The 288,358-nt window shown below is 46.7% G+C and overlaps 1 protein-coding gene and 1 non-coding gene across 2 annotated transcripts; both read left to right on the forward strand.

Annotated features, from left to right (window-relative positions):
* Positions 1–49,236: 49,236 nt before the first annotated feature.
* LOC112547853 (U2 spliceosomal RNA) lies at positions 49,237–49,422 on the forward strand. The gene has a single exon (XR_003091650.2). It is a non-coding gene; the product is annotated as a U2 spliceosomal RNA (small nuclear RNA).
* A 48,573-nt stretch (positions 49,423–97,995) lies between these two features.
* On the forward strand, positions 97,996–232,066 carry EFNB1 (ephrin B1). Its single transcript, XM_014579826.3, has 5 exons — positions 97,996–98,542; positions 183,033–183,310; positions 215,817–215,909; positions 223,628–223,756; positions 225,376–232,066. The coding sequence occupies exons 1-5, from the start codon at positions 98,415–98,417 to the stop codon at positions 225,762–225,764; spliced, it is 1,017 nt and encodes a 338-aa protein (XP_014435312.1). The 5' UTR covers positions 97,996–98,414; the 3' UTR covers positions 225,765–232,066.
* Positions 232,067–288,358: the final 56,292 nt, after the last annotated feature.

Raw genomic sequence — 288,358 nt, forward strand, 5'->3', positions numbered from 1 at the left:
CTGTGTTTTCTCTCTCTCCTTTCCCCCACTCCTTCTTTGGAAGTTAAGATAAGGGAAAGATTTATACTGGCAAGAAAGGGGGTGGCAAGCAGGGGGTTAAGAGGGAGCCATTTTGGGGGTTCTTTGAAGATAAATTTAACTTCTTCTTATCTATGTTCTGTGCACTCAGAAAAATGTTAACACTGGGGGATGGTAGGAGTAGGGCCTGGCGGAGTAAGGTGGGGTCTGTTTTTAATCTTCACCCTGTTCCATTTTGGGTTCATTACGGAAACATGTATCAGGCTTGATAAATGATGGTCAGGTAAATAACTTTTGGCTTTGCTATTGTCTCAGTTCCTTAGGGCTCCCAGCTCATCAGCTTGAGCATTCAAAGCCTGTTGGCAGATAAAAGTGGGCCAGCCCCACTGGGCGATTGCCCAAGACAGCTAATGGGGTGGTATCGGAGAAGCTATAAGCATTTGCAGGATGCTCTTTTATTTCACATCTCATCCATTAGAGGGAGGCAGGCATGGAGCTGTGGGGTGAGAGATGTGTATATGGCTCTCCAAGGCTTTGTGGGGCACTAATCTAACACACATACCCATATGCGCTGACAGGCCTGGAGTGAGATCACTGCTCTCCTAGCCCTGCCACAGGACCAAAGCTTATTAATTACCCCCAGGCTCACAATAGAGGACAACAAAGCTAACCAGAGCTTGGCGCCAGGGCTGTTAAAGGGCTTGGATGCTGGGTGAAGGGAGATGTTGAGAGATTCTACCAGTGAGAAGGGAATTTTAAAAGCTGGTTTGTCAAAGTTCCCATGTTTACCTTTCCATAGAAAATGTTTGCATGTGTTTGATCCACATGGATGAGCCACATAGTCCTGGCAACAGATTCCCTCTGCTCCCAGCAGACACCTGTGTGGAAGTGCTGCAGTGCCCGCCCAATACAGCATGGACGCTGTATAGAAGAACCAAGGTAACTTACACTTGTTTGGCACTAAAGTGTTCTGCTTCCCTTTGAACTGGAAAGCATGGGAGGAAACAAACTCTGTGGCTATGTCTACACTGTCCCCTCTTGCTCAAAAAATGCAAATGAGGGGAAGTGTGGAATATCGTTGCACCTCATTTGCATCATTAATTAGGCTCCATTTTTGCGCAAGAGGCTTTTGCATAAAAAGGAGCCGTCTATATGGCTCCTTTTTGTGCAAAACCCCCTCTTGCACAAGAGTCGTTCTTCCTGAAAAAAGAGGAAGAACGGCTCTTGCGCAAAAGCCTCTTGTGCAAAAATGGAGCCTCATTAATTATGCAAATGAGATGCCTCGCTATTCCACAATTCGCCTCATTTGCATATTTTTTGCACAAGAGGGGGCAGTGTAGACATAGCCTATAAGTTCTTTTGATTAACAGCCCATCCTGGGAACTTTAACTCTGAGCTCATCAGCAGCAGGATTAGACATTGGTCAGTTTCCTGGTCAGCAGGCTAAGCCAGGGACACTGGGCTTCTCTGCAACTATTAGGATCCTTTTTACAGCAAGATACTAGCAAGAAGTGCTCAAATAACAAATTCAGTGACATGCTTATTGTGTTTACACTCAGGCTATTTCTATACTGTGGGGGTTTTCCGGGATACCTCTGGTATCCCAGAAAAACTCCTCCGCATCCAGGGAATGCATCTGCTCTTCTGCTTTTTTTGCAGAAGAGCAGATGCTCTCTTTCGGAAGCGCTGACTTCCTCCTCCCAAGAGGAAGAAGGGCTCTTCCAAAAGAGGAGGCTTTTCCAAAATTTGGCCAGTGTAGATAGGGTTGCCAGGTGTCTGGTATTCATGTGGACAGTCTGGTATTTTCACCTCCTGTCTGGTAAAAAAATTCAGAGAATACTGGACACCTAAAATGTCCAGTATTTTCTGATTTTTTTCCCCAGCCCGGAGGCAAAAATGCTGGGCACCTGGCAACCCTACAAACACTCAGAGCCTGGCCTCCCCTACCCAACCCCCCCCCCCAGATCACAACACCCTCAACCCCCCGACCTCAGCCCCCATGCCTACCTGGTTCCGCAAAGCTGCCGGCACAAAATGGCTACTGACCAAGGCTTCCACTGGATCTTAGTGCTCAACCATCCCCTGTTCCTATCCCTGCACTCACTCTTAAAAGGGACATGCTGTTTTAATGCTGTTTTATTTTAATTTTTTTTTGTTCAACAACTTTGGTCTCCCCCCCTTTTTTTTCCTTCAACAGAATTTTTTCCATTTTTTTGGGGAGGGGAGGAGGGGGGTGTTCGGTATTTTTGTTTCAACCATCTGGCAACCCTAAGTGTAGACGGGCCAAATTTTGGAAAAACCTCTTCCAAAAAAATTATCGGAAAAAGGTACGCACATTGCGGAGCACAGTTTGCATACCTTTTTCCGATAGATCATTGTGGTGTAGACATAGCCTCAGTGGGAAGAGTTCTTCCTTACCCTGTGAACTTTCTAGACAAAAATCTACAGCTTTCTTCAACATGGGGGAAGCAGTTTGGCATATAGTACAGATTGAACCCCCCAAATCCAGGACTTTCTGATCCGTGGCTGGCAGGGCCACAGACATTTCTGGAACAAAGAGCCCTGGAGGCCAGGAGCAGGAGCCAGCCAGGTGAACGCAGGACTGGGGAGCCCTGACTGGGTCAGCAGCAGCTGAGCCAGGCAGTGGCTGGGAAGCCCTGGTCCCGGTGTCAGTGGGGTCAGATGGCAAATGGGGTACCCCTGGCATTAGCTGGGCCATCTGCAGAGCCTGGGGCCAAGGAACCCTGGGCAACCCCCAGCAGGAGCAGGACTGGCCCCAGCACTGGGGCCGGTGGCAGCTAGGCAGCCCTGGCCAGGGAACCCAAGGAAATGTGGCAACAGGCTGGGGTGGCTGGGCTCTCTGACCGGGGAATCCTCTGTCACACTTCAGTGGAGCCCCAGGGAACCAGCGGCATCCTCGCAGGGCTAGTGGCAGCTGGGCGGCCTGGCAGAGGAACTCTGGGGAACTCAGGCAGCAGCGAACGGGGTCTCAAGGTGGGAGTCCCCAGAGAGGAGTGAGGGAGTGAGGCAGCCATCAGGGGAGCATTGACCTCCACTGGTCTGGCAAGCTCCCTGGTTCTGGACCATGCAAGTCCTGAGGGTGCTGGACCAGGGAGGTCCCGCCTGTACAGGAGAATTCGAGTGCAGTGTAGGGAATACTGAGAGAGAGATGCCCCTTGCCTCATCTTCGCCAGGTCACTGGAAGCTGTGAGACATATTTATTTATTTCAACATGTCAAATGCCCCCATCAGCCAGTTCCTGGCAGCATGAACAGTATAAACAATGCATCAGATAGGAGCAATATCTGAGGTCTGTTTTCCCTGGGATGCTCAGCAAAGGTCAGACGTTCAAAACCCACTGACTCCTGGACTCTGCTAACAGAATGGCCTCCACAGCAGCATGGCTATTAGGGCTGGGGGGTGGGGGTTGCAATTCCAAAGCAGTTCTTTGCAATTCAGGGATGCTCTGACCAGGGTTGGGGGAGAGGATCCCGGGTGAAGGGTGGCAGTGAATGCAGATTCCCAGTGAATAGCTTATTGCACCCTCCTGCCTGAAAGGTTCAGTGGGATCCTCTACACCCACCTTGCATCCCCCTCAGGAGACCTTTATGGAAAGGGTTTTACAACAGTAATTAATTTAGGGGATAGGATCCACTACATACATGTGGCAATGGCCTCCCCATCACCCTTCCTTGGCTGGTTATGCCCTTGTGGCTCTCTCCACCCTGCCTGTCCTATATGACCATGAATCAAACTCTGAGCTGTCAGATGGCAGCCCAAAGACATACAGCACGTTCTCAGCCAACTGAAGCTTTGATGGGGGAACTGGCCACCGAGACCTCCTCAGGCTTTGTGCATTCGGGCTTTTCTCTTGGGGTCAGTAAAAATTAGAAGCTATTTGTCATGGTGTCTGAGCCTTTAAGCCCCAAGAATCTTAAATCCAACAGTTTAGACCAAGGCAGAGGGTTCCCCGTATTTCAGTTGCAATGACTGTTTGCCCACACCATACCAACATCACTTGATTTGGCATATGTGATACAGAGCACTGCAATTTGGGATTGAGGTTTATCCCCAGAACAGGGCTGGGGTTGGACAGGCAGGACTGAAATAGCAAAGAGAGCTGTGGGTCAAAGATGAGATGGATTGAACAGAGCTAAGGCTGGGGAGGGAATAGCAGGCCATACTGCAAATAATAAACAGCACTTGGCTTTTATCTACCATAGCTACATTGGGATAGAGAAGCCTGTACAATGTCTAGCCCTGGCTACTACAACCAGCCTCTCACTCTTATGTGTACTTAGTTGATCCCAAACTTGAAAGGAAAGACCCTTCTCATCTCTCCTCCCCGATACCTCAGGAATGGCTGGTATTTGCAGACCTGATTTTTGCTTGGAGAGGAGGCTGGCAGTCTCATGGCATCACTGTAGGTTGAGTTCTTTGCTACCAGCCCTTCCCCTTGTACTCCATTCATAAAGAGATGATGAAGCATCCCCACCATACTTTAATCCCAAAGGAACTGAGCTGGTACTAGCATTAGCTCCACCCGTCACTCATGGAGATGGGAATGCTGCTCAGCTCACCCTGGGTGGCACAAATCCGGGGTGCTGCTTGAAACTTCTCAGGAGTGAAATCCCAGTGGCCTAGCTGTGAGGCAGAAGGCTTGCTGTGAGTGTGGATATCTGGGTGCAGAAGGCTGTAGTGGGGCAGTGGGCCAGGATAGGGCAGTCATAGCAAAGCTGCAGTGGGGTTGGTGGTTGCAGTGGGCAATACTCAGTAGCTAAGCAGAAGCAATTCTGTGCGTCTTCATACAGATGCCTCATCCGTTCCCATGAGAGCTCTTTTTGAAATAGGACTTGACTAATGACACCATCAAAAAGACTTTCCTGCACAGGGGAAGGCATGGTTGTTTGCACTTTGTGCTGGGATCCCCAGCCCATGAGGAATCCATACTGGGGTGTGAGTGTCAATCCCAGCATGAAAATGGATTCCGCACCGAGAGTACCAGCCCCACCCATGGGATGAAAGAGAAACAGCCCCAATATCTTGTGCCCTTAACAGTCAGAACTTCTTCATTCTGGCTAGGAATGCCTCAAAGACTGTTCGGAGTTGAGGGCTGTGGCATGGGTCATTGGAAAGGTCATTTCCCCTAGGTTGGCAAGAAGGCCTCTAAGCTGATCTGTGACCTCCATGTCAGCAGGTATTAACGATCTCCTTATGCCCAACAGGCAAACATACTGTATGCAGAGGAATTTGGTTACTTGACTGAATTTCATCTCTTTAAAGCTTTTTTTAAAACTGTAGCCTATTTAAATAAGCCCCATTGCTTAGGTGGGCAGCACCCTGTGTGAATGTATATATATGTGTGCGCACATTACTTCATTTTTAAATATGCTAGATTAGACACTGCCTCTTTGCTGTGTGTGTTGTGTGTGCTGTTGTCTGATATAGTATTTCTTCGACTGCCAAGTGGTCTGATGGACTTTGATCCTCACAGCCAGCCCAGCAAGGTCAGACCTGGGGGCTTCAATACACCCCTCTCCTGTGGAGGTGGGAGGGAACAGAAGGAAAGAGTGGCAGAAGAAAGGAGTAAAAAGGAAAGGGAAACAGACTGGCTCTTAGCATAAAGGCATAGAGGCATCTCCATATATCCACGAAGCATTCTCCGGGCATGTCGACATTATGAGAGACTTTAGCATCAGGCTGCTGTATTATAGACATGTTCTATTTAAATGGAAGATTTGTTTCCTATTGATATAAGTAATCCACCTCCCTGAATGATGGAAGAATTATTCTGTCAGCCTCACTATGTCTACACTACAGCACTCAGGGGTGTGAATTTTTCATACCACTGATTGATATATCTAGGTCAATCTAAGGGTATGTCTAGACTACATGGCTCCATCGATGGAGCCATGTAGATTAGGTTTCTAGACATAGGAAAATGAAGCGGCGATTTAAATAATCACCTCTTCATTTACATCAAAATGGCTGCCGCGCTGTGCCGATCAGCTGTTTGGCGGCACAGCGCGGTAATCTGGACGCACTGCGGTTGACAGGGGAAGCCCTTGTCGACCGCGGAGCATCCAAACTACCGTGCTGTGCTGCCAAACAGCTGATCGGCACAGCGCGGCAGCCATTTTTATGTAAATGAAGCGGCGATTATTTAAATCGCCGCTTCATTTTCCTATGTCTAGTAAACTAGTCTACATGGCTCCATTGTCTACATGGCTGCAATGTAGTCTAGACATACCCTAAGTGTTAAGTGTGGACCAGGATTTAATCCTGCTCCAAACTCCACTCTGCTTGAGTTGCTGGACTGCAGGGATAGCACATATCTAAAATCTGAATAATTAATTTCCATGCCGAGTCTTCACTTGCTAGGGTTGCATTAATTTACTAGAGGACAAGAGGGCAGGGCTCTTCAGTCTGGCCATATATCTGCCAGGGGTTATCTAGGAATTTCAGTCCAGCTATCTCACTTATCTCAGTGATATAAAGCCCCTCTCCCCCCTCCCCAGGGGCTGCTTGTGCCCTTTCTTAAGTCAGGTTCCTTGCTATCAATGGGATGAAATCCAGCCCCTTCCCCCCTCACCTTTGTCAGGTCAATATGTCCTAGCTTGGTGCAAGGGTGTGGGGCACCTTTTACAAGGAGGGAGTGTGTGTGTCAGCATCAGATGCCACAGGAGGAAAAGGGCAGTGTCACAGTGAGGGCTGGAGGAGTATGGAGTGGGTTGGGAATACCAGATTTAACCAGATGTGATATGGTTTTAACTCCCTCCCAACTATATTCTACTATAGTTTCTCTGCTGTCTTCCTGGCAACTGATTTCCCACTGAAATCCATAGAGGGTATAATCCTTATCCTCTCTTGCTCCTTCCTCACTCATGTGTATTGTCCCTTCTCCCTCATTTAGACTGTGTACACCTTGGTGTGGTGACTTGTCATTTTATTTGCTTGTAAAGCACTGAGTATGCCTCTCATACTGCACACAGACTAATGACTCCTTGGGACCAGCCCAGGATGTTAGGCAGTAGGAGTGGAGCTCAGCACTGATGTGTTACACATTAGCCAGATATACCCGGAAGATTTCATACACATAGGTCAAACTTAGCAGGTTAATTATTCTATTGTGCAAATACTGTGTGCTGTGAATTCATCTCTCCTACCCCTAAGACTTTGCAGACACTGTATCTAGTTACATCATTTTGCAAGGTGATTCAGGCGGTGTTATTTCCTGTTTACGAAGGGTGTCTCTACACAGCACTGTAACTAGAAATACAATACACAATTTGAGCTACACAAATTGCGTATCTTATTTCAATGTTATTTCAAAATAGCTTATTTTGTCATTTGGCGCTGTCTACAGAGTGCCAATTTTTGAAATAAAGGGCAATTCCAAAATGTCCCTTACTCCACGTAGAATGAGGTTTACAGGGACATCGGAATAGCGAGCCCAAAATAACGGGCTTGCTGTGAAGACACAGGATAGCTATTTCGGGACACTCTGGTATCCTGAAATAGCATTGCAGTACAAATGTACCCAAAATGACATGGTGGCCAGTGCTTTCCAGGTGTTTTGCAGACAGGTATTCAGAGGATTCCTATAGGAACTATAAGCCAGGGTAGAGGAAAGAATCAGCGGAGCTATAGTGTGGGCAGAGCAATGTTGTTGTAATGCATATCTTCTTCCCTCTAGATTTGGTCCTGCTATTACTCTGGTTCATCCCATCAGTCCAAACACCCCTTGTTAGAGGTGACAAGGTGGGTGAGGTAATATCTTTTATTGGACCAACTTCTGTTCCTGAGAGAGACAAGCTTTTGAGCTTACACAAAGCTCTTCTTCAGGACTGTAAAATCAAAAGCTTCTCTCTCACCAACAAATTAGTTCAATAGACGATATTACCTCACCCACCTTGTCTCTCTGATATTCTCGGACCAACACACTTACAACAACATTGCATACAACTCCTGTTTTGGTTTAGCTTAAACATATGGGCTGCATCTAGACTGGCAAGTTTTTCCACAAAAGCAATTGCTTTTGCGGAAAAACTTGCCAGCTGTCTACACTGACTGCTTTGAATTTGCGCAAGAACACTGACGATCTAATGTAAGATCGTCAGTGTTCTTCCGCAGATACAATGACTCTGCCGTTCAGGAAAAAGCCCTCTTGCGCAAATGCCAGACAGTGGCAGACAGCTGAGAACCATTTTGCGCAAAAAAGCCCCGATGGCGAAAATGGCGATCGGGGCTTTCTTGCGCAAAACCGCGTCTAGATTGGCACGGACGCTTTTCTTCAAAAAGTGCTTTTGCACAAAAGCTTCCGTCCGATCTAGATGCTCTTTTCCACAAATGCTTTTAACTGAAAAACTTTTCCGTTAAAAGCTTTTGTGGAAAATCATGCCAGTCTAGATGTAGCCATGGGGTATGTCCTGTATTTTCTGTTTTTCCAGCTGGGCGCTGGACATAAGCCTGGTGGGAGCAGAGGGAGTGGCTGGGACTCCCGACCACTCCCCTGGCCCGGCTTCTGCACGCAACCAGAGGCTCCCAGTGCTGGTTGCAGCCCCGCCTCCCAGCTGGGAGCTTGTGGTTGCGTGCAGAAACCGGGCGGGGGGAGTGACTGGGAGTCCCAGCCACTCCCCCTGCCCCCGCCAGGCTTCTGCACACAACTAGAGGGAGTCCCAGGCTGGGAGGCGGGACCGCGATTAGCACTGGGAGCCTCTGGTTGCGTGCAGAAGCTGGGCAGGGGGAGTGGCTGGGAGGCGGGGCACAATTGGCGCTGGGAGCCCTCAGCTGATTGTGTCTGAGGAGGAGTGATGCCGTGGAGAGGAGGAGAAGCCCTGTCCCTGCTCCTAAGCGCTGTTCAAGCACGTTGTGGTGCCGTAGTCCAGGAGAGAAGCCTGCAGGTGCTTTGTAGTTGCATTTAGGCGCCTCACAGGCTCTCAGCCAAAACTGACTGGGGTGGAATTTCTGCTTCTTCCCACTGAGACACCCAAAGACCTTCCTACCCCTGCCCTGCTATTGTGTTGCAGGGTTGTCCCCTGCCCTGCTATTGTGTTGCCCTGGGGTCTGCCTCTCTCTGCTTTAGGTAGCAGGCAGCTGCTTTGGTAGTAGCCATACAGGATGTGTGTTTAGTGTGAGTGGTTTTTTTTTTTTTTTTTGCTTGATGAATTTTTGGCCCGTGTGTTCGGTAGTCTTTGGGAGACCATCTGGCAACCCTAGTTGCAACTCTCCTCTATTCTAGGCCATTATCCACCACATACCCTTTGTCATTCCTAGCTGTGCTAAGTCTAGCTTAAGGCCAGTGTCTGGATGCTGAGTACCTTCTACTCCCATTAAAGGCATGAAGAGATTCCCATTGAAGAGGTTTAGCACGTTTGGCCCTAAGACTGTAAACTACTTGGGCCAGAGTCCTGTTCTTTTACAGTGTCTTTAAAAGGACAGAATGTTCAATGGGAAACACTAGGCTATTTTTAACTAATTTGAATAATCTGAGTATTTTAAAAAGACCAAACAGGACCATGCTACTGCAAAGAAGATATAAACCACATAGGAGATGGATTCTTTAGATTGAATACCAATAACCACCCTATTACCCTGGCCTATCATACATTATGAAGCTCTGAGAAGTACTTCAGACACCACCTGTGAAACAGATCTGTGACATCCTGTTCACTGACAGCCAACAACAGCCACTGTACCCACTGCTAACAGGAAAGATCAATGTCTCTTTTGGAGAGATAATCTTCCTAAACTCACTCCATTCCTGGTTTTGCTTACCATTAGAAAAGGGGCTGAGAGAAGGTAAGGATTCTTAAAACAATGAGGAATCTAGTCAAAAGATCTGAATGTGAAAAGTGAGTGTGAGGGAACAAATCCATAGCCCCAACATGGAAACTACTTATGCTATCATAATAGAATTGCAGAAGGCATAAAGATCCCTAAATGAAAAAAGAAATAGGCAAATGAAAACAACTTTCTAGTTAAATAGCAGGGGACAAGGAGTATTTGAGCTAATGAGGTATCCTTTGGAAAATGGAAATGCAGCTCAACTGATGACAGCAGAAAGGATCATAACCTATGGTAAGTTGAATATGTTGCTTAGGTGGGATAACGGAATTTTTAGAAAAAATAGCTATGGATAGGAAAACAAAGAAGCATGTAGAAGGAAAGACTGTTAATGAATAGGTGCATTCATTAGCTACTTCCCACCCCTGTACCCTCCTGACAGTAAAGGGAGCAATTAAGGAGAATGAGTACATTGCAGAGAAGCTAAAGGATTTCTCCGCATCAGCCCCCTTCACAGCAAATGGAGAGGTGATACTTAGTCAAGACCTAATGTTTTGAGGTAATGGAGATGAACAATGTCAGGGACTGAGGGGTCAGCTGCATGCTAAATAGAGCCAGCTGGAATTTTTTTGTTGGAAAATGCCAGTTTGACAAAATGAAAACTTTTCATAGGAAACAATTGGTTCTGAGGAATTTTTAAACTAAAATAAAAAAAATATTTAAATTGTCAAATTGTTTCCTTTCTACATTTTAACTGTAAAATTCCAGCTTTCTTTCTTGCAAGCAACTTTTTGCTTCAAATTTAAGGCAACCATAGTAAAAAAAAATTTTTAAGCCCAAATACTTCAAGAATATCAAAACCAAATATTTCAATTAACCCAAATTAATTATTAATTATATTCAGATAACACACATTTTTAATATTTCTACTTTTTGGCCTATTTTGGGATAGAATTTTTTTTCTTGTATCTTGAAAATTTTGGGAGTGCGGGGGGGCTGGGAAAAACATTTGCTATCCCACTCTAATACCAAATCACTAGAGGACAGCATATATACTTATCTTTATAAGAGGTTAAACAAATCCTTTAGTTGTCTCTCTTCAAAATCATTGGTCATTGTTGTCATGTTAGAAGAGAGTCGGCTATGTTGGAAGGGCTGTATGGAAAAACAAATTATCTCAGGTCAGCCCCAAAATTCTCACACTGACTCTGCCAGTTAATATTGTCAGCCAATTCTCAGATGCTTTCCAAGGCCTAGGATGTCTGGGAGATAAAGAAATCATAACTCTAGGGAGGAAAAAATGAACTTGATAATGACATGGAAAAATATGGGCATTAATGAAAAAAACAAGCTGCCTACAGACAGGACTAATTCAGTGAATGCAGTTGAGAAGGCCCCAACCAAGAACAGATACAAATTCTTCCTCATGACTTAAATAAAGCCATAAAATGTAAACAATATCCTATGAAAACTGGAAGCCAAGGTAGTAAAGCTCTTGGAAGCAAAAGTATTTTTAAAATTAAATGCAGGAAATGCACTTTGGCAAATAAAGTCAGATGAATCAAATTATAATAAGATGAGTTTTAATTCACCTCTTGAACATTTCAAATGTAAGCAAATGCCATTTGGCATTAATTCTTCTCTCACACCTTTTCAGAGAGCAATTCAAAGGTCTTGAAGTATGATGAGACATTACAGTTATAAAGATATTTTAATTTGGCTTAATGTCTTTAAGCAACTCAATGGAAGATGTGGGACAGTTTTACAGAAAATGAAAGACACATTCACCTGCATACACTGAATCTATGAAAAGTCAGTGATTGGTTTAACAGAAATTATCTCTATATGATATAAATTGAACAAAGACAGCTCAAAGATTGCTTGGGTCCTTCAAGGGTTCTGGGCTGTGATATGCTATGGCAATTGGAGGTTTGGTGCAACTGACAGCCTGTCCAACAGGTGGAATGGCTAGAACAACGTGAATAATCAGCAGCTATTCTGTGAGGGCCGATGGACCAATCAATCAAGGTAATAATGAGGAATTTGCTTTAGAACTGCTTTTACAAAAACCAGAATTTCAGACTGAAACACTGTGAGATCTAGTTTAATTGACATGAACAGCTTTATAGGGTTAGTCTAAAGAAAAAGCACTTAGATCCCAAACTGGAACCATAGTGGACAATTACTAAAGAAATAAGTGGAAAGGACAATGTTTTGCTGATTGATTGTCCTAGCAGCTCTGAGAAAAGAGGCAGCCACAAAAATACATAACAGTGATCCAGTTATTGAAAAATGTGAGCAAAGAACTAGGTACATTTTGTTCTGATCCGGCCTGAATACCCAGGTAACAGAAACAGGACCTTGTTGTGATATAACCGCTTCACAAAAAGAGCCAACACAGTGTCATAAGCTCTGAGGGTACGTCTAGACTGGCGCATTTTTCCAGGAAGGTATCCTGGAAAAACTCTGCCACCACGTCCAGGGCATGCATTTGCTCTTCCGCTTTTTTTGTGGAAGAGCAAACATGCTCTTTTGGGGAGTCCTGTATATCTCATTGCGACAGGGCCAAATGGTAGAAAAGCCTCTTCTGGAAAAGCAATTGGAAAAAGCTATGCAAATTGTGGAGCACAATTTGCATAGCTTTTTCTGATAAAGTGTAGTCTAGATCTAGCCAGAGAGATACCATGGCAAAGGTTTGAGTTAGACAAAGAGACCATTATAGTGACTGGATTAATACCATGAATTCAGGAATATTTTAACACTAACAAACACACCTGGTGGTTGCCCCCTGTCAAATCACAGTACAGGCAGTCCTCGAGTTATGCGGATCCGACTTATGTCGGATCCGCAGTTACGAACGGGGTTTGCTCCGCGTCTCCCTGGTCTGCTGGAGACCAGCAGACCAGGGAGACGGGGAGCAAAGCCTCTGAGGATGCCGGCAGCGGGACAGCCACGGCGCGTCTGGGCTGTCCCGCTGCCCACGTACTCCGCGGCTTTGCTCCCCATCTCCCTGGTCTGCTGGTCTCCAGCAGACCAGGGAGACGCGGAGCAAAGCTGTGGAGGACCCGGGCAGTCGGTGCGTCTCGGTCCGCCGCCCGTGTCTCCCTGGTCTGCTGGTGGGGGGAGGAGCAGCTAGTGCGTCCCCTCCCCCCCCAGCAGACCAGGCTTTTCTCCGGACGCCTGTGGTAGAGCAGCTGGGGCGCTGCCGGTTAGTCCCGTAGCGCCGCTCTGGGCGCTACTGGACCAACCCGGCAGCACCCCAGCTGCTCTGCCCCAGGCGTCCTGATTCAGCCACTGCTGGTCAGTTTCAGCAGCGGCTGAATCAGGACGCCTGGGGCAGAGCAGCTGGGGTGCTGCTGGGTTGGTCCAGTAGCACCGAGGAGCGGCGCTACTGGAGCAACCCAGCAGCACACCAGCTGCTCTACCCCAGGCGTCCCCAAGTCAGCCGCTGCTGAAACTGACCAGCACTGACTACAGGAAGCCCGAGGCAGAGTTGCTCTGCCCCGGGCTTCCTGGAATCAGCCGCTTATCAGTTTCAGCAGCAGCTGACTTGGGGACGCCTGGGGTTCTTAAGTTGAATCTGTATGTAAGTCAGAACTGGCGTCCAGATTCAACCTGTTGAAACTGATCAGCGGCTGATTCCAGGAAGCCTGGGGCAGAGCAACTCTGCCTCGGGCTTCCTGTAGTCAGCCACTGGTCAGTTTCAGCAGCGGCTGAATCTGGACACCAGTTCCAACTTACATACAGATTCAACTTAAGAACAAACCTACAGTCCCTATCTTGTACGTAACCCGGGGACTGCCTGTACACAAGGCAGGAATGCCAGAGGTTCGGGAACTGCCAATGGAACCTTTTTCTCATTTGCTGAATTTCAAGAATTCACTAAGATTCACTGTTTAGCCACATCACCCACTCGTCAGGATACTCCAGAGAATGGGATGGAGTTCTTCAGACAGTGATAAAGCTCTCAAGGAAAGGTAACAATGGGAATAAATAATTCTGCATTTAGTCCTGCTGTATTTTAGAAATGAAGGCACAAATGGGCAAAGGAAAAAAGACTTTTTTTCTCATAAGCCCTCAGTTACTCCATATTACAGAAATGTCTCACTTGAAATACAGCTGGAAGAAAGGTAGAAAAACAAAAATATTACTATGAAAGATGCACAAACTGCATCCCAAGCTAACAATCAGTACACCTGCGCCCCTGAGCTGATAACAGCTGTTCCCACCACAGAGTCACAGTCAGAGGTTATGGAAACAGATGGTTATAAGTACCAGAGAAATCACTGAGATTTACTTTGAAATGCTTGAGGCATCCCTCAGAATAAGGTGAACCCTTGATTCCTCAAGGTGTCTGTTTCAGGGCCTGCAGAATCATACCTGAGACCAGTGTTCCCAAATGTTGGGTCATTACAGGCAGTAGCTTTGTCCAGGCTGTCAACCCAAATAACACCTGGCTAATGCCATGGCATAATCAGCCTGATGGGAGAAATGCTAGCAGCTGTGTTTTGAGAAACCAGCCAGATACACACAGGGCTGAAATAAAGTATAAATAAGTGAAGAACTTTGAAAAGTATTTCAGCGCCTTTCTAAGGGTACATCTAGACGACAGGCTTTTGTCGACAGGCTTTGTTGACACATACTGTGGACAAAGCTTCTGTTGACAAAGAACGTCTAGACTACATCCAGTTCTGTCGACAAAGCAAGCCACTTTGTCGACATGAGAGTGTACATGCAAAGGACAGTGTAGATGCAATAACGCCTTCTGTCAACAGAACTCTGATGACAAAAGGCGTTATTCCTCGTAGAATGAGGTTTACTGCCGTCAACAAAACTGCCAAGTTCTGTCGACGTTATGTCGACAGAAGTCGGCGGTAGTGTAAACACAGGTATAGTTTTGTTAACAAAAGTCCACTTTTGTCGACAAAACCCTGTAATCTAGACACACCCTAACAGTTATATGGTGTTATGATGTCAGTGTTAATGTTATCAATGTAGAGGAGTTAAGTGGCTTAAAAGGTGGAAGGTTCAAAGAACAGGTTTCAATTTACGAGCATGGGAGTGACAATTCCCATGAAATGATGTGATGCTTAGGCTGATGCCTGTTTTAACTAGGGATGTAATAGTGTAGTCAATTAACTGATTAACTGATAAGCAAAAGCTTATAGGTTAATGCTATAGACCGCACACATTTCCCTTCCTCCCTTGCCAGTAAATATTTTAGCAGGCTGGCCAGCAGCCCAGCTCAGTCCTGGATTGCACCAGGTCTGGGACCTACCTCTGTTGTAGTTCTGCATTTAAACTGTATTAGAAGCTGGGTGAGCAGGCAGCCCGGTTCAGTTACGGCTTGTACCAGGTCCAGGAGCTCTGACCTGCCCTAGACAGTGGCTGCTGCCACCTTGCACTGCTGCCTCTTTATTAGAGGCAGCAGCACAGGGCGGCAGGTAGCTGGTTTGCATGGGAAGCTGGTTTTTAAACTGGTTCCTCTTGCAGACCTGCTCCCACCTGGCATCCCATGCTGCTGCCTCTGTATCAGAAGCAGAAATGTGGCATGGCAGGTGGGCTCCTCGGGAGTGAGGCCAGAGTGCACTGGCTGCCAGCCCTGCTTCCCAGGGACTATAGAATAGTTGACTAACCGATAAGAATTCATGAGGTTACTCAACTATTCAGTTAACCAATATTTAACATCCCTAGTTTTAATCTCTGAGCGTACTGTAGGGGGAGCCTGTACTACCCTGCTTTGGCAATAAATAGTGATGTCTGCCTTTAACACAGCGCGGATCCCTAAAAAGCAAAACCCAGGCCTGTCTCAAGTCTGGTGCACATAGGCCTGAAGGCATGGTTTGGGAGAGAGAATCTGTGAGAGGAAGGAATGTTTTGAATAACAATGCAGATTAAGCATGGGACGTGAGACCACATCAAGGACATGGGACAAGCAAATTGGTATGGGTAGTTCTGTTTCTGATAATCAAAAATTACAGATGCAACCATACAACTGTCAGCTATGCACATAGCAGCAACATCCTGAGTGACAGGATGTACTCCAAATAGGGCACTGGGCATTTTATGTATCCTACACAATACATAATCAATTGGTAAATATTATTAGAATGGCCAAGTCTCTCTCTGCTATAAAATGGGCTTAGTAAGAACAATTGATGGGAGGGAATGGGCAGAATTGACCCACAGGTCCTGCTCAATGTAACTAGAAGTAAACAGGCCCTTCATACCAGCAGCCCAGTGCGTGGCATTCCATTGCATGGGAAGAAAAGGAACCACGACCTCCTGCCTGGTACTGTAGGTAGCATACAGGTAAAGTGTAAGGGTGTGTCTAGACTACATGCCTCCTTCGACGGAGGCATGTAGATTAGCCAGATTGGAAGAGGGAAATGAAGCCGCGATTAAAATAATCGCGGCTTCATTTAAATTTAAATGGCTGCCCCGATCTGCCGATCAGCTGTTTGTCGGCAGATCGGGGCAGTCTGGACGCGATGCGCCGACAAAGAAGCCTTTCTTCATCGGCACAGGTAAGCCTCGTGAAACCAGGTTTACCTGTGCCGATGAAGAAAGGCTTCTTTGTCGGCGCATCGTGTCCAGACTGCCCCGATCTGCCGACAAACAGCTGATCGGCAGATCGGGGCAGCCATTTAAATTTAAATGAAGCCGCGATTATTTTAATCGCGGCTTCATTTCCCTCTTCCGATCTGGCTAATCTACATGCCTCCGTCGAAGGAGGCATGTAGTCTAGACACACCCCATGTGATTTATGCTTTATTATTATATTATAGTAGAACATCTATTAATTGCTTTTGCATTGCTTTGCATTGTATTGATTGCTTTAGAATTTATAGTATTTAAGGTTTAAATTGTATAGTAATTGTTTTTAAGGCTTGTAAAACTTAAACAACTGTAGTAACTGCTTAAGCTTGCAATAAATAAGAGTGGTTAAATATCCCTGGAGTGTCCTGGTTTCCCTTGGCTCTAAAATACATTTAACCATGTGGCAGCATAGCAGGGAGAAGGAGATGTTGTTTCCAGAAGCATGAGTGGCTTCAGCCTGAGCTGCGTACTTGTGCAGTTAGCAGAAGGGCTGGGCTTTCTCTTTCCTGCCAAAGCTGCCTCACACATCACTCAGTAGCACACACTTTTGCATTGTGATAAACCTGAAAGCCCAATGGAAGTTTAAAATTGGTCTGAGAGTGATAACTTGGGAAAGGCCTGGCCACTGTAAAGGGAGTGCTGTGATGTTGCTGAATAGGTGGAGGGTTGTGGTTGTCTAATTACTTATTTAGATTTTTATATTGTGCCAGTCTAAATGCTAAGTGAACGCACATTAAGCAAAATTAAAATATTGCAAACATAGTAGAGTAATAGGAAAACAGTTCTGTGCCCTCCAATCAAACTGTCCCCGTTGAGATGGTCATACCCAAATGCAATACCCAGTCAGTTTCAGTAGGCTGGTATTGGCTTTGGTTGTGTGCATAGGCTGGAGAGATCTGGAAGGATGAATAGGCCCCCTTCATACTCCGTTGCTCTGAAATCCCCTTGCCTGCATAGTAGAAAGTGAGGGCAAGTTTCAGCAAGCACCCTTGTCTGTTAATATGGCAATGTGCCATGCTTGCACACTTTGCTGCTAGACACAACACTGACTCTTTTCCATAATAATGAGGTGTGGGATGCCACTTGTTGGGGGGAAGGGAAGGGAATTAAAATGGAAAAGAGGAGCAGCAGGAAAAGAGGAAAGCAAGAAACTGCATGAAAACTAGAAAAGCTTCTTAACAGAGAGGTTAGGAATGGAGTGCCAGCTGTGTCCTCCATGTGCGTACAGACCAGGATAACCTGTCGACCTGCAAAGTGCTGGTCATATGGTGTGGCTCAAAGGGCCTTTTTCTGGATTCCTATTTCTGGTTTTAGAACCTGTATTCTCCCTTCCTTCCCCTTTAGAATCTTAAAGTTCAGACTTTCTGCTTCTGATGCCTGTTTGAGGTCAGGACTTGCAGCTGATAACAGAGACTCCCAGTAAACTCTGAGAGCAGTTCTAAGAGTGGCCAGAGTGCACACCTGGAGCAGCACAGCGGGTCAAAGCCAAACAACTGAGCAACATTATTGATGCAACATACACTGTGCTGAACCATGACATCTGCTTTCTCCAGAAAGAGTCAGACAACAGCTGCACTGGGCGGGGGGGAGCAGATAATTTGGGATTTCCCTCATCTTTGCCAGTCATGGTCACAATGAAAGTGGAAAAATTTTCTCTACCCTCTCTGTACCTCCTCCCTGTTTTGGTAATTTCTGTTAGCATCTCATCATTTATGAGTCTATGGAGAGCAGCACTTCCTTTTCTGTGGAACTCTGAGGCAAGTCAACCAGAAACAAATCTCACTTTCTCATGAATTTTTCCAGTGGTAGTGGGAATTTTTTCACACTGCTATAGCAATAATGTTAATAGATACAGGCCTACCCACCCAATCCTTGGCAGGTTCTCGCTGGAAGTGGGGGAAAAAGGTGGCGCTGCAGCTTGACCAGAAGCTCCCTCTTGGTTCCCAACACCATAGATCTTCCCTTAGAAGCCAGTTTATTACTCACTAAGATGTGTTAGTGTTTGCATAGGAACTGTCACCAGATCCTCTAGGCTAAGGATGGCAGATGTACATCAGGGAGTCAGACCTGATGAAAAGCAGCAGCCTTGGTGTATAACAAATGCCCTGAGAATAGTGAGAAGGGTTCGTCTTTGCTAGGGGCTTGTTGTTTTAGACACTAATTGCTCTGAAGTGCTAACCTGACACCAGCACCATGTGTGGAAAGAAGCAGAAACAGGACAAGGGTCACATCTTTGCAGCTCTATCAGCGGGGGATTGGAGAAGATCTTGGGATCTCTGAACGATGTCTGGAACCGTTTATAATGCCTCAGCTGGGCATGGGCAGATGGGAGGTTGGAGGGAAATGAGGTGATGAGATGAGCAGCATGTGTGCAGGGAACGCACAATTTAACTGGAGTCATTCTTCCTGCTATGCTGCTGAGAGGCCTAGCATGGCCTGCTGTACACCAGTGACCTGTAATGGAAATACCCATGGCAGAGAGAAAGGCCTTCACAAAGATTCATGGGACTGCAGCTAAAGTTAAACACTGAGGAGCAGATGTGTGTGTAGGTGCATGTTGAACTTACAGGCACGGAGTACGTTCTTCCTCTCCCTTATCACCTTTAAGCCCCACCCCCACCTCTGCTGTGCCTATGCGCCCTCCCCCAACCATTGAGTCGGGATGCCCTACTGCCTCCCCGCTCCTCAGTGATGCCGCGGCTCAGCTGGGCCGTGGCGTGAGAACAAGCGGTGCAGGCGGAGGGCTGTGCGCCAGGCTCCCTGTATAACACAGGGATCGGAGCAGCCTGAAAGCGGGGCGAGCTCGCACTGTCAGATCGGGGTGTAGCCGGCCCGTCACACCAGGTATGACTGGCTTCATTTCAGAGCAGAAATGCAGACACTTGCACAGGCTGGCATTACACTTGATCTTTGACTCCATGTTGCAAAGAGATATAATTTCCATATGTACCATAGGCACCTATTTGTCAACATGGCCTCTCAAATCTTTGCATTCTGATTGCTTCTTGAAAAATACCCATTTTGCACTAACCTAATTTCAGTTACTTCAGATGCCGCTGATTCATTTGCTGCCAAAGAGCCTGAAATTCTGAGTGTGAAGTCAGTAGCTGTCTCCTCCAGGGCAATTGATAAGCTTTGCAAGTTTATACTTGCCTGACATTAAACTGATAAGATTCCCTCCTGCTCTGCGGACTACAAAATGCAGCAGTAACAGAGAGCCACGTTACAATGCAATAGACTGAGAGGAGGCCAGCACCCCACAATTGTTCTTTAAATGGAGTATACCTTGCAAAATCCACACTGCAAGCATCTGGCAGAAAGGCAGTTATTTCCTATTTACTCTTGGCTCCAACAGAGGTTATTTTTTCCTTATTAAATATCTGTGTTGGAAACAAGCTTGTTTCAGGGTGCTAATCTGTACAGTCAAGCACTCAGGGTATGTCTACACACCAATTAAACACCTACGTGGGGTCCTCAAGCCCAGCCCAAACTCAAACATCTACACAGTAATTATAAAGCCCCCAGCCCGAGGTCCCTTGAGTCGGGAAGAATGACTCTCGCCTGAGTTGAGTCGAGAATTGCCTCAGGGAATGCTGTTCTTTGCTCGGGTGGCAATATGGACTTCTCCACATTTAGGAGAAGGTCCAGTAACTGGAACATGTCCAGAGACAATTGAATGTGGGCCTGTACTTGCTCCTTGGAGAGGTCCTTCAGCAGCCAATCATCCAGGTATGGACTCTTCTCTTGTGCAGGAAGGCTGCTCCAACTGCCAGACATTTGATGAACATGTGTGGGGCCATCAACAATCTCAAAGGGAAACCTGTAAATGGATAATGGTTGTGGCTCACTATGAACCTGATACGTTGTCTTGTCTGAGTGCTGGGAGGATTGTGATATGAAAGTATGTGTCTTTCATGTCAAGGGTGGCGTACCAGTCACCCGGTTCCAAGGAGGGAATGATGGTGGCTAGGGATACCATGTGGAATTTCAGCCTCCTCCTGTATTGACTGAGGCCCCTTAAGTCCAATATGGGCCACAGACCGCCCTTAGCCATGGGGTTCAGAAAATCTCAGGTATAGAATCCCTTCTCTTGAATTCTGAGGGACCTCCTGCAATTAGCCCTAAAGTGAAGAGCAACTGCAGCTCCTGTACGAGGAGTTGCTCATGAGAGGGATCCTTGAATGAGGATGGGACTTGCGAGGGTGGGGAGAAGGAGAACGTAAGGGAATGTCCCACTCTGACCATACGCAGGACACATTGGTCCGATGTAATATGGGACCATGCAAGGTAGAAGTAGAAAAATCAATTCAGAAAACATGGGTGTAGTTCCTGGGCTAGGTCTGGTATGCCATCCTTGACCACATCTTCAAAGCTCCTGTTTGGAGCCCACAGCAGATGTGGAGAAGCTGTGGCCTTGCCTTGCAGGTTGATTGGAGGGCCTACACTTGTTGTTTCTACTGCAGCAGTGGAACTATTCTTGTCTGGGCCTTGCAGTATATTGTCTGTGCTACAGTGGCTGGGGCTTAAATGGCTTTCTTTGGTGAGTGCAGCACACCAATGTCTACACAGCAGACTTATTTTTTGCTGAGGGCTTTGGCACCCCTGTGATTCTCTGTTTGTTTGTCTCCTGCTACAGGTGGTGAGGGACATCAACATCATCCTGCTGCGCAGGGTCATCCACCTCAGCAATGTGTACCCCGTCATCGCTGTCTTTGCCACCACGGGCTTCTCCGACTGTGGGAGGAGGGGCTATTGACAGCACCCACATCCCAATCTGGGCCTCTGACTCCTGAGAGTCTGTGTGTGGCCATGTCCCCAGCCTCCTTCTAGTGGTGGCTTGTGGTGGGGGGAGTGTCCCACCCGGGTGTCAGAAGTGTGGCCAGCCTCCCTGAGCCCTGTGAGCAAGAGCCCAGGGGTGCTCTGGTGCTGCCTCCTAGGGCTGTGTGGCACAGACTGGCGCTGCACATGTATCCACGTGCATAGACTACAGCGCAATCCCCAGGCTGAACAGGCTGAGCGAGGAGCACGCACCATTCCTCCGTGTCGGTGTCAGATAACTAGGTCACTCATCTGATGTTCCTTCCCCAGCCTTAGAGGATGCTGGCCGCATCAGGGTCCTCCTCCTCCTCTTCGTCCTCACGATGGCTCTGCCCCCCCAGGAGGGTGATGATGGGCATCTCTGTGCCTGAGTTGACCCCCAGGGATGGGGAAGGGACTGCACTGTCCCCTAGAATGCGGTGGCAGGTCCTGATAATAGGGGCAGGAGTGGGTTCTGCCCTCCAGTGGGAGCTGCACTCTCTCGCCCTGCCATACATCTGGCGGAGCTCCTTAACTTTCATCCAGACTTGTTTCTGAGTTCAGATGTGGCCCTTATTCCTCATACAATGAGGTTTACCAGTTATTTCGAGAGACAGGATTTCTTTCGAAATAACCGCGTCTTAACAGCATCTGTTATTTCAAAATAGCGCCATAACATGAATATGCAAATGAAGCATGGGATATTTAAATCCCAGCTTCATTTGCAATTTCAAATGTCTTCATTTGCATCCCTCTCTCGAAAGAGGGTACAAGTGTAGACATACCCTTAGTGACCTGTTTGAGATGTTATTTGTCCAATGTGGTCTGCAATCCTTCCCTGCCGAATTTTCCCTGTGCTTGGGATGCAGGCTTCAGATAGTTTCTGTAACTTCAACTTAAAATAATTCCAAGCCTCCTCCACATTCAGACCCTGGAGTGCTTTTGTTCAGTGCACTTCCCTAACTACCCTCCTCCCTCTTTTTTGCTTTTTTGAAACCAAGGATCCTACTTGCAGACCTATTTGTTTATCCTTCTATTTAGTTTTAAATGAATTAACTTATGAGCTCTCATATCATGATTGTCTTCTACAACCTGTTCATCCATGAGGTCCTCATTACTTACCACAACTAAGTAAAAAATGGCATCACCTCTTGTTGGTTTGGTCACTATTTGGTGAAGTAATCTGCCAGCTGTCATATCCAGGCATATCTGAGTACTAGTTTTATTAATAGCACTTGTCCTCCAGTCTTTATCTTGGAAAGTCTTCCATAATCACACTATTTGCAGCAGTCTTTATTTCATTTAAATATGAAAGAGGTTCTTATCCATATCCAGATCAGATCCAGGGGTGTCTATAGTGGACCCTAGAACAATTCCAGAGGTGCCTCTGTTATCTTTCTTCCCTAAAGTGAATTTTACCCAGACAGATTGCTTTATGCATTCCAACACTTGTAATTTCTTTAAACAATGGTGAGGAAGCTATGGCTGCAGGCCAGATCTGGCCCCCCCAGATTCCCATGATCTGGCTCATGGAATGACTTGCGGTTTCCCTTGCCTTCCGTAATGGGGTGAGTTAATGCTAGCTCTCTAGCATTGCTGCTAGTCTCCCTGCCTTGGCGCCCCCCCCCCACACACACTTGTGGAATGGGAGCACTAGCACTGGCTTGCCCCTCTGTGGCTATGTCTAGAGTACAATGATCTATCAGCAAAAAGGCACGCAAATTGTGCTCCTCTTTTTCAGAAGAGGCTTTTCTGAAATTTCGCCTGTCTACACAAGGCCAAATTTTGGAAAATCCTCCTCTTTTGGAAGAGTCCTTCTTCCTCATGGGAGGAGGAAGACAGGGCTTCCGAAAGAGCACATCTGCTCTTCCTCAAAAAAAAGCAGAAGAGCAGACAAGTTCCCTGGACATAGCGGATTTTTTCCGGGATACCTCTGGGGTATCCCAGAAAAACTCCATAGTCTAGACATAACCAATGGGAGGAAGGGAAGCCATGCCATGGACCAGAGCACGAGGGAGCCCTAGCACCCACCCTGTTCCTGTGTGACTTTCTTTTGTTTGTTTCTCAGGGCCCAGGTCAGTGAGGTTTGTTTTGTTTTAATTTTTAAAATGTTGTTTGTTTGTTTGTTTCTTGTGGCCAGGCCAGTGAGGGGTTTTTGTCTATCTGTTTGTTTCTCAGGGACCAGGCTAGTGAGATTTTTCTTTTCTCACTGGTGTGTGACCCTCAAATGATTTTTCTTTGGCTCAGTGGCCCCCAACCAAAGAAAGGTTCCCCATGCCTGCTTTAAAGCCTGCTCGTCATTGGTATAAAATGCTACTCTGCCCCTTCCTTCCTTCCTTCCCCCCCCCCCCCACATATTCTTCAATACCTGTATTCCAGGTATAATTATTATTTCTATATGTTTCCATTATCTCTTTATCTGGTTTCATTTCCTGTACCAGTAACTCTAGGACCTCTATTTTGTTATCCAGCCTCCTTTCATTGGTGTACAAATATCATAGTTGTTTCTGCTTCGCTTCACCCAAATTCCTCTCCCTCTCTGCTGTCAGTATTACCTACCTGACTTACTGTCATTGTTGTTCACACTTTTTCATATCCTCTGTTGTTCCTTTCTCTATTGTTGTGTCCTCAACCTCATTTTCAAGTTCTAAATTTTTGCGTCGTGGGATTAACAGCATCAGGCCCATTCGCAGGCGTTTCTGTGGGGGGATAAGCTGTGGGAGGGGCTGATGGTTCCCCCCAAAGTTCAACTCCACCCCCTGTGGCTCAGCCCCAAGCCCAGCCTCACTTCTGGGTGAGGAAGTGGGGAATCAGCCCCAGTCTTCCATGGCTGGCAGGAGCACTGATGAGGAAGGCTGGGGCGGTGCACCTCTCTGCACACCTCCCTGCTTTCCCCTGGCCAGCCAGAACACGGGGGAGGTAGGGTTGCCAGGTGTCTGGTATTGAACCGGACAGTCCAGTATTTGGACTTTGTGTCCGGTAAAGAATTGAGAAAATACCGGACATACGTTTTTCTGTAAGTTTCATGTAGTTTTTTTCTTGGCCTGGATTGGTGCCCGATAGAAGCCTGCTCAGGACACATGATAATTAAAGGGGCTGTGACCACATTTCGGCCCAACCTCCCAAATCCCCACCCATATGCAAGCAAACCATCATGCTCAGGCCCTCCCCACCAGGTCTCCCTGGTTACTCCGTTTTTTTCTTTTTTTGTTTGTTTGACAAATTTTTTCCGGTGGGTTTTTTTTTTTTGGTCTGGTATTTTTTTTGAAACCATCTAGCAACCCTAGGGGGAAGGAGGGAGGCTGGGGCAACGTGCTGCCCCTACCTTCCCTAGATCAGCCAGAATTGGCCCCATGTATAGCTATGGTGACCATTTTTCTGAACCAAAATTAGGGACACATTAGTCGTGTCCCCTGACCTCCCATTAGCCACACCTCCTGACCTCCATTAGCCATGCCCCCTGCCACAAGAAGTCCCACCCCTGGAGGTAGTACTCCCGGTGTCAAGAAGGACACATAATCAGAAGTAAAGGGTGTTGTGTGACCCTTCTAAGAACTCCTCCCACTGTCCTCCTCCCAATAGGGATGAGTTTGGCTCCCACAGGACCTCTCCATGCAACAAGCCTGCAATTGCATTAACTCAATTTGCATTGCATTAATTTGGTGGGGGGGGGGGGGGGGGGGGAGATGCTGGGGGAAGTGTTCCCGCAAGTTTTCCTCCCATGAGCAGAGTGAATTTTGACTTGTGCACCAGTATTGAGGTCATGGGCACTAGTTCGGATATATGCCACTGTGGCACCCAAGTTATTAATAAATATCATATAAACCTCTGCCTTTTCCCTCTGCTGCCATGTCTCCTACCCTCCCCTTACCCTATCTGCTCCCCTTGTGCCTGATGCCCCCCACCCTCACCCTCTGCTGTCCTGACTCCTGCTCTTCTCACTCCCCTCAGCCCTCCTGGGACCTGTCCCTCTGCACCAGCCCTTCTCTTGCCCCTGTGCCCACAACTCCTCTGGCCCCACTCTGATCATCTGTAGCTACCCCTGCCCCCCCCTCTCCTAACGCCTCCCTCTACCCACCTGCCCCGCTTCTCTCTTCTCTCCTCTGGTGCCCAGTCCTCCCCTCCAATGTCTGCCCTTCTGCTTCACCCTCAGAATCCCCTGGCACATGCACCTTCCTGGTACCTCCCCCTTCCCTGACTGTCCCTGCACTTCTTGCCCTCTTTCTCCCTGGTGCCCACCCCCTCACCACCCTCTGCCCCAGTTCTCCTCATGCCCCTCTGTGCCCTCCCACATGACTTACTCCATCCCCTGCTCTCCTCATGCCCACCTCTCCTTTCAACTCCTCTTCTCCTGGCACCAACTCCTCCCCTCTCCTCTTCCTCCCTCTTTCCCTCCCCTCTCCCAGCATCATCCCGTCCCCTCCTTTCTTCCACCCCCACTGACACCTTCCCTCCCCTCCCCTTTCCCCTCCAGCCCTTTTCCACATTGTCTCCTCTTGGCCCCCTGGCATTTGTCTCTTCTCAACCCTGCCCCTTGATGCCTGCCCCTTTCTTCTCCTGCCCTGTCCCCCACCCAGCACAAGCCCCTCCCTTTAATTCTCCCCCTGCCCCTTTCTTCACCTTCTGCCTTCCAGTTTACAAGACTGGACCCTGTGGTTCGGCCCCAGAAGTCTCTGCAGGTCTGGCCCCAGCTGCTTCCAGGGCAGGAACGCTTGCTGGAACTGGAGCTGAGGCTACCCACGGTGCTATTTTTAGTGCCACAGACCAGTCCCTGTGGCTGGCACTGGCTCCAGCTGGAGTCAAGTGGCAGCTGCACAAAGTGCATTCCAGCCAGGGCAGCATCACTGGGATGCACCTCACGTGGCTGGCACTTGACTCCAGCTGGAACTGGGCTGCCTGTGGGGATCTGGACTGGCACTAAAAATAGCTCCACATGTGGCCCCCGCTCCTGTCTTAGCACCTGCCAAGTTGAGTGTGCCTCGCCCCACAGCATCCCAGCTGGGCTCTGCGTAGCTTCTGCCGAGCTCAAAGGTGGCCTGCAGAAGAAGGAGGTTGGGTTGCTGGATCAGGACCCTGCGCAGCAGAGCCGGTCCCGTGGGGGGAGGGAGGAGAGGAAGAAAGGAAGGGACCACGTGCTGGCCCAGCTGCCCTACGCACCCTGCTGGGGGTAAGGGAGAGGAGGCTGCTGCACTGTGCTGGTGTCCCATCATGTAGTGAAATGTCCAGCAGTGCTTTCCAGGACATTTCACTACTTGATGGGGCACTGGGACAGAGCATTTAAATTCACGACAGTCTCAGAAAACATGGGACATATGGTCAGCATACGTATAGGCCATCATGTAGATGTTAAGGTGTCTTTCTGCCTGTTTTGTGCAGCCGGAGGGAGCAGCACATAGGAAACAGTCCTGGGGCCCAGAATAACTAAAAGTTAGCCACATGCTAGGAGAGGAGCTGGTTGGTCCTTCCCTGACAAAATCTTCATCCACAGCCCAAGGTCCTTTGTTCACATAAGCAATTAATTAGTACCAGGGGTCACATTTCTGTTTATACCCATGTTGAGTAACCCCAGAGCCATCAGTAGGGTTACTACGGATTTTACTGATGCCAGTGAGAGAGAATTTGTTCCATCATCTTTAACGAGGTGCCTGAAAACTAAAATGCAACATTTTTGTCTCATTGAATAAGAAAGGGAGCAAATGAGATTTTTATACAAGCCATATAACAGCTAAGATGGAGGGGAAACACCTTCTTTTGGAAGCTCCTAGGAAAGTGGCTAATGGATTGATTATTTAGAGAGGGAAGAACAAGCAAGTCTCAGCTCTGTTACAATTTATCTGGATTCGGGCAGTGCTCACAATATATAAAGCACTGTCCACACACACACAGAAAGATACAGTTACTGCCCCCCCAAACTAAAAAGACAAACAACCGAAGAATGATAAAGGAGGACTAAATGTTGGCTATGACAAAGATGTGTTATTTTCACCTCTCTTCTTAAACAATATCAGTTGGTTAATTTCTTGCAGGTAGGAGGGGGTCTTGAGAAGGAGAGATCAGACCATGGAAGATGCCCCAGGTGTAAGAAAAAGCACAGAAGTGGTCATGTGAGAAATGGACAAATGAAACTAGTGATGCTGATAATACAGAAGGGATGGGAACTGAGTGGGAAGTAAGATTCAGTGTCTGAATTAATTTAGTGGGGAAATAGGTTTATGTTCAATAACAGAGTTGTTTGATTGTTCTCTGCTTTTTCCTTTGCATTTTAAACAGGGTAAGATTCTAAAGTCCTTTCTCAACAAAGCTGATGAAAAGAAAAATGCAATTAAAATAGGCATTTATTAAATTAAAATCTTAATGGAAATTTGTTTCTTTCTGTATTTCATTTTTGAAAACTGAACCTTTTTCTTAATCAAAACTTCTCCAACTGTACCTTGAATTTTTTTGAAAAAAATGTTTCTCTAATTTTTCCATGGAAGATATTTCACATTTTCCAGTCGGGGCTATATTATCCCTCTTTTTCCAGGTCACTTTCAGAAGGACTCATTACCAGTTTTGCCCAGTTCACTGAGGCTATGTCTAGACTTCAGGCTTCTTGCGCAAGAAGCTTTTATCAGAAGAGATCTTCCTCAAAAACTTCTTGCGCAAGAGTGTGTCCACACTGCAAAAGCGCATCAAAAAAGCGATGCCCTTTCGTGAAGGAGAGCATCCAGACTGCATGGATGCTCTCTCAAAAGTTTTTTCCTCTTTCCTCTTTTTGTGCAAAATAGCTCTCTTCCTCGTTCAAAAACACCTTTTTGCAAAAGAGCTCTTTCGCAAAAAGTCATTCTTCCTCGTAGAATGAGGAATACCTACGCCAGAAAAAGCCCCTCTGTTCTTTCCATTTTTTTATGCAAAAATGCTTTTGAAGTGTGGATGCTCCATGAGTTTTTTCAGAAAAACACCATTTTCCGAAAAAAAACCTCTGTAGTGTAGACATAGCTTGGGAGATCTGACCAAAAACTGAGGAAGGAGCTCAGGATTAGGCTCCCTGTAGAGACAAATGCTGTAAAGTAAACTAGGAAGGTGTGAGAATACTTTGGAATGGTGAGGCGTTCATTAGGGTTTACTCAGAGAAGTGGTATGTATTAAGAAAGATCAGCCACCCTGCTGCAGTACAAAGTCAGCGATGTATTCCTACACCATCCCTACTTTTATATAAGGTATGTACCAATATGTACATATGACTTATTAGAGACCTTGGATAAAGATCATCACCCTCCTTCCTGGAGCTATAATAAAACTTGCTCTGTCTCACTTTGTGCAGACGATGCAGCTTCTAGAGTTCAAATACCAGTAGGCTTTCACAGACAATTAGACATCTGGCCTCTCTATGATAGGGCTGATTTCAGAATAAACACCAGTAAAACTAAAATGACGGTGTTTAGTGGATAGAAAACAAAATGGGACGTGCAGGCTGAAGGGACCAGGGATTCAATGGGTTGCCCTGCTCTGTTATCTCGGGACTCTGTTTACTCCAAGATTGAACTGGGATCTGCAAGTTCTGAACAGCTGGGAAAGGAGCAGGCATGGCTAGCAGCTCCTCTGCAGCTTTGGGGGGGTGATGCAATTCAGGAGGCTTGTGCATGTTAATGATTATTAATGCCATTGGGTTTGGGATGTGGGGTTTATCAAGGAATTGTATGTATTCCTAAAAGGACTGCATGAGATAGGTTTGGCTGCCCCAGGAGCATTGTTCAGGACCTGAGCTGGTGTTTAAAGTCTGATCAGATTGCTGTGCTTGATTTATGATTCATTATATCTTGCAGTTAATGAGCAACGAGAGGTCAGCTAGGCTATGGTGGGGTGAGATCACTGCCAGGATGACTCCAGAGAGGTCAGATTGAGGTGTGTGTGCAGACTAAAACTCTACACACTGAGCAGGGTTCTCTCCTATGCGAATGAATTCTGTGTTTCTGTATCTTCAAGAGCTGAAGGGTTTCTTAAACAGAGAACGGGAAGTACTTGGCTCTCATTTGGACAAAAACATTTTACGTAGGTCACAGTGCACCCCATCATGCCGTAGAAAGAACTCCAGAATGTAATCAGACTGAACATTCTTAGGCTGTTGGAAGCATGTACAAAAACAAGTGTAACCCACACATCTAAGCTATGTCTGCAATACTGAGTTTTTGTGGAAAAATGGCTGTTTTTCCGCAAAAAACTTGCAGAGCGTCCACACCTCAAGCGCGTTCTTGCGCAAGAGAATCAAAAGAACAGAGGGGCTTTTCTACAATTGGTATTCCTCTTTCTACGAGGAATAATGCCTTTTTGCAAAAGAGTACTTTCGCAAAAAGGTGTGCGTGGACTGGGAAGAGGGGTTTTTTTACGCAAAAAGAGGAAAAAGCACAGGTGCCTTGGTGGCCATTGTGTCCATAGCAATCAGAGCTTACTTTCGAGAGAGCGTCCATGCAGTCTGGATGTTCTCTTTCACAAAAGTGCATCGCTTTTTTAATGCACTTTTGCAATGTGGACGCACTCTTGCGCAAGAAGTTTTTGTGGAAGACCTCTTCTGATAAAAACTTCTTGCACAAAAAGCCTGCAGTCTAGACGTAGCCCAAGTGTAGTTCACTGTCCCATGCAGTGGCAGTAAGACCACAGCAACAAATAAAAACAAGAGACCTCTATAGCATGAACTGAAAAGCAGTTGGCTTTTAGCTCAAAGGATAGAGGTTCCTAAACTAAGATTCAGAGGTCCCAGGTTCAAATCCACCTGGTGATGGTTACACAAGCATTATACGTATTTATAGACGGGGAAACTGAGGCACAGAGCAGGACTATTGCTTAATTAAGCTCACAGCTAGTCTGTACCAGAGCCAAGGACAGATCTCCTGAGACTATTCCTTATCTTGACTACAATGCTGTCCTTTCTTCTGGTCACATGGACTGTAGGCACCCCACAGAACTATAAAATGTGGGATGAGGGTTGTGCAGGGAATGAAATCCATTACTGCTGCCCCAGGAGGGGATGAACATCTGTTTTTGGGTGACTAGCAGATTCCTGATACTATTAATTCAAAAAAGTCCTCAATCTCTGAGTGGAGGCAATGCGAGGGAACACTAAAGGGAATTTTAATAATAATAATGATGGAGGTGTAAATCAACTTAGATTTATTAACTCTCCTGGACTATGGTCATTAGCACCCACTAAGAATTTAACCCAGTGTGTCCAAATACTGGGGCTATCCACTACCGGGTACCCTAAGGGGAATTGTACAGAGCAAAAGTAAGAAATTGCAGTTTCTAACAGAGAACAGTAGAGGGAGCTGGAGGACAGCATCAAGGATGGACAGACAAGCTGTTTCAGGCCTGAAACAAATGGGAATTTGCTCAAGTAAAGAATGCAGTTTAATCCTAGTGGCTGCTCACTCACACCCTGCCCTGCCTTTGCACAAGCTCAACCATAATAGTAGAGGCTGCACAGGCAGGAGCTCAACTTGCCTACCTTGTGACATTTGAAAATGTACTGTTGTTTCATTTTCCTTTGGAATAAAAAGTAAACTTTTCAGAATTTTCCCAGAAAAGTAAATCTGCTTCCTGGCACATTCCTTCCCACCTCCTCCCCCCCAAGTTGTGGATCCTGATTCCTGAGCATTCTGGGATCCCCAACTCAGAGGCTGTTCACGTTCAGAGGCTGTGGAACCAGGCAGGCAAATTGGCAGGCTATTTGCTTGATTCAAAACTGGCCTGGCACATAGGGATCCGGCTGAACTCTGTCTGGGGTTTGTCTGAATTTTGTTGAAATCAAACCATCTACACAAAAAGGTTCAATTTTCATCGGCTGACAAAAAGATGTTTTGGCAGAAGTTTTCTAACAAACTCGGAGTGCAAATGCCTCCTGTGAAGCGATACACTTCATACCACAAAAGCTAAAGCAAGAATTACATTTCCCTGCCTGCAGAAGGAGAGAGGGAAGAGAGAGAACGCTAGTGATCAGGCCATTGGGAGGTGGTGAGAGGAAGGGAAGGATGGATTAGTGACTAGGGAGAGAAAGCTCAATAGGAAGTACAGGGCAGGGGAGAAGTAGTGACCCTTTTGCGGACACACTGCACAGGGAGGGATAGCCTGGTTTTGATTTCAGTGACCCTTGTGGCCTTTGTAGCCCAGGGCCCTGTGATAGATATTTAACAGGCTGTCTGGCTTAGGGATCCCTTTTGTGCAATGGCTCATGTCAGTCCAGAGAATACAGTCACTGCAGGAGGAGAGTGACTGCACCTCACAGGGTGAGGAAGGCCTGGATGACTCTGAGTGGCTCTGGTACAGGGAGGTGGGTTCTGAGTGTGGGGTGGCTCATCCAGAAATGTGCCTTCATCCAGCACTGGGTGGGCAGGCACAACATGTCTAGAACTCTACTGTGAGGATCGTGGTGGACAGCTCTGTGCTCCTAGCAGAATGGACCACCAGGCCAAGCTTATCAGTGCAGGAAACAGAGTTTTCTCAGGGGCTGGATTGAGATTAAGGACCATCCCAAACCTCACCCTCTTCCATTCCAAATGCTGGGCACATTTCTTCAATCTGCCTTCTGCAACATAAGAATAGGTGGTGTGTACGTTTACAAAAATCCTGCATCACAAACCATTCTGCTGCACACACAATTTTTCATCTGGGGAGAGGTTGCAAAAGAGAATGAATCTTATGTGACAGATGTTAATCTCATTGCTTAATGCATTTCTGGAAAATGTTAAGACACAGTGGTGGGGAGGGCAGAATCAGAGTCTGTATAGAATAGAATATTCAGGAGGTAGCCTTGTTAGTCTGTACAGGATAAACTCAAAAAACTACAAATGGTCTGGTAGCACTTTATAAACTAACAAAACATATAGATGGTGTCATGAGCTTTTGTGGGCACAGCCCACTTATTCAGAAACTCCGGTCATCTGAAGAAGTGGGCTGTGCCCATGAAAGCTCATGATAGCATCTACATGTTTTGTTAGTCTATAAAGTGCTACCAGACCATTCGTTGTTTTTTAAGTTTAGAATAGAATAGATGCTGGAACAGCCTCTTCAATACAGCTGCTGTCCAAAGTGTCCCAACTACCTGTCACAGAAATGTGGGCTCATCCTGACATCATGCTCTTGTGCCCTGTGGGCTGGCAATAGGCAGTCACTGCTGAAAGAAGTTACCACAAGCCACACTAAATACACATGCATATGCACATAGGCTCCCAACTCAGCTGTGGGTAACGGGTCTGTCTCCTGGCCCCTTCTCCAATTAAGAAGGACTGATTGTAACAACTGCACCCCTTGGGATGAGTTCATATCCCTCTGCCGAGGGCAGCTATTAATGTTGCTTGGTTAGAGGGAGGGCCATGCATGTGTTTGGGTGGGGGGAAAGGACTAAGGTAAGTTCTCTACATGCAATAAATCTCTGCTGTTATGTCTCATTTCATGCGTCTGCCAGTGGCAAAGGCACGGGCACATCTACCCTTCTTTCCAAGCCTGGTCTGCATCAAGAGCTGTGGAGGAGGCTGAGCCTTTTAAGGGTCTTGCCATAGCTTGAACTCACCTCCAGTCCCTCTGAGTTACTCTGTGTGGGTGAGCAAGCTGCACCCTGCTTAGGCTGATAGCACTGTTGGGGGTAGAGATGTAAAATCCCAGTTAAAAAGTTAACCAGTTAAACAGAATATTAAACATGTTTAACTGGCATCCCGTGGGCAGGGGCCTGTGGCATGGCATGGTGGGCCAGGCTGAGCTGCTGGTTAACCGGTTACTCATGAGCATCACCCAGTAAGGCGGTTATGACTGAGGAACCAGTTAACCAGTTATCTGTTAACATACCTAGTTGAGGGAAGAGCACAGGACTCATGTTTCTGCCTTTAGGCTTTCTAAAGGATACTAACATGATCACAGTGACATGCTGCTCTAGCCACCCTTGCTCCTTCTCCAGGGCTGTGTCTGGAGGGCCCATCAACTTTGATTTGTGCCTTCCAGTTTATATTACAGCAACCCCTGACCCTTGGCCCTGACCCAGCAAGGCGGTGAGGTAGGACTGGCATCCCTTGGCTGGGGAACAGATGCTCACTGCATGCTTTGGACAGAGATGGTCATGAATCATTGCCCCAGAAGGAAACTGCAGGCCTGAGCCATGTGAGGACATGCAGTGGCCTTACTTGCCTTGGCCTCAGAGAGACAGTGCTTGGAGGTCCCTCGCCATGGGAAAGGGGCACTGCCTTTCTGTTTGCATTAGAAAGCATCTTTAGAATAACTCCTGTTGAGTTATCAGATGATGCTGGAACTCCTTGTGTGCTGGGTTCCACCACAAGCAGTGCCACTCACTTCCACTCTGCAGGCTGGAAGAATATGTCTGCAGCTAAGATGCTGAGACCTCCTATTTTAGTCCGATAGCTACACAGTGAATCACACAGTGCATTTGCCTCCTCAAACTGGTGCTTTCTTTCACAGCAAAAGACGTTTTAACCTCAGACTGTGATTTAGCCAGCTCTCCCAAACTAAGCAGCATTCAGGCAATCCAACACTTGGATGGGAAATCTCCAAGGAAAGCACAAGTATTGCTGCAAGTGGTGTTTGTAGGTACTCTTCCCTCTCTGTTGCGCCTAACCCCCAGCCAATGTTCCCTGTCATTTTTTCCATTCATGTGCAGAATATGCTGATGTGCACCACCAATAAAAACACATTGTGCCAGCTGTGGGAGGCTGTGGGCACTCTGCTAATCAGCTGGGCGGCATTTGAATCTCTCCTGGGTGACTGACCAAGGCTGTGTCTAGACTACATGCCTCTGTCGGCAGAGGCATGTAGATTAGACAGATCAGCAAAGGCAAATGAAGCCGCGATTTAAATGATCGCGGCTACATTTACATTTACATGGCTGCTGCGCTGAGCCGACAAACAGCTGATCAGCTGTTTGTCGGCTCGCCGCTAGTCTGGACGTTCCCCCTGTCGACATCAAAGCCCTTTGTTGGCAGCCCCGTTATTCCTCGTGGAATGAGGTTTACCAGGGCTGCCGACAAAGGGCTTTGATGTCGGCAGGGGAGTGTCCAGACTAGCGGCGAGCCGACAAACAGCTGATCAGCTGTTTGTCGGCTCAGCGCGGCAGCCATGTAAATGTAAATGAAGCCGCGATCATTTAAATCGCGGCTTTATTTACCTTTGCTGAACAAACAAATCTACATGCCTCTGCCGACAGAGGCATGTAGTGTAGACGTACCCCAAGTGTCAGCTTACAGGGAACACTGCCCCTAATGCTCCAGCAAAGTGCTGCAGCGATACCATCTTTAATGTGCAAAGACAACCAGGGTCCTATTCATGAAGGATTTTATGGCACTTACAAAAATCAGGGTGAGTTCAGCATTATGGCCAGTTGTTATTTATACTGTGGGGTGTTCCCATTGCAGTAGGCACTGTACAATCATAATAGAAGGGACACACCCAGCCCTGCAGGATATACAATCTAATAAAACTCTAATTGCATAATTACATTCCTTGGTGCATGTGTCACAAGGAGGGGGCAAGAGGGTTTTCAGAGCAATTTTGTCTTCAGAATGAAAAGAAGGCATCAAGTATTTTGTTGGCTTTACAAATGTCACAATCCAGCCTGGTAGGTGAAGAGGGAGCTTGTTAGAAATCACTGTCGAATTGCCTGTGGGTGGGAAGGTGTAGCTCTGCTCCTACACACAGCTTCATGTCTGGCAGGAGCAAAGTGTGAGTGTGGGGGATGCCTCCAGAGAGAGGCCCCTTCTGTGCCAGCACAGGCATTCTCTCCTGGAAGCAAGCCTGTGCCCGAAGGGCCTCACTTTGTGAATCATAGCTTCAGCCTCTCCCCCTGTCTGTGCAAACACTGTCAACCCCACCATGTAGTACCAACAAAATGCTGCGTGTGATTGTGTCCATAGACCAGTGGGTGGCTCTGGTTTGGCCTGATGCCAGGGTGCTGATGATCACATGAGCATTTTCACGCTAACAAAGTGTATAGTAAATAGCAGCCTCCACTTGGACATGATGTTTGAATTAAATTATTGTTTTATTCTCCATATAAACTGAAGCTTGTTAACATTTGCCTATGGACTGTTTTCATTAGTGAAGTTCTCTAGAATAAGCCATCGTGATGTTGGAAAACAATTATAGAGACCATGTTTGCAAGTCAGACAAGCAAAGAAGATGGTAGGATGGAAAGTAGTTGCTACAATAATACAACAGCTTTGATTTTCTGATATCGTGCCTCTTGTACCTAGGGTCACTCAAAGCACTTGGGCTATGCAAAGATCAACTAAAGGGGAGGCTTAAAGCTAATGAGGGGGTAGAAGGGATGGGGCAAGAGAGCTTTCAGAGCAATGGGGCAGCATGAAAAGGGAAGGCCTGTCCTGTAGCTGCAAAGAGTGTCTGGGAGGGAGGAATACATACAGGAGGCTCAGCCTGGAGACATGCAGGGCCCACCTAGATAGCTGTCAGAAAGGAAGAGTGGCACAAGTCCACTACTGGTTCAATACCCAAAAGGGTGATTAGATCGTACAGCTTGAACTTCCCTGGACCAGCACCTTTGGGACTGGAGTGGTCCTGAATTAGGGAATTTGTCAGACATGGGGAGGTCAGACATCCGGGCTCTCCCGGGGCTCCCTTTCTGGCTGCTGCCCCGTGAGAATCTGGAGGCCTGACCTCCAGCCCACCTGCCTGGCTCTGCTGCCTCCAGCCCACTGGTGGGGCTCTGCTCCCTGCCCCCAGCCCTGCGTGGGGTGACAGCTGCTCCCAGGGTTGCCCAGCCCCGGCCCCGTGTGCAGTGGCAGCAGCAGCATCTGCTCCTGGAGTTCCCCAGCTCTGGCCCCAGCCTCGCGTGGGGCGAGGGGACCCCATGAGCAGTTGGGTGGCAGTTGCTCCCCGGGCTCTTTACTCTCAGGCATTGTCCCTGCAGGCGCCTGCTGACCAGACCAGCTCTGCTCCCAGCTGCTCTCAACCTCTGCGGCTGGGGCTTTATGGTCTAGCACAGACCACAGATGTTACCAGACTAGGAAGTCTCAGATGAGAGAGGTGCAACCTATAGTTGGTTTGAATTCTATTTCAGTTTAGTTTCAGTTTATCTTCTGGGAAATCCTGAGCAGCTTCTGACCTTTCACTGGATGATGTCAATGCTGCACATGACACTGACACTGCACTTAAATGTCAGTTATGATGGTCTCCTAAAAGGAACAATATTCCAGGGTACTGTAAATGCAACATCCGTCTTCTTTTTTTCCCTCCTTTCACCATCCCACCTAATATTCTCTGGAATGGACTATCCATACATGGCAGGTGCAGAAGCTCTGCTGTGAGGCAGATCTGGGAGAATAATGTAGCTTATCCAAGCTATTGATAAGGGCTGCTTCAGCCTCAGTTTTCTACCTATGTGTACTGTGAGCCCAGAATATGGAATCAGGCTTCTTTCTGAGCAGTGATCCACTTCCAAATGCTTCTTTCCTCGGAAAAAACATAATTCACTAACTAGCTGGAATCTTTTGTATAAGTGTCTGAAGCCAAAGCAATACCCAAAGCAGTGACTGTTGGACAGAGAAATGGGCATCAGGGAGGGTGTGTGAATGGTTAGCAATATGTTTGAAGAGAAAGTGCGTGAGACTGGTACCCAATTTTCCACAATAGGCAGTTGTTTAAAGGTCAAGTACATTTTTCAGCATGTTGTGCTCTTAAATCAGATGTAGTTCCATAGCAAAGGGATTTGGAAGGAGTGAAAAGCCCTGTGAATTGGCTGCTTTACTCTCTGCTCTACAGAGTTCCAGGGCCTGTGGGAGAGATTTGAGTGTAATAGAGTCAGAAAACAACTTGTGTTTTTTCCCTTTCAGATTTCTGTTGTATTACTATAAAAAAAATAAACTCAAACCCCTACAACTGACCTGACTGTCCAGGCAGGTACCCTTTACCCCCAACCATGAATCATCAGCTGATAGGAGTATCCTGTACAACTGTGAGAGATATGACAGCTTGTTCTGTTTTTGTGCTTGGCTGTTTACCCTTTAAATGCTGCACTCTGTGGCAATCTTGGTAGGAAAGGCACAGTTTCTTGAGAGTGATATTTCACATTCCTCAGAACAATGGAAAAGATATTTATTTTAGATTTGTGTGAAAGTTCTTGCCAAGATGCAAATGTCCCTTTCTTAGGACTTTATGATTCAATAGACTCCCTTGTTTTAAGAACATATAGAAGGTGGGTCTAGTGCATAAGGCACTGGCTTGGGACTAAGGAGTCTCCCTACTCTGCCACAGACTTTCTGTGTGACCATGGACATGTCACCTGGCCTCTTTGTGTTTCATTTTCCCACCTGTAAAATGACAATACCAGGCCTTCCCTATCTCAAGATAAATAGATTGATTGTCAGTTGTCCAGTTACTACGGTGACAGAGGCCATACAAGTAAATAAGAGATGGTATAGTGATTAATTTCCCATCCTGAGTCACTGAGGCCAACTCTCTCTGGGATGCTGCCTCTCAGTGGGGGTCAGACTTCTACAATCAAATACAAGAGAGTCCTGTACATCTTTTGAGGCCTAACTCCCAGGTGCCTGGACTGCACTAGCTCTCAACTATCACTTCTTCCATGATTGGTCCAGTTCCAGTGTTAGAACCAATGGTGGAAGTGGTTCTAGTGTAGAAAGGATTGCAGACATTTGTACAATCTGATGTCTCTAGACCTGCCTGGAGGAAGGTAATAATGATAGTGTGGTAAAAAAAAAGCCTATGTCTTACATCACACTCTCTACATCAATGCCATTGCTTGCCCAGCAGGGGAAGAAGGTTGGAGATTTCCACTGGAGATGTACCCAGATTTATGATAGGAATAGCACAATTGTGTCTAATCCACTAACACATACTGAGTCAGATAACAAATTATTGGTCCTAGGATAGAGAACATCCCTAGAACCAATAATCACACTGTATCACACAGTCCATGTAAGTTTGATGGCAGCCAAATCTGCGTCTCTAAATCCCATTGATCCCCTATGTTTTCCTCATGATATATACACTGTATTTAGGAAATGAGAGAAGAATAGTAGGGGAGGGACCAAATTCAGCTAAAGTCAATGACAAGAGTGCAAGAGTTGTATTTGGACAAGGAGTTAGTCACAAATAGGGCCTTGAGGAAGGCATTGACCTCAGAACTTTAAGAGCAGCTGCTATTTCAGAGCCCTGGCTACCACAAACTACACTGAGGAGTTAGCGAGTATTGGGAAAGAAAATGTCCCTACTTCAAGTTCAATTGCAATTTGCTATTGACATCATTAAAAATCTGCTATCATGAGCTTCTGCATTTTTTTTCTTGACTACAAATGTCATTTCTGGAATGAAAAGGGGAAAGGATCTTTTGCAAGTTGTTTGCATAGTGCAAATGGGAGCCCAAATCAAAGAAGATGTGAACAAATAAGCAGGGAGGGTCTATTTTAGCTATGAGCATTTCCATTCCTTTTGTGTCTAGATGCCCATGATTGGATGGGAGGAACAACTGGGGAGCACAGTTCCCTCTGGGGCACTGCAGTTGTGGTTCTGATTCTGTGTGTGCAATACTGAAGCTCCAAATGCCTCAGAAAACCCTGGTCTTAATGGGCTGCTCATATAGTGCCATTTGGTAGCCAGTTTTAACTCCTTCCTCATAGAAAGGTGACACCCCCGCTTTGCTGGGCTTCTCCCCTCCCAATCAAGGAATCATATAGGAGAAGAATTAAGGAAGAAACAAAATCTAAATCTTTGAGTTCCTCTCCATTCTGCTTCTCAATACAGGCAGTCCCTGGGTTACGTACAAGATAGGGACTGTAGGTTTGTTCTTAAGTTGAATTTGTATGTAAGTCAGAACTGGTACATATTGTAGGGGAAACTCTAGCCAAACATTTCTCCAGAGCTCAGTTTTATTCTCCCACACCTCACTTCCCTCAGTCCTTTATTCTCAAGCTGAGGTGTCTGCTGAGAAAAGCCGCTCCGCGTCTCCCTGGTCTGCTAGGGGCGGCGCAAGCTTCGCGTCTCCCTGGTCTGCTGGGGAGAAGCAGCTAGTGTGGGGTTGCCTCACCCCGTTTGTAAGTAGGGATCTGATATAAGTCGGATCCATGTAACCTGGGGACTGCCTGTACTACAAGGTGCCTCCACATCCATTTCCCTTAAAGTATCTCTTCTTTATTCACAAGAAAAGAGTGAGATGGGAAGACCTTGGAGGCCAGTAACCTCCCTGCTACCCTTTCCATCAAGAATAGACCATTAAGGTCCATGCTGATTAGCATGATCATTGTAAACACTCAAATCCCTCTAGATGGGTGTCTGTCCATTTGGATGCTGGGCCCTTCCTGGTATTGTCCTCCTCCTCCTTTACTTGAGTGTAAACATGGAGTTCACTGGTGTGCTGCTTTCAGGTAATTCATCTGGGATCAAGCAACTCCTTGGCACTGACAATGGAGGATGAAAGCACAGAGTATCTGAAGCACAGAACATGTGTGCAATATCCTAACTGTGCCTGTGCAGCCCAGCATATGGACTCTGGGGAGGCATTATTCTCTCCAGAGTTGGGAGATTTATTGCTGCTTTCCCAACATCTTTCTAAAAAAAAATCAGGTTTAGAAAATAACCAACCTGAACACCCAGTAGCTGACATCTGAACTAAAGAGGAGGGTTGTGACTTTGAAACTACCCACCCCAGAGAAAATCCCTTGTTTTCTACAGAGAAACCCTGCCATCAGAGAGAGAGGCAAGCTTCCCCAATCATGCGGATCTCTTGGTCTTTATGCAAACACTCTGACATCCGAAAACTGTGCAGGCAGCAATCAGATTGAGACAGGAGACCTGTTACCCAAAATAAGGGTGAGCCCCTTCACCCTTCTCCCAAAAAACATGGTGGTGCTCAGTTCCCTTTTTCCCACATACGTGATGAGGAGTCACATACAAAAGTGACAGCAAATAACATTCTTTCAACTGCTTCCTACCCCTGTTTTTCAATGTGTTTCTGGTTTTGACCCCATAATGCTAAGCAGCAGAATGGCAGCATGGCCAACTAACTGCCCCTCCTCACACATATCAGTCAGGGTATATTGTACACAGGATCTTTCTCTGAGGCTTTCGGCCCTCATGGGCTGGAGTCCTGAATTTTGGTCCGAATTCCCACACAAAATAGAAACACTCCTGGACTGCCCTCCCCTGTGCTTTCTATCCACATTACACTGCAGACTCAGTCAGTGTTTCAAATATAGCCTTGGGTGCATTGTTTCACATATTGATGTCCGTTTGCCAAAGTCAATATGATCCTGGCTGCTTGCGTGGCCAAGTTTCAGTGCCAAAAATCCTCCAAACCTTTATCAACAGGTCGGAAATAAATAATGTCAGAAAGATAAAAAGAGTAAATACAGCTCCAGCTATTTTATTTCAGAAAATGTTTGCACAACAAATGCACCCATTTCGCTTGCATGATGAATCAGCTGCCAGTGGCTGGGTGTGGCTATGTGTGTGTTGAGATAGAGAGAGGGGGCAGCGTGGTACCTGTTCAGTAGCTCAGCTGCGGATAATTTGTTGACAAATTGGCCTGGAGTTTGGACTCTCTGTACATACTCCAGTTTCACCTGCAGTCACAGAGATTCAGATTCATCAATGTTTGAAAGCACTTTTAGATCCCTGGACAGAACTGATAGGGAGAGAAGATTGTAATTTAGTCTGACTTCCCATCCTGAGATGTACCAAGTCATAGTCTTGTACAGTCATCATTCTGTTATTCAGTCACCAACTTTGCGGTGTAGTATCTGGAATGGCCAATCTGATCTGAAGCACTCTTTGTTTAGCCAATCCTTAGCCTCACCCCTATGGGTGGAGTGGGAAATCAGTTCAGCCTAATGGCTGTGTAGGACAGCAAGTTGAATTACATCTATTTTGTTATTGGTTACTTCATCTAACATTGCTAAAATTGGATGCCTACATTTAGGCATCTACATCCACATTAAGCACTTAGCTACAATGGTCTGGTTTCCTAAAGGCCTGAGCACCCACAACTGCCACTGAGGACAAGGCGAGCTGTGGCTGCTCCACACCTCTGAAAATCCAGTGTCTTATTCAGTGCTTAGCACCCAAGTTTGACAACACTGGCCTTTGTATTTCTGCAATTCATCTCAGGGAAGAAAGACTGTTAATTAGGGGTATCGTTTGCTATGGGACAAGTGGGAAGCTGCTTCAGAGCTTGGTTTGCCCTCCCAGATTTTTTAGAGGTAAATGTACTTAATTACGTCATTCACTTTTTGTTCCCCTACATTTGGAGGATAATATAATATATAATGTGCTGAATGCTGACACAACTTTGCATCCCCACCCCATAGAATTTTCCTAAAATGACACTCCTGATATTAATTTTCAGCGATCTGACTGGCTGAGGGACATTCTGCAGGGACAATAGTGCCTAACATAATGATTTATCTTTTCTTTTTATTAACTTTGCTTTTTCTTTCTCTCTTAGCATCTGGCCACATGTGCTCTGTCACTGCTCCTGCTGCCAGCAGAGTCTCTGAGCCCAGAGACCATGTGTGCCCTGCTAATTGGCCATGATGAATGAGAGAAGGAGTGGAAGTGTGGCTCAGGTCCCAGAATAGGGCCTTGGTGTGACAGTGACAGATGGGTCTCTCTGGACCAAGTGGGGAGGGCAGTCTAGCCTGCTTATATAGATACAGCCTTTGGGGACATGGAGAAGAGATTCCACAAAAGCATCAACCTCCTTGCCCCCCATGACCCTCTTTGGGACAGACAAGAACAAAATCCAATTTGCAATGGCAGGTTGTTAACACTGAAAAGATAATTTTCCAACTCATTTCTAGCTCTCGCTCATCTCTGAAGCAACCAGTTTTGTTAATTAACCTCTTGGTACCCAGCCAATGATATGCATTGCAAGGCATCCCCTTTTACAGCATTAGAAAAGAATAGCTGCACACTCCATTTTCCTCAGTCCCTTTTTCTGAGAGTTCAAGGAACCAATGAGTTGCTGTGTCTTTTGGAAAAGAAGATTTCCTCTAACTCAGTAAGCTAAATTCTCAGCTGGGGCGGGGGCAAAGTGGGAGGAGACTTGTCTCCATGCTCCCAGAAGGGGTGGAGACTCGGGTGGAAGGGGCGGGATTGGAGCAGCCAGCCCTCAGTTCTGCCCAAAGCACACTGTGCACGTTAACCCTCAGCCATTCCTCAGCACTGCCTGGAGTGCACCCTGTAGTGTTCTGGGGGTGCTTTAAAGGGCCTAAGGCTCTGGCTGATGCCACTGCCACACAGAGTTGCCAGATGGTTTAACCAAAAATACCAAAAACCGCCCCCCCCCCAAAATCACTGGGGAAAAAAATTCTGCTGAGAAAAAAAAGGGGGGGAGGGAGACCAAAGTTGTAAAGTTGTTGGGAAAAAAAAGGACCCGAGAGTTGTTAAGCAAAAAATAAAAAAATAAATAAAAAAAACCCCATTGTGGCCCCTTTAAGAAACACTTTTGAGTCTTTTTGGCCTTAACAGGCTGCCAGCAGCCACCCGCCATCTTGCCTCCCTGCACTGGGCCGGACAACTCCCCTGCAGAACCCGGTAAGCACTTTAGGTATCCGGTATTTTCTGAATTTTTTTACTGGACAGGAGGCGAAAATACCGGACACCTGGCAACCCTACTGCCACAGTAGCAGCAGTAGCAGCAGGGTAAACTGCCCCCTTTGGCCCCACCTGTTAGGGGGCCTGTCCTAAGCTGATATAAATTGGTATAATTGTAATGAAGTCAATGGAGCCGTGCTGATTTGCAGCAGCTGAGGATGTGGCTCTCCATTTCTTTACTCTCCTGTTGGACCCATGTCAGGGTTTTCATATATTCCAAGGCCCAAAGAGACCATTGTGATCACCCACTCTGACCTCCTGGATAACACAGGCCAGAGAACTTCCCCCACATCGTTCCTAGATCTTTTAGAAAAGCATCCATCTTGATTGAAATACAGGCAGTCCCCGGGTTACATGGATCCGACTTACATCGGATCCCTACTTACAAACGGGGTGAGGCAACCCCGTACTAGCTGCTTCCCCCCAGCAGACCAGGGAGATGCGAAGCTAGCGCCCCCCACAGCAGACCAGGGAGACGCGGAGCAGCTTTTCTCAGCAGACACCTCAGCTCGAGAATAAAGGACTGAGGGAAGTGAGGTGTGGGAGAATAGAACTGAGCTCTGGAGAAATGTTTGTCTAAAGTTTCCCCTACAATATGTACCAGTTCCGACTTACATACAAATTCAACTTAAGAACAAACCTACAGTCCCTATCTTGTACGTAACCCGGGGACTGCCTGTATTGTCAATGGAGGACAATCCACCACAATCCTAGGTAAATTATTCCAATGATTAATTAGTCTGATCATTTTCAGTCTGAATAATTTATTTCCTATTTTCAGTCTGAATTCGTCTAGCTTTAACTTCAATCCATTGGATTGTGTTGTACCATTCTCTGTAGGATGTCCATATTTCTGAATGTGGGGCCCCTGGTAAGATGACTTATATTCACACAAGTTCAATAGCAATCAATCGGAACAATGCAGTGCAAACATTTAAATTAACATCGAGTTGACTGAGCCCTTGTTAAAAAGAAATACTGTGTAACTGGAGTCTTTTTTATTTACCTTCTTATCTTTAACATTTGCATGGAAAGAGGTGATGGCCATACATTCCCGTACACCTCTCTCACACAGAGATGTGATGACTGACCATCCTGACCCAGCCCCGGTTACCCAGTGCTCTCCACCCTCCATGTCTGGCTAGACCCCTGGGATGGACTCACCTTTCCAGGGATGCAGCATCACATTTTCTCAAGGCAACCTGTGGGGGACATGCAGGGTCACAGGCCTTCCTCCCCAGATTTCTGTGAAGGTTCACACCAGACCTTTTGGAACTGTGTGAAAAGGAAGAGAAGGGAGCTGCTTCCAGCTGAAGGAGGGCAAAGGTCAGGGTAGGGATATGGAGCATATGACCTATGAGGAGAGGCTGAGAGAATTGGGTCTGCAGAAGCGAAGAGTGAGGGGGGATTTGATAGCAGCCTTCAACTTCCTGAAGGGAGGTTCCAAAGAGGATGGAGAAAGGCTGTTCACAGTAGTGACAGACGGCAGAACAAGGAGCAATGGTCTCAAGTTGTGGTGGGAGAGGTCTAGGTTGGATATTAGGAAAAACTATTTCACTAGGAGGGTGGTGAAGCACTGGAATGGGTTACCTAGGGAAGTAGTGGAGCCTCCATCCCTAGAGGTGTTTAAGTCTCGGCTTGACAAGGCCCTGGCTGGGTTGATTTAGTTGGGATTGGTCCTGCCTAGAGCAGGGGCTGGACTTGATGACATTCTGAGATCTCTTCCAGCTCTATGGTTCTATGATTCTATGATTCTATGACCTGGTCAGTGTTTTTCCAGAGGTCATCTCTTCCCTCCTTCATGGTGGATCCAGTCAGCAGTAGAACCCTCCAGTAGTGATGGGGAGGGACAGACAGAAAATATGAACATAAGAACATAAGAACGGCTGTACTGGGTCAGACCAAAGGTCCATCTAGCCCAGTAGCCTGTCTGCCAACAGTGGCTAGTACCAGGTTCCCCAGGACGGGTGGACCAAAGACAATGATCAAGCGATTTGTTTCCTGCCATCCTTCTCCAGTCTCTGACAAACAGAGGCCAGGGACACCATGGCTGTGTCTACACTGCACCCCTTTTCCAGAAAAGGGATGCAGATTAGACGCATCGGAATAGCAAAATCCGCGGGGGATTTAAATATCCCCCGCGGCATTTGCATTTACATGGCTGCCGCTTTTTTCCGGCTTGGGGATAAGCTGGAGAAAAGCGGCAGTCTAGACGTGATTCTCCGGAAAATAAGCCCTTTTCCGGAGGATTTCTTATTCCTACTTTCAAGGGACCAGACTGGCGGCTCCCAGGAGCCTGCCCAGGGCCGCAAGATCGTGGACCTCATCCAGTTTTGGGGGAAGGCCTCCAACGTCCACGACCTCCGCACTAGGCACAGGAAAGTGGCCGTCTAGGGAAGGATAGCTGCCAGCCTGGCCACCAAAGGCCACATGCAAACCCAAGAGCAGGTTTGCATGAAAATCAAGGTGGTCCAGTGAGACCCCCGACCCTGAGCCCTGAGCTTAGAACATAAGAACATAAGAATGGCTGTACTGGGTTAGACCAAAGGTCCATCTAGCCTAGTAGCTTGTCTGCCGACAGTGGCCAACACCAGCTACCCCGGAGGGGATGGACCGAAGACAACGACCAAGCCATTTGTCTCGTGCCATCCATCTCCAGCCTTCCACAAACAGAGGCCAGGGACACTGTTCCTACCCCCTGGCTAATAGCACTCCATGGACCCAAACTCCATGACTTTATCTAACTTCTCTTTAAACTCTGTTATAGTTCTAGCCTTCACAGCCTCCTGTGGCAAGGAGTTCCACAGGTTGACTATTTGCTTTGTGAAGAAGAACTTTCGCTTATTAGTTTGAAACCTGCTACCCTTCCATTTCATTTGGTTTCCTCTAGTCCTTCTATTATGGAAACTAATGAATCACTTTTCTTTATGCACCCTCTCCACATCACTCATGCTTTTATAGACCTCTATCATATCCCCCCCTAGTCTCCTCTTTTCCAAACTGAAAAGTCCCAGTCTCTTTAGCCTCTCTTCATATGGGACCTGTTCCAAACCCCTGATCATTTTAGTTGCCCTTTTCGGAACCCTTTCCAAGGCCAAAATATCTTTTCTGGGGTGAGGAGATCACATCTGTACACAGTACTGAAGATATGGCGTACCATAGTTTGATACTTCCCCTCCTCCTTCTTCCCCTGGCTTCCCCCTTCCAGCTCCCTCTTCCCAGGTTTCTCCCTCCCCTCTCCCACCTTCTCTCTTCCTCTCTCCCACCTCCTTTTCCCAGTCTCCCCAGAGGTTAATCCCCTCCCCAGTTTTGTTAAAGAGAGTTTCTATTTTTGAACACACGTGTCCTTTATTTTTTACATCAGGAATGGGGACTAGGGAGGGGTAAGTGGAAGGAGGTGAGGGAGGAATGGGGTACGAGCCCCCGATGGGGAGGACTGGGGTGACTTCGGGCTCCTCGGGGTGGAAGATGTCCTGCAGGGTCTCCTGGATCCTGACAGCCCGCTGATAGAACCTCCCGGATGGCAGCCTGCAGCAAGTGCAGCCGGGCTGATGCCTGAATGCTGCGATGTGCCGAGTGCGGGCACTCAGGGCACTCCAGGACAGGAGTGCTTTGCTGTCCCTCATCGAGGTAGACAAGCAAGCGGGGAACCCTGAGAACTGTCTGTCTGGGGTGGGGGTCGGGTCCCTTTAAGCACAGCCCTCGGCTAGCCTGAGTCAGCATCTCCACGCTCGAAGTCCTAATCTGATGCCCTGCCGGCACTGCTTCCGGCCATCCTTAACTTCGGTTCAGGGTCCACTCTGTGTGGACATGCTAGTTCGAATTAGCAAAACGCTAATTCAAATTACTTTTTAGGTCTAGATGCACTAGTTCGAATTAGCTTAGTTTGAATTAGTGCTGTAGTGTAGACATACCCCAGGAGAGTTTCTCCCATCAACCCAGTTCAGTGTAGACACTGCAATAAGTCAACCTGAGCTATGTCGACTCCAGTGACACTATTCATGTAGTTGGAACTGTGTAACTTAGGTTGACCTAACTTCACAGTGTAGTAGATCTGTCCATAGTGTTTAAGGCCAGAAGGGACCAGCAGATCATCTGGTCTGATTCCCCAGTGTACCACAAGACACCACCAGCAACCACACAAGAAATGCAGTATCTGAAATTAGACTACAGTTTTACAACCCACATGAGACTAGATAATTATGTGATCCATGGGCAGATAACAGAATGGTCTGAGGTATTCAAGTGTTTGAGGGCCCCTCACTGGCAAGGAAATGAATAATCCTGGCAAATGACCTGAACCCACTTGCTGCAGAGGAAGAGGGAAAAAAACCCACAAAGTCACTTCCAGTCTGACCTGGGAAAAATTTCTTCCTCACCTCATACATGGCAATGAGAGAGACCCTGAGCATGTGAGCAGCAGCCAGCCAGCTAAGCACCTGAGCCAGACATTGCTCTTCCTGCTAGTGTTAGTCTCCCAATCTGGGTTATCCCCATTCAGTCTCTAGGACTATCAAGCCATCACTAGTTCCTGTGTGATATTTATTTTAAAACAAGAAACAACAAGATTCCCCTTGCTCTCATAAACGCCTCCACTTCGGAAGGAAGGAGCAAGGACTGTTGCATAATCACCCCATTCCAAGATTTCAGTACCAGGGAACTTATGAGCCTTTTATCTAACTCCATAGAGCTTGTACTAGCATTTGATTCACTTAAGGACCCTAGATCCTAGATATTGTGATGGAAGGAGCAGGTTAGCTTCTTTTAGCTTGTGATGTGCCAGAGCAGCAGAGCTGACAGCAAGCAGAACCACTTAAGGTGCCAGATGCCTACTGGCTTGGCTTTTGATCTTCCTGCCCTTTGCTTTGCGGTAGTCACACAGAGATGAACGGGAGGGGCCCTGCTTCTCTTTATTCCTATTGCACACATTGATTTATACCTTTTCTTCTTCTTACTGCACTTGCTTACATACTTTCCCACAGCACAGAATCACTCCACACATTCTGTCTGCTTGCCTTGGGCTTTCCCTGCCCTGCTGATAGGCAAAAAGGCATTTTAAAGCTATGGGTGACCAGAGTGTCTTTTCCCTGCTCTACTTTGTGTGATATCATAGAATCATAGAATTCTAGGACTGGAAGGGACCTCGAGAGGTCCTCGAGTCCGTCCCCTGCACTCATGGCAGGACCAAATACTGTCTAGACCATCACTGATAGACACTTTTCTCTCTCCTCCTTATGACACCCTTTTAGATACCTGAAAATGGCTATCATGTCCCCCCTCAGTCTTCTCTTTTCTAAACTAAACAAACCCAATTCTTTCAGTCTTCCTTCATAGCTTATGTTCTCTAGACCTTTAATCATTCTTGTTGCTCTTCTCTGGACCCTCTCCAATTTCTCCACATCTTTCTTGAAATGCGGTGCCCACAACCGGACACAATACTCCAACTGAGGCCTAACCAGCTCAGAGGAGAGAGGAAGAATGACTTCTCCTGTCTTGCTCACAACATACCTGTTAATGCATCCCAGAATCATGTTTGCTTTTTTTGCAACAGCATCACACTGCTGACTCATATTCAGCTTGTGGTCCACTATAACCCCAAGATCCCTTTCTGCTGTACTCCTTCCTAGACAGTCGCTTCCCATTCTGTATGTGTGAAACTGATTGTTCCTTCCTAAGTGGAGCACTTTACATTTGTCTTTATTAAACTTCATCCTGTTTACCTCAGATCATTTCTCCAATTTGTCCAGATCATTTTAAATTATGACCCTATCCTCCAGAGCAGTCGCAACACTTCCCAGCTTGGTATCATCTGCAAACTTAATAAGCATACTTTCTATTCCAATATCTAAATTGTTGATGAAGATATTGAACAGAGCCGTTCCCAAAACAGACCCTTGTGGAACCTCATTAGTTATACCTTTTCAGCAGGATTGTGAACCATTAATAACTACTCTCTGAGTATGGTTATCCAGCCAGTTATGCACCCACCTTATAGTAGCTCCATCTAAGTTGTATTTGCCTAGTTTATTGATAAGAATATCATGCGAGACCGAATCAAACGCCTTACTAAAGGCGTTTCGATTTGTATCATGTGATTCGATTTCCACTGTCCACGTAGGCATTTAGTCACAGCTTGTTTTGAGGGGCAGAGGGTCTCAGGGCTCTCAGCGGTAAATCTGATTTACTGCCTTGAAGCTTCTATTTGTAGTAGAAGTGGGAGCATGATCTAATGGCTACCATTTCTCTCTGTAAGCTGGGTGAGATTCAAATGCTGCCAGCTAGGTTTTGTTTCTACAGGTGGTTCACATTCTCACATGCCTCGGTGCACATAAAATGTTATTCTACCCATGAATGAAAAAAATCCACATATGGATGGAAAAGTTTAGAGGAAATATTGGTGGCTACACCATAAGATTATGAGTCAACAGGACAAGGTTCTGTTCCTGCTTCTATATTAACATGAACAAATTGCTTTGATAAAATTGTAATATCTGATATGATCTTTATCTGAGATCTTTATATTAAATGGATTTTGGAGCAGGGGGTCGGAACAGGAGCATGCTCCGTCCACTCCACGCATCGACCTGGTATTGCAGTACTTCCAGGAGCGGGAAAAAAAATTTAAAAACCAAATTGCTTTGCCTTGGTTTCCCCATCTGTGCAATTGGAATAATGATTCTTACCTGATGCTCAGTTGGATTGTAGGAAACATTCCATCAGGTTTCTAAAGTGTTTTGAGAGCCTTACTAGAAATAAGTGCTATAGAAATACAAAGCATAAATAGCAATTCTATTATGTATTGCTATCCAGCATTAGTATTCATGTTTCTAATAGGTTCTACTACTGCAACCAGGTCTTCCACTCAACAGGGCATGGGCTTCCTTTGGCAGGGCTAAGATTAGTGGCTGTGTGTACTGAACAGGTGAGTAAGCACAGTTGTGAGATTGAGCTGCTGCAGCAAGGCTGCATGAGAACAGAATAGGCAGGGAAAACATGACCCAAGACACAACAGCACCAAGTTCTGACAGAGCATTTTCTTATTTTTGAGTCAACTTCTCCTGAGTAATTCTTTCTATGGGTGCTAAGAATATCTGTTAACTGAGGACAGGAGGGATAGTAACAAGGATATAAAGCTGACTGCATGGGAATGTATGATTTGTTTGCACTGCCTCTTTGAAACCAGAAGGGATTATGGGAATTCCTAACATATATAAAAAAGCCTGGAAAGTCACCTAGCTTCATTTTGGCTCTTATAGTTCCTACCAGGTTAAAGACAATTTTTAGTTCAGTAGGGTTATGTCTACAAATCAAAGCTATTTCAAGATACCAGGGGTATCCTGAAATAGCTACCCTGCGTCTTGTGAACACATCTGCTATTCCAAAATATAGTGGATGCACTATTTCGGCATCCCAGTAACCCTTGTTCCATGAGGGCTAAGGGATGTCTCACAATAGCACTTTATTTTGAAATTTGGTGCTGTGTAGACAGCACCACATTTTGAAATAGTCTATTTCGAAATAAACTTGAAATAAGCTATGTAATTTGCATAGCACAAATTGCATATCTTATTTCGAGTTTACAGTGCAGTGTAGACATAGCTTAGATGCTAACGTCTCAATAGCCATGTAAACCATCTTTCTTCCTCTGATATGTGCTTACCTGACTGCAATGCCTCAGATATTTATCAATGTAGGCTTTTGTTTTTAAGTTGTGTGAATGTTTTCTGTTAAATTAGCAAATTTTGCTCTGTCTGAATGATGATGGGGTTAAACACAGTCACTTGTCACAGATCTCTGTGGCTTTCAAATGTCTCTTACCCTTCCCCACACTCATCCCCTCATTATTCCCCCTGAAAAGTTGCTGCCACCATATTCCATAGCTAGCAGAAAGCAGAGTGTGCTTCTTCTCCCTTGCCTTTCTAGGTTTCCTCAAGGATCAACAGATTGCCTAGGGTGATCCAGAAAGGGTCTATCAGTGAAAAGCAAAATATGTGTAGGTCAGATGGGCTAAGCCATGCAGGTTGGTACTGAGTTCAACCCCTCTAGAGTAGGGATCGGACATGGTATGCTGGGCACAAGAGGCCAGATTCATAGTTGCTGCATGGCCATTTTATGTTAGCTAGGAAAGCCTTGAAACCCCACTGGGGAATTTCTGTGCCTTGCTATTCCTAGGAGTTGGAATCAAATGGTTTTTAACCTTATCCTTATCAGTGCTGGGATCTGTCCAGAGACAGGAAAGCAAGGAACAACAGTATATTCATGTATGTATGTCTGAGGAGTTGCTGCAGGGTGAGACCTGTCTGGGAAAAGCAACCAACAACCATTCTAAGCCTAATGGAAAATGATAAATAAGGGAGAGAAGAAAGCTGTTGTGGCTGCTGTCTGTGAGGCGAGGGTACTATGGGGAAGTTCCTGCTGAGATAAGGAGCAGGCAGATTTTCTTTCTACTCTAAGGCCTTATCTACACTGCAAGTTTTGTTACCACAAACTCCTTTTTGGCGACAAAACCCAGAGAGTGTTCACATCGCAATACAGCAAAAGTTGTGACAAATGCCCATTTTGGGCAACAAAAAATTTCCACCTTTACACGGAACTTTTGTCTCTCTCCCTCCCTTTATTGTCAACAGGTATGTAGTATGTACTACATTAGGCTTCTTGCTGAGTTTATTGTCCTCCAGCTGCTTTTGGATCTTATCAATGTGTGGGGTGAAGAATCGGTGCAATCACAACTGCAAGTGACCCATAAGAACTGGGACATGTACGGTCACATTTCTCAAACTCAGTGTGAGAAGGGGTATGAGTGAGACACCCTACAGAGCCAAGATAAAGGAACTCTGGCAGGTGTACCAGAAGGTGAAAGAGGCAAATAGCTGGTCTGGTGCTGCACCCAAAACATGCCATTTTTATAAAGAACTGGACACAATCCGGTGGGGAGGGGACTCCACTTCCACACCCAAGGAGAATGTGGATACATCCCATGGTACAGAGTCAGAAGCAGGAGTTATCCTGGAGACAGACTTTACTAATGAAGAGATGGAAGCAGATGAGGTGGGACTCAGTCCAGTGACAACCAGTGCACTAGTGCGCCAGGCAGTGAGAAATTATTCTCAAACCCTAGTGTTTGTGAGGTCTCTCAGTAGCAGTACATGGAGAATGAAGCAAGGGAAGAAACTCAGGGTAAATTGCTGTGCAGGCAAGGGGTGAGGGGATATGCAGGTGACAGCCATGTGGGGTAGTATGTTGTTCTAGTACAGGTGTGGGGGGGGGGAGCACAGAGGCACAAGGCAAAAAGTTATTTCTAAATATATTTCAAAATAGTTGGCACAGGATTCCACTCATTCCATGAGGGTTAAGGGGCTTGTCGGAATAGCACTTTATTTCAAAATTACCTCAAAATAAGCTTATTTTGAGGTAAGGGTGCTGTGTAGACACACCCTAAGGGGTAAGGCGGGTCACCTAGGATCACTAGGGGCATTTCCATATCTCCCATTGTAATATTTTGGTTTGGAAACAAAGTCCCAACATACAGCTTTTTGTACAGGCCACCGTTCTTGAAGTTGTGTGCATCATGCATCCTTCCAGACCACCCCACATTTATGTGTGTGAAATGCTCATGGTAATCCACATGCATGTGAAGCACCATGGAGAAGTACCCCTTATGACTGATGTACTCTGAGGCAAGGTGGGGTGGTGCTGCAGTGGGAATATGTGTGCCATCAAATGCCCCGCCACAGTTCAGAAAGTGCATGCTAATGAAGCAAGTCACATTTCCCTAAGTCACAGTCCTAGGCAGCAAAATGTGATTTATTGCCCTGCACGCTTGCATAAGTACTGTCCCAATGGTAGACTTCCCCAGTCCAAACTGATTTGCAACTGAATGGTAGCAATTGGGAATTGCCAGCTTGCACAAAGCAATGGCAACACACTTCTCTACCGAGATAGCAGCAGCTCTCATTTGGATGTCCTTATGCTACAATTCAGGGGCCAGCTCAGCACACAAGCCCCAAGAAAGTTGCTTTACACATCTGAAAGTTCTGTATCCACTAATCTTCAGCCCACACTTGCATGACAATGCGATCCTACCACTCAGTGCTGGTTTCCTTAACCCAAAAGCGACACTCTACTCTGCTCAGTTGCTCTGTGACAGCCAAATGCAATGCCACTTCCATGCTATCCCTCTCACTCACATTGTCATCCGCATCCAAGTCTTCATCCTCTGCCTATTAAATGCATTTCTCATAGCAGATGCTGGAGTTCGCAGCAGGGACTGTCATTCAAGTGACGCAAAAGTAAGCTGCAAGCACTGAGAAGCAAAGAGGTGGCTGATGAGACATTTTTCCTGTACCCAAAATGCCTAACACTATGTTGTGTATTCACACATTTCCACCACTCTGCAGACTGACAGCAGGGCACACAGAGGAACAAACCCACCACAGATCAGGAACAGAATAGTATCCAGAAGAAACAAAATAGGCAGATACTGAGCACCTCTGGCTCCCCATGACTTCAGAGGGAATTTCTCAGAACTTCTGAAAATCATGCTGCATTCATTTTGGAGACTGAATATGAATTTAAGAACCTAATTTTATACATTTATGTTTGGCCTTTACCTTTCTGTGCCTTACTTTCCACATCACCATTGCTTGTTCTCCCTCTTTCTGCTACACTCCAAATCTTTTCTTTTTCTCCTCTTCCTCCTCAGAGTCTGTCTACCTGCCCTGCCACAATCCATTGCTCACCTGTGACACATGACAGTGGAACTTTGTGTGTTAGTTTCCAGTCTAGTCAGTGGTTCTCTGTGCACCATGCTGCCATTAAGCTCTCCGCTCACAGCACTGGTTAAAATCTCTGACTTTGTGGTTGCGTGAACTTGAGAGAGGAACTCCCTAAGAAGCTTCATGAAGCTTGTGGTGGTAACATCATATGACCTGGGAGTGATCCCCAACATGTATAAGCATTCACTCAGCCAACTATCAATGTCACCAATAAAGCTATCCAACAGCCAATCTTCTGGGATTTGTAAAAACCAGGACAACACACCATTTCTATAAAAACCCAACTGCACCAGGCACTGAACATTGGGACATTCCTGGTTTGCAATCAGCCTATAAAATGATAAAACTAGGAATTATTCATTCATATTAAAATATGGGGTGTACTGTGAGCACAGAGTATTGATTCAGTTTAATGGTATTTTTGCAGAAAAAGAGGGACCTGGGTAACAAACTAGTAAACTACTTTTCAGAGCTGACAGAAAATGTTAATCTTAAAAAACAATGAATAGTCTGGTAGCACTTTAAAAGCTAACAAAACGTGTAGATGGTATCATGAGCTTTCCGTGGGCACAGATGACTGAAGAAGTGGGCTGTGCCCACAAAAGCTCATGATACTATCTACATGTTTTGTTAGTCTATAAAGCACTACCAGACTATTTGTCATTTTTTAAGTTTTTCCTGTTACAGACTAACTTGGCTAGCCCTCTGAAGCTTTAGAAAATATTAAGTTTGGTCATGGAGGCAAAAAATGAACTGTGGGATCCTGGTTGATTTTCCAGGATCCATAGGATGTTAGTTTTTCTGAGCTCAGCAAGATTCTCCTCCTGTGACCCCAAAGATGTTTATGAAAGAGATACAGGAAGGGAGGAAGATCAAACCTGCTTTAGTGAAGTCTTTCTAGTGTTATCTGTAGTTTATGAGGTGACCAGACCTTGGCAGCTCTATTTGAACTTGTTTTGAAGCCTGCATGTGGTTTATGACTATTATTTTGAAATGTTTTGACATGACCAGACCTTGCCTATCATGGCTTCTCTGCTGGAGCCTCTTTTACCCACTGCGGGGAGTGTTAAGGGCACTGAAATGTCTAGGCCATGTCCCCTTCTGGGAGTGAGGTGAAAGACTTAAAGGGTTTTAGCCGAATGTGAACAATAACTGTGTTGGGGTCTCTGGAGCTGTTAAAATCATCTCGAGAGTGATGGCACTGGCATAGAAATTGTCCTAACGGAACAGAAAAATGATCCATATAGTCTGTCTCTTGACCTAGCCCCTGCCTGAGGATGCCTAGATAGACTGATATAGTGAAATAATTGTGTAACAGCAAAAGAGGGGACAAGCGCAAATTAATTTGAGATATTTAGCTTTTCCTCTCTCTTTTGTATGGAAGGTGTTGGGGATTGGAGTTGAATGCTCAGGGCTATGTCTAGACTGCTGCTTTTTATTGGAAAAAGAAATGCAAATTGCACTTTTTTATATAGTTTTGTCAGAAGAGGCTTTTCCGAAATTTGGCCCGTCTACACTGGGCCAAATTTCAGAAAAACCTCCTCTTTTGGAAGAGCCTTTCTTCCTTGTGGAAGCAGGAAGACAGGGCTTCCGAAAGAGCGTGTCTGCTCTTCTGCAAAAAAAAGCGGAAGAGCAGACGCATTTCCTGGATGCAACAGAGTTTTTCTGGGATACCTCTAGGGTATCCCGGAAAAATTCTGTAGTCTGGACATAGCCCAGCAGAGCATGTCAAACTGGAGCAGAATATACAGATTTATTTCTATTTGTTTCCTCTTTCCTAAGGCTGTTTGGGTCACTCCCGTTACCTACAATTACTGAAACAGAATGACCCTCAAGATGGCTCTGACAAGAACCACGTGTCATGGAGTCAAGAGCTATATTTTAGAGGTTAGAATCCCTGCAGCAGAACTGCAGAAGAAGAAATTTGTGATGCCGCCTATAGGAAAGAAAGAAAAACTGAACATAATGTTTCCTAATTGTATCTACAAGGCATGGAAGCAATTACTATTTTGTATCTGACAGGACTGTTATTGCTAATTGAAATATTTGCAAACAGATGCCCTGGAGTGTGTCTGGCTAGTAGTTATTACTAAGGCTTATCGTAATATTTGCAACACAACTCTTTTTGACAGAGAATTGGATTTTCAGATAACTGTGAGTGAGTGAGTGAGTGAGTGAGTGAATGGGTATGCGTGCGTGCACATGCAAGAGAGCGAGAGAGAGAGTCTGTTTTCCACAGAAATTTTCACCAAAAAGTTTTCAGCTGAAAAACAACAACTCTTTGGCCAAAAGCCAAAAATTATTTGTCCCCCCAATGAAACTGAAACGTTCAATAGCAAATGTAAATACAAACTTTTGTGGGAAAAATCCACAATTTTTTGTTACCAGCACTGGCTGAAAAGTGAAAAAACAAATTTGGACATATTCACGAATTAACAGCTCAAACTGATTGGCTGCTATTAGTGGGATCAAATGCTTTGATGTTTGTGGATCTTGGTATGGCTGCTGCGAAAATGTTCATAACTCCCACTAATTTGCCACTTCATCCTGAAAGCCCGCAATTTGCTATTCTCATGTTTGTCATCCAGCCAGGACGCAGAGACAATAACATGTATTTAACCACACATTAATCATATATGTGGCATATAGTCACAAACGATAATTCCCAAATAACTGCCTCATGAAAAGTTACTCAAACTATTAAACAAATTGTTACAATATTGATTTGATTTCCAACTGACATGAAAGATTCTTAAATGATTTGCGTGCAATGATAAAACCAAAATTTGTCTCATGCCAATTGATACTTTATAAAAGGGAAGATACAGGAAGATGTGGGCAGAGTCCTCCTCCCTGCCTTCAATTGGCTCCAGGCTGTCAACTTTAAGCTGTCTCGGGAGAATTAGGAAGCCAGATCAAGGTGTCTGTGGATTCTTTAGGAGAAAGGGAGGCTCTAGCTCAAGGGCAATATGTCAAGATGCTTTTGGTATCATGGTGCTAATATGAGGGTTGTACTTGATTGAACCAGTCACTAGAAATGTGACAGCATAATACTGACCAAAGTACCAGTTCCCTCTGGACTCATAACAGAAGTATTCATTTTACACATCTAATCTCCCTAGCTTGTTTAAGGATGTTTATTGAATAACATGATCTGCTTAAGTAAGAGAGGGGTAGCCGTGTTAGTCCGAATCTGCAAAAGCGGTGAGGAGTCCTGTGGCACCTTAGGGTATGTCTACACTACAGCACTAATTCAAACTAACTTAATTCGAATTAGTTAATTCGAACTAAGCTAATTCGAATTAGTGCATCTAGACCTAAAAACTAGTTCGAATTAGTGTTTTGCTAATTCGAACTAGCATGTCCACACTGAGTGGACCCTGAACCGAGGTTATGGATGGCCGGAAGCAGTGCTGGCAGGGCATCACATTATGACTTAGAGCGTGGAGCTGCTGTCTCAGGCTAGCCGAAGGCTGTGCTTAAAGGGACCCGACCCCCACCCCGGACAGACAGTTCTCAGGGGTTCCCCGTTTGCTTGTCTAACTCAAGCAGTCCTGGCTTGCAGTGCCCTGAGTGCCCACACTCGGCACATCGCAGCACTCGGCCATCAGCCCGGCTGCACTTGCCGCAGGCTGCCATCCGGGGGGAGGGGGGGTGTTAATCGGGGGGCTGCAGGAGAGCTTCCATCCCAAGCAGCCTGCAGAGCCACCCCAGTCCTCCCCATTGGGGGCTCGTACCCCATTCCTCCCTCACCTCCTTCCACTTACCCCTTTCTAGCCCCCCTTCCTGATGTACAAAATAAAAGACACGTGAGTTCAAAAATAGAAACTCTCTTTATTTAACAAAACTGGGGGGGGAATAAAACTGTGGGGAGACGGGGGAAAGGAGGCGGGAAAGGGCAGGAGAGAGTGTGGGAGAGGTGGGGGTCTCGCCGGGCCAACCACCTCCGAGCACGGCAAGGGAGGGGGCCTCGGCATCCCCGGGGGGATGGGCTGGAGGGTGCGGAGGTTGAGGTGGGGGGTGTGGACATTGAGGAAGAGGGTGTGGGGGCTGAGGAGGAAGAGGTGGGGGGGGCAGGAGTGGGAGGAGGGACAGTAGTTGGGGGGGCAGCAGGCGCAGGACCAGCATGGGGCACCATGCCCTGCAGCAGGACCTACAGGTTTGAGTTCAGCCCTCGGACCTCAGCCAGCTGCTCCTGGTGGAGCTGGAGGTCTGCCAGCATCCAGGCCTCCACTGTGCGGTGCAGGGCTCGCAAGGACCCCAGGTGCTGGTCCCAGTACTCCTGCTCCATGGTGGTGGTCTGGAGCAGGCCGTGGGTGCGGGAGCATGTCCTGGACAGGATGGTGCGCCCTGCACGAGCAGCTGGTGCAGCTGTAGAGAAAGAAGAGAAGTGGTCAGTTCTTCCTGGGGATGCAGAGGATGATGCCCAGTCCCTTTCCCCCCCCCACGACATGAGGGCGACCATGCCCTGCACCGTCAGAGCCGCAGTGCTTGTACAGAGGCCATGGTCAGGATGTCTGGCTCTTCCCGGGACTGGGAGCTGCCCCAAGACCGCACCCATGTCCCTGTGCCATGTATAGTGTGGCTGGGGCGGCGGGGGAGGGGGGGGGGGAGAAATGTCCCCTGCCTCCGTGTAGAGGGGACATGTGAAGGGAAAGCATCCTGCTGGGTCCCACCCCGGGGTCGGGAGCATGTCAGGTCTCTTCACACATGCATGTGCCTATTGGGCCATGGCCCCTGGGTGTCACGCAGCTGGAGCCACCTGCCCAAGGTGGCATGGCACGTGCTCGCACATGCACAGGTGTCTGTGTGATCCGTGGAAGGCATGGCCCACGCGCGCGGTCTCTGGTCTCCCTCCCGCCTCCCCCCCCCCGAACTACTTAATTCGAACTACTTACCCGGTACGGTCTCCCTGGACGACCCTGCTGGAACTGCTGGCGGCGGCCCCTCTGGTGCGCCCGGGTCAGGGCCCTCCGGTCCCGGCTCGCTGTCCTCCGGGTTGGCACGGACCGCCCTGCCCCCCAAGAGTCGGTTGAGGGCGGGGAAGTAGGTACAGGTGGCAGCCCCTGCTGCGGCGCCATCCCTGGTGGCCCTGGCGTACGCCTGCCGCAGCTGTTTTACTTTCAGGCGCACAATGGCAGATCTAAAGGTAGCCATCCTGCAGCAAAAAAACTTCAGGACCAGACTTCAAAGAGAAACTGCTGAGCTACAGTTCATCTTCAAGTTGGACACAATCAACTCTGGATTAAACAGACTGTGAATGGCTAGCTAACTACAAAAGCAGCTTCTCCTCTCTTGGAATTCACACCTCCAGATCAGCTACTAGAAGTGGACCTCATCCTCCTTGATTGGATCCACCTCGTCATCTCCAGCCTGATCCTGGCCTGCATATTTATACCTGCCTCTGGAGATTTCCACTACATGCATCTGACGAAGTGGGTCTTTGCCCACAAAAGCTTATGCTCCTACACTTCAGTTAGTCTATAAGGTGCCACAGGACTCCTTGCCACTTTTGCATGATCTGCTTAGTGATCAGTGATTTGTGTAAGGGGTAGTTAGGACGCTAGTGTACTTTGTCCCTATCTTGCATAGCCTTCTTTCCCATTGTATGAACACTTACCAGATCCCTCATTCAAATTCCCCAGTATATAGTTCTGCAAATACATCTCAATCCTCACCTGTAGCACTCCCTGCTCTATCAGTCCATTGGGACCTCAACACCCTAACAGCTCTAATGGGGCACCTTAGTCTAATGTGCATCTTCTGCAATTCCAGTCCTCCTCCTTCATTAACCAGAAACCCAGTGCCCCTCAGTTCTAGCCTGTGACAATCACATGGGAATGGAATGTTCTGATTCTGTACATCATTTGGGAATGTTTATGGGAAAGTGCCATTCTTTGGAGGTGAAAGGTGGAGACTATATAAAATTAATGAGAATTAAATCAAGTTCACAACAATCTTTTTCCATGTGCCTGCAGGGTTACACTTTTGTCAGGGCTGTTTTCCGTTCTGGCACTCCAAGTGCAGAAGGTGGGAGCCAGTAAAGACCTTAAATACCTTGCCTCTATAGGCGCTGCTTACAAAAACTCCCCCAGAGTCACAGATTCACTGACTTTTTTGTGCGGGTAGCTGCCACCACCAAGTGAAATAAAAGAAAAACCCCTTTCCTCTTGAACCCAGGAAGAAAGCACTTGGACTTCATCCAGAGGGGCACTCCCATGCTCATTTACCACAAGAGAGCTTGAAAACAAAGATAAAACAACTGCAGTCTTCTGGTAGATGACCTCTTAGTCTGAGGCATGCATACACACAGAGAAACCCCTATTACTTTCCAGGACATAAGAATCAAATCATCACCTTAAAAAGTGAATTTTATTAACAAAACAAAAGATATACTTGATAAAGCATACTTGATTCCTAGGTATTACAAAGTAACTAAGGGTATGTCTACACTACACTACACTAATTTAGTTCGAATTAGTTAATTTGAACTAAGCTAATTCGAATTAGCGCATCCAGACTTAAAAACTAGTTCGAATTAGCGTTTTGCTAATTCGAACTAGCATGTCCACACTGAGTGGACCCTGAACCAAGGTTAAGGATGGCCGGAAGCAGTGCCGGCAGGGCATCAGATTAGGACTTAGAGCTACGTGGAGCTGCTGTCTCAGGCTAGCCGAGGGCTGTGCTTAAAGGGTCCCGACCCCCACCCCGGACAGACAGTTCTCAGGGGTTCCCTGCTTGCAAAGCAGTCCTGGCTTGGAGTGCCCTGAGTGCCCACACTCGGCACATCACAGCACTCGGCCATCAGCCTGGCTGCACTTGCCGCAGGCTGCCATCCGGGGGGGGGGGTGTTAATCGGTGGGCTGCAGGAGAGCTTCCATCCCAAGCAGCCTGCAGAGCCACCCCAGTCCTCCCCATTGGGGGCTCGTACCCCATTCCTCCCTCACCTCCTTCCACTTACCCCTTCCTAACCCCCCTTCCTGATGTACAAAATAAAGGACACGTGTGTTCAAAAATAGAAACTCTCTTTATTGAACAGAACTTGGGGAGACTGGGAAAAGGAGGTGGGAGAGGGGAAGAGAAAGGCTGGGAGAGGGGAGGGCAACTAAAATGATCAGGGGTTTGGAACAGGTCCCATATGAAGAGAGGCTAAAGAGACTGGGACTTTTCAGCTTAGAAAAAAGGAGACTTAGGGGGGATATGATAGAGGTCTATAAAAGCATGAGTGGTGTGGAGAGGGTGCATAAAGAAAAGTTCTTCATTAGTTCCCATAATAGCAGGACTAGAGGACACCAAATGAAATGAATGCGTAGCAGGCTTCAAACTAATGAACGAAAGTTCTTCTTCACAAAGCAAATAGTCAACCTGTGGAACTCCTTGCTGCAGGAGGCTGTGAAGGCTAGAACTAGAACAGAGTTTAAAGAGAAGTGAGATAAAGTCATGGAGGTTGGGTCCATGGAGTGCTATTAGCCAAGGGGTAGAAATGGTGTCCCTGGCCTCTGTTTGTGGAAGGCTGGAGATGGATGGCATGAGACAAAGGCTTGGTCACTGTCTTCGGTCCATCCCTTCCAGAGCACCTAGTGTGGGCCGCTGTCGGCAGACAGTCTACTGGGCTAGATGGACCTTTGGTCTGACCCAGTACGGCCATTCTAAGCTCAGGGCTCAGGGCCGGGGGTTTCACTGGACCACTCTGATTTTCATGGAAACCTGCTCCTGGGTGGCCAGGCTGGCAGCTATCCTGCCCTAGACGGCCACTTTCCTGTGCCTAGTGTGGAGGTTGTGGATGAGGTCCACGATGTCTGCACTAGACCAGGCGGGCGCCCGCCTCCTGTGGACCCGGGCAGGCTCCCAGGAGCCGCCAGCCTGGTCCCGGGAAGAGGCGGAGGGCTGGGTGGCAGTGGGTGGCTGGCTCAAGCCGTGCCAGGTGCAGGGTCTGCTGGCTGGGTGCTGGCAGGCTTGCACCTGGCAAGGGCACCGTAGCCAGCCCGTGCTCCTTTAAGGGCTCCGGGGCCGGGAGGGGGGCAGAAGAGTTTCCCTGGTAGTGCCCAGAGTGGCCACCAGGGCAAGCTGGGGAGGGCTAGCCTCCCACTAGTTCGAATTAAGTGGCTACACAGCCCTTAATTCAAACTAGTTAATTCGAACTAGGCGTTAGTCCTCGTAGAATGAGATTTACCTAGTTCGAATTAAGCGCACCGCTAGTTCGAATTAAGTTCGAACTAGCGGTTTGTATGTGTAGCGCCTATCAAAGTTAATTCAAACTAACGTCTGTTAGTTCAAATTAACTTTGTAGTGTAGACATACTAAGTAATACAAATTAAAACACAGAAAAAATCTCTGGGAACAACTCTTAGGTTAGGTCTACACTGCAAAGATAAATTGGAAAAAGAAATGCAATTTGCAATACGCAAATATGCAAATTGCATATCTTTTTCCACAATATTGTCAAAAAAGGCTTTTCCAAAATTTGATGCATCCACGTGGCGCCAAATTTTGGAAAAAATTCCTCTTTTGATATATCCCTTCTTCCTAGTAAAACCAGGTTTACAGAGATGGTGAAAGAGCGCGTCCGCTTTTTTGAAAAATTTTCCGAAAAAGCGGATGCACTCCTTGGAAGTCATGTTGCTTTTCTGGAGTACTGGAGGTATCCCGGAAAAGAGCTGCAGCCTAATGGCCCAAATTCCTTGGAGGCATGGTAGTTCTGCCTGGATTTAAATCATTCTGTGTCTTTCAACTCCTGGCTTAACTTTTCCACACAAAGAAAGCAGTCAAGGTATCTTGTACAATTCAAATTTCAGCACTGTATTCCCATTGGTTCTTCTGGCCCCCTGCCAACACCCTTGCTAGTTACCTGAGTTTAACCCCTTAGTCACCAGGTGCTGGCCAGCACTCCTCTAATCCATCACAATTTTGTATCTCATGCGTAACTCTTCCATGAAAATATGCATTCCAGGCATCTGTTGAATTTGGTATATGGGTTATCAAACCTGGAATATTGCACATTGGGGTAAGGTGGGACGAAAGAAGGAAGAGAAAGGACCTGTGTAGGAGGATGTCTCTTCCAATTAGTCATATGGAAGGAATACTGTCTAAATTAAAACAGCAGCAGCTGCTTTTGTCTCTCGTTAATCTTTTCTTTTATTAAATGTTGTGTATACAGATTCTCACTCAATATTTATTATTATTGAAATGGACAGGCAGGTGCATTTCTAAAGGCAATGAAAGGTTCTTTCACTTCTGCAAGGCACTTTCTGCAGACATGCTGCTGACAGGCCTCACATGACTGCGTCTCTTTCTGCAGCAACAGTGGAAGAAAGCTCTCTTTTCAGTCTGTGCTGGAGAAGACACACCACTGTTATTAGGTTATTAGCTCTTGTTTCTTTACAAGAGACCAATAGGTGCTGTACTCAACAGGGAGTCTTTAAAAGGGCATCTCCTGACCATTAGGTAGGAGTGAGAATGTACCTGCTGTTACTGATCCAGCTGAAGTGCCCAGATATCTTAGAGTTTAATTAGGCATCTGATCAAGTCCTTATCCACTTCCTGTAATGTTATAGAGAATCCGACAGTGATGGATAGAGCTGGGTAATGAGATTATCCATGTTTTTAGCTCCTTGTATGTGTGCAGAGCCATCAAGGGGGAGAGGTAGTAAGGATGTAGAATGCACAATTTTTAAAAAATTAAATTAAGACTAAAAGGTGATTTGGGGAGAAGGGCAGTGATGGTAGAATGGGGATTATGTTAGACAATGATTGCAAACATCTTCTAAACCCTGTTATCTGTGACTCATTAAAGAAGAGGTTTCCCTCTGAGATGGTTACTGAGGCTTTTACTTTAGGCAGAATTTCCTACACAAATGCTGTCAGTTAGCACGAAGGGCTACCCTGATGAATTAAGATGGGTATGATACATAGCTAGAATACATCCCATTCTTGCCCACTTATACCTTCTGGACCCTGCTGCAGTCTTGGTAGGAGGAGCAGACTAACAAGTCATTGAACTCAACAGCAGAGAAAAGTGATGGGTGTGCCAAGTTCAGGGCTGTAACAGGAGAGGAGAAAGAGGGGCACTTACCCCAGGTGCATCATAATCAGGGGCACAAAGACACAATAAGTAAAAATAATAAGCTGCAAAACTACAGAGTGTGATGCATACTAACCAAAGGAGAGAAGGAGCAATTCATATTTTGCCCTGGGCACAAAAACACGTAGTTACAGTGCTGCCCAAGCTGGATACATCTAAAGGCTTTTTCCATGGTATTAAATCACTATTTTAAGGTTCTACCTTTTAGGTGATTCTGTAGTTTTACAGACAGATGTGGGAAAGTGCAGGTACCTACAGGACTGACTTATTTAACACACTGTCACCAACCCAGTGGCCTCAAAGCAGATTAGCACGTTAAACATTAGGCCTTCCTTTTTTAAAGGGCTCTTTTGCATCTCAGGGTGTGTATACAAAGGCTGGGTTCTTCATTCTTTTCACAGGTCCAACCCTCTGACAGGAACAAGCTTTTAAGTGAGCTCCTCTGTATATGAAGTTAATGATCTGTTTTTATCAAGGAATCCCTGTTTATATTTGCTACTTATGTTCCTAAATCAATCTCACTCAGCCATTTCTCAGATTCACCTTATCACACTCAGCATTATTTCCCAGGCACTGTCTATGGATAGATTATTTGCTAGTAATTGACATCTGCCTTGCAGATAGCCCCTCTTTGATCTGCTGCTTCACTGGAAAGATCAGGTCTGTTTTGAAACATCATTTATCATGGAAATGGTGCTGTATGGTGAAGGGGGTTTTGGTTAGCAGGAAAGCACTGTCTTTGTCATCATCAAACCACCAGCTTCTCCCTTGTACCCACAAGTACCTTGTATTCCCAGAAGGAATAACAGGCAGAAAAAATCATATAAAGAGAAGCTTATGATCCCTTTTCTTCCCTAAAGGCTTTTAGAAAGACATACACACACAGGTAGCATCTTTCTGGGCCATTAGAACTAGCTTTGAGGGTGAATGACTTTAAGCATCTAAGAAGGGCAGTAACTGGTGATAAACACAGAATTTCAAGTTTTGTTCAGAGAAACACCCCAAATCTCAGCTGCTTCTCCAGACATGTCCAGATGGACTCAGTTTATCCCAGTGAGTTTAATGTTTCCTGGCTCTGATCAGTTTGCCAATAGCTCAAACAGCCTTAACTGCTGAGAACTCTGATGCTGAGATTAACAAATGCAGGACTAGAGGTAAAAGCAAAGACCTTTTCAAATCTACAAGAAAGATTGGAATTCTAGTTATACATTCAGGTGGTTTCTCATTTTCTCAGTTGCTTGGCTTACTTCTGGTAAACATCCATTCCCTACATTGTCTTAGTCTGTGGCCAGATAAATACTTCATAGTTGTCACTAGGGATGCCAACATGTAGTTGACTACACATTTAACCAATAAGTGTGTGTTTACCAGTTAATCTTGTCAATAGAGAGGCAGCAGCGCAGAGAGCGAAGGGGGCAGACTGGAGTTGATACACACGGGGAGCCAACTTTCAAGCAGGATTCCCACGTGTGCCAGCTCTGTGGACCTGCCTGCCCCCCTACAGAGGCATCAAGAGGGGGCAGGCAGGAGCCAGTGCTAGGGGCAACCAGCTTAAAAGCCAGTTCTCCCCCAGTACTGGCTTCACAGTGTCATCTGCCCTTCCCTGCTTGGCATTGCTGCCTCTATTAGAGGCAGCTGCTTGGGGTAGGGAAGGGGGCAGGAGAGGCGGCCGTGAAGCAGCCTCTGTCCGCAGTGGCCCAGGCTTACCATGGACAGAGGCTGGCCCGTGGCAGCAGCCCTTGTCTGTGGGGGGTCTGAGCTTGCAGCAGACAGAGGCTTGTCCACGGCAGCAGCCCCTGTCTGTGGTGGGGATCCAACTTCCCTACAAACAAAGGCTCTTTGTCCCCCGTAGACAAAGACGGGAGTTCAGACCCACATCTGCGGTATTCCCAGTCTTCAGTTCCCCTCATGGATTAGCTCCCACCTGCCATCCTGGGAGCACACTGGCTGCCAGTCCTGGCCCCCAGGACTATCGAATAGTTGTGTAACTGCTAAGATTTCATGCAGTTACAAGACTATTCAATTACACGATATCTAACATCCCTAATTGTCATTATGCTGTACATTAATTCTTTGCAATTTCATAGCTAGACAGGAAAAAAACTGAGATCTTCATGCCTCTAAGGTACAAACCTTGCCATTTTGGCTTGTGGAGAGTCTTCTCTGTTAGGGTGCATCTACACAGCACCCTAAACTCAAAATAAGATATGGAATTGCACTACTCAAATTGCGTATCTTATTTTGGTTGTATTTTGAAATAGCTTGTGTCTACAGAGTGGCAAATTTCGAAATAACGCACTATTTTGACACATCCATTAACCCTCATGGAATGAGGGTTACAGGGATGCCAAAATAGCATATCAGTTATTTTGAAAAATATTTTGAAATAATGGGTATGTTTAAAAGATGTAGGGTAGCTATTTCGGGATACCTCCAGTATCCTGAAATAGCCCTGCTGTCTAGACTATATATGGCCTATGACTCATAGCTGAGCAGTTCTGATAATCTCCATGAGGGTATGTCTACACTACCCCCCTAGTTCGAACTAGGGGGGGTAATGTAGTCATACGGAGTTGCAAATGAAGCCCGGGATTTGAATTTCCCGGGCTTCATTTGCATAAAGCCGGCCGGCGCCATTTTTAAATGCCGGCTAGGTCGGACCCCGTGTCGCGTGGCTACACGTGGCACGGACTAGCTAGTTTGGATTAGGAAGCCTAATCCAAACTAGCTACTCTGTGCCGCGTGTAGCCGTGCGGCACGGGGTTCGAACTAGCCGGCATTTAAAAATGGCGCCGGCCGGCTTCATGCAAATGAAGCCCGGGAAATTCAAATCCCGGGCTTCATTTGCAACTGCGGATGACTACATTACCCCCCCTAATTCGAACTAGCCGGGTAGTGTAGACATACACGCTGAGACTTAAAATCCTCTAGGGATGGAGATTCCACCACCTCCCTAGGCAACCCATTCCAGTGCTTCACCACCCTCCTAGTGAAAAAGTTTTCCTAATATCCAACCTAGACCTCCCCCACTGTAACTTGAGACCACTGCTCCTTGTTCTGCCATCCGTCACTACTGTGAACAGCCTCTTTCCATCCTCTTTGGAATCTCCCTTCAGGAAGTTGAAGGCTGCTATCAAATCCCCCCTCCCCCCCCCAGTCTTCTCTTCTGCAGACTAAACAAACCCAAATTCCTCAGTCTCTCCTCATAGGTCATGTGCTTCAGCCTCCTAATCATTTTGGTAGCCCTCCACTAGACCCTCTCCAATGAGTCTACACCCTTTCTATAGTGGCGGGGAGGGGGGGGGGGCAGACCTGGTCACAATACTCCAGGTGTGGCCTCACCAGAGCCAAATAAAGGGGAATAATCACTTCTCTAGATCTGCTGGCAATGTTCCTCCTAATGCACCCTAATATGCCATTTGCTTTCTTGGCTACAAGGGCACGCTGTTGACTCATATCCAGCTTCACATCCACTGTAATCCCCAGGCCCTTTTCTGTAGAACTACTACTTAGCCATTCGATCCCCAGCCTGTAACAATGCTTGGGATTCTTCCATCCCAAGTGCAGGACTCTACACCTATTCTTGTTGAACCTCATCAGATTTCTTTTGGCCCAATCCGCTAATCTGTCCAGTCACTCTGGACCCTATTCCTACCCTTCAGCGTATCTACCTCTCCCCCTAGCTTAGTGTCATCTGCAAACTTGCTGAGGGTGCAATCCATCCCCTCATCCAGCTCATTAATAAAGATGTTGAACAAAACCAGTCTTAGAACAGATCCTCGGGGCACTCTGCTAGAAACTGACTGCCAACCTGACATTGAGCCTTTGATCAGTACCTTTTGGGCCCAACAGTCTAGCCAGCTTTCTATCCATCTTACAGTCCATTTATCCAATCCATATTCCCTTAACTTGCTGGAAAGAATATTGTGGGAGACTGTATCAAAAGCTTTGCTAAAGTCAACGTATATCACAGCCACTGACTTTCCCATGTCCACCGAGCCAGTTACCTCATCACAGAAGCCTAATCAGATTGGTCAAGCACGACTTGCCCTTCTAAGAAGTCTTTACTTGGACTTGTGTTTTAAGTAAAGACTTCTCATGTAATAAGCTCTGACTTGCTGACAGATTTGGATTTCTTAATGTTCCTCTATAAGTTGTTTCACAGAGTTAGGCAAATTCTCAGAAGAATGTCCATAAACCCTTTTACTATGTATTTTAGAAATGTGAATCTGTCTATCTGTGAGTCTGTTTGTTTAAGAACTCCTCCTAAATCGTAGAAGCTAGGACCACTGAATGTGGTATGCAGATTCCTCTTATCATAACTTAAAGCAAGGTCAGGATCTGATTGTGCTAGGAGAAAGGGATGTGCCTGGAATTCAGTTGTTTCTCATAAAATGAAAGGGAGGGGTCTGGTAGAAGAGACAGTTATACTGCAGAATGACCACAAGAGGGGCAGCAAGGGCCAGAAATGGGGGCTGGAATGGCTATAACCCCATTAGGACAGCTGGAGGCAGGGGTGGAGAAAGGGGCAGCTATCTACTATTTATTTCAGAGTTTATCTGTTTGTGTGTCTATTTGTGTGTTTGTTTATGCCTCAGCCAGGGAACATGCACCTTTCCCCTGGCTGTTCCCACTGCAGCTGCAGTAGCCCTGGACAGGTGCTTCTTACTTGGCCCCAAGCTGCTGCAGTGAGAGAGGGCTGGAATTGTCCTATCTCCCCAGGGCAGCCTGCATACTGAACCACTCATTCCCAGCCTCCCCACACCCAACAATGATTTAAATGAAGAAAAACAAAGCTTGTTTGAGTTAAGGACTCAAGCAACGGGTAAATCTTCTAGTATTCATATAAATGAAAACTGCATTTATTTCATTTTCCCACGACCATCCAAGAGGAGGAGTTTTCTAGCAAAAATGGGTGAGAAAAAATCATTTTAAATTAATATTAAAGAACTAGCCAATTAGCCCGTCATAAGATGGGATTTTCGGGTCTCTCCTCCACGTCGGTCTTCTCTCCTGAGCCTCCGGTCTCTCGCTCTGTCTCTCTCTCTCTCTCTCTCTCCTCCTCCTCCTTCTACTGCCTCCCCCACTCTCTCTCAGCTCTCCTCCGCCTCCTGCCTCTCTGTCTGTCTCTCTCTTTCTCTTCTCCTCCCCCTTCTGCCTCTCACTCAGGGGACCGCAGAGCCCAAATGGCCGTTTGGGCGCCACACTCTCCGTGCTGCATGGGGAGTGCGGAGCCCAAACGGTCGCTTGTGCCACTTGCTCCCATGCGGCAGCCTGGCTGAGCAGTGCAGAAGTCATCCGAGAGCCACAGTGGGAGGCGAAAGATGTGACTCAGGCAACAGCGCTGCCCAGAGGGAACAGCCAGGGAGGCAACAGTCCTTCCCAGAGGAAATAGCCAGCATTTCAGTGTTACAGAGTCACAGACATTGGGCTACTTTTTTTGCAAGGAAACTGGAAATAATAAGATGGGTGTTGTATCAGATAATAATGAAAAATGTTTTGGAAGTGTTTTGAAAGTGATTACATTTTTATTAAATTGTGTAAGAAAGTATGGTTCATATTGTTATGGAGTTTGGAAGATTTTGCGGTAAACAACATTTTGTGTGAAATGTGTGTCATTATTCAGCATTTTTCCCTGCAGTTGACCTTGCTTGATGAAAACTTCCACTTTATTTGGATATCTTGATCTTGAAAGTGCAACGTATAACTGACCATGAGAGAATACCAGTTCATTTAAGTAAATTCCAACATAATCGAAAGTTTGTCCTTGAGATTTGTTTATTGTGATTGTGTAAGCTGGTACAATGGGGAATTGATGTTGTTTGAGGATGAAAGGAAGATTCACGTTGCTTGGAGCTAAGTCAATTCTTGGAATGAAGATGATGTCACCATGATTGCATTCAGAAATTATCTCAGCCATGATGAAATGTTCATGAAGAGATCGGATCACCAAGAGCGTGCGTTCCATTGCATAGTCCTTTCTTTGGATTTAAGTTGCGAAGCAGCATAACGATAATGCCATTTTTCAACACTAAGTTATGTGGTGGCATGCCAGAAGGCGTTTAATCATGGAGAAACTCTGATGGATAATTGTGTACATCACTGGGGTCTTCGGAAATGATGGAATCAGCACTGTAATATATGCAGGGGTCTAAAGGCAGCTTTCTAATGATTTGCATGTTTATGTCAAGTGTATCTTTGTTTGTTGGTGCAAGAATGTTATGTTTTGCGAGCTGTTCAATTGGCATGCCATCCAGAATCTGGCCAAAAATTACATCCATGAGATTTTTATCCGCAATCATGTGTTGTGGAATTGCGACTGAATTCAATGGCGCTCCTGGAATCTCTGGCATATTTCCTGACCCAATATTGAGAAACCATTCATTGTATTCATTCTGTCTCTCGCTTTGCATGTTCGTTGACAATGTGATTGTGCTGAAATGTTGGCACAACTCACTTGATTTTATGCAACATTCGACAACATCAGTACGTGTGCCTCTTGTAACTACTGGTAGTATTTGTCGAAAGTCGCCTCCAATCACAATTGCTTTTCCACTGAATGGTTGCTGATTCTGCATGAGTTCCCGCAAGAGTGAATCAATGCAGCGAAGGCCATGCTTTGTGAACATTGTAATTTCATCAATAATTATGAGCGAAGCCTGTCGAATTGTTTCAACTTCTGGTGATGTGGCTCTCATAGACGATACTGATGTTTCGAGCAATGGAACAAGAAGCTTGAATCCGCTATGTACTGTTCATCCACCTTTCATCAGTGTAGCAGCAATGCCAGTCGTTGCATAAGGAAGGACAATGTCACCTTTTCCTCGAATGAAAAGGTGGACCGAACTTAGCGAAAATGGACATTGCATTGGCGTATCATTCTCTCATATTGCATGGTGATCCTTCAAATGGTGATGGTAGAATTACTGGAACTCCAGCTTGTATACCAGCATTTTGTGCAAGGTTCTGTATGTGATCAGCAAATCCCTGATATAGCTCTGCTCGTAATTGGGCTTGATGTTGTCAGATGAAATTCAAGTTATTTGCTTCCACTTGTAGATTGCTGTGTGAGCTTTCCTGCACTGATTATTGGATTAAAATTGTCTCTGATAGCAGTCTGTGCAGCTTTGTATTGAAGCATGGTTAAATTGATTCACTTTTCATTTGCTTCAGCTCCTTTGTAAGGTTGGCATTGCCAGTTTGGTTGCCAACCGGTTTCAGCATATGGAAACATTATTGGATACGTCATTGGATCTAAATTAGGACTAAGAATATTCAAATTGGTGAACTGTTGCTGAGGATCTTCTGAATTCAATGGATAGACACGAATGTCGTGTGCAAACGGCGGTTCTCCATCTTTGTTCACAAACACCATGGCAATCTCGTTGTCATTTGGTGTATCGTAGCACCGCTGATCAGAGTGACGGTCTCGTCGGAAAATCATATTAACAACAGGAAAATCTTTGCCTGCCTAAACTGCTTCCTGTACAGCTTGAGTTTCGACTTCTTGAAGCATGTGGTATGAATCCGCAAGTCTATTGTGCTGTCTGAAGAAGCGATCAATTTGATCCAGTATTGGTCGATAACAATTCTCATTAGAGGGATGTTGCATTCTGATTTCTGTTGCCTGTGTATTGTTGATGACATAGCTGAGTGTACTGAGGCGTTTGATCATTTACTGGTCTGACATGAGTAGTTTTATGATAAACCTGATCGTGAATTTTGAATACATACGGTCCTCCTCCATGAAAGGTAACAACTTTTGCTCCCATCGATGCGAATGAGACTGCACTATTGTATGAGCTAATGTTGTCACAAAAGTGTCTGTAGTTGGGGTGGTCTGGTTTTGACAACAAATCGCGAAAGAATTGAGGATACTGAAGCACATTTCCTTTGGCATCCAAAGGTTTTTCCAACTTGACTTTTCCCTTTCTACAACAGCTGTTGAATTTACCATCAGACAGATGCTCAACAGCAAAATTTCTTGATGTGCAAAACTGGTGTAGCCAGGGCCCCTCTTCCCCAAGCCACCACTGCGTAGGCCTCCTCCCATTAGCCCCCCCGAGTTAGAGGTTCTGCAGCGGGTCTCAATGGTAGGGAGCCCGGGCCAGGTGCCTTCAGGCTCCCTCCTTAGCTGCCTTTACCTAATGCTGGTCAAAATTATTCTCTCCGGTTTCTTCCTCTCTGCCTCTCCACCACCTTCCTTTCGTCCTCTCCCTCTCCTCCCCAGCCTCCAACTGCTGAGGCTTTTAAAGGCCTTTAGACAGACAGACGAGGCAGCCTGAGCCAGCTCTCTCTCAGCTGCATCTAATTGGGCTGCAGTTCTCTGCTTCTCTCACAGGGTTTTTCCCTTTTGGGCTGCCTTTTCCCCTCTTTCAGAAGCTCTCTGGCCTGACCCGGTCACACTGGCAAATGACGTTCATCGCTCCACAATAGTGCAGTGTGACTTGATCCCCAACAAAATGGATTGCCTCATCTTGAATGGCTTCACTTTGATGCTCTTGTGTTAATCGATGAACTTCGGCAACAGCAGTGCGACGTGCTTGAGATCGAGCTTTTCAATCAGCATGATGTCTGGCTTGAGCTTGTGGTGGTGTTTCCATTTGAAGCCTCAATGTTTGCGAGTGAGCATGACCAGCTCGTCTGGTTTGTGCCTGCTCTTGAGACTGAATAGCTCGATTTTGTGCATGTCTTTCAGCATCTTCCCTTTGCAATTTGTCTAATGTTTCTTGACTTTGTTTTGCTCACCATCTTTGCTGTCTTTCTCTTGCTAATCGATGTGTTCTCTCATTTGGATCTTGTTCCATTTAATACCACGTGGTGCTGGTGGGATGGAAAGTACACTGCAAAAGGGTTTGCAGTGTTAGAGAGTGACACTTAGAGACTTCTCCCTCACACACACAAATGTACAAAACATTGAGTGGCACAAACAGTGTATGGTGGATGTGCACAGGGCTTTCATTCGGTATTCACTGGTCCTATTGCTACTGTAAAAACGTTACACCATGCAACCTAGACTTATCAGAAAGTGCTCTGATGCCCCAGTGTGGCTATCAACAACCCCATAGTGGGTTGTTGAAGTGTTACTGTGGCAAGGTAGTGGCAGGGTGTGGAGGATGAGGGGGCAGAGCAGGCATTGCTATGGAAGCTACTGTGAGTGGGGGTTATTTTTAGGAAGCTGGGGAGCTTGAGGTGCCATTGTGTTTGAGGGACCTTACTGTGGGGTAAGGCAGTGGGATGTCACAAGACTGTGCATGAGTGCACTGTGGGGCCTGCCTCTGCGCTGGCCGGGGTGCTGTGTGGACAAGGCTTATGTGGTCTTTCACGGGCTGGGGCTGCCTAGCGGGCCCAGGGCTCTGGTTCAGAGAGCGAGGGGGGCAGTGACTCATCAGCAGCCTCCACTCTTTCTCTGCTACGGGCAGTGTGCTGGTGTGGCCCCGCAGTGTGGTGTATATAGTGGCCTCACCCATGACTTTATTTTTCAGTGCACGGAGGGAGGCGAACGGGGGCGGGGGCGTGCTGACGGCTCCAGGCCCCACCCTCTGGCCATGTACAGCACCCCCGCTCCCCTTCCCCTCCACTGCAAGCTCCCACGCGGCACTTGCCCCTCTTCCTCTGAGCCCCCCCATCCTCTGCTCCAGCCCCACAGCCCCCGATCCCCCACAGCTCTGCTTCCCACCCCCCTTCCAGCCAACCCTGACCCTCTTCCCCTCCCTCCCTGGCATGCTCAACTGGGAGCGCTCAGCTGGGTCCCAGCAGGGGACCAAGCGGCGGCAAGCGGCCCTTTGGGGTCCATGCTCCCCACGCATGGGGAGCGCGGACCCCAAAGGGCCGCTTGCCACCCCGGGCCCCGCTGAGCAGCACTCCTACCGCGGGCCAGCTGAGCCGGTGCTGCGCTGCTCAGCTGGGTCCCGGCGGGGGAGCAAGCGGCGGCAAGCTGAGCCGGCACTGCGCAGCAGCCATTTTTATTTTAATGAAGCCAGGGATATTTAAATCCTGGCTTCATTGACTATGTCAGGTAGTCTAATTTACATGCCTCTGATGACAGAGGCATGTAGTCTAGACATACCCTATAAGTGGTCTAAGTGCCACTACAGAGGACAGTGAACTACACCCCATAGGTGACTCACTGGGGTCAGTGAGTGCATTTTGGGATGCCCCTTAAGCCCACAATGGGTCAATGGTTGGAGCCTAGAACTAACCATAGAATAGCATCCAGGTGACAGGTTCTCTTTTGTAAGATAACAGAAATCCCTTTGAAGAATTGTCTTTTTCCACAGCAATGTGATTGCTGTAAATCATGTTTTCAACACTGGAATGTATGGAACTTGATTGTTAGCTGGAGCTCTTATATCCTGGAATCTGAAACAAAAAAGCAATTTTCCTCAATTATTTATTTATGTCATAACCACAACAACTAAATATCTGTCTGTCTGTCAATTTGTCCCACCAATTCAACTGGTGGCTGGGGGCTAATGTGGCTTAAAAGTAGAGCACTGTGCAAATGACAGACGTGGAGGAGAGCTGAACAGAAGAATTGATGTCACCTCCAAGTGAGCTGAGTTGTTTATAGGGTGACACAGACAAAGGGAGGAACACAGTCCCACCACTTCACAATGTACAGCTCATAGAACAGCAGTGGGTGGAAAAGGGAAAGTGTCAATGAGAAAAAGAGAACCAGAGAAAGAGGAGAATTACAGGAACAGGGAGAGACATAGGCTAGGGAAGCTAAGAGACAAGAAGTAATCATGAGACAACTCAGTAACTGTGACATTCTCCTGCATGAAGACTAGCAGCTATCTAGTTCTCATGTGGACATTAAGGGGGAATCTGATGAAGACACTGGTGGAGCACCCAATGAAATGGTATCACACAGCGCTTCTGGCAATAGCAACGTAGCTGAACTTTAATTGACGTCTACACTAGCAGCTTCTTCCAGAAGAACAGCCATTCTTCTGCAAAAACTTGTTGGCTGTCTACACTGCACGAGCATTCTTCCAGAAGTAAATTTACAGTATAGTGTTGTAAAACAGGGCTTCTTCTGGAAGTGTTATTCCTCTCCCCACGAGGAATAAGCCCTCTTGTGCAAGAGCTCTTTCAGAAGAGGCCAATGTAGACAGGCAACATGAATTTCTTGCAAAAGAAGCCCCTATGGTTAAAATGGCCATCAGAGCTTTCTTGCGGAAGAGAGCACCTACACTGCCATGGATGCTCTTGCGCAAAAACACATCGCAGTGTAGACGCTCTCTTGTGGAAGAGTTCTTGCACAAGAAGCTGCCAGTGTAGACGTAGCCTCAAGTGTTTTTGTAACATTTGACTAAGCGCTGATCCTGGGAAATTTGGGAGTCATAATAGAACCCTCAACAGCGAGTCAGAATGTTTCCTTCATAGTAGCCATTTAAAAAATTAATGCTGCTGTCCCCAATTTTCCCCTTTTCTATGGATAAGTCAGAGACTCTTGCGCACTCCCAGAATCCATCCAGTCTGACTATGTAAATGCTCTAGCGCAGAGGTTGCCAAGAAGCAGTTAGCAGGTCTGATCCAGCCCATCAAGCTGCCATATCTGGCCCTCGGCCACCTCGCCAGCACCCTTATTACAGAGCAGGAGCAGCCACTTTAAAAAATAGGATGCTAATTGCTCTGAAACCTGGGCAGGGAGGAGAAAATTTCACATGCTGTTCTCACCTCCTAGCAAAATCCCCAAGCTCCCGTTGGTCACTTTCCAGCCAATAGAAGCTGAGAAATTTCGCTGAAGGCAGGGGCAGTGAATGAAGCTTCCCCACTTCTTCCCTCTCTCTTCCCCCTCATTCCTTCCCTCTCTCCCTCACTGTGATGGAGCACAGCCAGGTGGAACAACCCACAGGAATGTAGTCTGCAGAGCTGCTGGCTGGGAGCCACTTAAGTAAGCGCCTCGCAGCCAGAGCCTGCCTCTGGAGCCCCACCCCCTCTTTCCCCTCAACAATCTGCCCCAGGCCACCACCCAAACCCTCTAAATCCCCTCTCCCCACCTCCTACTGGTCACAACTCCCTCCCAGACCCCGTACCCCCTCCTACACCTCTCTCCCAGGCCAGAATACTCTTCTGCACCCATAACCCCTTTTGGACTCTGCATTCCAAGTCGCTGCACCAGATTATAATCCCTTCCTTCACCCAAACTTCCTCTCAAACCCCACACTACCTAGTCTACTTACCAAAATCTTGGAGTGCCCCCCCCCTAAATATTATTGCCCACCCCTGCTCTAGCAAGATCTTTAGAGCTGGACAAGTAAACAAACAAACAATTAAAATAAAATAAAATAAAATAAAATAAAATAAAATAAAATAAAGAACGGGACAGCACAAGGAAAATGCATTTTAGACAAGAATTAAATTTGATTCTTTCTAATTCTTTCTAGTCAAGCTGTCCTAACAAAATTGGGCCTACAGGCTGTGCCTGTGGCTGTAGCAGCAAATGCAGCCTCCCCTCTAGTCTAGATAGCACACGTGCTACAACTCTCTGGCATTTTACTTATATATACTCCCCTTAATATTACAAGCTGCTTCCTAGAGATTTGGCCATATGTAGAGTGAAAAGTTAGGCATCTGGAGAGGCCAGAGAGGAAGTAACAGTGGTTTGGAAGGGATGATGCTTTGGCTCTTAGAACCTGATTTTCCCTGACACAGGATTGTAGGTCAGGAAGGACACTGGGATGATCCTTATTTTTTCTGGAAAGATCTAAGGCTATTTAACTTTCACCTGAACCACTCCCAGGAATAGGCAGGAAGGGGTCTGTGTTTAGTGTCTTCTCTGGTTCAGACTGGTTTATACAGCTAGCTAAACTACTGGCTGGAGGCTAGACAGACAGATCATTTGATAAAGATATAAAACCAAATAGAGGGTAAATACAGTAATCTTTAGAACTTCCCACTGGGGTGTTAGCATTAAGCATTGTAAATACATTGAAGTCAAAGAGCCAATAAAACATGCAAATAGCTGTGTCTCTGTCTCTCCTTCCCCTATCTTGCCTCTCCTTTTCTCTGATTATTCTCTCTCTTCTTTCCTGTATGTCTTCTTTTCTCTCCTCTATGTTTGACCAGACAGGGGAGTGTTTTTTAAAAGGCATTTTTGTGGTTCTGGGCAGCAAATAAGAAAAAATATTTTGTTCCCTTTGCCCTGCCCCTTCTGTGTCTCCCCTACCCCCCTCTCCACCCTGGTTCCAAACACATCATCTCAAGCCTATGCAGCCATCAAAATAAACACTAATTAATACATTTTTAATGATGTTTAGTATCAGAAATTACCAACCCCACAAAAAAGGGTGCTACTGTGCAGTGATTCATGGTGTCAGTTTATCCTTTTGTGGTAGTTATGATAAAGTGTACCTTCTTTCCAGCTTCTGTTCTGCCTTTCACTCTATTATGCCCAGCTTGGAAGTCTGGGGCCCATATGGAAAAGTAATATAGTCGCTGTAAAGTCTTCTGTGTATATAGGTGAAACCTGTGACAAATAGAAACCGCAATAAAAATGTTATTTAATGATTCAAATATATATGTGACAATCAATTTTAAATATATTAAAGTATCTTAAATCTTCAATCCTATGTGGAGGACATGAGATCTTGCCTCATTCACTAGGCAAGCAGTGGTGGGAGGACACCTTCTTGCTCAAGCATCACAATAGGAAGGAACGCATTATTATTTGTCCCCTTCTAGCAGGCACTCTTCAGGCCATGCATAGGCTCTAAGAATCTGCATTCAGCTCTCCTTATCTGAAAGGAAGGTTGCAAAGAAGTACAGCCCAAGGGAGGAACGGAAAAGCAGAAATAGGAATCCCATTCCTTCTCCTGAGGAAAAATTATTATATGTATCTCAGTACAATAATAACCTAGTTCTTCTTTGAGAGATGTCCCTGTGGATGCTCCATGCTTCGTCTTGGTGCCATCCCACTACCTGGATTGGAGATTTTTCCAGCAGTCCCATGTGGGCCGCATATGCGCAGTGATGCCACTGTGTGCTACGGTGGTCGGAACTACATGTGTGTGGCTCAAGCCCTCCTGTTCCTTCTCAGCTGTCCTTGGCTTGAAAAGGAGCTCTTCAGTCCTCTGAAAGAATTAACAAGCCTTGCTTATTATTAGTTATTATTATAGTTATAGTTAGCCACGTTTGTTAGTTCTTAGTAGTTAATTATTTAATTGTTAATTTTTTTTCTTAGCCGCCCAAAATGCCAATCTCCCCTGGGTTTAAACGATGCTCATCCTGCAGGTATGCAATGCCTATATCTGATGGGCATTTGCAATGTGTCTGCTGCCTCAGAGAGTCTCATGTGCCTCAGAAATGTCCCCGCTGCAGCAAACTGAGAACCAGAATTCCAGAGATAGGGACTTGAGGCTGAAAATACTGCTCATGGAAAAATCCCTTCATCCAGCTTCAGCAAGCAGCCTACTCTGGCTCCCTCATCTCTGGCCTCCCTGAATTCAAAATCCTCCTCAAAGAGGAGTTCTTCAGTGCCACATGGGGACCCTAATACTAAGAATGGTCACTCACAAGATCTACCTCAGCAACACATAGGGTGTCTCATGTGAGCACTTATAACACTGCATGAACATAGTGCAGTTATGACTGGCACCCACCATACTGGTACTGAGCCTAAGAGCTCCACACCACTTCTATTTAAGTTGGCACCAACGGTGCTGCCGGGAGCAATGGTACTGACCACTTCTGCCAAAACAACAGCATTGATCCTGACCTTGGCACCGACTGCCAAACAGACCATTACCACAGTGGCACTAATAACTCTGGCACCACACTTGACACCACTGCAACTCACGACAATGCACACACACACATTGGCACTGTGTCGGGGGGCTCGCCCCTGTCTTGGGGTTGCCACCCCCATCTGGGGCCTAACTCGGCCCGTCTGGGCCTGGCCCTCAAAGTACACTGCCCCTCTCGTAGGGGAAATACGGCCCACCGGCCTAGTCCTCAGTTTGCAGGCCCGGAGGCCTAGTTCACAGTTTGCAGGCCCAGCGGCCTAGTCCACAGTTTGCAGGCCCGGAGGCCTAGTCCTCAGTTTGCAGGCCCGGAGGCCTAGTCCTCAGTTTGCAGGCCCAGCGGCCTAGTCCACAGTTTGTAGTTTGCTACCCTGCTCCCACGTGCCAGGGTCTCAGGCAGCAGGGGTAGGGGGGTCCGGGCCCTCCCTCTCCACCGGACCCCGACCCAGGGCCCTAGTAGTGACGGGCGGTTCCCACCACTGGCTCGGCGGGGGCTCCTCCCCGCAACGCCCCGAGCCCTCAGGGGCTTCTACAGCTCCCTGCCCTGGGTCGCTTCCTACCCCCTGCTCGCAGCCTGCCGCGGTCCCACCTGTCGGCGTCGGTCGACGGGCTGTAGTGGTCCTCCCCCTGGCAGCTGCCGAGTTGGCGGAGTCCGGTCCAGCACTCGGGTTGCGGGTGGTCGGTCGGCGGCTCCGGCGTTGGGGCCGAGCCCGGCAGAGGCCCGGCAGCAGCACGCTCAGCTCCCCCGGCAACTCCCTCTCTGTCCAGTGGCCGCTAGCTCCTGCTCGGGTCGTAGTCTGCCTTTTCTGAGCAGGCCAGCAGCCTTTTATACCTTGGCTCCCTTTGGAGCATGCCCAGTAGGGCTGTGTGGGTGGGGCCCTCTCCGCCCCCGGCCCCAGGTGGTTTCCCTGGGCTTGAGTGCGGGGCGGGGCCGCCCCGTCACACACTGTTACCATCGATACTGCCACCATTTATGCGTCATGCTGATCTTACAGCTGCCTCGACGCCACAATATCTGCTCAATGGTACCAATGTCTCTCCTAGACCATTGACACCACATTATGTCTCTCCAGAACTGTCACATTTTTCGAGTGACAAAGATGAAGGGATTAAGACTGTCTTTTCTCCTCACCACTTCTCCCCCGCCAAACATTGATCTTCACCGGTGAGATGAATGTTACCATAGGACTATGCTCGCATGGTATGGCCCACTCTGGATGCCTCTGCCCATGCTGTATCCAGCACAATGGTCACACTGGAATCCATGGGAATCCTACAAGAGGCACAATAGCAGACATGCTAGCCTGCATGGACATGACAGCCTTTACATCACACCACATCTCCTGTTGAAGCTCCTATTCAGCAACAAAAGAACATGGAGGAACCAGAGATCCAAGTCCTGGAGGACCCAGGCCTGGATGCCTCCACACCAACCAGCTCTTCTTCTTTACTGGATGAGGACATAATGCTTCCACCTCCAACAATGGCTGATGACTTCTTTCACTTCCAGGATCTCTTTAAGAGGTTGCAACAGAGCTTAAAATAGCACTACAGGAGATGTCTGAAACCCAGCATGAACTTATGGATATCCTACCAGCATCATCATTTTCCAATATAGCGCTGTCTATCAACACTGCTATTATGGACCCTGCCAGTGTGACAGATTTCTGTTACCAATCTGCCTGAGGCGTCAGGTGATCGGGCTAAAGCCACAGGATTGTTAAGGGAGAAGATGACGGAACACACCAAGGGTATATCTAGACTACATGGCTCTGTCGTCAGAGCCATGTAGATTAGTTTACTAGACATACCCAAATGAAGCAGCGATTTAAATAATCGCTGCTTCATTTAAATTAAAATGGCTGCCACGCTGTGCCTATCAGCTGTTTGGCGGCACAGGCCTGTAGTCTGGATGCTCTGCGGTCGACATCAAAGACATTTGTTGACCTCCCCGGTAAACCTCGTCCCACGAGTCATACTGGGGAGGCTGACAAATGCCTTTGATCGCCGCTTCATTTGGGTATGTCTAGTAAACTAATCTACATGACTCTAGCGACAGAGCCATGTAGTCTAGACATACCACAAATGTCTAAGTTTTAAAGCTTTATTGATAAAATAGTAAAATAACAGCGGAGAGTGATGGGTGCTTCCCACGTCACTCAGAGGAAGAAAGAAAAAGTTAGCCCTAGTAAGCCCTAACCCACTTTCATACTCACACACCCACTACTCGAGGCTGGCCAGGCCTGGGTGTAATGACAGAAGAATAGTGGGAAGGGTGGACGGGAGTTCGGTCTTGTGCGCACACGTCGTCAAGGGTCTGCTGTGATCTCCGAATTGCTCCAGCTCTCAGGAGGGTTTTAAGTCCTGAGCTCCTTTGGGGGTGTTCCATTCTGCAACCTCTGGTCCTGGTGCTCTTTGTGACAGTCCAAACTGGCTTTCTGTGGTCTCCTTGACTTTTCCAAAACACACCAGCTAGACTCTATTGTTCTCTTTGCTTTCCTCTGAGCTGGCCTTCACTTGTCTTGCTTGTTATGGGCTGGCTCTGCATATCTATTCAGTTGAAATTGTCTTTCTTATGGCTGGCTGGTGGATTCCCAGCTCCCCTCTTTCTTGGCCAGCAGCCTAGAGTCAGATGTGTGTTGTGGCCTTGAGCTGGCTGGAGTAGCGTTTTATCCTCGGGCCTAGCCAGAGTGTGGAGTTTAACCTGTTCTCTGCTCTCTTCGTCTCCCCCTCCTTTTGGCCTCTCGCAACCTGCAACGGAATCCTTCATTCACTCCACATTCACACCTTTGACCCTTCCCCAAAATGCCTGCAATGCTTGCAACAGCATTAGCAATATTCAGTGCTGACCTGTCTCCCCAGGGGGACCCCTTGAGGGAGGGGGCCATTGGGGTATGACACCAGGACAGTATAGCAGACCCCACTATACCTCCAACTTGTAAAAGGGCCAATAGGAAGTATTATGTATTATCCAAAGGCTCCAAATTATTATTTACTCGCCCAACTTCAAATTCTCTTGTGATAGAGGTGGCACACCAAGGCAGCAGGCAGCAACACTTTTGATCTACCCCTGTCAACAGAGATAGCAAAAGGTCAGATCTTTTTGGATAGAAAGTCTGTGCATCCTCAACTCTTCAGCTAAGGATTTCAAGTTACTCTGCACTACTAGCCAAATACAACCACAGGAACTATTCTTAGCTCTTGGACTTTACCGAGGACATTCCTGAGGCCAAAAGACCACAATACAAGGCTATAGTTTCAGAGGCCAAACTATTGCCTACACAGCATTACAGGGAGCCCCTGATGCAGCTGACACCTCAGCAAGATCCATTGCAACTGCAGTAGTATTGAAGAAAGCCTGCTGGTTTACCTCTACTACATTTCCAAGAGAGATTCAGTCTACCATGGAGGATGTACCATTTGATAGCAAAAAAACTTTTTGCAGCCAACAGCAGTGAAATCCTGAACACAATGAAGGACTCCTCTGTCACACTCTGCTCCCTCAGGATACACACCCCAGAAACCAGAAGAAGGCAACATCAGTGTCAGCATTATCAACGGCCCCAATATCCTCCCTACACACCACAGTGACCTTTTAACCAACTGAACTAGCAGAGACAAAGACAGAGACCACAAAACCAATGCCAATAATCTGGAGTGGCACTTTTTAACCCAAAAGAAAAATGAAGGCTGGCAGCCTATTCTCAATCTTTGCAGACTCAACAAGTTTGTGATGACATAACAATTTTGCATGGTCACACCACTACTATCATCCCAGTGTTGCAGTGGGGTGATTGGTTTTCAGCCCTTGACCTACAGGATGCTTACTTTTATGTTCTAATCCACACATCACACAGACAGTTCCTAAGATTCATTTGGGAACAGTTCATTTCCAGTAACGGGTTTTGCCCTTCACGCTTTCCACAGCTCTTTGTGTCTTCTCCAAGGTATTAGCTGCCATAACAGCATACCTCCACAAACTAGGAATAATCATATTCCCCTATCTGGATGACTGCCTCCTCAAGGAATGCACTTTCAACGAGGTAATAATAGTGACACACATGACAATTCAATGCGTTCAATGCCAAGGTCTACAAATAAACTGGGCAAAATCCACTCTACAGCCCATACAAACTATACTGTTTGTTGGAGTACACCTAGACTCCATGGCAGCTCAAGTATCGCTCCTGGATGAGAGATTTCATACCATACGTGGAATGATGGGAGCATGGCAGCACCCACCTATGTTGTGACACATGTTCACCTTCACATGTGCTGCCTTCAGGCATGTTTTGCACTGTATTCAAACCCTACAGACAATCCTGGAGAGCCAACCTCACTATACCACACACTATCAGTCACTCATGTGGTGGACCCAACCAGCCAATTTATGTTCAGGGGTTCCGTTTACACCACAGAACCCTCCGTGGGACAGATGCGTCCCACATAGAATGGGGAGCACACTTCCAAAGCCACACAGCTCAGGGCCTATAATTAGAGGTGACTTTACACATCAATCTCCCAGAGCTTTGTGCTGTCTGTGATGCTTGCTGCCACTTTCTTCCTCTCCTCCACAACCATAATGTACATGTGATGACAGACTACATCACCTGCATGTTCTATATAAACAGGTAGGGGAGAGCCAGATCCTAATCACTATCCACAGAAGCTATAATACATTTAACACAATATCCACATATCTATGGCACACATACCAGGCTCTCATAACATCACCGCAGACACACTGAGCAGATGTTTTCCCCAACATTACAAATGGGCACTCAACTCTGTTTTGCGTCTCATCTCCCTCAGCTAGGGACAACCAACCACAGACCTCTTTGCAACTCCCCACAATTCCAAGTGCAAACCCATCTGCATGAGGGTAGGCATCAGGCAAGAGTCTGAGGGGGATGCTTTTGTGATCACTTGGATGGAGATACTCTGAAATGCTTTCTCTCCAATTCCCCTTCATTCCAGGGTTGTGCAAAAGATCAGAACAGAAAAATTCAGGGTCATTCAAATAGCTCCTACTTGGCCAAGGCAACCCTGGTACCCCTTTCTGATCAGAATGTCTCTCTATACCTCAATTTCCCTTCCCCTGAAACATGACTGGATTCCTCTGGGACAGGGACAGCAGTCCTACCATGACTTATCAAAACTTCATTTCACAACCTGGCTTCTCCATGGCTCTCGCATGCAGAGCTAAAATACTCAGATCAAGTCCATCAGGTACTCCTTCACAGCAAGAAACCTTCCACGCACTCTTCCTACTCCTACAAATGGAGACAATTTTTCATATGGTGCATATCAATGCAGGTTGACCTCTTTCATTCATACTAGACTACCTTCTTACCCTCAAGCAATCAACCCTATCCCTTAGCTCGATCAGAGTACATCTGGTGGCAATAACAGCATTCCACTATAAGATAGATGATGTCTCCGTCTTCTCCCATACAACTACAAAACAATTCTTAAAGGATCTCTAAATTCTCCATGCTGACATGAGACCCCTGGGTTTTCCCAAGGGACTAAAATCTTGTTTTACGTGCCCTTACAACATCACTTTTCGAACCACTCACCTCATGCTCATTACTGCATCTTTTCATGAAGGTCTCCTTCCTCATGGCCATCACTTCTGTCCGTCATTTGGAAAACACTGCAACACTCCTAGCGGATCTGCCATATTTGATAGATATTTTTTAAGGATAAAGTCATATTACGGACCCACCGAAAGTATCTACCCAAGATTCCTTCCTCTTTTCATATGAATGAACTCTTTAAATTCCCTGTCCTTTTCCCTAAGCCACATGCTAACACATTCAAAAATTTGATGCATACATTAAACGTCAGATGGGCACTTGCCTTTTATTTAGACAGAACCAAAGCTTTCAAAAAGACCCTACATATTTTTGTGTCCATAGCAGACCATTCTGAAAATGCTCCAATTTCTAAACAAAGACTCTCCAAATGGATCACAGACTGCATCTGACTGTGTTACAAACTTAAGGGATCTCAACCTCCTTGTCACCTGACAGCCCATCCTACAAGATCTGTCTGCTTCAACTGCATACTTACATAACGTCCCTCTACTAGACATCTGCAAAGCCACCACATGGGCATCTCAGTATACATTTGCTAACCATTATGCCCTCACATATGGTCCCAGAGCTGATACTCCCTTGGGCAGAGTAGTGCTTTCTTCAGCATTCTGACACATTCTGAAGCCCCTAGCACCATAGGGAGAAATGGCTCTTTAGTCATCAAGTGTGGAGCACCCACAGGGACATCTCTTAAAGAAGCAGCCAAGGTTACTCACCTTCTGCAGTAACTGGAATTATTCAAGATGAGTTTTCCTGTGGGTGCTCCATTACCCACTTTTCTCCCCTAGGCTTCGGAGATGGTGGCCTCCAATGTAGAGAAATAACTGAAGGGCTTGGGTCCCCCCCAACCTCTCCCACACACACGGTTCTGACCACATGGTGGCACTGCACTTGCACAGCTTGTTTGGGACTGCTGGAAAAATCTCTGATCCAGGCACCGAACAGTACCAGGTGAGTAACCTTCACTTAGTCTTCCCCTGATATACTGGCAAAAGTGTCTTTTAAGTCCTGATGCCAGAAAGTATCCTTCTTCTGGGCAGAATTTAAGCACATATTCAAGTCTCATACAAGCCATTATGTGCTAAGAACTATATATAGATGAACTTCAGTATCTTTGAAATGTTTCTTCGGGAGCAGGCTTGCACACCTAGGCTATGTCTACACTGGCGACTTCTTGCACAAGAACATCTTGTGCAAGGGTTCTTGTGCAAGAAGTCTTGCGCAAGAAAAGGTCCACACTGCCATGTGCGTGCTGTGCTTTTGTGCAAGAGCTCCCATAGCAGCGTGGATGCTCTCTTGCGCAAGAAAGCTCTGATGGCCATTTTAGCCATAGGGCTTTCTTGCACAAGAAATCCCTGCCCAGTGTCCACACTGCCCTCTTGCGCAAGAGCTCCTGTGCAAGAGGGCTTACACCTGATAAAAAAGAGCATAACTCTTGCATAAGGAGCCCTCTCTTACCACACTGTACTGTAAATTTCCTTGCGCAAGAGCGGGCGGGCAGTGTGGATGCTCTGCAGATTCTTGCACAAGAACGGCCGTACTTGCGCAAGAAGCCGCGAGCGTAGACCGCCAGTGAGGAGGTCTTTAAACTAGGTTCATTGGGGGATGGTGACCAAAGCCCTGAGGTAAGTGGGAAAGTTGGATACCGGGAAGAAACACAAGGAGGAACGAGCAACAAAGGAGAATCCCTGATTCGAATGGAGAAGGTAGGGCAATCAACTGGTTATCTAAGGTATATGTACATGAATGCAAGAAGCCTGGGAAACAAACAGGAAGAATTAGAAGCCCTGACCCAGTAAAAGAACTAGAATTAGATAGGAATAATGGAGACTCGGTAGGCTGACTCGCATAATTGGAGCATGGTCATGGAAGGGTATAAATTGTTCAAGAAGACTAGGCGGGGAAGAAAAGGAGGAGTTGCACTGTTTGTAAGAGAGCAGTATGATTGTTCAGAGCTCCAGTATATAGAAGGAGAAAAGCCTGTTGAGAGTCTATGGGTCTATGAGGTAAAAGCAACAGGGGTGATGTTGTGGTTGGTGTCTGCTATAGACCACCAGATCAGGTAGATGAGGCTTTCTTCAGACAAATAAGAGAAGCTTCCAGATCTCAAGGCCTGGTTCTCATGGGGGACTTTAATCACCCTGACATCTGTTGGGAGACCAATACAGAGGTATACAGACAATCCAGGAAGTTTTTGAAGAATGTTGGGGATAACTTATTGGTACAAGTGCTGAAGGAACCAACCAGGGGCCATGCTCAGCTTGACCTGCTGCTCACAAACAGGGAGGAACTAGTAGGTGAAGTAGACCTGGGTGGCAACCTGGGAAGCAGTGATCATGAAATGGTAGATTTCAGAATCCTGACAAAAGGAAGAAAGGAGAGTAGCAAAATACATACCCTGGACTTCAGAAAAGCAGACTTTGGCTCCCTCAGAGAACTGATGGGCAGGATTCCTTGGGATGCTAACATGAAGGGAAAAGGAGTCCAGGAGAGCTGGCAGTATTTTAAAGAAGCCCTATTAAAGGCACAGAAAGAAACTATCCCAATGTGCAGTAAGAAAAGCAAATATGGTAGGCAGCCAGATTGGCTTACCGGGGAAATCTTTGGTGAACTTAAACACAAAAAGGAAGCTTACAAGAAGTGGAAACTTGGACAGATGACTAAGGAGGATTATAAATATATTGCGCGAGAATGCAGGGGAACTATTGGTAAGGTAAAAGCACAACTGGAATTGAGGCTAGCAAGAGATGTGAAGGGTAACAAGAGAGGTTTCTACAGGCATGTTAGCAATAAGAGGGTGATCAGAGAGGATGTGGGACCCTTACTAGATGAGGGAGGTAACCTAGTGACAGATTATGTGGGAAAAGCTGAAATACTCAATGCTTTCTTTGCCTCTGTCTTCACAGACAAAGTCAGCTCCCAGACTACTGCACTAGATAATGCAGCATGGGTAGGAGGTGGGCAGCCCTTGGTGGAGAAAGAACAGATTAAGAACTATTTAGAAAAGCTAGACATACAAAAATCCATGGGTCTGGATTGAATGCATCCGAGGGTACTGAGAGAGTTGGCAAATATCATTGCAGAGCCTTTGGCAATTATCTTTGAAAACGTGTGGAGATTGGGAGAGAGCCTGGATGATTGGAAAAAGGCAAATGTAGTGCACATCTTTAAAAAAGGGGAGAAGGACAATCCAGGGAACTACAGACCAGTCAGCCTTACCGTAGTCTCTGGAAAAATCATGTAGGGGATCCTCAAGGAATCCATTTTGAAGCACTTGGAAAAGAGGAAAGTGATCAGGAATAGTCAACATGGATTCACCAAGGGCAAGTCATGCCTGACCAATCTGATTAGCTTCTATGATGAGGTAACTGGCTCTGTGGATATGGGAAAGTTAGTGGATGTGATATATCTTGACTTTAAGCAAAGCTTTTGATATGGTCTCCACAATATTCTTGCCAGCAAGTTAAGGGAATATGGATTGGATAAATGGACTGTGAGATGGATAGAAAGCTGGCTAGACTGTTGGGCCCAATGGGTAGTGATTAACGGCTCGATGTCAGGTTGGCGGTCGTTTTCTAGCGGAGTGCCCCAAAGATTGGCAAATGGCATATTAGGGTGCATTAGGAGGAGCATTGCCAGCAGATCTAGAGAAGTGATTATTCCCCTTTATTCGGCTCTGGTGAGGCCACATCTGGAGTATTGTGTCCAGTTCTGTGCCCCCCACTATAGAAAGGATGTGGATGCACTGGAGAGGGTCCAGTGGAGGGCAACCAACATGATTAGGGGACTGGAGCACATGACCTATGAGGAGAAGCTGAGGGATTTGGGCTTATTTAGTCAGCAGAAGAGAAGAGTGAGGGGGGATTTGATAGCAGCCTTCAACTTCCTGAAGGGAGGTTCCAAAGAGGACGGAGAAAGGCTGTTCTCAATAGTGACAGATGGCAGAACAAGGAGCAATGGTCTCAAGTTACGGTGGGGGGGGGGGGTCTAGGTTGGATATTAGAAAAAACTATTTCACTAGGAGGGTGGTGAAGTACTGGAATGGGTTAATTAGGGAGGTGGTGGAATCTCCATCAGTAGAGGTTTTTAAGTCTAGGTTTGACAAAGCCCTGGCTGGGCTGATTTAGTTAGGATTGGTCCTGCTTTGGGCAGGGAGGGGTCTAAACTTGATGATCTCCTGAGGTCTCTTCCAGCCCTATGATTCTATGCTTTCCTGAATCATGGCCCTAGAGCAGTGCTTCTCAATGAGGGGTATACATACCCTTGGGGTACACAGTTGTCTTCCAGAGTGTATATCTGCTCATCTAGATATTTGCCTAGTTTTACAAGATGGTACATAAAAAGCACTAGCAAAGTTAGTGCAAACTAAAATTTCATACAATTACTTGTTTTATACTGCTATGAACTATACATGGACATGTCAATGCAATATTTATATCCCAGTCATTTTATTTTATAATTATATGGTAAAAATGAGAAAGTAAGCAAATTTTCAATAATAGTATGCTGTGACTTTAGTATGTTTGATTTTATAAGCAAATGATTTTTAAGTGAAGTGAAACTTGAGGTACTAAGGACAAACCTGACAGCTGAAAGGGGTAGAGAAGTGTGGCAAGGTTGAGAACCACTGCTCTGGGTTCTTTAATTACTTTGGCATTATTCAAAGATCTTCTTTGCATGCTTTCCTTATTTTTTATCTGAAAATGCTAATTGACTATACTCATTTAGTTGTTCTCTTTCATTTGCTTTCTCTAATATGGACTTTTTAAACCTCAAAGTCATGAGTGGCCGCATGTGATGCTGTAGATTCTTTCTTGCATTCTTCTTTTTCAACAGAACTGTAACTAGTTGTGCCTTAATCATTTTGTCTCTGAAAACTGCTTCTGGATTTTGATACTTCCTCCCATTGAGCATTAGCCTCTACATTTCTCAGTTTTATAAAATGTGCCTTGAATTTAATTCCCTCATATTGCTGCTGCATTTGGTCCCCACTCTGTTCCTTGCTTTCGTGATTCAAGTAGCACACGACTATTCATTGCAACTTTCACTGTTATTTTCACTCAGTAGATAATCTAGAAAGTTTTCTCGTGTGGTTGGAGTCTATGGGCCAAATTCAGAGATGATGAATAAGGTGGTGTGGGTTAAGCTCCCTTAAACCTATCTACACCTACTCTATCAATGTGTAATTGGTATAACTTTTGTGGCAAGGAGCCAGGAAAAAGTGGATATTAACATGGGCTTTGGACCAATTTTATTTACATCTTCTTCCAGTTTATTGGTGAATACATTACATCATCTTTGATACCCAGCACTTCCATGGAGAGGGTATCAATAAGTCTCAAAGAGTTTTAATGCCAGAAAGTTTAAGTTACTATAAGGAGCTCTATGTTTTTGGCTTCTTGGTTTTCTGCTGCCGTTTTGGCTGGCTACACTTGTTATCCAGCAAGTACCTATGTAGTCTGAATCCCCATAAGTCTTTTGGCTAGGAATGTCAAGAATCTCATGACATATTCTGAAAGATGGTGAGGTTTATAAAGTATACTGGCCCAAATTCACTTTCTGTCCCCGTTGTACATCATATGGCATGTCAAGCCTCTTTTATAATAGCTGTATTTTAGAGATGTGTGCTATGATTCCTCCCTCTATATACCATTGACTGAAAAGTGACATGGGATACAATGTACCATGTGAATTATCAGATGTGTTAGGTTCTACCTATTTCATCAGAGAAAACAGCAACTGTGAAAACCCTACTATGTCCCATCTAGTTCACACTGTTGGGCCCAGTTCAAGATTATTCCCTAAAGTGTTGTGTCTAAGTGAGGTTTAAATAACTCAAGCAATGAATCTTTCTCTATTTCCCTTGGGAAACTATTACACAGTCTGCCTGTTAGATTTCACAATTAAGCAATTTTATCAGGTATTCACTCTAAATTTTCTTTTGATCAGTTTTATCACATTACTGCTTTACTATGAAATATCTCAGGTAATTTAAATATGAAGTGACTGGAAAACATTTCCTGGTGCAGATCACTTTTGATGGGGAAGTGATTGTTCATTATGGCTATGTCTAGACTGGCATTATTTTCCGGAAATGCTTTTAATGGAAAAGTTTTCCGTTAAAAGCATGTTTGGAAAAGAGCGTCTAGATCGGCACGGACGCTTTTCCACAAAAGCACTTTTCGCGGAAAAGCGTCCATGGCCAATCTAGACATTCTTTTGCGCAAAAAAGCCCCAATCGCCATTTTCGTGATTGGGGCTTTTTTGTGCAAAACAAATCTCAGCTGTCTACACTGGCCCTTTTGCGCAAAATTTTTGCGCAAAAGGGACTTTTGCCCGAACGGGAGCAGCATAGTATTTCCGCAAAAAGCACTGATTTCTTATAGTAGGAAGTCAGTGCTTTTGCAGAAATTCAAGAGGCCAGTGTAGACAGTTGGCAAGTTTTTCCAGAAAAGTGGCTGATTTTCCAGAAAAACTGGCCAGTCTAGACACAGCCTATGGGAAAAGTGGGATACACAATGCTGGAGGAGATGGAGAGGCAAGTTATAGGCCGGCAGAGGTATGTGACAAGCAACATCAAAGCCCACTGAAGTGTGTGAAGGACCATTGCTCCTTCCCTGTCCCTGTGGAATGAAGTAAAACATTACAGGAGTAATAGAAAGGCATTTGGGGGTGAACTCCCCCACTCTGTACTTGGGAATAGCAAAGTCGTTTTTTTATTAAAGGGAAAGAATGAGATAGGGCCATTGTGTATATAGAGTAGTGTGGTACAGAGCAGGTCCTAAACACAAACATTTTGAGAGACATGGCAATAAAGTGACAGCTCTATCTGTCCCTATAACTACCTTCTGGGAGTACAAAAAATGTCTGAATATGTGCAAAAGAAAATCCCCAGGCTGGATTAGAGAGACTCCTTAGATATCTCCTCAGAGGCCACAGCTCTGTTTTACAGACTTTCTGAAGAGAAATTGAGACCCCCCCCAAAAAAAGCTTGTTACTGATTTTATATATGATTCTAGAATTGTCACTGTGTGTCACTTTGAAGCCTAGTATATCTGTTGAGTCAGTGTGAATCAACAGAAACAGTCACAATCATGTTTGAGAGTTCTTTTTTCAGAATATCTCCAGGTTTGATTATCACTGGGATTTGAGGTCTGATTCACTCTTAAGTTCTCAGACATTTTCAATTTATGAATTTTGTCTGTTTATCAGCAAAGTATGTCATGCCAAGAGTACTAGGTCATTGTGATATCAAAGGTAACTTAACCAATCACCTCCCAGACTCAACAGCTAATTTGCATATAGTAATTTCAGTTATGTATGAGAGAAAATACACAGATGGTGGATTACTATGTCCACTTGCCACACTCATGCAACCACACAGGCTTTCAGACACTAGTTTAATATATAAACCAGCTGTCTCTCCTCAAAACATCAAAGGCAAGAAGGACAACCATTTTCTGTCAGAGCATCTGAGAGCAGGCAATATCCTACATCGTTTCTTTTGTATCTAACATTTCCTACACATACACATGCTGTGTGCTTGTGTTTTTGCCTGTATTCCACTCATGTTTTTGCATCTGTGCCGCATAAGGATACCTCTTACAGAACATTCTGTATCCGTGTATTTATATTTGCACCCGATGCATATGTATTGCATTCATACTCTTGGCATGGAATCTTATAAAAATGCTATCTCCTGATGTGTGGCATGTGAATCCTTTGGACAGGTGGAAAGGCTTGTTCCATCACAGCTTGAGCCTCTGTTCTGCTATCATGGTAAAATATATTAATTCTAACTGTTGTTCTAACAGGTGCTCATGAACCATGGGTTATCATGATACCGTAGATGATGGAACATGGCTAGTTCATTTCCACTGTTGGTTAATGAGGAGAATTGAAAATGTGGATGCTAAACATCTGATCAGGCTTCTCATTTATCCCTTAACTGCCATGCTTAAATGTATTGGCTGAAGAAGTAACCAAATTGGAATTTCACAGACAGGTCGTTAAAATCTCCCTTGCTCTCCAATTTCCAATTCAGGACCCTCGTCTTTTCCACTGAAATGTATTGATGTAAAGGACAAGGTTAGAGTGACGGTATGTCCCATTTTGTCTGAGACAGTCACCTGTTTAAGCCCTAGCCTGGCTTGGCCTGACTTTGCTTGGCAAACAAAACAAATGCCCAGTTTTGTTAAAAAAAAATGGAGTGCAGAGTAATGTGTGGGATGGGGGCCAATGCCAGCCCACGCAAGGATTGATACAGGTTTAGGAAAGGGGGACAGGTAGAGTTGGGCGAGCGGTAATGCCTGCACATGTGGAGAGAGAGAGGGGGAAGAGGGCACAGGTGTGCAGTTCAGTCTGCAATGTGACCCATTTTTCCTACATGAGTGGCCATTTTTCCTACATCAGTCTGCAGTGTGACCCATTTTTCCTACATGCTGAAGTGTGTCCAGTGGCAAAACAGCAAGTTAAGAAACAGAAAAAGTGAGCCAGCGAAGAGATGAATTAATTCCCATCCTGTATTACCAAGAGTCAATAGGTAGGACTTGGTGGTGTTCATGACTATCCACTTCATTCACACTTTCAACTACTTTTTAGACAATCTTTCTATTTAAACGGCCACCATTCTTGTCTGTTTGTCATGGTATTTCAACTTACCGCTCCTGCGCACACAGCCAACGTGGCCTGGCTAGCTCCTGCGCAGGTGCCAACGTGGACTGCCTCAGTGCAGCGCCACACGTAGAGAGGAGTAGAGACAGTGGAATCTGAGCCCGCAGAGCACAGGGAGAGGAGAGGGAAAGGGGAAGGAGGAGACTGAGCCATTAGAGCACGGGGAGAGGAGATGGAGGGGGCTGAGTCCCCAGAGCACTGGGGTGGAAGCAGAGCTGCCCCTGAGCCAGGATGGGTGGCTCTTTCCCAATGCCCCTGAGCGCTGGGCGGGCAAGAACCTTGCAGTTTTTAATAGTGGAAACACACTACATTTAAGACCAAAAAGACAAAAAAACCTTTTTTAAAATACGATCTTTCTAAAAGCGCACCAAAAAAGAAAAATAAAGTTTTCAGCTAGCAATTTTGGAGAAAGATTGGATGGCTAAGTATGATTCAAGGTAGTTGCGAACTGTTAGCCATCCAATCTTTCTCCTAAATTGCTAGTTGAAAACTTTATTTTTACTTTTTAGGTGCATTTTTAGAAAGATCGTCTTTTTAAAAAGTTTTTTATATATATTTTTTTAAATCCTGAGAAGGTCTTACAAAGTCTTGGATTTTAAATCTATTTTTTCTGAGGAAGGGTGGGTATCATTGCATTAGTTACACCTGCCCAATTAATTTGCTTCCTTGCAACTTTTTATAAGTCCTTCCTTCTGCCCTCCAGACAAATTTAAAATAGCTAACTTTTTTTATTTCTACTAAAGAATAGCTAACATCCCTTGGATATGGTTCAATTGTACTGTTTACCAGAAATCGCTGCTACAATTAAGGTTATAAAATCCTTCCCATTATATTTCCTATTTTCACTTCCTCAGAACATTTTGGGGAATTAACCTTGCTTTGGTTTAAATATTTCCATGATTATTCTCAGCCCAAAAATGAGATTTTATTTTTCCCCAAGGCAAACATTTAGCAGAAGTCATTCATTTTGTAAGCCAGAGAGAAAATACACTTTCTTGTTCTTCTGACCTTTTCCCCCCTCTATGCAGATAATTTTGATCTTTCACAGTTCAGGTTGACATAGAAATAGTCCTCCTTGAGCTCCGGTGCTTCTGCTTACTTTGAGAAATGTAAAGTCAAATCTCTGACTGTCTGAAAACTCCAGTAGCAGGAGAAAGAGTAAAAAATTGCTGTTAATCTGCATATTTATATAGTACATGAATACACAGCTATATTTTGTGTAGGTCATGTATTTATGGTTTTTAATAACAATAATGATGTGCCAGCTGGCCTTGCTTGTTAATAATGACCTATTGTATCTTAGGCACTCATTTTCAGAAGGGCTGAATATGTACAACTCCAGCTAGTATTAGTGGGATCAGTCAAAATTCAACACCTCTGAAAATTGCACCCATAATTTTTCTTGAGTATTTTGATATGCTAAGGCTGGCCGATGCTGGGAAGTTCTATAACTGCATGGTTTGAGATGGATATCCAAAGTGCACAGAAAAATGAAGAGTTCAAAAACTGTTGGGAAACACTAGCTGGCCTACTTTTTCTTCTTTTTCCCTTTAAAAAACAAAACCTAAATGTTATATACAAAAATTATTACTACAACATTAAGGCTTAAATCTGTGTTTTAAAATCAAAGTTAGAAAATGCCCAAGTTAATATACCAATGATAGTGCTAACTTGGCTAAATTGCAGAGATGTAGTGTGCACTAGTTCTGTTTTTCTTTCTATGTAGCTTCTTCATACATTACTGTGCATAATAACTATTAAGAGGCACCCACAAGAGAGAAAGGATGTGCAACACTACAGGTGTTCCTACCATTATTGCTGGAATCCTGACTTTTTCATTTCTAGATATTGGCTTTTTCAGTGCACCCTTCATTTAATGTTAAATTACTTTCTTTAGAAATTATCCTAGTTCCATTTGGATCTATTTTCTTGTTCTATTGTTAACTCTTCATCATATGGGATATTTTCTTAGGAATTCACCTGCTGCTTATTTCCTACCTAAGGTATCATTCTGTGGCTCTGGTCATCTCCATGGCAACCAATTGTGTTGTCATATGCAGAGATTATTGGTCAGGAATACTTGGTAAAAGTCTTCCAGTTTCCAAAGGCATTTCACATAGGCTAGGAAAAGTACAAATTGTGAGTTTATTTCCCCCATTGCTTAGAAATGGGATATATGAATGAAAAGAATGCAAAAGACAGGTGGCTTGTACTTGTCAAAGGTAAATTACTTCCTGGTACAAAGGACTATGGGGTATTACGATTTTCTGTGATGTGCCTGTTAAAATCTCTTGTAAATAAATGTGTCTCTGTTCTGAATAAAAACAATGACACCTTGTGTGGCACCTTGGAGAGCTTTTGTGCACAAAACCCACTTCTTCAGATGAGCTTGAGTAATGTTATGCTTAATTTTCTGAAGGGAAGAAATGATGGAAGACACAAGAGGAAGTCACTGATGCTATAATGCAACTCTCTATTCCCCAGCCAACTTACTTAGAATAATTACTTTTGTTGCAATATAACTCATTGTTGTAAGTTATAAATCATCCTGCCGAAAGAGAAAATAATTCTTCCTTTCCTTCAGCATTTTTCTTTTTTTCTGAATTAAGATGTCAAATAAAAAATGGTAAGTGGGCTCACTCAGTTTAACCCAAATCTACCATTTTAACTTGTGTTTAGGATTCTCCTTAAGTGCCTACCAAAACTAATTTAGCTAGCCTCAGAGTGGGTAATGCAAGACACTGCTAATATCCCTGTGTCTTCAGGGAAATCTCTGGAAAGCTTCAGCTTATTAGTGTTTTATCTCCCAGTATGCAAATACCAAAAGATCTCAAACCAGGTTACTTCCAATTTTGTTAAATGCCATACTTACAAGAAGCTAGAGTTTTGGCTTGAATGTTATCTGTTTTTATCATTGAGTTAAGCACCAAAAAGAAGTGGCTCTACCAGTCTGCTGTTGCTCCTCCAAAAACAGGCCCCAAGTATCATCTTTCTCACATTATCCAAGTCTTAGGCTGATGTGAAACAGTGTAAGATAACTTGAGAACTTTGCTTGAAGCATTTTCAGGATGAAGGAAAAAATGAGGGAAATAAAGCACCCTCTTACCTCTTTCTCTCAAGTGACCCTCATATTGTCTTAAGTGGAAAAAATGGAGTTCTCTAGATTAGAAGAATATCTAATGGAGAAAATGCCTGGAGGACTGTCTGAAGCCCAAGAGTTTGATTTAGAGCTGACAGCTGCTCATCTCTTCAAACACAGGACTGCAGCAGCAACAACAGGAGGAAAAGCTGAGCCTGTAGCAGTCCTTGCAGACTCTCTCTAAGGAGTCTCAGGGTATGGACAGAAAGCAGAATGAGACAACTGTCTTTCAGAGGAGACTGTTAATCTCTTACAGTTTATAGGGACACCATATTAAATTTTTTTAGGAGAGCCATTTCCCTAAGAACAGGCAATAGATATGAACTAAATAGCGCAGTCAGTAGCCAGACAGCAGGGGGAGATATTGGTCCATATTTGGATACTGTAGCTGCCATGCCTCAGTAATTTAGCGGGGAAAAACGTAATACAGGAACCCTAGGGCAGTATTATTGGTATTGAAACACAGATAAAGATCAAAGTTGTACAAGAGTAACTGATGAAAACAACATATTACAAAAATAATCCCCTTTTTGTAACAGAAGAAAAAACAAATTTATAAAATCCAAACGCAAATCCTAGAGCTCTGAGTATCATAATGTCCTTGAAATCATTCAAATACCACCCCAAAGTCAGAGAAAATCCAATCAAATGGAAAACTAAACAATTTTAATGCTTAGAACTCACAAACCCTTAGTAAAAACAGCAATAAACTGTAATGGCAGAAACAAGAGTGATCGGGGCTGATCCAGACCCAGAGATCATTAGATATATAGCAGGTAATCCACCCCAGTTAGCATTATAAGGGATTATTTTTAATCGGGATTTTATAATCATAATCCGAATGAAATAACGCGCAGAGACCGTATGACATTTGTTTCCGTTTTAAAACCAGGTTATTTAGGACACGTTAATGCCATGTAAAGTAAAAAAAGAAGTGCAGAGTAGGGAAATAGAGCTGAACAATTTGCAGGGTTGTAAAACTTTTTGGACTTTTATTTCTTTTGTGTTGAACAGGATGATTGTGTTTGATGGGAAGGAGTCCACTGTACGTGATTAAGCAGGGACAGTAACCTTTGAAACTGAATAAAATGCTGTATTTACAGGAGTGGGAAATGATGAAGAAATGGAACGGACTTTTCCCCAGGGTGTGACAAGGGTCGGGGAGAGAACTGAAAGATTAGCTCCATTCTGCCTGCCCAATGAAAGAAGCGGCTGGTGTTCTAGAAGCGTGAGAGCTGGCGGCTGAGCAAAGAAGGGGCTATAGCGGAGCGAACCCCCCGCTCTTTGTTCCATCCGGCTCTACGAAGAGCAGTATTCGTCGCAACACTTCTGAAGTGCTTTGCAGATCCTTATCGAGGGGCTCAGAGATATAGCGGCTTGTAAATCAGATAAGGAGAGGGGGACACTGCTTCTACGAACAGCGCTTGTCCCCTCCCCCCACTGTGCCCATCTTCAGCCATACAGGCAGAGTCGCTTTCAGTTCTCCAAAGTGAAGAGAGCCCTCTCTTCCACCTGCTAAAAACTGATGGATTATGAGCATTTCGAGCCAGGGCTTCTACGTTAGCAGGGTGCAGCAAGCCTCGTACCCGGGACGCCAATGTTGTCCCCGCACACTTGACTTTGCAAGAAGAGCTTGAGGAGCTGCGAATCTCTCGTGAGGCGCAGCCGCCGCCGCCGCCTACCCCCCCCCCCCCAAATCTTGCCAGGGTTCTGGACTCAACTAGTCTCCACAGCGGAGAGAATTTCAGCAAACGAACAGGGCCCTAGCAAAGTCCTGCCGCAGGGATGCCAAGGCGACAGAGCCTCCTCCCCGCGCCCAGCAGCTGCAGGACACAGCTTTACCCCATGTCTGTAAACCAGTGCACTGCTCACAACGACCCCAACTTCTCCACTAGAGCCACACACCACTGCCTACCCCCTTCCCTAACATGCATCAGGCCCAGCGCTGCGCTCCGGCGCCGGACGCATGCACGGCTTTCGCGCGCGCCAGCTCTGCCCAGCCAGATATTCTAAGCGCCCCAAAGCAAGCCAGCCCCACGCGCGCGCCACCTCCCTTTAAGAGGCCGGACGGCTCCGCCCCTCTCCTCCTGAGAGGCGGGGTGAGCGGCGAAGGCCCCACTACCCCGCGACGCTATTGGTTGGTGAGGTGAAGCTGCCCTCGCGGATGCCTGCGCTGGGGAGTAGAGAGCGTGGCGGGGCGGGCTGTCGCGCTGTGCAAGTTGGGCAGCTGGAGGGGACGCGCTGAGCCGCCGGGACGGGACGGGCTGAGCCCGCGGAGTTACAGTGTGGAGCCGGGGAAGCCGCGCGGAGCGGGACTCCAGGCGAGGGGACCCGAAGGAGCTAATCCAGGGCGAGGCGAGGGGGGACTAGCGCGTGCGGCAGAGGAGCGGCTTTCTCTGCGGGAACAGCTCGTGCAGCAGAGCCGGCCGGGGGAGCCCTGGATGCGGGCGGAGTGAGCTCTGCTGCCGGGGGGACTCCAGCCCCAGGGGATGGGAGCGTGAAACGGGCTAGAGACCAGGGCAGCGGCCGGCGGGATTTACAGCACCGGGAGGATTAGCGGCTCCCCGGCCCCGGCGCCCCCGGGCGAGGGGGAAGATGGCTCGGCCGGAGGGGCGTCCCAGTCTCTGCAAGTGGCTCCTGGGCGTCCTGCTCGCCATGTGCCGCCTCGCAGCGCCGCTAGCCAAGAACCTGGAGCCGGTGTCCTGGAGCTCGGCCAACCCCAAGTACGTGCTGCACCTTCGAGTCCTCCCCTCTCCGCCGCGGGCGTCTCCCCTTTCCCTTTCGCGGGGGCCGCTCTCGGGGCGGGGGTCTGGGCGCCTCTGAGCCGGGGGCCAGAGCGATGAAATCCCTTGGCAGCTCCCGAGAGTTAAGGGCTATTCCGAACCGACTGAGCTCGACCAGAGTCTGTGGTGCCCGCTCCTGCGCTGGTGCCCTCTCCGGGCTGTGGGCGCGGATAGAGCTGGGCTCGGATGCTCGGGGTGCCTGACCGAGCTGTCATGTTCCTGCGAGTCGCCTCCTTCCCCGGCCCTTTGACGTGCCTGCCTGGCGAATGCCTCTGGAGTCTCTGCTGCATCCGCTACTCTCCGGAGGAGAGAAATTATAGAAGTTGAAAGCCGCCCCGGTGCTTATATCAGGCCCTCTGGGTTGTAACGTGGTTCCGAGTTCAGCCTTGGTCCCGCGGACTTTGCCTTCCTAGCCGCGTCTCTCCATGGCTGATCCTGCCTAATGGGCCGGCCCCATTGTGTCTGATTTCTTCTTTCCCCAAATACACAGCTTTGCCTAGACACAGTTTTTAGAGAGGGGGAAGATGACATGCACTAGTTTTTTAAATAGACTAAAATGAATATTTTATTGGCTTTCCTACGTCTGGATAAACTAGGATTTCATCTCTTTCACAGAAACCCATTTAGGAAACTGGCAAGGCATCCCACTGGGGACTCCATAGGTAACACACACATACTCAGATGGACATACATGATTTATAGGGTGAGGCAAGAGCCCTTGATGAAGCTTTTACCTCTCTTAGATGAAATTAAACGTGTATATTTTTACTTTAATTGTCCCTAAGCCCTTTTGTTAAGCCATCCCTCTTGATAAAACTAAATATATTTACTCTCACTCTCCTAATAATGCATTTATTGTTTTAAAACCTGGGGGAGATGTCCCTTGACTATGCCCCCAAAGAAGAGGGGGGAAAGACTGCTGATGTGCTCTTACCTTAGCACAATACCAGAGGTCCCTTATTTAACAACTGTGGCACTATGAAATGAACATATAAAATGTATCAGTAAAAGAATTTTCTTGTTTAATTCGATTTCCCAATTCATACTGCTGGTGAGAGAGGAATATGCTTTCTCTACCCCACCCCGCTTTGAGTGGTTCAAGAAGTACAATATTAGAGGCCCATCTGTTTCTCTTATGCCAATCTGTATTTGTTCCCAAGGTCTAGGCACTATTTTTATAGGAAAATATTCCAGATTTTGGGTGTGCTCAGTTAATTGGTGTAAAATATTCTATATTTTCTATCTATCTCACTTAATTGCTGCTGTTCAGTTTTTTGCAATGTGGGAGTGCCTTTTTGTTGTTGTTGTTACAGTGATTCCCTGGCTAGTCTCAAAATATTACCCAAATTGTTCTTTCATTGTGCAGTCTTGTGTGTGTAGTTTTTTTTCTCTCCTATTTTCGCACAGAAAAATGCAAAAGTGGTGGTGGGTTAAATTTCTTTTTAGTTGTCATGCAGAGTTTTCTCTAGATCTTTGAACCTATAAGTGTATTGAATAGTTCTGAATAGAACAGAGAAAATCAGTTTTTAATTACTCTCACAAGGGATTTCAAGTTGAATTTGGATTTGAAGTTTTAGAGCCTCTCTTGTGCCAGTTACTTGTAAAATGTAATAGCTATATTTGGATATTGGTGGTTTTTTTCTTGTTAAAAATAGGTTACTAAGGATCTTACTACTTAAATTGTAGATATTGGTCTGCAATTGCCAGCAGATGGCTTTCAGTTCACATGATTTGTGCAAACTTGGGCTACAGGCAAAAGAACTGGAGGTTAATATATCAAAACCTCATCACATCTCTGTCAGTTTTATGCCAAAACGATCTTCTCTTTGTACCAAAAATTGGGTGAGAACTTTCTTTTTCTTTCTTTTTTTTATGTGTTAACTTTCTGGCTGCTTTTGCAGATACAGATGAGATCTAGGAATGCATCAAATTATTTGCAGTCTTAACAAGACTTCAGTTTTATTGCAAACAGGATTTCTGTTGATATCTTTATTAGATCACCTAAAACTAATCTGTGTGTTCTTACCCTTGGCTTTAGAACGGCACAGATTGCCTCTCTATTATGTTATGCTCTGAATGACTGTAGTCCCACTCTTCTTTTTTTCCTTCCTCACCTACTGTGCTAGTCTGTAAAGGATTTTTTAAAATATATTTTGACCAATGGGCAGATATTAAAAACTAGCCCCTGGTTTCTGTCACTTACCTGAAGGCTGCAAGCTGGAACCAGGGAGACATCTCTGCTTGCAATTCACATTCCCATTGACTCCAGGAGCCAGAATTGAGGGATATAAATTGGCTCCACAAGAGAAGATTGTAAATGTTGGTGCCAGCCTTTATTTAATAATGTGTTTGGCTGGCATACAGTAGCACATATTTAGGTGATCCAGGATACTGGTAAGCACATTACATCTTGTAAAAAAAATACTCCTTATATATAGGTTAATAAAATACCAGATACTCTCATCTGCTTGCTGCTTTGGAGCAGATCCTCAAATTGTCCTCGATTCTAAAATGGCTTGGAAATACTGTTTTTTGACTCAAGAGCTGGTCTTCCTTTGCTCCTGGAAAATGTGTTGTTGCCTGTTTGTTTTACCTGGTGTATATTGGTAGACACTTTCCTATTTGGTTCTGTAAAAGTCTTTGTTGGCAATCATTTGTTGTTCCGAATCTAAAGAAACATGTTGCTTCTTTGTAAATTGTTTTTCATTTATATTTAAGGCACCCGGAGGCTCTTAGTCATGAGTTGCCTGTAAATTCAGGATTTGTTAATAGTTTTATCTTATCAGTTCAGCATGGGTATACTTCAATATGGAAAGGCTGGTATGGCTTGTTAAAAAAGTAGATATATTTTTTGAAGATTTCTGAGAGAGAGAAATCTTTTTTGCATTAAAACATTATGTACAGAGAAGTAAACCTTTGCTTCTACATATTCAGTTTCTGAAATCTAATAGTACTGATTCTGTTACCAGCAAAAGCTTTTGAAACAACCAGAATTTAAACAAGCCTTATCTTCAGGGTAGAGTGACAGGGAAAGATTTAAGTACTTCCTTCAAGCCCTGCTTTATATATCTGATGGGATTCCTGCATTCACTCCTTTTTCCCTCAAGTCCTCTTTGTAACGTCACGTTTACAGCTTCACTTAGACTAAATTTGGTAGAATCTCAGAACAGCTGTGCTCTTAATTTAAAAAATATTAATGATGAAAGTTACTATCTCATCATATTAGATTAGAAAGTAACTAAAAACTTTTAAAAGATGTCTAAGCACCCAAATTGGATACTAATAATCTGTAGGCGTTTTAGGAACGATTACATCAGGATGTTTTTGGTAGCAGTCTTGCTGAACTTTATCTTGTAAATCAGAGTGTTTTATCTTATCCCCATCTCGTCTCAATTTAAAAACAGAAAAAAAGCCCCCAACAAAAAGGACTTTATCTTGATAACTTTCTCTCCAAATCTCTTAGCAGTCAGATGAGTTTATGGCTTTTCTGGGAGGAGAGAGAGAAACGGGGAAAAAGAAGTAATCTGAAACAATTAAGTCACCCTGTATAGTTGGACACAAACTGGTATGTAATTGTTAATCTTGTTCTGTCTTCATCAAAATGGGGACGGTAAACTCTCCCATTCTGATCTGGAGGAGTTTGAAAGATTAGGAAAGAGACTTTTTCTGAATAATAAAATCCCAGTAAATGATTGCACCAGTTAGATTTATTCCCCCCTTTTGAAGATATCTTCATGGGCCTGTAGCTCAGGAGGAGCTCCTTTGCCCAAAAAGTGACCATCTGCATTTGTAAATCTCTCACACAGGCTTTGAAGGGGATGAAAAAAATAAATTGGTTCCAGAGACCACCTCAGCTTTTTTAAAAAAAAAAAAAAAAAAAAAGGAGAGGGGGGGAGAAGAAAGTGGTGCTAAAAATTAGGAAACAAAGAGAAGACACCTTTCTTCATTATCTGATGGCTTGGCTTTCTCTTTCTGAGTTAGCTGATACCTTTGAGCTTCGTTTCTGGTACATGTCCATATTTGGGTAATGTACACTTTGAATAGACAGACCTGATTTATAGTGTTAAATTGTTAATGCCTGCAAGGAGTTCTAATTACTCTGTGTATTTCGAGTGCGATATACCATTAATGCTCCCCAAAGCAAGCATATGCCAATACGTTTTCAGAGTGCTCAAGCTGTCACAGGAAAAAACTGGTTGTCCTGACAGTCTTGTTGTTGCAGTATGTGCCTTAGAATGTGATGCTGAAAGAGGGCAAATTGAAAAAACGTTTTCCTTATTTATGAAGATCAAGGTGTGGGTAGATTTGGAGACATCCTTTCTAGTTAATAGCCTTGTTTTTTCTTCCCATGCAAAGGGTTTGATTAATTAAAATAGTTACCATTGGAGGGTGATGGTCACTCCTTGATGCTTGTGGCATTTGTTTAGAGTATCATGGAATTGGTGGTTCTACTTCCATCTTCTTATAGTATGGATTTCAGAAGCCAAAGTTTGTAGGAACACTTGCTTTCTAGAACCTCTCCTTTGATGTATTCATGTTTCTGTTTCTCTTTACTTTTCTGCCAGCAGGCCTCTTGTGTCAGCAGAATTTCCCTGTTGGATAGCCAGAGTGCAGGACTTGGGTGAGGATGAAGGCACAGCATCATTGCCAGGCTTGTACTAGGGTTTACCAGGGTGAATATCAAATAATTTTGAAAATAATTCTTTCTCTCTTCCTCTCAACAAATTAACCTGCTGAAGTAGTGCCAACTAGATAGGAATTAAAGATTGGCTGGTTATTCAGTGGTGATGAAAGGCTGAAATGAATATGGAATGTCTGCATGATGATAGAGTTTGCGCACACAGAAAATGTTCAGAGTTTGGGTTTTCTGTCCTCTATATATGGATACCTTGAGCTTTTTGGGATACTTGGTCTCACAGCATTTCTTCTCTGTTTTGTAAGCTTATTAGAGCAGATCTTTTATCCATGTTTCTAGTATCACCATACATTCTTTGTATAAAAAAGAGCTTGTGGGTTCCAGTGAAGTTTATCTAATTCTGTCTAGGGCTTGGACTCTTGTAGCATATCCAACTTGCCCTTGTGTTCTAATACATGTGTGAAAATCACATTCCTAGTTTTTGGATTCCAGCTTTTAAAGAGTTGTCAGAACTGAATCTGAGGAACCCCTTTCTATGTTGCTTTCTTCTGTGGTTCAGGTCCCATTGGGGACGACTGGTTACCAAACAAAACAAGCTATCCTTTTTTATTTTATGTGGTGGTGCTTTTGCTTTAGAATTTTGCAGATTCTTCTGAATTAATCCCCATTTCACCATGTATTATTCTCGCTAGCAAATGCAATTTAATAAGCAAATTTAAAAAGTGGGGATGAAGCCTACGTAGCTCCTATCATGCTTGACCCACAGCAAATCTAATACAATGAACTGCTTGCTTTTGTTGCATTAGAATTATTTCCTCTGTGTAAATGCATTTAAAGACCATTCACTGGGATTTTTAAAACATAAAAAAAGTTTTCTCTTGTGCTTCTTTGAAACTCAGAGAGACAGTATTTCCTTATCAGCTGTTTATCCAATTACACGTAAAAGTGCTGAAAATTAATACTTCTTTTTAAAAGATTGAAAGCCTTTAAATATATTGTGTGGAATTTTCTTAAATGGAAGAAATAAAGTCACTTTAAAATACGGAGTAAAAACCGGACAGTATCAGGTTAAATATTGGATATAAAAGATCAACTTTCTTATGTTACAAGATGCCTTAGCCTTTCATATCTTTCATTTAGACACTGAGTTTAATTGCCACTGTGTCAAATGTTTTACTTTGTTCATTTTGAGAAATACAGAAAAATATTCCTTTTGTTTCTCGTTGGTTTCATTTTTGGCCTTTTCACTAGCACATATTGCTGTATTTTTTATGATGAAAAAATACAGAAAAAGGATGTGTATCTGAAAAATATGATAATGTCTTTGGTGGCCTTGGGCTTTTAATGTGTACTCAACATTTCTAACATATTTTAACTGGATTAATGCCCCTTTAAATGAGCTTTGCGTTGAAAGTCAGCAGAATTGTTATTCGGGGGCTCAAAGAACCAATGTGGTTCTAATTTTATCCCATCATCTCTGAGGGGGCTCTTTGAAACCTGCTTTTTGAGTTTACAGGGGGATGAAAATTGAAGTGTGTTTTCAGTGGTTTACTCGGGCAGTACTATTTAATAGATAGTGTGTTTGATGATTTGTTGGGAGTGTATTGTTAAACAACTTGGAGTTGTGCAGAAATTCTGACTAAGTCTTGGAGAAGATTGACCCTGGTGGGCTTCTATGCTGAATGATGAAAGGAAACATTCCTAATAAAATATGGTTTGGAAAATTCATTTCAGGTTGGAATTTTGCTATCCAGAAAGCATTTTAATAAGGAGGAGAAGAAAATGGGACACATCAGCCATGTAGTTTTTAAGAATTGATTATAACCTACTATATTTTTCTCCCCCAGAAGGAAATTTTACTCCTAGATTAGCTCACTTATTAGCTTTCTGTAGCAAGAAAATTACTGTCTTAAAAAAAACAAATTAAAAAAAAAAAAGTCTGCCAAGAACAAAAAAGTCTTATCCTTTGTGGTATTTTTATTCTCTGTCTTTAATGACATCAGTGTCCTGTTTAATTTTGTAAGCATCGGGTTTGAAGACTAGTGTGTCTCTGCTTTTTCTAATGTCTTTTATGAGGGACAGAGTGCTTGTGGGAAAGCTGTTTTTGATGGAAGTAGTTGGCCCGGAGCACTGCATCAGTGGGCTAACACTTGTTGGAGCAGATGTAATTTAATTACTGTACTGGGGGTGTATGAGGCGCTTCACATTATAAGGAGTTCAGCAATATTGAATACATGCTGCTTATTTTTAATTAAAATGTATTTTGATTGTATAACCTTCCATTTGAATTCTGCTAGCAGTAGCTGGGTATTATCTGCTGTGGTTCCTTGCTAATCTGAGTTTGGGACATCCAGATGGCAGCGTAACTGATCTTATAGCATGCATGCACCTTTAACTGGTACATTTGAAAGATTTTTCTTAATCTCCAATGACTGGTTTGGATTAAATGGGGCTGGGCAGCCTGAATCCTGGTTCATGTTTCCTGCTGGAATGAAAGAACTGTTTTCAAATGTGGCAAAAAGACAAGGGTGGAAAAGGGTCTTCAGAGCATTGCATGCTTTGGTTTGAATAGTTCAGATGTAAGCTTGGCCTTGGATGATTGTGAGCGTAATGCTAGATCAGTTTTGTGCTGGTTTGTTGAAAGTGCATTTTCCAGGTTGGCTAGCTTCAATTTAAAGTGCAAGCAGATCATTCTCTGTTGTGATTATAGGGATGCAACAGTCTATTAACTACTTTGTTTCAAATCTACATACATTTGTGTGCATGCAGGATGGAGAGGATTTTCATTACACATTGCCATCTTCCATTCCAGAGAGGATATGGCAAGTTTGGCATGTCTTGAAGCTATTTTGGGGGAGATGAATAAATGTAATTTTCAACTTTGGAGAGAGAGGGGAAACTGCTTTCTTTGAAGTCCTGTTTTCCTGCTCAGTGCCTTTGCCTGGAGGGAAGAAGCATCCAGGGCTCACTAAATGTCTATATATAAGGACTGACTCTTCTGTTGACTTAAGAATTTTTTAAAAAAAGTAGCTGAATTTGAAGCAGCAACTATTGCAGTAGCTGGATAAATACCACTGGATTCCATAAAACAGATTTAATTACTTCCTTAAAAAGGAGCTGTGATGGGGTGACTGACTGTAAAAGGAGCTGTAGTTTCATGTAGCTAAACAGCTGCTAAAGTACCTTAAAACACTGTCCGGAATTATGACCGAATCAAAGCTTTACTTTCTTTGGGAAAGTTATATTTTTTCAGCATTTCAGATGAGCATCTCCCATTTCATATTTGATCTGAAGGAATTAGTGACTTCAGTATATCCACTATCCTTTATTTTTTTAAATACAGCATTTTCGATAAACATGGCACTTCACAGTGATTCCACAAACAGAAGGTGAGTCTTGTCAAAACAGGCAAAGGACAACAGATGCAGGCAGTGTGTCCATGGAACAGCATGTGGACGGGTAGGCCTGTTTCGATAAGGAGGTGTCATCTGCGAGAGACTGTTGTTTGTGAAGACCAAGGCAGATATTTCAGATTATGTCTAATCAAAGTTTTTTTTTTCCCCTTTGAAGAATTAATATTGAGTGGAGTTTAAACAATTCTCTAAAAGCCTTTGATTACCTATTGGAGACAATGCTATTTGTCTGTAGGATTTTGGGGTCTTGGAGAAGTAGTATTGTCCCCTGGTCATCTTGAAAGATTTCAGAGCTGTTGTATTATTTGTAGCCCTTCTGCAAAGTGTTAGAGAAGCTTTGGTGCTTAGAAGACTTCTTGAAAAATGCTGGAGTCCTATGAGAAACATCTTGTACAGATCAGTAGCACATGGTATTTGGATTGTTTGGAGTCTGGCAGCTGAAACAGGGTGTGGAGAAACAAAGCTTAAATCCACTCTAATTAATGATTTCTTGCATTGGAGGAAACTGCAAGGAAGAGTCATGGGTGTGTAGTCATCACAGTGTCACATCTGGGCAAGGATGGAGTGATGTGGTGTGGTTGTGTGTGTGTTCTTTTTCTTTCCCCCCCCCCCCATAATGGCAGTATCTAGGAGCCCCAATCGTGGTAGCTGCTGTTCAAACACATAAGAAGTAACTTTCCCTATCCTGAAGAGAGCCTGGTCTAAAACAAGACAAAAGATGAGAAAAAGGAAGAGCTATCCTTTTTTGGAGATGAGAATTTGAGACACAGATTAAATGACATGTCCAGGGTCCCCAGACATTTGTGACAGAGTTCAGACTAGGACTCCAATTTTCTGAGTGCCTGAGCAGTGTCATGGTCACCATGGCTATTCTGCATTCAGCAAAAATGTTGTTGTAAGCAAGGCTCAAGTGTGCTGACGGTGGTGGCAGGTAGGGCTTTGCTTTGGATAGCAATGACTTGTTCTCAGAGCTCTCTGCATTCGCTCCCAGGAGCTGGGTATAGAATTATTCAGGTGTCAGCATGGCAAGGCCACCAGGCCCTGGAGCTGAGCAGCTGCACTTAAAAAAATTCTAGCTATTTTTAACCCTGGCTTGTCTGTTCCGCTTGGAATAACCTTTCCTGGCTGCAGACTGCCCTTCACAGGTGTTCTGTCTTCTCTCTTCTCCTCCTACAGCAGTTCTGCCAGCTTTTGTCTGCAGTGCTTGCTTTGGATAGTAGCCATGTTGTGCCATGGTAAGGAATCTCAAATCTGTGGGTGAACAAATCACTGCATAGACTATTAACATAGGGAGTTACATGAAGGCAAATGCTTATAGTCAGCTACTGATAAGATAAACCAGTTTTCAAATGAAATAGTAACAAATTGGAATTTTTGGTTTTTTTTTGTGTGCTTTCCATTGTAGCAGAATCCTCTTGTCTTCAGTACCTTCAGAATAGCAGCTTTGCATCTGACTGTGTGTACACTGTGTCCCTGGCTACTGAACTGATAACTTGTTCACCTTCTGCAGTAAAAGATAGAGGTGGGCAAAGCTTCCATACTTGTTTTCCTGATTTAAAAGAAAAAGGACAAAAAAACAACTAGAAACTATAATCAACTACAATTCCAGGAGGCGTCTTTCAGCATAGTAAGTGTGTGGCATGCTTGACTACTTAGCAAGCAACTTATTAGCATGCAAGATATTGGCATGATAAAGCATGAACTGGATTTGTGATGCTGTCATGTCAAAGTGACTGGTACTCACAACAATCTGTATTCAAATGTTAGCGTATGGTGTAGCGGTTTGGAAGGGTGTGGGAGTACCTTTTCCAGAACCGTTTTTCCAACCCCTTTTTTATTTTTCCTTTCTATTTATTAGCCTATTTTATTTTTCCTGAAATCCTAGAGCTGAGATGCAGCTTTATGGGCTAGCTGGTGTCTTGCAAATCGTCAGTGTAAACAAACGTCCCAAGAGAACTTCAGGAGCTGAGCTGTTCTAACCACAAACTTTTTAGTTGCATTTTCTTCTCCATATTATGAAAAACTCAGATTTGTACTGAGTTGTGAAAACTTGTAACACAAGATGATTTAAAATGTCATTCTGTCACATGAGCTGCAGCTGGGATTCCCACTGAATACGCGACAAGGAGTCCGGTGGCACCTTATAACTAACAGATTTATTGGAGCATAAGCTTTCGTGGGCAAAGACCCACTTCGTCAGATGTTGCATCTGACGAAGTGAGTCTTTGCCCATGAAAGCTTATGCTCCAATATAGCTGTTAGTCTATAAGGTGCCACAGGACTCCTTGTCACTTTTGCAGATCCAGACTAACACGGCTAACCCTTTGATACTTGACACCACTGAATATGGTTTAGTGGTTTCTATTCTCCAGTATTGGGGGGAGGGTGGGACTCCTTTCTGTGCTTATTCAAGGATCTGCTTACTTGGAGAGTTGTATTTTAGGAGCCTGAGTGTAGGCTCTCCTCTTTGGGCTGAGGTAGTTGAGTACTTACGTACTTGAGTACTGAGGCAAGATTTTGGGGGGTTGTGTACAGTGTACATCAGACTCGGTAGATTCTTATGTCTCTGTGTTGCTTGTAATGGTTCCGTGGCTCTTGTGTGGTGGTGCATGGTGGGAAGAGACTCGACTTCAGTTGGTACCCTAAATGTGTAGCATATGTGTATAACTGGCATCAAGGTCTGGACATGGTAGATTTTTTTTTTCTACATCTGTTTTCTCACTCTCACCCCAGATTGGAGTATGATTCTGCTCTCCTTCGTGCTTAACACTACTAGGAATCGGGGACAATATTTGTGTGAAAGGTTCTGTACAAGCTGGTGCTCTCTCTATTTGGAGAATATCATCGGTAGTGAGTTTGGGGAATACATTCTGTAAGAGCAGACCAAGTTTTACTCCCTGTTGGCTGAGCTCCTAACTCACAGGAGGATGGGAAAAGGAATGGAATGAGTCTGATGTATCCCTTTGCCACCTGGAGCAGGTGAATGTATTTTTCATGCTGTAAAAGGCTTTACTCGTGTGTGTGTGTGTGTGTGTGTGTGTGTGTGTGTGACTGACTCAAGTTCGTGTGTGTGTGTGTGACTGACTCAAGTTCCCTTTTTCACAGCTTAATCTGAACGTTGGGGAATATTATCTGCACTGCTTCATTTATGTATTATTCAACAGCCTCTGGTTAGATCAGGGTGGGCAGTAAGCGGCCCATGGGCTGAATGTGGTTCATCATGGTTATCCCCTGGTGGGCTGCCAGATGCTTTATTTACCTGCACATCTGCTGGTATGGCCGCTCGCAGCTCCAGTTGGACACAGTTGACTGTTCCTGGCCAATGGGAGTTGCAGGAAGCAGCATACTGGCCCATGCTGCTTCCTGCAGCTCCTAGTGGCCGGGAACAGTGAGTCATGGCCAGCAGGACTGAGTGGCCATATCTGCAGACATGCAGGGTTATAAGATGTCTGGCAACCCGCCAGGAGCTATTGTTGGTGAATTGTGTCTTGGCCACTTATTTCCCACCCTGGGTTACATACTTGAGAAAAAGCAAAATGTGTCTTTGCTGCTTATGGGCTTAAATATACACTTATGCCATCAGCATTGATCACTGAATATTTGCATATTTTATTCCCCATTAAAGCTGAGAAGTCTGTTTAAGTTGGACAGGTTAAATGTGAGTGTCCACTGCCGCTTTTACATATAATTCCCTTTGCTACTGATTTCAGTATTTGAATGGTTTCTGAAGTGTGTTTGTCTGTGTGGTATTGTGTGTGAGACTATTAGATGAAGACATTCAGCTCCCCATTACAGTAGCAATGAGACAAACAAGAATGCTCAGTTTGGCTTGAGAGAATTGCACTGAAGGATGTCTGCTTGTAAATACAGTTGCTGTAAGGGATGGATGTAATTCCTTTGTTTAGTTTTCTTGTAGTAACCCAATTGAACACAAAGGGGAGACCTGCTGTTTTCCCACAGAGCGTTAGTATAAGGTCCGTGCCCCACCTGGAGTTAACGAGCAATTTTAACTGCAGTGTTTGTGAATGTGGGAGCTGTGGAATGGTGACTCTTCCCCTTTAAAAAGCAATATGATGGCTGGAGCTTTGCAGGGGGGACCCTTGGACTATTGTTAGGCGTCTTTGGCATTTTTCAGGATAGTGGGCCTCTCTTTTAGGGGAGAGTGTGAAATGGTTTGTATTGTGCAGGGGGAAATTCCCTTGGAAGCCAGGGGAGGGATTAAGGAGGTACCCTGTCTGCAGCCGCAAGGGCAGCATATGGAAAGGATCTGAGTGTAATATCCCAAGCTGCAGAACAGCTTTACTGAAGAGGCCACTTCAGCAGGGGACGCAGTGTGGTTAGTCCTCACCGGCTGACACATCCCAGGCCTTCCTCAGACTTGAAAGAGCCTGAGTTTGCCTTTGAATCTGAGGATTTATAGCCCTTTTAGGCCTCTCCAATAAAAGCAAGGCTCCCTTCTCAGACAGAGCCCACCATCTCCCTCCTCTGGGCTCATTATCCTGGGGATTTGTGTTGCTTTCTCTCGCACGCTCTGTTCACAACTGCTAGTTTCTTCAGATGTATAGCCGAGAACTTCAGCGTCTAAAAGCGGAGTCAGCAGGACCCTGGAGACCTATAGATAGAAATGTTGGTGCCAAAACGTGGTCCCCGCCCCATAACTGAACACTCTCCCTGGAGACCAGCAGTCCACTGCAGAGTCAAGCTGAAGCTGTCAAGGATCAAAACAAAGGCAGCTTCTCCAAAGTCATCTCTGGGCAGAGACCCAGGGGTGCAAACAGTTAAGTGCCCCCTGATTTTCAGATGATGTACATTTAAAAATGGCCTGAACAGAAAGGGGCATAGCTAAGAATTGGCTCAGTGTACATGTATATTCTGTTGGAGGTGTTCAGGGGAACAGGAGGGGCTAGAGAGATGTTAGCATTTTGGGGGAAGAATCCCTCTTGTAAATGTAAAATGCCACTTTTCACACTCTCTCGTGACTTAAAGCCAACTGAAGTGAGGAGTATGCGTCTGTGTCTGCCCATCAGATGCCTGATTTTATTTGTGGACTTGGGTCAGAATTGGAGCTGTCCTCTTCGATGCTGTCCATGCAAGGAACTAGGAATGATGCTTTCTAATGCAGTGAGATCTAGTCCAGTCTGCAGACCATACTGTCCTGATAAAATGTGTCCACTGATAACAAAGGGCTTCTTTTCTGACTTCCTGCTTTTTTAGCCTTGTGTTGCCTCATTCTTTCTGTGTTACATTGATGGCAGATTGCAAGCTGCTCATAGAAGAGACTTGCCACTACAGAGATCTCTAAAGCACCTTGCCCACTTGGGGCATTTTGTAACCATACTCTTCCAGCAGGCAGCATGCGGCTTTTGCAGGAGCAAAGGTCCAGCCTCCTGGCAACAATGTTCATACTGGCATGTTTGTTCTTCTGCAGGTTTTTCAGAGCTCACGTCTGTGGTGATTAGTGGCCTTTGACTGCATTTCATACAGTATCTTAGTGTCCGGGGTGCTGGATTCCTCAGCTCTCTTGGGTGCCAGGGTTATTAGAGCTTACCTTTGTTTTGAATTCCTGGGCTGTAAGACAAGCCGTACCCCTCCAGGTGTCTGCAAATCTTATTACCAGCCGTTTTTCCACTTGCCTTGGCCATGGTCTTTAAATTTCATCTGTTTGCTGAGTGCTCGTTGGTCTGGTTCTGAATGACCGGGACCGCAGCCTCCGTCATTCAGACCTAGGAGTTCAGCTGCTCAACACATGCTGCCAGATTTATTTGGTGTCTTGTCTCTCTCTCTGTCTCTCTCTCTCTCTCTGTCTGTCTCTCTGTCTGTCTGTCTCTCTCTCTCTCTCTCTCTCTCTCTGTCTGTCTGTCTGTCTGTCTGTCTGTCTGTCTGTGCGCACATTCTTGCTTAGCACCAGCTGAAGAATTCAAAAGCTCATACTGGTCTTGTCTCCATGCAATGGGGGTGGGGACAGATCAACATGCCCTTTTGCCATTCCCCATGGTCCATGATACACATTGTTTGGTACTTGTTTTGCCAATGTGCAGCATAAGCCAGTGGGTCTGCAGTGTCTCACCTCAGTCTGGCAATATGAAGAGGAAGCTCTTCCCACATTAGTCTCTGTCTCCATTTTCTGGCCCACAAGAAGACGTGTTTGCAGCATCCATTTGATGTCTTCTGTGCAGGCGATGGCCTCACGCTGTCAAGTTCTGCTGCATCTACATGAGACCATCATGATGCTTGTGCCAGATCATGATTCAGAACCCAGCCTTGAGCCCCTCGCTCCGGCTGCAGCAACACTGGCCTTGCCACCCAACTTATTCCTGGACAGGCGATTTTGGAGGCTGGACCTCCTTATACCCTGGCTCAAGTGGGGCCTGGGACAGTAGGGGAGTGGGGGGGCTGCAGCTGGGTCTGTGATGGCAGGAGGTGGGGGGGCAGTGGGTGAGGGGGAGGAAGGAGGGGGGGCAGAGCAGGTTCAGCGGGAGGAGTGGCAATGGGGGCAGGACCTGGGATGCCCATGGCCTTCCGGATAGTGGCACAGATTGATGACCACTGCTGGATGAGCTAGTCCAGCAAGTGGTTGTGCCATCGAGCCTCTTCCCGCATCCTCTCTGCCATGGTCTCCTCCATCCTTTTGAGACCTCAGCATGCCTGTGCATGAGGTTGGTATAGATCGGCCAGTGCCTGCAGCTTGCAGGGGCCCGGGTGGGTGGCGGGACAGGTGTCGCACGCTGGTCTGCTCCAGCAGGTCTGGCTGTGGAGGATAGGAAGGTGAAAAGTGGTCAGTCATGCGTGTGCACACACTGTCCCTGCTTGTGATCAGTGAGTAACTGTCCTTGGAAAAAGGGATGCCAGTGTTCTCACTGCAAGCCCACATGGCCAGCAGCCCTGGCCTCACAGGTGCCCCAAGGTGGCTAGAGCAACTCTCCCCCTCTCCCCCCCGCAACACCCCCACCATGGCCATGCAGCCCAGGGAAATGTCCAGCCACAGTGGGTCCCCAGGTGTAAGACAGGGGCCTGGAGCAGCTTGAGTCTCCCAGGGCCCCATCCCACCCACCACCTGCCCCTGGCAGCACTGTCTGCGGCAGCGATTGTTGTTGCACGTGCATACATGGCAGAGTGCTATGTGTGACGCTTGCGGTGATCTGTGTGGTGTTGTGCGTGTGCCTTTGTGACCAGCCTGCTTCCCACAGTTCCAGGTGGAGGGGAGGACAGCCCTCCCTGGGGTCAGACGAGTGGTGGTCCTCCCCGAGCCGTGAGCAGCTGCCCATGTGTGCCCTGGGACTGAACTTGCTTGCATGTGCACAGAGAGGTGCAAGCTGTCCAGGAAGAGCATGACACGTGAAGATTGGCCCTCATCCCCTGTGCTCCCACCTCCCCACTTCTGTGTGTGTGGCAACCTCACCGCACTCACCTGATGTTTCCTCATCAGGGTTAGAAGATGCCTGCAAGGCCTCCTGGGTCTGGAGGACTGGCTCCAGGGTGAGGCTGACAACACTCCTGTTGGGGTCCTCCTCATCCTGCAGCTGCTGCTCCTCTGGGTTGTCCTCCTCTATCTCCTGGGAGTGCTGGATGGGTGTCTGCAACCTGGACTTGACAAGAACCTGTGAAGAGAGGGGTTCCCCCCCAGGATTCTGTCCAGCACCTGGAAGTACACGCAATGCTGAGGCTCTTCCCCGGAAGTGGAGCTGCGCTCACGGGCCCTGGCATAGCACTCGGTCCCAGGTTTGGGGGTGATGGCCTTTCTTTGCCATCCCCTTGGCCATGCGGCCATAGGTGTCTGCATTCCTGCATCGGGAATGCAGAGCCTGCAGGGATTCCTCCTCTCCCCAAAGTTCCAATAGTGTTAGGACCTCAGGCCCTGAGCAGGCTGGAGCTCGCCTCTTTGTGCCTCTGGATGAGTCTTGGGATGGGTACTTGGAAGGACCGTGGGGGTCTTGGGCTTGTGCCATGCTTCCTTTGCAGAAATGCAGGGAGAGTCGTGTAGTCAGTGGCATGCTCTGGCTGCCTTACTGCCTCAATGGCTGCCCAGGGTACCTGTGCCTTTAACACATGGCTACAGACAGGAACAATAGAGGTTTTTCCTGCAGATGGAGTGTCCACCAGGGCTTCTCCCTGGAGGCCTGTTTTTTCAGCCTCTCCCCTCCCTCCCCCGGCACATCCCCACATGCCTTTTTTCGATAGACAGCTGTCGAAAAAGGCATTCTTCCTTGTAAAATGAGGTTTACCACTGTCGACAAAACTGCCACGTTCTTTCAATTTACTTTCAAAAGAACATGGCGGCAGTCTAGACGTGGGTGAAGTTTTTTCAAAAAAAGGCAACTTTTTTCAAAGAAACCCCTGTAGTCTAGACACACCCACTCTGAGTCATGTTGTGTCTTTGTCCATATTGTAAGCTAGAATTGTGATTTCCCCCTGCTGGTGTATGTGTAACCTTCTTAGGTCTCATGAACTAGCATGAATAAATAGCAGTGTAGTGGTGGTGGCGGCAAGGGTAGTTGCAGTGGAGGTGTAGCTGAGTCATGCAGAGTACATAGCTCTGGTTTCAAGAAGTAGTTATGTACTCTGTGCTAGCTCAGTCAGGCCTCTGCTACCCAAATTACTGCTGCTACACTGCTATTTATATTCACACTACCTCAGTGAGAGCTGGCATGGGTATATCTACATAGCAGGGCAATCACACCCCTAGCTCGTAGTGTATGCATAGCCTATATCCTTTCTACATGTTGGCACTATAGATCATATCTATTTTATATGTGCATATGAAGACTCTAGCTGTAGAGGCTTATGAAAGCGTCCACAGAAACGCCATAATTGTATTGCAAATTTTTTCTTAATAGGCCCTGTTGGATCACTCAGCCTGCTATATGCATTGTGCCTTCCTACAACCTAAACTCCTGCTGTGCTGGACTTCCAGCAGGCAAGTTCCACTGTTCCAAGCTTCTCCTGAAGAACCAAGCCCCTTTTGGAAAATTCCTTTACTTTGGAGCCTTTTGGAATCTCAGTGGGACAGTTTGCTCAGAGAAAGGCAGAGGTTTTCAGAGCTTATTAGCCTGGCCTAAGCTGTGATGAGCCCAGAAAGGACTGAATGACTGAGTGTAAAGGATGCGAGTGCGTATTGCAATTGGTTGGGGGGTGAATGGTGGTAGGGCAATTGGGGCAGGTCCTGCCCTGCAGTGGGCCAAAAGGGGAGGGATGCTTTAGCAGAAGCAAATCCAATGAAGTGAGAGGCAGTTCCTTGGGCAAGAGTTGCCTGGGACAGAATCCATTCTACAGGCAAAGAGAAGACAAAGGCTTTCTTAGAGTTGGCATTTCCTCTGCAAAGCATCTGTGTGTGTGTGTGTGTGGGGGGGGGACTGAGTAACTTTGGACCTCTGCAGGTGCACAGAGGTCTTTTTGGATGACATCCTGCAGCAACATAATTGTGTCTTGTTGAGGCTTTAGTTAGTTGTACCCTTAAGTGAATGCATTGGTTAGTCTGGACAGCTTGCGGACTGAACAGCAATTCTAAGGAGCTGGTAAGTTACTCCTTTTCTCAGCATCCAGCAGTATCTAATGTGCCTCAGAGGCCGTGAAACGGGGGAGCAGTGCCCCGGTCTCCATCACTTTCCTTAGAATGGACATTTCATTTGGCCATCTGGCTCACATGTAGGCATCTAGATCTCTTCTCCAATCTAATTTCCCCTCCTGATAAAAACAGCTTCCTGTTCAAATATCCACATTCCACCTGAATCTACCTTGTTTGTGAGGTTGGGGACCTAATTGTGATCATTCCCCTAGATACAATCTGGGGTATGTGACCAATCTGAGATGCATCATGCCTTTTATTGTGAGGATTCAGCGCTTTCTAGACCCGTTCATACCCTGTTGTTGGTCTGCAACGTGTTCCATTAGGTGTTTAGCATAACTCATTTCCCCACAGTGGTTGTATTCATGTCCTTCCATGGAGAATTAACCTTAAAGCAGGACCATTCCTCTTGGGCCACAGGTTTGCCTTGGGTTTGGTGTCCTGGGGTTTCACTCCCCAGTGTGGACAGAGGAGTAATAGGACTGAAATGTGAGCCCTTCTACCTCACTCCATGGGAAATACATAATTCATCTTATGCAGGTTTTTGGCAGCTCACTCCCAAGGCTGTAGAAATGTAAGCAGAGGGAAAATATGAGTGTAAGTGTATGTTACTCCCAAAAAGAAACATACAGACAGTCCCCGGGTTACGTGGATCCGACTTATGTCGGATCCCTACTTACGAACAGGGTGAGGGAACCCTGCATTAGCTGCGCCCCCCCCCCCCCCCCAGCAGACCGCCGAGACGCGCCGCGGTGGTCTCGCCGCCTGCGTCCTCCGCAGCGAGAAAAGCTGCTCCGCGTCTCCCTGGTCTGCTGGGGGGCCCCCAGCAGACTAGGGAGACGCGGAGCAAAGCCGCGGAGGACGCGGGCAGTGGGACCGTGGCGCGTCTCGGTGGTCCCGCCACCCGCGTCTCCCTGGTCTGCTGGGGGGGGGGGGGGCGCAGCTAGTGCACCCCCCCCCCCGCCCCCCAGGCAGACCAGGCTTTTCTCGCCGCTGGTCAGTTTCAGCAGCGGCTGAATCAGGATGCCTGGGGTAGAGCAGCTGGGGGGCTGCCGGGTTGGTCCCACAGCGCCGAGGTGCGGTGCTACTGGACCAACCCAGCAGCACCCCAGCTGCTCTGCCCCAGGCGTCCCCAAGTCAGCCGCTGCTGAAACTGACCAGCGGCTGACTACAGGAAGCCCGAGGCAGAGCTTCTTTGCCCCGGGCTTCCTGGAATCAGCCGCTTATCAGTTTCAGCAGCGGCTGACTTGGGGACACCTGGGGTAGAGCAGCTGGGGTGCTGCTGGGTTGGTCCCCGCAGCACCGAAGTGCAGAGCTATAGGACCAACCCAGCAGCACCGCAGCTGCTCTGCCCTAGGCATCCCCAAGAGCAGCTGGGGTGCTGCTGGGTTGGTCCCACCACACCAAGGGTTGGCGCTACCAAACCAACCCAGCAGCACTCCAGCTGCTCTACCCCAGGCGTGTCCGATTCAGCCGCTGCTGGTCAGTTTCAACAGTGGTTGAATCTGGATGCCGCACCTCAGCGCTGCGGGGACCAGCCTGGCAGCACCCCAGCTGCTCTACCCCAGGTGTCCCTAAGTCAGCTGCTGCTGAAACTGATCAGCAGCTAATTCCAGGAAGCCCGGGGCAAAGCTGCTCTGCCTCGGGCTTCCTGTAGTCAGCCGCTGGTCAGTTTCAGCAGCGGCTGAATCGGGGACACCTGGGGTACAATATGTACCAGTTCCGACTTACCTACAAATTCAACTTAAGAACAAACCTACAGTCCCTATTCTTGTACGTAACCCGTGGACTGCCTATATTGGAATTAGAGAGCAGGTTATGTTCCTCTGTTGATGAGCATAAAATTTGATGGCAGAGAGTAGATGGGCAAAACTTTCCAGGTGTTGTATTACATTTCCCCAAAAAAGAGTCTGCTTCAGTGCTTTGGATTAAAGGTAAGAAAAAGAGGAAGGCTAGCCTACAGCGCAGCTAGGGTATAGCAGCCTCCTGAAGGACCAGGGCATGGGGCTGCCTTTCTCCCCTCTTCCTGGATGAAAACTCTGCTCGCTGTCTGTCTCTAAGGTTAAGAAAAGCATGGCCCCTTTGGAAAAAAAAGCTCTCTTATAATAAGTAGGTGCACCCACTGAGAGAATAGTCCTCCTTTATGGGGCACATTCCTAACACACTATGAGGCAGCATGGTTAAGGCCCTACATAATTTGCAATAGTGTGGAAATTGCAGATCCTGCAATATTAAGCTTCCTCCACAATTTTGACGGCAGGAGTTCCCACTCTCAGCCCCAGGTAGCCACTCTCAGTCGTTGTCCCAATTGCTGCAAATAACAAGGTCCATTGTTACTTTTCCATGATTTTTCCATGGCCTGTCCACAACTCAGCTGCTATTTTTTGACAATCATCCCACGATTCATGTAGGGCTGGAAGCTGAGAGCTCCTGAATTCCATTTTCAGATGGAACATGGATTCCCTGTGACTCTGGACAAGTTGCTGTTTTGTGTGCCTCCCTTTCCCTATACTGAAAATGGTATTGTGCTCCTGTCTTCCTTCAGATCAGCTAGACCCATCCTGCCTGCTGAAGAAAATCTGCCTGGCATGCACTGAGATGTTACTGCATGCACTTCCTATCTGAGCTTTGCTCTGAATGTACAATTTTATGGAAGCTAGGTCCCCTCCTTCAACTGTCCATTGACAAATGTGCCTGGCTAGAGCTTGGCAGAAAGGACCCAGAAAATGTGCATGCTAGTGAGAGCGTCTCTCTGTATACAGCCTTGTAGTGATGGATTGAAATTGAAAAGGGGTCCAGCTAGATTTTACTCTTTGGAAATGTCCTGTGAAGAGTAATAAACTATCCTTTGAGAAGCACTAGGTCTGTGTGAACTGTACTTGTGCTGGGCTTACCTTGCTCTTCTTCATGTGCAATGCATATTAAAAGAGGGCTCCGCCGCAGATAAAAGGATAGTCCAGACTTCCCTTCATCTGATAGGCTGTTAGTTGCAGAGCTTATGAGCTGCTGTCCTGTGTTCCTGTTTCTCTTCCTTCCATGAAGTTGCTTCAATCATCTCCCTTCATAATACTCCAGGGTGGGTTTCTATGTGACAGACTCAAAAAGCAGGGTCAGGATTAGGGATATAATAGTATAACAGCTTAAAAAATTAACCGATAAACATCAGCTTATCGAGTACTGTAATGGTTACACACAGGCTCCTGCTCCCCTCCCAAAGAGCTGGCTTCCACCCTGTGCTGCTGGCTCTATTGGGGCAGCAGCAGGATGGCATCTGGCTTCCTGGGAGTGGGGCTGCAGGTGGGAGCTGGTACGCACATGGAGCTGCCTTAAAAGCCAGCTCATGGCTCTCAGTGGCTCCTAGGGAGCTGGTTGCCGTCCCGCACTGCAGGCTCTGCAGTATAAATCTTATACTGCGGAGTGTGCAGCGCAGCCAGCCCCCTGGGAATGGGGCCAGCAGCTGGGAGCCAACTCCTGGCACACACTGGCTTCTGGCTCTGCTCCTAAGGAGTCGGCTGCGCCATGGACTCTGTAGTACAGTGTTTCTTAAACTTTTTAAGATCGAGGAACAGCAAACAATTTTTTTTATGAGGAAAACCAAGGATTTTTTGTTGAGTGCAAAAAAGGGGGGGGGGGCAGGGAAAAGTTATAGAGCAAAAAACTTTAAAATGGCCTTTAAGGGCAGCCATTTTGAACTTTGTTGTTCGCCGCGGAACACAATTTAAGAAACATTACTGTAGTATAAGCTTAATACTACAGAGCCCTCGGCAAGTAACTGCTGAGATTTTCAGCGGTTACTCAGTTACCTAATTAACTGCTTTTTAACAGTCAGGATTGGTGTAAGATGTAGCTCAACGTTGAGATGTACTGCCTAGCCTGCTCATTAGCTATTGATATTGGGTCTGATCCGAATACACTTCTGTTCAGGGCAGAAGTGCATTGTGGGCTTAGACCAGGACTAATCTCAGGCTTTCCTCTCTCTGTGTGCAATGGAAGCTATCCCTTCCACCTGTAGTCTCCTTCCAGAGACTGTGTGTCTGGTTTGCCTCGTGTTGATTTATTCTAATGTCTAGCTCTGATGTATTTAATAAATGTTTCATGCAAGAGTGAACCTGGAATTCACTTGGAGTGCACAACTGGGGCTCAGCCAATTAGTCAATTATTTTAGAATAAGTAATAAAGAGAATTAAAATCTTACTTGGAGTGGCGAGGGGCTGATCTGGCTAGAGCATCGTCAGCCTCCTCTTTTTCTGGGAACCATTGAGGTCAGAGTGACATGAAGTCGTGGAATCAGGTGGAATCCCAAGGAAATGTTGGGCTAGAGAGCATGGAACTCTTGCACACCAGCGATCTGTTCAGAATTGTGGGACTCTCAACACTACTTACCATTCTTGATTCAGGACTGAAATGCATTGCTGGGCTGCAGGGTTGCTCAACTATTTTTTTTTTTTTTAAGACTCCTGAACAGCTAGCCTCTCAGAAGCCTGGATTATAGCTTGTGTGTTGTTGTCTGTTGCAGAAAAAGGCAGTATGCTGAACAGAAGCTGAGTGTTGGTAGAAGGTTCTAACATCTAAAGCTTACAATGTAGGCAATAACTGCACCTTTTTTGTGTCTCTCTACATTGGGGTGAGCAATAATTTTTGATGGGGGGCACTCCAAGAATTTGGTAAGTGGTCAAGGGCCTCACTTTTCCATGATTTTAATGGAGGAGGTGTGGGGTCTGGGATGGAGGTTGAGGGAGCTTGAGATAGGGGATTGGAGTACAGGACAGACTCTGGAGTCTGGGAGGGAGTTTGGGTGCAAGAAGTGGTTGTGCAAGAGGTGGTTGTGACCTGGGGTAGGGGATTGGGATGCAGGGTCCAGGAGGGGGAATGGGTATGAGTGCAGGAGAGGATTCTGATCTGAAGGAGGGGTACAGAGGAAATGCAGGGTTGGGGAGGAGCTATGGGTGAAGGGGGTGGGTGCAGAGCCTTTGGATATTGACCTGGGGTAGAGGTGCTGGAGGGGGAGCAGAGGGTATAGGGAGGAGAGTGAAGGGCTTGGGTGCCAGATGTAGGCTGTGGCCGGGAGGCGCTTGTGTAGGCAGCTCCCGCCCAGCAGGATCCTCAGGCAGGCTCCCTGTCTTCCGTGCCCCACCCCCTATCGCTCAAAGTGGCTGGGTAGGGGGGCCATATGCTCTCAGCATGTCATATGGCCGTGTGTGTGTGTGTGTGTGTGTGTGTGTGTTGGGGTGTGAGTAGGGGGGTACTTTCAGCATTCAGAGAATCGCAAGGCCCTGCAGCTGGATGCTTTGAGCTCTGTCCAAGGGTGCGAAAGGCAAGTAACCTGTCTGAGGCTCCCACTGGAGCATGGGGTGGTGACAGGACAGATGTGGTGGGCTGTATTTTGCCTAGCATGATCTACATCTTCGCTCAGTAGTGCTTCTTTAAAAGCTATTCAGTGATGCTGGGAAATGGGCAGTTTAGATGCTACACTCATCCCCTTTCTCTGGCTCTGGCTTCAAAGGAGCTGTTCTTCCTCCTAATTCCTTTGGAGCTCAGAACAAGCCTTACCTGGAGGAGTGAGGCTTGTGGAGGAAATAGGGTTGCCAGGTGTCCAGTATTCACCTGGACAGTCCGGTATTTTTGCCTCCTGTCCGGTAAAAAAAAAATTCAGAGAATACCGAACACCTGAGCTGTCCGGTATTCTCTGAATATTTCCCCAGCCAGGAGATGAAAACAACCCTACAAACACTCAGCGCCCAGCCTCCTCCCCTCCCGAGTCCCCCTTTGGAACCCATTACCCCCAGCCCTCTAACCGCAGCCCCCATGCTTACCTGGTTCCCCAAGGCTGCCGGCACAAAATGGCTGCTGGCCAAAAGACCTAGGGGAAGCAATGCTTTCCTGTGTCTTAGTGCTCAACCTCTCCCTGTTCCTATCCCTGCATTCACTATTAAAGGGAACATGCTGTTTTATTTATTTATGTATTTATTTTGTTTTGGCTTAGTAAGTCCTTGGAGTCCTTTTTTTTCCCCCTCAACTTTGGTTTCTCCCCCCCCCCCCCTTTTTTTTCCCCTGCAACAGAATTTTTTCACAGTGTTTTTTTGGGGGGAGGGAGATGTTCGGTATTTCTGTTTCAACCATCTGGTAACACTAGGAGGAAATGACTGAGGGGGGCGTTGTATGGGCATGTACTGCAGAGCCTTGGATGTTGAAGGCAAGCAGACTGCCTTGGCAGCAGGGCCTGGCTGAGGTTATTGTATATGTCCTGTGATCCGCACCACCCTCCCAGGCAGACACACAAAGAGCTGCTTTCTCAGCGTGATTGGAGGCCGAAGCAGCTGATGAGGGAAAGACTGTTGTAGAAAGTGGGCCTGGTTGGGTTAAAGTTTCAGGAAGTAGTTTGGAGGTGCTAAGAGCTGAAGGCGGCTGGAATTTCCCCTTCAGCTGTGTTTGTTTTTAAACTTCTATTATTCTTATTTTGTATAAACTCTGGAGACACGTCCTGATCGTGTATGCACCAGTGCATGTGCATCCAGAACAAAGTGCTCTTAGATAGGATAGGACTCTTCCCCTCTCCTGTTCTCCGCCATTAGCAGTTTGTCTTCTATAACTAATTGCTGAAATAATTGGGGCAGCTACAACCTGTCAGGATAATTTTGCTAGGCCAGAGGTCAATGGAGAGCCCATCATACAGCTGTGCCTTTCAAGCTCTGCGTTCCTGTGCAGCAGCTCAGAGCGATGTAATCATTAAATGCCTCTCTCTCCCTTTGCTCATGCCCTGCCCCACCCTTAGTGTGAAAGCTCAGTGTACTGGCTCTCACTCTAATGTTCGTTGTGTGCCTTTTCTTTTCCTGCAGACTTCATCTTCCAGGCAATAGACCTGGGTTCACTGAAGAAAGGTTTCCCAGTCAGTATATCGTATGAGGCTAAGAGGCCAGGAAATGGTTCTTGGGCTCCTGAAGGAAGAAAGCCAGCCCATAGCTCTTGCTCAAATTGGACTTGAAATGCCCACTTATTCATTGTTTTCTAATCTCTCACTTGTACCGGGAATGTGTGAAAATAGCCCCTTCAGTTAACTCTTTCTAGAATGATGGATTACAGTCTGTCAGGGAAAGGCTAGTAGGGAAAGGATAAAAATCCTAGCAAGCCCTTCAGAGAGGAGTTTCCTCCTCCACTGATGGTCCTAGTGCAGGACAGGATTCTGACCTGGAGGAGCTATGTGGGGGGGGAGGATGCAAGGGTTTGGGGTGAAGGTTCTAGGAAGGGGGTATGGATGCATGAGAGGGGGTCCAGAGAGTTTGGGTCAGACCTGGGACAAGGGCACAGGAAGAGGGCGAGAGTTGAGGGGAGAGAAGGGCTGAGGTGCCAGGTAGGGTTACCTGGTAGACCCCCGCCAAAATACCGGACACACTTTATCATGGACGGGGAGGCGGGGCTGGCTGGGAGGCGGGGCTGGCGGGAGGGGGGGTCAGGGGCTGTGGAGCTGGCCGGGAGGAAGGGGGGGGGGGAGGAAGCAGAGCTGGAGGGGATCAGGGACTGGGGGGGCTGGACGGGAGGAGGGGATGGGAAGCAGAGCTGGAGGGGGAGGGAGGTGCAGCCACTAGCCGCAGCCGGAGTCCAACAGGCTGCGCCCCCAGCAGGCACTCCCTCTAGTTGCTAGTAGAGGCCGGGCGGGGGCGGGGGGAGTGGCTAGGAGCCACTCCCCGCACCCGGCTTCTGCACGCAACCAGAGGCTCCCAGCTGGGAGGAGGGGCCACGATTGGCGCTGGGAGCCTCTGGTCGTGTGCAGAAGCTGGGCGGGGGGAATGGCTGGGAGTTTCTGCCTTCTGTGCCCCTCCACGCTGCTCAAAGCAACTGGAAGCCATTCACTTGAGGAAAATGCTGGTGAGCAATCACTTCTAAGCTCTGCCCATGTGTTGGTGGTGAGCAGCAAAACTTAATTCTCCTTGGTGACCAGAGCTGCTTCACGAACTGCCCATTGGTGGAGGGCTGTTCTGGGTGATGATGCTTAACTTGTCTTTTGTAAAAAAAAAAAACTTCTGCTTGGAAGGAGAGGAGAGGGAGGAATGAACTTTCCTATATTTCAGCTGGAACCTCAGGGCTCTGTTCATCTATCCCTTGGTGTCCATGTCCTCTTGAGGCCACTTCATGTTGCTCTTCCAGTTTCATAACATCTAGGGGAGGCACAAAAGTCTTCCCAAACCATCTGCCTTAGCTTCTCCTCCGAAACAGGGCAATTTGGAAGGTGAGCAGTCTTAATGTGAAATCAGAGCACCCTAGCCTTGTAACTCTCATGGCTCCAGCTCCACTGCCCTGACAAGAAGTCAGCCAGTCAGTGATAGCTAGATTGAGTTTCAATCGACAGTAACTGGAAAGATGTCTGTGTATGTGGATGGATTCATTTCAGATGATTCAGAACCATAAGCTATGCTCCTAACTAGTGTGTGGAACTGACTATGCTGTTTAACTCAGAAATCTCAAGCTCAGTTTACTGTAGGGCCAGTGCTAGTCCTCAGATCCTCCTGGTTGGGCATCCCCTTCTAGCAGGGCTCTGGTGGGGAGCAGGGTTGGGGGTCTCTGGCCCTTCTTGCTGGCCAACATGGCCCTCCCGCAGTGTGCACTAGCACTGCTTACTTCCCCTGGACAATTTAAAGCCACTGGTGGGCCCCTTGGCAGCGCAGCGGGGCAAGAGTGGCTTCCTGCTGCTAGCTCCATGCCATCGCTGGCACATCCCTATGATCTACAAAAGGTGTGTGCAGAGCTGTGCCATCCATGGGTGTAAGTTGTGAAAATATTAACTCATTTTGCTAACTCTCTTGATTTAATCACAAGCTTCCTAATATGTGGGGCTTCCCCCCCTCCCCCCCCCGGAAAGCTCCAGTCATATTATTAGAAATAAGCCAGATCTGGGAACTTCAGTATCTGATGCCTCCATGCACTGCAATCAACTGTGATCACTCTGATTTTTTTTCAGTTGGTTTATGGTCTTAGAAGAGAATCCCAGCCTTTTTCTTTTTTTACGAGGAAGATTTTCGGTCTCATGGTTTGTGGAGAAAAGCTAGAAAATATGTCCTGAGTTCAGCCAAAGACCTCAAACACCAGATGCCAAATAAAAATATTTCCAACTGTATTTCTATTAGGGAAGTCAAGCAATTAGAAAAAAATTAATCACAATTAATCATGTGCGCTGCCCCTTTGAAATGCTGCAGCAGCATTTCGAAGGGGCAATGCTGCGGAAGCCCAGGATCAGCTGGAGTCCTCAGCTAACCCCAGGCTCAGTGCAGTTGTCCCTTTGAAATGCAGTGGCAGCATTTCCAAGAGGCAGCATTGTGGGAGCCCTAGGGTCAGCTGGAGTCCCTGGCTGACCCCGGGCTCCGTGCAGCACTGCCCCTTTGAAGCGTGGGAGCGGCACTTCAAAGGGTCAGTGCAAAGTGGAGCCTTAGATCAGCTGGGCAGTCCAGCTGCTCTCCTGCTCTTCCTTGCGCTGCCCCTTTGAAGCACTGCTTTCGTGCTTCAAAGGGGCAGCACTGCATGGAGCCTGGGGTTGGCTGGGGACTCCTTTCTGGCCCCTTAGCCTCATCCGATATACTTCTTTTTGAAGGCTGGAGGAAGGGCTAATGCAGTAATTTTGAACGCTTGGGGTTGGCAATACAGTACATGCAAGTTGATAGTGCCTCCCCCTGTGTCTAGGAGCCCAGAGACCCAGATCCTACAAAATATGTAAAATTGAATCATAGAATCATAGAATATTAGGGCTGGAAGGGACCTCGAGAGGTCATCGAGTCCAGTCCCCTGCCCTCATGGCAGGACCAAATACTGTCTAGACCATCCCTGATAGACATTTATCTAACCTACTCTTAAATATCTCCAGAGATGGAGATTCCACAACCTCCCTAGGCTATTTATTCCAGTGTTTAACCACCCTGACAGTTAGGAACTTTTTCCTAATGTCCAACCTAAACCTCCTTTGCTGCAGTTTAAGCCCATAGCTTCTTGTTCTATCCTCAGAGGCCAAGATGAACAAGTTTTCTCCCTCCTCCTTATTGACACCCTTTTAGATACCTGAGAACTGCTATCATGTCCCCCCTCAATCTTCTCTTTTTCTAAACTAAACAAACCCACTTCTTTTAGCCTTCCTTCATAGGTCATGTTCTCTAGACCTTTAATCATTCTTGTTGCTCTTCTCTGGATCCTCTCCAATTTCTCCATATCTTTCTTGAAATGCGGTGCCCAGAACTGGACACAATACTCCAACTGAGGCCTAACTAGCGCAGAGTAGAAGGGAAGAATGACTTCTCATGTCTTGCTCACAACACACCTGTTAATGCATCCCAGAATCATGTTCGCTTTTTTTTGCAACAGCATCACACTGCTGACTCATATTCAACTTGTGGTCCGCTATAACCCCGAGATCCCTTTCTGCCATACTCCTTTCTAGACAGTCGCTTTCCATTCTGTATGTGTGAAACTGATTGTTCCTTCCTAAGTGGAGCAGGAACCTCACTACAGAAATGGCCTTTGGAGCTAATATTGTGATTTTAAAAACAGTGTGAAGAGGGAGCAAGTCTGGGGAGCATGTAAACCACCTTCTCCTTTGCAGTATACTGCTTTCGGGCAAGTCTGTTCCTTTTTCTTTGCCCCACTTTTCCCATTTATAATATGGGATAGCACCAGTTTGCTTCCTGTAGGAGTTGAGGGCTAAGTCTTGTTTGTAAAGTAATGTGAAGATTTTGGAGAAAAAGGTAGCCAAGTTAAATACTAACAATATATATATTTTAGATCATCACTAGCACTGAACACAGCAGCTCCCCTTAATTGATATTAGTAATCTCCAACCTCCCCCTCTCCATTTATGCAAGTTGTCCCTTTCTTCTCGCAGGATTGCATCTGCCTTGTTCCCAAGATGCACTCTGTACACATGCCCCACATACTTTGTGACTGGCAGGAAATACATAAGCCTTTTTAAGACTTTGAAGCCTACTTCCTCCAGAGAGAGAAGGAATCACTTTCTTAGTTTATTAAAGATAAACAATTTGGTTGATAGTACAAATTATTTCCTTATTCAAATACAAAGAAGGTGACAGATACAAAAAGTAAGGGGCTAATTACTTCCAGACACACTCTTGTCCAGCAAAGTAGCATAGAAATCTGTTTGTGTGTGCTCCAAAGGCTTGTCTGCTTCAAAGCTTAACATTCACGACTCAGGCCTAAAAAAAATCATGAAATGAGTTTAGAAAAATCATTATTCAAAATTAATTTGGGGTTCACTGTTTGTCTTGGTATTTGAACCTTTAGGGTGTAGGCTCTTTTTCACAGCCATTGGTGTTAGAAACTTTTAAAAAAACAGTTGAGATTCTCATAATTATATAATCCCCAGAGGCAGGAGCTTTATGAAAAAATCAAATATCGTGGTATTCTTGATAAAATCATGAGTAGGCAATACTGAACTTTCCACCATGTCCTGCAGACTGTGATCTGTGGAAAATCTAGGTGATAGTCTTTTGTATTTTAATCTTTTGACTTTTCCCCAACCCAAATTCCTATCTATGGGATGTTTGAATTGTGAGAGAGAACACATTTCTTTGGCATTGTGGCACAATCTTTTGCAGAAGGCATCAATTTAACACTAGTATTAGCAGGTTAAAAATGCCAAATTATTTAAACAGCTGGCTAATGGAACACAAATGTTACCAACATAGCGTAACACAATACAGTCACCTCTGAGGGCTTAGGACACGAGCTAAACTGGCAACATACTTGTTTGAGCATTTTATGAATCAATCTAAGGGACAGCTGTTGCAACTGAAGGTGGAGGTTTCGTTTTGATAAACTTGTGCTGGGATATAGATCATTTTTATGCTCACCTTTTAGCTCTGAAAAACTACAGTTAGCAAAAGGCATCACCTCATTTTCAGCCAATTGGATCCTTTTATTCATTGACATTTTAAGTTGTTCTAGCTTCGCCAGGGCTGTGCTGGGAAAAGAGTAAGTTAATTTTTGTGGAGGCTTTTAAGTATGTTCTTGTCTTTACAGATAAAATCTATTTTGTTTCCAACAGAAACTAGGGATGTTAAAATTAGATTAATCAACTAATCAAATATTTGGTGGAATTTCCATTGACTATTCAATTAGTCGATAAGGGAGCTTCCGCTTTTAAATGTAATAAGAGCCCGCTCGTGCGTTGCTACATATCAAAGGCAGAAGTGCCACACGGCATTCCGCCTTTTAATGTACAAGAGGCTCTATTCGCGGGAACTCGGATAGAGCAGCCTCTGTCTGCGGTGAGCTCGAGCCCGCGATGGACAGAGGCTGTTTCACTGCAGCCTCGCCTGCCCTCCCCATGTGTGGTGGGGAGGCAGGTGGGTCTGTGGAGCCGGCACAGGGGAGAGCCAGCTTGAAAGCCTGCTTCCTGTGTGTACTGGCTCCTCCTTGCCCCCCATCACCCTGTACACTGCTGCTTCTTTATCAGTGGCAGCAGCATGGGGGTGTGAGGGACAGGTGGATCTGGTGCTTGTGGGGAGCTGGTTTAAAAGCCGACTCCCCACGGGCACCAGCTCCGCCTCCCCCCACCCTCCTTGCTGCCCCAAATGGTCACTCTGCAGTGTAGCTGTTCTCTATACTCGCTGCTCCCAGTGGTGACACTGCAGTATCACGTCCCTCCGATCAGCCCCGCGCCCTTTATTATGTTATGGAAAGCAATCAAATTCCAGGCATGTCCCCTTTTCCTGCCACAATCAAACCCTGACCTTGCTTTAACTTAGGATAAGACGAAGCTGCAGACCAAATTTGGTGGTCTTAGCTATTACTGTTTAGGAGGAGTTCTTGAGCCAAACGGACTCCTAGAGATACAATACCTCTAAAATATAGATATTGATATAGATATATAGATGGTGACTGTGAATTTAAGATTTCACTAAACAAGTGTGTTTCTGAGCAGTTTCTGTTAGAAATGTAAGTGACAGTTTGACTATCCGATAAGCAAAAGCTTATCGGATAGTCGACACACTAGTCAATTAGTCGCTTTCCCCGCCTGTTGCTGCCTCTATTAGAAAGAGGCAGCAAGAGGGGAGAGCAGAGAAGGTGGTCCTGGGAAGAGCTGGCTTAAAAGCCGTTGCCTCCAACTCTGTGGGAGAGGGCAGGGGTGCAGCAGTGGCGATCCAACTTTGAAATGTATAAGAGTCCCCACTTTAATAATTGGACCACACCATTTGCAATGCATACTTTCAACTTCATACTTTTCTATTGTTGTATTTGAAAGTTTAAAAAAAAAAATTCTGTGTGTTCTGAAATGGTTTTTGATACAGATTTTTTTTTTTGCTTTCTTTTAATGTCAAATCTTTAAACTGTTATTTGCTAACAGCTTGAAATGTATATATGCTGGGTGTGAGATTCAATATGTTTAGACGTGCACATGTTTCAGAGCCTGTGTTCATGCCTGTTTGTTGTGTGTATTTTCTAGAGTAATACATAGCCTTATTTCAATGGGCAGCTTTGCATATAAACACAGATTAGTGTATTATCATAATACATGTAAATTATTATATTTTTCTAATAAAACAAGTAGGGATGTTAGCATGTAATTGAACAGTCATGTAACCACACAAAATATTATTGGTTACACAATTACTGGATAACCCCAAGAGCGGGGCTGGCAGCCCATGTGCTCCTGCATTACTCCCAGGGAGCTCCCTGTCACCCAATGATGTTACCTCTATCAGAGGCAGCAGTGCAGGGTGGGAGTGGGTCCGCGAGGGGACCCAGTTTCAAAACCAGCTCCTGGCCCCACATGGGGCAGAGAGCAACCTCTACCCTCCCATCCCCATTTAATCACCTAACCTGTAAACTAATTAAAGGGGATTTTACATTCCTTGTGGCAGCAGCACCCCTAGTTCCAGCGCCTGTGAAAGGAGAGAAATGTATTAGTCCCCTGACTTCTGCAGTGCTTCTGAAGGTGAGACTTGAGTCATTTTGACTTGTACAAGCTCAGCAATTTTGTATCATCCCCAGAGAGTTACTGAAGCCATGCGGGGAGAAATAATGCATGGGGTTAAAAATAGGCATTCAACAATAGGAAGGAATGACTGAAAAAGCTCTTGGTAGGGAAGTGGACAGAAGCCTGGCAAAAGGCATCTGAATTTTACTGTGTCTTTGAGGCTTGACTTTAATGTGTTAGCCCCAAAGTTAAAGCTATTTTAAATAGTTATTTGAAATGGAATGCACTGAGAGCGAGGTATAGAAGTCAAGAAGCACATAGAGTGCCACTGCTTTTATAGGGTCAAGAGCAAAACAATGCTTGCTCCCTCTCTAGGCACCATGTTGGCAGATAGCATTGAGTTCTGTGCAACTTGCTGGGCCACAGAGAGGTTGTAAGAATCTAGATGGGGAGAAAATGAGAACCTCATTAAATGCTAATTGTGTAAAGAGGGCAGGTGGGAAATACTTGGTTTGCCAAATAGAGAAGGAGAACTTGGCAGAGAAAGAAATGTTCCAGCTACTCTAATGCTTTTAACTACTAGTGGGGAGAGAGGAGTTCAGATCAAACTGGGGTCCAACTAGGGATCTGGGTCTCACAATGGAATTTGCAGCTGTGCTTGTACCTATGAGATGGCCCTAAAACCTCTTGTAAAATGTCTCATTGTCAAGCTGCCAGTGGCAGCCCTTTTACCTTGTTAGGCATGACCCTGCTTAGCACAACCATGAATTGCTGTGTGATTACAGAATTACATAAAGCAGCTGCAAAATGAATGTTCCTGCTTCCCTAAGGTTAGCTGCTGTATGGGCTATAGGTCCTGGAGTAGGAGTGTCTCAGAGGTAGATTAGGCTCATTGCTTTTCAGCAACGCATCTAGGGCTTCCTGCCGGAGAAGCAGTGTCAGATTATTGGGGGAGCGCCTCTGGCAGGGCAGAGAGCCAGGTGACTTCTGAGCAAGAGGCCATGCTAAGGAATTCTGAAAAGAGGTGCAAAAAATGGCTCGGTATAAGAAGCAGAAGTGTTAATTCTAAAACCATTGCTTGAGGCTTTTGTTAAAGCTCATTAAAACCATCTGTGGTTACCAAAGCCTGGCTAGGGAGTTGGAGTGACACTGACAGGGAAGACTGTGTGACAGCACAAATCTAGGATTTTATGTCAGCAACAGTCTCACCCTTCCAGAGGCAAATCCTGAACAATGACACCCCTCCTCCCCCCGCCTTGGAGACTGGGGAGGGAGGAAGAGAGAAAAAGATCAGAACTCTTGCTGTAGGAAAACGAAGAGTCCATTCTGGTTTCTTGACTGGTTTTAAGATGGATTCTTTGTTTCATTTCTTTCACTCTGGCAGCTTTCTTGGCCTCATCTGTGCGTAAGATGCCACAAATACTGTGTGCACAATAGTTCTGGAGGGTGGGGGTAGGGAGGGAGATAAAAGAGGGAAAGTAAAATTGAGCATCTCTGGAAGAGCATTTTGATGTAAATAGGACGTTTTGATGGACTTTGAGAGACACCAGCAAGAAAGGGCATCAGTCCCCTTTGAGTGTGGAGAGCTCCCTGGGGCTCTGTGCTGAGCTCTTGGCCCTTTCATTCTGTCAGGAAAAGGGCACATTTTTGTCAGTGAAATGGGTTCTTCTGTTGGGTGCACCTAAGATTATCTAATGTTCTTCCCCATCTTTATAATCTCCCGTGTCCGCCTTAAAGGGAGCTCCTCCCCTCAGACAATGGAGGAACAGTAATTGGATTGGAGCCGCTCTTGCTCCCTCACAATGAAGGCGCCTTTGAGTTAGGGGCCTCCCCCATCTGAAAAGGTACAGGACAAACCTTTGACAGTCTGCTCACCACCTCCCTGCCTTCCTGGGAACAGATTAGAGTTTTAAAATTAAAACGTGTAGAATAGTTAAACTGAGGAAGAACAGAAGCTTAACAAATTTGATTTTCTTCTCCAGAGACATGGGTTCAAACAAGACTTTGCAAAATGAACTTGCTTTTAACAAACTCTGTATTGTTGGTATCACCATTACAGGGCTAGCTGCACCCTATTACCTCTGTGGTCTGTGAGTGCACCTCCTCAGGTGTTGAGTCTCATGTCTACACCTCCCCTGGGGTGGAATTCTGCCAAGATTGGGCCATAATCTTTTGTGTATCCAGCTTGTTAACCCAATGAACTTGGCTGGGTTCAGTATGTGAGGGTCTTCCTTGTTACAAACATGATTAAAAATCTGCCTTAACACTAAAATATTTTGTTTTGTTTTTTAAATTGTAGGAAAAAATAGAGGAAAAAGCATTTTGAAATAAGTCTGCTCACATCTTCTTTAATCATAAGGCTTATTCCTGAATGGAAACCTAGGCAAGCCCAACTTTTTCAGACAGACCAGAAGATCTGATTCATTTGAGCAAACTCCTCCTTCCCTCTGTCCTGTTCTTAAACTGCTATGGTCCTTTTGTTTTTTATGTACCTGGTTCCTTTCCTGTTCTGGCACACTCTTAACTAGGAATGTAAAATTCTGATTCATCACTTAACTGGTTAAACATTAGGTTAAACTAATGGGTCTGGCTGCTCGTGCCGGGACTGGCTACCACCTCTTGTGACTGGGGATGGAGCAGCCCTCCACCCATGACAAGGGGCTCCTCTTGGGCACTGGTTAACTGCAACCCAGTAAACATCACTCAGTAAGGTTACCCATACACATCCCTACCCATAACCCTAATGATGCTGCAGGTAAATGGCTTGTCTTGAGTCATACAACTTCTTTCCTGGTTGTTTTCCTCTTGCTCTTCTATGAATAAAACCAATATTTTCTTACAGTAAACAGCACAATAACTAGGTCAACATACTATTAAATTATTACAGATCAGCTTTGATTCAGTCACAGCTGGTGAGCTGCTTAGGAGAGATGAAGGACTTGGAAATGTAGGGAGTTGCTCATCAGGAGTGAGGTACGTTTGCACAGCTGTATGTGGACTCAAGATTGAAATAGCTGTTGGAGTGGGGAAAGCTACATGTCAGGAATGAGGGGTGTTGGAAAGCCCGCAACCCCTTATTGCTGTACTTCCTTATTGATCTGCTGCCAGCATGGATACACCGTGTACGATGGAAAGCTGGCCAGCAGCTGCAGTTGGGAAGTGGCATTGCACACTGATCTGGCTATAAAGTGACACTAACTAGTATTGCTTTCAGTTAATTTTGTTTTCTCTTGCTGATTGCAGAGGGAAATGACTATTTCAAGTTGGCATCTCTGACAGTGCTGAGAAACTGAGGATGGTAGTCAGTTTCCTTCTGTTATCTTTCCGTATGTTTACATGCTTCTGTAGGGCAGCTGCTAAACTTGAAATGTCCAGTAAAGAGGGAGTAGGGGATGGGAGGAAAGGTGTGACAGGGCAGATATATATTCTGAGGGAGAAACTGTGGCCTTGTCTACACTGGCAAGTTTTATTGTCAAAAAATCCTTTTTGGCGACAAAACCCGGGGAGTGTTCACATTGCGGGGTGACAAAAGTTGTGATAAGTGCCCAGGTTTGGGAAGAAAAATCTTCCAGCCTCATGGGAGATTTTTGTGTCTCCCCTCCCTTTACTATCGACAATCCTACAGCTTTCTGTGCGAGCCACCATTCCTGAAGATATGTGCAGCATGCTCCTTTCCAGACCACCCCACATTTATGTCTTCTGTGAAATGCCCACAGTGATCCACAAGCACCATCAAGAAGTACCCCTTACGATTGATGTGCTCTGAGGCAAGGTGTGGTGGCGCTAAAATGGGAGTATGTGCCTTCGATTGCCCTGCCATTGCTTGGAAAGTGCATATCTGCAAAGCCAGCCACTTTATCACCCACGTTTCCCATATTCACAGTTCTGTGCAGCAAAATGCAATTTATCGCCCTGCACGTTTGCGTGCTGCCCCAAGGATAGACTTCCCCACTAAAAACAGATTTGTAACTGAATGGAAGCAATCTGAAGTCACCAGCTTCCACCAAGCAATGGCAACATGCTTCTCTAACAAGAAAATAGCTCTCATTTGTGTATCCTAGCTAGCGCTGCAGTACAGGGGCTAGCTCAACACACAGCTCCAGGAAGGTTGCTTTACGCACCTGAAACTTCTGTAGCCACTCTTGCGGAACCACACCTGCATGACGGTGTGATCCCACCACTCTGTGCTGGTTTCCCTAGCCCAGAAGAGATGCTCTACTGTTCACAGCTGCTCTGTGACAACCAAATGCAGTGCCACTTCACTGCTGTCCCTGTCACTCACATTGTTGTCTGCTGCTATCAAGTGCAGAAGTTGCTCTGCTGCAATGCGCGATGTCCTAAGCACATTGAACACAGCATGGCAGAGAAGTCTGGAATCCATGATTTCTCACAGCAGATGCTGGTATTTGCAACAAGGACTGTCATTCAAGTGGTGTGAAAGTAAGTCAGAAGCCCCAGGAGGGCTGTGGAATAAAGAGGTGGCTGATGGTACATTTTCAAATTCCCAAAATGCCTACTGCTATGTTGCGCATTCCCACAGTACCTGGAGTCACCTTCCCACAGTGCTTAGTGATTGAAGGTGACTCCAGGCACTGTGGGATGCTAACCCACATTGTTTTGCTTTGCTTTGTCAACAGGGGAGCTATTAATGTGGCCATGACATGTCGACAAAGAGTAGGGCAAAAAACATGTTTGGTAAGTTTTTGGTTTTGGAGATTTTTGTATGTCGACAGCACTTTCCAGTATAGACATAGCCTTAAGAGAGTCTGGGGTGGAGAGGCTAGAGAGAAGAGTGGGTGAAGAAGAGAAACCAGAACAAAGTCTGCTGTTTATAGTTCACTCGAGTGCCCCACACTTATCTGAAAGTACACGCGGCTCTATTTTCTGGCCTTCTAAATTACTGTACAGTAAAATTATTTTTTCACCTCTGCTAAGGGGAAATGGGGCGAAGGTAGCTGGAGAGTTGGCCATTCATGGCCCTCCTATAGATTTTATTGTTGTACCATTGACACTTGGATGGCATCTGTCTTTCCTTTTCCAGACACCTGCTGCAACCAGTGCTTTTATTTTGTTGTTACGTTTTTATGAAGCTATTCTGAAAAGGCCCTCCATCACCATAGGATTTAATCTTCAAGTTCCTTATACTGTAGCATGATGTCACATGTGATACTGATATGGATTATTTCTTGGGCCACTGGCTGCTTAGCTGTTGCCTTTTTGTGTCCACACAGTGCTGTTAGACATGTAATTTTAAATAGCTTTTCTGCCAGAAGTTACACGGATTCGTAGCTCTAAACGATAGTGGAGTTTTTGGTCTGTGGCTTGTTGCTGCTGCCTGATGAACTTTTGTTGTATGGCTTGCCTGGTTTTCATTGTCAGTGGTATGCTTTCCCTCCACAGTATTTTGAAGCATTTCAGACTTTTTTCTACAGGTGCTGATGACTTGACTCTGGCTCTTTGACTTGGCTACTACTACTCCCAACTCCTGCCAAGCCAGCTTTCTCCTAATGTTACCAGATGCAGGCTCTGCTTTCACCCCTCTTAAGTTGCTGTCGCTAACTCAGTTGCCAACAGTCAGAAAATTTACTGCCAATATAAAACCATCAAAAACCTGACTGTTAGTAGAAGTAAAAAGTCAGTAAAAATTGTAAGCGAGCTTAGGCAAACTAGCTTCTGTGTCTGACATAACTTTCTTTGACTCAGTCTTTTAATCTCTAATCTAGATTTATGGTCATCTTTATTGAAATGCTGGGTTGTGTAAAATGTTGACATGTATGAACATCATAAACAGAAGTTATAGGAATACAAAATTGCCTTGATAGTCTGTGTCTGGAGGAAGCACTTTTAAAATCTGTAATCTGGATTTATTGGCCTGTGTGTCTGAAACTGTCAGTAGAAAATAAAATAATCAGTCCATATTTTTTCTGTTTGGCATCTGATTCCTCACTTCAGTCTCCTTTGGCTGTCTTACTGCTTGGAATTCATGTCCGCACACTAATTCCAGTTTCTTTCTTTACTTCCACTTTTTGAAATATTAGGTTTGGAAAGGCCCCATTTTAATGAACAGTCCATTTTAGAACCTTTTCTATCATAATTTATACAACATTGTTGAAAGACGAGTGGAAAATTTCCTATGCGCGTCCCTGTCATTGCTGAGCCTATGTTTCCTACGTTGCTGCACTCTCCATCTATGTAGGTGTGGAGAGGGGCTATGTACAGTGAATATGTATGTGAATATACATACAGTGTATAAAAATATCCTGTTCATTGCATCCCAGAGAGCATGTGTGTAAACCCATTAAATAGTGGAACTATAGGTTTTCTAGTTTCAGGGGAGAGTAGTGGCTGGTGGTCTCTGGCCCCTGCTTTCCTGAACAAATGGGCTGTTAACGTTGTAAAGGGCAGGCCTGGGAGCCCTGTTAGCATTTCTGTAGGATGCCTAGGTTACCTCCACATCTGTGACCAACATAAAAGACAGAGAAAGATTTCTTCGTAGATTCATAGCGTTGAAGGTCAGAAAGGACCACTGTTTATTATTTTTGTATTTTCATAGCACCTAAGCGATGTAGTCACAAAACAGGATTTTATTGTGGCAGACACTAGGGATGGTTTCTATAATGGTTGCATGCTGATTCCCTGCCCTGTTCCTGGGAAGCTGGCTTCCACCTGCGCTGTGGGCTTTGGAGCTAGTGCATGCCGGGAACCGTCTTAAAAGCTGCATTGAGTTGGCTGCATAAGTAACCCTCCTTCATTTCAGTGGGCCGCAGCAGCTCCCAACCCACTGGGGCACTGTTTCACCTGTGGCCCGCGGAACCCGTGTCTTCTCCTCTCACCTCTCGTGCACTGGAGCTCTGCTGCTTTACACTTCATCCTTACTCCTAAAGTCTTGTCAGTGTCACTAAAGGATACAGTCCCCCATTGTATAGCTGTGGCCTGTATTCTTTATTTCTAGATGTATAGCTTTGCATTTATCTGTATTAATGCATTTTGTTTCAATGGGCCCAGTTTACCAAGTGATCCATATGATGCTCTGACCGCTCTGTTCCCCTTCCTCTCCACCAGTCTTTGTGATTTGCAAATTTTTATCAGCAGTGATTTTATATTTACTTCTAGATTGTTAATGAAAGCAAGAAATAGTGTCAGGCATAGTACTGAGCCCTGCGGAACTGCACTAGAAATGCCTTCATTTGATGACATTTCATGATTGATGGTTATTTTTTTCAGATCTATGAGTTCTTAATCAATTTAATGTCTGCTTTATTGACACTGTATAGTATTAATTTTTAATCTGAATATCATGTGTGACGCTAAGTCAAACACCTTATAAGAGATTTATAATCTCAAAGAATTAAATCAGTTTTGTTGTTTTGAAACTTATTTTCCACAAAACTTATCTTAAGTGGGGCTAATTATACTCATGTCCTTTATTTCTTTATCCGTTAACTCACACATCAGCTTTTTTCCATTATTTTGCCTGGGTTTTTGTCAGTCTGCCTGGCTGATTGGTAAGTGGGATGATCTGGCTAACATTTATTTTATTTATTTATTTATTTATTGGCACAGTATTGGGTCTTTTTGTCTTCTGGAATTTCTTCAGTATTCTAAAATGTATTAAAACTATTTTCAAGCTTGAGTTCTCAGCCAACTCTTTTTGGACTCCTGGATGCAAGTCAATGAAGCCTTCTGACTTTATTTATTCCTTGTAGATGTTGTTTTACAACCTCCTTAGTTTCCAGAGACCTGGAAAGTCAATAGTTGACACTGGAAGAGGATACACTAATGGTAAAGCTTAATACCATTTGAGGATTTTCTGGTGCTGGACTGTGCACTGGTAGACTCCAGCTTGCAACCCATAGAGAATATCTGGGTGACAATCTTGGCCCTTTAGCAGGGTTAACTTGCAGTGAATCGCTTTCACAAAGCTTCCTTACTGACCACTGTTCAGTTCTGGGATGAAGATGACTCCTTTAGTTTACACTGTATAGCACCAGAATGGGGCACAGAACTTTTCATAGTGAGTAAAAGAATCTAGGAACCAAGTAGCAAGCCTCTTAACAGTGGGTGAGCCCTGCTTTCTCTTCTCACTGAGCTCCAAATAATTTCCTTTGTTGTAGTTCTTGTCTTCAAAATCCCCTTCCTTAGGAGGGTTTGCACACAGAACTGCCCTGCTTGGGGGAGTAGCAACTCCTGAGATTTGGGGATGCTTTTTCATTTTGTATGCCCCTCCTTCCTTCAAAGAAGCTGGGGGAAAATTTTCCCATTTACTGATGAGTTCTATACAGGCCTGGAGTAATTGGATGCAAATTGGAACTGTTGGAGGCTGGGAGCCCCTCAAAAGAGCCTTTCATGAGCTGTGAGAAGGAGACAGAAAGAACGGAAGGCTAAGGATCCTGGGGAGGAGGAGGAGGAGAAGGGGTGTTCAGAGCTGTTCTGTAGCAAGAAAAGTTTTTGTGTAATTTCTAGGCTTTGTCTGAAGTTGGAGAGTCCTGCTTCCCTCCCCTATGCCCCTGAGCTGGGTTGTCTATCTGGGGTAGCCCTTGTTCCCAAGACAGCTGTTTGCCTAGTCTTTTTCTGAAATGGTGTTAAACTCCCTTTCCTTTCACTTATCCTGAAATCAATCCATTTCCTACATTTGTATCCAATTGCATGTGAGTGTGAACAGTAGCAATAGGGTGAGAAGCTGATTTCTGTTCACTTCTGAAGTCCCAATACTAACAGTACTGAGGGCATTATTAAACATTCCTCAATAGTCAGTTTAACCCAGGGTTCAGGTTTGTTCTCCATTACCATCACAAGTGAGGGTGCTGTCCAGAACAGATGTACATTTAGCATACTAAATATGCTTTGTGCGGTCAGTTTCTGCATTGTGGACAATGCATTCTAGTTACTATGATATTAGCAAAGGGAGGCTGCTGTAAAGGAACTGGGGAAGGCTAGGTTGCTTTCTGGCCCTGTATGAATAGAGGGATGGATGTGAGTAAGCAGCTTCTTATCATAACATAATGTACATGTCTCTACAATGGAGTGTTCTAAGGGACATTTTCTGATGGATTAAGGGGGAGGCATTGTGAGTGACTGGAATTGTGGTAAGGACATAAGGATGGGGGGGAGGACATCTAGCAGGTTTAATATCTGCTGTCAACGTGGAGATTGGGGGACAAATGGCCATAGGCAAATGCTGCTTCTGAGACACCTCAGACTGAGTCATGCAGATTAGAATCCCATAAATCAGTGATTTTTAGCTGCAGAACCTTGCTGGTCTCCTCTAGACATTTGGGCAAGTCTAAAACATCTTTACAGGGGACAGGAATTAAAGGTGTTCAGAAAGCAGGGATATACCACAAACAGCTGGAATCCACCACTGGGCTGGTTTTTAGAATGTGTCCCAAGCAGTAACTGTGGCTGTAGGTGGTGGGGCTAATAGCAGACCCCTGCAGCTTCACTTTCCTGTTCCTGGCTTTGTTTGGCCTCTCCCTCTACAAACAGTCTGATTTCACCCACCCATCCCAGTCTGAACCTTGTCACTAGGGATGTAAACATTGTTTAAAAATTACTCATTTAAACTATTACGATTGTATTGGTTAACCATTTAATCATTAACAAGTTCACAATCTACCTCAGTATCCCGTGGTGCATTGCTTCACATCCCAACAGCCCCTGTACATCTGTCTGCATTTGGCAACCTCTTTCAATGGCCTTTGTGATTGCACTCTCTGCCTCCTTGGTCTGCAGGAATGGATCCTGAACTGTTGAAGAAAAAGGCTGCTATTCTCACGCACACGTCACAAATGGCAGTTGACTTGTACCTTAAGCAGAAAAGTAGTGATTACGAGTCAGACGCTGATCATGCCACACATAGTAGCTATGATATCAGATGTCTTGTGGCATTCACAGAGGTGCTGATCATAGTGGGGGTTGCTGTTACATGGCCCTGCCCAGCAGGAGTTTGGGGTTGCGGCTGCTACCTATTTGTTACTGGAATATATTAATGGTAAGACTGATACTTATTGGTTAAGCATTTAATATTTAATATTCCTACCTGGCACTGGTTTGTTTTTAGATTGAGTGGAGAGAGGAGAAGAATTTCAGGTCATGGAGCTTTGAGCTTGGGGGTTGCTAGCTGTTTGGAGATTACAAACAGGTTACTCTTTTTGCTGGTAGACTGCACCATAATGATGTCCCAGAAGTTATTTCCCAAGGCTAGGTTTTGTGCCTGTGACTGGTACATGGAAGGCTAGATGGCATCTTATAAAGAAAATTGACCCTGCCAGAGGGACTCAAGCTTGTGGTTCTTTTGGTTCAGGGAATTCCCTGGCTTCACTCCTAGGTCCTGTGAACTGATGCTTTTGTATTCTTTGCTATAGACTTTCTTAGGAACCCCTCATTTTTAGGTGCACTGGCCCATGGTGGTGGCTGTATGTATGGCAGGCCCAGGGCTGGACTTACCATGAGGCAAACGGAGGCGGCTGCCTCAGGTGCCAGACTGGAGGGGTGCCACTAGGACCCAGAGTGTAGAAAATTGTGTCTGCTGCTGGTGCATAGGTAGGTAGCAGAGCAGTACCATGAGAGGAGTAGAACAGAAAGAAGGCAGAATTGAGATCTTTTAAAGTTTTGGCCCAAGTGAGGGGGCATGGATGCGTCATTTGAGCTCCCGCCTCAGGTGCCAAAATGTTGTGGGCCGGCCCTGGGCAGGCCTTTTATTTGCCCTTCCCCAATGTTGAGCTCTGTGCAGTTATCAGACTGTTTCCTTGTACAGTGAATGCTCCTGGCTTGGCTCTTAGCAACAGTATCAATACTTTTGAGAGCAATGGCTTTTTTTATCTCCAGGTACCCTGGGGTGTGTCTCCCATGTTAGAGCCCTCTAAAGGCAGCAGAGGAACTGGGAATTAACTTACTGTAATGCATTTCAATGAGATCAAACTAGCTACAGGCATAAAGGGAAACAAGAAGACCTTTTATAAATACATTAAAAGCAAGAGGAAGACCAAGGACAGGGTAGGCCCACTGCTTAGTGAGGAGGGAGAAGCAGTAACAGGGAACTTGGAAATGGCGGAGATGCTCAATGACTTCTTTGTTTCGGTCTTCACCGAGAAGTCTGGAGGTGTGCCTAACGTAGTGAATACAAGCAGAGAGAGGGTAAGTTTAGAAGATAGGATACACAAAGAACAAGTTAAAAATCACTTAGGAAAGTTAGATGTCAGCAAGTCACCAGGTCCTGATGAAATGCATCCCAGGATACTCAAGGAGCTGATAGAGGAGGTATCTGAGCCTTTAGCTATGATCTTTGAAAAATCATGGCAGACAGGGGAGATTCCAGAAGACTGGAAAAGGGCAAATATTGTGCCCATCTATAAAAAGGGGAATAAGAACAACCCAGGAAATTATAGACCGGTCAGTTTAACGTCTGTCCCAGGGAAGATAATGGAGCAGGTAATTAAGGAAATCGTATGCAAAGACTTGGAAAGTAATAAAGTGATAGGGAATAGCCAGCATGGGTTTGTGAAGAACAAGTCATGCCAAACTAATCTGATAGCTTTCTTTGAAAAGATAACGAGCCTTGTGGATAAGGGAGAAGCGGTGGATGTCATATACCTAGACTTTAGTAAGGCATTTGATACGGTCTCGCATGATATTCTTATTGATAAACTAGGCAAATATAACTTAGATAGGGCCACGATAAGGTGGGTGCATAATTGGCTGGATAACCGTAGTCAGAGAGTTGTTGTTAACGGTTCTAAATCCTGCTGGAAAGGGATAACAAGTGGAGTTCCTCAAGGGTCTGTTTTGGGACCCGTACTATTCAATATCTTCATCAATGATGTAGATATTGGGATAGAGAGTACGCTTATTAAGTTTGCGGATGATACCAAACTGGGTGGGGTTGCGACTTCTTTGGAGGATAGGGACATAATTCAAAATGACCTTAGCAAGTTAGAGAAATGGTCAGAGGTAAACAGGGTGAGGTTTAATAAAGAGAAATGCAAAGTGCTCCACTTAGGAAGGAACAATCAGTTCCATACATACAAGATGGGAAGCGACTGTCTAGGAAGGAGCATGGCGGAAAGGGATCTAGGGGTCATAGTGGACCACAAGTTGAATATGAGTCAACAGTGTGATGCTGTTGCAAAAAAAGCAAATATGATTCTAGGTTGTATCAACAGGTGTGTTGTAAGCAAAACTCGTGAAGTCATTCTGCCGCTCTATTCTGCACTAGTTAGGCCTCAGCTGGAGTACTGTGTCCAGTTCTGGGCGCCACATTTCAAGAAAGATGTGGAGAAATTGGAAAGGGTACAGAGAAGAGCGACAAGAATGATTAAAGGTTTAGAGAACATGACCTATGAAGCCAGGCTTCATGAACTGGGCTTGTTTAGTTTGGAAAAAAGAAGATTAAGGGGGGACATGATAGCGGTTTTCAAATATCTAAAAGGGTGTCACAAGGAGGAAGGCGAAAATTTGTTCCTCTTGGTTTCTGAGGACAGGACAAGGAGTAATGGGCTTAAAGTGCAGCAGGGGAGGTTTAGATTGGACATTAGGAAAAAATTCCTAACTGTCAGGGTGGTCAAATATTGGAATAAATTGCCAAGGGAGGTGGTGGAATCTCCCTCTCTGGAGATATTTAAGAACAGGTTAGATAGACATCTGTCAGGGATGGTGTAGACGGAGCTTGGTCCTGCCTTGAGGGCGGGGGGCTGGACTCGATGACCTCTCGAGGTCCCTTCCAGTCCTATTATTCTATGATTCTATGATTTCTTTGAGCACTAACTGTAACTGCTAGGATCCTCTACCTTTGTTATTCCAAGCTTGTTGCTGGCAGGAGTCCCATGAGAGATCTCCCTCTTAGTTTAGTTACTTTTGCCTTTACACACACCCTTCAAGTGGGGAAGGTCTTCCAGCATGAAAGCGTCAAGTCCATGATACTGACCCAAGACACTTGGAGAAGTGCAGTAGAAATATTAGCCTTTAAGCACTGGGAGAAACTGACCAGTTGTAACAAGAAGACACGGTCTCTCTTCTCCCTAGTCTCAGGAAAATAATCTTTAGCATAGGAATGCTGCTTTTGACTTCTTTGCTGTTTATATAGGCTGTCTACACTGGCAGATGTAAAGCACTGTCAGTTGCAGCACCCCACACAGTGTCTCTGTGAAACTACTGCTATGTGTTCACACCGTCAGCTGCCAGCGCAGTAGCATGACCACACTTGCAGCATTCGGAGCTGTGCATTCTGGGTAGTATCCCACAGAGCAGCTCTTCCTCTTCTGCCTTTGAGCTTGTGGGATGGTGGAAGGGTTTTTCTGGGGCATCCTGGGTTGTACCCCAATGTCCCATGATGCATTGCTTCACATCCCAACAGCCCCTATACATCGGTCTGCATTTGGCAACCTCTTTCAATGGCCTTTGTGATTGAACCCTCTGCCTCCTTAGTCTGCGGGAATGGATCCTGAACTGTTGAAGGCTGCTGTTCTCATGCACACGTCACAAATGACAGTTGACTTGTACCTTAAGCAGCAAAGTGATGATGATGATGATGAGTCAGATACTGATCTTGCCACACATAATAGCTATGATACCAGATGTCTTACGACATTCACAGAGGTCCTGATCACAGTGGAATGCTGCTTTTGGACTCCTGAAACAAGCACTGAGTGGCAGGATCTCTTCGTCATGCAAGTCTCGAGTGACTAGCAATGGCTGCAGAACTTTTGGATGAAGAAAGCCACTGTCATGGGACAGTGTGATGTTCACACCTTCCCTTCCTCTCCCTCACAGAAATGAAAGCTGCTTTCCCAGTGGAGAAATGCATCGTGATTGCACTGTGGAAGCTGGCTACTCCAGACAGCTACTGATCAGTCACCAGTAGGGATGTAAGTGACTAATCGACTAGTCACTTCCCCCCCTTGATGCCTTTATCACGTTGATAGAAGTGTTCAGGGCCATTATTCATATCCTGCCCCCAAAAAGCCTATTAACCATTAACCAGAAAAGGTATTTCTTGCACTCCCCTGTGGCAGGACTTTTTTTTTTCTCGGAACCTAGGGGTTCCTTGAAATTCTTTCAAGCTAAACAGGGTTCTGTGACCAAATAAAATTGGGAAACACTGCTCTAGGGGGAAGTCAAAATGCCCATTGTGATCCTGGAAGACCACACCTGACCCTTAGTGCCATGGCTCATGAAGCCATATATTGGGAACCTTAACAGCAGCAAGGAGTGGTTCAGCAAAGATGTGGAGAAATTGGAGAGGGTCCAGAGAAGAGCAACAAGAATGATTAAAGGTTTAGAGAACATGATCTATGAAGGAAGATTAAAATAATTTGGCTTGTTTAGTTGAGAAAGGAGAAGACTGAGATGGGACATGATCACAGTTTTCAAGTATCTGAAAGGGTGTCACAAGGAGGAGGGAGAAAAATTGTTCTCTTTGGCCTCTGAGGATAGGACAAGAAGCTATGGGCTTAAACTGCAGCAAGGGAGGTTTAGGTTGGACATTAGGAAAAACTTCCTAACTGTCAGGGTGGTTAAACACTGGAATAAATAGCCTAAGGGGGTTGTGGAATCTCCACCACTGGAGATATTTAAGAGCAGGTTAGACAGACATCTATCAGGGATGATCTAGACAGTACTTGGTCCTGCCGTGAGGACAAGGGACTGAACTCTGACCTCTCGAGTTCCCTTCCAGTTCTAGTGTTCTGTGATTCTAACAACATGTTGACCAGATGCAGAATGACTGTGGTGCATGCTTTAGGCTGGGAGATTGGACTTGGCCAATGACAATATCCCTATGGTTAGAGCCACGTACTGTACCCTCCATGATATTTTGTGAAGTTAAGGGCGAAAGCTTCATTCACATCTGGACTGTTTATGGCTCAGTACCTGGAGGCTAACTCTGAACAGTTTGAGATCAGGAGGAGCATAGCATAGAGGTATAAGGTTCAGGGATAACTTGGTGCAGCAAATTGATGCTGAAAGTCAGTAATATTTGTTGCCATGCACAGTCCAGTGGCTGCAATGCATGTGGGACTATAATTAGTCCGTATGATGCACTTAGTACAAAAGTTCTTGTTGCTTTGCTGGGGTGTGCTTGCTTGCTGTCATGTTATGAAAAGAGATTGCTTTCAAACCCAATAATTTTTTTTATTAAAAAGAATGAACACAACACACATACAGCATGAAGGGGCAAGTGTGAAGTGCAGTGGATGCTGACTGGGGACAGGATGGTGACCAAAATGTGTTGGCAGTGAGAGGAGAGCAAGTGGGAAACAGTTTTGGGACCCCATCTGCAATGGGAGAGCAGTTGTTGAACTGTTCCATCCGCAGTTCTAGTAACTTCTGGAGCGTGTCCACTTGGTGTGCCCTAATGGGCTTCTCTGGGCTTCGTTTATCTTCCCTCCTTTCTTTCCTCCACTTCATTAGTTTGTTCTTTGTAGCAGCAACTGGAAGCACAGCCTCATGCATCAAGTAATCTTTATTTTTTGAAGGCAGCTTCCTTTCCCTGCGCAACCATTCAGTGGCAGTAACTAACAGGGAAGGCTAGGATCCCAAGGTTAAATCTGTGAAGACAAAATGCAACATTTTACAGCGGGACCATTGTTAACATGAGACCGAGCATCGACATGATCCAGTTTAAACACAAGCACTGTTCACCTACCTATCACTCACTGTCTGTCCCAGGGCAAGTGCACACAAGACCCACAAAGCGGTGAGTTAACCAATCGGATAGGGGACTTCAGTGGAGCAGGGCTGTATGGTAGTCTGGGCATGTGTGTCTTGGAGAGCCAAAACTGCAGGGGGCCCTGTAATCAGAAATATCTACACATTTTCCATGGTCTGTGTTTATCCTGGAAGATATTTCACTGCTGAGGGTGTTAAGGGAAGCAAAGGGAGAGTCTTCTGTGAAATTCTAGCCCTTGCATGGCGTGCCTGTGTGCAGCAGGGTCTCCTTGCCCCACCTTATGGCATACTTGTGTGGGGATGTTACTCTTAAAGGGACAACCAACACAGCAGCTCTGCAGAGGAACCCACAGAAGTGGATTGCCCAGCATCTTCATGACACTTGCAGTGAGATCTGTGAGGCTGATTATCATGAACTGAGAGAATCTAGCAACACCCTGTTCTGCATCTGACTAGCCCTATGTCAGTTCTAGCACCACACAGACCCACTCCTGGTTTCTGCAACCCTCCTACCCCCAACAACTCGCTTCAGCACTTCCAAACATCAAAAGCCACTTACAAGGCACATCCTCTATAGCAGGGATCAGTAACCTATAGCTCACTGAGGAGCCAAATATGACTTGTGGCTCGAGCTCAGTTTCCCCTGGCTCACCTGCAAAGGGGATCGCACCCCACCCCCTGGAAGATTAGAGACCCGAAGCTCAGCGCTGGATGTGGCTTGCAGGGAAACGCACGTGCTGCTCCTCTGCTCCCCACAGCAATGTGCATACTTCCTTATCCTACCCTGCCTTCCCCTGTGCTCTGGGGAGGTGGGACACAGGAGCTGCACAGCCTCCCCCTGTCAGGTGATCATCAGAGAGAGCATTTGGATGTGGGGGTGATGCATGAGAGCGAGCGGAGGGTTTTGGCTAAGATGGCACCAGAGGATCCAGGTTTGGGGACGAGGAGTTGGCTGGATTTCCGAAAGGAGCAGCACGTGCTCTTCTTCCAGTGCTGCCTGCAGATCATGTCTAAGAGATACTTGTCCCTGAAGACCAGCAAGTACTGGCTAAGCTGCCCTTGTCCCTGCCCCCGGCCAGACACCCACCAGCACCCTGCTCCTGCCCCCTGGCCAGGCAACTACTCCCAACTTGCTCCTAAACCCTACCTCCCACCCAGATACTGCACGCCCCATCCCTATCCCACTCACTGGCAACTCTGTCCCGTACACTGGATTCCCATTTTTGGCCTCTCCCCAGAGCCTACGGGGGCCCATAAAATCCACTAACCCTGGAGCCCTGGAAGAGTTAATCTGATCTGAGGCCTTGAATCTCAGTCATCTCTGCCGTTTGGAGGCCACGTCAGTGAGGGTTGGAGATTTCTGAAGGGATTGGTTTTTTTGTTTCTCGCGTGTGGTCCCCGAGTGATTTTTTTTTTTTTTCTGTGGGTCAGTGTTTCCAAACCCAAAAAAGATTCCCCCCCTCGGCCATAAATAAAGACAACATTGAAACTTTTTGTGTTGGACATTATTTTAAAATGAAGTAAAATATTAAGCCTGGCTAACAAGCCCCCAGTTGGGGTCCAGCCCCATCTGGCCAACATCCCAGCCTCCTGCACCCCCACATCTCCAGTCCTGTGCCATGACACTCCTGCACTACCCACACACCCCAGACTCCCTGCACTAAGTCCCTCATACAACCCAATCCAAACTCCTGCACTCCATCATCCCCAGCCCCCACCATAAGATTGAGAGAAGGCAGTCTGAATGCATGCATGAACTGGATTTGACCAGTTATGATGTAAACGTCAAAGAAATGTGCAAAAAGATGCGGCCGCAGAAGACTCATTAAATAAAGTCTGAGAGTACAGTGTTTCATTTAGGCTATTATTAATCATTATATCAATTGCCAATAATATTAAGTTGCATATTTTTGGTCACGCAAATGGGCATTCTTATACGGCTCTTTTTTGACCACTTGTTCTGAATTTTGATGTAGTTTGGCTCTTTGGTTTGAAAAGGTTGCTGACCCCTGCTCTATAGGGATATCAGTGGTTAACTAATGACCTGGGTGGGGAGCACTCCAGCCCGACTTGGCGGTAGCAGCCCCCACTTGCAGTGTGGCAAGCTGGGCCTGGCGTGGCAGGAGCAGCCGCCCACCCATAGCTGGCCCTGGCTGCTCAAATCTATTCTGGGGTAGAAAATAGCTGCTGACAGTGTGCATCTGTGGACCATAAGCCATCCTCTGGCTCTGAGACCTTTCCCCCTCTGTACCCTCATCCATGATTATTTCCTCCTGACTGGGTCCACTGTGGGATGACTCCTGAGGCCCTGAAGTATCCAGTGGGGTCTTTGGAGTGGAGGTGGAGTCACCCTGAAGGATTTCATCCAGCTTTTTGTAGAATCAGCAGATTGTGGGCGCAACACCGGAGTACCAGTTTGCCTCCTGTACCTTGTGGTAGGTGTTTCACAGCTCCTTCACTTTCATCTCACACTGCAGTGCATTCCGTTCATGGCGTGTTTTGGGCATGCATCTCAAGATCTGCCTGTAGGTATCATAATTCCCACAGTCGACATGTAGCTGGGACTGGACAGCCTCATCTCCCCATATTCTAATGAGGTCTAGGACCTAGGCATGGCTCCAAGAGATTGCGTGGGGTGTGTGACAGGCATGGATACCTGGAAAGATATGCTGAGAGCACTCCACACACCACAATGCAAACAGAAAGAGGACTTCAGAAATTCCAAAGGAATATAAAGGGCAGGTCTGAGGGTTGATCACCTGAGGGTAGGGCAGTAGAGGTCAAATTGATGACCAGAGGGGCAAGAACAGGCATTGTGGGACAGGTACCATAGGCCTGTCCCAGCGCTATAGTACACCCCAGCGCTGTAGCCACAGCAGAGCAAGCTCTACACCTCTCATTGAGGCATCTTACTTAGAGTGCAGCAACTGTGGAATTAGTGCATACTCACTGCTTTGTCAGTGTGGATATGTTGGGAGCAACAATGCTGAGAGCTCATTTACTGCACTAACTTGCCAGTGTAGACAAGACCATAGCCAGACTAAGAGATTGCACGCAGCAGTGTTTACTTCAGTAGAACTAAAAAGTTGCTTACTGGTGTAGAAAAGCCCTGATTGATGTAAGTTATGCCAACTCAAGCGCTCACGTACACAGTGTTGTCGGCCACTCTGGAGGTGGAGTAATTGTGCCACCAGGAAAGCTCTCTCCTGTCAGCAGAGAGCATCTGCACTAGTAGTACTACAACAGTTACCTCGGTACAGCTGTGTTGCTGCAGCAATTATAGTGTAGACTAGCCCTTAGAAAAAGCCAGTCAGAGGTGAGATTATGGTATTGCATGGGGAAGAGAATGTGTTTTTTGTCTAAAGTGATCCAGCCCATTCTAGACCAGTGAGAAACGTATAGTCCTCTGTAGTGTGGCTTAGGAACATATAGGGTTGAGATGACATACAAAATGTGTGCTTAATAGGAGCCACCAATCTTCCAGAACTGTGAGAAATGTCCACAGGGACCAATCTTCCAGAACTGTGAAAAATGTCCACAGGGACTAGGCTAAGACTAACAAACTCATTACACTTCTATACACGTAATTACTTCTGGTTTGCATTCAAAAGCTACTTTACAACCCAATGTACAGCTCCTCAAAAGCTATCCCAAGAGCAGGTGTTGTCAATATGGAGGCAGGCAGAAATGATGGAGGTCTCCTGAAATTACCTTTTAGAATCTCTTGTCCTGTTGCCATGCTCTTCACTGGCAGGAGTGAATCCTTGATACTGGGGACAGTTTGAACTGAAGTTACTGTACCTTTTGAGAAGGAAGTAGCTTTAACTCTTCATTTTATCAGCTGCTTTATTTTAAGTGTCAAGAAAGCAAGGTCCAGCTTAACAAATGTTTCCAATTCCAAGGTTATTTTTATTAGTTTGCATAACACCTTACAATGTGCCAGGCTCTTGAGCTAAGCTGCTCCCCTCTGATTTTACCACAGTTGCCGTGAGTGGGAATGCCCCCAATGTAACTTGCTTACAGTGTGTGGTGGTGAGCAGATGCTGTGATTGTGTGTTCACAAAGAGTACGTGCAACCAGGGGAGGAAACCATGGAAGCTAAAAGCTGTAGGCCAGCAATGGGCAGCCAAGGCTAGTGAGTGGGAGTGGCCCTCCTTCATCTCAGTGGGCTGCAAGTTTGAAATTGGGCAAGTGCACTAACCATGACCCCAAAAATAAGATTAAATCCACTGCACTTTAGTCTCCTTCTTTACTATGCCTTTTCAACACAATGTGATCCATTATTGGGGCAAATTAACTTGCTGGCAAAAGTAACATAAAGAAGCGGACTGTACGCATGGCTCTCACAAGCTTGTATGTAATCAGCTTGTGTAACCACCACGAGGTGAATTTAAACATGGGCGCTCTGAAACAGAGTATAGGAGCCTCTACCTCTGAGCTAAAAGCCAGCTGGCTCCCAGCCCATGCTGTAGAGGTCTCTTGGTCTTAAGTGTTGCTGTGGTCTAGGTGCCACTGCACGGTAACGACGCTAGGGCTATGTCTACACTCGCGGCTTCTTGCGCAAGTACGACTGTTCTTGCACAAGAATCTGCAGAGTGTCCACACTGCCTGCCTGCTTTTGCGCAAGGAAATTTACAGTACAGTATGGTAAGAGGGCTCCTTGCGAAAGTTACGCTCTTTTTTTTATCAGGTGTAAGCCCTCTTGTGGAGGAGCTCTTGCGCAGGAGGGCAGTGTGGACGCTCGGCAGGGATTTCTTGCGCAAGAAAGCCCTATGGCTAAAATGGCCATCAGAGCTTTCTTGCGCAAGAGAGCGTCTGCACTGCCATGGGAACTCTTGTGCAAAAGCACAGCTCTCACATGGCAGTGCAGACGTTTTCTTGCACAAGACTTCTTGCACAAGTACCCTTGCACAAGATGTTCTTGTGCAAGAAGCCGCCAGTGGAGACATAGCCTTGGGCTATGACTACACTCGTGGCTTCTTCCGCGAGAACTATGCAAATGAGGCTAAGCATGGAATATTGCCAAGCCTCATTTGCGTACTTAATGAGCCACCATTTTTGCAGAAGAGGCTCTTGTGCTAGAAGGAGCTGTATACGCTGCCCCTTCTTGCGCAAGAAAAATCCTCTTGCGCAATGCCGTTATTTCTGAAAATAATCGGCATAATGGCTATCTGTGGAGTTGCAGGGCTCTAGTTATTAGTCTAACCCAGGGGCAGGCAAGAGGCAGCTAACGGGCGGTATCTGGCCTGCCAAACTGCTGGATCCGGCCCATGGCAGCTTTGCTGGTACTCATACTACACAGCAGCTGCAGCTGCTTTAAACAGCAGACTGCTAATTGCTATGCAGTTTGGGCAGGAAGGAGAAAGCTTTGTGTACTGTCCCCTCCCCCTAACAAAATCCCCCAGCTCCCATTGGCCAGTTTCTGACCAATAGGAGCTGAGAAATTTTTGCTAAAGGCAGGGGCAGTAAATGAAGCCTCCTCACTTCCTCACCTCCCTCCCTATGTTGGAGCAGAACCACATGGAGCAGATGCCCAGCAAACAGGCAGAGAGGCCCATCTTCCTGCAGAGCTGAGCGCGCTTAGGTAAGCACCTGTCAGCCAGAGCCCGCCTCTTCTCTCCCCACAACTACCTGCCCCAGGACACCACCAAAGCCCTCTGTATCCCCTCTGCCCACCTCCTCCCGGTCACAACTCCCTCCCAGATCCTGCACCCCCTCGTACAAACCTCCTCCAGGCCAGAATCCTTTCCTGCACACACAACCCTTCCTGGACCCTTCATCCCAAGGCCCTAACCCCCTCCTTCACCCAAACTCCTCAGGTCCCACACTCCCTCCTGCACCTCAGTCCTCTGCCCCAGGCTCCCTTCTACACGCCACCTGCTGTCCCAGGCCCTCCACAAAAGTTCAGCCCTTGACTACTTAGCAAAATCTTGGAGTGGCTCCCCATTAAAAATTATTTTCGACCTCTGGTCTAACCCTCTCCTCAAAGCTCAACTTTGCTGAAATACAAAGTGGGTCCTGGTCCATGAGCAGGCTTCTGTGTGCTGTGATGATACAAATAAATAATACATACTTGCTGCAGAGGCTTTGGGAAACATTTAGGAAACATTCCAACTCCATGATCTTCTTGACTTTTAGGAACATAGTGTGAGTGAGAGGGTGCTTTATCCTCTTTCCCAGGGTGCACATTCACCAGGCTCTTAATTACCAAGATGAAGAATTCTTGGACTCTTAGTTTCTTTTTGTGCATGGAGAGGTGGGGAAAATCTTCTGAGTGGTTAAGAGTGTGATGTGGCTTTTCTTCCCAGCCCATAAAGCAGCCTGTTGTGCAGGGGAGATTGGTCCCATATGTGTGGTATGGAGGATGTGTGGGGCTGATCTGTAATTTATGAATATTGGTTTAGTTTTTGAGCTAATTGGGTTATTTGAATGTTTATGGTGCATATAGGTTGCTTTAGTTTAATAGCAGCGCTTTGAAATTAGCAGGAAGGCAAGTGGCTCTAGATAAGCAACTCCTGATACACATGGGAGACATCTTTAACAGATGATGCTGAGCTGTTGGCTGGAGTACAGAAATAGTGTCATCTTAGCCAAGTTAACAAGAATTATTTTGCCAGGGCTAGGAGCCAAAAAATCAAAAGGACACCAAATAGTTGCTCTGGGAAAGGGTGGGTGGGGGAGAGTGGTCAGAGATCTTGTTTGAAGAACAGACTGACACTCTGCTGGAGGATCTGAAGAATGAAAAGCTGCCTGACTTATTACTCTAGCCTTACCACCTTGTAGTAAGATTTGATGGGTTTACCCCTTTTGGTTTAAAACGCTTTTCTCTCATGCTCGAATCTCAATAGTAGGAACAGTAGGAAGAAGATCAACAGTACTTTGTTTTAAGAGCAGGATCAGGTGACCAACTTTATGCTCACAAGCACCCAAAGGGAAGACTTGCAGGTGCTGAACTTAGATGAACCTCTTGGGCAAGGACTGTTAGTATCCATGTATGGTTCTGTAGCCCAGGCCTAGTTTAAGAGTGGGTGAATTGTGGGTCTCTACTACTAGAGAGCTGAAAAAACCTAGATCTGTCACTGAAGAGGGTGCATTCAAATCCCATCAAAGGCACAGCGAGCCCTGTAAATGTGGCATATTGCTTCCTGAAAAAGTGCAATACAGTGAACCCTCGTTTATCGCGGTAGATAGGTTCCAAACCCTACCGCGATAGCTGAAAATCCGCGAAGTAGGCTTTGAAAGCCGCGGAGGGGCTCCGGCGGGGGAGCAGCCCAGGCGCGCCTGGGATGCCCCCCCGCCGGCTTCCCCCGAGGCTTTGAAAGCCGCGGAGGGGCTCCGGCGGGGGAGCAGCCCAGGCGCGCCTGGGATGCCCCCCCGCCGGCTTCCCCCGAGGCTTTGAAAGCCGCGGAGGGGCTCCGGCGGGGGAGCAGCCCAGGCGCGCCTGGGATGCCCCCCCGCCGGCTTCCCCCGAGGCTTTGAAAGCCGCGGAGGGGCTCCGGCGGGGGAGCAGCCCAGGCGCGCCTGGGATGCCCCCCCGCCGGCTTCCCCCGAGGCTTTGAAAGCCGCGGAGGGGCTCCGGCGGGGGAGCAGCCCAGGCGCGCCTGGGCTGCTCCCCCGCCGGAGCCCCTCCGCGGCTTTCAAAGCCTCGGGGGAAGCCGGCGGGGGGGCATCCCAGGCGCGCCTGGGCTGCTCCCCCGCCGGAGCCCCTCCGCGGCTTTCAAAGCCTCGGGGGAAGCCGGCGGGGGAGCAGCCCAGGCGCAGGCGCGCCTGGGATGCCCCCCCACCGGCTTCCCCCGAGGCTTTGAAAAAAGTCCGCGAAGTCGTGAATCCGCGATGGTCGAACCGCGAAGTAGCGAGGGCTCACTGTAAAGAGTCCGCAAAACCACAATCCAATGTGCATGATGAACTTGACATGCCATAATGGATGAGTTTGGAGTACAATGGATTGGTGATCACTTGCCAAGTTTTCAACATATAGGGCTGGTTGGTGAAACTTTGGTGGAAACATTTTCTGCTTGGAGCCTAGATGAAATCTGGTTGATATTAGAATGCTTGAGTGCAGTCATAGAGCATAAATATGTTTGTGTTGTGTTCATGGAAGTGCTTGGAAAGAAGGATTAGATTTGTTTCTACACCCCTTTCCCATCTGAGGTGGCAGTGCAGTGTAGGTGGCGGGAAGAGAAGAGGGCCTATCTTTGTTTCTTTAGTTGGGTGGTGGTAGCATGACTTGCTAGTGTGACTTTTTGGTCATTATTCTTTATGAACTAGCCAATTACCCCATCATAAGACGGGATTTTCAGGTCTCTCTTCCACGTTGGTCTTCTCTCCTGAGCCTCCGGTCTCTCGCTCCGTGTCTCTCTCTTCTCCTCCTACTGCCTTCCTCCCCCCCCCCCCAGCTCTCCTCCCCTTCCTGCCTCTCACTTGGGGGACCGCAGAGTCCAAATGGCCTTTTGGGCTCAATGCTCCCCGTGCTGCATGGGGAGTGCAGAGCCCAAACGGCCGCTTGTGCCGCTTGCTCCCACGTGGCAGCCCGGCTGAGTGTCGCAGAAGTCAGCCGAGCGCCACGGCGGGAGGCAAAAGTGGGTAGGGCGGTGACATTCATGGCTAGGGGGCGGGGCCTGGAGCTGCTGTCACGCCGCACATCACCGCCCCGCCCCCCCTTCCCCTCCCTCTCCCGCTGTGGCACTCGGCTGACTTCTGCGCCGCTCAGCCAGGCTGCCACAGGGGAGCAAGCAGCCGTTCGGGCCCCGCACTCTCCATGCAGCATGGGCCGCCCAGAGGGAACAGCCAGCATTTCAGTGTTACAGACCCTCAGACTCTGGGCTACTATAAATAGGATGCTTCACTGTAGCAGTTTCCAGGTGATGGAATGGTTTTCACCGTGGTGATTCTCTCCCTCCCATCCATGTGTTTGAGATGCTGGGACATGTAGAGTCCTCACCCTCCCTGCAGGGGCTGGAGTGTGTTAAAAGGAGTTTGACTGAACAATTATGCAATAATTACCTTTGTATTTTGGGCTCCCAGCGGACTGCAAAGGCGAGGCAGATATAGGGGTAGACACAACTACCCTCAGATCCAGGGTTGCGGCTTAGTCTCAGCTGGGGCTCTGTGTGCTGTCAAGTCCCTGAACTGTGCTATAGAAATTAAGGCCCATGGAGGGGAAATATTCTTCTGGCCCCAAAGTTATTAACCGCAGCCTGTAATTTTATCTTTTTGCTTTTGTTTTCTTAATTCTTCAAACTGAAATTTCGGGCAGAGCCAGAGAGGGGGGAGTTTTTGGGAGATCAAAGGACAAAATACTACATTTGGTCTCAGATCTTTGACCAAACAAAGGGCGTTCCCTCCTCTTTCTCTCTCCCATGTCTCATGCTTTGTGGGAGGAGGGAGGGCTATAGTAATGAACACGAACTCCATTCATACCAGCCCTTCTGCCAGGCTCTGGATTTCCTGTCTAATGGTCCACTATGACATTGTAGATGGCTATAATTTGCCTCCTCTGTCTTCTCACTCGGGGTTAATCTGCATTACAATTAGTGGGGTTTGGCTGGGAGGTCTTGCTCTCAGGTTCCCTGGGTGTATTACTGCTGCTGCCATTTTCCCTTCCAAGTGGGCACGCCGCCGCTGCCGTTTTCTAGGCCAAAGTAATTCTTTGCTTTGGAACGAAGAGACGAAATCTCTTCAGTCTTATTTCCAAGGGGTCAGGGACAGAGTGGGACACCTGCTGATCAAATCTTATTCCCTTTTAACCTTCTTCCTCTCTTCCCCTATCCTCCAAGTAAATGGAAAAAGAATAGGGTTGCAGCATGAATGCAGACGCAGGCTTTCATGGTCCTCCCTAAACCAAAGGAAAATAGAAAAACAAACTGAGCCAAGCAGGGAATCTGATCTGCTTCCGTCAGATCATTTAATGTCTGTAGCATCCAGGGGTTGGATTTTTGGTTCATGCCGTTTCTGATGAATTCTAGCTTTTGAAATTCCTGGTGGTTGAGCAGGGCTTGGCCGCTGGAGGTTTTTTCTGGCTGAGCTCCTGCAAGAAGAACCTTAGATATTTGGAAGGCAGGAAACCCCCTGGTTCAGAGTGAGCTGTGTGTGTGTATCAAGTTATGTTGGGCTTGGTAAGTGGGGTTTGCAGAAGGAGCAGAAATCAGCCAGGTGGTCTCACTGAGCTTTGAAGGACGATAGAAAGAGAGCCCTTGAAGCTCTACTTTTACTGCTTTTCTGTTTCCATGGCTTTTTCTCTTCAGCTTTTCTGCCTTTTTAGGGGTGTCTCCTCTCCTCTCTCTTCCTGGCTCAAGTCCAGCTCGTTCCCCTTGCTGCTGGAAGAGGTCTTGCGTAATGCTGAGCACACAGCTGTCGACCCCTATCAAACCACTCGAGAAACCCCTTTTTTTAACAAAAAAAAAAATCCTCCTCTGTCCTAATTATAAACAGAAGGGGAGGGGAGAGTGCTTTCTCCCACCCTCTCCTGCCCTTGTCAACCCAACGCAACCTCCATCTAGTATAGCCTCGCCAACTGGGGCCCTGCAATCAGAGCCTGCGCGCCTCATTGTCTCACTTTTCTCTCCATTCCTACGCCAATTAAAGCACCGTGTTGCCATTCATAGCCCTTATGGTTTTGTTCAGTTGTCTGTCAGTTCTTGTCAAGCACTGTTCCCTTCCCCTCCCCCATTTAAAAAACAAAACCTCTTACAAACCCCCCTTTGAATTGCATCTTACCTCATTCCCAGCATGGGGGCCCATTGATGGAGATATGAGCACTGACATGCTGGAGGGGGAGGAGACAGGGAGATTACTCCCTGGGACTCCATTGTGGTGTTCTGCCTGGCGAGCGCCTCTGGCCAGTGGAATGCCAGGTCATGTGCTCTCTGGCAGCCACACAGCAGCTCTTCGGGACAATGTTAGATAACTTGGTTTGCCTTTATCTCTGAGGGGAGGTGAAGGCAATATCACTTCTGAGGGGAAAATCTCATTTTTCAGAACTCTGCAGCCATGTTGCCTCTCTCTGATGGCAGTTTCTCATACCTGAAAGAGAGTGTTTCTAGAGGGGTGAGGGTCTGTGTGGTGTTTTTGTGTGGCTAGAGAATGGGGTTTGAGAGTTTGGACTGGACAGTTAGGTTCATTTGCCCTTATTTATTGCAATAGGACCAGGAATTTACATTTCAGGACTTAAAAGAGACTCTTCTAACCCTGGTAATATTAATTTGGGAAACTGTTGCATAGAATCTCAATCAGATGAGGAAGAGAAATCCATGTCCTTAGCCAGCTTTTAACAGAGTCTGGAATACTGACTTGCTCTGCTAATGAACGTAGCTCATTGTTCACCCTGTTCCTGAACATAACACCCATGATACTAGTAGGCCAGGCAGGAGCAGCCCTCCGACCACAGGACTAGGGACGTAAGCGACTAGTCAACTCCAATAAGCAAAAGCTTATCGGATAGTTGACTAGTGCCTTGATTAGTTGCTTCCCCCACCTTGCTGCCCCTATCAGAGGTAGCAAGAGGCGGGGAGCAGGAACCGGTGATGAGGGGTGAGTCGATTCCTCCCACTGTCTCCGTGGCTGATTCCTGGATCAGGCCCAGTCCCAGATACTGCGCCTCTGCTTTTTAAATGTATCAAGAGCCTGTTGGCTCTTAATACATTTAAAAATCAGAAGCACAGCAGGGGGGACCTGGCGCAAGCCAGGCCAGCTGATTCCCGGCTTGCACTGGGTCCCCTGTTGCCCTCCAGCCTTTTTACATTTAAAAGGCAGAACTACAGCTGGGTTAGCTCCTTAGGCTGCGAGCCCTACACTGTGCCACAGGTCCATGTAACCAGTTTAATAATTATACCGTTGTACAGGTGAACTTTTTAAATGGGATTTTATATTTCTAATGCCAGTCATAGCCCTACTGGAACTGGGCCTTTCTTTCACAGCTACTGAAAACACTGCAGGTGGCAGCCCTAGCAGCATGCTGAGGTAATCAGGGCCCCAGCTAAATCTCTTGATTTACTAGTTTTCACTGGTTATGGGCTAATGCTAGTTTCTTATCTGGTTTGGGTACAGAGTGTTACTGGCAGACTAATTTGTTTTGTGCTAAAACAAAAGGAAAAGCTATGTAGCACTTTAAAGACTAACAAGATGGTTTAATAGGTGATGAGCTTCGAAAGCTCATCACCTATTAAACCATCTTGTTAGTCTTTAAAGTGCTACATAATCTGATCTTGCTAAAACAAAAGGAAAAACTAACACGGCTACCTCTCTATTATTTTGTGCTGGATTGGGATCACTCCTGATGTTAAGAATTGGCTGCATTAAGCATTTAACATCACAGATTGGCCCTTCTAACTTTGCTATATGCAATCTGCATCCATCCATGGGGCCTGGTGAATGGAAAGAACAAAAGCCAGTCTTCTCATCAAACACTGGAGAGGTGTAAGTGATGTAAGCCCTCAAAAAACCTTTTGTCTCCCCCTTTGCTATGAATAGAGGAGTAAGGGCTTACAGTGTTTCATTGTTGGCATTAGGTTAATAGATTGTTACTTGTAGCAGTCTTTAGAGCCAAGCAAGTTACATACTGGCAGTAGATCACACTTCAAAGCCCAAGAAAATTCTTTTATATGCCCTTGGCATCATACAAGGTTAGGTCCGACTAGACTTTCTGTTGTGCTACTTCAAAAAATAAGTATAATTTAATGGTACTGGTTTTGAGGAGCTGTCTGGTATCTTCCTGTGCATCCCACTAACTCAAGCTTGTGTTGCCTGACATGAATTTGGAGCTGCAGAATAAATCCAGCTTTATAGAATAAGGTCTTCATGAGACCTCCAAGTGCAGACGAAGCACAATCCTTCTTTTTACTCTGTCCTGTCCTCCTGTTCCATTCACAGGAGGGGGCGCAGCTAGACCAGGCTTTTCTCGCCGCTGGCCAGTTTCAGCAGCAGATGAATCAGGACACCTGGGACAGAGCAGCTGGGGGGCTGCCAGGTAGGTCCAGTAGTGCCGAGGAGCGGCGCTGCGGGACCAACCCAGCAGCACTCCAGCTGCTCTGCCTCAGGCGTGTCCAATTCAGCCGCTGCTGGTCAGTTTCAACAGTGGCTGAATCTGGATGCCTGAGGTAGAGCAGCTGGGGCGCTGCCAGGTTGGTCCCCGCAGCGCCGCACCTCGGCGCTGCGGGGACCAACCTGGCAGCACCTCAGCTGCTCTACCCCAGGTGTCCCCAAGTCAGCTGCTGCTGAAACTGATCAGCGGCTGATTCCAGGAAGCCCGGGGCAAAGCAGCTCTGCCTAGGGCTTCCTGTAGTCAGCTGCTGGTCAGTTTCAGCAGCGGCTGAATTGGGGACACCTGGGGTACAATATGTACCAGTTCCGACTTACATACAAATTCAACTTAAGAACAAACCTACAGTCCCTATTTTGTACGTAACCCGGGGACTGCCTGTACTCAGAAAGGGGTCTGCCAATGCCAGATGCCAAGTTGTATAGCCTGAAGGAAAAGTCACCCCTTTCTCCACTTTGCTGACCCTCAGAGTGGAATATAGCAGTGTTTCTCAATCAGTGGTACAAGTACCCTTCGGAGTAAATGCGGATCCGAGTTACGAACAGCAATCTGCACTTATGAACAGCGTGGTCATCATGTAACTCTATGGGATCCGAGTTACGAACACTTCGAGTTACGGACCAAGTGTTGGTCTGTAACTTGTTCGTAACTCAGAGAGCGGCTGTATGCTTACAATATAGTGGTCTGTGGTCAACAGACTGATTCTGGGAAATAGCTTAAGCATTAGTGACTTTGTAGCTAGATAAGCGTTTCTGTTCTTGGAAATATGTTGCTTGCAGTAATGTGCAGACTTGTGTATTTCTAATCTGTACATGTTCGTAAACAAACAACTCTCACATCACAGCATTTAAAAAATAAATATTTCTCTGTAAACATCAGAATTGTCCCTTTCTGCCGTCCCTGTATAGGTGAGAAATACAATGCAGATTGTAACGGAAGGCCTCTTGAATGAAATACTTGTGGTCAGTCCAGTTCCAACCACATATGAACTGCTTCCCAACTATCTTTTTTGGAAACTGTACCATTTCACCAGACTGATTCCCCATTTACACCATAAAAGCAACTGAGCCAGGGGACTAGTTACATTCTGGATGGCCTCAGCTCAGATACAGTATGATCAAAACTGGTAGTATAGATGGTAGGAATGTTAAATATTGGTTAATGGAATAGTCGAGTAACCTCATGAATGCTTACCGGTTAGTCGACTATTCTGTAGTCCCTGGGGCGGGGCTGGCAGCAATGTGGGGTACAAGGGAGGAGCTAGTATATGAGGAGAGCAAGTTTAAAAACCAGCTTCTCTTACGGACCAGTTGCTTGTCACCTTGTGCTACCGCCTCTGATAAAGAGACAGCAGTGCGGGGTGGCAGTGGCCCCTGTCTGGAGTGGGGAGGGGGGCAGATCTGAGCTCCCGGACCAGGTGTGAGCCAGAACTGAGACGGCCTGCCTGCCCGCCCGCCCAGCTCCTAATACACTTTAAATGCAGAGCCACAGTGGGGGTAGGTCCCAGACCTGTCATGAGCCAGAACTGAGCATGGCTGCTGGCCAGCCTGCTAAAAAATTTACTGGTTGGAGGAGAGGGAAATGCTTGTAGTCTATAGCATTAACCTCTAAGCTTTTGCTTATCAGTTAATCGATTACACTATTACATCCCTAATAGATAGAACAGTACTGTGTCATGGAGAAAACTTTGGACCTATTGGAACAGCAGCACTACATTTGTACCTCAAAGCCCTGAATTGGTAGTTTTGGTAGTGTCTTACCAGTGGCCAAGCAGATGTTTCTGATCACTCCACCTTGCATAAAACTGAGCTTGCAGCAATCTAAGCACCGTTGCATGCTGTGTGCACAAGTGAATAGAAGGATAGATGGTCCTTGAGAAATGAAGTTCAGGGAAGGGCAGCTTGAAGTACAGTAGAGTCTTGATTATCCGACCTTCCTTTATCCGACATTCCGTGTTACCTGACCTGTGGCCACCTAAGGCAATTGTGTGGGCGGCAGAGCCAGCCGAGTGGAGCATGGAAGAGAAGGCGCTGGGCAGTGTGGAGACAAAGGCGGTGAGAGAAGAGAGAGGAGGGAGCAGGGCCATGCGGCAGGATGCTGGAGCCCAGCCATCCCCGCCCCCTGAAGGTCGCGGGGCGCCCCGATCTCCCCCATCCCCTCCGGCCAGCCATGCTGCCCCCGACCTCCCCTATCTCTCCTTGCCAGCCAAGATCAAGGAGGTCGGGGGCAGCGCGGCTGGCCGGGAGAGATAGCGGAGGTCGGGGGCAGCATGGCTGGCCGGAGGGAATAGGGAGGTCAGGGGGCAGTGCGACTGGCTGGGAGAGATAGGGGAGGTCGGGGACAGTGCAGCTTCCCATGAAGCAGCCAAGCGTCTGCAGGGCGGCAGCTGACAGGGAAAATACCTTGGACCTCGCAAGGTATTTTCTGTATTATCCGACATTTCGATTATCCGACCATCCGTCAGTCCTGTTTAGGTCGGATAATCGAGACTGTACTGTAGCAGTCTTTGAAACTTGAGAGTAAAGTCTGGTCTGTGTGCTTCTGTGGTGAGAGTCATAGTCCTTATATCAAACCTTTCTGCTTGGGATCCTTTCCTAGCATGACTCTTTCATCATAGCAACTAACTGTGGGCAACCAGTGTTTTATTTAAAAGCAACACCTCTTATCTGTATTACTGGGTCATTCCTTTTACATGCACAGGCACACAAACTCCTCTCTCTCTCTCCCTCCTCTATGCTCAAAGAGCACCACTGTTACAAGCTGATCCTGTCCTGCCCTTCACGCTTTTATTGCTCATGTAACTCAGGGAAGAATCTTTCTTTCCAACAACATTGTTTCTGCACGGTCAAGAGGATAGTTGTGAATAATCTTATATTGGTTATCAGATAAAAAGGAATAATAAAATCCAGTTTAGCAGCTCTGGTAGCGGCAGGGGGAAGGATGTGGGAGTTCTTGAGGGGTGTGTCAGGAGCCTGGAGTGGTGTGAGTGCAGTTTAGGTGGTTACTGTAACTTTTTAGCCTCAATTTTTTTCCTAAGATCTTGCTAACTCTGAAGCCTGGATTATGTAACTGCCCTCCCCAGTATTGAGGTATCCAGACCTTTCTCTTGTTTGCCCCTTTCCCCAATAATGGTTGTAGTATAATTGTTGTTAGAGCTCTGTGATCTGTAAACATGGTTAGAATTAAGGCAGAAATATGAACTGGCATGGAGGGCAGAGGAACACAAGGTTGAAGGGAATTGGTCTTTTAGGCTGATGCTCAGATACAGGACGATGACACTGTGCTTCCTCTGCCATTTCCTCTGATTCATTTTAATGTATCTACATTAGCCCCACATTTCACTGCAGGAAGAAGGGGTGGTCTTGGTTGGGGAATCTTGTTGGCTGAAACAAAAGAAGGGGGTAAGTAAGATCTTTCTCTTGAAAAACTGTACCTGGGATGATGGTAATGCATTATCCTGAGTGAGTCAGGATCCAGTCTGGGCTACTAAGATTGTTGTTCCTGAAGTGCTAACCTGCAGTCTTTAGATTTGCTGTATCTGAGATGCAGAATTCTGAGTGTGTGGACACTGATCATTTTATTTAACAGGCAAATGCTTTAATGTGCTGTTCTCCTCGTGGCCTTTGGGGTTTGTCCCTGCTGGTGAACTCAACTAACTAGTAACTAACTTCTCTTCCTAGAATATGCAGCTAGAATACTGCTGTCTGTTTTGATTTCATATTTGATAATGATTTACAGATTGATGGGCACAATGGAAATATCTTGGCAGAAATTAGACGCATCACTCGGGCTCAAGAAGAGGCCAGTGCGATCCTCAGTGTCAGAGTTTGTGGTGGAGCCTTCCGTTATTTATTAATTCCTCAGGAAAAATAGACTTTTTTACATGCTTTGCCAAAACAAAGAGAGATTGTCAGACTTCTGTTTCACAAGCCCAGTGCTTTCTATCCAGTAGGCCTTTTAAGGGCAGAAACTTAGTTTTAATTCACTGCATGTCAACCAAAAAAGGGAGGCAGCAATACCAAAAGTGTGGCACTGGAACAATACTAAATTAAAAACCTCCTAGGATGTGGGGAAAAAACCCAAAAGAGGGACTATTTTTCCTGCTTTGTCCCTTCAAAACTTCATCCAGGCTTCCTTCATAGAAGTTTAGGGTATGTTGCTCTAAGGAAGAGTCCTAAAACTTTAAGGCACTGGCATCTCTAATTGGAATGGCAAAGGTCTGATTGTGCTGGAGTGTTTCCTGAATGAGAACATCTCATGTTTGTTAGTCTGGAGATCTTTTGCTGTATTTTAGGAATTTTCCCATATATAGGCTAGTCTCTCTCTTTGACACAGACATCTTTACTGGCTGGAATTAGAGTGCAGAACACTCTGTATGTGGCAGCACAGTTGGATATTGTGGAGATGACAGTGTCACAGATGGGATTGTGTCCACAGAGGAAGAATAAACAACCATAGTAACTGAATTCTTGAGAAACAAGAGACCATGTTCATGACACAAAATGCAGTATATGTGCTGCTGCTAAAGAGCAAGAGAGTGCAAAAGACTGTCATTTACACACACAGGCTGGGTTTGAATTCCACCTGTGCATTTTGCTCCTAACATTTCTTGCACAGGCTTTTATCACTCCATTGCATGGATCATCAGAAATATCAGTAGCTTGCTTCCTTTTGGGTGGAAGGCTTCACTTCCTCTTTCCCTTTTCTTGCTACCACTAGAGAGAGGGGTGTGTTCGTGGGATTTAACTTTCTTTCCCAAATAATTTTGAATGTAAACCCAGACCTAATGCAATGGGAGAATCCTGTGGAATGATTAAGATACAGAACGGCAGCCATTTGAGGAGGATGGGGCCGAGAGATCAGGGGGCTGGGGTTAACCATGACCATGGACTTTATCTGTGGAGATGGCTTCTCAATTCTCAACTATTCTGTGTGAAGCAGAGAAGAGAGGAAGGGGACTGCTTTGGGGGAGCTGAGGTTACCATGACAACCTGTTTATGCCTCACTGATGCGTTGTGTAAATCCATTTAGAAACGAGAAGGGCCTTTTGTCTTTGGGAGGCTTGAATGGGGCTCATTAAACCTGAAATGTGAAAAAATGCCCTTAAAGTGTGTCTGGGAGGGGGACGGGTCGAGTGGAAGGAGTAAAGAGGGCAGCCAACAAAAGCCCTCAAGTTGCTGCTTATCTCTCAGACTTTATTAATAGGGGCCTTTAACCCCTGGCAATTGATGTGAGCTGCTTCCATTGGGGGCTCTAGGAGAGGAGGAGTCTTCTCAGAGCAACTCACCATGGTGCAGCACCTGGCAGGATTTTACATAATTTAATTAAAGGGAGTTCTCCCTGCAGCTAGGAAAGGCCCAATCACTTGGGCCTTATTAGATTATTCCACCACTCCAAACACTGGCAGCCTCTCCCCATTAGACCTATTTTGGTTGGGGAAGTTGTCAGTGGTTCAAGTCTCACAGCAAAGTTGGTGCTAACGGACCATGAGCTTGACTCATCTTTTCAGGTTTTTGAATGACATAGTATAAGTGCTCTCTGCCTCCATGGATAGGGGTTACATGATGCTAAGGCTTATGTTGCCAATGGCTGTTACTCTAGCTTCACTCTTAGGCTCTTCTTCACCTGCAAGGATGGGGGAGCAGGTGGATTTTCATTCTTCCTCTGAAAGAGTGTAGCCTCAATGCTTGGAGATGCTTTCAAACTCCAAAAAGAACATGGGGAAGCATAACAAGCCCCTTAGCAAGGCTGTGGAATCTTTTTGAAACATCCTAGGTGGTGAAATGGAGGCACACTGAGTGGCTTATGTATAATGAAATTGATCTTCCCTGATGAGGAGTGAGAGCCTGGATTTTTGCCCAAATAACTTGTCACATTTTACCAGAAATCAATGGCTTGTCAGTCCAAGTTCTTCTCTCTAGGCTTGTGTGCCAGCTAGGTACTTTCACAAAGAGCATAAAAGTAGCAGCTACTTCTTGTGAACAGCAGAGTGTTTTCTATGTGATGAAACATTGCACATTTATAGCACTCTTTACCTGATGATCTCTAGTGGGGATGAGATGGGGATAAGAATTATCCCTATATTGCAGGGGGAGAAATTGACAGAGTGTGCTATAATGATTTGCTGAAGGCCACATAGTAAGCCGGTGAGAGAGGTGAGTAAAAGCTTTATTTTCCTATTTGCTAACGTGCTCTCAACTAGGCCACACTTCCTCATGTAACGAATTAGGGCTGTGATGCTTTCTTGCAGTACATACCTCCCTTGAGAGCTTACTGCCTCGCTGTCAGCAGCTGTTCAAAAATTCTTCCTCTCACATCTTTGTGTGCTTCATTTTTTGTCCACTGTGTGGTGCTTTTACAGAATTTTCCATCCCTCCTTTCCTCCCCTCCTCACTTGGCTGTGGAAAGCAGGCTTTGTCAGTGGAGCCTAGGCCTGGCTGAGCTCCCTAGGTCTCATGTCCCTTTGAACTCTTAGCATTGAGAAGTGCCTGGCACATGAAGTTTACAATCTGTGTTTATTGACATCTGCAGCTCAGATTAGCTAGTTGTTTATCAAGATGAACACAAAATCCACAAGGCATAGCTTCTAAAATGGGCTTCAGGGTGGGATCTCTGGGAGGGAAAAGGAATGGAAGCTTTTCTTTGAGCCCCTGTTTGTATGCAAATACGGTGCTATTGTGTTGGTGGACTTCGAGTAAAGCGTGTAAAGAGATGACATGTTTAGAGTGCTCTGTACAGTATGGCGTGAAATACGGTGTGTGGGGATTCTCTTCCCTTGGACATGAAAAGATTAGACAAGCTGAAGGCATCTGTCTGAGTTAACATGCCTCCCGCTCCAGCCATCATGCATTTTCCCTTTAGGGGTATATTCCCAAGGCCATATGGTTATGCTAATGGCACTGATTAATATTCATTAGCTTGCTGCATGCACATGGTCACCTGCTGGGTAGCTGTAATTTGGGGTTTGTGAGGATGTTAACTTCTTTTGTGGGAGGGGATGGATGGAAGTTCCCAATTTTGGTATGGTAGTGACAAAATAACCAAGGAAACGAGGAAGCTGGCTAAAAAGAATTTAACAATAGAAGTTAAGTAATCAAAATTTTGGAATTAGCATAGAGGCCTGAAAAACATACAATAATGAAAGCGTCTTGGAGGCACTACTTCCCCCTAGACAAAAGAAGAAACAGAACGGCAAGGCACAGAAGAACAGCATGGCTAAATGGCAATATAAAAGAATTAATTTAAGCTAAACAATCTTCCTTCAGAAATTAGAAATCCATCCCTAAGTAACAGCAGACGATAGGAATGGTCAGTGCAGGCAAAATGTAGGCTAGAATAAAAGTAGTAAATTTGAAGAGTAAGTCTTAGACACACATTTCTTGAGTACATCAGAAATGAAAAGCTTCTGAGATCTGCCAGCTGATCAGGGAGCAATCTGAAGAGTATAATTTCAGAGAAGCTATATCACTTCCTTATTTCATTCTTCATAAAAGCATGCTGGGGAGGCTGCCTATCCTAGAACTACGCTTTGCAGATAATGAAGATGAGAGAGAATCAGACACAGGAGTGTGTACGTTTGCATAAAGTAGTGCTGGAACAAACTCATGGGTTAAATTTCAATAAGTCAGAAGGACCAGATGGTATTCATCCAAGAATTCTTAAGGCATTTAAAATAAAGTGGCTGAGCAGCTAACAAGATGTAATCTATCATTAAAATCAGAGGATTGGAGGATCGCCAGTACTGTGCTTATCATTAAAGACATTTGGAATGATTCTGAGAATTACAGACCAGTTAGCCTTATTTCAGAACTAGGTAAACTACTTGATAAAATCAGTTATAACAGGGACAAGGCATCACAGCTTCTGTTAAGGAAAATCGTGCTCCTTCAGTCTGTTAGGTTCCCCATCCCTGCCCTAAAAGAATTCTAAGGCCCAGTGACCGGATGCGGCCCCTGGCTTGCCTGGATCCAGACCCTCAGGCTCAGGGCTTTCCCCTTCCCCAGAATGGAGGAGCCCATGCTGGCTCTGCTGACTCCCACAATGATGAAGCACACAAAATCATCTAGCCTGGGCCCCCTAGGCTGTGGTGTGTGAGGGGAATGAGGGTAGTGTCTTTCTCCCTATCAGTTGGGGCCATGTCAGTGAAGGTTTGGTTGGCGGTTTTTTTGCTTCTCACTTGTGTGTGGCCCCCAACTGATTTTTCTATGGGTCAGTGGGCCCCGACCCAAAAAAGGTTCCTTACCCCTGTTTTAGAGAGTCAGCAAGCTAATGGATAAATCATAGCCGTAGGACAGAATCTGTTTGAATTTTAATAAAGCCAATGATAAACTGCCTCCCAACAACTTATTGAAGAAACTAAGTTGTCATTGGGTGAGAAGTTATGTTCTGTAATGGATTTGGAACTGGGTAAGAGATGAAAACAAGAATGGAATAGTTGGTGTTCGAAATGGAAGGAGACAACACTTAAGGTGCTCTATGATTGTGTGTTAAGTTAATGTTTGTGATCTGTGGGAGAGGGTGAACATTGAGGTGATAAAATTCAGTGTTATCCCTAAACCCCTTAGGGTTGTCAAGACAGGTTTGAAGACAGGTTTGTTAGGCCCTAGGGAAAAATGAGGTGATTGCACAACACTGTGGCAGATGCAGTACATTGTAGATAAGTGCTAAATAATGCACTTTGGAAAAAACAGTTGCAGCCACTTTGAAAAGAGATCTAGATGCCATTGTGAATAGCTCAGAAAAAAATCTCTGTGCCACTGAGGTCAAAGGAGCAAACAAGATAGTATTTTTAAGAATGGCTTCTCATAAATACTATGTTCAGTTCAGAGTACCTCATATCTCAAAAAGAATAAGATAGCAGAAATAGAAAAAGTATATATAAAGACAATGAAAATAATTAGACTGTCTCAGGTTAGAGAAGCCCATTGGGATTCTATGTGTGGCTCACAAGACATTTTGTTTACCCATTCACAGGGTTGCTAGATTCTGCTGGTTTTCATCTGTGTAGCTTTTTTTTCTCTTCTGGTTTTACAAAAGTGCACTTATAGCAGGGACATGTAATTGGAATGTAAACGACTAGTCGACTATCTGATGAGCATAAGCTTATCGGATAGTCAACTAGTGATGTGACTAGTACTTCCTCCCCCCTTGCTGCTTCTATCAGAGAGGCAGCAAGGGGGGGAGCAGGAGCCAGTGCTGGGGGGAGCCGGCTTAAAAGCTGGTTTCCCCCCAGCACCATCTCTGTGGGGGTCAGGGGAGCTAGAGGCACAGTGAGAAATGGCATAGTGGGGACCGAAGCAGTCTCTGCTCACGTCTGCTGTGATTCTGGTTTTGAAATGTACAAGAGCTCCTCACTCCCCATGGGACTTCCTTTTGAAATGTACAAGAGCCCCACTGTGGCTCTTGTACATTTCAAAGGCTAAGGCACCGCTGGGACTCCCACTTTCTGCAAGGCCCCGCACTTTCTTCAGGACTTTCACTTTTGAACTGCAGCAAAAGCTTGGCAAGCGCCCTTAGGGACTAATCGAGTAGTCAATTGAAATCCCATTGAGTATTTGATTAGTTAATTAATCTAAATTTAACATCCCTAGCATGTAAAGTGAGGTGCATGCTAATAACACAACATTGTGAGAGCCATGCGCTCCCTCTGCATCCAGTCAAAGTGCTGCTAAGGTTCATTCTGCACACCCCACAAATTCTAGCACAGTTAGCAAAACTACCCTATCCCAGGAAACTGTCTTGGTTATGACAATCTTGGGGCCCACTGAGATGGAGGGCCACTCCTGCAGCCCACCCACTAATCTAGGTTGCCTCTCACTGGATTAGAGGGAAAAGATTTGGTGCTGTTTATAAAGCAGATAAATGATAAAGGGAACATGACAAATATATGAACAATACATAGTCTAGAGAAAGTGAATCAGGTGCTGCTATTTGCTCTTTTTCATTGAGAAAATCTCGGCCTAACAAAGTCACCAGAGGCAAAACTGATTAAGATTTTTTTTGCATGATGCATAATTTTCTCCTGGAACTCACTTCCACAGGATATCAAGAGTCTTGAACTTAAAATGAATAAAAGGATTAAACTCTCACATTTACATCAGGATTTCTTAAGCAGGAGACTATATAAAGAAAAAAATGGACATTGAGTAAGAAGAAATTTGTTATCTTAGGCATGTTTCTCTATAATTGTTCACTCTGGTGTTTCTTGCATGTTCCTCTGAAACATCTGATACAAGTCATTGACATCTAGGATCCTGGAGGAAGATGGACCATTAGTCTGTTGCTGTGTGAATTCCTACGTCCTAATTTACTTCCCCTTCAGAAGCATAAGAGAAGGAGAGGGATTTATGATATGACACAAGCTGTTAGCTCCATCGAGAGGCTTTCAAAATAAGGTATTTTGTGTGCCTTACTGGTGAACCACCTTGTAAACTTGTTTTTGTGAGCAGAATTGGTGCACTTTTTTACTCCTCAAGGTAGGCAAGGTGAGTGGACAGGGATTTCCGTTTAGCTCTGTACTTTTATTCTTGTTAATTTTGTGACTTTCTCCAGAAAGAAGGAACTTAGGTGTCACAAACCAAACTGGAGGTTACTATGAGTGACAGAAGGACCATCTGGCCCCATCATTTCCCTCTCTTTTGTTCCAGATCTGGTTATGGTTTTGATTTTTTTTGCCAAGGCTGTCATTACCAGTCCCTACTCAACTGTGCTATCTTGATCTTAGTAGGCCTGAATAAACATGCTTGCCAAGGTTAGGATGACTACATTGTATAGAGCAGGGCACCAGTTGTGGGCTCCAGAGGGAGCCCACATCCTCTAGAGGAGTAGTCCCACAGCATATGCGGATTCTGGAGGTTTCCGCCCTCCCTAGTAAAGAACACTGAGGCCTCCTCTAGGCATTGGTTGTGAGCTTGAGGAAGGAGGGTGACATTCTAGGGTGAGGCAACTAACGGTGAAATAATAGCAAAGCCACAGTTATGGTTGTATCAGTTATTTGTGTATAATAGGAAAAAATCCATTACTAAATGAGTTATCCCAGGAAAAAAAGGAACCTGTGAAATACTGTAGGAAGACTTTATTTTCCGTGGAGTTAGAGGTTGTAGGGGAGTAAATATTTGGAAATAAAAACAGGTGAATTTTGAAATTGCGTCTCTAGTATTGCACATTTTTCAGAAATCTTTTGGAAAAAATAAGTACACCTTCACTGAACTTCCAGTGTAGATTACTGAATACCTATATAGCAGTTAAACCCTCCACCCTCTGCCGTCAAATTCCAAAAGAGAGAATTTATTTCAGAACTGGTTCAAGCAGTGCCAGTTTGAAAGCACCTCATGAATGATACAGTGACTCTGATTGCTAGGCAATGTCCCGTGTCTGTACATTGCCACAAATTTGTCAAATTCCAGTGGCCTCATTCTCTCTTGACTTCAGCATTGCCATTTTGAAAGCATTGTGTTAACTAATGACAACATTCTTTCTTTGGTAATATCCTATGTCACTTACATGTCAGCAGATTCACCAAGTTGCAGTGACTGACTGCATGTTGTCTAAGATCAGCATTTTTTCAGAGTTGAATACCTGCTTCAGCTGCTGTTTTTCTAACTGTTGCCATTGTTCTTTGTAAGACCTGTTTGCTTTTTCTCTTCAATTTACATAGACTATTTAAAAATCAGAGAAATAACACAGCTCATTTAAAAGCTAGCTAACATTAAATGTACTGTTATACTTAAGTGTTTTCCTCAAACACTAAAAAGCTAGCAGATACAGTTAACAGCCACACTTCTCTACCTACAGCAACATAAAACATATTGATCCACAACACATTAACACCCAAGACTTCCTAAACTACCATGCAGCCTTAACTGCAGCATACATACAAGAACTAGAAGTAGATGACCTTTGGCGGTATACTACTGGTTTTGCTTTTCTATGAAGAAGAATATATATATATATAAAATCTTGTGTTCATGTCAGAGTTAGAACTGTAAGGCAGTTTATTACTAGGGGGCTACGTCTAGACTGGCATGATTTTCCGGAAATGCTTTTAACGGAAAACTTTTCCGTTAAAAGCATTTTCGGAACAGAGCGTCTAGATTGGCACGCACGCTTTTCCGCAAAAGCACTTTTTGCGGAAAAGCGTGTGTGGCCAATCTAGACGCGCTTTTCCGCAAAAAAGCCCCGATCGCCATTTTCGTGATCGGGGCTTTTTGCGGAAAACAAATCTCAGCTGTCTACACTGGCCCTTTTGCGCAAAAGGTCTTTTGCCCGAACGGGAGTAGCATAGTATTTCCACAAGAAGCACTGATTTCTTATAGTAGGAAATCAGTGCTTTTGCGGAAATTCAAGCGGCCAGTGTAGACAGCTGGCAAGTTTTTCCGGAAAAGTGGCTGATTTTCTGGAAAAACTGGCCAGTCTAGACACAGCCGGGATGTAAAATCCTGTTCAATTGGTTAAGTGGTTAAAAGTATTTTTTTAACCTGTTAACCGATTAAAGGTAGAGGGAAGGGTAGCCCAATTGGGCTGGAATGCTGCCTGCTGTGGCTGGGCTGCACTTCTCCTCTCCTTCCCCAGGGTTTGGGGCTGCTCCAGCTGTGCTGAAGCATAGCCCAGTCCATAGTGATCCCTGTGAGACTAGAGCAGTGCCTTGCCTGCAGTGGGTGGGGAGCTGCTCCAGCCCCCACTGGTTAAGGGTGATGCTTACTGGTTATCCAATAACCTTTCACATCCCTAGTTTATAGAAGGCAATATATGTTAAATGCTGTTCTGTCTTCTTCAGAGGAGTGGAAATGTGGGAAAGCATATACTACCCATGAGTGTTCTGCATTTCAGACCTGTTAGAAACCAGGTTCCTGTCCCAAAGAGCTTACAAATGATGATTAAACATAGGTTCGCTGTCCTGGTCACTTTGGGATCCTTCTGAGGGATGGTTCCCTAATCAGCTGGCACTTTTGTAAAGACGAATATATCCTTTTTGTGCTACACAAGTATTTAAAAACACTATTTAAAACATACTAGCTAGGTCATGTTAAAAAGTGTAATGTGTTCCTACTCTAGACAGGGCCATACCAAATAAAATGTGGGTTGGGTATGAGGGAAGGATTATTCACTCTGCAGATTCCTTAGTTAGCTCTGGAGTTAAGAAAACTTAGTGTCTTACTTCATTTCTTACTCCTCGCTGCTTTGTTTAACCATTGTTAAGCCATGACAGGCTGTAGCTTTTCAGATGCAAGGACTCAAGTGTGGTCCAATCAGGGGTTTGGAGATGTGGGACATTCACATGTTCTGTTTACAGCATGCTGTTCCTATTGCAGCTTCCCGCAGTTTCCAGTGTGCTTGAGCTATGGTTGTGTAACCCACATAGCTACTGGGTGTGGTTCGCTGTGCCATGTAGTGGCACTTAGACCATTTACAGAGAGAGAATGAGTTTGCTCTACAGCCTTAGCAGAGAGCCAGCTGGCTTTATAGCTCAAGCTGTAGAGGCTCATGCACTAAGCTCCAGGGTCCCAGTTTTGGTTCTGCCTGTTGGCACTACAGTTGAAGTAAGCCTTGTGGCTGAAGGAGCAGATTATTTCTTCCAGGGAGACAACTGATCTGTTTGCAGCAAAACTGGAAAACAGCTGGTGGATACAATCAGCTAATTTTCCCTGGCCAGGGACAGAGGAAGCAGGGCTGTGCCTGGGGGCACCTGCTGGAAAGGGTCCAGACTCTGAGCTTGTATAAGGAACTAAGCTGTCTGTGATTTGCTGCAATGCAGTTGGATAGCTGATCCTACTAGTGAATTGGCAGGAGCCACACCTGTTGCATGTTTTTCACATGCCAAAGAGTGCCACCTCCATAATTTGCTCTGACCCTTTGTGCAAGAACATATTCACCCTTGACTTTCTCTCACATGGCTGTGCCATACAAACTCCACTGATCTCTCCATGCACCTGTATTTCCTGTCAGTGTTGCCAGTCAGCACAGCTTCACAGGTGATATATCAGCCCCGCCCATTCAGTCAGCTTCGTACAGGGAGTCCTGAGTCTCTGATTCGTTAGGGCTTGTTAATCACTTGTGAAGCTGTGCTGCCGCGCAGCTTAGAGGGAACACTGTATCTTGTCTCCTCCTTTGGCAAACTAAACAGGGATTATCTATCACTCTTGGATTGGTATGTGTCCCAAACCATTTCTTATGCTTTTCAGATGGGGGGCAATGGACAATCTAGGTCCATCTTAGTCTTCCTCTTCATGAATTCACAGTGATGGATGACTGCTGTTTAAATCCATGCTCAGATGTATCATGCTAGGATTGAGGGGGCACACTGCTGTTTAAATACAGTTACAACTTCCAGTTGCATGTTTGGGAGGTACAGGGTGCACCTTCAAGATCTGGGAGACTCTGGTCCGGCAAGGTCCACGGATGTTGCTGGCCAGAGAGTCCCAGCAGCTGGTAATGTGGCCCGCTGGGAGCACAGCAACAGGAAGGCTGCTGGGTTGGCTGCAGCAGGGCCAGTAGCTAGCTACCGGGAAGCCCCAGGCTGAGCCAGCTGCGAAGGGGCCGGTGGTGAGCCGGCAGCTGTAGGGACCAGCAGCAGCTGGGAAGCCCTGGTGCGAGCTGACCAGGTCCAGAAAGCTGCAGCCGGAAGCCCAGCCACGTGGGAAGGTGCAAGCCCAGTGAAAGGTAAGGGAGGCAGCGGTCATGAGCCCTGCCAGACAGGGGCAGAACCCACAGTGGGGTTGACAGCCAGCAGGAGAGATTGACCTCCCCTGGTCCATCAAACTCTCTGATTTGGGATCACTTGGGTCCCAAGGGTGCTGAACCAGGGAGAGCCAATCTGTATAGCCTTTCTCTAGCCAACCCCCTGTCTTCTCCGGTCAGATTACCTAGTGGTATTAGAATAGACAAAGCACAGTTTACACTGGGTGCTACTGGAGCCAAAGGATTAGCAGGTCATTTATAATACTCATGTCATAAGGTCAGGTTCCACTTAAGCCTTTTGGATCTCTAAGCCTCTGTATAGAGAGCCTTGATTAACCCTGCATTGGTGATTGCAATTGTCAAAAGTGTTGGTATCTCCTCCTGATCCTGCAGAAAGCACTGACTGGCCTCCTCATGCCCATGTGCCATGCTGGCTTGCCAATGCAGCTCTGTCTTCTTGCAGTGTAAGTCTTTTATTTTTGGGTTCTTTTCGGGGGGCCAGTGAGGCTCTCTGTCATGGACAGAAGGCTGCTCTTTAATTTCGTTTCTCAGCTCAGGCATCTTTCCGAGGCCTGCTGCCAACAGAGCTCTCCTTGTTTACCCAACTCTGAGGAATCAGTTTACAAGCCTCACAAATACCCTTTTCACCTTTCCCATCAGAAAACACCTCCTGAAACAATGAGGAAATTGGATGCTGCCACCTGATAGCTCCCAAGGAACCTGCAGAGCAAGGAATTCACTCAGCAAACAGACTTCTGTATATGACTTGCAAGAACCACCACAGCAAAACCTGCATTTTTAGTCTGGCGATTGAGGGCCAGCTGGCCGGCCTACTGAGACATTCAGTGGCCCAGCACGGGAGAGGCTTTGTGGGTCTCAGGGTGGAGGGCAGTAACATGAAGTCTGTCCAAAAATCAACCCCAGGACCTTAAGACTAACTAGTCCTCCTGCTAACTAAAACACCATGAATACTCCAATCCTTATGTATTTTTGAGGACTTGAGTGGCTTGCTGTGCCAGTAAAGATTTTTTTTTTTACTTTCCCCATCTTTCTCACCATCAAGAAAAGCTCTGTCTGTGCTATCTTTCAGTTAACAACTAATTCCATTTCCTGACTGTAAAATTAAAAACTAGATATCTTGCCCCCTCTCCCTTTCTGGTGTGGTGAGAAGGTTGGGCTGTGAGAGGAGATTATGGGAATCTGTGAACAAGACAGTTGAGAGCTGGATCTCTAGTATGGTGCTAAGGGCAACTGGGAAGATTTTTATTATCAATTATATACCCCCTTCTGTGGCAAAAACTGCAGCAGAATGTGTCCCATAGTAAGCAGTTTGATAGTGAACAAATTGGCCCATTGCCCAGTATCTCAGTTACAAAAAAAAATTGGTATTTGGGTGCAGATGAAGGGATTGTTTAACCCTCTCTTGTGGTTGTGAGGCTCCAAATTCAGGATGCACTTCATTTTTCAGATGAAAGTTTCATGATTTGCATGAGTTGAGTGTTCGGCTTTTTTGTAGTGATTGGGATTATTCCAGCTGGTGCCCTCAAATTGTTAGTCCCTCAGAGCTGAGATTTTTTGTGCAGCACCCTGTTCTTTTACATTTCTATAAACATTTGCTTGCTCTCCAGTATACTGACCCTTGAAAGCCAAGCAAAACATCTAAGTTATTTGTTCACCCTCTCGTCACAGTAGAGCAAGACCAACAATAGCTTTAAGTCTGGTTTATGCAACGAAATATGATGGGATCTGAATGGAGGCTGCTAGAGCTGTATTGCTTTCCCGTTGACTCTTTGAACACACCTGTGGAAAGATGAGCTGGAGTGGGAGTGGAGAGAGGAACACCATACACAGGAGACTGCTATGCACAGCTGTTTGCCCACTCCCAACCTAGTCCCTACTGAACTTCTGCATTTGCATCCTAAAATGTAGTGTCACAGACTGCCCCAGAGGGGGCAGTGTGATTTGGGAGGCTGTGGGGAATTAAGGGGACGCAAGTTGTGAATACAAAGAGAGGATTTTCTTTGGTTCTTTGCTTTGTGCATTGTGCCGGGAGACGGAGGAGGATTGTAGCTGAAGATATGCTTCAGTCCTGTCTGGATTATGCTTCAGTTTGCTATGTTGGTCAGAATATCAAAGAGGCTCTCTGATCAGGGGATCTTGCATTAAATGGCCACCCCTTCTTGTAGAGGGAGGGATTGCATGCAATGGGCAATCAGTGTCTGCCCTTCTGTTTACTACCTTGAACTTTGATGGGTGGCTGACAGACCCCGACTACTACCAGGTGTTGTCTTTCCTTCCCCATTGTTCTCGATCTCCTTTTTGTTGCAAGGATTAATATAGCTCTTTTATTAAACTAGGGTAATCGTGCTTCACCTCTGAGCCTGTTTCCGCATCTGAAATGGGGACGTGTATCTGGAGATGAAAGATGCTGTATGTTACCAAGAACTACAGTAAAAGCTTCACTTCCAATAGGCAATCTCCTTAGAAGCCTCTTTTTAAAGAATTCCTATAGTGTCCAACATAAGCTGCCATCTACATGCTTTGTTAGTCTTTAAGGTGCTACTAGACTGTTGTTTTTTTAAGTTTTTCCAATATAACTTTGTTAGGCCTACTTTTTCAAGGCAACTTACTTTTATTTCTTTTGCTAGTCTTGGTCCCTTGGGTGGCCAGTGAAAACAGGTGTGTATTTTTGTGTGCACTCTACCTCAAAACAAGAATAACTCAAATTGCCTGCTGGGCTGGCCTGTTTATTGGTTTCCAGGGGCTGTTTAAAGAATGCAGCAGCTCAGCAGGTGCAGTGAAGGATTAGCAGTGGAAGGGTTAAGACTACAAGTGCTCTTCAGTATCCTTGGTTGGGGATAGTGGATTCCAGGCCATCTCACCACTTCACTTCCAGTTCCGTTTGTGAGAGGCCTACTAAACTCCTGGGTGTCCTTGGTACGGCAGCTTCATGTGGCAGTGGCTGGCTTTTGCCCATCGATAAGTTGGGTAGTAATTCAAACCAGGGAAAGCTGCCAGCTAATTTAATACTTCATTGTTAAGTCTGATGGAGAGTGCTTGCAAATTCTAAATACTGAATGCTAGATTTAAAAGCTGCAGCTTTTTTGGGAAACTGGATTTTAAAAAAACCCTATGGGGCTGCTCCCCCTGCTCGCTACACTTGCCAGCCCCCTTCTCTCTCAGGGTAGGTGTCTGGCCAGGGGAGAGGGTGTAGGAGCTGGGGGGAAGGGTTGGTGGAGGAAGCGAGGGAGGGGGCTGAGGATTCAGGGTCTTGGCAATGGGTGTGGGTGAGGGGGGTAGGGGTGCGGGGTCTCAGCTTGGGGGGTATGAGAGCAAACTGGCGGTGTGGGGTCTTGGCGGAGGAGGTGTGGGGTCTAGGCAGAGCTGGGGGTGCAGGGTCTTGGCAGGACAGTGAGTGAGTGGGCTGGGTCCATGTTGGGAGCCTGTGCTGGTGCTCCAGCCTCACACCCCCCACCCCAAGCTGAGACCCTGCACACCTATCCCCACTCACTCACTGCCATGCTGCAACCCCTCACTCACCAGCTCAGCCCCTCCCTCCTCAACAGGGAGCCTACACTGTTACTCCAGCCTCGCTTCCCCCCCCCCCCCCCCCATGAATCTGAAGTGCTAGCACTGGCTTGCTGGAGGGGGCGAGGGTGAGAGAAAGCCCCGAGGCTCCCCACATGTTGCTGCTTCCCTTCCCCCTCCCCCAGCGGGGGGGGGGGGGGCAGTAGCAGGAAAAACCTCCCTTCCCCCTCCCCCAGCGGGGGGGGGGGGCAGTAGCAGGAAAAACCTCCATGAAGCATGTCCCTGTGCTGCTGTTCCCCTAGCCAGGAGAGGGGGAAGGGAAACCTCAAGCCTCCCCCCCCCCCCCCCCCCGCAGGAAGCCAGTGCTGCCTTTCCAACTTCAGACAGGGGTGAAGTGGTAGAAATGTGGTGTGTGAGGTATTGGGAGTGTGCACAGTCTCGTCCGGGTGGTGAGTGAGAGGGCTGGGGGTGCGGAGTCTCGGCTGGGGGTGCGGGGTCTTGGCTTGAGGGGGTGAGTGAGGCTACGCATGTGGCGTGAGGAGGCTCTGCAGCCAGTAGGGCTGTGAGGAAGAGGCCAGTCAGCATGAAAGGTGAGTGTGCGCATTCTGGGCTTGGTCTGGCTGGCGGCAATGGTAGTGTGGCATGAGGAGGGTCTGCGGGATGTGAGGGAAGAGGCTGGTCAGTGCAGAAGGCGGCTGGGGCCACGGGGTGGGGGCAGGAGCTGGTGGTTGGTGGTAGTCTAAGATGACACCCCACACCCTGAGGGAGCAATGTATGTGTCAGAGGAGCTGCCTGGAGCTGGGGGCAGGTGACATAACATTTTGTTGTCCCATAGGAAAACTTACATACACATACACAGAGAGAGGGGGAGAGATCTGTGTGCCCAGCACACATTTAAGAACTCCTGCATTCTGGTCTGGCTATGTTGACACACAAAGCTGTTCTCCGATTGGTTGATAGCATTAACGTATGCCAGTATGGATTAGGGATGTTACAAATCTTGTGATGGGATAGTTGTGTACAGTGCTTTAAAAAAAGTGCCGGTACTCCAGCAGAAAAGTTGTTGAGCTCTGACTGAAGGTGCTAGTACTGCGTCTGGAAGTGCTGGTACTGCGTACTGGGCAGTACCGTCACAAAAAAACCACCGGTTGTGTAACTGCTGAACATCTCGGTGGTTACACGGTTACCTGTTACTTAGCTTTACACTGCAGAGCCCAGAGTGAAGCCTCCCCTGGGAGCTGGCTTGCTGGCCCTGCCGCCCGGCTCCCGGCGAGGCGGCTTCGCTGAGTGTAACAAAACCATTAATGGATAAGCATCTGCCTAACGTATTTACATTCAAACATTCCTAGTATGGATAGTCAGCCAGAGGGTGCTCTTAGGCTTTCCATGCTTGTTGTTTTCTCCCAGTCCTTTCCAAATCCAAATGGCACAAGGGAGTGCAATCATGGGGAGGAGACATTTGTAGATCACAATCCGGATGTTTGATTTTTCCATGGAGCCATAAAGTGGGCCCAGTAGTATTTCCAGAGCTAGGTGTACCCATTGGTGTCTTTTGAGCCATGTTCTGGATGGGTAGGTACTGGATTGATCATTGCTTCAAGCAACTGATCTGTACTCACCTTGCTCCTCTCCATCCAAGTTTTGCCATTCTGTTTTCTAAGGTGCCCATCTTCCACGTCTTAATCTACTTTACCCAGTACATACAGCCTGCATCCTCAAGTGCCTTATTATGGAGGTACACATCATGGCTCCATACAAAAGCTGAACTGAGTTTTGCACTTTACAACAAGAATGAATTCCTTTTTTTAAATGTATGGAAAAATATAACACATCCTTCTTGAAGTTAGAGCACATACTCTTAGGGCCCAGAATGAATTTAAATGTATAAATGGGTCCTTGGAGAGACTGGGCACCCTGTGTCATATCTCTCCCACGCCTACCCCTTCAAGTGAGCTGCTTATAATGCACTCTTTAGTCCTGGGAAATTTTTGCAATTTTATTATGGCTCCCAATGCAAAAATTGCGGAATTCCCTCAGAACTAACTCTTCACGTGTCTCATGGTTATAACTCTGTCACATCATGTATAGGCTAGTTATGAAGCATTTCTTTAGGGCGAATAGTGCATTTTTTTTCTATTCATAACTGAAAAATTGCAGCAGTGTGTGAAAAATAACTTGATTCAGATAATTCCATGAAGAACTGACCTCTTCCAAAATGGCTGTCATTTCCTATTCTCAACAGAATGGAGACCTTGAGCTATCTGTAGCAAATATAGTTACCATGATTTGCTTACATCTCTCTATCTCATTAAACCTTCTTTGGGCTGGGGGCTGCTGACCCATGGAAAAATCAGTCAGGGGCCATACACAAGTGAGAAGCCAACACCATCCCTTCATAGCCTCACTGACGTGGCCCCCAACTGAGCAGAAGAAAGACACTCCCCATATTTCCCTCACACACCAGAGCTTAGTGGGCCCAGGTTAGTAGACTTTGTGTGCTCCAGGCTCTCAGTAGGTGTGGGCTCCCCAATGCTAGAAGGGGAGTCCTGAGCTTTGGGGGCCAAATCCAAGCAAGCCAGGGGCCGCATCCGGCCCCCGGGCTTGAGGGTCCTCACCTCTGCATTAAAGCATCGGGACCACCATTTTTCCTGAAAGCAGCTTGGAACAATGAGAGTTGATGACCATTTTGGAAAAGGACAGCTTCACTGATGGCAATGTGTGGCTTCAGTCTTTTTGAGAAAAACGGAAATTGGTGGCCATTTTGAAAGTACAGGTCAAACCCGTGTTTCTCAAACTGTGGGTCCCGACCCCCCCAGGCGGTTATGAGCAACTTAGAGGGGGGTCGTGGTATCACAAAGTTTGAGAAACCCTGTATCAAACCTAAATCCGTGACATTCTAGTCTAGCAACATCTGGACCACAAGTGTGGCTGAACCTGAGAGCCCCGGCATTGGAGAGTGCAAACCAGCTGGGAGTCCAGGCAACCCCGTCCCAGGGAGCCCCAGCCAGGCAGGATAGCAGAGGGTCTGGGAAGCCCTGTTTCCGGGAAGCGTGGCAGCAGCGGGGCCACCAGTAGCAGGAGGCCCCGGAACCATGTGGAGCCCCTGGCCATGTGGGGCAGCAATAGGGCTGAGGAGCTCCAGTGGAGTGCAGCAGCAGCGGGGCTGCCAGCTGGCGAGCCCCCGTTCCTGGGAGCTCTGATGGGGCATGGCAGTAGCGGGGCCGCTAGCAGCCAGCAAGCCCTTGTCACAGGGTTGGTAAATGGGGAAGGGGAAGAGTTATGTATAAGATGCAAGCATGTTCAGGGAATTGCATTAGAGCTCAGGTGGTGGTTGAGGAAGGCTTTTTCACTTTACCAGCTCCTTCCTCTCCCCGCCCCCCCCTCCACCCCATCCAGCCCCACATGCTGCTGCCTCTGGGATAGAGGCAGCAAGGGGGGGCCGGTTGCGTGTAGTCAATATGATAAGCCCACACTTATCATCTAATTGTGAAATCGATTATACGCTAATATCAGTAGCTTGGGCAGAAACACAATTTGACTGGTATCTGTGGGGAGTGTTAGGTAGGCTTGGGCTTTGGTCTCCTTGCCCTCCCCCCAAGTCATGTGGTAATTTTTGTTGTCAGAACAGGGTCATGGTGCAATGATATTCAAGAGTCCCTGCTGTGCCTGAATTGAATTCTAGACTAGGGAGTGACTCTTACCAAATATAAAAGTCACTGCTGCCCCATAGCTTTTCCGTGGGGGAGGGCCAGGCAATTAGAACCAGGGCTACTCCAGTCTCTGAAGCAGTGGATGCCGGTGAGGTCTGTTTTGGTTGTCTTTTGCCATACTGCAGCTGCAATCCTTGCCAAGAGTATGTGGGCTCAGACTCCACCTTTCCTGCCTGCCTCCTCTGAGCTTGGCCTGCAATTCCTCTCTGTGGAGCTCATGTGATGGGAATTTTGAAGCCCGGCTGCTCACTCTGGCTTCAGCACTTTAGCTTCTTGCTAAGACTTGTATGGAAGCCACAAAGCAGGTTGATCTTGTGTCTGATCTTGTTTCTTAGATGCCTGTAGTTTTGACTTGTGCAAATCTCTGTGGAATGGAGGAGGGAAGAATAGGATATGTTGGCCATATCCTCAGAGTGAAATCTTTTGGTTGGCTTCATGGTGAGGAAGGGATGAATTACATCTGGGAGGAGAGAGGGAAGAAATGAACAGAGGTCCAGTCCATTTGGGTGAGCCGTCCAATTCTCAAAGCACCCAAATTTTATCAAGGGGATTATGGCTCCACAGCAGAGAGATTTTTTGGTTAACATATATTAATCTTCCATCAAGAACAGATTATACTGCTTATGCTAAATGTTCTGCCCCCTTCCCTTTCTGCTGCCCCAATTCTATAATTGCTGTTTAAAATTCAGCTGAGTAATTGCCTTGTAATAATGGAACCTGAGTGTTAGCTACATTTCCTTCTTTCTTTTTGCTTAGTAATGGCCTGCCTTCCAGCCCTGAATAGCTTCTACCCCTCCTTGCCATTTTCTGTCCAGTCTTCCCACGCCTTTTGGGCATATGGCTGAGTTCAGAACTCTGAGGCAACTTAGGTGTTAGCAGGTGGCAGCCTGTTGAATTAGAGCTCTTACTCAATTCCCTATTCAGGAATTACAATCCTGTTGGTAGTGACGGTGTGGAAAGGATCTCTCCACACTCACCAGCAGTATTCCCTGTAAGTTGTGTGCTGTTGTGCTGCTCATGAGAGATTCACTTGCCACCTAGCTGATTAGCAGCGTGCCCACAGTTAGGTTTCTAGTGTCTACCGGTGGTGCACATTTGCAAATGTTTGGTGCACATAAAATTTATTCTGCACATGGATGGAAAAGATTGAAGGAAACTTGGTTCACCAGTTCTCATGCCCCCCCCCCCCCCCGTTAATTGTCCCTTTTCTAAATGAAACCTGATGACCGAGCCATATGTTCCCAAGCATGGCAATCTGTATAAGGTACTCTTCCTTTCATTCAGCAGGATCCATGTGTTCTGCACCAGGGCACAAAAGAGCACCATCCTCACAGTAATCCAGTCCAAGTGGTCCCAGCAGCAACAGCTTAGTTCTGTCACTTTGCTATTTGCTTTTGTGGCACTTGCAGACAGGGCCAGCCTCAGAGCCAGGCAAACTGGGCCCATGCCCAGAGCACCATAGGGAAAGGCTAAGGGGCAAGTGGGCACGGGTGTTGCTAGGCAAAGAGGATAGAGGGTATTGGGTAGAGGGGTAGTATGTTAGGACATTCTGGAAGTGCAAGGGTTGGGATGAAGTGGGCACTGTGCAGATGTTAGGGGCAAAGGGGGCTCAATGCAGGGATTAGTGGTAAAGGAGGCACTGGATGGGGGTGCAGGAGTTGGGGAGCTATTGGATGCTAGGGGAAATGGGTAGTGCTATGCTCACAGCGGTCAGGGGCACCAAAACACAGGTTTGCCCAGGGTGCCATTTCCCTAAGGCCAGCCCTGCTTCCAGATTTGAGAGTGGAGAAAAATCTGCACTTCTCCCTGGCAATTGTGTGCAACTGACTGTTTAGGAAGGTTAGAGTGAGGAAAATGAGGGACTGTTATGAGTCTCCATTTAAAAATGGACTAGACAGAGTTCTGGATAAAGTACTGCAGGCAACAAACCTACAATGGTCCTGGCATGGGGGATAAGTACCTGAATGTGGCGAGCAGGGGAGGAAACCTTCAGAACACAGCACTTTCCATCCTCGCTGTAGGCATTTGTCACAGGCAGGAAAACTTTTGTAAGTTAAAATGTTTTGTGGCATGGAAGTGTGTGTGTCGGGGACGGGCAGTTCCACTTGGAGCAAGTTCTAGGTTTTCCTCCAGGAGTGAGGGGAGAGAGAGCTCTGCTCAGGATGAAATTTGTGAATATTGTGCCAGCCAAGCAAAATCTGTGCAGAAGGGCAGCTACAAATGTGGAGTTTCACCCCTCGTCTGCATCCAAATAGGGCCCATGAATCTAATCTCTCACTCTCTTTCCTCTCTAGATTCATGGCTGGTAAAGGGCTGGTCATCTACCCGGAGATTGGGGACAAACTGGACATTATCTGTCCCAAGGCAGAACACTCCAGACCTTATGAATACTACAAGCTGTACCTGGTAAAGCAGGAGCAGGCAGACTCCTGCAGCACTGTCATGGATCCTAATGTTCTAGTGACTTGCAACCGCCCTGAGAAGGAGATCCGCTTCACCATCAAGTTCCAGGAATTCAGCCCCAACTACATGGGCCTGGAGTTCAAGAGGCAGCAGGACTACTTCATCACATGTAAGTCATCCTCCTCCTCTCCCTCATTACCCCCAACTTACCACTGTCTTCCCATGTATTTTCAAAGCCTTTCATTGGCCTAATATTTGTTCCCCCTTTAAACTCCTTTTTAGTAGCTTTCTGGAACAATGCTGGGGCATGGCTTCACTTCACCACAAGAGGTCATACTCCATTGTCTTGCTTTGAGAGCCAGGAGGAGGTATAGAGAGAGAGGAGTAGGAGCATGTTTCTGATATGGCCTATGTTCATGACTGATGCCTATGGACAATCTCCTTGATCCTGTACTGTGAGGGATCAAAGGGAGGGGAGCAGTGGAGAAGAGTGGAATGTAGGCTGCCTCTTGAGTTGGTGTATGCTTCTTATCTAGCCAGTGTGCTGTGTAAGTAAGCACCCCTCCTCTTCTCTTCAGTCTCCCCATTCCCCACTAAAACACCACAATACATTCTTGTTTAATTAAAGGGGCAGAGGGTATTCTCTCACATTCTGAATGGACCAGGAGCCATGTTCAGTGACTTTTTTGCAGCATGTATGTCGGGGATTTCCACTGAGCAGGAAAGAGGGACCTTTTTTAAGCACTTGTTCTAGAAGTAGAAAGAACTTTGTAGATAATGGATCTCAGTGTAACTGTGAGAAATTGGCCCAGTTGTAGGAAATAGCTGTTCAGTTTCCCTTCTGGACAGAAGTTAAAATTAAGCATGTTGGCTGCTTGGAGCTGCCCTTATTAAAACTGATCACAAAATTACCCAGAGAAGAAAATCGTGACACAGGTCTTGGCATTTAAACAAAAGGGGATTGCAGTGTTACTGGCATTTTTTGAAAAGCTGGTGAGGAGGCAGGACTGAGATTCTCCAAAGCCTGGTGGTCCTTGTAGACACAGGAAAGGGACCATTTGAATGTGCTCAAGCTCATCTTGCCTTTTCATTGCTGTAGGAGGAAACACCCCTATCCCTCTTTACATATGATTCCTACTGATCTGCCCTGAGGAAGCAGGAAGTTTCATTCCATGGGTTGACTTTTTTATCTGTAAGGGTGCTGCAGTCACCTCATCTCCTGCAGCCAATTTGGGTTCATTGTGCCATGTCTGGATTCTGTTAGCAGCTGAGCTTTTCTTTCTTCTTTCGTCTCTCCTGTGGATTCTCCTGAACCTTACTGTTTCCACTCAACTTGGTGTACTGTACTAACCCAATAGCAAGACAGCAGGAAAAGGGCACAGCAACCCCGCCACAACTCATCTGTCACCTCATGCATCATTTGCTCCCTGTTTGCTTGCTTGCTGTCACGTGCTTCTAACTTGCCAATCAGCAGCCTGCACCAAAGGTCAGCCTGCTGTGCCAGAGTTGAGCTCAGACACATGTAATTGGGCACATCTTATTCAGCGGGGGTGGGGGGGCAGAGTCTACTAGAGCAACATTAACTGTAGGCTGCATGTACAGCAATTGACTGGCTCAGTAACTGCCTTAGTGGTAAAAACATGCTTATAGACCCTTGTGGGGCTGTGCTGCTCATCGTAGCTAGCGAGATCCAAATCTTCATGTAGTGTCTGCATTTTGCTGTGGGTTAAACTGAATGGAACCTGGTCTCCAGAGAGCAGCAGTACAGATGGGCTCAGGCGACAAGATTCAGAGCCAGACACAGATTTTTAGACAAACCCACTCTTTGGGGACTGTATGAATCTAGATTTGCTTAGGCTTATCTCTAATTCTTGGTGGGATCAGAGGCTGGAGTTGGAACTTACAGAAAGTTGGCACCCTTGATGTGATTAGCAAACAGTAACTGAACTGATTGTTTGAATGTGCAGTGTGATATCTTTGCAGCAGTGATTTGTTCTAGGCCTGAAACAGTTCTTTTACAGCCAGCTCATTATGGTTTACTTTTGAGGAAGAATTCAAAGTTGGGGGTGGATGAAACCAGATGGTGGCAAGTCAGTGTCACCACTTGTTTTGATCAGCCTTCCTCAGTCTCCCCTGAGAATGAGGGAATCATTAGAGGATATACCCCTCTCTCCCACAACACTACACTTTTTGGGTGAGGCTCAGGGTTTGGGAGTCAGTGATAAGATTCAGTTGCTCTTGCCCTTTGTCTGTTATAAGGATTCCAAGAAGACTCAAGGGTTTTTGGCAACAATGAGAGAAACACCTTTGAAACAAGGTGTACTTGGTCCAGAGATGACAGCATTGAGATCTGCCCTTTCTAACGTTTTCTTCAGCAGAGTAGCCTGTCACTTGACTCCCAGACTAATTTCACTTTCACTCCTAGCTGTACATTCTAGACTAGAATTGTGGTTCCATTTTTCACCTGAAGTTAATGTCCCTGCCCACCCACTCACACCTGCCCGTACTTGATTCACACACTTTTAAATTCCCAGCCATTACTTGTTCCTGGAAGATGATGATAGAGCCATGAATGGTGAATCGAAAACTCATTCGGGAGGCCCTTCATGGCAGCCAGCCACTGCTGCTACATCCTCTGAGTCCAAACTCAGATTGCTGTCTCCAGCACGGTGGTTGTCAATCTCAACTAGGTCACACCTCGGTCCTTTCCAAGGCTTCTCAGCCAAAGGAAGATCTGATTGAGCTGCTAGTTTCCCTACAGTGGGCAAAAGAGAGGGGGAGGCAAGGGAACTACAGGCAGTCCCCGGGTTACGTACAAGATAGGGACTGTAGGTTTGTTCTTAAGTTGAATCTGTATGTAAGTCGGAACTGGCGTCCAGATTCAGCGGCTGCTGAAACTGACCGCCAGTTCTGACTTACATACAGAATCAACTTAAGAACTCCAGGTGTCCCCAAGTCAGCTGCTGCTGAAACTGATCAGCGGCTGATTCCAGGAAGCCCAGGGCAGAGCAACTCTGCCTCGGGCTTCCTGTAGTCAGCGCTGGTCAGTTTCAGCAGAAGCTGACTTGGGGATGCCTGGGGCAGAGCAGCTGGGGTGCTGCTGGGTTGCTCCAGTAGCGCCGCTCCTCGGTGCTACTGGACCAACCCAGCAGCACCCCATCTGCTCTGCCCCAGGCATCCTGATTCAGCCGCTGCTGAAACTGACCAGCAGCGGCTGAATCAGGACCTGGGGCAGAGCAGCTGGGGTGCTGCCGGGTTGGTCCAGTAGTGCCCAGAGCGGCGCTGCAGGACCAATCGGCAGCGCCCCAGCTGCTCTGCCCCAGGGTCCAAAACAAAAGCCTGGTCTGCTGGGGGGGCACACTAGCTGCGCCCCCCCCCCCCCCCCAGCAGATCAGGGACACGGGGAGCAGAGCCGCAGCGGCAGTGGGGTGCCGCACCTCTGAGGCTTTGCTCTGGCAAAGTCTCAGAGGCGCGGGACCCGCCGCGGCTGCTGCTTCAGTCCCGGTGCCTGTGGTCTGCTGGGGACGGTCCCCAGCAGACCACAGGCACCGGGACTGAAGCCACAGCCGCGGCGGGTTCCCGCGCTTCTGAGGCTTTGCTCTGGCAAAGCCTCAGAAGCGCGGGAACCCGCCCAGTGCCCCTGGTCTGCTGGAGACGGTCTCCAGCAGACATGGGGCACCGGAGCAGCTTACGAACGGGGCTTTCTCGCCCCGGAGCTCGCAGGTAGCAATCCGCCACCTCGACCTCCGGGGCGAGAGAGCCCCGTTTGTAAGTGCGGATCCGACATAAGTCGGATCCGCGTAAGTCGGGGACTGCCTGTAAATGCAAAGGAATGAGTCAGCCTTTCATATCCCAGACAAACATCTTGAAGTACTCGGTCACTGGTTTTTCCATGTTAAGGGTCACTGCAGGTCAAGTTCAAGCAGAAGTCGACTCTTCAAACTAATGAGGATTGAAAGCAGGGGTCCCAACCGGGGCTCTGTGTTACACCCCATGGGACATCAGGGATTCCTGTACCAGAGCTAACTCGCAGTTCTGAGCAAGAAACCCACCAACCTCTGTAACTGGGGGGGGGGGGGGGAGCCTGGATGGCAATTCATTCACCAGAACTGGCCCACTAGCTCCATGGTTCCCAAATATTTTAGTTACCACAGCTCCTTTATAGATATTTAAAAGTTGATGGCTCCTGAGAGCTAAATGCTGTTTAATGGAGTGAATGTTAAATTCAGGTGTTCAGGACAATAGATTTGAGTGGGACATTAGAGTTTTGATGATTTTGCAACTTTATTTAACTATGTACAATTTATATTATCTAATCTAATCCATGTTTCTAAAACTGTAATTTGAAAATATGAATTGTTTGGCATGTTCAGACACAGCCTAAGATTTTTTTTTAGTGAGAACAGGCCTGTCTGAAACTGCATAGTAGAGAAATGTTTAGTTGAATCTCTAATGATGCTAGACATCAAATCATTTTTCAAGTTTAAATGATTTCTCAGTTTCACTTTCACAGAAATTGTTGCTGAAAATAAGAGACTCTGAGATAACTGAAGTGAAGGAAGCAGCACTTTCATTGCCTTATCACTGTGGTGTTTTTACTTTCCTTTAACGTAAATCTAGAATTCCTGGTTTGTTAAATTTGAAAACTTAGTTTTCGGTGTATTAGCGTTTGGCAATTCTAAAATTTTCTTCAGCCAAGATACTTGAGTTTGAAATGGAATTAGCTGCTGCTACTATGGTTTTCAAATCCAATTGACCTCTGATGGTTCATGTTCAACTTCAGGAAAATAATGAACAAAATGGGAACACAATCCAAACACATTAATAAATATTTGGCCTGTAATAGAATTTTTAAGACTTTCACCTTGATCTTTATAACAAGTCTGGTAACACTGAAAACATTTGGAGTAACTTGTTTCTTGTCACAGAAACACAGTTTCTTTATTAATCCTCTAATTTTTCTCATTGATAACTTTAAGATGTGAATATTCCTACTTTGACATGTTAGGTTTGCCAAATGTCCACCAGGTAAGCTAACAAGTCTAGGAGTCCACATTTCATATGTAACCTTCAGGGCTTATTTTCTCAAGGAAGAAAATCATGATTTTTCTCATGTAATTCAAAGACATGTTGTAACACTTTTCCATGTGATAACCACATGATTTCACTGTGAAACAGGATCAGAGTGTGATCAGAGTCCATTTCTTTGCATAGCATATTAAAACATATTCAGTACCTCGGGGTTTTGTAAAACTGACACATTTATTAACTGTGTCCAAGGTTTTCTGTACTACTTGGATGCCGCAGCTTGTCCACATTGCTGCTGGTGCCACTTTACTCATGCTGCAATGCCACTGTTCTTTCTGATCCTGGCTATCCCCCATGAGTGCATTGTCCACTGCAAATCTGAAGATTTTTAATTTTTCCTCGCAAGTGTTTGGGTTGGCCTTTCTTTGCAAAACAATTGTATTTAAGCTATTATACCTGCTTTGACTATACACAAACTGAGCATTGTTGGCTGTTAGTGCATTCATTTAGGTTCAGGGCAAAACATTTACTCTTCTTAATTTACTCTTTCAGCTGGTCCTGGGCATTTTCTGCATGGTCATCAGTGCATCACTGGAATTATTATTTGACATACACTAGTTTTTAGTATCATTGTTGCTTATTCCACAGTCATAATGTTACATATTTTGTTGGTGCTGAAAATAGATTGGTCTTTCAGATAATGTGTAAGGACTACAATTTAAGATGCTTCTAAGGAGCAGTTGCTTCTTTAGATCTGAATTTTTTTGCCACTTGATTTCTTCTCCTTTCTGAAGGAAAACATTGCAGGCTTTGTTTATGAATTCTGGATGTTTGCTCTCTAAATGTTTCAGTTTTTCTGGCTTTATACTTTTTCTTTCACTATCCTTTGAAAAAGAAATGGCACATTGTTGTTGGAGACTTTTTGCTACAATATTGAGAAGCAAAAATCCAAACACAGCTATCAATGTATTGTATACTTTTGTTTCTTTTCTGTTTAACTTCATTAAAATCATCTTCAGTCAGTCATTGGTTACTTGGTAAAAATTGTTCCATTATAAAGAAAAGATGCATTGTCTGTCCCTAAGCCTCCTTCTCCTGTCTGCTAGAGCAGGAACATAGCTGTGTTCTGTGCTTTAGCAGGCGCCTTTCAGTACAGACATTTCTCACAGACTGCTTTCCTCAGTGAGAAGTCTCCCTGCCCAAGGCCCCCCTGCAGGAATAGAGACCGTAGAGAGTGCCCCCAGTACCCACAGCAGTAGAATAAGATGCAGACCCATAGGTAAGATGCAGGTGATTTTTAAGCCTAATTAATAGTTTCTAATTAGAAAAAACAAACAGCATATTGATAATTTTTTTCTGAGATGCTCTTGGTTCCTCCAGGGAGTCGTACCGTAGTTTGGAAGCATTGCACTAGCTTAACATCTTGTGCTCCCAAAATCAGAACTAATAAATGCTTTGATTTCTATTCTCCGCTACTGATCCTTTCCAGACTCTCAAAGGAAAATGCTCTTGCTCTTAATACTTTCAGATTTAATGAGAAGAAATCAAAGACTGGGGCTGGTTCATATATTTTCTCTCTCCTTTATTTTTCTCCTTTATTTTGGGGGGAGGAAAATGCAGATTTGTGGTTCTGGATTTCACAAGTTCAAGGAATTTACTGAATGTTTCATATCACACAGCATTTTGCTTAAATCTTTTACCTCTTGTTCTAAATGGCTTTTTTCAAAAACAGTAATAGAAAAGCATACTGCAAAAATATAAACACTGCTCTTGAAGGAGGAATAGCTTTGTGCTTGTCTGCCATCTTGCAGGCTGGAACCGCCTTTGCTCTGCCAACACATCTGTAGCACTCCAACTCTTTCAGACCTGGGACTCTCTGCAGCTCTGCCAATATCTCTCCCCCCTGACCTGCAGCATCACCTGTTCCTATTGTAGTCCGCTAATAATCTGAGCACATACATCAGTCAGGAAATAGGCTCAAGCTGCCTCACCTAGCTAGAGTCTTACCCAAGATTGGAATAATGTATCAAAGAAAAAACTGCTGTGCTGCTTTTTACCAAGGTCTGGGATGGTCCCAAAGACCTTTATAAAATCAGGCATTACCTGTAAGTACCAGTGGTAAATATAGTTTTCTGTCGTCTTGATCTATTCCTTCATATCCTAGTAACTCACATCCAATACAAGAGCTTTCTAGTAATAGAGAAATGTTGCAGAGTGTATGGGAATTAGGGGGCAAAGTCTCTCAGTGGAAGTGAGATATTGCCAGTGCCTCAGAATCCTGTTTAAAGGGCCTGTGCTTAATGTGCTATTTCCCCCTCTCCAAGAGCCTTTAGTGGGTGAGTTAAGGAATATGGGAAAGTCCTAAGCCTGATACCTCTCTGCCCTGGCTCAGACCATTTCTGACTTTAATTTCTCTTGACTTCTCAACTCTTTGAAGCAGCCTCCTCGGCTCCAGGATTGTGTCTGCTGTGAACTGACCTCTGGCCCCTGGGTGGGCTGAAGATGCTCCTGTGATCTAGCTGTACCTTATGCCAAGAAGCCCCAGGAACTCTCACTGCTAAGGAATAAAATAGCCAAAAAAACAAAGTCAAAAGTCTCCCATGCAGACCACACACATGTTCTCTCTCTGTCTGTTTCTCTTTTTTTTTTCTTTCCCAAACTTGCCTTGAGACACAAAAGGTTTTTTCTTCCTTTTCATTTACTAGCAGCTTTAAGCCTTAGGGAAGCTGTGTTCAAACGGAAAGGAGCATGGACAGCAGCATGACGTGGGCTGCCCAGACATTGGATTCCCAAGGCCAGCTGGAAAATCTTCGCCATTGGAGCGAGATAGCTTCCTGGGGTTCATCCTCATTCAGTGGCTGCTCCCCCTTCTTTTCCCCCTTCACAGCCACATTGGATATGCCAAGCTTCGTTTAGGGCCACTTTCATCATCTGGGGGCTCTGCCTCAGCTCTGGGTTTAGACTACTTAGCAATCAAAAAGCCTTTTGAAAGCTAACATAACCTCTCCCCATCCCCTCGGACTCCCAGCGCCAAGCCCTTGAATGCCATTTAAAGGCTTTCATTAAAAGCATCTTTTCTCCAAGAGTTAGGCAGAGAAGAAGATTCCTCTCCTGATCCCTTTCTGAAAGAATAAGTCATGAGAACCCTCGCCTGCATGTCCCAACTTTGGCCAAAGTCTCCTTGAGGTTGCCACAGGACAGTAGCACTTTGAGATGAGCATCTTTGCTTCAGCCTATAGCACTAGAACCATGAAAACAAACAGAAAACAGGGATTTTTTTAAAAAATCCATTTTGTTCTGTAAGTGCTTCAGTAAGCAGATGGTACAATGTTTCTGCATGGAAAGGGTATCGAGTTTATGGAATGTTAGTGTTCTATTTTTATTTGTTTTTTGTTTTTTGTTGAGTGTGAAAGGGGGCATACAGTTGTTAACACCTGCAGACAAGTGGCAAGTTCCCAACAACTGTTGTGGGAAGCTGCCTTGGTAGGAAGTCCTTTGTTGTATTGAGCCCTGGCAAGTTACCCTAGTTTCCACAGGGCAGTAATGTGCGACTTCTGTAGTCTGACTTCTCTAGTCATTGGTCAATACTTCTAGCAGATAGCTTTTAAAGAAGAGTTGAAAGGTGTGACCCACAGTGGCTGTGATTACTCCCTCCCATCCCTCCTGGTCCTAAATAATGGAGTAGCAAACAGCCCCTACCCTGCAAATGTTTGGTATGACATTTTGGAAGCCAGCAGTGGAGTTAGTCTTCTGGAGGAGACTAAGGCAACTACTAATGCTTTGGTTTACACATGGAGTACACAATCTAGTTTGGGAGACTCTATTGCACAGCATAGTAGAGATCACTCTTAAGAACTTGTATATTCAGTCTAAATTTTGTCTTGTTAACTCCAGCCTACTTCATCTACTTGCATCCCAGTATACCCTACATAGTTTCCTCTCCTCTTTCGTATTTACTCCCTTCAGATATGTGTAGACTCTTATGGCTTCCTCTCTAATAGACAACTAGACAGCTTTCCAGTTTTAGTTCTTTTAATATTTCTGTACAACTTGCTCCGGGTCTTGATTATTTTTGCTGCTTCTCTAAACTAGCTCCAGTTTGGAAATCTCTCAGGTTTATGAAGTGCCCAGAGATAAATGTGTGAATTCAGTTGCATTGTCACCAAAGCTAGAGAGAGAGAGGAACTGCTAACTCCATCCCATGAAGGAGATGTATCCCAGTGTCTTTGTGGATACAACCCAAGAACATATTGGCTTTATCATATGCAGTGCTAGAGAAAGCGGCGAGGAGTCTTGTGGCACCTTACAGACTAACCAAAGTGTTGGAGCATAAGCTTTCGTGGGCAAAGACCCACTTCGTCAGATGCATGTAGTGGAAATTTCCAGAGGCAGGTATAAATATGCAGGCCAGAATCAGGCTGGAGATGACTAGGTGGATCCAATCAGAGAGGATGAGGTCCACTTCTAGTAGCTGATCTGGAGGTGTGAATACCAAGAGAGGAGAAGCTGCTTTTGTAGTTAGCGAGCCATTCACAGTCTTTGTTTAATCCTGAGTTAATTGTGTCAAACTTGAAGATGAACTGTAGCTCAGCAGTTTCTCTTTGAAGTCTGGTCTTGAAGTTTTTTTGCTACAGGATGGCTACCTTTAGATCTACAATTGTGTGTCCAGGAAGATTGAAGTGTTCCCCTACAGGTTTTTGTATGTTGCCATTCCTAATATCTGATTTGTGTCCATTTATTCTTTTACGTAGGGACTGTCCAGTTTGGCCAATGTATATAACAGAGGGGCATTGTTGGCAAATGATGGCATATATTATGTTAGTAGATGTGCAGGAGAATTAACCAGTGACGGTATGGCTGATCTGGTTAGGACCTGTGATGGTGTTGCTGGTGTATATATGTGGACAGAGTTGGCACCGAGGTTTGTTGCATGGATTGGTTCCTGAGTTAGTTATTATGGTGTGATGGATAGTTGCTAGTAAGAATGTGCGTCAGGTTGGCGGGTTGTCTGTGGGCAAGGACTGGCCTGCCTCCCAAGACCTGTGAAAGTGAGGATCATTGTCCAGGATGGGCTGTAGATCACTAATGATGCATTGGAGAGGTTTTAGGTAGGGAGATGGTCTAGATGACCTGTCCTTTTGTATGCACTTGGCATACAGGGCATCCCTGTTATACGTCGCCCTCGTAGATGTCAGTTCCACACTAACATCACTGATGCTTATAGAAACTGTTGTATTAGAAGTCCTCCCATTCTCTGCTTTTATGTTGTGCAAAAAAAAAAAGACCAATTCGCACAAACGAAGACAGCCACAGGAAAAAAATTTCCTGCTTTCTGTTGTATGGCCACTTTTTTTTTTTTTTAATGTATACCTATCTCATAGATCTGGAAGGGACCTCAAGAGGTCATTGGATCCAGTACCATCCCCGACCGATTTGCCCCAGATCCCTAAATGGACCCCTCAAAGATTGAGCTCACAACCCTGGGTTTATCGGGCCAATGGACATATAGGCTATGTCTACACTGGCATGATTTTCTGAAAATGCTTTTAACGGAAAAGTTTTCCGTTAAAAGCATTTTTGGAAAAGCGCGTCTAGATTGGTAGGACGCTTTTCTGGAAAAGCACTTTTTGCGGAAAAGCGTCCATGACCAATCTAGACGTGCTTTTCCGCAGAAAAGCCCCGATCGCCATTTTCGCGATCGGGGCTTTTTTGTGGAAAACAGCACTATGCTGTCTACACTGGCCCTTTTGTGCAAAAGTCTTTTGGAAAAAGACTTTTGCCTGAACGGGAGCAGCATAGTATTTCCGGAGAAGCACTGATGATTTTACATGAGATCGTCAGTGCTTTTCCGGAAATTCAAGTGGCCAGTGTAGACAGCTGGCAGGCTGCTGATTTTCTGGAAAAACTTGCCAGTCTAGACAGCCATAGTGGGGATGCCCTGTACGCTCAGGGAAGCGAGATAGAAATATCAAATACTCTTACTGAAACGTTCCAACATAATGCTGCTTTCATCATCGGAATCCAGAACAGTAATACCCCATAACCAAAAGACGACAAAACAAAGCATGCTGCTTTATTAGGCGAAGAAATACAGCTCACCCCACCTTGCTTGAGCCTAGGTTGTCTGCAAACCTGACTGAGTACTAGAGCTTGCAAGTGGAGCCAGGAAAAATCCCAAAGCATTTAAAGGTGATAGCTTACAATTTGGATAATTTTCAATGTACTACATCTGTTTAGTTTGTAATGTCTCTTAGCTTTGGAAGTATTTGTTTAAATTGTTTTCTACTATCACTCTTTCCGTATTATAGGTGATTTCTGGAGGAATTGTGCTTGGGCTATGTACAGAGAGTCAGACAGTTCTGCTCTGATGCAGGCTTCTGTTAGCCTTGGAAAGTAGCAAAGTTTTTCTTTATCCAATACTTGAGTTCGGGATTATATTGTTTTAGAAGTATTAGCTTCATTCCCCCAGGTTAAACCTTCTAGCCCTTATATATGAATGTCCTAAGTACTTATATATTTGTCCTTAGTGGAGTTTACAGCTCTTCTCAATTTAGTATCAATCATGAATATAAAATAATGTGACTTATCTTCTCTTGCTTTGGTTCACAAGGTTTTAATCAGCTCCTTTAGAATATTAGGATGTGGTTCATCCAGAAAAAACTCATTATGTTAACATTTTCTTGGTTTATTTATTTACCTGTTTTTAATCAATAGCTAATCCATAAACATCTTACTTCTCTTAACTCTTTTAGCTACCACAAACACATTCTTCTTTTATGCTTCCCTGCTCTTTTCCCCCTGTAAGACTTAACTAATTTTGTATTCTAGTTCAGTTGCCTCCACTCGTTTGTTTTCCCATAAGTGTTGGGAGTGTTTTCCCAAATTTTAAACCTGCCCTTTGGGAAGTCACTTGGGTCATTCTTTTTTTTTTCCCCCAGACAAATTGTAGTCTGTCTTGATAATGTCCTAATATCTCCCGATCTTCTGCACTTTTACATTTCAGTATTACTACTCATCATATCTCTCACTAAATAGTTTAATTTATCCCAGATTTGCCATTCTGGAAAAAAGATACAAAATGAAGCAATGCAGAGAGATCCATCCTTTCCTGTGGTGATGTCAATGATAAAAGTGGCTCTCAGTCACTAGTACCAATCTTTCATATTATTCTCAATTGTTTCTTCCTTATCTGTATTCATCTGCAGTGGTTTCTTCTGTGGTTGGAATCTCTGGAGTACATTGTAGTCGTACCTTAAACACCTTTCAGGTATGTTTGGTTGTTACAGAACAGAGACCGCTGGCTGGGTAGTTAAAATTCTCCATGATGGTAGCATTGCAGCTTTGAGTACTTCTAGAATTAGCCCAGGAGTGTTTGTTCCTGTTTTTTACAGCCCTGATTTTCATATGCTTTTTGTTTTAATTTCTTGTCATAATGAAAACATCACAATGCTTCCATTCTCTTTCTGAATTGTCAGTATTTTTTCACTCAAGTATGTGTTCTCTGCTTCCTCTTCCTCAAGAAATCTACACTTATGTGTGGTGCTGGAGAGGAGCAAAAGGAAGTGGTACAGGTAGGCATCACTGATATAGGGAAAGGTAGGGAGAGGTGCCCTGGAAGTGAAATATAGGCTGCTAAAATGCTTCCTGTTCCACATGCAGAGTCAGTTAGGCAAGGTCTCAATGAGTAAATGAGACTTTGCTGTTTGAAAGGCGAGATTTAGGTTTATTAGGAACTGGGGAACCTTTTGGAAAAGAAGCCAACAGGAAAGACAGGTGCCACCTTAAACCAAAGTGGAATCAGATTTTTGGCATGTAAAATTGAAATCAGGTGTTGAGGGAAAACATCAGGTATGGAGAAGCACAGGCTCCAGGTAGACACAGGGAGGATTTATTGCAGGCAATATTCCTATTTCTTTATCCTTCTAAAGAAGTGAGGATAGACACTGATAATGTACAGGTAGGAGATGAAGAGAAGCAGTTAAATGAAAAAGTGTGAGAAGACAATTACAAAATTTGTCAATATTTAGCTAAGTGCAAGACACCTAAATACAGAGATGGTTAACTTCAGTGCCTAGTACTGTATTAAGTGAGGATATTGTTATGATAGGCATCCCAGAAATGTGGTGGAATGCTGGTAATCAAGAGGACGTGGTAATACCAGGGTACAAAATGTATAGGAATGACTGAGTAGGTTGTGCTGTTGGAAAAGTATGGTTTCTCTCTCACGGAGCCAAAGTCAAATATAGTATAAATCTTAAATGAATCAAACCGTAGCTTAGAATCTCCATGAATAAAAAGTATATGATTGAATAAGAGCATAGTTGTGAGACTACTACCCACCGTGTCACAAGGAAGGTGACAGTGATTATGAAATGCTCAGGGTTATTAGAGAGGCCACAAAAACAGAAAATGCAATAATAATGAGGGATTTCATCTATTCCCAAATTGATTGTGAACAAGCTCCCTCCGCACAGGGTGCAGAGATGATATTTCTAGATACCATTATTGACTGCTTCTTGCCAGCGGCTAGTTCTGGAACCCTCAAGGGGAGAAGCAATTCTTGATTCAGTCCTAAGTGGAGCACAGGATCTGGGCCAGGAGGTGAATCTATCTGGCCATAATGTAATTAAATTGAACGTTGTTTGATGTGGGGTGGGGAATACCAATGAAGGCCACTACAGTAGCATTTAACTTCAAAAAGAGGAACTGTACAAAAACAAGCTAATTAAACGGAAATTGAAAAGAACAGCCTTAGAAGTGAAATGCCTACAAGCTGCACAGAAAGCTTTAAAAACCCAATACAGTTTGAGCCTTGTGTGTACTGCACATGAAAAACAAAAACCAAACCCCAAACAAACAGTAGGAGGGACAAAAAAAAAAAAAAAAAAAAAAGCCACTGTGGTTAAACAGTGTAGAAGTGGTGAGGACAAAAAGCTATCTTTAAAAATTGAAAGTGAAATAGATAGGAGCATAAGCTCTGACAAGTCAAGTTTAAAAGTATAATTACGCAAGCCAAAAAAGAAGTTGAAAAGCAGCTAGCAGGAGACACATAAACTAGCAGCAAAACATTTTTAGTACTTCAGAAGCAGGAGGCCTGCCAAACAATCAGTGGGGCCACTGGATGATCAGGCTGCTAAAAGAGCCCTCAAGGAAGGCAGGGCCATTGTGGAGAAGCTAAAGGAATTTTTTTGTATAGCTCTGCACTGCTGAGGTTATGAGGGACAGCCATATCGGAACCATTCTTTTTGGGTGACAAATCTGGGGAACTGTCCCATATTGAGGTGTCATTAGAGGTGGTTTTGGAACAAATTGCTAAACAGTAGTAAGTCTCTAAGTCAGTTCTGAAGGAACTTAAGTATGACGTTGCAGTTACTAACTGTGGTATGTAATCTGTTGCTTAAATCAACCTTTGTATCGGATGACAGGAGGTTAGCTAATGTAACACTGATTTTTTTTTTTTTTTAAAGGCTCTAGAGGCAATCCTGGAAATACAGGCAACTTAGCCTGAATTCAGTATCAGGCAAACTGGTTGAAGCAACAGTAAAAGAATAGAATTATCAGACAGATAAATGAACATGATACATTGGGAAGAGTCAACACAGGTTTTGTAAAGGGAAATCATATGCCTCACCAATTATTAAAATTCATAGAGGAGGTCAATAAGCACATAGATAAGAGTGATCCAGTGCATATAGTGTACTTGGACTTTCAGAAAAGCCTTTGATAAAAGCCCTCATCAAATGCTTTTTTGCAAAGTAGTCAGTCATAGGATAAGAAAGAAGGTCCTCTCATGAATCAGTAAATGCTTAAAATGCTTGGTAAGAAACCAAGAGCAGGAGTAAATGCTCAGTTTTCACATGGAGAGAGGTAAATAATGGGGTGTCCCAAGGACATGTACTGGAACCAGTGCTTTTCACCACAGTAGTCCTGTGGCACCTTAGGGTACGTCTAGACTACATCCCTCTTTCGACAGAGGGATGTAAATTAGGCACTTTGAAATTGCAAATGAAGCCAGGATTTGAATTTCCTGTGCATAATTTGTATAGTTGCATCATGGCACTCTTTCGAAAAAGTGCTATTTTGAAAGTAAAACTGCAGTCTAGACGCAGTTCTTTCGAAAATAGAAGCCTTTTTTAAAAGGTCCTGTAAACCTCATTTTTCAAAAGAATCGCATCTAGATTGCGGTTTTACTTTTGAAATAGTGCTTTTTCGAAAAAGCACCATGATGCAATCATGCAAATGAAGCGTGGGAAATTCAAATCCCGGCTTCATTTGCAATTTTGAAGTGCCTAATTTACATCCCTCTGTCGAAAGAGGGATGTAGTCTAGACACACCCTTAGAGACTAACAAATATATAGGTTTTACTCACAAAAGCTCATCCTATATATTTGTTAGTCTCAAAGGTGTCACAGGACTACTCATTGTTTTTAAAGTTACAGACTAACATGACTACTCCTCTGAAACTGAAAAAAGAGGTAAATAATAAACTTGGAAAGTTTGCATATGATACCAGATAACTCAATATAGTTAAGCCCAAAGTAGGGATATAAGGGTATGTCTACACTACCACCCTAGTTCGAACTAGGGTGGTTAATGTAGTCATTCGAAGTTGCAAATGAAGCCCAGGATTTAAATATCCCGGGCTTGATTTGCATCTTGCAGGGCGCCGCCATTTTTAAATCCCCGTTAGTGCGGACTCCGTGCCCGCAGCTACACGCAGAACGGAGTAGGTAGTTCAAATTAGGCTTTCTAATTCGAAGTACCGGTACACCTCGTTCTACATTGTAACAGTTTTCCTTGCTTGTTTCCCCATGCTTATTGCATGCGTGTACGTACCTTTATGTACACACGTACGGTACTCTTCATTTTCTGTTCCACAACAATTTGTCTGATATGTGGGAGCTCCGTGCCAGATTAGTTAAATTAAAAGCTTCTCATTTTTCCAAAAGGTGGAAGTGCTTGGAGTCTATTGTTAGGAGTGAAGTAAACTTCTGTAAATAAAACCCAGCTAAACAGCTTGACTATAGGAGATTAGTACACTATTGAAGTTCAGAGTAATCTAAAGTTACTCTGAAGGTGCTGTAATATTATGTGAATCAAAACCTCTTCTATGAATTAATAGCACCATCAGTTGGTTTTCAGTATGGGTTTGTCTTTGTTAGTGCTTGGGGCCAGAGGGACCTCTCCATGTAATTTCAGTTTTTTCTCTAAGTTCCTGAAACTGTTCTTGATTTACTTGAATTGTGCTGTACTAGTGGTCATTTCCATAAGGTGTTCTACCACTGAGCATTTTTCCAGATACCTCAGGATATTCACAGCCCTTACAGTGTTCTGATACCTGGGAGATGACATTGTTTTCTTATTCACCTCGCAATGGGGTCACTATTGCTACTCCCTTTATTCCCAGCAGGTGGTAGTCCAGAGAGTAGGGTGTGAGCAGTATCTGTGTGGTGTTGACCGGATGGACCTGCAGCCTTCCCAGACCCATCAGGAGCCGCAAGAAGGGAGGGAGTAATGGAGCATTGGCTATAGGAAGCTTTCAGCTTCTCATCTCCCTAAGGAGATGCTATGATTAAATGTGTTGGAGTGCACAATCTATTGTTATGAAGACAAATGGCCTATGATAGTGTCTGTCTCAGAATTTCAAAGCCTATGCACTGGATGTGTCAAACCCAAATAATGGCTGTTAAATGACACATGGTTACTTGTCTTGGAGGCTTGTCTGAAGACCGTGACCAGAGTAAATGTGATTTTATCGAGCCCTGTCCCTTAAGCCTCTGCCTCTTTTCTCTTCTCCTCCTCCCTCCTGACCTTTCCAGTTCAGAGTTGTCCCTGTACAGCCCCTGGCAGCTGATCTTGGAGCTCAGCCTTTTATAGCACTAATAGGGATGAAAACCCCTATCAGAAAGGGCCTGTGTCTCTGCACCCAACCAGGAGGTAAATACTCAGAACTTTGATCTACTACTTGGAAAGGAAAGGAGGCTTCTGCACAGAACAGCATAAATGGTAATGGCACCATGTTTTTAACTCCTTAGGAGTTGGGCACATTTGACTTCATTTTCACCAGCCCTTTCCTGCTCTTACCTTTTGCTCTCAGGAGAAGCTTTTTTTTTTTCAGTGTAAGATTTGTATGAAATAAGTGAAATTCCTGGTGGGAAAACCTCTCTTCCTGAGTCCACAATGTTTGGTGCAGTTCTAATGAGAGAAAAAACTAACTAGATTCAGTGATGGGCACAGCCTTTCTCTGCTCACTCTGTAGCTTCAGTACCATAAAGAGAAAACGCTTCCAACTTGAAGCTGGGGTTCATTGTAGACCAAGCTGCTGATTTCTTCCATTAGGTAGAAAAATATAATTTAGTGTTCATGACAGCTGAAATGACTCACAGTACTTTACTGTAGTTAGGAATAATGCATCAGATAGGTACTATGCAAACTTTAGCCACTTACCTCTGATAGTCTCTCCCCTGCTATTCAGTCATGAGTTTTGACTCAGGTCTGCACCTCATTCATGTAGACAGCTACTTGGTTTGCCATAACTTAGCCACAGAGACTGATAGATATGGACTTCTCAGAGAACTTCCATTCTTAAGTGCTGCCCTCCTTGTTCCCAGCACCTGGTCACTCTAGTTCCTTTAGCCCTCCTGGTTCTAGCCCTTTCTTGTCCTATGTGTCTATCATCTCTTCATCTTCTGGGGACTTGTGTCAGTACAGACAGCCCTTTCTTGGTGTATCTGGTATGATCTATCCGAGTAGGGCTGGACTCTCTAAGAAGTTTGTCAGAAAAGCTGCCCTCTATCAGAGGAATCTGTTTGTCCGGCAACTTTACCAGAATAAGATTGTTCTCTTCCAAACCTTCTATTCTATGCCAAATCCATTTAGACTTAATTAACATGTTAACTGGCTAGTTTTAACTGTACATTAAGATGACTAACCTCTTCCCCAGCCTCATTTCACAAAGTGACACAACACCCTAACAAGCATTCTGATTCTTATCCTCACAACCAACTTGTTTAGTTTCACCACCCTCAGTGCGCACATCTAGTTTCTCAGAATCACAGTCAAAGGCCCAGCCTTAACCCAGACCTCAAAATGTCTTTATATAGAAATGGCATGCTTTACAATAAGTTGATCTGCTGAGACCCTCATCTTTCTGGGCTGCGTCTAGATTGGCATGATTTTCCGGAAATGCTTTTAACGGAAAAGTTTTCCGTTAAAAGCATTTTCGGAACAGAGCGTCTAGATTGGCATGGACGCTTTTCCGCAAAAGCACTTTTTGCGGGAAAGCATCAGTGCCAATCTAGACGTGCTTTTCCGCAAAAAAGCCCCGATTGCCATTTTTGCGATCGGGGCTTTTTTGCGGAAAACAAATCTGAGCTGTCTATACTGGCCCTTTTGCGCAAAAGCTTTGCGCAAAAGGGACTTTTGCCTGAATGGGAGCAGAATAGTATTTCCGCAAGAAGCACTGATTTCTTACAGTAGGAAGTCAGTGCATTCGCGGAAATTCAAGCGGCCAGTGTCGACAGCCGGCAAGTTTTTCCGGAAAAGCAGCTGATTTTCAGAAAAACTGGCCAGTCTAGACACAGCCCTGTGGTTTGTTTTAAGGGTGCATGTGTGTGATTTAGGGAAATTGTATGTGTGCCTTGTGTGTGATTGCATGTTGAAACTGAAAGGGTGGCAGGGGACTGAGGAGTCTTATCACATTTGGAGGCTGATATCAATGTTAATATGATTTGTGAGGAAATAAAAAGAAGCTGACCAAAATGAGTAAGGTCTATGAACTGTGCTTTGAAATTCTCTCAAACTGCATGAGTATCCTGGGGAAGATTCTCTAGTGTGGGTGCTTTGCCTTTAAAAGCTTATCTTTCTTGAGCGAATTAGTCCTCCTTGCTTTTTGAAGTTTCTTTGCCCTAGCAGTTGTGATTTTTTTTCTCCTGCTGCTGTGTAATGACTGTGCTCTTTGATCCAGGTTGAGGCTCAGAGCTGGTATTAATAAAACTAATTGAGCCCCAGTTATGGCAGCAATGGCTGAATGCAGGGACAACAAGATGAATTGACTGATTGGCTGAAGGACTCCCCACATTCCACTGAAAGTGAGCACAAGAATTGGGGTGGTTAGGGCCTCCTTCCCATAAAATATATACAACATGTTCTGGAGTTCTTCTGATTGACCAAAAGAGAGAAGGGAAGATTTTTGTGGGGCTTCAAATATTAATTCTGGGAAAAAAGCAGCCTGTCTCCTCTGTTGTGTCTCCCACTTTCTCTTGCTTTTCAGACACACAAATGGCAAGTGAGTTAGTACTGTTCAGGATAAGTACACCCCAGGAACTTTAGGGCTGATTAAAGAGAACAATTCCAGAACACATAAAACAAAGTGAAGAGGGCAAGTGGGTTGTTGACTCCATGCCAATGTAGAATGCCCAGAGTGCTCCCTAGGGGGAGAGTTCTCAGCTGCCGTTTTATTTAGTTTCTCCAAGGGCCAACTCACAGTCCCTCACAAACAAGAAAATAATGCCTTGGTGCTTTAGCAGTCAAATATCGGACCGATTCACCCTCGGAGTAAATACACTCATCATGCTTATTCGGCCTCTGTCCTCCTTTCCCTCTTTTTGGGATCCAGTATGTTGTAGATGTTACTCTATAATGCATTAAAGTATAAACAGAACATTGCATTGCAGGGAGGATGTGAACCATACACTCATCCTGCTCTGCCAGCGCAGGGGTTCATCCTGGCGAGCTGCATGTGTCCCAAATTAGGAGATTACCAACTCTTCCCTTGAGCAATGGCTCTTCAAATAAATCTCATTGCCACTAAGTGGTTCTTGATATTCATACAAAAATTTCCCTTTAATTATAATTGGAATCCTTCTCATTGTATCCCCTACCTCCTAATTCCATTCCCCTCTCATGGTTTACACCCTTCAGAGAACTGCATACCTTTTCGCCTTTATTTGTCACTTAGCCAAGCTAGACAGACTCTAGCTCTGTGCTCTTTGGACATAAATCAGTTTCTCCAGCCCCCTGATAATTCTGGTTGTTTTCTGAACACCCTCCAGTTTGTTGGTATCTGTCCAATAATGAGGTGGCCAGACCAAGCCCAGTATTGCAGCTGCAGTCTCAGAGGGGAGTGTCTCTCATGGTATGTCTGCATTTCCTTCTATGCAGGCTTTTAACATTAAAGTGCACAAAGAGCAGTCATTAGCCCTAATAGAGGGGGGGGTGAAAGTGCCCCCACGTGAATCTTTCTGTTCCCTTAATAGCAAATTTCTTATTCACTGTCTTAGATGCTTTGCTACCTAACCCGAGAGATTTACACCCTGTGCAAACTCAGTTAATGTTTTCCTTCTCTTCTGGTCCCTGTGGGGCCCACAAATGACTCTGGCAGAGCATCAGGTAGAGTATTATATGGCACTTTATTCTGACATATAACTGCTCAGGGCCACCACAGAGCTTTTGTGAATAACCTTTCCCTTTAGTTAATGTCTCCTGTTGTTGTTGGATTTTTTTCCTTTAAAAAAGACAATGAAGGTTTTAGTTTTGTGCCCTATTCCCAGTAGTGATTTAAAATGAATGGGTATGTACAGTGCTTCTAGGGATAGCCAGGCAAAGGTTACAGGGACTCCTCAAGGCCTTTCTTGCCCCAGCCTCATGGACTTCTTTCCCCTGCATTGAGTGTTGCTAAGGTCTTGAGTTTGAACAAAGACCCGATTAAAAGAACCTTTTGGCTTTAATGGGAGTATAAGCAGTGTAGCTGTTTCTCTTGATTAGGGTTGGATCTAACAAGTCTCCATTGAAACTGTTGCTGGGAAATTGGGATTTTGGTTAAACCAGAATATTTATGAAGTGTCTGCTTTCCAGACCAAAGATCAGTTTTTCACCAGAAAATCAAAGAGCCAAAACTAGAAATATTTTGATGTGCCGTGCCGTGCTGCTCTGGTGCCTCCTAAATTACCTCTTGTTCATCTTTTTTTTCTATAGGCCAGGCTCCTGGTTAGACTAGAACTCCCACTACGTATTGAGAGCTATGGTCCAACAAGGGAGTTTAGCACGTAGAAGAGAACGGGAGAGTGAGGAATATCTAATGTTAAGGCTCAGAAATCAAAAATATGAAAATTTAGAAACTTTGAATATTTTGGTATAAAATTCACTCAGTTTGTGGCTAATTCTAAAATTCTGATAAGTCTGAATTATGGTATGCATGTAACATAGAACAGCAATAGAACATACCAGCTATCAGCAATGTGACAGTTAATGTTGTATGAGAACCCCAGCATTTTGAATTTTCTGACTTCCTTGTACATCCATTTACAATAACATTACACTAATGGTTACTTTTGCATTTCATTCCTTTGTTTTATAAGAGGCAGTGAAATAAAATTTTACCCAGTTTATTCCAGTACTTTTAGGAATCTCTTCAAAATTTATCTCAACTAACTTTAATGTAAGTTCGGCTAATGTGATGTATTGCAGCCTGCTGAAGCTGTAAATGTAAGGTGGAAAGCCTGGATTCTTAATAGTGTAAAGCCAATGATATGTTCTTGATTGTCTAACCCTTGCCATTTCCATTACTCTCAGATCAAAGCTTTTCCCAAGAAAGGGAGATGCAATTTTTTATGAAGCAGTCTCTCAAATGAAAAGAGTGGGAACCCTGTTTGTTGGACTATGTGGGCAAGTCATTGACAGTCATGCCACAGCAGTGTTCTCCAACTTTTTTAAGCACAAGATCACATTTTGAATTTCAGTGCAATATAAGATCTATCTCAAAGGAAGTCATCTGCCCCACTCACTTCATTCCCCCTCCCTCCATTGCTCACTCTCCTCCTCCCCCCCTACACACACTTTCACTGGGCAGGGGCAGGGGGTTGGGATGTGGACTCCGGGCTGTAACCAAGTGTTGGAGGGGCTCTAGGCTGAGTCTGGGGTGGGGGTTGCAGTGCAAGGTGTGGGCTCATGGAGGAGGCTGGGGAATGGGGTGAATGCAGAGGAGGAGTTCTGGCTCAGGAGCAGCGGGTTGGAGTATTGGGGTCAGGGTGCAGGGGGTTGATGTGAGTGAGGGGCTCAGGGCAGAGGCAGGAGGTTGGAGTGCAGAGGGGAGTTGAGTGCTGGGGCCAGAGGATTGGGATATGGGGCATGGGCTCTGGCTGGGCACACCTTACCCCAAGCAACTCCCAGGGCAGTGGGGCCAAGGCAAGCTCCCTGTCTGCTCTGACCCTGCACTGCTCCTAGAAGTGACCACCATGTCTGGCAGTGGCTCCTGGAGGGAGGCAAGGAGCTCCATGTACGTCCCCTACAGTTCCCATTGGCTGCAGTTCCCCAGTCCCAGCCAGTGGGACCTGCAGGAGCAATGACTATCTGCAGAGGAGGGCAGCATGCAGGTACCCCTAATCCCCTCACCCTCCAAGGGGTCACAGGGACATGCCAGCCACTTCTGGGAGTGGCGTAGACCCAGAGCAGGTAGGGTGCGTGCCTTAGCCCCGCTGTGCTGCTGGACTATTAGCAACCAGTCTCCCAATTTGGCTGCATGGGTCTCTGGGAGGTTGAGCCCAGAGATTGATCATGGAATCTGTCAGTGGATCACAGTCTACTGGATGGTGACCACTGCACTAGAGGAATGAGCGTGCCTTGATCCCCCTGTTATTGGGGAATGAACTTGGTACAACTGTCTCTTCCTTCTCCATTTAGAATTCATTGATTTCTGTGAAAACATTAGAGAGAACCTCCTTCAACCCTAACTGGAATCTGTACTGCAGTAATATTGGGTCATCTCCTAGTCACCTTGATCAGAGAGCCCAAGCTGGGGAGGCGCACCTCTCACCTCAGATACACGCCTGAAGAACTGGCTCTGATTCTGGATAGTTGAGGACTGGATGGAATTGAACTATTTGGAAATAGTGGAGGCAGCAGAAGTCAACTTGCGTTTTCGTTCCTTAGCACAGGATAAGGCTTTACTCTGTCCTTGAACTGCAGGTCTTCTCCAGGCTGCCTAGAGGCAGTTCATCTCCATACATCATAACAGGTAGGCAAGTTTAACTCCCTGTTTGAGAGGTGCCTGTAAGGACACCCAGGAATGGTGCAGTAGTAGCTTCTTGCCAGTGTGCATGGTTTGGGATTAGCCCTCTCATGAAGGAGAGAACTGTATCCACTTGGAGCAAAGAAGTGAGCACACTAGAAGCTCAGCAAGGCCCAGCCTACTTTCCTCTGTTAGGAGACTCCTGCTGTGGCTTTCAGTGATATACAAGTTTCATAGATGTCCTGGTACCCATCCACAGCACCTCACGAACCAGCACCATTGTGTTCTGCCCTTTCCCACCACACACTGTATTTACTCTGAGTTCTTCAACGTGTTGTCCTTAGCCCTCTGCTGAGGCACCTCAATCCTTTCCATAGCTTCTTTAACTATTTATCTTGCTCTGTAATTGATTGAATTTCAGCAGGTGGTGATAGTTTGTAGTGTTTTCCACAAAAAAGCCGGTCAGATGCCACCAGATTTAGTTCAAATGTGCCCTAAGCAGGATTTGTATTGTATGTAGGTTATTTTTAATGAGTCTATTATCCAGTGCCACAAAACAGAGTATTAATTAGTATAAAGGAGTTCCTCTCAACTCCAGCTGCTTGAAATATGCAGAGATCTTTGTTTTGGTTAGTTTAAACTGCTGAGTATTGGTTCAAATGCTGCGGTACTTGAGCCTTGGTCTCTGGAGGTAAATGGCTAATGCTCTTACCATATATCCCCAAACCATGCCACTACATCTGTTTCTGTGGTAAAATACTGGCTGCTGCTTAGCCCTTTGTGGGAGAAACTAAACAATACAAAGATTGATGGGAGCCTCGAGTGCTTGGCATGCTCAAATGGTATCACTGACTACCTATACATGTTCCTGAACAGCATATTCATGTCCTCTTTTATACCGGTCATCATCTCACCAGTACCGGTCCCAACCTGGCTGGTCTTTGCAGTCTTGATGTTCCTCAGGCTGCTGGTCTGGGGAGAGATGGGAAGAACTTGGGAAGGAGAAGGGAAACTGTTATGATGGATAGGACCGGCACAGATGAGGGGCAGGAGCAGATGGAGAAAGTGGAGGAGATCTTAAGGGTGGGATGGGACAGAAGGAAGCTATTGCTGAAACAATAGCCATCTGTGGTAGTTTAGTAAAAGCGTAAAGGTAAATTACTACTCAAGTGTGTGTTGGTTCCACTTCCCTGCAGGGGTTGATGAAGAGCTAGTCTCCTCATCTTCCCTTGTCCTTAGCTCCCTAGCTGCCTCATTTAGAGAGGCCCAGGCTTTCTTGTGGAACTGATGAAGCAGGTGTATGGAGTTTCTTCCAAAGAGGGCAGAATTTGAATCCTGACTTTTTCCGACCCTGCAATTGCATCAAAACCACAACCCAACTTCTCCTAGAGGCTTTTGTCCTTATCTGTGTGTAATTGGGGATCACAATGTTTTTCTAATATCCTCATGACATGCTGTCTCACTGTTCAGAACAAGCAATGGGGCAGGCAGAGAGATTGCTGCAGTGTGTCTGTTTTGTCAGTTAACCATGAGATCAATAGGAGCTTATTGCTAGAGAACCTACTTCTTACTACTTAGCCTCTGGCTAGATAATGGGCTCTTTTCTTGGTGTGTGATTACTCCAGCCTCCCTTTCCCAAGCTGCAGGGCTACTTGTGGCTGAAGGACCTAATGTTCCTACACTTGGAGCTTCCCTTAAACTAGTGGTGGGCAACCTGCAACTAAGGGGCTGCATGTGGCCCACTGTGGCTCCACCTGCGGCCCACGGACCCTCTGGCTGCCTTCCTCCACACACACCTCTCTCACACTGGGGCACTGGATCCTGACTCGTGGTGTTCCAGCTCTGGGAGAGAGGTAGAGGCACAGGGCCGGAGAACTAATCAGGAAATTCACGCACTCCAAAAGTGCTGGGAGGGAGAGGGAGGATCAGGTAAGTGCATGAGAGGCATGTGGGAACGGGGGGCACACAGGGGACCAGGAGGCCGCAGGTGGAAACCAAGTGGCTATAGGTTGCTGTGGCCCACTGAGGTGAAGGAGGGCCACTCATGCAGCCCACCCACAATTCCTTGTCCATTCCTGCCTTGAGCTCTCCGGAGCTCATCAGATCTTACTCTGCTCGGGTGTGGAGGGGGAAATCACCTTCTTCAAAGGAAAAGAAAAACAAAAGTTAAAGCCTTAATTGAAGGCTGTACATAGGCTTCTGGATGTTGGGGACATAACTTCTGGAGAAGAGGGAGAGCAGAGCCAGATTGTATACTGCATCTGTGCAGCACCTAGCATCAGACTGTTGTACACAGATGGGAGAGTAATTAAGAATAATAAAAGAAAAATCGTTTGGATTTGCTGCAGTCTAAGCATGTTAATTGTGCATTGGGGCCTAAATCATAACAGAGACCTGCTAAAGGGAATCAAAGAGAAAAAACAAACATCTTCATCCAGTGCTGACCAGTTAAATGACCCCGGTATCTGTCTGCCAACAAATGTGTCTTCTATGGCTTCAGATCCTCCAAAATCAAATTGTTGTACACTATTTAATAGGTAACCCTGGAGAGCAGGGCATGACCAGCTGGAACGAGGGAGTCTAGGGGAAAGGCCCTACACAGAGGACATTCCTGCTGCTAGTAGCTGGATACAGAGGCAGAATCTGGTGTATCTGGATTCTCCTCACCTACACCTGGTATGTTAATATCTCCTGTACTATCAAACTGGTGAGCTATAGCCATCGCTCATCAATGCATGTGTCTTATGCTTAGGAGCCACAAGCATGCTTTACCAACAGCCCAGTCTCTGCTCAGGTCTGTATTAGCTGAATGTTTCTCCTAAATTGATTTTAACAGTACAGATGAATAGAGACCTCTAACAACTCTCAAAACCAAATACTAAATTCTGTTTAAGTCCATGTAAAGTGAGTTTGCACAGAGGAGGCTCCCACGCCTGGCTCTCGGAAATGAAGGAAAACTCCTGCAGAAATTGGTGTAGCTAAAAGAAAATGCTGGTGTAGTAACACTGTTTTTGCTGAGCCCCTACTTATACTAATTAAGGAACATCTGCTCATTACAGCACAAAGATGGTGGAGCATGATACACTAATCCAGGTTCGTTATTGCTGCTGCTGCTGTTTTGATTTGAAGATATGGTACTGATACCCTTGTGGAGGGGCTTGGTGGTAATGTTTGTCATAAGGCCGGGAGCTCTGCTTGTTTCTGAGTTTACCCCTTTGTCTTTACAGAGGAACTATCTCCCTAAAATACGGCTATGATGGTCTGATCTTAGGGCCTGATCAAGACTTGGAAATAGTTTGCATAGTTCTCAAAGGGAAATTTCCCCAGCCCCTCCATCCAGTTAACTTAGGACTGATGGTTGACAGAACCCCTGATGAAACTTAATAGCCTATGAATCCCATACAGTAGAGTCTCGATTATCCGATCTTCCTTCATCTGACATTCCGTGTTATCCGACCTGCCTGTGGCCTCCCAAGGCATTTGTGCGGGTGGCGGAGCCAGCAGAGGGGAGCGCGGAAGGGAAGGTGCTGGGCAGTGCGGAGACAAAGGCAGTGAGAGAAGAGGGAGGAGGGAGCAGGGCCATGCGGCAGGATGCCGGAGCCCAGCCGCCCCCGCCCCCTGAAGGTCGCAGGGTGCCCTGATCTCCCCTATCTCTCCCGGCCAGTCGCGCTGCCCCCGACCTCCCCTATCTCTCCCGGCCAGTCGCGCTGCCCCCGACCTCCCCTGTCTCTCCCGGCCAGTCGCGCTGCCCCCAACCTCCCCTGTCTCTCCCGGCCAGTCGCGCTGTACCCAACCTCCCCTATCTCTCCTGGCCAGCCACGCTGGCCCCAACCTCCTTGATCTCGGCTGGCCGGGAGAGATCAAGGAGGTTGGGGACAGCGCGACTGGCCGGGAGAGATAGGAAAGGTCGGGGACAGCGCAGCTCCCCATGAATCAGCGGCAGCTGACGGGGAAAATACCTTGGACCCTGCAAGGTATTTTCTGTATTATTCGACATTTCAGTTATCTGACCATCCTTCCATCCCGTTTAGTTCAGATAATCGAAATTCTACTGTACTGAATTATGATTTCAGCCAGCGAGGAGTTGGTGGCCTGGCAAGTTGGGGCCACAGGAGGATCATCAAGGCACGTTTGGATAACTTTTGGTTTGCTAATCATATTTGTAGTCTACTGTTTATTTGAGAGAGAGTCTGTCTGCCCAAGAATTCCTCCTAAACGGTAAGAGCTATTTGGTATACAGCTTCCTCTTACCATAACTTAAAGCTACAAGGGTTAGTTGTGCCAGGAAAATGGGGTGTACCTGAAAGAGGATGGCTTCTCATAAAACCATTCAGAAAAGAGACAGAATCACCAGGCAGATGAAAGGGGCTGGCTAGGGGTGCACCCCCTCTGGGATTGCCCCGGCCCCAAACCTCCCACCCCACAGATGCCCTTTAAGGAGGGCGGTGAGGGACTGAAGCCTCCCACCGTGCCCCCGATTCACACGGGAACATTGCAGGCTGTTCGCCTTCGTCAGGGAGTGAGGGAATAAGTGTGCTTCATTCCTCATTCTGACTGGAGAGTGCAGGGGGCAGTTGAACCTGGACCTGCCTCAACCAGGGAACATGCACCCTGCCCATGGCTCTGCCTGCTGGAGCTGCAGTGGCCATGGAGAGGTTTCTCTCACCTGGCCCCAAGTAGCTGGATGAGAGGGGGCTGGGGCAGCCTGCATACTGAACCCCTCATCCCCACCCCACAACAATGACTTAAACGAAGTGTGAAGATTTTAATTATATTTTACAAAAAATAATAATTAATTGAATTAAAGGCCTGAACAACACAGGGTAAATTTTCTGGTTGTTTCATATTAAGGAAGTACGAGCAGATCTGGTCATCTGCTCTATCAGGCAGTTCCTCTTTCCTGTGCACAGCACTGCACAGTTAACTAAGTTACATTGAAGAAGGCCTGTACCTTCCTGTAAAGCAGGGGTGGGTAAAAGCCACTCAGCAGGCTGGATCCGGTCCACCTAGGGCTTTGATCTGGCCTACACGGCTGTTCCAGGCCCCGCCCCAACACGTTGCCTGGAAGCCGTAGCTGCGTGAGCCCTTTAAACTGCTTCTATTTAAAGGGCTCGCACCTTCATCGCTCCTGTCAGGCAGTGTGTTGCCTGGCAGCCATGGGGAAAGCGTGAGCCCTTTAAATAGAAGCAGTTGAAAGGGTTTGCAGCTCCCGCCCCGCTGCTAGCATGTTCTGTGGGAGCCACATGTGAGCCCTTTGAAATGCTTCTATTTAAAGGGCTCTTGCCTTCCCCATGGCTGCCAGGCAACAGCCCCAGAGAAGGCGCAAGCCCTCTAAATAGAAGCAGTTTGAAGGGCTTGCGTGTCCCTGGCTCTCAGGCAACCAACCCAGTAGCAGTGAGGCCAGGAGTAGCAAGCCTTTGAATAAGCAGGAATTGAAAGGACTTGCAGTTCCCAGCTCTGGCTAACGTGATACTTGGGAGCTCCAGGGGAGGAGCGAGCCCTTTCAACTCCAGCTATTTAAAGGCTCCACCCCTTCCGTCTCATGCTCTGCCCCTTCCAGGGCAGCCTGCAACCACTTCATAAATTTTTGAAGTGGTCCCTGCTCAAAAATTATTGCCCACCCCTGCTTAAAACAGTGGTTATTGGTCCCTGACCATGGTGCCAGTCTGAACCCTACGTGTTTAAGTAGGTCACTAGGAAAGTAACCTTGTTTCTAGTCCTTGCTGCAACCTATAATATCCTAGTTAAGACAGAATCAGATTTGTTATACTAAAAATTCCCTTGCATGCCTGATGTGTCATCAACATCCTGTGTTTTCCCTCTCAAATAAGAGTTTGTGTTGCAGAGGCAGGGACTATTGGCCTTCCCCTAACCTTCCACACTGTTCTTTGGCTATTAAATATGCCATGGTACTCTGTGCAGGAGGAAAGGATAGGGTTAGCCCAGATATCCTGGCCAGACTGTTTTGTACTGCTGTGGCAGTGTGGGGATTGGAAGGCTGAAGTGAAAAGACTATATCAAGGGACTTGTTCAACATCTTTATTAATGACCTGGATGAGGGGATGGATTGCACCCTCAGCACGTTTTGAAGATGACACTAAGCTAGGGGGAGAGGTAGATACACTGAAGAGCTGGGATAGGGTCCAGAGTGACCTGGACAGATTTGAGAATTGAGCCACAAGAAATCTGATGAGGTTCAACAAGGACAAGAGTAGAGTCCTGCACTTGGGATGGAAGGAATCCCAAGCATTGTTACAGGCTGGGGACCGAATTGCTAAGTAGCAGTTCTGCAGAAAAGGACCTGGGGATTACAGTGGATGAGAAGCTGGACATGAGTCAACAATGTGCCCTTGTAGCCAAGAGGGCTAATGGCATATTAGGGTGCATTAGGAGGAGCATTGCCAGCAGATCCAGAGACATGATTATTCCCCTTTATTCGGCTCTGGTGAAGGCCACACCTGGAGTATTGTGTCCAGTTCTGGGTCCCCCACTATAGAAAGGATGTGGATGCATTGGAGAGGGTCCAACGGAAGGCAACAAAAATGATTAGGGGGCTGGAGCATATGACCTATGAGGAGAGTCTGAGGGATTTCGGATTATTTACTCTGCAGAAGAGAAGAGTAAGGGGGGATTTGATAGCAGCCTTCAACTTCCTGAAGGGAGGGTCCAAGGAGGATGGAGAAAGGCTGTTCACAGTAGTGACGAATGGCAGAAAAAGGAGCAATGGTCTCAAGTTACAGTGGGAGAGGTCTAGGTTGGATATTAGAAAAAACTATTTCACTAGGAGGGTAGTGAAGCACTGGAATGGGTTGCCTAGGGAGGTAGTGGAATCTCCATCCTTAGAGGTTTTTAAGTCTCGACTTGACAAAGCCCTGGCTGAGTTGATTTAGTTGGGATTGGTCCTGCCTTAAGCAGGGGGCTGGACTTGATGACCTCCTAAGGTCTCCACTTCTCACCCACAGCACCTCACTCTTTGGGGGCCAGGACTATCTATTCTAACTTCTGAGACAGCAGTTTCTCTCTTGAAAATTATATAGTGTTTGTAGGGGTTGTATGCAATCTACCAATTTCCTAACCAGACATGACCCCCTGTTCTATCCACAGCACAGCCAGGTGCATCAGAGTTACTCTAGGTGTGGAAGGGGAGCTCTTGTGCATGTTGATGTTGTCATACTATCTTCTCTAACAGCAAGGGTTGTGTGGCTTACTTCACTCCTTCTGGAGCAAAACAGACCTAAAATCTACACAGACAAAGAAAAAGTTAATGTGCATTTAACTGACTTCTGCCTGGCAATTATAGCCCTTTGAACCCATTGGGGTGCTGAGTTTACATTCTTTGATGCACAGTGTGTAATTAAATATGTATAGTTTGTACATATTCCTGTCATTCACTTCAAGGAATAAGGAGAATTATCCACTAGAGTCGAGGAGGTATCGAAGAGGCCCGTAAGCCATAAGGATGAGGTGTGGGTGATTTAGGGTCTGGATTGGAACTGCTTCCTTCATGTAGAAAACGTCTTTTTAAGTGGCCTTGTTGGTGCTGTGTGCTGTTAAATAGCCACTTTCTCCTCTGCTCTCAGAGGTGAATGCATTCAAGTGGACTATACAGTAGTTCTCGTGTGTATTGTATTTTATTTGTATGAACTGGTTGCAAAACAAGAAATAACCAGCAATGCTTTATTCCCGGCAACAAAAATGTCTCTCAAATACTTTTATTCATGATTTACTTTATGGTAGAACCTGGAGAAACCTACTATAATTGAGGCCTCATTATGCTAGACACTGAACAGATACATAGTAAGATACAGTCCTTGACCCAAAAATTGTGTATGCTTAGGTAGGCAAAAAAAATAAAGGGTGGCGAAAGAAGGTCATGTGCTCCTTTTTTTACAGATGGGGATCTAGGAGTTTGCTGTGATCGCTTTCTGGGTGGCAGAGGCTGGGTTCTGTACCCAGATCTCTTGCATCTCAGTTCTGTTCTTTAACTGCATGACCACCCTTCCTGTCTCTATGCTGAATTGTTTATGCTTCACGTGTGGAGTGCCTCCCCTCACGTCTCCCTGGCTTCCAAAAAATTGGTGTAAGAATAGCATCTATAGTGACATACTCTAAGGTATACATTTTCAGGGCTGTCAGTCCTCAGGCTTCAGAGCCTAAAGCACAGCAGCAGCTGGGTGCAGGAAAAAATCTCCCTCTAAGCTTCAGATATAGTTGTTCAACTTGTTGTGTGGAATGGGAAGGGGTCAGTTCTTACTCACGCTCACTATTTCCTTTTTGTGCAGCATTTCCTTGAAGCAGTGCTGCACAGATGGACCAGTCTTATGCAGCAGTGTGAGGAGGGATAACCAACTTCTAGAGTGACCTATAACAGCCCATGTTCCAGACATCATCTAAGCTCAGCAAATGCTGCACTGTGCCTCTTGGAGGAGAAACTGCTGTGGGCATGGAGCAGAGGAATGGGTCAGAAGAAGACAATATAACAAGGAGATGGGAGATGGCTGGGGTCCATCCATGTACTGCAACAACTTTTCTGAGCAGTGGCAGCCACTTAGGTGTTAAGGTAGTGCCCCAGGCTGCTCAGAAAGCCATTAACTAGCCTTGAGAGAGAGGGCAATAGGTAGGTGGAAAGAACATTTCATGTTTTGTCCTTACGGGGTTAACAAGCTCCCTATTAAGTGGAGACAGAATGATGGAGAGAATCTCACTAGTTTATAGTTTGGAAAGTTCAACCTCCAAAGCATTCCTCTCCTCCAGTGCCCTGGCTGCCTCTCTACAGCTTTTATCCCCATTGTGCTGTGGCAGTGGAGTAAGAGCCTTGGCCTTTGTCAGATTTGGTTTCTCTTTTTTTCCTTCGAGTACAATCTAATTAGCGGCAGCTCAGCAACCAGTGCAAGCAGCAGGATAGCTATTTTAATGGGCTCGAGGTTTCAGTGAATGGAACCTGGGGGGTGGAGCAGCTGGAATTTGGAGAAAACTAGAGTTCGGTGTATTAAACATTTACTGTGTGCTCAAGATTGTAGAATGAGGAAGCCCATAAATATCCTGACCCGAGGCTAGGAGTGGGGAGGGAGGTGAGAACGTTGTGGAATGAATGCACACATCAGGAAAGAGATGGAAAAACTGTTACTGGGCCTCATCTTACTATTTCATAGCCTAACTGGCTCCTCCTTCCAGGAGGTTTTCCTGCTATGTATCCTATATTCCTTTGTTCAGTTTCATTCTCTTACTCTGATGTTTGTAAACAGAATTCTCTGATTGAAATGTAAAGAGAAGCCCTCATCAAGTTTTTTTTCTTGGGACATTTCTGAACAACTAGCCTGAGGTGACCAACCACTTGGTAAAGGTCTAAACCACTGCACCCCACTGCTCAGCAAAGATAACACAGCTAAAAAGACTCGGAGCTACTTGTATTTCTGTAGAGCTTTCCCCTTCGTGCATTCAGTATTTTACAAGCAATTGCCTTTCAACTGTCCCCCATTCCTTTATATTAACTCAGCTCAGGCATGAGATCAGAGTAACTGTTGAATCGCTCTTTTTGGCGCACTGCCCCCCTGTTAAGCTAGGTCTTTTTTCCTTGCCTTCTTGCAGACCCTTCCATTTCCTAAATGCTCTTTTACTGAATCTCCTTTTTCCCTGCAGCCACTTCCAATGGGACTCTGGATGGCCTGGAGAACAGAGAAGGTGGCGTCTGCCAGACACGCTCTATGAAGATTGTCATGAAAGTGGGGCAGGGTGAGTCACTCCAGTCATCTAGATTTTCCCGTTGAACATGAAATCCATATTGAAATGAAATGTGCTACATCTTACATAGCTTTTGTGCTGCCTGAGATGTGCTAGTGAACCCCTCTTAGGAGCTTAAGGATGTGCCATTGGAACAACAGGTTTAAAACTCAGCATTACTGAAGCATTATGAAAGGACTGAGCTGGGCAGAACTGAAAACTTGATGTCTCTTGTGTTCATCTTAGTTGTGACATCTTGTGCGGAGTGGATAGGAGAGGAGCCAGTTGATGTCTTTGTATTTGATCACTAATTTACAATGGTCAATTCTAGAATAAATGTTATGGTGCCCAGATACCTTTGGCTCAATTGATGCTGTAAAATACAGGTAATGGTGATGTCCTTGGGTTCAGGGGAGGACATACCAAAGAAACAGAGATGGGGGGAAGACCTATCAAGTCCCCTCTAGTCCAGGGGGCAGTGCAGAGCTGTTTCCTACACTTTTCCAGTGCCTTCTCTGGTTGAGAACACTCCCCCTTCTTAGCTAATTAAGAGGATTAAATCATTTGAGTTTAGCAACCAATCATGAGTCATGCATGGGGCCTGCATTTTTCAGCAGCGTTTGAGTATTAGGTCCTCTTTTTGGCCAACATTCATACCCACATAGCAGTATGAGCCCAAGATAAAGTAAGTTCACTTCTACCCCACCTTGGTTTTTATGACTCAGCTGGAAACTACCTCCGACTGTGAGATGGATGGTAAACTGAAATTGGCTTGTTCTGTGATCTGGCAGAATCCCCCACAGATTCCTCAGAGCAATATGTAAGGGCGGGGGGAATGCCATGTTCCCTATTGCTTGAAGAACAAACCCGAATGTTAGATGCTGCATGTCTCTAACAATAACTAAGGTTGTTTGGCATGTGCTGAACCAGCCTGTTCTCAGTTTCTGCCTAATACACGGACTAGACACAGTTTTCAAGTCTAAACCATTCTGCTCTAAAAGAAATATGGCAAAAACTTTCTACAAGAAAATCCAGTTCTTAAACTAAAATGGAAGTTTCTTGCCCCATTTTTGAAGTGAGATGGCCATCAGACGAGAGAGCTAGAGATCAGAGGCCTTTCCTCTGAAATAGATCCAAGCAGGGATTCCTCAAACTTTAGCAAGCAAAAGGCACATTGGCAACTTGCCAGAAGCCCATTAGTTACTCCTAGTTTGCATAAAATAAAACTTACTGCGGCCAGTCAAGAATACAGGTCCTAGAAGCCATGTTCTCAAAATGAGAAATTGCATTCTAGCAGTTTCAGTTTCTGCAACCCACCCTCAAGGAATCCAGCTTGTACCTTGGGCATTCAGCATCAGTTGTTCAGGTCACCACTGCTTGAGCTAATGGAGATCTGGCAAAAACCTTTATTTTCTCTGAGGGGTAGCTGTGTTAGTCTGTATTTCTGTGGTACCTTAAAGAAAAACAGATTTATTTAGGCATCAGCATCTGACAACACAGTGCTTATCAGTATTAATAATGAAGGTGGCTGTAGGTCCTGTTACAGAACACAGTGCATTGCATAGGGTCCAGAGCACCCAAGGCATAGATAACTGTTCCCCCCTCGCCTCTACTTTCTTTGAGCAGGCAATATCAGTAGGCAATATCAGTCAGTCATCTTGTGGCCCTGGACCCTTCAGTGTCTCGTGAGAGTGATTTTGCCCTAACACTAGTGAATTTCACCCTCTGTACTATAAATATTCTTAGAGTGATATCACAGTTTCATCCAAATAGTGTTTCTGGAGCTACAACTTTATGCCAAGAAGTACCACATGGCCCACATCTTTGGCCTTCTCAGTGCATGCTGGGATTCTACAAGGAGGTCATGGCTCCTGGCATGGAGAGGGTGCAGCTGTGGGAACAGGGCTGAGGTACCAAATTCTTTCTGACATCTGATGCTTCCTTGGGAAATGCCCTCAGAATAAGGGATTGTAGTGCAGCCATGACCTGTCTGAATTCTTTAACTGTGCTTTGCAGTGTAATTTTTTCTGATGTCTGAAGCTCTCTGAAAACTTCCTCTCCCCAGTCTACAGAGTTCGTCTGGGTCTCCATAATACCACAAGCCTAACTCTAGCTCACCCCCCTGGTGGCTACTTTTCATTATTTTGTTTCACGTGATAGGGGCCAGGTTTTACACAAAGACAAAAGGAACAGTGCTGCAATCCTGGAAAGCCAGATTATTTTGCCTTTGCTCAGCTGCCCTCACTGGAATATACCGAGACCCATGCATTGGAGCTCAGAGGGAATCTTTTAAAAACCTCAACAAAAAACTGTTTCCCCCGAGTACTGAAATTTTCCAGCCCTGTAATGTCCCCAAACTCCTCTCTCTCAGCCTCCCATTGCCTCTGCCCTCCCTTAAAGACAGTGCTACTTTGACCACCAGATAAGCCTACACTTACTGGGTAGTTGAGTACTCGACTACTTTCGTACATCCTTAGTATATCAACTATTCAACTACTCTACTTGCATCTCGCCCACCACCCCAGGACCTGAGAGGAGCCAGCTACTCTGGCGGAGGCTCAGCCACAGCTCTGCTCTCTGCCTGTCACACGCAATGGCACCGTGCTCCCAGGAGCCCCACTCATGCATGGCAGGCGGGGAAGTGGCCAGGGCTGCCCAGCGCTGGGCCAGGAGGACTGAAGCCCAGGCAGGCAGGCAGAGCAAAGCAGCCAGGCAAGCTCAGCGCTCCCAGGCTAGGCTCAGGGAGATGCACTGGGCAGGTTGGCAGCACTCTGTGAGTGGGTCCACTGGCGACACTGTGCGGAGCTCAGGGCTGGGCTGGCAGCGCTCGGGGTTCCGTGTGGGCTGAGCAGGCGGGGGCAGCACCTCCGGCTGGGCCGAGTGCTGGCAGGAGGCTCTGGCATTGAGCCAGTGTGGCTGGGCTCGCTGCTCAGCTAGAGTGAGCACAGACTGAGTGCTGTGCACTGGCAGCCGCAGCCCACTGAGCTCGCAGGCAGGGACTGGAGCTTGCCTGTCGCAGGGGCTTTGTCCCGAGTGGGTTGCTGTGTGGCTCAGCCCGGGTGCACTGCAACCCAAAGGGGCAGAATCGGGTGAGTGGCCAAGGGCCAAGCAGGGCTCACGTGGCCCAGCTTCTACTGTCCTCCCACCCTAGCCCTGCAGTTCCTGGCCAGGCTCTGCCTGGCCTGCGCAATGCCTGGGTGCTGCTACCTGCTGTATCAGGCAGCCAGTGCACAGCCCCCAGGTAGGGATGTTCAGACAGGGATGGACAAAAGGGCCTCTGTGGGCCAAATCCAGCCCACCAAGCAGATGGATCTGGCCTGCGTAGGCCCTGCTGCTCCCCCGCCCCCAGGCCAATTAGGACCTGGGGACCGAGGAGTGTGAGAAGCCTCCTCCCACCCTGCCAGCAGCACGTTGCGCTTTGAAGCACAGCGTGCTGCTCGCAGGGCACGGGGGAGAGCGGAGGAGGCTGCACACACTTCCTTGCCCCCAGGTCCTGATTGGCCTGGGGGTGAGGGAGCATGCCAAGCCTCTTCCAGGGCATGGGTGCTTAGTGGGAAGGGGGGGGCAAAGAGGCTCCTCCACCCCCAGGCCATGATTGGTCTGGGTCTGGGGGTGGGTAACCCACCCCTTCCTGTTTAGGCCACGCCCCTTTGGGGGTGGCCTGGGGCTACTTCAAAAATATCAGATAGAAGCAGCAAGGGGGGGGGGGGGAAAGGAGGCACTTCAAAGCAGCAGTGCCGCACGGAGCCCAGGATCAGCTGTGCGGCGTGGCCAAAATGCATCGACTATTCAATTAACGAATTACACTCTACTTAACATCCTTACCTCGGGGCAGCCCTCGCCCCGAAATGGCTTTGGCTTCACTTTGCAGGGCTGGAGGCGCGAATAGGCAGGGCAAGCGTCCTTCTGCTGACCCAGTGCTGCCTTCCCGGAGCCCAGCCAGCCCACTTGGGGTTTCCGTGGTCCTTCAGCTTCCTCCCCTGGCTTCTGGATGTACGTGGCAGGCAGGCACTGTCTGAGGTTCTCCCAAGCTGCCAGAGACCGGACGGGAAGACGGGAGATGTGGTTAAATGAGATGCGCTGGGAAACTGCATCCCAAATGAAACTCACCCACGGGCTGCCCCTTGCTGGGCTTGCCCAGCGCATTTCGCAGATGGGCTGCTGGACCCGGTGCAACCCGGAGCTATCCCTGCCATGGCTCTTCATTTTAAGTATAGTGAGAGCCAGGCTGCCTGTGTGCCCAGCTCTTACTACGTTAAACTACAGAGCTGCAGCGGGGGTAGCTCCCCCATCGACTAGTCGTGTAGTATAAAGAATTATGGTAGACTACATGATTAGCTGATTACTAGTTTAACATCCCTAACTTTGACTTCCCGTTATGTGCGCTTTCTAGAGTGGGGCCTTTCAGGTCAAGAGGCATACAAGGTCCTTGTCCTGAAGCGCTTACACTCTAAATAGAAGACAGCACACTAGGAGATGGGAGGCAGTAGCAGGCCACTGACAAAAGCTGAAGTTGGCATAAAGCTTGTTAGTTCCATGGCTTTCATTTGGCAGCTAGTCTGGTTCGCTTGCCTGTTTTGTTAATGCTCCTTTAGGGAAACATTAGCTTTGATGTTGCTATTTCAGTAACTCCTGTGGGTTGGCCTCTTTCCTTCTGCATCATGACACACTTCCCAGGCCAGGGGAGCAGTAACAGGAATTGCTCGGCTCTCAGGCTGCTGCTGGTTTCCCACACTCAGCTAAGTCTCATGCATGCCTTTGGTCTGCTAGGTAGCAGAGTTCCAGCCAGAGTTGGTGAAGTATCTTTGCTCTCCCATGCTATATTTGATGTGGTCACCTCAGACTGTATAATTAGGTGTATAATCGGATGGTCATGAAGGGGAGGGATGAAGGATATGGCTGCAGCAAGGATGAAGCTGGCTCGTCTGTATTGCTTGCCTTCCGCTGATGCTGAACAGAGCATCTTCTTGCCAACGAGGCACCAGAAAGCCTTTGTTCTGCTCTGCCAAATGCTCTCTGTGACAGTTTGCTACCACCAGGGGAGCTACTTGCTTTATTTGTCACTGAGCAGAAGCAGAGCAAAGTGTGACTGGAGCGCCGGGTTCTCCTTGCAGCACCTATGAAGGGCTCCTTTCTGTGCGACATTCACAAGGATTTAAAACTCCATGACTATGTTAAACTGGGGGCTGAGAGACGTATTTGTTAGTCCTGTTCCTGGGGAGGGCAAGAGGACAGCAAAAATACCCCAGTTTCAGATAATGGTTCTTAAAACCTGGATGGAAACATTTGGGGGGACCAAAATATCTAATGATGCTTGTCATATATTGTTAGTTTATAAAATTAAGGCTTTACTATGGTCCAAAAGGCCCTTCAGTAGCCAGTCCATACAAGTGTCACCCAACTGGTTAACGGGGAGGGGAGGTGAGTTGTGCACCCTCTTCCACACCAGTGCTGTCCGGGGGTTCTGGTCACCAATGCTGCTGCAGTAGTGGTGGCTGGGACCTCTTGAATCCTGGCCCTTTTGAATTGCAGGACAACTGCCCCCTTTACACCCTGTATCACTGGGCCTGAGGCGATGGCATACCTAATGGTCTTAAAAAGAAAAAGATTGCTGGCACTTGGCTTCTGTGTATGGGGCTTGCTCACCACTGAAATTAGATGTCTGAGGATAGTGAGCAAAAGACCCTTGGCTCAGGACAGGACGTTACCAGCTGTGACTGCAGTGTGGATACTCTCTTACTGCAGACTGTGGATCACATGTAATGTCTGTTTCTTGAGTCGGGGTGTAAGTGGGTAACCGGCTACCCAGTAAGTATCACCCTTACCTGGTGATGCTTACCTTTAACAGATTAACCAATAACAGAATTTTTATTAGTTACGCAGTTAACATTTTTTAATATATTTTTTTTACATCCCTACTCTTGTGCTTGAGATCCTACCCCCAGCTATTCCTCATCACTGATTACCTACTTGCTGTCTGATTTGGACTATTTGCTCATTTTGTTTTAGCTAAAAATTCCTCTCTGCCTTTTCCAAGGCTGTCCAGGGCATGTTTTCTGAGCCTTACAACACGCAGCCTTAGTCCCCTCCTGCAGAAACCTCCTTCAAACCTACCTTTGCTCACAGGCCATCAGACAGGGACCCATATAACAGATACTGTCCAAGTCAAGAAAATGACATTAAATACGGCAGCTGATGCATTACCCTAGTGTCACCTCAGCATCCATGACCATATTTCCTACTCTGCTTGCTTTTGTTTTCCCAGCATCATGTCTGCCAGTCTCCACTTTGATCGTGGTGACTTATTTTTCAGGGAGTCTGTGCCACCAGTACTTCTCACACACAGCTCTGAGCTGCTGCTCTCTTCATCTCCGTTTGGTGACCTTTAATTTGTAGAACACACTGGGCCAGTTTTCATGTTTGGGGTGGCCAGCTGACGTCAGTAACATTACCCAGGGGCCAGTATGACCCAGTCCAGACTTGCTTCTGCAGCACGTAACCCTTTGACTTCTTGGATTCTGGAGAGAGTTCAGGAGAAAAGCTTGTTTGAGTGTTCTCAGGAAATGCTATATAGGTCTCAGTCCTAACTTTTAACAGGTGCCCTTAGGAAGGGATACTCGCGTGAAACCACCTTCTACCACCCTTTCTGCTTCTTCATGAGACAGCTGATACTATGCTGTATTGTGGTCACACTGAGAAACCCCAATTGGGAGTTGGGCCCTGATGTACCAGGTGCCTTGTGCACATCAGCAGGCTCAACTGTTGCCTCAAAGAGCTCTCTCTGTAACATAAGACGACAACCAAATGTAATAAATGAAAGAGGAGGAGATGAGGTAAAGCAGGAACATGCTGAAGATAAGATCATACCATCATATTAGGTTGGTGACTTGCACAGCTAGGTGGTCCTTATGGTTCTCAGTTGTCTTAAATTTCAATCAAATCACTCTCTTTGCCTTACAATTAAATCATTGTTGGCTGCATAGTTTCTTGTGGGTGTCACAGCAGAGGTGAGTCCTGTAGAGGGATTAGGAGGAGGAAACAGTAGCGGCTTTACAAATTAATTCAGGGAGGACATAAAAGGGTAGTGTGGAGGAAACCACAGAGACTGATTAGAGAATGACTTTCAAATGTGGGACTTAACCTCAAACCATCACACATCCTCCAGTTAAATGGAAATGCCTCCAATGCAAAACCAAGGCAAGATCTGTGCCTGCCTCCAGGAGTCATACTTGCTAGTACAAGAGAACACCAGACTCTGTTCTGGCCCAGAACCCTGGAGTCTGGTTGTTTGAACCCTCTGGTTCCCCTTGCCCTTTCTCTGTGTGGTTAGCCTTGCATTCACTGCTGGATCAAGGACATGAGAACCAGAGCGCATGTTTAAAACCAAGGGGAATTCTTGCCCCTTCCCATACGTTAGGGAAATGTCCCCAGTGTTCCTAAGCCTCTTTACCAAGCCTCACATTCCTACCCATCAATTCCTTGTCCTTATGCCTCTGATTCTTCCCCCTGCCCATGGAAGCATGTAACCCTTGCACAGGTCCAGCCCTGACTCCTGACCCAATGCACTTGCAACACTGTGCTGTACTGAATCACCTTTCTGAATAACGCTTGACATAGGCACTCACACACCAGGGTAAGGAGTGCTGTTGCTGGGGAAGAGCTACTGTTCTTGATGTTTTGATCTAGCATCCAGAAGCAGATGTTCTCATCCCGTCTTGTCTTTTTCACAGATCCAAATGCCGTGATCCCAGAGCACCTGACAACCAGTCGGCCTAGCAAAGAATCTGACAATACAGTGAAAATTGCCACGCAGAGTCCACGCAACAAGGTCACTGAGGTGGAGGATCCTGGGAAGCCAGGTAGGGTTTACCTGTGTATTTGAGGAAAGAGTTAAAACAGCAGTGCACTTAGTGGGGCCTGGGAAGGGTGGCCAGGATCGGCTGTTGATCGCCAGAGGAGCCAGACCCAGTTCAGTTCTGAGACTCCAGGAAACTGAGAGACATTAGAGCAGGGAGTTAGAGGAGATATCTGCCAGCTCTCTGCACAGGTTCCTGCAGATTCGTCATCTGAGGTTCCCTTACCAGGCATCTCCTGGTGTTACTGCTTTGCCTCTCTTTGGTAGGGGCATAGACAGCGAGATGCTGCCAAAGTCTAGAGCAGTGACAGAGTGGACTTAGATTCTGAACGATAGTTCTTGGAGTTGCCTTTTCAGCTCGCCAGTGTCTTAAGCAGAACACAGGCCCTCAGGGGAGCCTGGGTAAATATTCTGCTCTAATCTATTCTGCTAGCCTTTGCCAAAGCCTGTGCCACCATATCGACACCGCTATTGTTTAGCTTTAATCTAGCTTGTTTGGGTAAGACAAGTATCTTTCTTTATCCATGCTAGGGTCACATCTTCACTTACACTGTAAACCTATCCTGAGGTTGCTTTGCTTCTGAGACTGAGAAATGAGGTTTATGTTCACGGGGAGCCCAATATGTTCAGAGTGAAAGAAAGCACCCTTTGAGCACTGCTGTTCAGGGGTCTCTCCAGAGACACATGTCCATTCCTCCTCCTGGGGTCAGTGGGTCTGATGCGCCCACTAAATGGACGGTTGCCTCTGCTGGCACAGTTCACTCGGAGGGCTGTTCTGCCATCTGTAAGGGCTGGAGATGAAATTACAGCAGAGGGGGACCCCAGAGGAATGGCCTTTGAGATATTGCCAGCCCCTTTGTGTCATCAAATCTGGGTGCAATACAGGAATATGTTTCCAGGCTCCATAGTGTAGACATACTCTATGCTGACGCAGGCTATGTCTATACTACAGAGCCTACCCCGGGCATGACACAGCCTATGCCAGCAGATGGGTTTTCTGTTGGCATAGGAGAACTGCCTCCCAGAAAGTTGATGGAAGCACTCTGCTGTCAACATAGCTATGTCTACACTGGAGGCTAGGTAGTTATGTAGGTTAGGGTATTTTTCAGACCATTGTAGCTATGTTGACATATCCTTAAAGTATAGGCCCAGCCTGAGACTGAACTTCAATTCCTACCCCCTCAAATCACCCATCATCACTCTTCCTCTTCCTCTTGGGTTATGCCCAGTCTTGCATCTTAACCTTTCCTCCTGTCCCATCCTATAATAGGTATTTGCCAGTTGCCATTGCAGTACATTAGTGAGCTGAGTTTTCTTTTTTGTATGCAGATGGGTGAATTCGGAACTGGTATGCATACAGGCTTCTTCAGTGATGCTTTCGCAGTATGCCTCATCCCTGACTTGCAGCTCCCCTTGCTATTTCAGTCTACCACTCACGCTAAATTGGGTGTGGTGGTTTTGCAATAGAGCAAGGGGATTAGGCTGAGACCAAGTAAATTCTTTGTGTGGCTTAAGCAAGAGAAGAGCCTAGATTCCCAGAGGAGGAAGGGAGAATAACTAAATGTGTGGGCAGGAAAGTAATTTCCTCACTTTAACTTCTCTTGTTTTTCCCCCATATCCCAGGTCTCGTTAACCAAGGTGATCAGAACACCCAAGGTAGCGGTGATGGATTGTTCAACTCTAAGGTGGCAGTATTTGCTGCAATTGGTGCTGGCTGTGTAATCTTCATCCTCATCATCATTTTCCTTGTTGTCCTCCTGATCAAGATCCGCAAGCGGCACCGGAAGCACACTCAGCAGCGGGCAGCAGCCTTGTCACTTAGCACCTTGGCCAGTCCCAAATGCAGCGGTAATGCAGGTTCAGAACCCAGTGATATCATCATCCCTTTACGGACTACAGAAAATAACTACTGCCCTCACTATGAGAAGGTGAGCGGGGACTATGGGCACCCCGTCTACATTGTCCAGGAGATGCCCCCTCAGAGTCCTGCCAACATCTACTACAAGGTCTGAGGAGCAGCCTCAGCAGCCTACCAATACAAGAGCACTAGAGAGCTGAGGGCCCTGGGGGCAGCTGCTGGCTCTCCCCACTAGTGTGCTCGCTCTGTGAGGGAGAAAGTGAAATGAACCCCATGGCAAGACCAGGGGAGCACAAGGGTCTCGCACCAGATAGTGGATCGCTCGCACGCTCTCGCTCTGTTCTCCCCTTTGTATTTAGTTTTGTAGTTCTCAGCTTTTGTAATCCCAAGACTTGAGGGTGGGCCTTCAGCATCCTCCTCCTGCTTCAGACTGCATCCTGGCTCTAGACGCATCTAGCAGTGATGTAGCCCTAGCTGCGTGCAGCAGCCGTTGTGTGTGGGCGCTGTGCCTTTCCTCACACCTGTCCCTGGTAATACCAGAAAACTCTGTACCTCTTGTTCTGGGGAGGACTCGTTCAGCTTTTCCATCTATAGTATGTTAAGTATTCTTGTGTTGGGGCTGTGCCAGTTGTCGCTTTGGTCTAGGATTGTCCTAGAAATTGGATTAACTTGTGAGCCCCAGAGAAGAACCTCCACTCACCTGAGGAATGAGCAGCTTGCGGCAGCACTTTGCGTCGGCGTGCCAAGGACGTAGACCCTGTGCAGGGAGGAGGCTGACACACCCAACTTATTATTATTATTATTATTATTATTATTTTTTAACTTTTGTAACGTTTTTATTTTTGTGAAATATTGGTGGGGCTCTGAGCCACCACCTGCAGCCTTCTGGCATGCTCCCTCTGCCATGCCAATCCGCTGGCCATGCTCGGCCGGGACATAAAGTCACCTTCTGTTGTCTTTGCCATTTTAATCTTTTGTGTTCAGTTTGTAGCAGTTGACTCTGGTTGGTCTGCTTAAAGGAGGAGAGGGGAGGAAAAATAGACCTGAAATGATCAGTGCATGAGTGAATCCAGGGCTTTCCCCCACTCCATGCAGAGCCAGCAGCCTCAACCCCTTCCAGACAGTAACCTTGGTGGGGACTCCTCCAAGGTGTGTCCTCCTCATAGCGTGTCCGTCACCTGATCTCTTTTCCTAGGACAGAGGCTGAGCTAGTTTCTCTAACACCAGGGAGAGGACAGTAGGACAGCATTCACTGCCAGCCTCAGACGGGCTGGGTGTGGGACTGGGCTGGGAGAAAAGGGTGGGAGCATTCAGTAACTTAGCCACAGGGCTCATTCTTAGCTCTGTCATTTCCTCTTTGGGTTTGGGCCACAGTGCTTCCATTTTTGGAAAGAAAACTGGCTTTGAATTGTGCCTGGTCTGAAGCTTATACATGACATGTTCTCAGGAGGCTAGAGCAAGTGTTAGGAGAGCAGAGGAAGATGGCTAAGAGGAAGAAAAAGCAAACGGCATCAGTATGGGCGGGGGGGGGGGGAGGGGAGAATTCAGTGGCCACATCAGATAAGCTGTTCTGGCACTGGCTGAGCTGGGGAAGTCGGGAATTCTGAGTAAGCTCAAAAGCCATCTAGGTTTCCATGTGACTCTGGCAGCCTCACCCCTTCCACAGAGCACAGCTGGGCATTTTCTCCCACTGACATGCTCGTTTTTTGAGCCCTATGTATTTGATCTCTTTTCCAGGAATGAGGCTTGTTTTAACCATCGTGCTGACATCCTGGCTGGTCGTGTTTTGAGCAGGCCCGTGGCATGCAAAGGCAGAGACTTGCTGTGGCACATTCTGCACCAAGCATCATAGCTGAATTAGCTCACTTCCTTTCCCTTCCATTTCTGAAAAGCAAAGTTTTGGTTTATCCTCTTGCATTCTGGGAGCTGGCTTATTTCCACCCCTTGCTGAGTCATTCCAGAGTCTTTTTCTGTGGGAGGGGTATCCTAACCCTGTAAAAGTAGCCCTGAATCATCACTATTGAGACTTCTACCTATTAACATTGGAATCAGCTGTCTGTTCCATGCTACTGCTGCAGGAATCTTGTGCAGAGAGTGGGGAAAGGAGGGAGCAATAAATTTTGTGATTTGGCTGGCCTCTAAGAGCAAAGCCAGTGATTCAGCACTAAACGCAAGGCTTAGCTCCTTTATGACATCAGCAAATCCTATTGGTTGCTGTTGTCATGACATGGTGTAGACGGAGCGTGGTCCTGCCTTGAGGGCGGGGGGCTGGACTCGATGACCTCTTGAGGTCCCTTCCAGTCCTATTATTCTATGATTCTATGAGTTCTAGTCAAAGACCCTGCTCCATCTTCTGAGTTACCAGGTAACAGATCCCCCTGTGTGACTCCCTCCCATGCATGCATGTGTCCCACCTCGCTGGGCAGGAATGGCTGTGCTCTGTAGCAAAGAGCCCAGACCTAGTTGTAACATGAACTGAGCAGCAGTGTTTGGGGTCATGAATGGGACCTTGGAGCGTCCTTCCATGCTGACCTTGTTGTATCCAAGTGGTGGGTAGCTATATTCTGGGGGAGGAGGGAGGGATTTCCCAACATCTCATAGAAATTTAGGGCTCAAATGGACCTCAAGAGGGCAAGGGTAGCCTCCTTTGCTGAAGCAGGACCAAGTAAACTTGACCGTCCCTCACAAGTGTTCAGAGGCTTTTAGAGCACATTAGATAATGATGAGGATTCCACAGCCACCCAAGGGAAACTGTTCCAGAGTTTAATTACCCTTATCATTAAAGTTTTCCCTAATATTTAACCTGAATCTCCCTAGATGTAGCTTAAGCCTATTACTGCGTGTCCTACTTCAGGGCAATTGATCCCTGTCTTATTTATAACAGCTTCAGGGGGTAGCCGAGTTAGTCTGTACAGGAAAAAAAACAAATGGTTTGGTAGCACTTTATAGACTAACAAAACATGTAGATGGTATCATGAGCTTTTGTGGGCACAGCCCATTTCTTCGGATGACCGGAGTCTGACTCTGGTCATCTGAAGAAGTGGGCTGTGCCCACAAAAGCTCATGATATCATCTATATGTTTTGTTAGTCTATAAAGTGCTACCAGACCATTTATTGTTTTTTTTTCTATTTATAACAGCCATTCACCTACCTGAACACTGTTGTCAGATATCCTCCATCCCAGTCATCTTTTCTCAAGACTAAACATGCCCAGTTTTTAACCTTTTCTCAGTGGTCTGGTTTCCTAGCTCTTATCATTTTTGTTGCTGTGCTCTGGACTCTCTCACCAATTTATCCATATCTGTCTTAAAGTGTGGTGCCCGCAATTGGACTCAGTTCTCCAGCGGAGGCCTGAACAAATAATTGTCTTGAGCGTGTGTTGATATGACCCTTGTGATGGGGCCTCCGCATCATGCATGAGAATGGGTGGGGAGTGGAAGACCCTCTTGTTTCTTGCCTTTCCCTTTGGGAAGTGGCTGTTCTGGATGGAAGCACAGTGCCAGGGAGAGAAATTGTAGTGGGAAGCCATTCCATTAATCACATCCTTGAACCAAATAGTGAAGGTATCTCCAGGCGACAGAAGGTCCCTTCTCCCTTCCTGTCCTCTCCAAGAGATTCAGGTACGGAGTAAGGGAAGAATCACCACTCCACTGAGGTCCTGCTCTGCTGCACATGGTACTTAGGAGTCATTCAGTCCACTGGACTCACTCTGAGGTTGCCCCCAAAGAGCGTGTGTGTTGCTGCCATCTGCTTTTCCCAGCCCCATTTCTGGGCAGGGATTCCTCTTTTCATTAGTTTACTGGCTCCAATTTACAAGTCCATAAAAAGAAGTGGTGAGAGCAATGTCGTAAACTATCATTGGAGCTGCAGCTGTTGCCTAGTAGAGACCTGGGGCCAGAGGCAGTCAGGACATGGCAGGGGCCCACAGCACCCTTATCAGCCTCCAAGCTGGGTTCTGCTTAAAGTGCTGGGCTAGTGCCCCAACCCTCCTCCTATCTTCCCAGCATGTTTCTCTGCTGTGAATTCATCTGTTCACACAAACTGGTGGCTCCAGAATTGGCTGTTTGGAAGTGCACAGCAGAAGAGCACCTCCATGCACTGGGTCCCTGGCTGCTGGCAGCAAGGGGAGATGTGGCCCAATTCCAGGCACGGTTCGGTAAATAAACAGGGAGCAGGAACACAGGTCAGAACACAGGGTGGGTGGGGGAGGTGGCTCGGCTAACCGTGTCTCATTACAGGGAGTCTCTTCTGAGTCCTGGTCTTGTCTTCTCCCTCTAACCCAGGGCACTGGAGGAATGTGGGGCCAGTGAGATCTAGAGGGGAAAGTGAGCCCTGTGCTTTGTGGAAATAGCCTCCTGCAGGCTGCATCAAAGAGCAATTGTTTAGTTTTTTTAGAAATGGAAAAATGAGAGTTCAGGGTCAAGCAGAGCGGCATTCTCCCCTTCCGCCCCCCCCGGACAATCCCAACAGGGCAACAAGCAGGACACCCCACCCCCCAATCTCCACAGTGCGGGGTGATAACCCGGCTAGAACCATGGCTGCCTTTACAATGGGAGGAGAAGAGCCTTAGAATCCCAGGGAAACTTGTGCTAACCTGATCCCATTGTCCCTTCCTACGGTCTCTGGACTGAGGCACGGCAGAAGGGACACTGTGTGTCCCCTCTTCCCTCCCCCTTCTTCCCCCCATTGCTTGTTCAGCTGCCAGCCCCTGAGAGATGGCAGGATTGAAAGGTTTCATTTTGCACCTTTCAGTTTTGCTTTGTCCCCAAATGCACCTTTCCTTCCCCACTGGGGTGTCTATGCAGGATGCCGTGCTGTGCCGCATAGCTGCCAGGCTGCACAGAGTGTTTCTCCAAGGTGTTTCTAAAGGGCTTAGACAATAGTGCACTTTGAGGCTAGCTCGGCTGAGGTCATCAGCCAAGGTCCAGATTTTTCAGTACTCCACAGAGAATTGACTGAGTCTATTGTGTAAAACTGCAAAAAGATTCTAATCTTAAAGAAATCCCCCAGATCAGCATCCTGTTTCCAGGTGCAACCATGAAACAATCAAGATTTCAAAGCTGGAGAAGTAGCCCAGCCTGTGTGCATGGTTAAAGAACCATTTGTTTACAAAGAATTTCACCTCACAGCCTGAAAAGGAATGATAGGCAGTGGTTTGAGACTGAGATGATGGAGAGGGGGCATGCTTGATGGGAAGGGCTAGGATATGCAAGGGGCCTGGCCAGATGTTTAAACCAAAAGAAAATAAATACAATTATTTCAACTTTAATGTTGGCTCTCCAATGTGATTACTGCCCCCTTAATGCAGTGACACTGTGCTCTCCCCTCCCTTGCTTTTCTAGGGTTTTTAAATCTTAGTATTGTACTGCTAATGAAAAGGTGAAACCACCCATCATCAACAGAATGAGGGTTGCTTGTTAGTAAACCCCATAAACCGAACTAACTCCTCTAGCTGTGGGCAGCTGAAAAAACTTGTAACCATGTCAAAGGGTGAAATCTGAACTGTAATCTTGCCGTGCACCTGTCTGCTGGGTCCTAAACCTGAGTGTCCCTTTTGTTCTTTTAACTGAAAGAATTGAAGGTGTTTTTGTTTTTGTGTGTAAATACTAGTCTTTTTTGGAAAAAATAATGTAAAGATGTTTTGTATAAACTCTGAATTATTTTCTGGTTGCTTTTTCTTAGAAAAACAAATGAGAACTTAAAAAAAAATAACTGCAAGAACGGGTGTAAAACATTATCATACCACGATCAAATTCAGGAGGCTCATCAGCAAAAGAGTGTGTGTGTGCGCGTGCACTTCAGTGGAGCCATGGAGAATCAGGGAATGGAGTGAGGTTGAATCTGGCCTGGATTGTTTAACTAAAAATCCAAGCCCCAAAACTGCCTTCCCAAGAGGATGAGAAATAGGAGACTGCTGTGATAACTGCTTCAGGTGCCCAGCTTGCCTGCCCACATATGTTTAATCCATCTTTAGAGAGAGTCACCTGTAAGGAAGTATTTCTTCTGATGCCTGAATCACTGCTCTCCAGAGGATGTTATGTAGGAACCGGCTAAGCTAAAGTGGGAACGGTAAGATCTGTGGAATAGTTGATTATATTGCAACAGTCTTTGTGTTGCAATTAAAGTACAGCTACTTAGTACCCATTTCTAGTTGCTGCTTTTTTTCCATCTCCTTTTACCTTCTTTCTTACCTCCTGACTTCTTCCTGACCATAGTTAATTTTACAAACTGAACACCCTCCCCTAGGCCTGGCTAATTCTTACTGGTAGTGTTCCCAACTCTTGCACTCTCTGGTGATTTCCTACAACCCCAGAGCCTGCAGTTATGTCCTGTGAGAATCTGAGCTTTTTTTAGGAAGTTCCTAGCCCTCAGGGGTGTGAAGAAAAGGTGGATAACATGACCTGAGTGCACTGTGAAAGCTCAAAAAGCAGTTGGTAAATACCACCCATTTTTTTTAGAAAATCATTATTTTTAAGCCAAACTCATGATCTTGGGAGATTAATGTTGTGATTATTTTTTTTAATGTGTGGAGTTGACAGTGCTGGGGTGGGTTGTTAACCCACCTCTTCTTTCTAATTTGAGAAAGCTAAATGTTCCCTCCTGCTGCTGTGCCTGATGCCTTGATGTTAAAGAATTGCACTTTGCCTAAGTAAAGCAAATGCGTGGGGAAGCACTAGAGGTCAGTGCCATGAGGGGAAATGTGTACATTTCTCATGGAAGCCATTTCCAACTCTGCTGTCACCTTGGCGAATGGCAGGTTCTGGGATGGAAGAGGGCTAGTAGATCAGTCTCCCAAGTCGGAGCCTGTGGTGGTTGCTCTCTGTACTACAGCTGCTGGTCAGTTAGTTATGCCAAAAACCTTCTGCATTCTTGCAACATGATGAGTTCCTGGGAGGTGGTTGCTGCAGCAGTACCAGGTTCTCCAGAATGTTAAGTTGATGAGGGGAAAAGAGTCAAAGGAGCTCCTTGTCTTCATGGCAGTGCACGCGCAAACACACGCTGTAGCATGGCGTGCTCCCATATTTCAAAGTCGTAAACAGGAAAATGTTCATGAGAGGTGTGCACATGTATGCAAATACACCCTGGCATGACAGATGAGCCCATGCATCACAGTCATGTGCATATTTGGGTCATCTCATTAAATACCACAAGCCACTATTTCTCAGCAAATCACACTTCCTTCCATTGTCCTAAGCTGAGGACCTCCTCTGAGGACCTCCTTAAGTCATGTGATCAACCAGTGACCCTGCTGCCTCAGCCTCCTTTGCTCAGCTATGCTGGAGCAGTAACATAGTCAGCTATGGTCTCGCAGGCATTCTGACTGGGTCATACTGTCACCTTTCTTTCCTGCATCTCAAACACTTGCTTGTCCCTGTAGCTGATGCTGCCAGCAGGGTGACCCTACTGTAAAAGATCTGAAGTAGCAAGTCATCCCTTTGTGCGTTCCTGGTGTGCCAGTGAACCAGACAAAGCAGGGTGAGGGATGAATGCATTTTGGGACTAGATCAGTGGTCATGCTGCCAGTACTATGCTGCACTGCTACTGTAACTGATGTGCTCATCTGTATGCAGAGAGTACAGAGGCTCTCCAGCCACAGGGCTAATGAGTGTTTAACATTTTGCCTTCATTAACAGAATTAAAGAACTCACCTTCTGTACAATCTCTTCAGAGAGAGACTATCCACTTGGGCCTCTCTGCGGCAGGCAACAGATGACTTGGGCTGAGAAACACTCCACAGTGAGAGTGCCTCTTCTCATAAATGTTCCCTTCCCATCCCCGCAATGAATGGCAAGGTGCAGAGTGTTTCTCTCTGCCCTAGAGCACAGATAGTCAGTGACCAAGCATCTCGCTGGCTGGTTCATCATCTCTTGGTTTCTAATCATGTTCCATCCATGTGTCAAGTTTTGATTTGGCTTCTGGGCCACAGCCCCACAGTCCTAGAATCTGATTGGCCACTCTCACCCAAACCATGTATCTTTTTTCGTCATGTTCCTTTTTTGTTCCTTTGCCTTTACACAGCTACCTTCACCCAATATCATATCATCAGTAATCAGTAATATGGAATTTGAATTCCATGGAGCCATGATGGAACCTGATATATTGTTAAATAAAAGATTTTTTTCCTATGGAAAACCTGGCGGTCTTCTGTGTGTTTTTTGTTCCTGCCTCAGATGATTTTTTGGAAGTCATGTTTTAAAGAGAACCAGGAAACAGGCTAACTCAGAGAATTGGTAATGGTCTACGAAGCAATACCTTGAGGTGCTGAGTGTTGGAATGAGAAGCATTAAGAGACAGTTTCTTTGTTTAAAAAATGATCGCACAAATGTAGTCTATATCCAACTGTGATCCCTTGCCCCGTTACATGTCATGTTGGGACTATCAGCTCCTGAGGGCAGAAGTCTCATGTTCTGAGTTTGCACAGCTCCAAGCACAATGGAGTGCTGAGCCTGAGTGCAGCCTTAACTGCAATGCGAAACTCTCACTGCTTTGATTCAGGCCCAAGTCAGAACCCACTGAAGCTTTTTATCTGGCTGTCTAATTGGCCTCTGGGACATGGTTTGGTTCTGCACTAGTGGGATAGGGCTGCACATCGTGCAAGTGGCCAGTGTAAATGGTTCCAGTGGTTTTTATCACATCAGCCAGAAGAGCAAATATGCCGGGACTGAAGTAGAGCTACAGGACCCTCAGCAGAGAGCAGCCAGAGGGGAACCTTGTGTTCTGCGGAAACAGAATTTCAGTCTGGGGCTATTAGTCCAGTATCTGCCACCAGCTCCAAAGAGCCCCTTTTTAATGTTAGTCGCAGGCATGTCAAAGAACTGGGAGTGATTTTTTTTTTTTAAAGTCTGGAAACAAGTTGGGCACTACCCAGGGGATGCTTTTGTGAAATAAGGATCTTTATTCCTGAGCACAAATACTTTACCTGAGATCCAACCTCTCTGTCTGGGCCATTGTCCTTGGTTTCTGTGAGGAAGCCTTGTGAAAACCCAGCCAGCAAAAGCTGCCTGAAGTTGGGGATGGCGGCGGCAGCAGCAGCCAGAACCATGAACACCCTGCCCCTGCACTGAAGATATATCCTGAGAGTGTACATCATCTCTGGGGGTATTGCCCAGTGGGTGGAAGCGTAAGCCCCCTTTTGCTATTGATATTTATTTAATCATTCCTCCATATAACTTAATTTAATACGTTATTAAAAAGTCATTGTGGGAAATGGCAGTAATAAAACCTCAACACATGGTGCTATAACCAGCTCCAAAGCGGGCTCCACCATTGCTACTGCTCTGCCTATTTATAACCTGCTTTAATACAGGGTTTTACATGACTATAAAGTACCACATAATGCAATAAATAATAGATGAGAAGCATTAGCAAAATGGATCCCCATGCCACTGAGTATGGAGCTGTTCCGCTTAGCTTGGTCGCTTCTCACTGCATGTTGGATGTGTTTGGAGGCCAGTAGCTGCCCCTCTTGTGCTAGTCTATTGCTGTGTGCCTGTCTGTGTACTCACTGCCTATGCATCATCTTGGCAGACCTAAGACATGCTATTCCCTTCTCCCTGGATGGAGACGAGGGAAACCATCTGCCCACTGAGCTGAAAGCTGTCCAGGATTTACCCAGGTAAATGGCAGTCTTTAGTTCCTGTCCTACACAGAGAGTAGCGCTGCTCTTTGATGCTGTGAATTTGCATTTGATATGACTTTCTGTTCAGCCATATTTTACCTCAGGGGCAGCTGTACTTCATTAGCTGGGACCCTTTGACCTAAAAGGGGCTGTGGAAATGGAAGATCCCTCTCTCCAAAGGGAATGGAAAGTGTAAGGATGTTGCTGTCTCCCTCCACACACTCACCTGCAGAGATGACTGTGTACTCAGGAGAACTTGGAAACCTTTGACAGCCTTCCCCCTAGAGACTGCAAAGCCCCTCTGCCATTGTTCTGCTTGCTTTCCTATGCCAAACTGAAAGCCACTTGACATGTAAAATACAAAGATGATAAAATCTTTGCAGAAATGATCTAAGAGAATGTGAAATGTCCAATTCATGTCCTGTGGCGGAAGTTCCTGGTGGGGTGTGTTTAATGCTCTCCAGGGAGATGTCTGTGGGATTCCATCAGACAGAAGCCCACATAAGAAAGAGAAAGGGATCATCTCTGATTCTTTGCGGATGAACCCCAAACCTTAGAAGAGGGTCTCTTGTATATTCCTGGCGACTGGACTGAGAATGAGGACATCCGATATTGGCCCTTCTTACTGGAAAAGATGCCATAAGCTAAATCTGCTGGCTCAGCAACCTCCCAAGATGCAGAGAAGCCGTCAGGGTAAGTGAGGGGATCCCTTAGTGTAATTCATATGGGACTTGGTCATTGAGATGAAAGGTTCCACAAATGCAACAACATGGTCAGAGGTAGCCGTGTTAGTCTGTTGAGCAAAAACAAGGAGTCCAGTGGCTTCTTAAAGACTAACAGTTTAATTATGGCATAAACTTTCATGATTTGCTTCTAGTTCTTTTGTAACTCTCCCATCTCTGCATCCCTACTATGTTTCTTTTTCTTTCACTTCATATGATTAAGTGAATTGCAACTCATGAAAGCGTAGCCATTATAAAACATGATCAGAGACACTGCATGAACCAGGCAAGAGGAAGCTGGTTAGAATGGAAAGAGTTGTTCTTTATACATTGACCTCGCTCTAACAAGTAATGAATGGGAAAGGGAGACTGGGGAGGGATAAGTTCACCAATACAAGACTGAAATGAATTTCATGCTGTAGACAGATACCTCCTAGAATTGCAAAGTCCCTGGTACAAGATGGACTGAGCCATGCAAGCATCCCTTACATACAACCCGTCCAATGTGCCTGACTTCTCCCTGCAGTGATCCCATCTAGGGAAGATGGTGAGAAAGTAACCAATACATATTGGTGTAAAGTTTGTTCATGTGCCCCCTTTAAGCATGAACAGTTTCTGTTCTTGGGGAGAATGGAATCTCTCTCTCTCTCTATATATATATATATCTATATCTATATATAGTTCCTTAGACAAAGTATCTAATACAAAGGGAATCATTTTCTCTAGCTTCTAAGTGGAGTTCAGACCTAGATGGAGCCTGTTATGGTTTCAAGAGAGGTGGATATTTTACTTTTTTTATTTTTGAGGTCAGGAGGAATTAAGTTATTAACCATGTATTCCACTCATCTATACGAGTGTTTCTCAACCAGTGGTATGAGTACCCTAAGGAGTACTTGAAAGAAGTCTGAGGGGTACGTCAACACAACTGAAATTTGGAGAACACTGATTTTTTTTTTAAGTTTTACAGCATTTTATTATTTTTGTATTTTTTACGCACAAAAATGTCATCTTCCACCTGGCTATGATTAAGTTATTTAAACAAATGTGTTGCAATGGTGGAAAAAAATAGTGTGTTTGAAAACTGTAGGTCCTGGGGGTACTTTTTTTAAGGGGTACTTTATTTTTAAAAAATGTTGGGAAACACTGATCTATACCTCTCATCCTGAAGTCCCAGGTATGTGAAGAAAACTGAACAGCTGGATCACTGAGGGGCATGATTTATTTCCTTAAATCATCTTCAGACTCCTGCCAAGGAGTTGGACTGACCTCAGAAGGTTCTTTCAGCACAGAAACAGAACTTAGTGAGACTTCCTGAAGCCCATCTCTGACCAGCTGTTGCTACAAAGAATCAGAATTCCAACAAGGCAGCTGAAGCCCATCTCTGGCCGTTAGATCAACACAATTCTCCATTTATCATGGCCACATACTTTCCTGCGGGCCAGGAACTCCACTGTGGCTCTGTTCTGGCTAGATCTGACTCAGCACCAAGTGTCCTTATGGAAACATTCATGGATGGATTAACTAACAGAGAGAAAGAAGTGACAGAACTTCCTGGTCTCAAATTACGATGCAGGAGGTCTAGGTTGGATATTAACTATTTTTACTGGGAGGGCGGTGAAGCACTGGAATGGGTTGCCTAGGGAGGTGGTGGAATTTCCATCCTTAGAGGATTTTAAGGCCCATCTTGAGAAAGCCCTGGCTGGGATGATTTAGTTGGGATGGCCCTGCTTGGAGTAAGTGACCTCCTGAGGTCTCTTCCATCCCTAATCTTCTATGATTCTGTGACCGTGAAACCTCATGTCTCCCTACTGGAGCCTGTGGGAGCAATGGCCTTGAAATCACTTTGCCTACAGTCACTGCCTGGGATAGTTCTCTCTAGGGAGGCATTCTTCCACTGCATGGAATGTGTCCTCAGGATGTGCTGGAGACCTAACTTCAGAGGGAGGGATGGCAGACAAGGGTAGAGGGGATGGGGGTTGGGAAGATTGTATCCTGTAAGGCAGGGCTTCTTGACTTTGGAAGCCCCGGGGGTCACAATGATACAGCACATGCAGAAGGCCGCAACTTAAATTCAAATATATATGCAAATCACTTCTTTCACACTGACAGGCATGAATACAAAGATTAAGGCAAGACTACACAACATGCAGGCCCCATTTAAGTCAGTTCTGCTGATATTAATAAAATGCAATATTTACCCAATTTCCACCCATGCCAGCACTTTGAATGAGCAATAACAGTCCAAGAATTTAACAATTAAAACACATATTAACAGAAGACCATTATACTGACTTGCCATTGTGGAGTGTGTTCCCAGTGGAGGCCATGTTCAAAGGGTCCCACCCTCAGGCTGCACATTGAACCCTGTGTAAACCCAAACCACATTGCGGGCTGCAAACAAACGGGCCGCGTGTTGAGTAGTCCTTCTGTAAGGAAACTGCCATTTCAAGTTTGCTAATTTAACAGCCTCACTCTGTGCAGTGTGAACACAGGTCTGACTGTAAGGAGCGTGGCTCTATGGAGTGTCAGAGGAATGTGGAGGAGCCAGAAGGGTGAGAGTCAGGGTCCCCGTATGTGCTGGGAATGCAAAGTACTTGGTGTCACAGGAGCCTGGCAGCAGCTTGGGGTTCACAGTGGCTGGATGTGAGCCAAAAGAGGAACTTGCTACACATTCAGTGTGTGCAGTTGTGAAGCAACAGACCAAACCAAGCAGGGGCTTAAGGTCATAGGCTTGGGCTAAGCACAAAGTTTACTTAGTCTGTGTGGGAGTCCAGAAAGGGTGGGGCCCCTGGCAGAGATTCCTTTGGGAGCATCTCTCAGGAGCATTGTTTGGATCTATATTGATGTTAGACAGGGAGGGGCTATCCTGTGGACTAAGATTTCCATGGCCTGTCTTGCATGAGCTGCATTCCCTGATGGAGACTCTGCAACCACTCGACAACGGAGAAATGGAAGTAAAAAGTATCTGTGTCTCGATGTCCAAAGTACAAGGAGTGCAAGAGAGAAGCATTCCCAAAGTATAGTGAGTTATAAATGGTTTTTCAGCAAAAAACAAAAGGGGGAAACCTGCCTGATCCCAGGGAGAAAGGAGCGAGAACAAAAGTTTTATTCTTTGCAATGCTAGCAATCTGCACCTGGATCTGTGATGGATGCTGCTGACAAATGGACACAGGTGTCAAACACTCTGTACCCTCTGTGGTTGAGGAAGTTGTATTAACCTCTAACTAAGCAGTTCTGTAATCATTTATTAATACTGTGTGTTGGCCTGGTTATGGTATGTTTACTGTATGCATATGAGTTTGTTAATAGGGGGCTATAAGGAAAAACAAAAAGGAAGGAAAAATAGTAGTTGAAGATAAGCCATGTCTCAGCAAACACTTGAGAGTTATGAGACCATACCAGGAAAAGGGCCAAATATCCTGAAGCTCAATAGGATTGTGGCAAATTTTTTAAAAGAAACTCAAGAAAGGGAAGAGGAAGAGGAACCAGGCAGACACACATGACTCTGGTAAGGTATCAGGAGAAGGTAACTTATCTATGTAGGTTAGCATCAGGGGGATGGTACACTCTTAGTAAGATGTGTGCCAATTGTTTAAAATTCTCTCTCCATCTGCTTTACTCCAGCTATTAAAACCAAAGTACTGTTTGTTTTAAGGAAGCTGTCTGCAGGCTCCTGAAAAGATAAACTGCAGATCCTGAATCCAGTTAAACCTGTTGGGTATGTATGGTAATATGTAGGGTCCAGAATACAGAAGCTAAGGACTTGGTCTGAGAGAGAGAGAGAGAGAGACTGACAGAATTCTACCCCTATAAGAAATGGCACAAGCCTGACTCATTCTACCCTCAGACCACCAAGGGCTCTTTGATAGCCCTGACTGAGGTAACTTGTATCTACCTGTAATCAACACTTGGCCAGCATGTCTCGTTTATGTTATTGGCATAACAATTGTCAAAATGTCTCCATCAAACTGAGGGAGGGATCAGAGAGGGCTGGGGCTGTTCATTTGAAAACAGCTGGCTCACAGATACATTTTTACCTCTGAGTTTGAGGTGAGAGTTGATTTTCATGCTCAGCATAACTAAACCTGGGGTCCACTGGAGGAGTCACCTCTCTTCCACCCTCCCGCCTTTCCTTCACATGTAGCTTGGCTGAATTAACTCATTTCCCTACTCTCCATGAAGGATTTCCCCACCTAGTGCAGCTGGAGCCTGGCAAGAACATCCAAAGCATCAGCTATTGAGGCTCTCTGGACAGTACCTTTTTGGTTGTTGTAGACCTAATAGGGCAAGAAAATGGTCTGAAAAATGAGTTTCCCATCCTAAACCATGAGATGGCATCATTAGCTAGTGGGCAGCCTGCTTTCCCTATTGGCTGCTTTCACAGTGACATCACACCAGCAGGTACATACACCATCTACACAGAATTCAGCTCGTTGGTGTCCAGCTGAATTTGCAGAATCTTGTGTGAGCCTCAAAATCTGGTTCTGATAATCTCAGCTGTGTCTCAGAATAAGCTGTTTTAATTCTTTAGGGGGAGGGATAGCTCAGTGGTATGAGCATTGGCCTGCTAAACCCAGGGTTGTGAGTTCAATCCTTGTAGAGGCCATTTAGGTATTTGGGGCAAAAATTCATCAGGGGTGGTACTTGGTCCTGCTGTGTAGGCAGGGGACTGGACTTGATGACCTTTCAAGGTCCCTTCCAGTTCTAGGAGATAGGCAATCTCCATTAATTTAATTTAATTTAAATGTGTTTTCTGTCAGGTTTGTTAATTTTCCCTTGTGTCTGAGTCTGCAGCAGCCACAGGACAGTTGTGAGTGGGAAGATGAGGGGGGTGCAAGCCTGCATCAGGGGAATGCACACTCATCACTGGCTCTATTCTACCAGGCAGGGAAGGTGGCTCCCTTTGGAGGAAGACACAGGAGCTGCTTCTCCAGTGGGTACCCAATACTGACATGCTGCAGGACCTTAGTCCCTGGAGGAGGGCATGGTACTACTTTGCTGGAGATGTCCATATGCATTTTCTGCTGCCTCATCTCCATTGGCCAAGTCAGATGCACAGTAAAGGCAGGAAGTGAGCCCTCCTGAGAATCAAGGTATGATTCCCAGGCAGGGGCATCTCTGCTCCTTTGTGTCCACAGCCTTATACATCTCACTCACAAGAAGTTATTCCTGATATTTAGCCTAAATTTTCCTGTGTTCAGAACTCAACTCATTGCTACAGCTGAGGTCTCTCCAAAGCCCTTTCCTACTCTTTGATATCATGCCTCTAAACTGCAATGCTTTGTCCCAGGGTGGAGCTTAGTGGTCTACTTAGTGTTCTGCATAGAGTAATGGTATGGCCCAGTAGGAGGAAATAATTAGAGAGGTTGATTAGATGGTACTAAGTAGCCAGACAATGACTCTTCACTCATGGTTGAACTAGGGGTGGAAGGGAATAGGTGCAGGCAGGGAGCATGAGTACACAACCAACCAAGCTTCAAACCAGCCCTTCTTGGCCCACAGATGCTATCAGGGAAGCTATGGTAGAATTGGAGATCTTCTGTATTTCTAGTTTCCAACTTAGAAGAAACTGGGTTAAGATTTCTAGTGGTGTGAGGCGACACCCAGAATGTTCAGTGAGACTCCTCTGTGTCACCGCACAATAATGCTGGCTCAGACTCATTAAAAATCACTTTTCATTCCCTCGGGAAGTACCAGCAAATGTATTGACTGAACCCTGCTCACCTATGGTGCGTGAACAACAAATAATAATGTATTAATACATGTGTCAAGCAGCAGGCCTAGGTGCAGGACCTTGCAAGCTGAGCATACAGGCCATATCTGCTGCATGCAGAGCACACACAGGAGGCTGAGTGACAGCGCCTTCTGCATGCAGAGCACATGCTTTCTGCCACTTCCCTGTACATGCATAGCTCATTTATTTCACTGCTGTAGCGTCCATAGCCTTACTCTTGCTGCACATGGGTTGCATGCCTTCACTTCCATAAGGGTCAGGATGTTACGAATGAGAGCGATCTAAGCAAAGAGATTTCTTGGGCCACCTTTGGCCCTGCCTCCATGCACTCGCATACCAGCAGATCCATGTAACCCAGCCGTAACCTCCCCGAATGGAAAGCAGACCGCAAGGAGAGACTTGATGTTTTTCAGATGTTATTGGTGTATTTTGATCTCTCCGTTTATGTAAGCGCCTCCTGAGGAATACTCGGTTTACTCAGAGAGGTGTGTGCGTGCGTGGGTGTAATTTACCAGGCCCAGACAGGCAGGCTATACTCCGAGAAGATGGCTTCTAGGAGTAGCTAATATAAGGATGTCATGGCCAATGTCTCTGTATATCCAATAATGTAAGGATGTCATGGCCAATGTCTCTGTATATCCACTTCCCCTAGAGCTCACAGCCCTGCTCTTTCCATAGCCTTCAGGGGTAAAAGCAACATGTGCGATGCAGTCAGAGTGGGACTGACGGGTTCATCTGATCCAGACCCTTGCATTGTGAAACGAATCGTTTTTTCACTAGCCTCTGGTGTTGCTTTGCCCAGGGCCCTATGCACTGAGCAGCAACTTTGCCTCCACAAACAGATCCCAGTAGTTTGTCTGTTTCTGCAATGCGGGGATCACCTTTAGCAAAGGACTGACAGAGCTGCTTGGCGTCAGGCACAGTGTGGGCGGGTGCTGGGCATTTCTGACAAACTCTGCCAGTGGCCCTGCATGCAGACCTGTAACCAGCCCTGTCATGCACAGATGCAGCCTGATCACACTGAAAAGCTCAGCGGCCACCCTGCCAGGCACCTGACTTGACTGAACGTATGCCTGCAAGAGTTGGAATGTTGACACATTCATCCACTGCCCTGTGCCTTGGTCGTCCCATCACGCAGCCCTGGCATGCAGTCTCCATGTGATGGCCAGGCATTGGCTACGCCGGGGATCTAACATCTCTCCCCAGACGGAGGGAGTGTGGGCTGGCCTGTATCTGCAAGGATAAACCAGATCCTCCAGAAGCAGCAGCAAGAGAGGAGAATGAAGGCAAATCTCTCAATGTTATTTAGTGCAAGGGCTGGTATGTGAGACTGCTCTGAGCAATGACTCCTGACAGCTGTGTCACAGGGACAAAGCCCTCCTGAGGGCTTCTCCTTTCTTTGTTTTATTCTTCAGCTCCTCTGGCCCTGGCAAGGGCCCCAAAGGCAGGTGAGGATTCTTTGTTGGACAACACAGACCCATGGTAGGAGTGCCCCACAGTTCTGGCTGCATGCCCAGCTGTAGCTGGCTTCTGCTCCAGCAGGTGGAGGCCCTCACTGCCCCCAGCCCTCAATCACCTGGGGGCTGGGGGGGAATCTCTCACTTCACTGGGAGGGACTGACAGACTGTGGTGCCTTGAATGTTGGCTGCATAAAGGTTGAATGGGTCACCATAGCAACCTGTGTGCAGCAACTGACCTAAAATGCTTTTCTAATCTTCAGTTAACACTGACATTCAATGTCCCTTGTCTCTGCCTTCCTCTTTCTGCTTCATTCAAGTCTTTGTGGTGTTGAGGGCCTCATTTCCCTCCCCTTAGATATACTGTAGCTGGCCTAGCCCTCCTGTCTCTGCCCATTTCCCCCACCCCAGCATCCACTTTTACTAACATGTCCAGCCCCCTCTTTGAATGTTTCCACTTTAGCTCAAAAAGAAGCATTAGGAAAACCCAAACTGCATTAGATTATATAATAAAAATGCCATCTAATAAATCTTGCCTGGGCCAGCTGCTGCTGCAGTGAGGATTAAGAAGTTTATCCTTGTTTTCCCTGAGGTATCTCCAGAACAAATAACAGGTTCCACTGGTTACGGCCATGTGGCTTTCCCACACGCAAAGCCTCTTATATGCTGCACCAGCCAAGCTCCACCTGGTTTCCAAGCTTGCATAAGGAAGAACCTGGAAGATCCATTAGACCTGCCGTGGTATGCAACTAGTCCCATAGGCCGAGTAATTAGAGTAATAACTGCAGTGTACTGGTTGACTATTTTTCATGGGCCCATCTGAACATTCATTTGTTTAGGCAATGGTACACATAGGAGCATAGCCACAAAGTTCAGGGGCTCCTTTGTGCTGCTGGATTTCTGAAGGGTTCTGGAAGGAAGGTGCCAATTGAATGCCCTGTGCAAATGGCTGCCAAAGAGGGAGGTAATTCCCAGAGTGTTGCTGGCACTAGGTTACTCAGAGGCTGCTTCCCTGTCTCTCAGCTGGAGTAAGAGCTCAATGGATGGAGAGGGAGGGGGATTAGAGAGGAGCCTTGTGTACAGGGGATGTGGTAGGGCATCTACACTGGAACATTACTAAGAATACTTTTATTGACCCCGCTTCTGATTACAAGACCTGAAGAAGAGCTTGTGGACTCAAAAGCTTGTCTCTCTCACCAACAGAAAACTCAGTAAAAGATGTTACCTCACCCACCTTGTCTCTCAGATCCTGGGACTGAAGTGGCTACAACAGCATACCAATAAGATGACCTTCTCCGGCCAGGAAGTCCTCACCAAAGCCACGATTAACTCACTTTCCACCCACTCTACCTTTGAGACCTTCCACATCCCAGCTGCCCATAATGTTGGAGCCACAGTGAACAATGCTAAGGGAAACACCTCTAACGTCACCTTGGCCAGTTGTCTCCACTATTATCGAAGGCATCCATGCTTCAGCCCATCACACTAGCCTTCCCAGTCAGCTGGCACCAGCATTTCATCTATCAACATCCCCACTGGGTCACAATCCATCAGCACCAAAAAAGTGAATCAAGATGAGTTATTCACTCCTTTCCATAACACGAGAACTAGGGGGTCACCAAATGAAATCAATAGGTAACAGGTTTAAAACAAACAAAAGGAAGTATTTTTCATGCAACACACCATCAACCCATGGAACTCCTTGCCAGAGGATTTTGTGAATTCCAAGACTATAACTGGGTTAAAAAAGGAGCTAGAATAAATTCATGAAGGAGAGGTCCATCAGTGGCTATTCTGTTTGTCAGAAGCTGGGAATGGGCACCAGGAGATGGATCAATTGATGATTAACTGTTCTGTTCATGCTCTCAGGGACACATAGCATTGGCTATAGTCTCTGACCCAGTATGGCTGTTTTTATGTTCTTATTATACCTCCCACCATCCCTACAATGCTGACACTGCCATCAGGAATGCCACCTTCACCCACAGTTCCACTGCATCCTTCCTGCCAGTACTATTGCTAATATTCTAGACACCAACAACAGAAAGAAAACCACATTTATTCAGAGGTCTCTGCAGTGACCTGTGGGAGGCGGCCCTATTGAGCTGTGCTCAGGAATCTATCAGTGGTACAGAGAGTAGCATACGCTCATGGAAATGATAATCATTCTGATTGGGGATGATGCATCCCAGTGCATTTTCCAGCTGGAAAAAGCTTTAAGGCAACTCCTAATGGCTTGACTAAGGGTATGGTTTCCTGGAGCTTGCAAGGAACGTGTAGGTCACAGGAAGTCTGGTATTAATTCCCTAAGATTCAGTATTAATGCAAAGAACTAGCAGCTTTATCTGTTAACTCCAGCTGAGATGGAGTATTCTACAGAACTGACTGAGCACTCCCAGGGTTCTGTATCAACAGGCTTTGGGTGTCCTGTAAGATCTGGGATGGATTTTCACAGTCAGGCCCTGCTGCACTTCTAACTACATGATTAGGAATGTGGCAGGGGCTCCTTACAGAGACATTTGCTCACATTTCCCCAGCCACCCGTTCTCCGGTGAAGTGTAGGAAGACAATGGCTGACATCTGAGAAGTGCAACCCGGCTGGGCTGAAGTGTCTGTCCTGCTGCCTGAAGTGATGGAAGTGGCAGGTGGTAAATTACAGACTTCCAGCCAGACATGGGATGCAATACGTGCAATGCTTGTGCCAAAATCTGGTTGCAGTGTGAACACAAATGCCAAGAGGAGAGTAAGTTAAACAACATTTGTGGTACAAGAACCAGGAAGGACAGGGAAAGTATGTGGCTGGGAGAAGATGGAGGCAAGTCAGTAAAGAAAGGGGAGGATCATTAAAGAATTTTGGGGCTCCCTCCACCTTTCCTGGGACTGGGCACCTCTGATCCTCCCTCATTTTCAGTCATGATGGAGGACAGGCCAAGTCAAACCTGAACCATGTTCTGATCCCATGCACTAGATCCACTGCTACCCACCCAAATCCAGTGGCGGCTGCTCCCCCTGTTGAGACAGGGCTCTCTGCAAATGCATCAGGAGCATGTTAGTTAATCTAGGCCTAGAGGAGGGACCAAATGTTCCCCTTTGAATTCAATGGATGGGGTGTGTTGGGCTCTGCTGTCAGGAAAGCTGCAGGGCTCCATGTCTTTTAAATTCACAATTCCTTTTCTGTCTTGCAGGCTCAGACTCTTACTGCTGGCAACTGGATTTGTGGGTGGTCTCTGCCCATATTCACAGACCAGCATTTGAAAGCAGGTAAGAGAGTAGGAGCGCTCAGGATGTACTAACATCAGCAAACGGTGTTCTGCAACGTGGCCCACTGACCTGCTTGTGTGGCCCAGGCACCGCAAGTCCCACCATAAAATGTACCATCAGGTGCTGAGTGAAGGCTACTGGCATCCTGGCTGCAGTGTGCTCCATTTAGTACAGTGTTTCTCAACCAGTGGTAGGAGTACTCTTGGGAGTACTTGAGAGAAGTCTGGGGGGTACATCAACACAACTGAAATTTGGAGAAAGCTGAATTTTTGTTTTAAGTTTCACAGCATTTTATTATTTTTGTACTTTTTATATCGCCCACTCGGCTACAATTAAGTTGTTTAAACAAATGTGGTACAATGATAGAAAAAAAAATTGTGTCTGAAAACTGTAGATACTGGGTGTACTTATATATATATATATATATTTTTAAGGGAGTACTTTATATATATAAAAAAAAGGTTGAGAAACAACAGTTAGATGTGGTCCTTGGCCACTTGGAAAATTGGCCAGGTAGCTCTTGTGTGAGCAGTATTTGGCCACCCTTGATTTAACCTTTTGGTCTTCCCTACTCCCTCTCTTGTCATGCCACACTGGTATATTCCACACATATTTATAAGCTCCCGAAGAGCTGCTCTTTCCAGAGATTTCTGACAGAGGACCAAACCTGCCCCCCTGCTCAAAGGCATGATGTCCCCTTCTTGTGGTTGGGGATTTCAGTGCCCTGCCAGCAAGACAGACAGCACCATAGCAATGGGCCTGCCCCATAAAATGCAAGCTGAGTGGAGCCCTCAAGTGCTGGTGAAGGCTTTGAGGCTAACATAGGACATCTGAGAGCATGGCCCAGCTTAACCAAATCTTCTCCCGCCTCTGTAATAATGATTGTGTTCAGCTTCCTTTCCCTCTAGATTCAGTTTTACAGCCAAAGTGCCCTCAGGACACTGCAGACTAATCTCAGGAGGTGAAGAAAGCAACCAGGATGGCAGCCCATCCACCTGCACCTCAGGATGAGTGAAAACAACTGGCTTATGGAATGATGGACACTGAGAAATATTGCTGCTGCTAGTTCTAAAGTGCCTTGGAGTCACCTCAGGCAGGGATAATGTCAGTCAAAGAAGCCAACCCCAGGGCCTGCGGGTTTCTTCCCAAGTCACAGACAGATGATGATCTCTTGTGTTCCATCCTATATTCCTTGTTCACTTGATAAGGAGCCAAATCTGCTTGACCTTTCTGCTGTGAGGGGAAAACCAGGTAAACCAACTCTGGAGCTGCTGCTGGATGACAGCTACTTGTGGAATCTCCTTGCTCCATGGAGAGCTGTCTGAGAGCTGCCATTGTGTGAGGCTGGAGACTGACAGAATCAGGCATCTTATGGTGGTTGGACTGCTGTTTATTCTTGGCCTGCCTTACCTGAGGTAAGGAGACTGGGATAGGGTCTGTTTCTCTTTCTGATGGGCTTTACATCTACAGGAATGTATGTGAAGTAGTCAGGGACCTGCACCCCTCCCTTGGGAGAAGATGAATGGCTACTCCAGATTCTGCGGGACTGGGGATGGAGTTCCTGGATCTTTCCAATTAGCTGTAGGTGTTTGTGTGCAGGCAGTTTGCAAGGGTGGCAGAAGGAGACATGAGGCCTAAGGGATGAGGCAGCTCACACGCTCTGGGATCCCCAATCAGACTCTTTAGGGGATCCCAGAGAACATCCAGAATCCTCACAGTGTGCCCTTTTAGTTCCCCCATGCTCTTGCATCAGATAAATCTGTCCATCTAATCAAGAAGGGATTGGATGTGGCTCAGGGCACCGCTGGCTGGGAACAGGGAAGGTCACTTGAGCCTTGCTTTGAGCATGAGCATCTCAGTTCATGCCCCTTGCAGTCTTGGCAGGCTTGGGGTGGGTAATTGAGCTCAGTTTCCCTATGCAGCTTCCTTCAGGCAGGAGTGCTGGCCCCAATAAAACACACAATGCCAGAAAAAGTAGAGTTTTATCCCATGCTGTGGAGCACAGTGTACCTCCAAACCCCATGGGATGTGGTGCTGTGATTATACCTGTGTTAATGGGTACATAGACCCTGAAAGTCAGACACTTCCATGTAGTGTGCTGTAAGGATCCACTGAGCCATTCATATTCTTTTTAGCCATAATCCTTACCCCCTCCCCGCCAGTCTGAGCAAACAAGCCAAGGACTGATGGAGCCCTGGGGAAGGAGCTCCCTTCTCCTAGTCCAAAGGAAGACACCTTAGCACCATGTGCTATGGAGCCATCTCATGCATCAAAATGTGTCATCGTTCAATAGTCTATTGACATGTCATATGCTGGTGTCATGACACAGTGTTGAATGCTGACTATTTGCAATTGTATCTTCAGTACCTTCAGCAGAGGGTCTATGAGAAGAGCTGGCAGGAGTTAAGAGAATCAGTACTGTCATGCAAAACCTGAGCCAGTGTCAACACTCACCTGGCTCAGTGATTAGGTACATTTCTGAGGGATGGTATTTGTGGAAGGCTGGTCATGCCTGTGTCTGGGCTGCACCTACTTTGTGGATGCATCCAGTCTGAAGGGCTGTCAATCTGGAATCTTTCACCAACACAATGCTCCCTGTCATGGCTCCTTCCCCACTCCGGCATGATAAATGCAGAAGTGGGGGCCAGCAAATGTACCCCAAAGCCTTATCTACCAGGCTTTGGTATAAAACTTCCCCCAAGATCTTAAAAACCTAGATCTTGGGAATAAAACTTCCGCTGCCACCACCCAGATGTTGCTAAAGAAACCAGGGGAAAGATCATTTGGGAAATCTCACCCCTAAAATAAAAATCAGGACACACTATTAACCACTGCCAGGTTAATAAAAGAAAAGAAAGAACTTTTTATTATTACAACAATATTCCTGTTGCAACATAATGACTAGATAGGGAGGTAACAAAATATACTCATGGAGAAACTCCATGGGCCTAGAACTTAGTTACAAGGAAAAGCCAAAACATCTTGTAAGCAAAACATCTCAGATCCCATACCCAATCCTTAAAACAATAAAACCTAACGAGACTACCTAAACTTTACCCTACTTACAGAAAATGAAGAATGGTGTCTTGGAGAGAGAGAGACACATGCTTGTCCCTCTCTGTAGCTGCAGAGAACTCTCAGAGAGACAAAAAAGAGAAAAGAAAAAAACCCAAATTCCTCTGTCCCAGTTTGAAAAGTCCCACCTACATTCTTATTGGTCTCTCCACCTGGCTAGGTGTAGTTAACCCCTTAATCCCCAGGCTGCTGGCTAACCCTCATAATCATGACACTCCCTTTAACACAAAATCAGTTTGTGGGGGAGGCAGATCCTTGGTGTGAGAATCCCCTTCCCTGCCTTTACTTGGGTAGGGGCTAGGCCAGGAACCTGTGGAGAGGTCAGGAGATGGTGTGTGCAGCCAGCCCATGATCCATTGGACTGACTGGGGCCTGCCCCCAGCAGCCCCTGTACCTGCAACAAGCATGGAGGGGAGGAATGGTGATATCCGTGATGCTCCTGCTGGGTTCTCCCATTAGCTGTCATCTTCTGTCTTTGCTATTGTCCAGAGCTGGTCAAAAGATTTTGAACAGAAGAGTCTCAGAACACGCTGTTCCAAGAACGCATTGTGTACACTGGAAAAACTCTCAGGCTGTCTCTACACTGGTGCAATCTTGCGCCAAAGCGGCCGCTCTTGCGCAAAAACTTGCTGCCTGTCTACTCTGGCCGTGTGTTTTTGCGCAAGTAAACTGACATTCTAATATATGAAATCAGTGCTCCTTGCACAAGAACTATGATGCTCCCACTCAGGAATAAGCCCTCTTGTGCAACTGTTCTTGCGCAAGAAAGCCCTATGGTTAAAATGGCCATCAGAGCTTTCTTGTGCAAGAGAGCGTCTTCACTGGCATGGATGCTCTTGCACAAAAGCACATCTCTTGTGCAAAAGCACATGCCAGTGTAGACGCTCTCTTGCACAACTACTTTAACGCAAGAACTCTTGCGCTAAAGAGTTTTTGCGCAAGATCATGCCAGTGTAGACGTAGCCCCAATGATCAGAATTGAAATGGAGTATTTGGTATCTGACTTCTCTTTTCGCTTTGCCTCCATTTACACCTTTAGTATGTACATATACATATTGAAAGCTTATTCTTGAAATGAAATATTCTGATAGACATTGCAGTGTTTCTGAAATGAAATATTTTAGGATTTCCTAGCCATGGTAAATTCTGAAATTTTTGAATTTTGTCATCCTAATTCAGGCTAGAAGGAAATGGTAAGATGTTAGAATTCCCTGCAGGATGGACATTTCATTTCCCTACCAGCTCTTCTTGAATCTGGTCTGATCCCGTCAGCAGTTTGTGCTTTCAGGTGAATCCTGGAAGTGTATCATTAGAAGCAAAAGGGCCAGGAACAGGAGAAGGCATAGGAACTTGCTATGGGGTGTGTGTGTGCAGAAGGAGCCAATGGTGCATGAGAGTCTCACTTTCTAGAGTGGAAGGATGACCCAATAGTTAAGACACTAGGTTAGGATGACCCTGATTCAATTCCTTGCTGCATGAGAGCATTCATATGTGATCTTGGACAAGTCACTTTGGCCAGATCTATGCTATATGGTTGGGTAGACATAAGCTAGCTTGCGCCGACCTAATTATGTCTATGTACACACTACTGCCTTGTCTCACTAAGGTAAGTGTCTTATTACACCGACATACCTCCATCTCCACAAGAGGTGTAGTGCAGTGCCTACACAGATACAGCTTTGCTTATACCTGTTGTTGGCTGCCTTGTCAAGAAAGCTGGACAACTAGATCCTGGCTGTCCCTGGCTGCCTGCTCCCCGCTGGGCTGTGCCCTCCTGGCTCTCCATTCAGGGAGATGAGAATCCCATGCAACTGGCCCTTCCCTCCTGCTCCTGGGAGCCCTTTTCAGGTGGTTGAAGTGTTCTGGGTGAGGCCTGTCAACTGAAGTCTATAGTGCGGACATGTTCTAGTCACTCAGCGCCTCAGTGCTACATATGGAACATGGGACTAATGTAGGGGTGGGCAATAATTTTTAAAAGGGGGCCACTTCATAAATTTTTGAAGCAATGGGGGCCAGATAGGTTTAACTCATTCTATGCTTCCTCTCTGGTGCCAGTCCCCTGCCTGGCTTCTTGGCCATGCTTAGCCCTGAAAGATAAGGGGCTACTCTACTGAATAGGCTTGTGGGCTGTGCCCACGAAAGCTCATGATCCCATCTACATGTTTTGTTAGTCTATAAAGTGCTACTAGACCATTTGCTTGCTGTTTTTTTTTTCTATAACAGGCTAACTCGGCTACCCCCCTGTTGTCCTAGAACACAGCAACTCTCAGCCAGGATACCAGATGTGCTTGCCTACAGGGAGGTCAGCATGCAGAGCCCTCTGGAGATGCTTTCTCCATCCCCTCAGGGCCAGAGTATAGTAGCTTCTGTAATACCAAGGAGTTGGGGCAGAGTTGTGAAAGGCAGCTGTTTACCCAGGCAGCATGCAGATTCTACCTCAGGTTTTCTGTTCCCATGAGTGACACCCAGAACCTATTCCATGGGGGAAACAAATCCAGCCTTGGCTGGTCTCTTTTGTTGATGTGCAGGGTGGGGAAGGAAGCTGGTCTCATATAGCTCTAATTAATTACCCTGGCTTCCTTTGGACTCGGACCTTCCCCGATCCTAGTGGGAAGCACTGAAGGAGTCTTAGATTTCAGCTGGGTTTTTTTTTCCCTTCTAATTCTTGCAGGCTGGTGTAATTCTCCTGAGTGAACTGAGAGCCAGGTTCTTGCTGGAAATTGGCTCTTGTTGCGGCTTTAGGGTCTTTGCAACTTTGCTGAGCCAGAAAGAAAAGAGAGACGGTGATTGAAAAGGAAATGGCATTGGGGAGGTTCTGGTCTGTTTTATCAGGAGTGGGGGGAGGTAGATGGGGTAGCCCCCTGATCTGTAAAACAATCCAGACAGTGTCTAATGTAGGCGCAGAGAGCCCCAAATCTTGACACTGAGCACAGGCCGTCTGAACCCATCCCAAGAACAAGTCAGGGAAAGAACTGCTGCAGGGGACGGATGCCACTCCTCAGAAGCTGCCAGAGCAGTGTGGAGGGAAATGGAGATGTTCCTCTCCTCAGAACTTTGGTCTGTGCGCATCCCAGGAATAAAGCAATGGGCCCAAGCTGGAACCTTAGATCTTATTCTTCCCTCACCCAGGCACCCTACCCTGGTTCAGATGCAATGGAACCTGGATAAGAACCATCCTGGGACCAGAAAGAGCAAAAATTCCATCAAGATGAGATTTTGCAAAATGAAAACCCATCACCCATCCATCTGTATAAGGAAAAAGGGGACTGACAAGGAGAAATTCAGAGAAGAGAACAACGGGGAGAAATCGAGAAGTAAAGGAGAACAGCATGTGTGTGATGGGGGATGGTTAAAGACTAGAGGAGACAGACGATGAGGAAAAACCAGAAATTGAATCCAGCCTGAAGCAATGAAAGCCAAAAGGAGAGAGAAGTGGCAATGAAAAAGAGAGAAAAACCAAATGAACCAGTGTACATGGGAGGTAGAAGGTGTGAAGCGGAGGGAGAAAGAAGGGGACAGAAGAGAAAGTAGGAAAAAAATCAGGGGAAGATGGTGGTGGATATGATGGGTGGATCCCAGCCATAGTCAGAAACATTAAGGCAGCTGGCTATGTGGGTTTTCATTTTGCAGCAATGAGAGGAAAGTGCAGGAGCCTTTCTGCAGTTTCTGGTCATTCTGTGGATGGCAGTGCCCTACCTCCCATTATTCTACGAAACTGGCTTTTACTTAGTGCCCTGCATGAAACAACTGTCTCCATCATGTGTGTGCATGCTTAATTACAAAAGCTCAATCCTCCAAAATCAAGCAAAGTCACCGGGACCTCTGTCTCCTTTAGGATAGTCTGTGGTCAAGACTCCTTTCTGCAAGACAGTTGAGTTTGTGGAAAGATTTTCTATCTACTATTACTGTACCACCTTTAAAAAAAACCCGCTCTTCCTAAAAAAAAGGTTTACGCAGTTCTTTTGAAAAAGGGTGGGGTTTTTTTTTTAAAAAGTGTCTAGACTACTTTTATTTTCGAAAGATCCTCTTTCAAAAATGTGATGGGAAGAAGATATGCAAATTTCTGCAGAATTTGCATATCCTCTTTCAAAAGATTAGTGTTGTTTAGACGTACCCTTCCATAGGATTTGGGCAATGAAGAAGTCCCCATTTGGGATAAAGGTGAGTCTGTCTATGCGAAACATCCATCTAGCTGCCTGTAAATCTATGGATGATTGGGGGACAATCCCTTTGCCCTCAGCAAATTTCCATGGCAACAAAATGGAGTCTGAGCATAATCTGGGCGCGCACACACACACACACGCATCCGCCTCTTAACCTTTCTGAACAGCCCCAAAGTAACACTGATTAAGAGTTTAAGGTGGGCAGGGAAGCTGCAGAGGACACTTAACAAGGCAGAAAGAATGAGATCTGGTCAAGTCACTAACCTGCTCTTCCAAAAAGTGCCAACTCCCATAACCCCCAGTTAGAACCTGAATCTTATATATAAAAGAGCATCTCCACTAGCCAAGTGTCACTTCCCCTCATCCCCAAATTCCACAGCATTGTGCTGGGGCACTGGGCTCAACAGTAACACAGAAGGAAAAGGGACACCTGCCGAATGGTCAGCACCACTCCCTTTTACACCTTTGGACTCGTTCTGAGTAAAATACTGACTTACAGGAGTGACATGTAGAACTAATTCCACAATTACGTTATCATATTATGCAGCAGGAGTCTAAAAAAGACATGACATGCAGCCTCTGATCAGCCCAGCAAAGTGCTGCTTAATTCAATAAAGAATCTGGACTCCCATAATGATTTACTTAAAAGGCAAAGCTGAGTAATGAATAAATGCATCATGAGTGATGCTAAGTAACAGAGCGACTGCTGAGTGAGGGCAGGATACCCCAGAGGGGCAAAGAAAACAAATACCTACACAACAAGACCTTACACTCCAGGCAAAGGTACCTGCTGGCTGAGCAAGGATGAGCTCCCCCTGCTCCCCAGCAGGAGGAGAATGGAGGCATGTGAGCAGTGAGCTGAGGAAACTATGCAGGGTGGGGATAGAAGATTTCACAAGGGAACCGGGCCTGAGCTCTGCCCCTTCCCCCCTTCCCCGAAAAAAGGAGCCACAGGGTAAGGAATGGGCCTAGGGGCCTTTCATTTTAACGAGCCCAGATTCACTTTGACTTTGTGCCCAGGCCCAATGACAGTGGGTGGGAAGGGACCAGGAGGCAATTGCACAGGGACTGGGGCAATTAAAAAGGGCCAGGGGGTCCTCATCACTGCTGCCAGCAGCACAGCGGGGCTAAGGCAGGCTTCTTGCCCGTCCTCATTCCATGCTGCTCTTGGAAGTGGCTGGTACATCTCTGCAGCCCTTGGAGGTGTAGGGTCTCTGCCCTGTCCCTGCTCTGAATGCCAGCTCCACTCCATAGTCCCCATTGGCTGGGAATTGTGACTGGGGCAGTGGTGTACAGAGATCTCCTCGTCTCTCCCTCACTGGGCGACATTGCCAGAAGGATGCGCCAGTTGCCTTGGGGAGCTGCCTGAGGCAACTGCTGACCCAACATCCTCTCCTGCACCCAAACGTACCCAGAGCCTCCACCCCTCATATCCAACTATATCCCGACCCTCTGCCCCAGCCTGGAGCCCACACCCTGCACCCAAACTCCCTTCCAGAGCCTCCACCTCATACTCCAATCCCCTGCCCAAGCTCAGTGAAAAAGAGTGAGGGTTGGGAAGAGCAGGTGACAGAGGAAGGGGGATGGAGTGAGCAGAGAGAAGGGAGCCTTGAAAAAGGGGCAGGACAGGAACAGGACAGGGAGCTGTAGGCTTGTGCCATTGGACAGTTGGCAACCCTACTGGGGGGTATGTGAAAGCCCTGCTTGTGCCAGAAGAGCATGCCCAGCAGCTCAGCCAGTAGCATACTGGGCACCAGTCAGTGCAGGCAAAGCACAGTCCAAATGTCAGGTGGGCAGCTTCCACATGAGTCTGGCGCGCGCGTGTGTGTGTGTGTGTGTGTGTGTGTGATGGCCCATTGCCTTCAGCAGGCCTGTTAGCGCGGAGAGTGAAACCGCAGTAGAGGGAACAGAGACAGGATTCAGGCTCACGTGGAGTGTTATGCCCAGTGCCACTGGCTGCATTTCCAGGACATGCACATGGGTCTGTGCCACAAATGCTCTGGACCAGCGACAGGATCAAATGAAAATGAAAAACATGATCCTGGCAGGGTGAAAGCAGGAAAGTTCCCTCCTCAGACTCTAATGGCAACAGGGCAGAGAGGAATAGAGGGCTGATGGGTTGGCTGCTGAGGTGTCTGGCTCCCCCACTCGGTCCTCATCCGCCTTGCTCTCTCCTTCTCCCTCCTCACCTCTCTCGGAGCCATCCCTCTCTTCTTCTTTCTCCCTCCTTGTCTGCTCTCTCTTTCACAAAGTCTCATCCCTCTCGCAGCCTCTTTCTGTCTTTTCCACTCCCTCTCACTGCCTCTCTCCCCGACTTCCTCCTCTCCAACTCACACCTCGTCAAGCCCCCATCCCACATCCGCCCTAGAGAAGACCCATCAGAGTGACCCTGCCAAAGCCTGACGCCTCTGCCCTCTCCTCCATTACTTTCAATAATAATCCTCCTGCCTGCTGGGCTTTGCTGCTCTTGGAAGCTAGGAGCGGAGCTGGAACTTTTGACAAGTAAGGCAATACTCTGTCAACAAACGCAGCCTGCGTGGCTGAACAAAGCCTGCACTGTCTCCATCAAGGGCCAGCTCTCCCAATGGAAGTGCATTGCCTAGCATGGGGTCAAGGGGAAATTAATCCCAGGCTGGGGTGAAAGGGTTAATGAATGCTGATTTTACAAACATTGGCAATATCCTTCTCCAAACTAATAGAGGGATAATTAGCTCTTAATAAAAAGGGAAAATGAATCCTCCAGTTTTTGGCAAAGTTGCTAAGTGGAGCAAAGAGATGGCTCTCCTAAAGTTCTGCAGGGGCCTTGAACCAACTCCCATGAGCTGCCCACAGGCTCTAAATCGACAATGTATTACAGACTTGAGGGGCTAGAAGGGTTAGTTCTTCTGGGCTGCACTGAGAGCTAAGGTGGCTGGATGATTTATGTCATGTCCGCAGTGCAAGCAAAGATGATAAGGGCAATGAAATATCATGCTTCAGGGCTGATTGTCTGTGGGGTCAGGATGGAATTTTTGCATCAAGTATTGCAGTGTCCAAGTATTAATGGGGACTTTTCACCTTCCTTGGCAGCATCAGCTATTGGTCTCCACAGGTTTCAGAAGCACTGGGCCAGCGTTCATCCAATATGGCACAAATCTGGGTGGGACTGGATTAATGGTGCCCTACTCTTCTCTAGTACCTGCCAGCCAGTCTAAGGCTTTCAAAGTGCTTTACAGACACTGAGGCATTTGAACTAATCCTCACAGGCCCATCCTGTGAGGTAGGGAGTTAGGCATTATTCTGGCCTTCCCTCCGCCTCCCGCCATTCAAAGCTTGGGAAAAAAAGCAGACAGCTTAGTTCAGAGTTGTCAGAGTGAGGAATAGAAGCCAGATGTCCTGGTGCCCAGTCCTGTGCTTAATCACCACACTAGATCATGCTGCCTTGGCTGGCTGTCTGATGTGGTCTGGCATCTCCATTACTCCTGTTATTTCAGGCCCAAATAGACAGTGGCACTAATTGGATTTTCTTACTGGTGTTTGAAAGAGGTCTGCTGGGCTGATTTGGGAGTAGGGAGGCTGGTACCTGTGCTTGGTAGAGCAACAACGTGAGCCCTCATATGGCAATGCTGAGCTGGAAAGAAGAATCCTTTAGCGTAGTAGAGACTTGAATGCTCCCCTCTCCTCAGGGAGCCTGATGTAAGGAGCTCTTCTAACACCAGAGCGGCCTAGAGGCCTAAAATGGAGTTTGAAGCTGCCTCAATGACCACAAACCATCCTTTGGGCTGTTTACCTGGCCCTTTATTTCTATTTTTAATCCTCCCTCCCTCACAGTATCATATCTGGGCACAGAGAGAAAAACAATCTTTTTAGCCCCAGAATGAATACAAATTCCAGAATAAGGTGTGATCAAAGCAAATTATTTTGAGTTGATTTTAACTGGTGGCTTTTTTGTTACTCTGCAGCAGGGCTGCTCATAAGGTTGCCAGGTGTCCGGTTTTTGCCCAGACTGTCTGGAAATCACGTCTTCTATCCTGTTAAAAAAACCAGACAATACGGACATGTAAAATGTCCGGTATTTTCTGTTTCTCTTGGACGGAAGGACGGAAGGCCATTTTTCCCCTGCCACATCTGGCAGGGGCGGAGGAAGAGGGGAGTGTGCGAGAATTTAAAAGTGCAACGGTCCATTTTCCCCTGCAGTATTTGGGATTTTTTGTAAAGGCATCTGGCAAGCCTAGGTACTCAACATGTGGCCTGCGGCCCATTTGTTTGCGGCCCGTGGTGCAGTTTGAGTTTATGCAGGGCTCAACAGGCGACCCACAGATGTTGATATGTGTTTTAGTAGTTAAATTCCTGGACAGTCATTGCTCATTAAAAGTGCTGTCATATGGGTGGAAATTGGGTAAATATTGCATTTTATTAATATCAGCAGAACTGACTTAAATAGGGCCTGCATGTTGTATAGTCTTTCCTTGATCTTTGTATTCATGCCCATCAGTGTGAAAGAATCTAGTTGCATATATTTGCATATATGTTTGGATAATATATGCAACCACACTTAAGTTGCGGCCCTTGGCTTGTGCTGTGAGTATCATTGTGGCCCCCAGGGCTTCCAAAGTTGAGTAGCCTTGCTCTACACTGTGGGCTGTTTTTCCTTCAATGTAGGAATTTTATATCCTAGCATACTGCCTCCGAATACAGGGGGAAGTCTGAGCCCCAAAGAAAACTAGTCAATTCAGGTTCTGTTCTTCTCTGTCTCTTTAAGGGCATCCGACAGTTCACTTCTTCCTCTGAGAGCCAAAAGTTCTCAGTTAAAGATCCCTCATCCCCACCCAAGATAGCACACAGGCACTCAAATGCATATGCCTTGACCATTTGTAGCTCATTGTGAGGTTAGCTTTTTTTCCTTCCCTGGTCCACTCCCAATCAGACATCCTGCTGTTGTCTGAAAGAGCCTGGTGTGTGATAATTCTCTCCTTGTTCTTTGTTTGGGATTTTGCCGTTTGAAGGATGATCTGAACTATTTTCAAGGGTGTGAATTCTCGTATATTCAAGCCCTTTGCTTTGCATGCCAGTCTGTGAACTCAGACACAGAAGCAGCCATAACAGTACAAATGCACCGGGGCAAAATGAAGTTAGTTCCTCAAATGCAGAGGTTGGGCTGAAAGAGAGAAGTGCCCATCCCTAGAGGCTGAGAAATGTGGATCCGCTTCTGTGGTTTAGATTCAGCTAGCAGAGGCACAAAGCTTGGATCCAGATCCAGAGCTGTATTCTGGATTGGGCCCATCTCTGCTCTGCTTATCATTGTTCTCTGAATCAGCAAAGCCAGTGCCTGTGTGTTGAGTGACTCTCCTCCCCTGCAACTTCTGGGGCAGCTCTGGAAACTGAACAAATGAGAGAGAGGGCTTCAATGTGAACTGCCAAACCCAGTGTCGGTTTCCTTTGTAAAAGCCAGTCAGGCATGGAGTTCTGGCAGGTTCTCACAGGCTCTCCAAGACCTCCACTCCCCCTTCTTCCCTCCTCCCCCCCTCAGTCTGTCTCACACATTGAAGACGCTGGCCAGACAGCAGGTTGTTTCATTGTTGTTCGCGCTGTCTCGGCAGAGCTCTGAACCAAATGAATTCTGAATCACATTTAATTTGTAACGCGAGTTTTAGAATGCTGCAGGGTGAATCCTGCCAACTTTACCTCCTGGCCATAATAATTCCCTGGGGTACTAGCTCTGAGGTGTGCAGAGATTACTATGATGGGCCTGGGAGGGCTGGATTAGACAGGAGGATGTCCCAACCCCACGCCTCCCATGAAAACACAGTAGCACATGTACACATAATCTCACTGTGTGCTCTCTCACACACAGACAGCTCGCTCACACCCCCAGCCGATGATACACCTTTCACATGCTCAAAGTGGTCACACGCTGACACCCACACATCCGCTGCTCCTGGGCATTCATGTCTATTAGGAAACAGAACAGCTCCTGGGCTTCTCTCAAAGTAAAAGGTGTTCAGCGGAAGCTACAGAGGTGGTCTAGCTGGGGTGTATGTGAGCTGTGGAGAAAACCCAAATGAGTCCAGAATAGATGCTTCCTCGCATACATGAGAGCACACAGGTGAGAATACATCCTATTTGACCTCCCCTTCAGTCGTTATGGGCTTTTTAAAGAGACACTGTCAAGTTATAATCCTATATATTAAAAAGCCCATCAGTTTCTTTTCCCTGTCTGGCTAACCACCTAAGTAAAGCATAAAGAGCTGGAAGCAGCTGATTTACTTCACAGTCTTGATGGTGTCTACTTACTTTTTCCATTTCTCTCAAGTGGGATAATGAAAATATCTAGTCAGTTTTCCTTCCAGGTTCTCCTACACTAACCAACTGCTGCCTCATTAAGGTTGCAAATACTGCCACGGGAAGGTTATTTGTTCAAACTGCTGCCTCCCCCCTTTTTTAAAGAAACAGGCTGGACATACATTTTTTTCATGATAGTTAGCTTTGAAGAGATTTTACTTTATGGCATATCCTGTGCTGGGCATTACCCTTATTGTGAGTCAGCAGGGAATTTGTTGTTACATCTCCACCCCACCCCGGCTGGAGGGCTAGAGCAGAAGACGGGGATTTTACTCTGTTCTGGTGCAAAGCATTTTTATAAATTATGAAAACAGTTTTGTATCCAAGTTTAACAATTCAGGAGAGACCTTGTAATTGAAATAAAAGACTTGGAGTCAGAACTTGTGGGTTTCCTGCCTGATTCCTCCACAGATTTGTTAGGGAGGTCATAGGCATTACAATTAGTCCCTCTGCCTCAGTTTCCACATCTGTAGTGTGGGGATAATGGTACTGACCAAACTTACAAAGGGCTGTGAGCCTTAATCCTTAATGTTGTAAAGCACGTTGTGACTTTCCAATGGAGGGAGGTAGAGGCAGGCAAAGTGATGTCATTTCCCAGTGCCCTACCCCCCAGAAGGCAGGACTTCTGGAATGTAGCCAATCAGCACTACTATGGAGCTGTCACATCATTCTCCATGTGCAGGGCATCAGACAACTGGGGGAGGGGCTGGCTTGAGGTCTTGCATTATTGTAACAGCAGCAAGAGTGTTGCCTTCTTCCTCCCTGATTCTAACCTGCAAGGCATCTGGCCTATAAGCCTTTGTCCTAGCGTGTTGCAGGGAGGAGCTTTGGGAGTGCTGCACTGTTTCTTGGCCAAGAAAAAACCATGCCGCTTTAGAGCAGCAGTGTAGTAGTTTGTGGGGAGCTCAGCAGGGGTATTGCTCTCTCTAGGGCTAGCGAGATGGCGGGGGGCGGGCGACTCACTGAATGGAAATGTCAGTGGCACTGTGCTGGGCCAGAAGACTACAGAGGAGAAGGATTGAGAGGGAGGAGCGTTGGCCCTTCCCTTGGCATGTGACCCCCCTTTCCTTAGGTCCACATCCCATGGCCCCTGCCTTTGCCTTCCTAAGCTTCCCCAAGTGCGCGCAGAGCTGCCTAATGTGAGTTGGCAGCTGCTGATGCCTCCTCCCTGGAGGGAAACCGTGGTGTTCGCTGATGTGATTCAGCCTGACATCCCAGCCATGTTATATAATGGGGCTGCTCATGGTAAGTGAAGGGGGCCAGAGCTCCCCCTCCCTGCTCCCCCCACTCTTATGTGCTAGGCTGCAGGAGAGATGCATCTGCTGATGGATCTAAATAATGAAAAGGGTCAGTGCTCATCCCTTGTGGGACGGAGGGGTCCTTATGCTGCATGACAGGGCACTGGTATGAGCTTGTTCAGTGGGACCTGGCTAAAGAATAAGACTAGCTGGCCCCATGGCCCCTCCCCAAGTGGGTTAGCTAGGTTCTGGGCCCTGTATGGCCCACCCCAAGTGGAACAGCTAGATTCTGGGCCCTGCATGCCCCTCCAAGTGGAACAGCTAGGTTCTGGGCCCTGCAGGACCCTGACTGGAGTGGGGCGACTGGGTTCCCGTCCTGCAGTTCCCTCAGTCCCGGAGTGGGTCAGTTGGGTTTATCTGAACCCAATCTTGTGACAATCACCTGCTGCTGCCTCTCACCTAGCCTGACATTTGCAGAATGGTCTCAATCCTCCCAGCTGGCTCCTTTGCTCCTTCTCCATTCCCTCAGGCCTGCAGGTTGTTCTGGGAGCCCTGAATTCCCTTTCAGTAGGATGTTGTGCGACAGCTCCTTCTCATCATGGTTGCCACTGTGTGGGGAAGTGATGGCTCTGTCAGGTCAGATTAAGGGAGCTGGAGATTGTGGGCAAAGCGATAGGGCAGGGGATCGGAAATGCCTCTGCCTGCTTCATCGTTAAGGAGTGTCTTTGCTGTGATTGTGAGAGTGGAGGGGGAGTTGGGGGGACAGCCCAGGGCAGGGGTCCCCTTTGTCTCTTCTTTCTTTATTCTGAAGCGTTTTCTGATCCCACCCCCAAACTCCCATGAGGCGACTGCCTGTCTTGTGACTGGAGCTTAGTGCTCGGAGCCTGGAATGTGAGTTCTACCGTGGACGAGAGGCCTCTGGCTTGGTTCTGGAAAAGAGCTGCAGTTGGGCACGTGGTCCCTGCTGCCACGGCCGAAAGTCTGTTCAGGGAAACGGAGCCAGCATGGGACAAGCCAGGCCCTGAGGTGGCATAAAGAATGGGCATATTTACTCTCTGTGCATTAACACGAGGGATACAGTATTGGCTTCTTGACAAAGAACTGTCGCTCACCCAGTCCCATGGTTGTTTGCTCTCTGCTCCTCCATGTTGGTGTGCAGCCCCTGATAAAGAATTCCTCTTCCTGAAGAGCCTTGAAAGTAGCCCCTCGGTTTCTCCAGGGGTCACTATCTGGGCCTCTGTGCACAGTTTTTACTTATTGCTGTGCTGCCTCAGCCCTTAGCATCTTTCTAGTCAGGGTTGCTCTGTTCACAGAACCGGCATGAGTGTTGCAGCAATGGCATGGCTACAAGCTGTGAATTTTCATGGCATTTTATTGGTGTGTGCCACTTTTAATTGCTTGTGCTATGCATGGCGAGACTCCAGCCACCAGTGCTGAGGGCACAGAAAGTCAGTGGTTTGTCTCTCTCGTTTAACACTGACAATGTGCTAGATCGTTAACGAGGAGCCAGCTCCTGCCCCCAGTGGTCAGAGTCTACAAGCCTAGGACTGTTCAGGTCCTTCCACCAACAGGCCAAACCCAGCATCCAACCCCAGAGCACTGGAGCCAGATGGGGGGAAGAGGACCAGGCCCCTTGCCACCAAGAGGACAGATGAGCCCCAGTGTCACAGGAGGATTCCAGAAGAGCATCCCTATCTCCACCTGTCCCCTCCCCATGCCCTGCTGCCTTTTCTCACCCCCGTAATGGAAGGGATAGTAACGTCTGAGCAGGAACCTCACCTGTGAAATGTTTCAAGTACTGAGCTTCACTGGCAAGGAGGAGGGGGCTTAGTCACACTGACGTGTCAGGCCAGCGGAAGTGCTTCTCTGGAATGCCTTGTAGGAATCAGTGAAGCCAGTAGTGCTGATCTGCCTGCTGACCTTAGTTGGGACTGGCCAGTTCTGGGGGAAGAAAGTGTTATCAGATCAGGGCATGATGAGGTATTGGCTACCTATTGCTGAAACAGTAGGAGGGCAGATCTATGAAGTAGGGGGGAGGGGGAGGGAGGCCTCCATTCGCCTCCCCCCAAAAGCCTACACAGGAGTGAAACTGTGTTTTCTTTCCTTAATGGCAGAAGGGATCATGCAGCTCCCAGAATCTCTCTTGGCTGGCAGATGACATAGGGGTGCTAGAAAAAGCATCAGGCACCACTTGGAAAACCAGGGGAATTGGCCTGGGGGAGATCATGGCCTAGGATGCAAGGCCCCAGGGGTGAGTATTGGGTAGGGGATGTAGCCTTAAGCAGGGATTGTTGCCCCAAGTTTGAAAGAGGCAGGCAACACCCAGAATATCAGAAGCCTCTGCTCGATGTCTCTTGCTGTTCTGTGCCAAGTTGTGTGTGTGTCCAGGTCCATGGTGTGCTTGTATCCACACCAGTGGTCACCAACCAGTAGATCGGGCTCTACTGGTAGATCTTGGAGCCTCTTATCGGGGATCCTGACTGGTTTGGCTGGGAGGGTATCAAGTACCAGCACTTCAGCTGCCCCTCCCCCCCCCATTGCTGTGCTGCTTCTGCCCTCTGCCTTGGAGCTGCCCCCGGGAGCCTCCTGCTTGCTGTGCAGGGTGGGGAGGCAGAAAAGGAGGGGCACTAATGTCAGGGTGTCCCCCTCCTTCCACTCCTGGCCCCCTCTCTACAGAGTGAGCAGGGCAGAGCCTTGGAGAAGGGGCAGGGTAGGGCCAGGTCTTGAAGAAGGGGTGGGGAAGGAAGTGGGACAAGGGTATTTGGGTCTGTTACAAATTTCTTTCTCTCTTCCGCACTGTAGGGACACACACCCTTATCCAGGTCCTAGGGTTCAAAGTGCAACCCTGTTAATATACACACCCACCCTTACCCAATTCCTAGGGCTCAGGGTGCATCTTCCTGAGGTAGATCTGAGGTAGATCCTGGATTGACTTAAATTCAAATAGTGATCTCATGCTTAAAAAGCTTGGAGACCACTGATCTGCACCAATGTTCATGCTGTCTTATGCCTCTGAGTCTTTCCCCTGGCCATTCTGGTCCATGCCCATATAGGGGGAGCAGGTGAGCGAGATCAAAGCAGGACAAGCCACATGGGGAGGGAAACCAGCAGGGACTCAACATGAATAACAGAGATAACAGTAGATAGAGTCCGGAGGGAGTTCAATGGCTCTTTGTCCAACCCTGGCCCCATCCCTGAAGTTTCCTCACACCTGAAAGTTGCTCTTCAGAGCGAATCCATCCCTTTGGCACAGCAGCTTGAAAGAGGCAGGAGAGGAAGGGGGCAGTGAGTGCTTCCCACCTGGTGTAATCGCTGAAAGGGGTTGGGGGAAGTGTCTGTTTCACAGTCTCTTTCTGGGGGCTGCCACCTTCCTGAGTGGTGACCCCAACAGTGTTTGAAGGGGGATCCCGCAAGCTCAGAGACTGGAAACCTTTTCCCTCTCTGCCTTTAATGCTCAGGTAAGAGTTGGAGGAAGCTGTTTCAAGCTCAGCATTTACAAATGAAATCTGTTGTATTAATGGGAGATTTCTTCTTACACCAGTTCCACAGCTGCAGCATGACTGGGAGAGATGATGTGCAATGGGAATCATGTACAAGGTGCAACTTGCCATACAGGAGTGAGTGCCAAGGTGATGGAAGTGTCTGTGAGCATGCACAAAAACTGTGGTCACATGAATCCTGCCTCATGCTGCTGTGTGTGTGTGACAAACCAACCTCTCCTCCCCCATATCATTGAACATAGAATCATAGAATAATAGGACTGGAAGGGACCTCGAGAGGTCATTGAATCCAGCCCCCCCGCCCTCAAGGCAGGAAGCATGGAGCATGTAGATCTAGAAAATCCCCCTAAGCCTGCACAACAGGCAACATGCTCCTGCACTGACCTCGTGACTAGCTCCCAAGGCTTGCCATGCTGCTCTCTGTCATTCCACAGCTGGAGTCAGGTGTGACATCACTTTTCACCAAGCTGGCCTAAGGGGAATGATGTGACCTGCCAGAGAGCACAATGTTGCAGCTCAGTGGCTGGTTCCCCTGGCCATGCTATAGGACAGGTAAGACCACAAGAGTGTCAGCCACATGCCTTTAGCTTTTGGCATAAATCTCCAAGTGCAAAGAGAGCTGTAGATGCGAACTCACCCATGAGCCATAGAGCATGTGAAAAGGCTGCGGGGACTGGAATAAAGGAAGGGAGGAGCCTGTAGAGGGTCAGGGTAACTCTCAAGCCCCATGCAACGCTGTAGGTAGTGTGCAGAAGATGGTTTCCAACCTGTGCTTGCTTTATACGCTGATGCAAAAGGTCTCCTTTTACAGCTAGTTATAGGCAGAAGACTAGCATTATAGCCCCCCACTCTTTTTCCTCCTTTAGGGGTTTTGTGTTGCACCCTTTAGTGTTTAGAAACACAGCAATGGTAACATGCAGTGCAATCCACGTGCATGCTATGCCCACTGCTCTGTCTCTGCAGGACTTGCTTTGGATAGACATTGATTTTCTACTGGTCCTGAGGTCTCCCATGTGTACACGGAGAGAACATGCCATTCTCCATCATGAGTGAAAGGCTAGTACTTGAAACACATAGCAAATCGGGTACTTAAGCTGAAAAAGTCACTGTTCCAAACGGCTCCCATAAAACAAAATCTCTGTTGGCAATGACTGGAATGAGACACACCAGTGAACTGATCTATGGGTAGGCTGTAGGAAAGAGCCTGTTTCTGAGCAGAAATAGGCCCAGGTCACCTTGTTCAGAGGCAAGCGGTGAACTTCCCAGGAGTTTTGGGAGGATGGCAATTCAGATCCCAGGTTCTTGCTAAAGACCATACAGAGGTGACTCTCATGTGCTGGACAATGAGAGCTCCAGGGAGACCCAGACAAGAGTATGCCTCTAATTTCCTATTTATGGGTGGCACCATGCTCACACTCTTAGGCTATGTCTTGACTGCAGAGTTTTTCCAGGATAGCAGAGGTATCCCAGAAAAGCTCTGCTGTGTCCAAGGAACACGTCCTGATTTTTCGGAACAGTTTCTGAAAAAGTGGATGTGTTCTTTCGGCATCCCTGTATTCCTCTTGGTGAGAGGAATAAGGGATGTTCCAAAAGAGGAGTTTTTTCTGAAATGTGTTCCTCTTTCAGGGGAAAAAAACGGAAAAAAAGATGCAAACTGCGATTTGCAATTTGTGTATCTTTTTCCGACTTTTCTTGGCAGTATAGACATAGCCATAGTTGGCTCTAGGTACATGAAGTTCCATCGTGGGTTAAGGTTGAAGGCCCATGTGTGAAGTCACCGTGCACAAGAGACAAACCCTGCATAGGAGACAAACAGAGAGATTCCATAATGTGCCATATCTAGATATGTGTGTGAGCATGTGCGCGTGCACAAATGTATGTGTGTGTAGTTGTGTGTGTGTGTGACTATGCAGCAGGGTGTCTGCATGAGTCTCTCTCCAGTGGAGGCTAGGCTTGCAGTGTCAGTGCCATACGTCTGAGGATGGCCATGTGTACGTGACCAGGTCTATTTGTACCCTTGCTGGCGTGCTGCTAACAGTGACCATGTAGGTTAGCTGCCCTGTGCCATCCCAACCCTCCGCTTTTCATGCTGCTCCTCTCCTGTCCTGGCAGCCCCTGCAGCCTGCTTCATTCCTCAATGTACAGCTTGGGACTATGCAGGCTCCAGGGCTCTGTGCAGCTGTTCTGCTCAGTGTCCCAATCTAGGTCTCTTCTGTAGCACTGTGCTGCCAAGTGTCCCTTGCCAGAGGAGCCCAAGCAGAGGGAGGCACTTGGTGACCCGTGGAGCTCTGCATGCTCTGGGAGGCCGTCAGGAAGAGGCCCTTCGGGGACTATTGTGCTCTGTCTGTCTGTCTGTCTGTTTGGTTTTAGTCCATTCTGCAGAATTCAGTGGAACCAGCTCCGTACCGGGTGCCAGGCGTGGCTGCCTGCAGAGCCTGCTGGCCTCTTTCCTTGAGGAGAGCAGTTCAGCTTGCTGGCCACCAGCCCAGATGCTTGTGGTTGTGGGCTGACCCAATGGGCTGGACGCAGCCTTTCCTACACAGTTGGGTTTTGGAGAGACCATACAAACCCCAAGTTCAGGAACAGCTGATTCAGTTGCTTGTTCACAGCATGGATGGACATTAGGACAATAGATTTCCTGAGTGCTGATGCACATTTACTGCCATCCACAAAACCCAGCGTGCAAGTCAAAGCTAGCCAATGGGAGATGCTGATGTCAAAGATGTGTGCTAAGCTCTGCACCTCCCCTTCTCCTCCAGAGACAGGCCCTTAAATTTGGGTTTCTGGGTGGTGCCTTGCCCTGTGTGATTCACAAACCAGGAAAGATAGGCAGCCAAATGCCTCTTGCATGCAGAGTCTGATATGGTAGGTGTGCTCAGAGGCTGCCCATCTCCACAAAACAGCTGGGCTGGCAGAAGGAGGAACTCCTACAACTTTTAATCTAGTGGTTAGTGCACTCACCCAGGGTAAGAGACCCCCAGTTTGAGTCCCTGCCCCATCTGATGGCGCTAAGGGATTGGTCGTCTCTCAAGAAAATGCCCTAACCACTAGGATGTAGTTATTCTAGCTCTCTCTGGCCCAATGCACATGGAATTGTTCAATTATGTAATCAAAGTGGAACTACTTACATAATTGTCTCTACTACTGAACTGTTCAGCTATATTCATCTCTTGGACCAGATCCTGTGCTCCATTTAGGACTAAATCAAGAATTGCCTCTCCTCTGCTCTAAGACATGGTCATTAATGGTGTCTAGACATTTTTAATGTATGCCCTATCCTGAGGCAGTCCATACAAGTGTGAGCTGCAGGGCTGAGGACTCACAATATGAGTGCTTTGTAAATTAAACAACTTTTTCTAGTCCTCTTCCAGAGCAAAACTGCATGTTAAACACAGTGTAACATTGTACAGCTGGGCCCAGGAGACACTTAAGCGAAAGTGGACCCTGAATTGCCCAATCTAATAGAGCTTTATTCTCAGTAGCAGTTTTCATCCAAACACGGGGTCTGACAATCCAGGGCAGACACTGTATGGTGTGAGTCACAGCAGGGTGCAGTGCACACTAGGAGAGGGTATGTGTGGTGAATAAGTTACAGCATCCTGACCTAAGGCCAGTTGGAGGGAGAAAGATGAAGGCAGGCAAGATGTGAGAGAGACCTTGCATAGCTGGAGTGGCTAAGTCAGAGAGACAAATGGGGGTACGATTGTCCTATTCCTTAAGGCAGGAGATGCAGAGGAGAAGGCTTCACCCTCACAGAAGGGAGGTGGTGGAAAGGTGACAGAATGTGGGGGCCATACAGAACCCTCCTGACCTCTTGCACCTGGGAAGGAGGGTCGAGGCTACTTGATTGGATAGCAAGTGACAGAGGAGAACTTGCACTCAGAGAGATAGGGAAGGAAAGGCTGCATGGGTGGCTGGCATGCTAGGCAGGGAAAGGCTTTGCCTTCCAAAACTGGCCCCACCCACACTCCACTTCCAGCACTCGTACTGTAGGTGTTCTTGGGGTGGAGTGTTGCTGCCCTAGTGCCTGCCTTCCCTGTGCTTCAGGAGCTGCGGAGGCTGGAACCGCATGCAGCCTGCCCTCCCCATGCTCTGGGCCAGGGAGGCTGGGGTGCATGTGCATGCCCGCCCTCCTCCCGTCCCCATGCGAGGGCAGGGTCTCAGCAGAAGAGGCAGAGCTGGGGTGGGGCTGGAGGCTTGCCTCCCCCAATCCTACCTTCGCCGACCATCCATGAAAGACCAGGTGCATGGGCTCCCCTGACTGGAACCTGTGATTTTGCAAAGGATTGGTCAGTGCCAATCACAACCCTTTTGGAAGACTGTTAAACGGTCTTGGCTTTCTGGAGTCTGTCTTTCTATCGATCTTTTCCACCACACCCGCCTGCTCCAGCTCAGCCCTCTGCTGCTGTGTTATGGAATGCTAATAAGAGCCAAAATGAGAGAATAAAAATATAATTGTTCCCCTCTCCAAAGCATGTCGGCTGTGGAGTTGATGTAAAGGCTTCTTTGTGCTGAGTCGTGAGCAATGTGAGCCCTGCTGTCCTCCGTGCTCGGAGGCGCTTTGCCTGGTAATTGCAGGTGTATCTTGCTTTCTGGCTCTCCAGAGATGGTAATTGGAAACACTTGCAAGGATTCCTGCCATGCAAAGCGTGGCTGGAGGGGCGGTGCGCGTGTGTGTGGTGCTGCTCTGATCTCCAGGAACATGGGATCCTTTGCAACATCCCAACATTTATTTCATTTGCTGCCATGAATGCTCTGATTCACTCTCTGCAGTAAGCAGAGGAAACTCTTGTAGGCTTCTTGCACCCACACATGGTACCTTGTACTTATTAGCACTTGGGCCTGGGAGAAGCATTTTTCATGACCAACTTCCTCCTTTTTGTACACATGCAAATCAGATTTTTGTGGGTGGGAGAAAGCTTGTGTGGGAGGAGCCTTGCACCATGAGATGGTTAAGGTTGGCTCAGCTCTGCAGTTTGTCGGGAGGCCAGTAGAGGTCAAGTTCGTTGGGGTACCACTGGGTGGGGAGGTACAGCTGGGTGGGAAGGAAGAGCAATATGTCCAGAAGTGTGCGTTAGGGATGTCCTTTAACTATTAGTGTATCCCAGCAAGCTGCTGTCGTGCATTTGCCTGGTTGTGACTTCCAATACAGATGAGGTTCTCTGAATACTTACTGCTCTCCACTGATGGTCCTTCCCTGGGTTTTAAGGGTTTCCTAGGACAAAATTTCTCCTAATAACTCAAGCTTTCTCTGTGCTATGCGATGAATCTGTGGGGCCACTGCCTGTTACTTATCTCCCTTCCCATTCTGACTGGGTTATTTGCTTTCAGGGCCCAGGAAGCTGCCTTGAGATTCATAGCTTGGCTCATCCAGTCTAGAGTGACACCGCACATGAGGCAAGCATCATCTTTGGCAAGCAAAACCCCCAGCCAGGTTAGCGCTTGTGTTAATGGTGACCAACTAGGCCCTAACACCATCAGTCTGTGACCAGAGTGCACTGCTACTGTGTGTACATATGCTGTGTACGGCGTACCTGGATAGAAAGGTGGAAGGGTGGGACTACATTCTAGCCTTTCCCACAGGAGACAAAAGTTAGTATCTTGCTCCTGGCTTAAAAGTGAAAGAAGTTCGGAGGCCTCAGTTTATAAGTTTCTAATGTACATCTTATTAACCACATCATGAAGATATCTCTGCATAGAAGGTGTTTCCCTACCCTCACACCCTTACATTTGGAGAACATTTGGATCCAGGTATTTTGCCATGGCTCATCTATAATCATTTGATAGGTCTATCATCTAATGTGAGGCAGGAACTGGGTATGTACACTGTTCCTAGTCTTGCCTCCTTAGAGAGATTCTGAGAAGGTCTGGAGAGTCAGACAAGTACCCATGTGCAGGGCCGCATTATGACTTTCGTGGGCCCTAGGCACTTTTGCCTTCGTGGGCTCCTTCCACCATAATAATATCCAGGGCTCGACAAATAATGCAATGCCACGGGTGAGTAGATTGCAACCCGGAAGAGCTGGGTTCGGGTGATCTGCGCATGCGCAGATCGCTGGACAGTGCAGCTGGTGAGCGGGACTTGCCGCAGTTCGGCGAGCCCTGAAATGTCAATATTAAAAATTATTTTTGATATAACTTTAAATACTTCAACATTTTTTTTTTCTGTTTTATGCAAAATTTAATAGATTTTCGTGGGCCCTAAATGTTTCATTTTTGTCTGATGTGTGAAAAAAATTAAAACATTTTCTTCGACCCTAAAAGTTCATTTTTTTCCTTCTGATTTTAAAAGAGATTAAAACGTTTTCGTGGGCCCCTAAAAGTATCATGGGCCCTAGGCACTGTGCCTACTGTGCCTAATGGATAAGTTGGCCTTGCCCATGTATGTGGGGATTTATCCGTGTTAGGGTTGCAGAGCTAGGCTGGGAATCTTAGGAGAACAGGCTTTTATTATTTGGTCTCCATAACTTTCTATCTCAGCTGGCTGGAAGTTACCAGGAAACCTGCTCTTCTTGGTCTGTTTTGGCACTTTCAGGCTTGCTGGGATCAGGAAGTGCAAAAATGTACAATAAGAGAACTCTCGGTATTTTGAATCCCAAAGAACTTCCTAATTGTTTCTACAAGGCCCAGCGCAATAGAGCCCTGATTTGCTCCGTGCTACTCAGCATCCAAATACTAATTATGACAATTAATCATAATGAATATGGCTTGAGGCTGGAGCTTTGGGTTGGCTCTTATTTTATCCAACCATTCCTGTCTCATTCTTACTTCAGTGCCTCCATGTCTTGATACCTTGAAGCAGATGAAAGCAGTTCTGCTCCAGAGCCACGGTTTCCCTGGAATCAGCTGCCCATGAAATGTCGTCATTTGGGAGGCCCGGAGGTCAGAGCTGGATGCAGGCAACAGCAGCCCCTGCATTCCATGGCTGGGAAGGAGGCAGTCAATGGTGGGGCACAGGCTGTTTGCTCAGAGGCACCTGCCTGGGAAGGAGCAGGGTCCTGTTATAAATTCCATTAAGAAAAATGGCTTCTGGTCTGTCATTCTGCTCCCTCTCTCCTAAAGCAGCCGGGTCTCACGTCTCCTGGTTTCTCCAGCTCCTCTCACTCTTCCTGTTCCATTTCAACAGACGCAGGTTAAGGGAGGGAGATAATAGCCACCCCTCCTCCCTAGCTCCCGTACTACTCTTGTTCTCCCCGTCTCCCTCCCCCCCTCACCCCTTGCTGCTCTGGGACTCCATCCTACTGTGGCACATCTCACACTCTGCTGTAAATTAGGCTCAGTTCCAGAAAGTGTGAGCTTCCATCCCGACAGTGGGCCGTGATTTACTGTTAGTTAATAGACACTAACAGTGCTACCCTCATGCCCCCACCCTTTCCCTGCAGCAGCTTCAGTGACCTACTTCTAATCCTGGGGCTGGGATAAATTAGAGACAGAAAGGGGCTGGGAAAGGTTTTGTTCAGCCTCTCTGTTTTCTGTGTCTTTGAGCAGCACATTTGAGATCCCCCTTTGCACCTGGGGACTCTTAAATCCACCCCCTTGAAAGACTCCCCCAAACAGTTCCTCTCACGTTCTCTTTCTTGTTGGGATTAAGCTCCCCTCCCCCCTGTATCAAATCCAGCTGCAGAGCTAAAGAGATTCTTGGCAGGAGACTGACGACAGAAACAATACTTCAAGGGGGGGGGGGGGGGAGGTGGTAGTGTGCCAGAGCGCTTCCCAAAGCCCCGAAGAGCTGCAGGGCTTCATTAAGGGGATTTTTGCAGCTGATGGTCAGAAAATCCTTTAACTTGACGGCTATAAAAAGTACATTTCTATAATCTGTTTTACCCACGCAAATTAACACGAGAGTTTCATGGTTGGATTCTTGGCTGTATTGATTTCTGGATTTGCTGAAATGCCCTAAAGTGAGCACCTGAGTGAGGAGGGTCTCACTCTTCCAGGATACGTCTGGGCTGGATAATCAAAGTCCCCACACAGCTTTGCCTCCTGCCCTGCGAGACCCCAGCTTCACAAATCACAATGAAAAAGGGTTTGGCCATTTCTGTCCCCAGGCTTTCGTCTGCCTCACAAAACCCTCTTTGCAGCCTGGCTGGGTCATCCCCAGTCTCTGCTCAGGAAGGGGCCTGGCATGGAAACAACAGGAGGCACTGTGGGGCTGGGCTCAGTGGTGTCAGCAGGGCTGGTGGAAGGCTCAGGACTAGAGGGCTTCAGTGGAGCTGAGTGGTGACTTTTGAATGGAATAGTGGAGGGGGCTGTGGGTCAGGACTGAGGGGCATAGGCTGAGCTGTGTGGGGTTGGGGCTGGGGACAGCTGTTGGATACGTGCCAGGATTGATCCAATATCTTTCAACATTATTTCTTGCTTGGTCACCCATTCTTGGTCACCCCAAACTCCCCAGTGATTTGCTCTCTGCACATTTTTGCTACTTAATGAATCTTGGGCTTTAATGACACATCGTGGGGTACAGTTTATTATGCAAAGTGGTTTGGCCATAGCTGGATAGTGGGATCACTTGGGCCTTTGCAGGAGCTTGAAGAGTGCAGGACAAGTGCATTCCTTTCCTTTGCCAGCACATTGCAGGGGATCAGGACAGGGTAAATATGAATCAGTCTGGGTTTGAGCTGACTCGTTCAGATAGGGCGGACACCGGGTGTATCAGCAGACAAGGAAAGAGAAACTGAGGTTTGGAAGATGCAGGGTTTCCCAAAGTTGTGTGGGGACTTTGATTGCCAAGGCTGGTTCTTGTCCCAGACACTGTCACTCCAGAAGAGAGGAGGCATTTTATACATTGTGTTAGACCATCCCTGGGGAGCAATAAGAGAGAGGGCCTGGTAAAAGAACAGGAGAGAGTGGACAAGGTAAGACAGCAGGGTATGTCCCTGGGCTACTCTGCAGGAGATGGCTTTTGGAGAACAGCAGTAGTTGCTCTTCGCTCTTCAGGTGCTGCTGGAGAGTAACAGTCAGAACCTCTGTATGGCTGGGCTGGATACTTCAGCTACATAGAAATGCCTGCATCCATTGGTACCTAAATGCCACTAGTTTCCCCTCTGGTGGAGTTGTAATGGCATTGGCAATGGACAGCAGAGTATGCAGGGGAAAGGACAGGTTGGTTTGCGGGGACTGGAAATGGGATTCAAGCCTGTCACCAGTTTAACAGGGACAGAACATTGTGGCTACGTCTAGACTGGCCCCTATTCCGAAATAGCCATGCTAATTTCCAACTTTGGAATAGGGAAATCCGCGGGGGATTTAAATATCCCCCGCGGGATGTAAATAAACATGTTCACCGCTTTTTTTCCGGCTTGGGGAAAAGCCGCAAAAAAGCGTCTAGACTGGCGTGATCCTCCAGAATAAAGCCCTTTTCCGGAGGATCTCTTATTCCTACCTGAAAGTAGGAATGTGATGTACATAGCCGGGGGCGGGGCCGTCTACATCACCGCCCCCCCCCCTTCTCCTCCTGCTGTGGTGGTGCTCAACTGAGTGCTGCGCCCCTCCGCCGGGCCACTGGGGGAGCCAGCAGAACAAGGGGCTGTTTGAGCTCCCCCCGTGGTGGGAGGGAAAGGGGGGGTGGGGCAGTGACGTACACATTCCTGCCCCCTGGCTATGTACGTCACTGCCCTGCCTCCCTCCCTCGGTGCAGCCCAGCTGAGCAGGCAGCACTCAGCCGAGCGCCATGGCGGGAGGGAAGGGGGGGCTGGGAGAGACGGAGGGGAGAGAGAGGCAGGAGGAGGAGAAGAGAAAGGGAGAGTGAGAGGCAGGAACGGGAGAAGAGAAAGAAAGAGACAGAGAGGCAGGAGGCAGGGGGGAGGCAGTAGGAGGAGAGAGGGAGAGAGAGACATGGAGCGAGAGAGCTCAGGAGAGGAGACCTGAAAATCCCGTCTTATGATGGGCTAATTGGCTAGTTCTTAAATAATAGTAGAAATTCTGCTTCCAGCCAGAAAGGCAGCTATTCCTGCTTCCTCTTCTCCCATCTGCTGGAGGGTCTGAGACTCCAGCGGGCTTCAAAGAGCAGCTCTTGCTGCAGCCACCAGGACACCGTCCTTTACAGAGTAGCCCTTGTTGCCGAAGGATGGCAGGAACCACTCCTAACCGCGGCCTGCTGTGAATGTTCTCACTGTGAGCAGTGGCGCACTCCCCAGGCATGGGTCTGTGGGACTGGAAGGAAGGAATTCATCTGTCTCTTGTGCCACTGACAAGCCCAGGAGTGTGGCCTCACAGGACAAGCAGGGGGACTTTTCAAACTTTGGTTTGCTGTTTAACAACAAAATGCACAAGGCACTAATACAGAAGGGGAAAGATGGTGACCAGCGTGAAGTTCAAGGGAGAGTTCAACGCTAAGTGCTAGGGCCAGGAGTGGCTCGAGGCGGGCCGTCAATGGAGTGATGTCATCATCGGGCACCCCAGGCACCCCATGACGTTATCATCGGGCGCCCCATTGAAGGCGGCGCCCTAGGCGATGGCTGAGTCCGCCTATAGTCACAGGCCACCCTGGTTAGGGCATGTCAACAAACCCCCTTGACACCCTTGTCACTGCCACACTGATGAGCCTCCTAGGCTTGTTATGAAAGTAAAGGGGCCAATTGTCCTCTTGCAGCTTGGTGCAATGGTGTCCAGTCCAAGAACAAGGCCCAGTCCTAGCTCGTTCTCCCAGAGATCCTGCTACACAAGAGACATGAGCAAGCCTCATCCAGTGAGGGAGACTAGCATAAAGACCCCACATCTGGCCTCGCTCCCAGCATGGTGCTGACACATGCATGCCTGGGCCTGGCTGTGGAATCCAGCAAATGGCAAAGAGAAGAGATAAACCCAAATCATAATCCCAATCAAGATATGCTGCTCCATCACCTCTTCAAGCCAAAATGTCTCCCTCCCATCTGATTCCCCTCCCTGCCCCTCCCGCTGTTGCCAGTCTTCCTCTCCCCTTTCTGTCTCTACTGTTTATTGGACACAGTTATTACTCTGACCTTAGAGGCTTTGTTTTTAATTTTGTAAATTACAGCATAACTTAAACTAATTATTGCTTTGTCCCTCTGATCTTATTAAACCTTTAATCCCCCAGAGAGTCCCCACCCAGAGCTCAGTCTGGTTTTTTCACATTCATTCCTGAGTTGGAGCTGGTTTTCCCATGAGGGGCGCCTCCTCCCTGAGGCAGCCCCACCTTACACACAGTACAACTCCCCAGCATGGGCGTGCTCCAGCTACTGTTCCTTGTGGAGCATTTCAGGGAAGTCTACAGCGGTAGAAACAACTGGCCTCTGGAGCCATCACAGACGTTGCTCACTGTCCTCAGAAGCCCAGGGACGCAGGATTCGGACAGCAGAATAAATGACTCCGGAGAGACACTAGAAGCCTTAAGACAAACAGGCTACGTCTAGACTGGCCCCTATTCCGAAATAGCCATGCAAATTGTTAAATATAGTAGCCCAGTGTCTGTGCGTCTGTAACGCTGACGTAAACGGCCCCGCCCCTCTTCCGCCATGGCGCTCTGTGCCACTCAGCTGGGCACCAGTGGGGGAGCAAGCGGCCATTTGGGGTCTGTGCTCCCCATCCATGGGGAACGTGGATCCCAAACGGCCGCTTGCCACTACTTGCTCCCCCGCCGGGGCCCGTCTGAGGGGCACAGCACTCAGTGCTACGGCGGGAAGGAAAGGGGGGGCGGTGACGTGCCCCCTCGCCGTGTACGTCAGCGCCCCGCCCTCCTTCCCCTCCGGCCAGGGCCCAGCTGAGCTGCGCTCGCGCTACGCTGCTCAGCTGTGCCCCAGCCAGAGGTGAAGAGGGGTGGGGTGCTGATGTACACGGCCAGGGGGCGGGGCCGTGTATGTCACCGCCCCCCCTTCCTCTCCGCCGTGGCGCTGAGTGCTGTGCCCCTCAGCTGGGCTCTGGCGGGGGAGTGGAACAGGGGGCGGTGACGTACATGGCCCCGCCCCCTGGCCATGTACATCACCGCCCCGCCCCTCCTCCCCCGTGGTGACCCGGCTGAGCGTGCAACACTCAGCCCAGCCACCGCGGAGGGAGGGGAAGGGGGGCGGGGCTCTGATGTACACGGCGAGGGGGCACGTCACCGCCCCCCCTTTCCTTCCCGCCGTAGCACTGAGTGCTGTGCCCCTCAGACGGGCCCCAGCGGGGGAGCAAGTAGTGGCAAGCGGCCGTTTGGGGTCCACGCTCCCCATGGATGGGGAGCACAGACCCCAAATGGCCACTTGCTCCCCCGCTGGTGCCCAGCTGAGTGGCACAGAGCGCCATGGCGGAAGGGGGGCGGGGCCGTTTACGTCAGCGTTACAGACGCACAGACACTGGGCTACTATATTTAACAATTTGCCTCTGGAGACTATAGTCAACCTCCAAACTGTAGCTCATTACAGTAAAAATCAAGATTACATAGGCTACAGGAAGCATCTCCTCTAAAGCTCCTTCTCAGCAGATGTAACAAAAATCGATGTATATTGGTTCTATTTTTTCCCCCTAACGTTTCGATTTCTGGGTTATTTTATTACTGTCTGGGTCTCCCTGACTCCTTTGAGATCCCAGTGCCATTCTGGGAATGATAAGCATTTGGGTTACTAGCTTCTGTGTCAAGTGCCAGGTCACTAATCAAGAGCTGGACTCAGGTAACTTAAGAGAAGTTGCTGAGTGGAATGATGCTCAGAGCTGCCCAAGCCCCACTCTGCTGAGGGTGCATTTGCTACCACAGACGGCATCCTCTGCTGCACATGTAACCTCACTTGTCACTTGTTGGTGCATGAACTGAACAAGCAGCACAGGTCCTAGAGATTCACCCACCCGCCCCACATGTGCGCACCCATGACATGACCCTGCTGAAGCCCTTAAACCCTAACCTGCAACCCCTCACCTATCCAGGGCTCTTCACACAACTCTGCCTTGCATCTCCATCTCAGCCTGCAGCATTTGTGAATCCCAGACTCCCCGCCCCCCCGGAATTCTATCCAGGGCCCCAGTCTTGCCCTGCAGCCCTCCTGCTCTTCCTGTCCTGGGCAAACAACGGCAGTTGTGCCTCACAGCATGGCCAAGCTTTTGTGAAACTCTGATGCAAGAACCCTCACACCCAACACAATGCACTGAGCATGAGCAGAAAGGCTAGGGAGTCTGGGCAGTCACCAAGCACTCCTCAGCTATATCTACACTGGTGGGTTCTTGCATCAGAAATATGCAAATGAAGTGAAGCGTGGAATATCACCGAGCCTCATTTGCATACCTAATGAGCCGCCATTTTTGCAGAAGAGGCTCTTGTGACAGAAGGAGCATCTACACTGCCCCTTCTTGAGCAAGAAAAGCCCTCTTGCGCAATGCCCTTATTCCTGAAAATAATCAGCATAGCGGCATTGCGCAAGAGGGTTTTTCTTGCACAAGAAGCGGCAGTGTAGACAGCTCCTTCTGGTGCAAGTGCCTCTTTCGCCAAATGGCGGCTCATTAGGTATGCAAATGAGGCTCGGTGATATTCCACGCTTAGCCTCATTTGCATATTTCTGGTGCAAGAACCTGCCAGTGTAGACATAGCCCTCCTGTCTGGAGCTGGATAAAGATCAGGTACAGAATGAGGCACATGGCTAAATCCGACAGCTGCATGCCAGGGGAGTACGCCACTGCTCACAGACAGTGAGAACATTCCCAGCAGGCTGCAGTCAGGGGTGGTTCCCGCCATCCTTCGGCGACAAGGGCTGCCCCACAAAGGACAGTGACCGCATGTTTAGGTGTGAACCCAAATCTGGAGTAAGCAGGATATTGCGCGCTGGTTTCTGTCCTGCCTCCTAGAGTCCCCTCTCTGTGGGCTGTCGCTTCCCCTGGCGGAGCTAGGGCTGAGTGGAAGAGTAAACCGTTGCTTTATGATAGCTAGAGAGGCGCTGGCCTTTGCTAACAAGTGGCCTCAGGTCTCTTCATTGCTTTGCAAGCCAAATAGGGGGAAGTAACCACCATTAGTCCCCTCCTTCACTGGGGAGGCAGTTTTCCTTTCTTCTCCTTCTAGTATCCTTCCCTAGTCGTTTATAGGAGCGTGTAAGCCTGTAGATGCCAAGGAAACCTAGCTGGGATCAATGTGGGGCCCAGCCAGCTCCCTCTATGACACTATCACCGTTACAACTATAACCAAGCCAAGGGCCAAGGTAAGAGAAGGTTCAAAAGTGCAGTGGAGATGAGAACATACAGTGTCTCTGTACCATGTGGTTGGGTTGCCCTGGATTCTAACCCATTTAAACAGGGCGCCTGACTGGATTGTAACTGTAGCCGATGCATAGAGGAGTGGTGTTCAAAGGGGCCAGTTCAGGAGGTGAAGCCTCTTGAGTGAGATTCACGACCTGAGTAAACTCTCACTTTCCTGGAGATAAAGGCATGATCTTGAAACCCAGCTTCTAAGAAAGCTTCCTTTATAGAAAACCTCAGCCAGAAGTGCCCCCCTCAGAGAGCTAAATCAATATTAACTACAACTCAGGAACAGACCTGGGATTCCAGACTCCTCTGCAACAGACTCACTGGCTACGTCTAGACTGGCATGATTTTCCGCAAATGCTTTTAACAGAAAAGTTTTTCCGTTAAAAGCATTTGCGGAAAAGAGCATCTAGATTGGCACGGACGCTTTTCCGCAAAAGCACTTTTTGCGGAAAAGCATCTGTGCCAATCTAGATGCAGTTTTGTGCAAGAAAGCCCCGATTGCCATTTTCGCTATCAGGGCTTTTTTGCGCAAAACAGTTTTCAGCTGTCTACACTGGCTCTTTTGTGCCAAAGCATTTCCGGAAAAGGGCTTTTGCCCGAACGGGAGCAGCATAGTATTTGTGGAAGAACACTGACAATCTTACACGAGATCATCAGTGTTCTTGTGGAAATTCAAGTGGCCAGTGTAGACAGCTGGCAAGTTTTTCTGCAAAAGCAGCTTCTTTTGCAGAAAAACTTGCCAGTTTAGACGCAGCCACTATGTAAACTTGGAGGTATTATTTCCTCCTTACAGGGTTATGAGGGGAGATTTGCTTCACTTGTGGGGGGTAAAGCATTTTGACCTCCTCAGATGGTTGGCATGAGCATCAGACAAGGTACTGGGCAGCACTTTTCCCCCAAGCAGTTTTTAGTAATCCCCTTCGTATTTTCCTGCATTTTGTATCTGTGCCGGATGCAAGGCATGTCTCTCACAGTGGGAGCTGCTGGTTTACTGACTTTTCCCAGCAGAAAGTCCAGTCTGCTGACAGTTTGAGAAACAAACTGTTCTGCGGAGCACTCGAGGGTCTGGTCCTTCTACACCACTGAAGACCATGGGAGTTTTGCCATCGCCATGAACGAATGCTGGATATAGGCCCAAGAGTTTGGGGGAAAGATGGGACTGGAGCAGGTCCCACTCAGCCAACATGTGAACTGACAGGGATGGTGGTGACTTCCCTTGCTGGTATAAGTTCTGTTTTTCTAAAGAAATTATTTTAATCAGCCCCTCTCCCCCACCATAACTGAAATTTGAAAGTTGATTTAGGTCCCTGAGTCTTGTGGCTCTCCTGTCTGCTGCCTTTTCTCTTAGTCTCCCTCTGTTTTTCTGAATAGCCTCTCTCTCTCCTTCCCTTCTCCCTACAGAATGTGCTCTCCTCTCCATCCATCAGGACACCTCTGAGGTATCTTTCTGGGTGGAGCTTGACATGCTTTTGTTTTCGTTTGAGTTCCTTTGTTTTGGGCTTTTATGTTTATTGTAACTCTCTGGCTTTGGTATTTTTATAAGCATGTGGCCTCTGTTTATTAGAATTCTATTTTCAGCTCCTTTTGCTAAGGCGCCAGAGGGTTTTAGGCATGAGGAGCCCACAAAATAGCATCTATCAATGTCTCTCTAGTTTGCTCATAGGTCTCAATTACCTTCTCTCTTCTGTGCCTCTTACCTTTTCATCCCATCTTTTGTCTCTTTCTTTTTCTCCCGTCCCTTCTTCTTTGCAGCTCTTTCCCCCTTACCTTTCCTCTCTCTTGTCTCTTCCTTGCTTGAGGAGTTATTTTTACTCTCACCCCCTGTGCATTTATCTCACACACATCCTTTACCCTGGATCCTTTGCTGGGATTCCACTGTTGCTGGAGGATCTAGAGTGTAAATTGCTTAGATGGGAAGCCAGCACCTGGTCTCATTAAAACGATTAGAACTAGTACAATGTAACTGTCAGCTTGCAAAGGAACCGGGCATAGGACTTGACAGGAGAAGGAAAGTGGCACCAGTGACTTGGGGCCTGTGTGATTGTAAGAGCCAGACTGAATGAAGCATGTACCTGAAGCATGCCACATCCTCTAGGGGGTCACCTTGTGCAGGGCTAACAAAGGATGAATATCATCTTATTGACAAGGAAGTGCATAATGAGACCATGAGGGACTGGCAAAGAAACTAATCACAGGAGTAAATGCATGATGTGCTGCAATTCTTTTTTTTTGTAGGGGGAACCTGAGATCCTGATCCATCTCATAGACTAAGCCCATCCTCCCAACTAGAGCAGGAGCAATGGTACAAAAAGTGCAAGGGAGGATTCAGTAGAATACAGAACATGAATTCACTCCAGCTCCACCCCATTTTAGTCATGTCCTGTGAGCATTCTTGAGAAGGATCTCCTACATTTTGGAAGAATTGTGCCTGAGGGGATGTCTGGCGTGACTATGGATTTGCACAATGATTGCAGTGTGAAGGGTTTGCACGGTCATCTTGAAGTCTCATTGATGTGCCATTCCATAGATCACCCAGTACTGGTCTTACCATGAGGCGAACTGAGGCGACCGCCTCAAGTGCCAGACTGGGGGGGGGGGAGGGGAGGAGGAGAGCGCCACTAGGACCCAGAGAATTGCGACCTTTCAAAGTTTTGGCCCAAGCAAGGGGACATGAGGGCGTCATTTGAGCTCCCCGCCGCAGGTGCCAAAATGTTGTGGGCCGGCCCTGAGATCGTCCAGTTAGGGAAAAGAAACATTCTCATGTGACTTGAACTAAGTTACTGATCACTTAGGCTTGGTCTACGCTACTGCTTTTGCCGGAAGAGGCAATGCAAATGAAGCACAGATTAGCATTTTCTCACACTTCATTTGCATAATCTCTTCCGATCTGTTTTTGCACAAGGGGTTTTTGCACAAAAACATGCAGTGTGGCCATGGCTGTTTTGCGCAACCCCCCCTTTTTGCACAAGATCCTTATGCCTCCCTTGCCTCTTCTGGCAAAAGCCATAGGCTGTGTCTAGACTGGCCAGTTTTTCTGGAAAATCAGCCGCTTTTCCGGAAAAACTTGCCAGCTGTCTACACTGGCTGCTTGAATTTCCGCAAAAGCACTGAGGGTATGTCTACACTACAAAGTTAATTTGAACTAACAGACGTTAGTTCGAATTAACTTTGGTAGGCACTACACATGCAAACTGCTAGTTCGAACTTAATTCGAACTAGCGGAGCGCTTAATTCGAACTAGGTAAAAATCATTCCACGAGGACTAACGCCTAGTTCGAATTAAGTAGTTCGAATTAAGGGCTGTGTAGCCACATTTTTCGAACAAGTGGGAGGCTAGCCCTTCCCAGCTTTCCCTGGTGGCCACTCTGGGCACCACCAGGGAAACTCTTCTGCCCCCCTCCCAGCCCCGGAGCCCTTAAAGGGGCACGGGCTAGCTACGGTGCCCATGCCAGGTGCAAGCCTGCCAGCACCCAGCCAGCAGACCCTGCACCTGGCACGGATCGAGCCAGCCACCCGTTGCCACCCAGCCCTCCGCCTCTTCCCAGGACCAGGCTGGCGGCTCCCGGGAGCCTGCCCAGGTCCGCAAGAGGGTCTAGTGCAGACATCGTGGACCTCATCCATGACCTCCGCACTAGGCACAGGAAAGTGGCTGTCTAGGGCAGGAGAGCTTCCAGCCTGGCCACCCAGGAGCAGGTTGGCATGAAAATCAAGGTGGTCCACTGAGACCCCCGACCCTGAGCCCTGAGCTTACAATGGCTGTACTGGGTCAGACCAAAGGTCCATCTAGCCCAGTAGCCTGTCTGCAGACAGCAGCCAACACTAGGTACCCTGGAGGGGATGGACCGAAGACAATGACCAAGCCATTTGTCTCGTGCCATCCATCTCTAGCCTTCCACAAACAGAGGCCAGGGACACCATTCCTACCCCCTGGCTAATAGCACTCCATGGTCCCAACCTCCATGACTTTATCTCACTTCTCTTTAAACTCTGTTCTAGTTCTAGCCTTTACAGCCTCCTGCAGCAAGGAGTTCCACAGGTTGACTATTTGCTTTGTGAAGAAGAACTTTCTGTTGTTAGTTTTAAGCCTGCTACCCATTCATTTCATTTGGTGTCCTTTAGTCCTTCTTTTAAGGGAACTAATGAAGAACTTTTCTTTATGCACCCTCTCCACACCACTCATGCTTTTATAGACCTCTATCATATCCCCCCTCAGTCTCCTCTTTTCTAAGCTGAGAAGTCCCAGTCTCTTTAGCCTTTCTTCACATGGGACCTGTTCCAAACCCCTGATCATTTTAGTTGCCCTCCCCTCTCCCACCCTCTCTCTTCCCCTCTCCCACCTTTTTTTCCCAGTCTCCCTGAGTTTTGTTCAATAAAGAGAGTTTCTATTTTTGAACACACGTGTCCTTTATTTTGCACATCAGGAAGGGGGGCTAGGGAGGGGTAAGTGGAAGGAGGTGAGGGAGGAATGGGGTATGAGCCCCCGATGGGGAGGACTGGGCTGGCTCTGTGGGCTCCTCAGGGTGGAAACTCTCCTAAAGCCCATTGATTGACACCCCCCCCCTCCAGATGGCAGACTGCAGCAAGTGCAGCCGGGCTGATGGCCGAGTGCTGTGATGTGCTGAGTGTGGGCATTCAGAGCACTCCAAGCCAGGACTGCTTTGCAAGCGGGGAACCCCTGAGAACTGTCTGTCCAGGGTGGGGGTCGGGACCCTTTAAGCACAGCCCTCGGCTAGCCTGCGACAGCAGCTCCACGCTCTAAGCCCTAATCTGATGCCCTGCCGGCACTGCTTCCAGCCATTCTTAACCTCGGTTCAGGGTCCACTCAGTGTGGACATGCTAGGTCGAATTAGGAAAACGCTAATTCGAACTAGTTTTTTAAGTCTAGATGCGCTAATTCGAATTAGCCTTGTTCGAATTAACTAATTCGAACTAAGTTAGTTCGAATTAGTGCTTTAGTGTAGACATACCCTGACTTCCTACTGTCTGAAATCAGTGCTTTTTGCGGAAATACTATGCTGCTCCCATTCGGGCAAAAGTCCCTTTTGCGCAAAAGGGCCAGTGTAGGCAGCTGAGATTTGTTTTGCGCAAAAAAGCCCCAATTGCGAAAATGGCGATTGGGGCTTTTTTACACAAAAGCACATCTAGATTGGCCATGGACGCCTTTCCACAAAAAGTGCTTTTGCGGAAAAGCATCCGTGCCAATCTAGACGCTCTTTTCCGAAAATGCTTTTAATGGAAAAACTTTTCCGTTAAAAGCATTTCCGGAAAATCATGCCAGTCTAGATGTAGCCATAGTGTAGACAAAGCCTTGGTGCCCTTATCAATGAACAGTCAAAGATGTGTTTGAAAGGGGACCATTTGTGAGGAATCCATAGGATGAAATACATCAACACAAAGTATCTGGCTACTTGATTATCACTGGTTACTACTCATTATTATTATTGTTCTCAGCGGTGTACATAGGTCCCTAATGGAAGAAGCAGAAAGACATGAGCGTTAATAAGAATATCCAGCAGGAAGCAAAGTTCTTGAGGCCCCAATGGATTTTTATTTCCACTTGTGTTTGGGCCAAAGGGGAACCTTTGGCAGGGTGAGTGGCCTGCACTGGCAGCATTAGTCAAGGGTTGAAAGACTCCTTGCTCTTCTCCTGTCATGGAGCTGGGGAGCTACTTCTCACTCAGTGAATGTCTGACAATGGCCTGCCTCTTCTGAGAGCCCTCGTTCTCTGATCTACAGATTGGATGAGACAAAGATGCCATTGTGCGGAGCCATGCAGTTACTGGGCAGGCTTTTTAATTACAGTCTGTAAACATATACCAAAGCATTGTGCAATTTAATCCAAACTGCTCTGGCTTGTAAAAGAATTAGGGGCGCTACAAGGAGGCCAGAATGTATCCCAATGTGCAGAAACCTTCCAGCCAGTGCTGAGAAAATTTAGAGCAATTGCATTTGCAGTCAGTGTCTTCATGCAGTGCAGAGTGGGTCATGCCTTGATCCAGGCATACGGTCACTGTTTGCTCTCTGGGAGTTGTTCAGAGATGGGAGCTGGCAGGGGAGCTGTCCCCTCACCCTCCAAGTTCTGGGTAAGCATGGCAGTCCTGGTGCTGAGGGGGTGATCAGTGAGGAGACAGGTTAGTTCTTGAGTAGCCAGCTGCCATCACATAGCACTTGGGCACCACTGCTGGTCTCATTAATGGCAGTAATTTGAGAACAGCTGTGTCCACCTTTGATGCGGGGGTGGTGAATAATTTGCATCTTTGCTGCCCAGACCAGATCTAATGGAGCAAAAATATATTACTCTCACTCACAAGTGCCCTAATGCATGTGATTTAAACCCTGACCCTAATGGACAGCAGCAGACACAGTCAGCTGGGGTCATGGGATTCAATTGTCTTTATTCATCGCATTGTCAGCCTCATGTAAATAACACAGCCCGATTCAATCCCTGCAGAGAACTCCTCCTTGGTTTTTTTCTGTTTGTTGTATCCTGCAGAGAACGTGTAACTACCATTGAAGTAAGTAGGAGCTGGGTAAGATTCAGAGCCCAGGTTGAGCTCTCTGTGCTGGAATACAAAGCACTGTGGACTTAGCTCAGCTTTCTTCTTAGCTGCGGTGTGCCTGTTTCCAAATGACTACCAGGGGTCTTTCTAGAAACCGGAATGTGTGTATGTAACCACTCACCATTCACAAATGCATCGGGGAGTGGGGCAATTCTTGGATGCATAAAGGAACTACCTAAAAGAAAGTGTAAATCAGTCATAAATCTGGCTTCTGGGGATTCTCTCTCCCACAGGACAAGAACCCCAGTGCAAACCTTACCCTGGCATCACCAGCATTATCTAGTGTTTAGAGCTAGGGGTTGGGTGTTCTGTTCCCAGTTCTGCTACTAACTTACTCTCCAGCCTTGAGCCAGTCATTGCCCTTCACTTAGCCTCAGTTATCTCATCTCTAAAGTGGGGACAAAGAAAGCGACCTTCCGTCAGGCAGGCTGTGCAGCCTTACTGACCACAGAGGAGACTTGCCACTCATGGGCAGAGAGACTGGGGAAAGGGGGAGAAGCTCTAGCTCAGTAACTTCTAAGCAAAAAAGACTTCTCTGAGAAATGGCTGTGCTCTGTCCCAGGACAAGGCAGTGTTGCCAGACTATAGGCTGGATTTATTCATCCACCTGCCAATATGGGATGGGCATGCATGGACGTTGCTCTGGAGGCAGGGGACAACTCAGATATAGCCCTTATTCCATGAAGCAGAGGGAACAGTTCTCCCTCCTCCTCTGCTGAAACACATGGCAAAGGTCCCCTTGTGTAGTCTGGCTCCACCTGCTCCTCTCTGGAGGGAGATTCCTCTCACCTGCCCTTTCAGCTCACTTGGGTTGGGAACAGCCACCATGGAAAAGCAGGCTGAGTGCCAGAACCCTAGGAGCTTCCGGTCTTTGTTTTATGCCATCTGGACACTGGCTCCTGAGGAGTTAAAACAGCTCTGTCATCCGTCCCTTGGCTGCATGTCCCCGGCTTCGTTGGATCCTATAACTATATGACCCTGACGTGATGCCATCATACACCTTGTAGAGATCAGGTCATTTAGTGCTCCAGTCCTATTCATTTCTGAGGTGATGCCTGGGTTGTTTATATGTTCCTGAAATAATGTTGCCCCATGTGATCCCTGACTTCCCATCCTACATGGTGACACTAGAACTAGCTGCCTCTCAGATGACTGCTTAATTAACCCCCCCACCCCCATACACACGCACATACATCTCTGCTTCCTTTCTGGGCTGGCATTGTTTTTCAGTTGCATGGGGAAACTGGTAAATGCTTCTGCTGTTGTGGGAGATGTTAGTCCACCTCCCTTTCTGCAAGTGACCGACAACCTTACCTCCGGGAAGTGGGGCTTTCCTGGCACAGTGACCTAATGTTCAGGTGAGCAGGCAGAGATGTCACAGGCCCTGTCACTGCTCTGCCAGGAAGACAGGGCTAAAAGTACCTGGCTGGCCTTGTGGCTCAAAATCACTTTCAGGAACCAGATAAGAGGTGAGCAGCTGCTCTGAGATCAAAGAGCAGTGAGAGTTTCTGTTGAAACAGGGCTAGGACAGTGATGGGGAGACCTGCAGGCCCAGCAAAGGCTCCTTGCTGACACAATCCTTCCATGCCTTTTGCTATTATTCCTTCCCGTGTGGGTGAAGTTGCTGTGGAGTCACTGATGGCTTCTCCCCTCTGTACTTAACTCTCTGCTAAGGAAGGGAGGCAGATGCAAGCTGTGCGACTGTGACATCTCACACAACACGTGTTTCTTTCTGGGGGGGAGGGAAGGGGTTCATGAACTAACATCTCCCACAACAGCTGTAGCAAACTGAGGGTTTGCAAGGCTATCCTCCCCCCCAGGATATTTTTCTAGCTATCCCACTCTATCATGCAGTTTATCTGCATATTCTGAGTGATTTTTATTTGCAAGTGAAAGATGCCAAATGACACCCCTTGTTGACTGAAGTTCTCTGACCATAAGTATGGATACAGCAGAGACAACACAAATCATCTCATGCCAACATGGCCCAATGCTAGGACCAGGTGTAGGAGTGAAGTTTACTCACCTGAGACTGTCAAGGATGGTGAGTGAGTGAGGGCTCATGCTGATGGTTGTTTGTAGGATAAACAACTCTCCTCCAACAACTGAGGTGAAATTCCAATTCATTTCACTACAAAGCACTGCCAGATGGTAGCAACTTCTGCCCACTACTGATCTGGATTATATTTGAACTGATGAGTTTGAGGTGAAAGGCTCCAAATTCTATGAATAAATCTATGAGCCATACAGTTCTCCAACCTACAGCTGTGATGACAACCAGGTCTTCATTATTTCCTGCTTCTGACTTTCATAAACCCAGGCCTGACAACTGTACCTACTTTGGAGTGCTCAGTTACTGCCTCTGCTTGTGCAACTAAACCTTTTGGTGTTTGCACACAAATAGGCAGATGCTTCTCTGGCCATGTGGATGCACAAATCCTGAACTGTGTCTGCTCGTGGAATGTGTTCACACAACAGGAGGTGTGCGAGCTGCCCCCTAGTTTTTAAATAGCTTCTCTCAGGCTACCTCTAGACTGGCATGATTTTCTGCAAATGCTTTTAACGGAAAAGTTTTTCCGTTAAAAGCATTTGTGGAAAAGAGCATCTAGATTGGCACGGACGCTTTTCCGCAAAAGCACTTTTTGTGGAACAGCGTCCGTGCCAATCTAGACGCGGTTTTGCGCAAGAAAGCCCCGATCGCCATTTTCGCCATCGGGGCTTTTTTGCGCAAAACAATACCGTGTTGTCTACACTGGCCCTCTTGCTCAAAAGCATTTGCGCAAGAGGGCTTTTGCCCAAACGGGAGCAGCATAGCATTTCCGCAAGAACACTGACAATCTTACATGAGATTGTCAGTGTTCTTGCGCAAATTCAAGCAGCCAGTGTAGACAGCTGGCAAGTTTTTCCGCAAAAGCAGCTGCTTTTGTGGAAAAACTT

This window comes from Pelodiscus sinensis, chromosome 13 (assembly GCF_049634645.1).
Source record: "Pelodiscus sinensis isolate JC-2024 chromosome 13, ASM4963464v1, whole genome shotgun sequence".
Classification (NCBI taxonomy): Eukaryota; Metazoa; Chordata; order Testudines; family Trionychidae; genus Pelodiscus; species Pelodiscus sinensis.

Coding starts and splice junctions, on each gene's coding strand:
- EFNB1 (XM_014579826.3), top strand. CDS start 98,415: ATGGCTCGGCCGGAGGGGCGTCCCAGTCTCTGCAAGTGGCTCCTGGGC. Junction 98,543..183,032: donor TGGAGCTCGGCCAACCCCAA/GTACGTGCTGCA, acceptor TTTCCTCTCTAG/ATTCATGGCTGGTAAAGGGC. Junction 183,311..215,816: donor GCAGGACTACTTCATCACAT/GTAAGTCATCCT, acceptor TTTTCCCTGCAG/CCACTTCCAATGGGACTCTG.